At 43.8% G+C, this 288,358-nt stretch overlaps 1 protein-coding gene across 2 annotated transcripts; it reads right to left on the minus strand.

Annotated features, from left to right (window-relative positions):
• Nucleotides 1-95,243: 95,243 nt before the first annotated feature.
• Nucleotides 95,244-226,199, minus strand: prkcq (protein kinase C, theta). Of its 2 annotated transcripts, XM_072240951.1 has the most exons (18): nt 226,139-226,199; nt 172,367-172,504; nt 159,608-159,807; nt 151,221-151,281; nt 138,945-139,107; nt 137,586-137,617; nt 137,413-137,498; nt 134,343-134,472; nt 128,931-129,040; nt 127,319-127,418; nt 122,833-122,990; nt 121,457-121,630; nt 113,176-113,267; nt 110,446-110,508; nt 106,454-106,592; nt 102,650-102,838; nt 100,849-100,977; nt 95,244-100,136 (listed from the first exon to the last, which is right to left on the minus strand). In XM_072240951.1, the coding sequence occupies exons 2-18, from the start codon at nt 172,479-172,481 to the stop codon at nt 99,984-99,986; spliced, it is 2,094 nt and encodes a 697-aa protein (XP_072097052.1). In that variant the 5' UTR covers nt 172,482-172,504; nt 226,139-226,199; the 3' UTR covers nt 95,244-99,983. The 2 variants fall into 2 exon arrangements, with proteins under 2 accessions (XP_072097052.1, XP_072097053.1); XM_072240952.1 differs by lacking the exons at nt 95,244-100,136; nt 100,849-100,977 and adding an exon at nt 104,981-105,083 and having other exon boundaries at nt 102,743-102,838.
• Between the last annotated feature and the right edge of the window lie 62,159 nt (nt 226,200-288,358).

Below are 288,358 nucleotides of genomic sequence, written 5' to 3' on the forward strand. Positions count from 1 at the left end.
ATTAACCCACTACTGTAACTTGTGTGTGTGTGGAATGTGGGAGGAAACGGGAGCAGCCGGGGGAAACCCACTTCGCCACAGGGAGCGGCAGAATTGTACCCAGGACCCTGGCACTGTAAAACATCACGCTACTGTGTGCCTTGAAAAGGTGGCACCTCAAGAAGAACCCTCACCACCAGGCACATGCTCTCTTCTTATTACTGAAGCATTCATACGATTATTGTTTCCATAAGTATCTGCCAGGCATCCTGACCTCTGCAAGGGACTGGCAGCTGTTGGTGGACCTTGAACGGCAGCTGAAGTTCCCCAACCATATCGCAGCCACCACCCTGCGACCAGACATTGTCCTAGTGTCTGAGTCTGCTAAGCAAGTGGTGCTGCTGGAGCTGACAGTCCCATGGGAAGATAGCTTGGAGGAGGCCCATGAAAGGAAGCTCTCCAAGTACGCAGGACTGGTCAGCAACTGTCAGCAGGCTGGATGGAGAGCGAGGTGTCTCCCAGTGGAGGTTGGTTGTAGGGGATTCGTAGCCCGTTCCTTAGTTAGAGCCTTCAGCATTTTGGGCATCGAGGGAGAAAGGAAGAGGAGAGCCATCTGCAGTACCACCGATGCGGCAGAGAGGGCCTCAAGATGGCTGTGGCTCAAAAGAGGGGAGCCATGGAGTCATAAGTAGCTAGCCATCTGGACATAAGCTGGGGTCTGATCAGCCCCGGCTGGGTCACCTGGAGGAGGTCGTATGATGTTGAAAGACCCGAAACACCCGATGATTCCAGGAACATCACTGAAGATGTGTCCAGAAGCATCAGTAGATGTATGTACACAGCATTATTTTTTTCCATTTGGTTTGAAATTTTTTTAAAATGCTGCAGTTCTTGCTAACTAAGGACCCTCACCTTCCAGGACACGCTCTCTTCTCATCACTGCCGTCTGGGAGCAGGTACAGGAACCTTGAGATGCACCTTCAACGTTTCAGGATCGGCTTCTTCCCCACTTCCGTCAGATTTCTGGTGGGTCCACGGACACCACCTCGCTATTCTTCTTTTGCAAGGTTTACTTATTACTGCAACTTGTAATAATTTGCTAACCCTGCACTGTACCGCTGCCTCAGAATGACATATGACATGGCATATGACAGTAAACCTGATTCTGATTCTGATTCCAGAGTTAAAGGCAGAGTCATGCAGGATTTATCTCAGTAAAATGAGACCATGGCAGCCATCAATCACCCATTCACACATATCCTACACACTGATCCCATTTTGTTCTCCCCCTATCCCCTTCAATTCCCCTCAGATCCCACACCTTCTAATACACTAGAAGCAATTTACTTCTTCCCCTTTCCTCTCCTTCTTATTCCGGCCTCTGCCTCCTTCCTTTCCAGTCCTGACGAACAGCTGTTGACTGTTTATTTTCCTCCCCAAATGTTGCCTGGCCCGCTGAGTTCCTCCGGCAATTTAGTGTGCGTTGCTCAAGATTGCCAGCATCTGTAGAATCTCTTGTATTTAAGATGTAGGAAAACATTTCAGGACATGCTCAGAGTCTCTTTGAGAAATGCAGCTTCTGCGAAACGCACTGGCTGCTGGGAATTCCGGGACCTGACCTCTCAAAGTTTGGGAAGGGACGGAGTACCACGAATCCAAGTGTGGGAGCACATCAAAGCCAAATCGAACCCACAGGAGGAACCACCCCATCAGCCACTATGCCCCATAGGTCGCAAAGACCTTGAGTCCGTCAGTGGTCCCATTAAAGATAAAAATTAGCCATATTTGTCACAAGTACATGGAAACATACAGTGAAATATGGCGTGCATATCAATGACCAACCCAGTCCGAGGATGTGTTGGGGGCTTCTGGCACCAACATAGCATGCCCATGACTTACTAACCCTAACCCATACGTCTTTGGAATGTGAGAGGAAACCGAGTCGCCAAGAGGAAGTGCGCGCAGCCATGGGGAAAACGCTCAAACCCCTTACTGAAAGTGGCAGTGATTGGACTCCAACTGGTGAACGCTGGGTCTGTAAAGTGATGCACTAACTGCTACGCTGCTGTGCTGCCTACAGTCAAGAAAAGCTAGATGAACTGATGTGAAATACGAACTCATTTCCATGTGAATAACTTTGATAGTCTTTGATAAAGTCCCACATAGGAGATTAGTGGGCAAAATTAGGGCACATGGTATTGGGGGCAGAGTACTGACATGGATTGAAAATTGGCTGGCTGACAGAAAACAAAGAGTAGCGATTAACAGATCCCTTTCGGAATGGCAGACCAGTGTGGTACTGCAGGGTTCAGTGCTGGGACCGCAGCTGTTTACAATATATATTAATGATTTAGATGAGGGAACTAAAAGTAACATTAGCAAATTTGTCAATGACACAAAGCTGGATGGCAGTGTGAAATGTGAGGAGGATGTTATGAGAATGCAGGGTGACTTGGACAGGCTGGGTGAGTGGGCATATGCATGGCAGATGCAGTTTAATGTGGATAAATGTGAGGTTATCCACTTTGGTGGTAAGAATGGGAAGGCAGATTATTATCTAAATGGGGTCAAGTTAGGAAAAGGGGAAGCACAATGAGATCTAGGTGTTCTTGTACATCAGTCACTGAAAGCAAGCATGCAAGTACAGCAGGCTGTGAAGAAAGCTATTGGCATGCTGGCCTTCATAACAAGGGGAATTGAGTATAAGAGCAAAGAGGTCCTTCTGCAGCTGTACAGGGCCCTGGTGAGACCACACCTGGAGTAGTGTGTGCAGTTTTGGTCTCCAAATTTGAGGAAGGACATTCTTGCTATTGAGGGTGTGCAGCGTAGGTTCACAAGGTTAATTCCCGGGATGGCGGGACTGTCATATGTCGAAAGATTGGAGCGACTGGGCTTGTATACTCTGGAATTTAGAAGGCTGAGAGGGGATCTTATTGAAACATATAAGATTATTAAGGGATTGGACACGCTGGAGGCAGGAAGCATGTTCCCACTGATGGGTGAGTCCAGAACCAGAGGCCACAGTTTAAGAGTTAGGGGAAGGCCATTTAGAACGGAATTGAGGAAAAACTTTTTCACCCAGAGAGTGGTGGATATATGGAATGCTCTGCCCCAGGAGGCTGTGGAGGCCAAGTCTCTGGATGCTTTCAAAAAAGAAATCGATAGAGCTCTTAAAGATAGCGGAATCAAAGGTTATGGGGATAAGGTAGGAACTGGATACTGATTGTGGATGATCAGCCATGATCACAGTGAATGGTGGTGCTGGCTCGAAGGGCTGAATGGCCTACTCCTGCGCCTATTGTCTGTTGTCTATTGTCTATTGTAAAATGTTCACTTGATCACAAGGAGCTTAAATAAATGGATAATCGTTGCAAAACCACAATTACTGACAGCTCTAAACCTTTACTTCCAATTTATTTTCTTGTGGTTTGTAGCTTTTTACATGAATATTACAAAATACCCAGGGTTATTTTGAAACTTACAACATTTTGGCTTTTAGCTTGATTGCCCCTGTGTTGATAGTTTCAAAAGTGAATTAGAGATATGCTTTCTGATTCTTGGTTTCTGTCCATGAGAACCCTCGTGAGATCAGGGCTGCTGAGTCATGGAGGACAAACAAGGAAATTCCGGCTGTGGTCAATGTTGGGTTTTTGTAAGGAAATTTCTCCAGAGTCCCTGATGAGTGTGACTGTTTTGTACACAGCCAGCGTATTCTTAATGCAGTTTTGGAGTTTGTTTTCTGATTTAAAGGGTGGAAAGCATCTCGACGATTAGGTCGTTGATGTAAATTCTGCAGATCCTGGAAATTTTGAGCCACACACATACAAAATGCTGGGGAAACCCAGCTGTTCAGGTAGCATCAATGGTAGGGAATTAATAGCCGATATTTCAGTCCGAGACCCTTCGTCAGGACTGGAAAGGAAGGGGGCAGAAGCCAGAATAGGAGTGTGGGGGGAGGTGAAGGAGGAGTACAAGTTGGAAGGTAATAGGTGAGACCAGGTGATGAGAGAAGGCGCATGGGTGGGGAAGAGAGGAAGCTGTGAGGTGACAGGTGGAAGAGGTAAAGAGCTGAAGAAGAAGGAATCTGATAGGAGAAGACAGTGGACTGTGGAAGAAAAGGAAGGGAGAGGAAAACCAGAGGTGAAGATGGGCAGGTGAGGAGAAGACAGGGGGAGAGAGCGAAACCAGAGTGGGGAATAGAAAAAGAAACAATATTGTGTTCGGTTCTGGTCGCTTCATTATAAGAAGGATGTAGAAACTTTATTATAGAGGGTGCAGAGGAGATTTACCAGGATGCTGCCTGGATTAGAGAGTGTGTCTTATAAGGATAGATTAAGTGAGCTAGGGCCTTTCTTTGGAGCAAAGAAGGACGAGAGGTGACTTGATAGAGGTGCATAAGATAAACATTGATAGAGTGGATAGTCAGAGACTGTTTCTCAGGGTGGAAGGGGCTAATGTGAGGGGCCATAATTTTAAGTTGGTTGTAGGAAGGTATAGTGGAGATGTGAGAGGTAGATTTTTTAGATACAGAGAGTGGAAAGTATGTGGAGTCCCCTATCGGGGGTGGTGGTGGATGCAGGTACATTAGGGACAGTTAAGAGCAACTGGATGATAGAATAATGGAGGCCTATGTGGGAGGGAAGAGTTAGATTGAACTTACAGCAGGCTAAAGGGTTGGCACAACATTTGCGAGCCTATGGGTCTGTACTATGCTATACTGCTCATTGAAATTTTGAACCAAGTGGAAAGAATAGCGTAATTCTTGTGGAAATAATGATCCCAGAAATGCTTCCAATAAGATGATTCACCAGTTCTTGCATCCTCCTCTATTAACAGTCCAGCCACAAGTCCCTACAGGAGACACAGAAGCAATATCATCTGGTTCAAGAACAGCTACTTTCCTCCAACCATTCGTTTCTTGAACCAACTTCAAAACCCTGATCACTACAATTTAGCAAAACTATGACCATGTAGCACTACAATATGCAGGTCTTTATTCTGACCGTTCTCTCTGGTAAAAATTGTGTATAATTTATGTTCAATCTATGCTTCTCTGGAGAATGCTGCTTAAATGATGCTCTACCTACTACAAGTAATCTGTGCTGGCATGAATTTACGCAGGATCTCCTAGTGGCCACCTTTTTCAATTTGACTTCCCACTCCCATTCTGACATGTCAGTCCGTGGCCTCTACTGCCATGAGGTGGCCAAACTCAGATCGGAGGAGCATCATCTCATATTCCATCTGGGCAGCCTCCAACTTGAAGGCATGATCATCAATTTCTCCAACTTCCAGTAATTTCTCCCCCTCCCCCTGTCCCTCTTTTTCTATTCCCCAGTGTGACTTTCTTCTCACCCCTTATCGGTGCTCCTTCTCCTTCCCTTTCTCCCATGGTCTATTCTCTTCTCCTATCAGATATCTTCTTCTCCAGTCCTTTCCCTCTTCCATCTATCACCTCCCAGCTTCTTATTTCATTCCTCTTCCCCCTCCCAACTTCCTCATTGCCACCTATCACCTGCCAACTTGTTCTCCCTACCCTTCCCCCACCTTCTTATTCTAGCCTCTTCCTCCTTCCTTTTCAGACCTGATGAAGGGGCTCAGCCTGAAATGTCAAATGTTTATTCTTGGCCATAGATGCTGCCTGACCAACTGTGATACTCCAGTATTCTGTGTGTGTTGCTCAACTTCGACTTTTATGTCTGCCCCTCTCCTTTTACCACCTCTTTCAACATTTTATTTGTTCATCTCCCTCAGCCTTTGTCTGTTAACATTGTCGGTGATGTTTTGCAGCATTGAAAATGCAAAATAATTTCAGTCCTGTCCTGGTCCTGATGAAGGGTCTTGGCCCGAAATATCGACTGTTTATTCCTCTCCACAGATGCTGCCTGACCTGCTGAGTTTCTCCAGCATTTTGTGTGTTTTACTCTGGATTTCCAGCACCTGAAGGATCTCTTGTGTTTACTGTATCAGTCCTATAATTTGATTTTTTTTTTGGTTTTATAAAGTAGTAATGCATAATTATGATCGATTAACTTTACTTGTCGCATGTACCTCGAAACATGCAGTGAAATGCATCGCTCACATCGGGGAGGTGCTGGGGGCAGCCCACAAGTGTGGCAGGATTGTGGCTTCTAACCCCTTCTCTTCCGTTCCTGACAAAGCACCTTGGTCAGAAACGTTGACTGTTTATTCCTCTCCATTGACGCTTCTGGACCTGCTGAGTTCCTCCCGCGCTTTGTGTGTGTTCTGCAAGTGTTGCCATACTTCCAGCATGCCCACAATTTACCGACCCGAACCCACACATCTTTGGAATGTGAGGGAAACTGGGGCACCAGGAGGAAACCCACGTGGTCACGGGAAGAACGTACAGACAGTGGTGGAAAATGAACCCTGATCTTACAGCTGGCTCTTTGAAGCATTGCACTAATTGCTACTAATTGATAACTAAATCCCTGCCTCGGAAACACTGATGCGTCTGATCAAGCGTCTGCAACTGGCTGCCAGATCCCCTGGTGTGAGTTTTCACTTCTATAGTTCTTTTGCCTGCCTCTGCTAGTCGGTTACACGTAGCTGTGAAGTAGAAACAGTCTGAAGAAGAACCTGCGCAAAATCACATCGGCACATAGCAACGCTGCCAGAGGAAACCACAACGGGTGACTTAGCTGAGTAGACAAAACAATCCGGCCAAAGACCAATCCTCGCCTTTCGTTCCTGTGGTGAACTTGGCAATGAAGTTGCACAGGGGAGAAGAAATCTGAATATCCCGTCTTAGCCATTGGGGGTTAGGCTCACAAGCGGAATGATTTTATACCATGCTTTTATTTGGTTGTTATTTTAAACATCCAGGAGACTTAGTCATGGTTGGTCATGGTTAGTCATGGTTGTTCAGGAGTGAATACGGAAGAAATAAGCTTAGAGTCAGAGAACACCACAGCACAGGAACTGGCCCTTCGGCCCATCTAGTCCATGTCGGCCTGGTCTTTCGCCTAGTCCCATCTACCTGCACCCGCACCATAGCCCTCCAAACCCCTCCCGTCCATGTGCTGCAGAGAGGATGATCAGGGTCTCTCTTCCACCCATCTGAAATATTTATCAGGAGTGTTGCATACGCAGGGCACTTAGCAGGTCAAGAATCCCTCCTGTCTGTCCACAATCTCTTTGAACACCCCGTACCATCAGGCAGGAGGTACCATAACATCAAGTTAAAGATTGTTTGGATAGGAAAGAGCTTCTTTTCCCAGACCATGAGGCTGCTGAGCTCATTGCCACCACCCAGATCTCATCACTTATGAAGCACCAGTGGTGTTATACTGTTCACTTTTTAAATTGTGTCTTAAATGCAAATATCAGTCTTCTGGAATATTTTTTATTATTTGTTAATTTATTTGTGGGAATATTACTTTATGTGTTGCCTGTGAGTTGTAGGTACTGTGTTGTGCACTTTGGTCTAGAGGAACACTGATTTGTTGGTACACCTGAATTTGAACTTGATCTTGCGCAAACTTATGTTAAATGTTACAATTGAATTTGCATATTCCACTTCTGCTGGCAGGGTGTTTCCCCCTCTTGAAAATTTCGCCTTTTATCCTAACTATGACCTCCTACACTCCAGGGAATGAAGTCCGAACCTGTTCAATCTTTCTCTATAACTCAAGTCCTCAAGTCCTGGCAACATCCCTATAAATTTTTACTGTACTCATTCAAGCTGATTGTATTAATTAATGTGTACTGATTCTTGATACTACCACTGGGGAGGAGGTACAGGAACCCGACAACCTACACTCAACAGTTTAGGAACAGCTATTCCCCTCCGCCATTAGATTAGTTTATTTTTGTAATTAATTAGTAATTGGTAAGTTATTAGTAATTTATTAATTATAAGTTAATAATTTTTATGTCTTGCAGTGTACTGCTGCTGTAAAACCAAACTTCACAGCATATGTCAATGATAATAAATTTGATTCTGATTCTGAAGTAGAAATTTCTGAATTGGAAAGCTTTAGAGTTTTTATGGTTCTGTTAAGTCAGAATCATCAAGGACCCTCACGACACAGGTCATGCTCTCTTCTCACTGCTGCCATCAGGAAGAAGATACAGGAGCCTCAGGACTCACACCACCAGGTTCAGGAACAGCTATTGCCCTTCAACCATCAGGCTCTGATCCAAAGGGGATAACTTCACTGATCTTCACTTGTCCCATCACTGAATTGTTCCCACAACCAATGGACTCACTTTCAAGGACTCTTCATCTCACATTCTCGATATTTATTGCTTATTAATTAATTAATTAATTAATTATTCTTTCTTTCTGTATTTGTAAAGTTTATTGTCCTTTGCACTCTGGTTGAATACCCTAGTTGGTGCCATCTTTCATTCATTTTATTATGATTATTATTCTATTATGGATTTAGTGAGTATGCCTGCAAGAAAATGAATCTCATGGTTGTATATGATGGCATATATGTATCTAGATAATAAATTTACTTTGAACTTTGAATGTATGATTCAGAAGATGTACTGTTCATGGATTCATGGGCTGCTTTGATAGTCTGATAGAGGAGGGGAAGAAACTGTTTCTGAATTGTTGAGCGTCATCCTTAGGCTCCTGTGCCTTCTCTCCAAAGTTGGAAATGAAAAGAGGGCATGTCCTGGAAGCTAAAGGTCTTTAAGGATGGATGCTGCCTTCCTGGTGTACTGGCTCTTGAAGATGTCCTTGATGCCTGTGATGGAGTGGGCTGATTCTATAACCGTCTACATCATGTTGCGATCCTGTGCATTGAAGCCCCCATACCAGTCTATGATAAAAGCAGTTGAAATGCTCTCCATTGTATATCTGTAGAAATTTGTAACAATCTTTGGTGGCATGTCAACTCTCCTTAAACTTTTAATGAAGCAGAGCCACTGGCATGCCTTTCTTTATGATTGCATCAGTGTGTTGGGCCCATGATAGATTGTCCGAGATGTTGATGCCCAGGAACTCGACCCTTCTCATCCTTCTCATTGCTGACCCCTCCGTGAGGACTGGTGTGTGTTCTTCCCAACGTCCACCGTCAGTTCTGTGGTCTTGCCATTGCTGAGTGTGAGGTTGATGTTGCGACTCCACCCAACCAGCTGATCCATCTCACTCCTGTTCGTCTCTTGGTCACCGTCTGAAATTCTGCTAACAATAATGATGTCATCAGTGCTTGAGCTGTGTCTCGTCACACAGTCTTGAGTATAGACCGAGTAGAGCAGCAGGCTAAGCACACATCTTTGAGGTCTTGATAGTCAGCGATGAGGAGGTGTTAATACCAATCCGCACTGACTGTGGCCTCCTGATAAGGAAGATGACAGATACGGATATTAATTAGTTCCTTTCAGAGTCTTAACAATAAACTGCTGTTAAATCCTTTAATAGTCCCAATGAAGATTCTCGGCCCGAAACGTTGACAGTTAATTCCTCTCCATAGATGGTGTCTGACTTGCTGAATACCTCCAGCATTTTGTACTTGTTGCTCTAAATTTCCAGCATCTGCAGAACCGCTTTTGTTTGCCTTCACTACTACACGTGTCATTCAATTGATTGGAGCATGAGGGGGAGACATTCCACACAGAGGAATATATGGTATATGGAACAGGTTGCCAGAGCAAGTGGTTGGGGAAGATACAATAGTAACATTTATGAGGTACTTGGATAGGCACGTGCATAGGAAAGGTTCATAGCGAAACAGGTCAAATGTGGGCAAGTTATAAGAGGCTGAGGGGTGAGCTTATGGAGGTTTATAAAATCACATGGGGTATAACTAAAGTGAATGGACACAGACTTTTTCGCAGTGGAGTGTAATGCTAGAGAACATTACATGGAGAAGGCAGGAGAATGGGATTGAGAGGGATAATATATCAGCCATGATCAGAGTAGATTTGATGGGCTGAATGGCCTAATTCTATTCCAATGTCTTATGGTCTAACATAGGTTTAAAGTAAGAGGGGAAAGATTTAATAGGACCTGAGATGGCTACATTTTCAAAAGAAAAGTGTGGTAGATATATGGGACAAGGTGCCAGGGAATGTTACAATTACATTGTTTGAAAGACATTTGCACAGGTACGTGGACAGGAAAGGTTGAGACAGAGAGTACACCAAAGACAAAATGGGACTAGCTCAGGAAGAAATCGTGGCTGGCATGGATGAATTGGGCTGAAGGGCCTGTTTCTATCCTTTAAAACTCTGTGAATCTGTAATGAATCGCACTTCTGTCAGGAACGGAAGGAGGTCCATCAAGCCAGTGCAGACCTGGGCAATGTTCACACTAGTGTCTTGTTCCCATGGCATAACTTCACATTTTGTAAACTCACCAAGTCATGTCACTGTCTCTCAGCCCTAGCTTCTCCTTTGACACTGTGTAAGAGAGAGAAAACGTTATCACACGTGCCAGCCGATAGTGCATACTCTTTCCATTTCCAGACTGCTTCACGTGCAGCACGCACACCTCAGAGAAACATACACTCAGTGGCTACTTTATTAGGTACACCTGTATACCTGCTTATTATTGCAAATATCTAATCAGCCAATCATGTGGCTGTAACTTAATGCATAAAAGCATGCAAATGTGGTCAGGAGGTTCAGTTGTTATTCAGACCAAACATCGGAATGGGGAAGAAATGTGATCTCAATGACTTTGACTGTGGAATGATTGTTGGTGCCATATGGGGTGGTTAGAGTATCTCAGAAACTGCTGAACTCCTGGGATTTTCACATACAACAGTCTCTAGAGTTTACAGAGAATGGTGCAAAAAGCAAAATACTGAGTGGTGGTTCTGTGGGCAAAAATGGCTTGTTAGTGAGAGAGGTCAGAGAATGGCCAGACTGGTCCAAGCTGACAGGAAGGTTACAAGGGCATCTCTGAGTGCACAGCACGCCGAACCTTGAAGTGGATGGGCTACAGCAGCAGAAGACCACAAAGTTACACTCAGCGGCCACTTTACTAGGTAGAGGAGGTACCTAATGCAGAGGCCGCTGACTGTAGACATAAGTGCAATGTGGCAGGTGTAGAATGACTCCAGAATTCTGTGGAATGCCGATGTATTAATCTTGCTGCAATGAAGGAAGTGAGGCTATCTGAACTGTGGCCAGCTTTAGTGGCAGGAGGATTGGTTGTGCGGGGAATAAAACCACACTGATAAGCAGCACGTCACACTGAAAGGTAATTCATACAGAGTAAATTGTGGTAGTCAGATGTGTTGCAACTGATTGCTTCAGTTATCAAACAGTTATTAAACTGTGTAATGTGAGCTGATAACTCACGTGTGACATCACAAGCCCAGCTGTTAATAACTCAAACGTCTGACCACAGATAATTCCAAAAATAAAATGGTTGAGTAATCCGTGTAAACCGGGATTCTTGAGACAGTTTCTGAGGGAAATGGTGCGAGGTATAATCGGAATCAGGTTTATTATCGCTGACATATGTCATGAAATTGATGGTTTGCAGCAGCAGTACATTGCAAAATGTAAAAAAGATTTGCTAAGTTGCAATAAGAAGTATTCAAGCTTCAAGACTGTTTATTGTCATTCTTTAGTTCACGAGTGTAAAGGAGAACAAAATGGTTGGTACGCCAGATCCGATGTAGAATAAAAAACACAATAAGCCTAAAGAAGACAATAAGAAAACAAAAAAAACCCACAATAAATATAAATATAAAAACAATCCTATAAAACACAATGTACAAGTCAGAATCAGAATTTATTATCACCGGCATGTGATGTGAAATTTATTAACTTAGCAGCAGCAGTTCTATGCAATGCATAAAATAGAAGAAAAAATATAAAATAATAGTAATAATAAATAAGTAAATCATTTACAGTATACGTAAATTGAATAGATTAAAAATTGTGCAAAAACCAGAAATAATATATATTTTAAAAAATGAGGCAGTGTTCAAGGAAGAAGCTGTTCCTGAATCGCTGAGTGTGTGCCTTTAGGCTTCTGTACCTCCTACCTGATGGTAACAGTGAGAAAAGGGCATGCCCTGGGTGCTGGAGGTCCTTAATAATGGACGCTGCCTTTCTGAGACACCGCTCCTTGAAGATGTCCTGGATACTTTGCAGGCTAGTACCCAAGACAGAGCCGACTAAATTTACAACCCTCTGCAGCTTCTTTCGATCCTGTGCCGTAACACCCCCATACCGGACAGTGATGCAGCCTGACAGAAGTGACTGTTGTGCAGATAGACTGATCTTATGTACATAAATTGTTGCTAGGTGATGTGTTTGTAGTGATGGTGGGGAATGGGTGGGTGTTGATCAGCCTGACAACTTGTGGGAATGAACTATATTTATTTATTTATTTATTGGGGTACAGCACAGAATAGGCCTTTCGAGCCACGTTGCCCAGTAATTCCCTGATTTAATCCTAGCCCAATCACGGGACAATTTAGAAAGACCAATCTTGGATCTAGTGGTCCTGGCCTAGATGCGGTGCAACACATACAAAGTGCCGGAGGAACTCAGCGATCCAGGCAGCGACTGCGGAAAAGAGTGAACGGTTGATGTTTCAGGCCGAGACTCTTCATCACGACGCAGTCCCGATACCCTTTTCAAGTCAAGTCAAGTTGCTTTTTATTGTCATTTCGACCGTAAACTGCTGGTACAGTACACAGTAAAAACGAAACAACGTTCCTCCAGGACCATGGTACTACATGAAACAACACAAAACTACACTAGACTAAATGAGACAACACAAGGCTACACTAGACTATGTAAAATAACGCAAAAACTACACTAAACTACAGACCTACCCAGGACTACATAAAGTGCACAAAACAGTGCAGGGCAGTACAATAAATAATAAACAAGACAATAGGCACAGTAGAGGACAAATTACAATATAATAATAAATGATGTGGATGTCAGTCTAGACTCTGGGTATTGAGGAGTCTGATGGCTTGGGGGAAGAAACTGTTGCACAGTCTGGTCATGAGAGCCTGAATGCTTCGATGCCTTTTGCCAGATGGCAAGAGGGAGAAGAGTTTGTATGAGGGGTGCGTGGAGTCCTTTACAATGCTGTTGGCTTTACGGATGCAGTGTATGGTGTAAATGCCTGTAATGGCAGGAAGAGAGACCTGGATGATCTTCGCAGCTGACCTCACTATCTGCTGCAGGGTCTTGCGATCCGAGATGGTGCAATTTCCGAACCAGGCAGTGTTGCAGCTGCTCAGGATGCTCTCGACACATCCTCTGTAGAATGTGGTGAGAATGGGGAGTGGGAGGTGGACTTTTCTCAGCCTTCACAGATAGTAGAGACACCTGCTGGGCTTTCTTGGCTATGGAGCTGGTGTTGAGGGACCAAGTGAGATTCTATACCAGGTGAACACCAAGAAATTTGGTGCTCTTAACGATCTCTACGGAGGAGCCGTCAATGTTCAGCGGAGAGTGGTCGCTCCGTGCTCTCCTGAAGTCAACAACCATCTCTTTTGTTTTGTTCATATTCAGAGACAGGTTGTTGGCTCTGCACCACTGATGCTGCCTGATTTGCTGAGTTCCTCCAGAGCTTTATGTGTGTCGTTCTAGATTTCCAGCATTTTCTCTTGTTTATAGATGCTGGGTAGCCTCTTTCCTGATGGAAGTGGGACAGACAATCCATCAGCAGTTAGGCTGCATTTGGAACACTGTGTTCCCATTTGGTTACCCTGATATAGGAAGTATGCTATGAACCTGGAAAGAGTGCAGAGGAGATTTATCTGCATGTTGCCAGGACTCAAAGGACTGAGTTTTAGGGAGAGGTTGGGACTTTTCCATTAGAGAGTGGGAAAATGAGGAATGATTTTACAGAGGTGCATAAAACAATGAGGGGCATAGATTGGAATTGGAATTGATTAATTATTGTCACATGTACCAAGATACAGTGATAAGCTTGTCTTGTATACTGTTCATACAAATCAAATCATTACACAGTACATTGAAGTAAAACAAGGTAAAATAATAATAACGCAGGATAAAGTGTAACAGTTTCAGAAAAAGTGCAGTGCAGGTAGACAATAAGGTGAAAAATCTTAATGTGATGGAATGTAAGGTCAAGAGTTCATCTTACTGTACCAGGCAGCCATTGTAGGCAGTCTTGTGAAAGTGGGGTAGAAGCTGTCGTTGATCCTTTTGTATCTTCTGCCTGATGGGAGGAGGAAGAAAAGAGAATGTTCAGGGTGGGTGAAGTCTTTGATTATGTTGTCTGCTTTACTGAGGTAGACGGAGCCTGTGGAGAAGAAACTGTTTCCACAGTGACCTTTACACTATAACAACGTCGTGGATCTTGAAAGTTATTGTTATTGTTTTCTTTTAGTATTTGCACGGTTTGTTGTCTTTTGCACATTGGTTGTTCGTCAGTCTTTGTGTGTAGTTTTTCATTGATTCTATTGTATTTCTTTGTTCTACTGTGAATGCCTGCAAGTAAATGAATATGGTGTAGAAGGTTGGCAAAGGATACTGCACAATAGAGATCAGCTGCAGCTATGGGCTGAGAAATGGCAGATGGAGTTTAACCCAAATAAATATGAGGTGTTGCACCTTGGTAGGGCAAATGTACAAGGAGACATTTAAGGGCAAGATCCTTAACAGTGATACTGAGAAGCTTGGATCCAAAAAGAAAAAGCAAGGATTCTTCAGCGGTTTTAGATTCGAAGCAAGAAGACTGTGAGTAGAACGGCTAAGGATTTCCAGAGCGAAGGCACTTTACCGCTCGGGGTAAAGAGAGGCAAGACTGCGCAGGCACGTGACGTTAGCCAGTAAAGCGGGAAAAGTTTAAAAAGAAGACCGACATATCCAGCGGGTAGTGGAGTGAGAGGGTAGCAGAGTGATAGGGCTTTGGCTCAACGGGCTTAGGCGGTAACGGGATGAGGGGAGGTAGCTTGACCTGTGTTAATTGCAGAAAGGAAGTATGTGTGTGAGGCCGGTGTTCTGTGCTCAGTGCTCAGTGTCAGATGTGGGAAGTCCTGGAGTCTCCCAGCCTCCCGGACAGCCATATCTGCACCTGGTGTGTCGAGCTGCATCTCTTAAGGGACCGCATTAGGGAAGTGGAGTTGCAGCTCGATGACCTTTGTCTGGTTAGGGAGAGTGAGGAGGTGATAGAAAGGAGTTATAGGCAGGTAGTCACACCAGGGCCACGGGAGACAGACAAGTGGGTAACAGTCAGGAGAGGGAAGGGGAAGAGTCAGATACTAGAGAGTACCCCTGTGGCTGTCCCCCTGAACAATAAGTACTCCTGTTTGAGTACTGTTGGGGGGTGGGGGACAGCCTACCTGGGGGAAGCGACAGTGGCCGTGCCTCTGGCACAGAGTCCGGCCCTGTGGCTCAGAAGGGTAGGGAAAGGAAGAGGAAGGCAGTAGTGATAGGGGACTCTATAGTTAGGGGATCAGATAGGCGATTCTGTGGATGCAGGAAACAAACTCGGATGGTAATTTGCCTCCCAGGTGCAAGGGTCCAGGATGTTTCAGATCGCGACCACGATGTCCTGCAGTGGGAAGGAGAACAGCCAGAGGTCGTGGTACATATTGGTACCAATGACATAGGTAGGAAAAGGGAAGAAGTCCTGAAAACAGACTACAGGGAGTTAGGAAGGAAGTTGAGAAGCAGGACGGCAAAGGTAGTGGTCTCGGGATTACTGCCTGTGCCACATGACAGTGAGAATAGGAATAGAATGAGGTGGAGGATAAATATGTGGCTGAGGGATTGGAACAGGGGGCAGGGATTCAGATTTCTGGATCATTGGGACCTCTTTTGGGGCAGGTGTGACCTGTACAAAAAGGACGGGTTGCACTTGAATCCCAGCGGGACCAATATCCTGGCGGGGAGGTTTGCTAAGGCTACTGGGGAGAGTTTAAACAAGAATTGTTGGGGGGTGGGAACCGAACTGGAGACTGGGGAAGAAGTGGTTGGCTCACAAATATAGAAAGCTTGGAGATGGTGTGTGAGGGAGGATAGACAGGTGATAGAGAAGGGACGCGCTTAGACCGATGGTTTGAAATGTGTCTATTTTAACGCAAGGAGTATTGTGAACAAAGCGGATGAGCATAGAGCGTGGATCAGTACTTGGAGCTACGATGTGGTGGCCGCTACAGAGACTTGGATGGTTCAGGGACAGGAATGGTTACTTTAAGTGCCGGGTTTTAGATGTTTCAGAAAGGACAAGGAGGGATGTAAAAGAGGTGGGGGCAAGGCACTGTTGATCAGAGATAGTGTCATGGCTGAAGAAAAGGTGGATGTCATGGAAGGATTGTCTACGGAGTCTCTGTGGGTGGAGGTTAGGAACAGGAAGGGGTCAATAACTCTACTGGGTGTTTTTTATAGGCTGCCCAATAGTAACAGAGATATCGAGGAGCAGATAGGGAAACAGATCCTGGAAAGGTGTAAACAGAGTTGTCGTGATGGGAGATTTTAATTTCCCAAATATCGATCCGCATCTACCTAGAGCAAGGGGTTTAGATGGGGTGGAGTTTGTTAGGTGTGTTCAGGAAGGTTTCTTGACACCATATGTAGATAAGCCTACAAGAAGAGAGACTGTACTTGATTTGGTATTGGGAAAGGAACCTGGTCAGGTGTCAGATCTCTCAGTGGGAGAGCATTTTGGAGATAGTAATCATAATACTATTTCCTTTACAATAGCATTGGAGAGAAGTAGGAACAGACAAGTTAGAAAAGCATTTAATTGGAGTAAGGGGAATTATGAGGCTATCAGGCAGGAACTTGGAAGTTTAAATTGGGAACAGAAGAAACTTGGCAAATGCCCAGGAGATATTTGTGTGGAGTTCTGCATAGGTATGTTCCAATGAGACAGGGAAGTTATGATAGGGTACAGGAATTGTGGTGTACAAAGGCTGTAGTAGGTTTAGTCAAGAAGAAAAGAAAAGCTTACGAAAGGTTCAGAGAGCTAGGTAACATTAGAGATCTAGAAGATTATAAGGCTAACAGGAAGGAGCTTAGGAAGGAAATTAGGAGAGCCAGAAGGGGCCATGAAAAGGCCTTGGCGGGCAGGATTAAGGAAAACCCCAAGACATTCTACAAGTATGTGAAGAGCAAGAGGATAAGACGTGAAAGAATAGGACCTATCAAGTGTGACAGTGGGAAGGTATGTATGGAACTGGAAGAAATAGCAGAGGTACTTAATGAATACTTTAATTCAGTATTCACTATGAAAAAGGATCTTGGTGATTGTAGTGATGACTTGCAGCGGACTGAAAAGCTTGAGCACGTAGCTATTAAGAAAGAGGATGTGCTGGAGCTTTTGGAAAGCATCAAGTTGGATAAGTCGCGGGGACTGGTTGAGATGTACCCCAGGCTACTGTGGGAAGTGAGAGAGGAGATTGCTGATCCTCTGGTGATGATCTTTGCATCATCAATGGGGATGGGAGAGGTTCCGGAGGATTGGAGGGTTGCCGATGTTGTTACCTTATTCAAGAAAGGGAGTAGAGGTAGCCCAGGAAATTATAGACCAGTGAGTCTTACTTCAGTGGTTGGTAAGTTGATGGAGGAGATCCTGAGAGACAGGATTTATGAACATTTGGAGAGGTATAATATGATTAGGAATAGTCAGCATGGCTTTGTCAAGGGCAGGACGTGCCTTACAAGTCTGATTGAAAACTTTGATGATGTGACTAAACACATTGATGAAGGAAGAGCAGTAGATGTAGTGTATATGGAATTCAGCAAGACATTTGATAAGGTACCCCATGCAAGGCTTATTGAGAAGGTAAGGAGTCATGGGATCCAAGGGGACATTACTTTGTGGATCCAGAACTGGCTTGCCCATAGAAGGCAAAGGGTGGTTGTAGACAGGTCATATTCTGCAAGGAGGTCAGTGACCAGTGGTGTGCCTCAGGGATCTGTTCTGGGACCCCTACTCTTTGTGATTTTTATAACCGACCTGGATGAGGAAGTGGAGGGATGGGTTAGTAAGTTTGCTGATGACACAAAGGTTGGGAGTGTTGTGGATAGTGTGGAGAGCTGTCAGAGGTTACAGCGGGACATTGATAGGGTGCAAAACTGGGCTGAGAAGTGGCAGATGGAGTTCAACCCAGATAAGTGTGAGGTGGTTCATTTTGGTAGGTCAGATATGATGACAGAATATAGTATTAATGGTAAAGCTCTTGGCGGCGTGGAGGATCAGAGGGATCTTGGGGTCCTAGTCCATAGGAAGCTCAAAGCAGCTGCGCAGGTTGACTCTGTGGTTAAGAAGGCATACGGTGCATTGGCCTTCATCAATCGTGGAACTGAATTGAGGAGCCGAGAGGTAATGTTGCAGCTATATAGGACCCTGGTCAGACTCCACTTAGAGTACTGTGCTCAGTTCTGGTCACCTCACTACAGGAAGGATGTGGAAACTATAGAAAGGGTGCAGAGAGATTTACAATGATGTTGCCTGGATTGGGGAGCATGCCTTATGAAACCAGGTTGAGTGAACTCGGCCTTTTCTCCTTGGAGCGACGGAGGATGAGAGGTGACCTGATAGAGGTATATAAGATGATGAGAGGCATTGATCGTGTGGATAGTCAAAGGCTTTTTCCCAGGGCTGAAATGGTTGCCACAAGAGGACACAGGTTTAAGGTGCTGGGGAGTAGGTACGGAGGAGATGTCAGGGGTAATTTTTTTATGCAGAGAGTGGTGAGTGTGTGGAATGGGCTGTCGGCAACGGTGGTGGAGGCGGATACGATAGGATCTTTTAAGAGACTTTTGGATAGGTACATAGAGCTTAGAAAAATAGAGGGCTATGTGTAAGCCTAGTAATTTCTAAGGTAAGGACATGTTTGGCACAATTCCGTGGGCCGAAGGGCCTGTATTGTGCTGTAGGTTTTCTATGTTTCTAAGTTCATAGCTCTTTGAAAGTGGCTACACAGGTCGATGTGGTGGTTCAGAATGCTTATGGCATGCTTGCTTTTAGTAGTCTAGGCATTGAATTCAAAGGTCAGGAGATTATGTTGCAACTTTATAAAACTCTGGTTAGGCCACCTCTAGAGTAGTTCTGATTGCCCCATTCTAGCGAGGATGTTGAGGCTTTGGAGAGGGCACAGAAGGGCTTTACCAGGATGGTGCCTGGTTTAGAGGGCATGTGCCATCACGAGAGGCAGGACAAACTTGGGTTGTTTTCTCTGGAATGCTGGAGGCTGAGGGGAGATCTGACAGAGGTTTATAAGATTATGAGAGGCACAGGTAGAGTGAACAGAGAGTATCTATTTCCCAGAGCTGAGCTGTCTAATACCAGAGGGCATGCATTGGAGGTGAGAGGGGGTTAAGTTCAGGGGGAATGTGAGGGGTAAGTTTTTTACTCAGAGAGTGGTGGATGCCTGGAATGCGCTGGTATGGTGGTAGAGGCAAATACATTAGAGGCTTTTAAGAGATGTTTGGGTAGGCACATGGCTGTAAGGAAGATGGAGGGATACGGACATCATGTAGGTAGGAGGGATCAGTGATTGGGTGTTTTTTGATTTGCTTTTTAGGTGGTTCGGCGTGACGTTGTGGGCTGACTGGCCTGTTTCTGTGTTGTACTGTTCTATGTTCTATGACATATACAGTACGTACTTTGTTAATAAATTTACTTTGAACTTTGAGGAATCATATCTGTAAAGCAGGTTCAGTGTACAGTGTACACCTCCAACCCCACCCTGCCGTTTCTGCGCTATATTACTCCATAACTCTAGTTGAGTCATTTTGTGATTCCACTACTGGTACTTTATTTTGGTGTAATTATGCTAAAACCATTGGAGCTGGTTTTGCATCAAAAGCATCTGACTCAGAGACAAGCTGCTCTTAATTTTAGCCAGCACCATCAGAAAAAAATACACAGAAAAATTATTTCCTGCAGGCATTTGCATTTTCCACCGTGAAAGCTATTTAAAATGATGCCTGTGGCGCTGTGCAGCCTGCTCCCTGACCTCTTGTACTGGGAGAGTCGATGCCTGCTTCCCTCTACCATCTGTGCACATAGATGACTTCAAAACCATTTCACCTGCCGCTCAGCTTGGAATTGGCTCCAGGGTCATGTGATTTTCAGCTATGATCAGAAGCCATTCTTTCTGGGAAATGTATCTAAAAACCGCAGTGTCTGTTTGATAATATTACATGCCTGTTTTTAACTGAAGTTTAAGAAGTTTCCTGTCTCAGACTGATTCCGTGGAACTTAATGGACAGTGTTTCAAAACTATGTGTAAAATAGAAAATGCATGAAACCTGTCAGCTTCTGGGGTTTGGTGTATTTGAACCTCCCTCACAAGGGAGAGAATATGAGACATAGGAGCAGAATCAGGCCATTTAGCCCATCGAGTCTGCTAGGCCATTTCATTATGACTCATTTATTTCCCTCTGAACCCCATTTTCCTGCCTTCTCCCCGTAACCTTTGACACCCTTATTAATCAAGAACCTGTCAACCTCCACTTTAAATATACCCAGTGATTTGGCCTTCATAGCTATCTGTGGCAATAAATTCCAGAGATTCACCACCCTCTGGCTAAAGAAATTTCTGCTCATCTCCATTCTAAAGCACATCCTTATACTCTGAGGCTGTGCCTTCTGGTCCTAGACTCTCCCACTATAGGAAACACCCTCTCCACATCCACTTTGTCTAGACCTTTCAGTATTCCATATATTTCAATGAGACCCCCTTCATTTTTCTAAACTTCAGAAAGTATAGCCCTAGAGCCTTCAAATATTCTTCATACATTAACCCCTTCATTCCTGGGATCATTCTCGTGACCCACCTCTGACCCATACTCTTTACAGTATGGTTGGTGTTTCCTGGCTGATGCCCAGAATTAGATTCATGCCACGCGTACCACTTGGTGATGAGGCAAAAATGCTCCACTTTAGTCTCATCCGACCACAAAACTTTCTTCCACATCTTTACAGTAGCTTCCAAGTGACTCTTTGAAAAGTCTTTATGGAAAAAGATACGCTTTTTTTTTAGCCAGGGCTTCTTTCTTGCCATTCCTCCATAAGTACCCTTTTTGTGCAAGGCCGTAGAGTTTGTGAGGCCATGAACTCAATCTCCATTTGCAGCCACTGACCTCTGCAGCTCACTCAGAGTGACTGTTGGTGCCACAGTAGCCTCTCTTACAAGTACCATTCTTCTCTAGTGACAAAGTATAGAGGGGGGCCTGACCAAGACAATGTGGCTGTGGTTTCATAATTTTCCACTTTTTCATAGTGTGCACTGAGCTCTGAGGTATGTTCAGTGCCTTTGACATGGTCTTATACCCTTCCCCAGATTTGTGCTTCTGTATTATCATTTCTCTGACTTGTCTTGAATGATTTTTTGTCTTCATGTTGGTTTGGTCTGTTGAAGATCTACTATACTGTTGGATCTTAAGGGAGAGGGGGTGTTGTGTTCTTTATATTTATACGTACCGTGGGTTATTAACAAAGAAACATCTTCTGGAAGAATTAGAACTTTTATTTACAGCAACAACTAAAAGCACGTTTCTTACAAAGCTATGTTCTCGATCATTCTATCATTTCTGCGCATGCTCCAAACTCTGTCCAATCACGTTCTGACACGTGATGTCACCACATCTTCCTTTCCTTAAAAAGGAAAACAATTAGCAACATTGACCAGAGCAAATACATAATTTAACATGTCTCTATCAGTCTCTCTGGGGGTTTACGAACACGAGTAGACCTTTAAGTGGTTCACACAGCTCTTGTGTTTCGTTGTTATTTCCATGTTTTGTCTGGTCTGCATCAGTTAACTGAAACTCTGAAGTTGGCTCTTTCTTGAGGTCTTTACGATTTCTTCCTAACACTGCTCCTTCTTCTGTTTGGACCATGTATGATCTGGGTTGTACTTCGTCAAGTGCTGTAGCTTTCTTAATTCCTTCACTTCCATTTGTAATGAAATACAAATCTTCTTTTCTTCATCTAATTCATTTATTAACTGTTTAATCTCTTTTTTATGCTGAGACTTCATCATTTCAATAAAACTTCTCAATTCCTTCACTTGTTCTTTCACTTCTTCATTTGGATCCTGATTCTTGTCATTCTTTGGCTTCAGAAATGTATTGTACTGCACCGGCAAGTTTGGTCTCTGTCCTCCTGCAGACGTGAGATTGTGATGGAATGCGTGGCCCATTGATGCATGTGCGTTACTTCCAGAGGGCAAAATTGCAACTCCTGGTTTTGATGGCAATGCTTTGTCAGATGCTAGTAATAAAGGGATGGGTCTGGGAGCTTTCTTTATGACTTCTTTTACTTTTGCCGTGTTGGAATCAAATTCTGTTCTCTCTCGCTCTTTCATCAAATCACTGTATTCTGACTCTGTGTCACTGTCCAGGACTAAGAGTCTTTCACCAAATCCAGTCTCTCACAGGCAGATAAGCCCAGTATTGGCTGTACATTCCTTGGCACCACCGCAAATGAAAGCATGTGCACAATATTTTAGTGTGATACTTTTGCCACACATGTTCCTTTAACTGGAATGTTTGCACTTGAATACCCAGTCACTTTTATATTTGCTTATGTAACTTTGGTCTTAGCTTGAATGCATTAAACTCAGATTCTGCAAGAACATTTACTTGTGCTCCTGTATCAAGTTTAAACAGAATATTGTTTTGGTTCACTTGCAATGGAATAGTCCAGTCATTCTTACTTTGTTTGTTTTCACAAAGCACATCTATATAAAACTCTTCAAATTCATTTTCAAGCACTGCATTTACTTGTTTCATTTTCTTTCTACTTCTGCAACAGAGTGAAAAATGTGCAGTCATTGCACATTTTCCCATACACTGGACACTGTTTTGGCCGATGCTGCTGTCCACAGCGATCACATAGCTTATTTCTCTCAGACGACGTCTTGCTCTCTGTCGGTTTCATTGTCGTTTTCTTATTTCTTCTAATATGTTCGCACTTTTTTACAGTGCCTGCATTGAAGCTTTCAATGGAGAGGTCTTTAGCCTGTGACGTCATGGTTTCCGAAGCTTTGCAGAGCATTAAAGCTTTTTCCAAATCCAAATCTTGTTCTCGTAACAGTCTTTCTCTCAGACCATTATCCAGAATGCCACAAACAATTCTGTCTTTAATGACAGAGTCTGTGAGTTCTGCAAACTCGTGTGTTTTACTGCAGAGTCTCAACTCCGTAACAAATTGATCAATAGTTTAACCAGCTTTCTGCTTACACATGAAAAATTTGTACCGTTCATATGTCACATTACGCTTCGGTATACAAAATGCTTTGAATTTGTCCATTATCAATTTTAAATTTAAATTATCTCCATCTTCAAAAATAAAATGATTATATACCTCAATTGTGTCGTCACCTATTACATGGAGTAGAAGCGCTGCTTTTGTTTTTTCCGGTTTTTTATCCGATCCAATCGCCGATAAATAAATTTCAAAACACTGTTTAAATCTTCTCCAGTTCTCAGCTACATTCCCAGATAAATGAAGTGACAGTGGCCGTTGCAGACCTTTGTACAACTGTTAGCAAGCAACAAAACAGTTCACGCTCTTTTTTCAGAAACTTATCTTCGCTTCTCCCTTGTTAGCGAACGTATTATTCTTCCAGACCAACTTCTGACACCATGTTGTGTTCTTTATATTTATATGTACCGTGGGTTCCTAATAAAGAAACATCTTCTGGAAGAATTAGAACTTTTATTTACAGCAAAAACTAAAAGCACTTTTCTTACAAAGCCATGTTCTCGATCATGCTATCATTTCTGCGCATGCTCTGAACTCTGTCTAATCACATTCTGACATGTGATGTCACCACAGGGGGAATTTACAGTATTATGAATTTATTGAAAACAGATGATCCTCCAATTTTCTACATCAACAAATTGGGTGAGTTGGTAAGGTAATATTTTGCTACTGAGGAAAGTTAGCGTAGTAATCACAAAGGGGATGAATACTTTTCAGCCTCACAATTTTGGTTTTTAATTTTTAGTAAATTGTTGACAGATTTTGGAATTTTTCTTTTGATTTGACATGATGCACATTTTTTCGTAGATTAGCTGAAATTCTCCTTCAATATATTTTAAATTTAGAAAATGAGATAATCAAAAGTGGAAAGGTTGTGGGGGCTGAATACATTTTCAAGGCACTGTGGAAAAGGCTGTGTGCTTTGCTCTCTTATCTACTTGCTTTACACCTATGATTGTGTAACTAAGCACAGCTCCAATGCCATATTACGGTTATTGTCTTTTGCACACTGATTGTCCACCCTCTTAGGTGGTCTTTCATTGATTCTAATACGGTTATTGGATTTATTGAGTATGCCCGCAAGAAAACGTATCTCAGGTTTGCATATGGTGACATATATGTACTTTGATAATAAATTCACTTTGAACTTTGAAGAGGAACAGGTCCTTCTGCCCGCAAAGTTGTGCTGTACCAATTAAATTAGCAAATGGCTAACTAAACTACTTTCTTTTGCCTACACAATATTCCATTTCCCTCACGTGCCTATCTCAGGAAGTTAAGGCATTGGCATGCCTTTTTCGCAATTATGTCTACGTGCTGTGGCCAGGACAGCTCATCTGAGATGCTGGTCCAAGAATTAGAATCTGCTATCTCTCTTCAGCTCTGAGCCACTAAAGAGAACTGGTGCTTGGTCTCCCAACTTTCCCTTCCAGAAGAAAATGATTAACTCCTTGGTTTTGTTGACAGTGAGTATTCAGGCTCCACTCAACAAGATGTCTATCTCACTACTGTAGGCTGACTCATCACCACCTATGACTTGGCCAACAATTCTAGTGCCATCGGTGAATTTATGCATTCAAAATTCAAGATTGCTTGTTGTCATACTTCAATACATGAGTGTAAAGGAGAATGAAACGATTGTTACTCCAGTTCCAATGCAGCATAAAAAATATAAAAAGCAGAAAGAACACAAGAAAAACCCAAAAAAGCCACAATAAATATAAAAGCAATCCTATAAAAGAGAATGTACAAGTAACTGTTATATACATAGAATGATTGAATGTACATAGTGACGCTAAGTGAGGAGTATGTAGTGGTGGTGGGTTGGGTTAATGAGTGAATGTGTTGATCAGCCTGATGGCTTGGGGGATGTTGTGTTCTTTATATTCATACGTACTGTGGGTTACTAATAAAGAACCATGTTCTGGAAGAAATAGAACTTTTATTTAACAACAACCACAACGTGTTTTACAATACCATGTTTCTCGATCTATTATCTCTGCGCATGCTCAGAACTCCCTCCAATCATGTTCTTACACATCATATCACCACATCTTCCTTTCCTTAAAAAGAAAAACAATTAGCAACATTGACCAGAGCAAATGCATAACTTAACATGTCTCTATCAGTCTCTCTGGGGGTTTACGAACACGAGTAGACCTTCTAAGCGGTTCACACGGTTCTTGTGTTTCGTTGTTATTTCTATGTTTTGTCTGGTCTGCATCAGTTAACTGAAACTCTGAAGTTCGCTCTTTCTTGAGGTCTTTACGATTTCTTCTTAACACAGCTCCTTCTGTTTGGACCATGTATGATCTGGGTTGTACTTTGTCAAGTACTGTAGTTTTCTGTGTCCATGTGTTCATTTTGTCTTGTATCCTTACTTCATCTCCTTGGTGCAGTTCAGATAATGAACGAGAACATCTGTCAAGGTATGTTTTCTGCTTTGCTTTGTGTTCATCTTTCCATCTTTTCACTTGTTCACCTCCCTCTGTTCTCAGAAGGCTCTCATCTATTGTCAGATTGGATCTCAAACGTCATCCCATCAAGAGCTGAGCAGGTAAAAATCAAGTGGAGTACTGCGATGTAACAAAGCTTTATAAAAATCACTTCCACTATCTTTTGCTTTGTGCATCAGTTTCTTGATAATTCCTACTGACTTCTCAACTAATGTATTGGACTGAGGGAAAAATGGACTAGATGTTGTATGAACAAAGCCCCATTCATGAGCAAAATGTCTCATGCATTCACCATTGAATTGTGGACCATTGTCTGTGAAAACTTCATCAGGTACACCAAATCTGGAAACAAACTGATTTCATGCATGTAATTACATTCTCTGTTGTTATTCTGCTCAAACCACATACTTCAGGATACAATGAGTAGTAATCTGTTATTAATAGATAATCTTTGTTGTCAGTTACAAAAAGATCAATGCCTACTTTCTGATAAGGTCTCTGAGGACTAGGATCTGGATGCAGTGGCTCCTTAGGGTTGCTAGGTTGGTATTTAAGGCATATTTGACAAGAAAACACCAATTCTGCAATTTCTTGATTCATCCTGGGCCAAAACATCACTTCCCGCGCCCTTCTCTTACAATTTTCAATACCTGGGTGTCCTTCATGAATTCTCCCAAGCATTTCCTTTCGAAGACTTTTAGGAATCACAATTCTGCACCTTTGTACAATATCCCATCCACAACAGAAAGTTCTGATCTGTGGTTCCAGTATTCTTGTACTTCTGAGGTACAGTCATGTCTAGTATCTGGCCATCCATCCATCACCACTTGTATTACCTGACTGAGAATTTTGTCCTTCTCTGTCTCAAGACGCAGCAGTTCCAACTTTTCGGGAGCAGTCTCTATGATCATATCAACAAATGTCTGAACATCAACAGCGTCCCCGTAACTGTCTTTTGTTGTTGGATCCACAGCTCTGGAAAGTGTGTCAGCCGTGTACATGAGTTTTCCAGGTGTGTATGACACATTCAATGCATATCTTTGCAATTTGATCATCATTCACTGAATTCACAAAGGACAGTCTCTTAAAGGTTTGTGAAACAATGCAATCAGAGGCTTATGATCAGTTTCAACATCAATAGATTGCCCTGACACAAACTGATGAAATCTCCCGCAAGCAAACACAGTGCTGAGCGATTCTTTTTCAATTTGGGCATACCTTGTTTCTGGATCAGATAATGAACGAGATGCATATGCCTCTGGTAGCCAGTCCTTATCATGTTTCTGGAGTAATACTGCCCCTAAGCCTGCTTGAGATGCATCACACGAGATTTTGATGGGTCTCTCAGCATCATAGAATTTCAACGCAGGTTCTTTAGTGAGCTGTTTCTTGAGATTTTGCCATGCCTTCTCCTGTTCATGATTCCAGCTCCATTCGTTTTTCTTTTCTGTTAGCTGCCTCAATGGAGCAAGATGTTCCGAAAGATTGGGTATGAATTTTCCCATGTAGTCGACCATTCCCATGAACCTTTGAACATCCTTTTACATTGCGGTCCTGGCACGTTCTCAATAGCAGAAACCGTCAATGGATCAGGACACACACCCTCTTTGCTGATGATATCACCCACAAAGGTAAGTTCAGTCACTCCTAGCTGACATTTGTCTTTATTCAACTTCAGGTTTGCCTTGCGTGTTGCCTCAACGACTGGCATCATGCTCTTGTTTAGATGATCCCCAAACAATAACACCGTCCATGGAGGTATCCACGCCCTCAATGTGCTCATATAGCATGTGAATGACACTTCAAAACGGAAGCCAAAGGAAACAATATCTGGCAAAAGGAGTGTTAAAGATACACAACTTTGAACTCGGTTCATCTACTTACTTAAGTTGCCAGAATCCAGAGGATGCATCTAATTTACTAAAGTACTTTGCATTAGCAAACTGTAACATAATTTCTTCACAAGTAGGCAATTTGAAATGTTCTCTTTTAATGGCTCAATTCAGGTCTCTTGGGTCTAAGCATATCTTCAGTTTTCCATTTTTTAAAATCAACAATGACAAGCAAATTGACTCATTCATTCGGTTCATCAAATTTTTTTTATGACTTCTAGCCATTCCATTCTGTCATGCTCTGTTTTCAGTTGATGATGTAATGCAAAAGGTACTTTTCCACATGGATGTACTATGGGTTGCACTGTGTTGTCAATTTTAATCGTGTGCTCTCCTGGAAGACAACCAAGCCCTTCGAACGAGTCCTCATACTCTTTCATCAAGTCACTGTATTCTGACTCTGTGTCACTGTCCAGGACTAATACTCTTTTCACCAAATTCAGTCTCTCACAGACAGATAAACCCAGTATTGACTGTACATTCCTTGGCACCACCACAAATGAAAGCGTGTGCACAATATTTTTGTGTGATACTTTTGCCGCACATGTTCCTTTAACTGGAATATCTGCACCTGAATACCCAGTCACTTTTATATTTGTCTTATGTGACTTTGGTCTTGGCTTTAATGCATTAAACTCAGATTCTGCAAGAACGTTTACTTGTGCTCCAGTGTCAAGTTTAAACAGAATATTGTTTTGGTTCACTTGCAGTGGAATAGTCCAGTCATTCTTACTTTGTTTTCACAAATCACATCTATATAAAACTCCTCAAGTTCATTTTCAAGCACTGTATTTACTTGTTTTATTTTCTTTCTACTTCTGCAACAACGTGAAAAATGATTTCTCTTACCATAGTTGTTGCATATTTTCCCATACACTGGACACTGTGTTGGCGGATTCTGCCGCCCACAGCGATCACATAGCTTTTTTCTCTCAGATGACAATGACGTCTTGCTCTCTGTCATTTTTCTTGTCACTTTATTATTTTTTCTAATATGTTCGTGCTTCCTCACAGCGTCTACGTTGCAGCTCTCAATGAAAAGTTCTTTAGCCTGTGACATCACGGTTTCCGAAGCTTTGCAGAGCATCAAAGTTTTTTCCAAGTCTAAGTCTTGTTCTTGTAACAGTCTTTCTTTCAGACCACTATCCAGAATGCCACAAACAACTCTGTCTTTAATAAGAGGGTCTGTCAGTTCTCCAAACTCGCATGCTTTATTCCAGTGTCTCAACTCAGTAATATATTGATCAATAGTTTCACCAGCTCTCTGTGTACATGTAAAAAATCTATGCCGCTTATATGTCACACTACGCTTCGGAATACAAACTGCTTCAAATTTATCCGTTACCGATTTTAACTTTAAATTATCTCCATTTTCAAAAATAAAAGATTATATACCTCAATTACGTCATCACCTATTACGCAGAGTAGAAGCGCAACTTTCGTTTTTTCTGGTTTTTGATCTGCATCGATCACCAATAAATACAATTCAAAACGTTGCTTAAATTTTCTCCAGTTCTCAGCTACGTTCGTAGATAATTGAAGTGTCGATGCAGGCTGCAAACCTTCCTGTAAAACCTGTAAAACTGTTAGCAAACACCAAAACACTTCGAAATCTTTTTTCAGAAAATTATCTTCGATTCTCCCGTGTTAGGAAACATATTATTCTTCTAGGCCAACTTCTGACATCATGTTGTGTTCTTTATATTCATATGTACCGTGGGTTACTAATAAAGAACCATGTTCTGGAAGAAATAGAACTTTTATTTTACAACAACCACAACGTGTTTTACAACACCATGTTTCTCTGTCTTCCTATCATCTCTGCGCATGCTCAGAGCTCTCTCCAATCATGTTCTCACACGTCATATCACCACACCTTCCTTTCCTTAAAAAGTAACAGTGATCCTGGCGTGGATGCTGCGTAGAATCTTCCCTGAAGGAAGTGTGGCAAACAGTCCATGAGTAGGATGGGCAGGGTCCTCTATGAGATTGCTTGGCTTCATCTGGCACTTTTCAGGATCAGGTTTTATTATCACCGGCATGCGTCGTGCAATTTGATAACTTAGCACCCTTCTGTACATATTGTACGTCCTTGATGGTGGATAGGCTGGTGCCGGTGATCCGTTGGGCAGTCTTAACTCACCGTTGTAGTGCCCTCCTGTCTGCTGCAGTGCAGTTTCCACTGATGATAGGATGCTCTCCACTGTGCATCTTGTTTTATGTGCTCTGTGTGATACATGTTTTGTGGGTGCGCAGTGGTCCAAAGGGGCATTGTTTCATTCGGTTGTATATATGCAAAGTCTGATGACTGTAAACTTGAACTCGAATCTGTAGGACGTCTTGAGTACTGCTGTGCATTGTCTAACTCTCTTCAGACTCCTCAGAAAGTAGAGGCATTGGTGAGCTTTCTTGATAGTTCAGGATGTATTCTGGGACCATGAGAAGTTGTGTGTGATGTGAACTCCTGGGCGCTCGAAACTGCTCACCGTTTCCACTGCAGTGCCATGGTATTGCAGCCGTGCTTAGTTGCACTGTTGTGGCTGTAAAGAGGTTGGGGGGGCGGTTGCAAATCATGCACCTTTGAGGTGTACTTGTGTTGGAGAAGATGTGTTACTGATCTCTAGTGGTTGAGGTCTGCCCATGATGTTTTCAAGATGGTGCTAAGTTGTACAGGGGTGGGGTGGGGGTATTCTCTGTCGAGGTCATGGCTCAGAATTTGTTGTTTTTTTATGTTCATAGTGATAGTTTGAATACAGAGGAGGGAATTAGGGGTCAGGTTAGGATTTAGGAACAGGCAGGTTGGGGAGTTAGAGGTCAGGCTGGAGTCCAGGCCTCCGCTCTGCGCCCCATATTTGAAAGCCAGTGACGTTGATGTCCGACAAAGAACATCCATCGATGGGATGTTGGGCTGGCAAACATTGTGGACGAGGGTTGGTGACCACCCCACCACCCCCAGGTCAGAATGTCACTCTAGGTCAGCAGGTCCTGGGATTGGAGGTCCCTGTGGGCAGGAGGCATGAGGGCCAGAGACCCCATAGATGTACAAGTTGGCGAGTCGGAAGTGTGAGGCCTGGAGTACAGTGCCCTACCATTGGTGACTCCTGGTTGTTGGTTCCCAAGATTGAATGCCAACTGGAAATCCAGAAGTTGGGGCCTGACGGTCAAAGCCCTGAGTCTGTGAGCCTGTGAGTTCACCGGGGACGTCAGAAGCCCGACGGATACAATTCAGTGAGTAACCTGGAGGCTAGAGGCCCAGGGACCGTCTGCCTTGGGTTTGAAGGGAAGGGGCTTGGTTTTGTTGTTTTGTTGCTGCTGTTGTTACTTGTGTTGTTCTGCTGAACATGGTGAGTATGCTCTGCTCACGCCCTGGCACATCCTTAGGTTGCGTTGGTTGCAAATGACACATTTCACTGAATGTCTTGAGGTAACTTGTGATAAATAAATGAATCTGATTCTGAGAAAGTCAAGAAAAAGGCGGCAAAGAGAGATACAGAGACTCAGGACCAGGAGCTCGGTAATAAATTTGAAGAGGATGATAATGTTGGATGTCAAACCGTAGTCGATGGATGCAGTTGTCCAGATAGTCCAGAACAGAGCAGAGAGCCAGTGAAATAGAACCCGGCGTTGACTTGTTGGTGAGATAGGCAGAGGAATTGATCGGGCCATAAGACTATAAAACATAGGAGCAGAATTAGGTTATTTGACCCTTCGAGTCTGTTCTGCCATTTGATCATGGTGGATCCATTTCCCTCTCAGCCGCGTTCTCCTGCCTTCTCCCCGTAACCCTTCACACACAGACGTATCACAAATCTGTTAACTTCTGTCTTAAATACACACAATGATTTGGCCTCCACAGCGGGATGTGGCAATGAATTCCACAGATGCACCACCCTTCGGCTAAAGAAATTCCGCCTCATCTGTGTTCTGAATGGATGACACACTGTTCTGAGGTTGTGTCCTCTGGTCTGAGACTCCCCCACTATAGGAAACCCCTTCTCCACATCCACTCTACTGAGGCCTTTCAACATTAAATAGGTTTCAATGAGATCACCCCACCTCATTCTTCTAAGGAGTGGAATGACATTTGCAATTTTCCAGTCCTCTGGAACTCTGCTAGAATTTACTGATTCTTGAAAGATCAGTACTAATGCCTCTACAATCTCTTCAGCTGATTCTTTCAGAACCCCGGGATGTAGTCCATTTGGTCCAGGTGACTTACCTACCTTCAGACCTTTCAGCTTTCCAAACACCTTTTCCCTAGTAGTAACAACTGCACTCATCTCTGCCCCTGATGCTCTCGAACTTCTGGCATATTGCTAGTGTTTTCCACAGTGAAGACTGTCACAAAATAGTTATCCGGTTTGTCCGCCATTTCTTTGTCCCCTATTTCTAACTCTCCAGTATCATTTTTCAGCAGTACAATATCCTCTCTCGCCTCTCTCTTACTCTATACAAAAAAGATTTCGGTATCCTCTTTGATATTATTGGCTAGCTTACCTTCATATTTCAACTTTTTCCTCCTTAAGGCTTTTTAATTGTCTTCTGTTGTTTTTTAAAACCTTCCCAATTCTCTAACTTCCCACTAATTTTTTTTATTACATGCCCTCTCTTTTGCTTTTACACTGGCTTTGATTTCCCTTGTCAGCCACAGTTGTGTCATCCTTCCTCGAGAATACTTCTTCTAATTTGGGATGTATCTATCCTGCACCTTCTGACATGCTCCCAGAAACTCCAGCTATTGCTGCTCTGTTGTCATCCCTGCAAGTATCCCCTTCCAATCATTGTTAGCCAGCTCCTTACTGATACCCCTATAATTCCCTTTACTCCACTGTAATACTAATATTAACTTTAGCTTCTCCCTCTCAAATTGCATGGTAAATTCTATCATATTATGATCACTGGGGTTTCTTTACCTTAAGCTCCCTAATCAATTCTGGTTCATTGTGCAACACCCAATCCAGAATAGCTGATCCCCTATTGGGTTCAACCGTAAGCTGCTCTAAAAAGCCATCTCATAGGCACTATATAAATTCTCTCTTGTGAGACCGAAAATCGGCACCAGCCTGATTTTCCCCATCTACTTGCATATTGAAATGCCCCATGACTATTGTAACTTTGCCCTTTTGAAATGCATTTTCTATCTCCTGTTGTAATTTGTAGCTCACATCCTGGATACTGTACGGAGGCCTGTATATAACTCCAATCAGAGTCTTCTTACCCTTGCAGTTTATTAACTCTATCCACAACAATTCTACATCTCCAATCCTGTATCACTTCTTTCTGAGGATTTGATTTAATTTTTTTTAAGCAGAAGAGCCACCCCAACCCCTCTGCCTACCTGCCTGTCATTTCGACACAATGTGTATCCCTGGATGTCAAGCTTCCAACTATAATCTTCTCTCAGCCACGGCTCAGTGATGCCCACAAGTTACACCTGCCAATCTCTAACTGTGCTAAAAGATCGTCTACCTTATTCTGTATACTGCGTGCATTCAAATATAACACCTTCAGTCCTGTATTCATCACCCTTTTCAATTTTGTCCCCTATTCCAGTGCAACCCATCTCACTGACTGCAATTTTGCCCCATCATCTGCCTGTCCATCCTGATTGTCTCACTACGCACTACCTCTGCTTGTGTACCAGCTGCCCCATCCTCAGCCCTATCACTCGGTTTCCTGCCAGATTGGTTTAAACTCGCTCTAACTATACTAGCAAACATACGTGTAAGGATATTGGTCCCCTTTGGGTTCAGGTGTAACCCATCCCTATTGTACATGTCATACTTTCCCCAGAAAAGATCCCGATAATTCAGAAATCTGAAACCCAGTCCCCTACACCAATTTCTCAGCCACACATTCATCTTCCAAGTCATCCAATTCTAACCCTCGCTGGCAAATGGCACAGGCAGCACTCCAGAGATTGCCACCCTGGAGGCCCTGCTTTTCAGCTTCCTACCTACTGTAGCTCCTTAAATTCTTTCTTTAGGACCGCCTCCGTTTTTCTACTTATCTCATTTCTCCATGTCCTCGTGAAACACAGAACACAGTTTTTTTTCTGCCTTCTCCCCATTACCTTTGACACCCTTACTAATTAAGAATCTATCAACCTCCACTTTAAAATGTCCCCGCTTGGTGGCGCAATAATATCAGCGCCGGACTCTGGAGCGAAGGCTCCCGAGTTCAAACCCAAATCGGGTTGAGCGTCGAGCTAGCAACTCGGCCTCGTAAAACAAGAATAGCTTGCCACGGAAACACCGTCAAAAGACAGTGCCCCGATAACTCCACTGCTGAGTTAAAGGCTGTTCTTCTTCTTCCTCCACTTTAAATATACCCAATGAGTTGACCTCCTCAGCTGTGTGTGGCGATGACTTCCACTGGCTGAAGAAATTCCTGTTCTAAAGGGATGTCCTCGTCCTTGAATCTCAATCCAGGTAATTTCTGAGGTTAGAGTTCATGCACATCACAACTAAGCTCTCAAAGCACTTCACTACAGTGGGTTTGTCTCCACCATCTGCCCGAATAACCACCATTATTGTCCATAATCGCTGACACCTTCTAAATGTGATGTCACCACCAGAGATACTTTACCTTCCCCCTTCGGCTTCCAAAGGCCTTTCTTCCCTCTACTACTCTAGTTTTCTTGAACACCTCCACCCCTCAATATCCTCCTTGTAGCAAGTTCCCATGCAACTGGGTCATGCTGACAGCATCAGAGGCACAGGTAGGTAGGTAGTCAGAGTGTTTTTCACAGGATGGAAATGCCCAAAGTGGGTTCGTAAGATGTGGACATGCTATGTTGCTGCTGGAATCATGCCCACGCCTGTGAGCTGCCCCCAGCACATGTTCGGACTGTATTGGTCATTGACGCAAATGACGCGTTTCACTGTATGCCTCGATGTGGCAAATAAAGCGAATCTTTAAATACTGGAACGCAGAGGTTTCAGGTGAAATGAGAAAGTTTAAAGGAATTTACAGTGCAAGTTTTTTACAGCAGGTATGTGAAGGCTTTGCAGGGCATGTTCAACAGGATACTGCCTGGATTAGAGGACATTGGATATGAGGAGAGCACAGAGCGTACTGCAGAACATGGAATATTGAACGTAGGATATGGAATCTGGAACACAGAACACAGAACAGTACAATTCAGAGTCTTCATTCCATGATGTCGAGCCAGCCTTTTAACCTATTCCAACCAAGTTCAATCTAATTCCTCCCTCCCACATAGCCCTCCATTTTTCTTTCATCCACGTGCTTATCTCTCTGGCTATCCACCCCATAGGATGATGATGGTTTCTTTCAGTCAGTTAGTGGGGTGGAATACCCCACTCCTCAGAAAGGAACAGCGTGTGCGTGAGTGGATTTCAGGTGAGTAGGGGGTTGCACAGGTCCAGACCCACCCTCTCGACATCCCCTCCCGGATTCAGCGGCATGGTGGGGTCCAAGGCAGCTGGGGAAAGTCCTGTTGCAGTGAATGGCCAGACCAAGCTTCGATGCAAGGGATGCCCTTTCCGCACTTCACGGCACGTGTTTGCTAGATGGCCGTTGACCCTAGAGAGGGTTCATCCACCCTTTGACAGGTCTTGTTTTTCGTCCTGCAGGGTGTTTAGCCACTCTCCTCACCAGGCAAGCCTGGTGGGGGAGCCGGTCTAGTTGCCGACCACTCGACCGTGTGACAGGTAGTACTGGGTTACATGGTACCAGTAGCACTCAGACGAGTGACCTGACCTATCTAAGAGACCCTCAAATGTCCCTAATGTATCTGCCTCTAGCACCACCCCTGTCAGCATGTTCCACACACCCAACACTTTGTGTACAAAACCTACCTCTGACATCCCCCCTATAATTTTCCTCCAATCACCTTAAAATTATGCCCTTCCCCTCTTGTATTCGCTATTTCTGGGTGGGGGGGGTGCGGGGGAAGAGTCTCTGGCTGTTTACCCTATCTATGCTTCTTTTAATTTCAATTTCAATTCAAGTTTAATTGTCATTCAACCATACATGAATACTAATGAAAACATCTAAATGATAAAGAGTTACTTTGTGGTCGAGGTGCTGAAACACATTACCAACAGTCACACACAAGAACGCATTCACGGAATAAAAGAGTCCTGATGCCGCCCTCCTCCCTTGACACCGCGGCTTGATGCCTGGTTCCTTGCACACACAAGTCGACAAGCCCGTGCAGAATATCGGCAAAATACAGCGATGCAGAATATGCATGTATATAGTCCTGACCCTCCTCCTTCCCCCAGCCCACCAGTATCATGTGTCGACCTGCCCCAATGCCCAGAAATCCGCCAGGCAACAACGTGGCTTTGAGGCCCAGTCTTCGCATATACAAGGACGTATAGAATATTAGTAAAAACACAACCAAACAAAAATATATGTACATACAGAATACATGTATATGTAATAAGATCTTATAATCTTATTCTCTTCTAGCAAGTAGATTCAGATTCGGATTTTTATCACATACACATCGAAACATGAAGTGGAATATGTTGTTTGTTTTAACAACCTAATGACCCAAGGATGTGCTGGGGGCAGCCCGCAAATGTCGCCACACATTCTGGGGCAAATGTAGCATGCTCACAGTGCACGTCGTATTAGTGCTGAACGTCTGAATCCCGGTCTGAACATGTTGCTGAAACCTGAAACCAAAATAGAAGGTTTGGAATGCCCGGCAGATCAGTCGGCGTCTGTGGAGAGAGATTAATGGAGTTTAAATTACAGATGCATAACCTCACAGCAGAGCTGATGTGTTCTGAAGCAAACAGAAAAGGAAAGTGCAAACACGAGGAAATCTGCAGATGCTGGAAATCCAAGCAACACACACAAAAATTGCTGGTGAACGCAGCAGGTCAGGCAGCATCTATAGGAAGAGGTACAGTCAACATTCCAGGCCGAGACCCTTCGTCAGGACTAACTAAAAGAAGAGATAGTAAGAGATTTGAAAGTGGGAGGGGGAGGGGGAGATCTGAAATGATAGGAGAAGACAGGAGGGGGAGGGATGGAGCTAAGAGTTGGAAAGTTGATTAGCAAAAGGGATACGGGGCTGGAGAAGGGAGAGGATCATGGGATGGTAGGCCTAGGGAGAAAGAAAGTGAGGGGGAAGCCCAGAGGATGGGCAAGGAGTTATAGTGAGAGGGACAGAGAGAGAAAAAAGGGAGAAAAAAAGAAAAGGAAAATGATCTGTATTTGTTGAATTCATTATTGAGTCCCAAATGCTTCAGGGTGCCCAGATGAGATGTTGTTCCTCGGGGTTAGGTTGGGCTTTAGGGGGCCACAGAGACAGAGAGGTCAGAATGAGAGTGGGCTGGGGCACTTAGGTGACGAGCATTGAAAGAGTCACTATGATATGGCATTGAAACTGGTCTTTCAGCCCAACTTGTCCATGCTGACCATGGTACTGGTCCCATGCTAGTCTCATTTGTTTGGCCTGTATCCCTCTAAACCCCTCTTATCCATGTACTTATCCAAATATTATATTATTATACCTGCCTCAACCACTTTCTCTGGGAGTTCATTCCATATATGCATCACCCTTTATGTGAACTGTGGTAAACCATGTATATATGTTGTAACTGGGTTACCTGTCTGGACACACACCTCTGCTGACTGCCCCTGTGGCTCCTCCCACAGAATCCTGTATAAAGGTGTTTCTCCTTGCCCCTCCCCCTCAGTCCGGGGGCAGACACTCACCGTGGAGGTCGTATTGTACAGCGAATAAAAGCCTTTCAGTATTTTACCTAACCTCAGTCTTTTGGAGTAATTGAAGGTGCTTCAATTTTATTCGCTGTATGTTTTAAAACATGGAACAAGCCCTGAGACCAGAAAAATTAGACCTCGATCCGCAAATGCCTGACGCTGGAAACGCTTTCGAACTCTGGCTGGCCTGCTTCGAAGCGTATCTAGAGGAGATTAAAGCGACCGACCCGTAGCGAAGCGCAGAGTTCTACTCTCCAGGGTCAGTCCACGGGTCTATTCGCTGATCAGAGACCAGCCGAACTACGACGGCGCGATGAACGCACTCAAAAGACAATACCTGCGGCCGATAAACAGCGCCTATGCTCGGCATCGCTTAGCGACACGGCAACAATGGTCCGGGGAATCGAATGCTGAGTTTGTCCGGGCCCTACAGACACTCGTGCGGGCCTGCAATTGCCAGGAGCTGACGGCGGTGCAGCATGCAGAACTCCTAGTGAGAGACGTCTTCGTCACGGGGACCAGGTCAGTGTACGTGCGCCAGCGGCTGCTGGAAAAAGCCAATCTTACCTTAGGTTTGGCGATCGAGCTGGCCGACACACTGGAGGCCACTCTGCATAACTCTGAGGCTCTCCAGGTACGCGATCCCCCGATGGCCTCGTGGGCGCCGCAGACCCCGCAACCCACCGGCGAATCGATCTCGGCTGCAGCCAGTCGTGAGTCCGCGAAGTGCTACTTCTGCAGACTGGAGAAGCACCCCCGGAAACGCTGCGCGGCCCGACAAGCTACCTGCTCCAGCTGCGGAAAGAAGGGCCCCTTCGCCAAGGTCTGTAAGTCAAAACCACGAGCGGGATCGAGCAGCGCCGCGTGCGAGACGTGGGGGTCGCCATCTTCCCTGCACACTGCCACCATGTGCGAGACATGGGGGCGGCCATCTTGGTCGGCGCCACCTCCCACCGCCTACGACCAACAGGTGCTCATGGGCCACCCCACCGCGCCGGACCAAGACAGCGACCCCACCCTGGCTTCCGTGACCCTTGACCAAAGCGCTCCCCACCAGCTCGCAAGGTCAATGATGGACATCCTGGTGGAGGGGCACAGGACAAGCTGCCTGTTTGACACAGGCAGCACAGAGAGTTTTATCCACCCGGCCATGGTGCAGCATTGTGGACTCATGATACGGCTGGTAAGTCAGAGGGTCACCATGGCCTCCGGGTCGCATACAACAGACATCCGGGGGGGTTGTGTAGCGACGCTAGTGGTGCAGGGCACAGAATATCTGGACTTTAAGTTACTGGTCTTGCCTCAACTGTGTGCCCCTGTGCTATTGGGGCTCGACTTCCAGAGCCACCTGAAAAGCGTGACGATGAAGTATGATGGGCCCCTCCCGCCAATTACTGTCATAAATCCCCTGTTTTGTAGAGATATGTCACGTACCCCGCTACTGACCACACACACACACCGACCCGCACATCCCACCCAACATCATGCCAACTGCCACACTACCGACACCACTTGCGGCCTCTCCACCCTCAGGATCCCTCCCCCACCACTGTTCGCCAACCTGACCCCTGATTGTAAACCCGTGGCAACTAAAAGCAGGAGGTACAGTGTGGGGGACAGAGCTTTCATTAAGTCGGAGGTGCAGCGGCTGCTCAGGGAGGGGGTCATTGAGGCAAGCACAAGTCCTTGGAGGGCCCAGGTGGTCGTTGTTCGGAACGGGGAGAAGAATAGGATGGTTGTGGACTATAGCCAGACCATCAATAGGTTCACGCAGCTCGACGCGTACCCTCTACTCTGCATCGCGGATATGGTCAATCAGATAGCACAGTACAAGGTGTACTCGACTATAGACCTAAAATCCGCTTACCATCAGCTCCCCATCCGCCAGGAGGACCGCCCTTACACTGCCTTCGAGGCGGACGGCAGGCTTTATCAATTCCTGTGCGTCCCCTTTGGTGTCATGAATGGTGTATCTGTCTTCCAGAGGGCAATGGACTGGATGGTGGACCAGTGCCAACTGAAGGCCACGTTCCCATATCTGGATAACATCACCATCTGTGGTCACGACCAGCAGGATCACGACAACAACCTCCAAAAATTTCTCCAAGCGGGCAAATCTTTCAACCTCACCTATAACAAGGACAAGTGTGTATTTGGGACCACCCGACTTGCTATCCTTGGGTGTGTCGTGGAGAATGGAGTCATTGGCCCTGACCCCGACCGTATGCGCCCCTTGTTGGAACTCCCTCTTCCCAATACCCTCAGAGCCCTCAAAAGGTGCCTGGGCTTCTTTTCATATTACGCCCAATGGGTCTCTAACTATGCAGACAAGGCCCGTCCCCTGGTCAAGTCCACCACATTCCCCCTCTCTGCCGAGGTCCGCGCGGCCTTCAACTGCATAAAAGGGGACATTGCCAAAGCAGCAATGCATGCGGTGGATGAGGCCATGCCCTTCCAAGTAGAGAGTGAAGCCTCCGACTTTGCGCTGGCTGCTACCCTCAACCAGGCAGGAAGACCAGTGGCGTTCTTCTCCCGTACCCTTCAAGGCCCTGAAATTAGGCGCTCTGCGGTAGAGAAAGAGGCCCAGGCCATAGTGGAAGCTATAAGGCACTGGAGGCACTAGCTTGCCGGCAAAAGGTTCACCCTGCTAACTGACCAGCGCTCAGTCGTGTTCATGTTTAATAATCAGCAGCGGAGCAAAATCAAAAATGATAAAATTCTGAGGTGGAGAATCGAACTCTCCACCTACAACTATGACATCATGTACAGGCCTGGGAAGCTCAACGAGCCCTCCGATGCCCTATCCCGGGGAACATGTGTCAGCTTACAGATCGACCGGCTATACGCCCTACGTGTAGAACTTTGCCACCCGGGGGTCACCCGGCTTTTCCACTTCTTGAAAGCCCGGAACCTGCCTTACTCCCTTGAGGAGATCAGGATGATGACCAGGGACTGCCAAGTCTGCGCAGAGTGCAAACCGCACTTCTACCGACCCGAAAAGGCACCACTCATCAAGGCCACCCGCCCCTTTGAGCGACTGAGTGTTGAACTTAAGGGCCCCCTTCCCTCCACCGACCGCAATGTGTACTTTCTTAACGTAATTGACGAGTACTCGCGGTTCCCCTTCGCTATCCCCTGCCCCGACACCACTACCACTTCAGTTATAAAAGCCCTGCGCAAGCTCTTCACTCTGTTCGGATACCCATGCTATATCCACAGTGACAGAGGGTCCTCGTTTATGAGTGACGAGCTGCGCCAATATCTACTGGCTAGGGGAATTGCAACTAGTAGAACAACGAGCTATAATCCCCGGGGGAATGGACAGGTAGAGAAGGAGAATGGCACAGTGTGGAAAGCCACACTCTTAGCCCTCAGGTCAAAGGAACTGCCGGTCTCCCGCTGGCAGGAGGTCCTTCCCGAGGCACTCCACTCCATCCGCTCCGTGTTATGCACGTCCACCAATGCCACCCCTCATGAGCGGCTCTTTTCTTTTCTCAGAAAATCAACCACTGGAACCACCCTACCAACTTGGCTGACGTCCCCGGGGCCAGTGCTGCTCCGGAAACGTGCGAGGAGCAATAAATACACTTCGATAGTTGAGAGGGTTCACTTACTTCATGCGAACCCCCAGTATGCCTACGTGGTTTTACCTGATGGGAGGGAGGACACGGTCTCCATCTGCGACCTGGCGCCCGCAGGAGCTCCGGACCCCTACCCTGAACACTCGGTGGTGACTATTGACCCCGCACCCACCAATGTATGTACCTACGAGACACTGTGCACCCCAAACCCTATACAGACACCACACGACACTCCCATACCGGGTGCGACGCACACGCACGAGGGATTACCGATGCCTAACGTGCTGGCACCTCAGATCAGGCTGGAGCCAGCACAACCGCCATCGCCGGTGCAATCACCGCCGGTGCTACGTAGGTCACAGCGACGGACTCGACTGCCTGATAGACTTAACCTGTAAATATACTTCTTGTAAATATTGTCAGTCACTTCACCCCGCAGGACTCTTTTTTAAAAAAAGGAGGGGTGAATGTGGTAAACCACGTATATATGTTGTAACTCGGTTACCTGTCTGGACACACCCCTCTGCTGACTGCCCCTGTGGCTCCTCACACAGACCCCTGAATAAAGGTGTTTTGCCTTGCCCCTCCCCCTCAGTCCGGGGGCAGACACTCACTGTGGAGGTTGTATTGTACAGCGAATAAAAGCCTTTCAGTATTTTACCAAACCTCAGTCTTTTGGAGTAATTGAAGGTGCTTGAAATTGCTCCCTTATGTCCCTTTTAAATCTTTCGCCTCTCGTCTTAAGCCTGTGCTGTCTAGTTTTCAGTTCTCCTTCCCTGGGGGGACAAAACTGTGTGTTCAGCTTAATGTGGACTGCACAGGGCTGCTCTGTAAAGCAATCACACAATTCTCATGTGTTTATTTTGGTGCAGAGGGGGCCGCATTGTGGACAGCAAACGCAATACCTGGGACTGGCAGAAACGCAAGTGAGTGGTTGCTTCACCTGGAAGGATTGTCTGGATGGTTGGACGTTGTGGGGGGGGGGGGAGGCGGGGAAGCAGATGAATGTGTGCTGTATCCCCTGTGGTTGCACTGGGACCACAAGGTGCATGCTTTAAGACGGAAATAGAAGCCAAAAATGCTGGAAACACTCAGGCCAAGGTAGCAACTGTGGTGAGGGAAATAGTCAATGTGGTTGAGAATTTTTGGTTTCTCTTCTCTGTTCTTATTTTCTTTCATGAACCTTTGAATTATTTACTAAAATAAAGTGTGGAGTTGGGCCCTTCTGGTCCTCCAAGCCTCCCAGCGACACCTAGATTTAATCTAAGCCCAATCATGGGACAATTTACAATGGCCAGTTAACCCACCTACCAGTACGTCTTTGGACTGTGGAGGAAACCAGAGCACCTGGAGGAAGCCCAGGCAGACACGGGGAGAACGTACTAACTTCTTACAGGCAGTGGTGGGAATTGAACCCTGAACCCTGGCCACTGGTACTGTAAAGCACGATGCTATTGTGCGGCCTGATTGTCTTTATAGATTGCTGTTGATGATTTTCTCCCATGATCCACTTTCCTCTCCAGTCAGATTCCCTCTTCTTCATGCCAGTTTCATCTCTCAGCTTCTGCTTTCATTTCCCCCCCCCACCCACCTTCCACCTTGTATTCAATCCCCTCCCCCCCACCTTCTTTCCCCTTGCTTTCCAGTCCTGATGAAGGGTCTCAGCCTGAACTGTTTATTGACGCTGCCTGACCTGCTGAGTTCCTCCAGCATTTTGCATGTGTTGCTGTGGATTTCCAGCATCAGTAGAATCTCTTGTGTTTTTGTTGGTGACTGTACTTGTAATTATAGGGTAGAAGGAGAAGTATGGCTTGCTGTGTGTTGGATATGCTGTGTTTATCAGACTTCACCATCTAGTTTGCTTTGTCTGTAAGATGTTGTGCCCATTTGATATCCTTGGACTGACGACCAATATCTGAAATGCTATCACATTCCACTGGAATAAATCACATAAGTATTCTTTATATTTGGGTATAATTTCAACAAGCGATAAATCTACAGCAAAAATATTGTAAGGTGCTTGCAGCGCTGGCATTTATAGAAAGCCTGGATGCTTAAGGCCGCAGCGTGGAAGATGAACCGTGTTCTGCAGTGTGAACGTTCAAAGCGATAAGTTGACTTTGATTCTGAAGGTCATCATGACCATTTCAAACTCTCTGGCCACCATAAGCATAAATATTGTATAAGAGATTTTGCAGATGCTGGAAATCCAGAATAGCACGCACAAAATACTGGAAGAACGCAGCAGGTCAGGCAGCATTTATAGAAATGAATAAACAGCCACGTTTAAGGCTGAGACCCTTCCTCAGGTCAAGCAAAAACTGCTATCTCTCTGTAGCCTTTGTCCTGTCAGGAGTAACGCCTGGGGCTTGGCGTTAAGGATTCACTCACTCATTTATTGCTAGCATTCATCTCCCATCCCAAAGTTCCTTTTTCAACAGTAAATTTTAATAATGATAATAAAAAATGATTACCTGTGAACCCGGGGTTGACTACATCACTCTGCGCAAGTTTAAAATTAAACAAGGACGAGAGTGGATAATGAACGGGTGTTGAGTGCCATCTGCCTGCACTTGACCGGCCTCTCTCTCCCGCTGCTGTCGATGGAAAGTGCTGGAATCTAGGGTCCCACTCGGTAAGGTTCGATCCCCTCAGCGGCTCGTGGCTGTGGACTCATTTTCAAGGGACTCTGTGGTTTGACGTTCAACGTCCTCAGCGCTGAATGTGGGCTGTGGACTTGCTTTCGGGGATTCTGCAGTCCACGCTCCACACGTTTTTGTTTACTCTTTATCATTTGCGCGATCTGATCGAGGCGCTCCGGTGCGGAGCTGCCTCTGGGACTGTAGCCTGGAGCCACGCTCGGTGACTCCGTGTGTCTCTGCATTTTGATGACGTTTAATGTTCGCTGTGCTGTTTGCTGGCTTTTTGTTTGCACGATTCATTCTTTTTTTTGCACATTGGGTGTTTGATGCTCTCTGTTGTGTGGAGTTTTTCTTCAGACGGGTTCTACGCCGTTTCTTTGATTCGTGGCTGCCTGTGGGGAAACAAATCTCAGGGTTGTATACTGCACACATACTGTGTCGGTAAAAAGTTTTCACCCCCTTAGAAGTTTTCATGTTTTATTGTTTTACAACACTAAATCACAGTGGATTTAATTTGGCTTTTTTGACACTGATCAACAGAAAAAGGCTCTTTTTTCAAAGTGAAAACAAATCTCTACCAAATGATCTTAATTAATTATTTTGTGTTTTATATTTGTAATTAATTTATATCACTTTACAGTATAGAGATCTTTTCTCGCTTTGACAAGGGAAAATCTTTTCTTGTTGATCAGTGTCAAAAAAGCCAAATTAAACCCACTCTGATTCAATGTTGTAAAATAATAAAATATGAAAACATTGGGGAATACTTTTTATAGGCACTGCACTTTGATAATAAATGTAGGTTGAAGCTTTGAAAAATATACAAGAGAGTAAACACAGTGCAAGCATATTTTATATTCTTAATATCATATGGACAATGCATTTTAAACCATAGCACCATTACCACTCATGTCAAATAGCTCATTAACCCATATGGGTGGCAGAGAGTCAGTAATAAATAACAGCAACATTCCCCACTCATGAACGGAGAAGAAACTGGTGGTCTTGATTATTTTGGGGCAGATTTGAACAGGTGGCAGTGAAGTGCCTTGATTTAAGATTAAGATTTAATATTCACTCTATTTGTCACATGTACTTTGAAACATCAAAACATACAATGAAGTACATCATTTACGCTGACAACCAACACAGTCTGAGCATCTATTGAGTGCAGACCACGTGTGTGCCAACACAACATGTCCACAACTCATTAACCCTTTGCAATGTGGGAGGAAACCCACGCAGTCATGGCACAGGCAACGGCAGAAATTGAATCCTCACTGGCACTGTAAAGTACAGGTCGACCTTCACTAATCCGGCACCACTGGGACCTGAGGAGTGCCGGATTAGTGAAAATGCCGAATTACAGAAGGATCACATTAAGTATAATCAGTGCCGGATTATTGAAGGAACCGGATCACAGGTAGTCGGATTAGTGAAGGTCGACCTGTATTATGTTAACTACAGTGCTGCTGGTTGTTTGAGAGATTTCCTAAATGGGCTCGGCCCCTCCAGTAGCAGAAGGGGCCCAGACTGTGCTCCTTCCCTTCATAGCCTTGACATTGGCTGCACTGAGCTTTAGTGCATCCCTCAGCATGTATTCCTACAGCCTGGAATCCCACCCTAAATACCCCTACCAATTGCCACTCTTAAAACTGAGGAAAGTTGCTGTGGGCTTGAGGTCACAGTTTGATCAGACTGGATAGGGTTAATGTGAGCCAGATGGATTTTTACACTGTCACCATTACCGATTCCAAATTTTCATAAAGGCCCAGATACTTACTTGACTAAAAGAGTCAAGAGTCACAGAGCCAGTGAGTCAACTCCAACTATTTACACTAATCCCATTTTATTCTCCCCATTTTCCCATCAACTCCACCTCCCACCACCCCCCCGATTCTACCCCTCACCTACACGTGGTACAATTTACAGTTAACCTACCAACCAACATGCTGTTGGGATGAGGGAAGAAACCAGAGCACCCAGGGGAAATCTGACAGTCACTGGGAGAACATGCAAACTCCACACGACAATGGTGGAGAGGGGGATTGAACCTGTTTCACTGGAGCTGTACCAGCGTGCTGTATTGTCAGTCTGGGAATGTAAGATCCAGTAATTTAATAAAATAGAGATAAAATAATGAAATAATAAAACACCAACAACAATAATAAATAATTATTGTGATACTAATTTCTGTACCACAGGTTCAGAAATTAATGTTAATTTCTGTACCACAGGTTCTTCCAACTTGAGCTGAGAAAAAATTAATAATAACTGCATGAAAATGGGCTATCAAGTCAGAAACAACCATATGAATTAAATCTTGACATGCCTTCTATACATGGACGACATGAAATTATACACTCCATCAGTAAAACTAAAGCAATTCTGGTAAGAAGTACACACCACCAAACTTAAATGAAACCACACCCTATGAAAATGAAGAAAGTATTACTACAGAAGGAAAAATTAACCAATGGAAGAGCATGACCCTCTATGGAAACACATCCCTATGATCTGAGAAGACTAGATGTCGACAAGGAAGTGTTGAACACCCAGCTCAGAGTTAGAGAGCTCTTCCCAGAAACAATACAGGACTAGATGGTTAACAGAAAAAAATACCAAAAATACATAATAAAAGACCAACAATTTCAAGACAATAAATGCAGAAAATGCTAAAAGAATTAGAAACAGTTCAATACATTACAGGATCCTGCAGCAGTTTAACTCAATCTGATTACTCACACAGGCACAATCAAGTGGCAAACATCATTCACCAAAATCTTGTTTTAAAATACACACACATAAAAGATACCATACTTTCCTGTAAATACAAACCTGATCCAGTTTTAGAGTCAGAGTCCTACAAATTAGATTACAACTGATCCATTATTACAGGTAGAACAATCCATAATAACCATCCAGATATAATATTACAGGATAAACAAGCAAGAGCAACTAATAGACATAGCCATTCCAAACACACAAAACAAACAGAAATCACTTAGTGAAAAACACCAGAAACATGTTGAATTAAAAGAGGAAATAGAAAGACTATAGAACACGAACAGGAATGTCCAAATAGTTATAATGCCACTACACAATAACATTCAACAATTAGGCCTATGCAGCAATATTTATGTAAATGTCCAGAAAGCAGACCACGGTACGTGTGCTTGCAACACTGTGTGTCCGACAGAGTGATCAGCAGCACTGGGACTCCACAGGGGACTGTCTTGTCTCCCTTTCTCTTCACCATTTACACCTCGGAGTTCAACTACTGCACAGAGTCTTGTCATCTTCAGAAGTTTTCTGATGACTCTGCCGTAGTTGGATGTATCAGCAAGGGAGATGAGGCTGAGTACAGGGCTACGGTAGGAAACTTTGTCACATGGTGTGAGCAGAATTATCTGCAGCTTAATGTGAAAAAGTCTAAGGAGCTGGTGGTAGACCTGAGGAGGGCTAAGGTACCGGTGACCCCTGTTTCCATCCAGGGGGTCAGTGTGGACATGGTGGAGGATTACAAATACCTGGGGATACGAATTGACAATAAACTGGACTGGTCAAGGAATACTGAGGCCGTCTACAAGAAGGGTCAGAGCTGTCTCTATTTCCAGAGGAGACTGAGGTCCTTTAACATCTGTCGGACGATGCTGAGGATGTTCTACGAGTCTGTGGTGGCCAGTGCCATCATGTTTGCTGTTGTGTGCTAGGGCAGCAGGCTGAGGGTAGCAGACACCAACAGAATCAACAAACTCATTCGTAAGGCCAGTGATGTTGTGGGGATGGAACTGGACTCTCTGACGGTGGTGTCTGAAAAGAGGATCCTGTCCAAGTTGCATGCCATCTTGGACAATGTCTCCCATCCACTACGTAATGTACTGGTTGGGCACAGGGGTACATTCAGCCAGAGACTCATTCCACCGAGATGCAACACAGAGCGTCATAGGAAGTCACTCCTGCCTGTGGCCATCAAACTTTACAACTCCTCCCTTGGAGGGTCAGACACCCTGAGCCAATAGGCTGGTCCTGGACTTATTTCCTGGCATAATTTATATATTACTATTTAACTATTTATGGTTTTATTACTATTTAATTATTTATGGTGCAACTGTAATGAAAACCAATTTCCGCCGGGATCAATAAAGTATGACTGTGACTATGACTAAATACTAAACACCACGAGAAGAGTCTGAAAGTTCCTAACAATTGTGAAATGAGTGCGCTTGGCTTTGCCCGCACCTCAGGTTTTACCAGCTTGATTTGAGAAAAAAATAAAAAAAAATAATAATATCATGGAACTACTGTATTGTCCAAAATATTCTCCACTGGGTTTACTAATATCTTTCATCAATGGGAATCGTAGCAAAAACAAACATGGAACTCAAGTATAGGTCAAGACACTGCAAGAAATTGCAGAGAGTTGTGGACACAGCTCAGAACATCACAGAAAGCAGTCCATGGACTCCGTTGAAACTTCTCTCTGCCTTGGTAAAGTGCCAACATAATCAAAGACCCCACGCACCCCGGACATTCCCTCTTCTCCCCTTCCCCATCGGACAGAAGGTACAAAAGTCTGATAGCACGTACCACCAAGCTCAAGGGCAGCTTCCACCCTGCAGTTATAAGACTATTGAATGGACTCCTTGTATGTTTCAATTGACTCTTGATCTCACAATCTACTTCTTGACCTCTGTACTTTTTGCCTGGACTTTCTCTATAACACAATATTTTGCATTTTGTTATTATTTTTCCCTCAGGTTACTGATGAAGTGATCTGTAAGGACAGCCTGCAAGACAAAGTTTCTCCCATAGTAAACCAATTTACCAGTTTGAAAGGTAACAGGTCATAGTGATAAGACATAAGGACAGAATTAGGCCAATCGGCCCATCAAGATATGGTGATGAAGAAATCCAAATCAGAATTAGATTTATGATCACTGATCTACACCCAGTGGCCACTTTATTAGGTACGCCTGTACACTTACTTGTTAATACAATTATCTAATCAGCCAATCATGTGGCAGCAACTCAATGCATAAAACCATGCAGACGTGGTCAGAAGGTCCATTTGTTGTTCAGACCAAACATCAGAATGGGGAAGAAATGTGATCTAAGTGACTTTGATGTGGAATGATTTCTGGTACCAGACCAAATGGTTTGAGCATCAAGCTCATATAAACACACATTACAACAGTGCTCATGTTCAAGTTAAAGTTTTCCAGTTTCCCCCTCACATTCCGAAGGTGTACGGGTTTGTAGGTTAATTGGTCACATGGGCATAATTGAACAGCATAATCTTAAGGTGGCTGGAGGAAAGTATGAAGGAGATGTCAGAGGAAAGTTTGGATCACCCTGGCAGATGCATTAGGGACATTTAAAAAGCTCTTAGATAGGCACATGGGTGATAGAGAAGTGGAAGGCTATGTGGGAGGGAAGGGTTAGATTGACTGTAGAGTACGTTAAAAGGTCAGCACAACGTTGTGGGCCAAAGGGCCTGTACTGTGTGCTGTAATGTTCTATGTTTTGATTTGGGCAGTGTAGGCTTGTCAGGCTAGAAGGGCCTTTTACCGTGCTGCATCTCTAAGTTTGGATAGAAACTTCCTCCGTTTCACCACCCTCTTACTTGAGTGGTTGACCCCTTACTTTGAGACTGTAACCCCTAGTTTAAGACGGTCCAGTCAGGGAATAATCATCAGTACACTATCTACTTTATGAAACCCAGTAAGAGTTTTGTCAACAACCACAGTCTTTTTATATTTATAGGAACGTAATCATCTCTTTATATCAGGGCAAGATGATGGTGTAGCGATTAGTGTAACAGTTTACAGTGTCAGTAGTTGGGGATTGTTACTTCCTCTACTTGTTTGTTCTTTATCCCCGTGACCTCTGTGTCCTCCAGTTTCCCCTTACATTCCAAAAGGCACGGGGTTAGTAAGTTGTGGGCATGCAGTGATGGCGCTGGAAGCATGGGGATACTTGTGTGCTGCCCAGCGCAGTCCTTGGACAGCGCCGGTCGTTGGTGCAAACAACGTTTTTCACTGTGTGTTTCGATGTACATGCAACAAATAAAGCTAAAGAAGAAATTAAAAATTGGCTTTATTCATCACCTGTGCATCAAAATACACAGTGAAATGCGTTGCTTGGTTCAAACCCAATCTGAGAGGATTGTGTCGGAGGCAGCCTGCAAGTGTTGCCATGCTTCTGGCGCAAAATAGCATGCCCACCACTTAACCGTAGGTCTGTAGACTGTAGGAGGAAACTGAAACACCCAGAGGAAACCCACGCAGTCATGGGGAGAATGTTCAAACTCTTTATAAACAGTGGAGCGGATCGAACCCTAATCTTACAGCTGGTGCTGTAAGGGTTTGTACTAACCACTATGCTACCACATCACCCGAATTAGTTAATCCTTACCTTTAAGAATTTACCTGTCTTATTTAAAATTCATCCATTCTAATGCTGGATTCTGACACTGTTTGCAAACTATGTTTGCCCCAGGTGAGACTGACAACTAATGCCCACTTCTACATCTGAAATTTAGTCAATGAGGAAAATGCTTGCACTTGGCTTGGACTTGAAGCAAGCCAGCATGCCTTTCAAAAGAACAGATGGTAGGACTAACATACGTTAGGCACAAAGGGCCCATTCACGGCTGCTCTGCAGTGAATGCTAATGGAAAGCAAGCCCCACAAGGCAGTCCTCTCAACGGCTGTCACTTTGTTGAAGTTATAAATAATTTCATTTATGTGGCTCGTCGTTCCTTAGCAGCTCAACAGACTCAGGCCCAAGTGCTACCTTGGATCTTGTCTGTTGGCATCAAGTTGTATAAGACATAAGAAATCGTAGCAAAATTAGCCCAGAACTGCTCACAATACTCTGAATGTCGTCAAACCAATGCTTTATATAGCCTCAGCATTACATCCTTGCTTTCATATTCTCGTCCTCTGGAAATGAATTCTAACAAGGTGAGCTATTGTTAGTCATTTCTCTTCTTTCTGCTACATTCCTTGGGTGACACTGATGACAAGTTCTAAAGGGAGATGCAGAATGCTTCACAACTTCATAGGGAAGAAGGTGCAGGAGCCTTGGGTTCCATACCACCGGGTTCAGGAACAGTGATTACCTTTCAACCATTAGACAACTGAACCAGTGTGGGTAACTTCACTCACCTCACACTGAACTGATCACTGAAAAGAACCAATGAACTCACTTTCAAGGACTGTACAACTCATCTTCTCAGTATTCTTTATGTACTTATTTATTTATTATTACTTTTTATGTGTTTTCGCAGTTCGCCTTCCTTTCCACATTGCTTCTGTGTAATTTCTCACTGATTCTATTGTATTTCTTTGTTCTACAGTGAGTGCAGGGTGGTACAGTACATGGTGATGTATACATACCTTGATAACTATTGTGAATTTTGAACTTTGAACATCACTTTGGCCAGAGTTAGATACTGTTTCAACGTGCCCTAGACCTGAATTGATTGGTGACTTCCATGACCTTACTACTACTCCCGTCTGGTTTGCCGGGAATCACAGAGGAGATATAGCAATCATGACAGAGTCCAAACATTTTGAGTTCACGACGTGCTCCAGAGGTTTGAGCTCAATCAACTCGATGAACCCTCCTGTGTAATACCAAGAAAATGCTGCCCTGGCGGAGACACCGTCTTCTGGAAGAGACATTAAACCAGAGCTTTGTGGGTACAAAGGATCCCAAGACACAGCTTTGAATAATGGGGTGGGGGGGGGGTCGATATCTCTGGCCTGTACTTAAAGTCCAATCAGCATCTTTGAGATCAGAATATTTAAACATAATCATGTTTTCAGATTGCAGGATCTTCTGTCTGTCTTGTTGTACGTTGGCTGTGTGCCCTTCTGAACGTTGTGGGCATGCTACTACTTTTATTGAGATAGTGATAAAGTGCAAAACAGGCCCTTCCAGCCCAACGAGCTGCATCGCCTAGCAAACCTTCTATTTAACCCTAGCCTAATCACAGGACAATTTACACCGACCAATTAACCTACAAAATGGTACGACTTTGGACTGTGGAAGGAGACTGGAGTACCTGAAGGAAACCCATGGGGAGAATGTACAAACTCCTTACAGACAGCGCTGGAATTGAACTTTGAACTCTGGAACCCACCCCGCCCGAGCTGTAATGGCATCGTGCCAACCCCTATGCTACCATGGCAACACCTACAAGTTGTCCCCAGTGCTTCCCCAGACTGTGTTGGTTGTTAATTCAAAAGGCTCATTTCACTGCATATTTTGATGTACAAACGTTTGTACATGTGACTAATTAATCTTATCTTGTACCTACTTCCCACCCAGGTTTCCCGTCTACAAAGTCACCACACTCTGTCTCACATCCGACTAGTTCCTTGATGGAAAGACCGATGCGGAAATCATTCAGCCTCTAAGATCAGCAGTCCGGGACCAAGGTCACTCGAATCTCGGTCGTCGAGTTGTGGTAGACATGTTGATGCACCATAGAAACCATCCTATCCAAAAGCATCACGGCTTGGTATGGCAACTGCTCTGCCCGTGGCAGCAAGAAACTGCAGGGAGTTGTGGACAGCTCTGCATGTCACAGGAACCAGCCTCCCCTCTGTGGACTCCGTCTACATTTCTCCCTGCCTCAGTAAAGCAGCCAACAAATTAAAGCCCCTTCCCACCCTGGATATTCCCTCTTCTCCTCCTCCCATCGGTCGAGGAGATACAAAAGCCTGAAGGCACATATCTCCAGGCTCAAGGGGTTTCTATTCCACTATTATCAGACTCTTGAACAGACGCCTTGTACGATAAGATGGACTCTTGGTCTCACAGGCTACCTCGTTATGGTCTTTCACATTAATGTCTACCTGCACTGCACTTTCTCTGTAGCTGTAACACTTTATTCTGCGTTGTTATTGTTTTACCTTGTTCCACCTCTAAGCACTGTGTAATGATTTGATCTGTACAATCACTATGCAAGCCAAGCTTTTCAATGCATCTTATTACATGTGACAATAATAGTCCTGACGAAGGGTCTCGGCCTGAAACGTTGACTGTACCTCTTCCTAGAGATGCTGCCTGGCCTGCTGCGTTCACCAGCAACTTTGATGTGTGTTACAATAATAAACCAGTTGCAATACCCATGATTCACAGGAATGGTTACCAGGAAGAGGGATTTCAGCTCCAAGGTTAGACTGGAGAAGCCAAGGTTGTTGTCCTTTGGATGGAGAAACTGGAGAGGAGATTTGATAGAGGTAAAATATATCGTGAAAGGTTTCAATGTGGTTAATAGAGTGTTCAGCTGGTGAGTTATAATTTGTTTGGAGAGTGGGTGGTTGATGGTTGATGCAACACACTCAAAATGGTGGAGGAACTCAGCAGGCCAGGCGGCATTTGTGGAAAAGAGTGAACAGTCGACGTGTCAAGCCGAGACCCTTCAACAGGGCTCTTCATCTGCCCCAGTGAAGGGTCACAGCCCGAAACGTCAACTGTTCACTCTTTTCCACAAATGCCGCCTGGCTTGCTGGGATCCCACAGCATTTTGTGTGCGTTGCTTGGATTTCCAGCATCTGCAGATTTTCTCCTGAGTTAGTGGTTGGTGTGGACTGGATGTCCCAAAGGGCCAGTCCCCTCTCCATGGACAGCATTGGTGGCGTGGAGAGGGGAAACTCGCTGCTTGGGCAACTGGCGGTCTTCCACACAACCTCGCCCAGGCCTGCGCCCTGGAGAGACTGAAGCAAGACCTTCCAGGCGCAGATCCATGGTCTCACGAGACTAACGGATGCCATCCCATGACTCTGTATGTGAGAGCTGGTCTACACATTGCAAGAGACGACAGATAAGATGAAAGAAAGACTATGCAGGATACTATCTAAAGATAATTTCAATTATGTTGAGTCAGCTCAAACTTATTGTTATGTGCACAGATACAGTAAGTTATGGGTACAATGCCTACAGCAGGGACATAGGCACAGACAAGACACAGAACATAACAATGTACAAATTACACATAAATTACACCAAAGTATGAAGAAAATGACCATGCAAAACAAGACGCTACTGCAAAAAGAAATTCAGAGATGTCCATGGGAGTGCAAGAGGTGGTCCATAGTGTTTCGTTGCCGAGGTGGGGTAAGGGTTTTATGAGAGGTATAGATAGGGTAAAGACAAGCAGGCTTTTTCCACTGAGGTTAGGTGAGACTAGTACTGGAGGCCATGGGTTAAAAGTAAAAGGTGAAATGTTTAAGGGGATCCATTTCACTCAGACAGTGTTGAGATTGTAGAACGAGCTGCCAGTAGAAGTAGTAGATGTGGGTTTGATATCAATATCTAAGAGAAGTTTGGATAGTTACATAGATGCGAGGGATATGGAGGACCATGGTCCAGGTGCAGGTGCGGGTCAACGGGACTACGCAGACTAATAGTTCAGTACATGCCTAGATGGACCAAAGGGCCTGTTCTATGACAACGTTTGGGTTTTATCATGAACGAAACCAGCCATTAAAGAGTTAAAGGTGCTTCATTCATGCAGATAAGGATCTGTTTTTCCCTTGGCAACATACTGAGCATGTGCAGAGAGTACAGCTGTGTACAGCAGAAAGCCCCTTGAGGCTCCCCAGTCAAGTCCTGCCTTCACTGGGGCGCACCTGAGCAACTCAAAGGCAGCGAACCCTTACAGAAATTCTTAGCAGCTCCAGTGCCTTTTAACAACATGCAGGCTTCTTACATCCTGTTAGGCAGGAAGAGCAGCCTGAAATCGTAGGTAGGGATACCAATCACATCTGAGGCACCTTATAGGATTCAACCCATTTAAAATAACTCACCCCATTTAAGTAGTGTCAGGGTGAGGGAAGTCCTGGAAACATGTTAAGTTTTTTCTTGTTAGTTGCCTTGGAGTAAGGTTGGGAACTCTTGGACAATATGTGTCTCCTGGATACCGTACGTGGAACATAGAACACAAAATATAGAACAGTACAATGCCACATGGGTCCTTTGACCCACAAAGTTGTGCCAGCCTACAGTATATAAACCTATTCTATGATAAATCTAACTTTTCCCTCCTACACATACCATAACCCTCCATTTTTCTTACATCCATGTGCTAATCTAAGAGCCTCTTAAATGCTCCTATTGTGTCAGCCATTAGCACCATGCTTGGCAGTGTGTTCCATGCATTTACCATTCTCGAAATCCTATCTCTGACATATATGTATCTTGATAATAAATTTTACTTTGACTTTGATCTTATCTCCCCTCACCTTAAATGCACATCCTCCAGTATTAGAAAGAGGTACCAGCTGTCTACTCTATCTACTCCTCTCATAATGTTGTAATCTTCTAGCAGATCTTCCTTCAGCTTCCACTGCTAGAGAGAAAACAACTCAATGTGGTCCAACCTCTCCTTAAAGCACACGCTCTCTAATCCAGACAGCATCCTTGTAAACCTCTCCTGCACCCTCTCCAAAAAGTTCAATAGAGTATAGAGAAAGAAGTGATGGTGAGAGTGTTTGCAGTGCTGAGAGCTGGCATTGACTCGATGGACTGAATGGCTTCTTTCTTTGTCGTAAGAAAATATGATTTCCCCCACAATGCATTCCAAAATTTAGGAATGTGTTCTGAAGGTTCCCTCCTGCGGAACTCTCTCTAGATCAAGCTCTCTGTGTTTAAAATATATGTGATGTAAGTTTTTGTAAGGTAAAAAAATAGTTTATCTGATCCATCGAGAAAGACTTAACACATCACTGAGTGGCAGTGAATTAAAGGTGGGTTTGTTGCCCCAACTTTATAGTATCCTGCCATCAGTCATTCAGAGCTTGGAATCTGGTTACAGTTCCTACTGAAGGTAATGTCTGTCTGCTCTCTCTGACAAATCCTCTGCTCAGTCTGCTTAATCACCTAAGTACACAGCCACAGACATTTTCAGTTCAGCAGTAAGGTGTACGTGTGGTTGATCACATCGCATTGGAGGCCGGCCTCTGTGTTAGTCAGACCACACTGCATCCAGTTGGAAATGAGAAACCACTCCTTTCCTCTTAACCTCTCGTGTGCTGAAATCCTGCCTGCTTCTTACTCTACCCTGAGGATGCACAAAGGTGAGCTTAAAGATGAACAGAGTGCTTTAGTTATTTCCCGCAGGTACAGCGAAACATACAGGGAAATGCAACTGTTCGTGTTGGTGACCAGCGCAGTCCGAGGATGCACAACACAGATGTGGAGGGGAAGGGAGGGCTGTGGTCCAGGACTGAGTCGATGGGACGAGGCAGAATAACAGTTCAGCACGGGTTAGAAGGGCTGAAGGGCCTGTTCCTGTGCTGCCGTGCTCTGTTGCCGTATGTGCTGGAAGCAGCACACAAGTGTTGCCATGCTTCTGACACCAACGTAGCGCGCTCACAACTCACTAATCCTAGCCCGTACGCCTTTGGAATGTGGGAGGCAACAGGGGAAAACCCACGTGGTCGTGGGGTGAACGTACAAACTCCTTACAAACAGCAGTGAGCACTGGACCCAGCTCACCGGCACCGTAGAGCGCTGGGCTGCCACTACGCAACCATGCCACTCACATACTGTATTCAGTCAGACCAGCAGAAAAACACATTCTGCAACATTTCAGCTAATTTTGTGTGGGAATGTATAGACCGTAACAGAAACATCTGTAAATGACTGACAGTTATTGAATGGTTTATTGTACATAATTTTACTGTTTTATATCTTATATAAAAAAATTTTGTGGAAAGACTATTGAAAAGCAGATTCTGTCAGACTGAACCGTGTGGCCCATTCTTTTACTTCAGGTGTCGTTCCACGCAGTTCTGACCGCAGGATTCTGGGAGGGGTTGGCAGGGTGTGGACTGCTGAAGAGTCTTGAGCAAGCAGTCACAGTCTCAGTGTATTGGGCTGGTCTCCTGCATGAGAGATATTTCTTGACACTGGGCTCTGTGAATGCTTGAAGCTCCCTCACTCTCTCCCCAGAGAGCTGTGGATGTCAGTATTAAGTGTGTTCAGTACTGTGATTTGGACACAGATGATATGGGGAGTCAGAGAGGAAAGTGGATTAGTTTTCATCTAGCCCCTGGTTCTTGTGTGTGTATGTGTGTGTGTGTGTGAGTTTTTGTCTTTGTGTGAGTGTGTGTGTGTGTGAGTGCGTGTGTGTGTGTGTGTGTGTGTGTGTGTGTGTGTGTGTGTGTGTGTGTGTGTGTGTGTGTATCCTGTAGCTCTGTGTGATTTCACATCTGTGTGTGAGTATGTATTTAAAGATCCTGTCACTTCTGTTTTATGCTCCAATTTACAGGATGAGTTCTTCGAGCTGTCAGTACTGGGAGGAGGTTTCATTGATGCAGAAGGAGGTCAGAAATTACAGATTGCAGTCTGATGGTTTTGTTACGCGTAGCAGATTGTATAGAATTTGTAGTGCAGGAGAAGGCCGCTCTCGGTGCCAAGAGCATTCCAGACCTCTGACCTGTACCCCGCAGAAGAACAGACATGGTGGGTGTGGAGTGCCACAGCCTGCAGATTCCCCTCCAGCCTGGAAACACACGACCCAGGCTCTCCGTCACCGGTGCCCCCTCCCCAACACCACTGAGGCCAGCACCAGTTTGAGGAAGATCACCCCCTCCTTCTCCAGCGTAATTGGGGGTGCTGGCCTCGTCAGTACCGCCCACATCTTGTATATGGAGTATATTGCACTACACCAAAGCCAGTTTTCCAGATAATGCCTCTTCTACACCTAATCCAGTTTAGGGCAAGTCCCTTCAAATGTAGACTGACTGAGACAGACCCAAGTATTCTCCCCCCCCCCCCCCCCCCAGTATGACCGGCAATGCACAGTAGTACAGGTTTAACGTGTGGGGGCAAAATCAAAAAGGGCGATGGATAGAGGACTGAAGGTGTTATATTTGAACATATGCAGTATATAGAACAAGGTAGGGATGATCTAGTAGTGTGGTTAGGGATTGGCAGGTATGAATTTGTGGGCATCACTGAGTCATGGCTGAAAGATTATAGTTGAGAGCTTAACATCCAAGGATACACACTGCAGGTAGGCAAAGGGGGTGGGTGACTCTTGGTAAAATGTGAAATCAAATCTTTAGAAAGAGTTGACATAGGATCAGAAGATATAGAATCCTTGTGGGTAGAGTTAAGAAACGGCAATGTTAAAAGACACCGATGGGAGTCATATACAGGCTTCCGAACAGTAGCCAGGATGTAGGCTACAAATTACAATGGGAGATAGAAAAGGCATGTGGAAAGGGTAATGTTATGGGAGATTACAAGATGCAGGTAGATTGGAAAAATTAGGTTAGTGTTGGATCCCAAGAGAGAATTTGTAGAATTCCTCCAAAGTGGCTGTTTAGAGCAGTTTGTGGTTGAGCCCACTAGGTGATCCACTATTCTGAATTGTGTGTTGTGTAATGAACTCCATTTGGTTAGGGAGTTTAAGGTAAATGAACCCTTAGGAGGCAGTGATCATATGCTAGCATTCACCCTGCAATTTGAGATGGAGAAGCTAAAGTCAAATGTATCAATATTACAGTAGAGTAAAGGGAATTACAGAGGCGTGAGAGGGCAGCTAGCTAAAGTTGATTGGAAGGTGACACTAGCAGGGATGATGGCAGAGCAGCAACGGATGGAGTTTTTAGGAGGAATTCAGAAGGTGCATCCCAAAGAAGAATAAGTATTCTAAGGGAAGGATGTCACAACCGTTGCTGACAAGGGAGGTCAAAGCCAACATAATAGCAAAAGAGAGGACATATATTGGAGCAAAAATTAGTGGGAAGTTAGAAGATTGAGAAACTTTTAATAACCAACAGAAGGCAACTAAAAGGGCCATAAGGAGGGAAAAGGAGGGGGTAAGCTAGCCAACACTATCAAAGGGGATGGCTCCAGAGGACTGGAAAATTGCAAATGTCATTTCACAGACATCCCACCTCTCCTGGAACTTCCGGGAGTCTCCGGCATATTAATAGTGGCTCCCTGATGCCCGCAAATTATATACAATATCACGGAAATCAATTTTTTTGAGAGCGAGTGAGAGAAAAGCAAGAGAGAGTGTGAGAGCGACCATAAGAGAGAGCGCGTGCGAGGGAGAGAGCGAGAGTGAAGGCAAGCGAGCGCGCGAGTGAGAGAGTGAGCGAGCAAGAAAGTGAGAGAGAGCGAGCGAGCGAGAAAGCAAGCAAGAGTGAAAGCAAGCGAGAGCGCGCGAGCGAGAGAGGGAGAGAGAACGAGCGAGAGAGAAAGCAAGCAAGAGCGTGCGAGCGACTATGAGAGAGAGAGAGAGAGAGAGAGAGAGCGCGAGTGAGAGTGCGCCATGGCAGAGTGTTCCAAAAAAATATATAAAACGTATGTCACCCCAGGCTAATAGGGGCCAAAATAATGACAGTGTTGCTCGCTGCGCTGTTTGCAACAGTGACTTTTCTATTGCTCATGGTGGGTTAAGACTGTAAAAGACATGTTGAGGTGAGTTTAACAGGTGTCATTCGTTCATTAGCATAGCTGACGTTATTTAAACTAGCTGGCCAGCTGCTAAGGAGCTACTCTATTGCAGACATCCCACCTCTCCCGGAAGTCTCCCGCAAATTGATGGTGCTACCTCCCTGAAATCAGTTTTTGCAGGGTGGGATGTCTGATTTCACTCTTCAAGAAAGGAGGGAGGCAGAAGAAAGGAAATTATAGGCCAGTTAGCCTGACCTTTGTGGTTGGGAAGATGTTGGAGTCGATTGCTAAGGATGTGGTTTAGGATTTTTGGAGGCACATGCTAAAATAGGCCAAAATCAGCATGGTTTCCTTAAGGGAAAATCTTGCCTGACAAACCTGTTAGAAATCTTTGAGTAAATAATAAGCAGGATAGAATTGGTGGACTTTGTGAACTCTGATTTTCAGAAGGCCTTTGACAAGATGCCACAGATAAGGTTGCTAACAAGATAAGAGCCCATGGCATTACAGGAAAGATTCTAGCACAGATAGAACATTGGCTGATTTGCAGGAGGTAAAGAATGGGAATAAAGGAGTCTTTTCTGGTTGACTGCTGGTGACTAGTGGTGTTTCTCAGGGGCTGGTGTTGGGACTGATTCTTTTTACCTCATATGTCAATGATCTGGATGATGGAATTGATGGCTTTGTGGCCAAGTTTGTGGATGATATGAAGTCAGGTGGAAGGGCAGGTAATATCGAGGAAGCAGAGAGGCTGCAGAAGGACTTAGACAGATTAGAAGAATGGGCAAAGAGGTGGCAGATGGAATGCAATGTCAGGCAGTGTGTGGTCATGCACTTTGGTAGAAAGTATAAAAGCATGGACTATTTTCTAAGTGAGCAGAAAATTCAAAAATTCAAGGTATAAAGGGGCTTGAGTATCCTCATGCAGGATTCTCTGAAGGTTAATTTGTGGGTTGAGTCAGTGGTGAGGAAGGCAAATGCAATGTTATCATTCATTTCGAGGAACGAGAATATAAAAGCTATGATGTAATGCTGAGGCTCTATAAGGCACAGAAGAGGCCTCACTTGGAGTATTGTGAGCAGTTTTGGGTCCCTTATCTCAGAAAGGATGTGCTGACATTGGAGAGGGTTCAATGAAAACAATTCCAGAAATGAAAGGCTTATCATATGAAGAATGATTGATGGCTCTGGGCCTTTACTTGCTGGAATTTAGAAGAATGAGGGGGGATCTCACTGAAACCTATTGAATGTTGAAAGGCCTAGATAGAGTGGATGCGGAGAGGATGTTTCCTACAGTGGGGGAGTCTAGGACAAAAGGGCACAGCCTCAGAATAGAGGGACATCCATTTAGAACAGAGATGAAGAGGAATTTCTCTAGCCAGACAGTGGTGAATGTGTGGAATGTGTTGCCACAAGGAGCTGAGGAGGCCAGGTCATTAGGTGTACTTATGGCAGAGGTTGATAGGTTCTTGCCTAGTCAGAGTGTGAAAGGTTATGGGGAGACGTCAGGAGGATGAGGTTGAGAAGGATATGGATCAGCCACGATGAAATGGCAGAGTAGGCTCAATGGGCCAAATGGCCTAATTCTGATTCTGTGTCTTATAGTCTAACACTTGAGCAGTTTTGGGCCCTTTATCTGAGAAAGGATGTGCTGACATTGGAGAGAGTCCAGAGGAGGTTCAGAGGAATAATCCTGGGAATTAAAGGCTTAATGTACGAGGAGTGTTTGATGGCTCTGGGCCTGTACTCACTGGACTTTAGAAGAAGAATCAGCGATCTCATTGAAACTTACTGAATAGTGGAGAGAATATTTCCAGTAGTGGGGAAGTCTAGAACCAGAAGGCACAGCCTATTATATAAAATACACTTCATTGTGACTTTGTGATGGATGTCCTAACTGTGAACAGTATACAGAAGTGTTCATATAGTGTTTCCCAAACCCTGTGATCTAAAAGGACAGAGATTTGGGGGGCATGGTTACACCGCCACCTACAGGTTCCCCAGTATTTACATGGAGCGCTACCACAAGAAAGCAGTATCCGTCATCAAGAATACCCACAACTCCAATCTGATTCTGAAACCTACAGGTTCACTTTCAAGGACTCTTTACAACTCATGTTCTCAACATTATTTCATATTTTGTTTGCTCAGCTTATCTTCATAGGCACATTGGTTGTTTGCCAGTCTTTGTAAATTTATATATTTTTTGTCATTATATTCTATTATACTTTGTTTTCCTGTAAATTCCTGCAAGAAATGCAGGACCTTCCCCAGCATGCTGGACATCTTCAAGACGCAATGCTGCAAGAAGATGGCATTCATCATTGAGGAGTCCCATCACCCAGGACATGCCCTCTTCTCATTGCTCCCATCAGGGAGGAGGAACTGGAGCCTGAAGGCACACACTCAAAACTTCCCCTCTGCCATCAGATTCCTGAATGGACATTGACCCATGAGCACTACCTCACTACTTTTATTTCCAGTTTAGCACTTCTTATATCAACAAATTTCACAACTTACGTTAATGATATTAAAACTAATTCTCATTCTGAAAATGAATCTCAAGCTAGCATATGGCAACAAGTGAGTACTTTGATCATAAGTTTTACTTTGACTTTGACTGCTTTGAAGTCACACAGTCACTTGATACAGCCTCACCCTTAGTCATAGACTCATAGCGTCACAGTGTAGTACGGTGCAAAAACAGGCCCTTCTGCCCAATTGTCCAAGACGATCACCTAAACTAGAGTAACACATAAAATGCTGGATTGGCTCTGCAGGTCAGGCCCCATCTATGGAGAGGAATAAATAGTTAACATTTCAGACCGAGAATCTTCATCGGGAATGGGGCAGAAGCTAGAATAAGAAGATGGGGGGGGGGGAGTACAAGCTGTCAGGTGATAGGTGAGACCAGGTGAGGGAGAAGCTGGGTGGGTGGAGGGGGGGGATGAAGTAAGAAGCTGAGAGGTGATAGGTGGAAGAAGTAAAGGGCAGAAGAAAACGCAACCTGATAGGAGAGGAGGGTGGACCATGGGGCAAATGGAAGGATGAGGGGCAGCAGAGGGAAGTAATGGACAGGTGAAAAGAAGGGAAGGGATGAAGAGAGCCAGAATGGGGAAAGGAAAAAGAGAGAAAAGGCGTTTTGCTCCTATCCCTCTAAATCTTTCCTATCTATGTACTAATCTGAATCTCTTTAACTGTTGTTGTTGTATCTACCTCAAACTCTGACAGCTTGTTCCATATGCACACCACTCCAAATGAGAAGTTCAACAGTGATTTGTATCTGATTTCTTGGTAGCTATTCCTGAAGTTAGTGAGTTGCTGCTACAGAAACTCAACCTTTGACACTTTTGAGATGGTTGTCAACAGGCCCACCCCTACGGGCTCATCACCTCTTTTCAGAGAGTCAAAGTGTTCCAGACCTTGGAACCCTGACAACGGAAGGCATGGCTTCTAACCTACAGATGTCCTTGGCTCCAGTGTTGTGAAACTACACAAATAATGGTGATCCTATTTAATAGTGAATTCCAGAGTTTAGGACCATAAGACATAGGAGCAGAATTAGGCCATTTGGCCCATTGAGTCCACTCTACCATTTATTATCCCTCAACCCCATTCCCCTGCCTTCTCCCTGTAACCTTTGACACCCTTACTAATTAAGAACCCATCAGCTTCTGCTTTAAATATAACTAATGGCATGACCTCCTCAGCTATCTGTGGCAATGAATTCCACAGATTCACCACCCTCTGGCTAAAGAAACTCTTCCTCATCTCTGTTCTAAAGAACATCCTTGTATTCTGAGGCTGTGCCCTCTGGTCCTAGACACCCCCACTATAGGAAATATCCTCTCCACATCCATTATATATAGTCCTTTCAACATTCGATAGGTTTCAGAGAGATCTCTCCCTCATTCTTCTAAATTCCAGTGAGTTCAGGCCCAAAACTATCAAACACTTATACATGAACCCTTTCAGTCCTGGGATCATTGTCATGAGCTTCCTCTGGACCTTCTCCAATGCCAGCACATTCTTTCTTAGATATAGGACCCAAAACTGCTCACAATATTCGACCAATGACTTAGTGCCTTGACACTAAGACTCCCAACTCCCTCCGCACCTCCAATTTCTGAATTTGCTCCCCATTTAGAAAATAGTTTATGCCTTTATTCCTTCTACCAAAGTGCAGCTTACCTTCATATTTCATCTTTTCCCCCTTACAGTTTTTTTTTTAGTTGCCTTCTGTTGGTTTTTAAAACCAGATAGGTGGAGGGGCAGATAGAGCTGAGGAAGCGTGAAGTCTGCAGAAAGTCTCAGATAGACTGGGAGAAGGGGCAAAGAAGTGGCAGCTGGAATGTAGTGTATGGTCATGCACTTTGATAGAAGGAATAAAAGCTAAAACTATTTTCTAAACAGGGAGAACATTTTTAAAAAATGAGATACAAAGCATTTTGGAGTCCTTGTGCAGGGTCTCTAAAGGTTAATTTGCAGATTGAATTGGTGGTGAGGAAGGCAACTGAAAGGTTGGCATTCATTTCAAGAGGACTAGAATATAAAAGCAAGGATGTAATGCTGAGGTCGTATAGGCACTGGTTGGGTCTCACCTGGTGTATTTTCAGCAGGTTTGAGTCCTTTATTTAAGAAAGACCTTGGAGAGGGTTCAGTGGAGGTTCACGAGAATAATTCCGGGAATGAAAGCATTGTAAGATATTAAATGCTGACAGAGTGGATGTAAACAGGATGCTTCCTTTGGTGGAAAAGTCTAGGACCAGAGGGCACATCCTCAAAACAGAGGGCCTTTCATTTAGAACAGAGATGAGGAGGGATTTCTTTAGTCAGAGGGTGGTGTGTCTATGGAATTCGTTGCCTGATTAGGTACCTGTGGAGGCCAGGTCACTGGGTGTATTTAAAGCAGAGGTTGGTGGCTTCTTGATTAGCTTCTTGATTAGACATGGTGGGAAAGGTTATGGTGCAAGGACAGGAGGACGGAGTTGAAAGGGAAATGGATGAGCCATGATGAAATGTGGGAGCAGGCACAATGAGACATGGCCTAATTCTGCTTCTATTTCTTGTGGTCTCATGGTCTATCTTTGTGTCATCCGCAAGCGGCCACAAAGCCATCAATAAAGTGAAAAGAAGCCGGCGCTGACAACTGAATTCAGAGGTGTCCTAAGCACCAGGGTTGTTGAGGTCAGAAATCAGAATCAGGTTTATTATCACCGGCATGTGACGTGAAATTTGTTAACTTAGCAGCTGCAGTTCAATGCAATACATAATCTAGGAGAGAAATAAATAAACAAACAAACAAATAAATAAATAAATTGCAGTATACGTATATTGAATAGATTAAAAATTGTGTAAAAAAACAGAAATACTGTATATTAAAAAAAGTGAGGTAGTGTCCAAGGTTTCAATGTCCCTTTAGGAATCGGATGGCAGAGGGGAAGAAGCTGTTCCTGAATCGCTGAGTGTGTGCCTTCAGGCTTCTGTACCTCCTACCTGATGGTAACAGTGAGAAAAGTGCATGCCCTAGGTGCTGGAGATCCTTAATAATGGACGCTGCTTTTCTGAGACACCACTCCCTGAAGACGTCCTGGGTACTTTGTCCCTGGGTCACAATCAATTATGATTTTATTCAACAGTGGAATAGGAGTAGAGGAGGGGAGCCTTAGTGACATGATTAATTTGCTCCTTCCTGTACTTTATGACAGATATGACAATGAACATATCTTATGACAGATATGACAAACAGTTGGGGTTTCATGACTAGCCATTATCCAACATGCCAAGGATGTGGCCTAGGAGCTTAGATTGCCTTCGGAGGCCTGGGATCTCGTGGCTCTGGAGATGGGCAGGTCGTAGGTCGGTGTCCCGGCAGGAAATGGGTGTGTCACGGGAGTTGGAAGATCTCCGGCTGTGTGCCCAGAGACCTGCGACCTTTGGGCACAGAGCTTGGAAAAAGTGATGCAAGGGACTTTTAACATCGTAAACCAACGAGTTGTTTGTTATGTCTCCCCTCTCGTTGTGAAACAGAGACATCTTTTTCTTCCTTATCAGGGGGAGAGAGAGCCTGTGGAATGTTGAATGCCAGGTGAACGAGTTGTCTTTGGGGTACTGCAAGTCTGTGTCTTTGCTGTTACTTCGCTGCACACTTGAGTGTTCAGTGGGGGGCGCCGATGCTATTTTTTGCTGGTGGGGGTAGGGAGGATCGTTGCTTGCTGCCACTTACGCATGGGAGGGGGGAACTTTAACGTTCCAACACCTAACTGTCATTTATCCTTTGGCGGCACTCCTCTGGTTTCGTGGATAGTTGTGAAGAAAAAGCATTTCAGAATGTACATCGTATACATTTCTCTGACATCAAATGATTAAATGTACTTTTGAAACCTTTGAAATTAAGCACGCATACCGGAGGATCATAATTCCTTCTGCCCAGGCTGAAGCAGTACTGAGTGGAGCTGGAGCCCATGGGCTGCAAGTGAGACAGCACGCAGTGCACGGACACAGCCTGCGGAGATGGTGTCAGATGCTGGGAAATGGGGTCTAATGAGACTGCGGTGATAACATGATATAGTATACTTCATTGAAAAGGAAGCTGCAAACTCTGGGATCACTGTCTCATACTTACAATTTTAACTTGCTATGCACTGAATAAATCCCTTTTCTTATATTTAAAGACATTAGAAATGAAAAGATTAGCTTTATTTGAGACACGTATATTGAAAAATACAGCCGAATGTGTTGTTTGCATCAATGACCAACGCAGCCCGAAGAGGCGGTCTGCAAGTCTCGCCACGCTTCCGACAGCAACATACCATGTCTGCAACGTCAAACAAGAGAAAACCTGCAGACGCTGAAAATCCGAGCAACGCACACAAAGTGCTGGAGTAGCTCAGCAGGCCAGGCAGCGTCTATGGAAAAGAGTGAACAGTCGATGATTCAGGCCGAAACCCTTCGGCAGGACTGGAGAAAGAATGCCGAGGAGTAGATTTAAAAGGTTTGTTTGTGATTGTTCTTGTTTGTGATCGGATTACTACTCTGTGAAGTCTCTTCCAGGGATGCCTATCCTGAAGAAGTTTAAATCTTCCACCTTCTAAATCTACTCCTCGGCTTTTTTCTCCAGTCCTGCTGAAGGGTTTCAGCCCAAAACGTCGACTGTACTCTTTTTTCCACAGATGCTACCCGGCCTCTAGCATTTTGTTTGTGTGTCTACAACTTACTGACTGTAACCCATACAGCTTTGGAATGTGGGATCTGGTGGAATCCCACACGGGTATTGGGAGAACGTACAAACTCCTTACTGACAGCATCAGGAATTGAAACCTATCACTGATTACTGGCGTTGTGAAGTGTTACGCTAGCCACTACACTGCCTTGCCACCCACTTTTGTTGCATGTATTGAAAGATAGTGAAAATCTTCACATTTGTTTACTTATTTATTTAGAGATATGACATGGGACCGGCCTGTCCAGTCCAACGAGTCAAACCACCCAGCACCCACCTATTTAAACTTCGCCTACTCGGGTGCTTGCTATCCAGACAGATAACGCGGACGGTGAAACGGAAGTCAGGAGGTTGAGGCCTGTTGACCAGAATCCTGGGCCTGCGAGTCCATTGGAATAGTCATGGGCCCAATGTCTACATGTCTGAGTCTGGATCCAAGTCTTCTGGAGGCTGGAGTCCAAGGAAGGCGGCCTTCTTTGGGGTTAGAGGACCGTGTTTGTGTGTGGGTGGGTGTTGTTTTGCTTGTTATGTTCTCTGCTGTGCTGCTGTGTGTGCTTTGTTGGTACCGGAATATGGGAGCCAGGATCTCATGCTACAGCTCTGTAAAACATCAGTTAGGCCACACCAGGAGTATTGTGTGCATTTCCGGCCACGGCACACTATAGGGGGGGATGCAATTGCACTGGAGAGGGTGCCGAGGTGACTCCAATATTTGAGAGTGCAATCGTGGGCAGTACCATATAAACACTCTCCAAGGATCGTCACCTTGTCGTTGAAGAGAGGCCTGTGAGGTCCTGAGAGCAACGCCATCAGCCGTTTAACCATCCGGAGCTTAGCTTCTGTTAGGGTCACCCATGGCAGTAAGGTCAAAGGGGAGATTCCAGTCAAAGAGCGTTCCAACCAAGACTGTCAGAAGATAATGATACGTCACAAGGCTGTAGCAGTGAAGGGCCCACAGTCATCACACATTCCATGCCATAGGATCCTGACCCCTGGTCTGTCGAGGACTGTGTGGTGGCGGCCCAGGGTACTTTAAACAACGTCACGCACAGGGTTCTCTGCTAAAGGAATGCACCCTAATGTCCTAGAAATAGCCCCTTAGGAGAACATCATCTTCGACCCACGTGATCACACTAATACAACAGTAGGCACCCGGTAGCCCTAGAACATTACCACTGAAGATCCTTACGAAAGATTTTGAGGATCATCCGGAAGGACAGATGCAGTAACACCATGAACACTGGTGGAGGCCAACATGAACTGCATCTCCACCAGGATAAAGCAACACCAACTCCGATGGATAGGTTGTGTCTCACCGATCAGATCCTTTACTCCCAGCTGAGGGAAGGCCAGTGAGCCTCTGGTAGGCAAAGGAAACACTTCAAAGCAAACATCAATATTGGCCTGAAGATATTCAACATTGCATCTAAAAGCTGGGAAGACATTGCACTCACTAGATACACCTGGAAGAGATCTGTTCAAGAGGGAGATGTGACCTCTGTTATGTTGCAGAGAACAAGCAGCGGCTGAAAAACGAGGGACCGAACAACCAGAAGACCCAAACACTCACCACAGCCACCACTTCCACTGGCACACACTGCACCAGAATATGTGGATCCCGGATCGCCCTCTACAGCCAACCTGAGGACCCACCAACAGGCAACCTCTTTGGGAGAACATCGTACTCGACCTGAGTGATTGCACTAATACTTATACCATATAAAAAAGGCCAGCTTGTGAGCCAAAGCTCTCAGCTGCTATCTGCTAAGCTCGTCCATCTATAAAAAAAGAGCTTGATTCAAGTAGTCGCTCTAATAAACAGGCAGTGGTTCATCTTTTATTTATCAGATTAGAGATTACAGTGCATTAAGAAGAAAAAAATAAAACCCTAATGCTACTGTCCTCAGTTTCTCTTCTTCCTGAAGCCATTAAATCATCTGCAAAGCCTTTATTTCCAAAGCCTTTGCCATGCTTAGTAAATGTTCTCTTAAAATGACGAAGGATCAAGGATCACTATATACCGTACATTTACACGTGTTAAGAGTTTGCTGTGGTGTGTTGGTCACGGTTGTCATGCAACAGGAAGCAACACCATTCAACAATTGTAAAGAGTATCTGAATCAGAATCAAGTTTATCAGCACTGGCATATGTTGTGAAATTTGTTGTCTTCTGGCTGTAATACAGCACAATACATTAAATATATTTTAAATTATATTAGAGCATAAAGCATTAAGTCATAGGAGCAGAATTAAGCCATTCAGCCCATCGTTTTCTCTGCCATGCCATCATGTCTGATCCTGGATCCCACTCAACCCCATCCTCTTGCCATATCCTTTGATGCCCTGACTGATCAAGCAAACTATCAACTTCTACGTTAAATATACCCACGGACTTGGCCTCCACCGCAGTCTGTGGCAGAGCATTCCACAGATTTACTACTCTCTGGCTAAAAAAAATTCCTCTTTACCTCTGTTCTAAAGGGTCGTCCCTCAGTTTTGAGGCTGTGCCCTCTAGTTCTGGATACCCCTGCCATATTAAGGAATATATACAATTAATTAAATAAGTATTGCAAAAAGAAAGCAAAAGGAATAATAAAGAATTATATTCAAATAACTTCAAGGTAAATTCATTAGCAGAGTACATTTATGTCACCATACACGACCCTGGGATTAATTTTCTTGCAGGCATTCACGGTAAATACAAGAAGCACTACAGAATCAATCAAAGACCAACAGCACAAACAACCAATGTGCAAAAGACAACAAACTGTACAAATACAAAAAAAATTGTAATAATAATAAATAAATAAGCAATAAGTATTGAGAACATGAGATGAGAGTACTTGAAAATGAGACCATAGGTTTTGGGAACAGTTTAGTGATGGGATGAGTGAAGCTAAATGAAGTTATCACCTTTGGTTCAATAGCCTAATGGTGGAGGGGAAGGAACTCTTCTTGAACCTGGTAGTGTGGGTCCTGAGGCTCCTGTACCTTCTTCCTGATGCCAGCAGCGAGATGAGAGCATGGCCCGGAAGGTGGAGGTCTTTCATGATGGATGCTGCTTTCCTGTGATGACGTTCCGAGTAAACATGCTCAATGGTGGGGAGGGTTTTGCCCACGATGGACTGGGCCGTATCCACTACTTTTTGTAGACTTTTCCGTCCAAGGGCATTGGTGTTTCCATACCAGGTCGTGTTACAACCAGTCAATATGCTCTATAGAAGTCTATATAAGTTAGAAGTATGGATATAGAATAAAATGTTCATAAATACAGAAACACCAGCATGTATTTACAATGTAAAGAACATCATAAAATGTGGTTTAAAGTGTTTACAGTGCAGTGCAGTGATGGGGGTTGTAGATAGAGAGATGGGAGGCAGCTAACCAGAATGATTGATCTAATCAACTGCTTGGGGGAAGAAACTTTTAAGATGGCATGAAGTTTTGGTTGTAATAACCCTATAGCACTTTCCAAAAGGGAGCTTTTGGAAGATTTCCTGAAAGTAAGTGAGAAGTTGCCTGAAATATCTTCAATATCTAAAAGATGAAATGTCCTTACGTGCATTGTTATCCCCCACAAATACCTAAAGCAGTGTTTGTGCTCTGCTTGGGTTTTTATCATGTTGTTTTGGCTTCATCTCAGACATTTGACTTGCGTTTAAACAGAGCCTGTCGTGTGATCAGGGAATTGCAAAATTAATTATCCTTCTCCTGTAGAAAATAGATAGTGCAGGCAAGATCAGTAATTACTGCTCATTGAGAAAATGTTGAGAAAACGGAGGTAAGCCACCTTGAATCACTGCTGTCCTTCTGGTGAAAGTGCTATTGCTGAGGAGGAAAAGGTTAAAAGGGACTTGAGGGCCAACTTATTCACATGGAGGGTGCCAAGTGTATGGAACAAGCTGCCATATAGTTGACACACATCAAAGTTGCTGGTTAACGCAGCAGGCCAGGCAGCATCTCTAGGAAGAGGTACAGTTGACGTTTCGGGCTGAGACCATTCGTGAGGACTAACGGCGAAGGGTTTCAGCCCAAAACGTCGACTGTACCTCTTCCTATAGATGCTGCCTGGCCTGCTGCGTTCACCAGTAACTTTGATGTGTGTTGCTTGAATTTCCAGCATCTGTAGATTTCCTTGTGTTTGCCATACGGTTGATTTAGGTTAATATCTATCTATGTGTCTATCTATCTATTCATTTATTTATCACATGTACATCACAACATATAGTGTAATGAGTTGTTTGCATTAACAACCAACACCCAAGGTTGTATAGAGGGCAGCCCACAAGTGTTGTTACACTCTCTGACTAGCATATGCACTGCATTGAAACCACGCTCCGTTAAATATGACGTTGGAAAGGCAATAAAGAACATCTTGTTAGCGTTCAGATTTCTTTCTGCAACCAAAAGTCTTGATATGATTTTCTGAACGTCAGCTTCAGCTGAAAGCCCTTTTGCGGTGAGATCAGTTCATTACAAGTACTCAAGAATGGATTTATTACCCAGTCTGGAATTTGGATCGAGAAAAGATCCTGAAATCTCCCTGACATGCCTTTATGCAGCTCACCCAGCTGAGCACAGTATACTTGAAGATCAACATCTGGTATTCTTTCTTTATCTTCCAAATCAGAGAGGCTCAGAAATTGGAAAGGGTCGTGACAGCCAATGTTGCACTTAAATGTGAAGATGACCGATTTGACTTTGATAAAATTTACATCATTTCCTTGCAATTGAAGATTGATTTAATTAAACTTTGCAAATAACTCTGACAAATATGCAATGTCATGCCTAATATTCTTGAGCTGTTTACTAATGTAGGATTCAAGTCTTCAAATAATTTTATCACAGTTTCAAAAAGCGCATAAAAGCATTTCAGGAAGTTTCCCTTGAGAGTGAACTGTGTCTAACAGCAAGCATTCAAACTGTTCACTGTTCTCAATACAAAGTTCTTGAAATAGTCGAGAATTGAGAGCAAGGGGCTTGGTTTTATTTGCCGCTGTGATAACAGTATTTAATGATTTGTGCATCTGATCACTTAGGTTTTTTGCAACAAGATATTGAAACAAAATAGTGAATGGTAAATATGTTAGGTGCAGCTATTCTAACCCCACAGTTGTGCCCATCTGTTGCACAAGCAAGAATGCTGGTGAATATACTTTATTGTCGCCAAACAATTGATACTAGAATGTACAATTATCACAGCGATATTTGATTCTGCGCTTCCCGCTCCCTGGATTACAAATATTAAATATTAAAAATAGTAAAAATTAGTAAATATAAACATTTAAAATTATAAATCATGAATAGAAAATAGAAAAATGGAAAGTAAAGTAGTGCAAAAAAAACTGAGAGGCAGGTCCGGATATTTGGAGGGTACGGCCCAGATCCGGGTCAGTATACGTTCAGCAGTCCTATCACAGTTGGAAAGAAGCTGTTCCCAAATCTGGCCGTACAGGTCTTCAAGCTCCTGAGCCTTCTCCTGGAGGGAAGAGTGTGTTGGCTGGGTGGGTCGTGTCCTTGATTATCCTGGCAGCACTGCTCCAACAGCGTGCGGTGTAAAGTGAGTCCAAGGACAGAAGATTGGTTTGTGTGATGTGCTGCGCTGTGTTCACGATCTTCTGCAGCTTCTTTCAGTCTTGGACAGGACAACTTCCATACCAGGTTGTGATGCACCCTAGAAGACTGCTTTCTACGGTGCATCTATAAAAATCAGTGAGGGTTTTAGGGGACAGGCCAAATTTCTTTAGTCTTCTCAGGAAGTAAAGGTGCTGGTGGGCCTTCTTGGCAGTGAACTCTGCTTGGTTGGACCAAGTCAGGTCATTTGTGATATTGACCCCATGAAACTTAAAGCTTTTGACCCGTTCCACTTGCGCACCACCGATCTAAATTGGGTCATGCGGTCCACTACTCCTTCTGAAGTCAACAACCAATTCCTTCGTCTTGCTGACATTGAGGGATAGGTTATTGTCTTCGCACCATGCCACCAGGTTCTTAATTTCCTCTCTGTACTCAAACTCATCATTACCCGAGATACGGCCTACAATTGTTGTGTCATCAGCAAACTTATATATTGAGTTTGATGGAAACTTGGCTACACAATCATGGGTGTACAGTGTCCTTCTCTTTGAAAAATTGCTCAACAACCTGAAATAAATAAATCATTAAACAGATTAATGAATATCTATCTATCTATTTATCTATTTGAGATGTGCCACCCAGCAATCCCCAATTTAATCCTAACCTAATCACAGGATAATTTACAATGACCAATTAACCTATCAACCAGTACATCTTTGGAGTGTGGAAGGAGACCAGCACATCCAGAGCAAACCCATGCTTAAAGTCCTTAAAGGCACCTGGGTTGCTGGTACTGGCCACTATGCTACTGCACCGCCTCAAAAATTGGTGCTGCCAACAGAGGATATAATGGGTAATATTGACTCCCCTTCTGTATTTGTTTCTCGTCCCCTTGCAAATAACAACTCTTGAACTATCTTTCATCTTTTATGAAGCGAACATAACCAAGCAATAAAGATTCGATGCCTGGCAAAGTTGACTCATCCAACTGCAGAGCAAACCTTGATGTCCGAAGTATGTTGCACAACATGTCTTTCACATTCTTCGACGTTTTATCTCTTTGTCTTTGAACAGCGTTGTCACTGAGCGGAATCGTTTTAATTATTTGGTCTGGTGACTCATGCAAAACCATAAATCAGTTCTTCTCCAATTGTATGGGGCTTCCCAGACTTAGCAATGGGCAATGAAACGTTGCATGAAGCACACATCCACCACTGTTTTGTTGTGAAACGCTAGCAAATATGTTTTGAAGTGTTTTCCATTTCAGAAAGTCTGCACAGAGTGACCGAAAAGAAGCCAAGTTCTTGTTTGCTTCATCAGAGTGTATTCTCTTCAAATGTTCAAGGATGGTTTAGAGTTTGTAAAATGTGTTCAGGAAAGTTTTCTAAATCAGTATATAGAGGGACCAACTAGAGGGGATGCAATATTGGATCTCCTGTTAGGAAACGAATTAGGGCAAGTGACAGAAGTCTGTGTAGGAGAGCACTTTGGTTCCAGTGATCATAACACCATTAATTTCAATTTGATCATGGACAAGGATAGATCTGGTCCTAGGGTTGAGGTTCTGAACTGGAAGAAGGCCAAATTTGAAGAAATGAGAAAGGATCTAAAAAGCGTGGATTGGGACAGGTTGTTCTCTGGCAAAGATGTGATTGGTAGGTGGGAAGCCTTCAAAGGGGAAATCTTGAGAGTGCAGAGTTTGTATGTTCCTGTCAGGATTAAAGGCAAATTGAATAGGAATAAGGAACCTTGGTTCTCAAGGGATATTGCAACTCTGATAAAGAAGAAGAGGGAGTTGTATGAAATGTATAGGAAACAGGGGGTAAATCAGGTGCTTGAGGAGTATAAGAAGTGCAAGAAAATACTTAAGAAAGAAATCAGGAGGGCAAAAAGAAGACATGAGGTTGCCTTGGCAGTCAAAGTGAAGGATAATCCAAAGAGCTTTTACAAGTATATTAAGAGCAAAAGGATTGTAAGGGATAAAATTGGTCCTCTTGAAGATCAGAGTGGTCGGCTTTGTGCGGAACCAAAGGAAATGGGGGAGATCTTAAATAGGTTTTTTGCGTCTGTATTTACTAAGGAAGCTGGCATGAAATCTATGGAATTGAGGGAATCAAGTAGTGAGACCGTGGAAACTGTACGGATTGAAAAGGAGGAGGTGCTTGCTGTCTTGAGGAAAATTAAAGTGGATAAATCCCCGGGACCTGACAGAGTGTTCCCTCGGACCTTGAAGGAGACTAGTGTTGAAATTGCGGGGGCCCTGGCAGAAATATTTAAAATATCGCTGTCTACGGGTGAAGTGCCGGAGGATTGGAGAGTGGCTCATGTTGTTCCATTGTTTAAAAAAGGATCGAAAAGTAATCCGGGAAATTATAGGCCGGTGAGTTTAACGTCAGTAGTAGGTAAGTTATTGGAGGGAGTACTAAGAGACAGAATCTACAAGCATTTGGATAGACAGGGGCTTATTAGGGAGAGTCAACATGGCTTTGTGCGTGGTAGGTCATGTTTGACCAATCTGTTGGAGTTTTTCGAGGACGTTAGCAGGAAAGTGGATGAAGGGAAGGCAGTGGATATTGTCTACATGGACTTCAGTAAGGCCTTTGACAAGGTCCCGCATGGGAGGTTAGTTAGGAAAATTCAGTCGCTAGGTATACATGGAGAGGTGGTAAATTGGATTAGACATTGGCTCGATGGAAGAAGCCAGAGAGGGGTGGTAGAGAATTGCTTCTCTGAGTGGAGGCCTGTGACTAGTGGTGTGCCACAGGGATCAGTGGTGGGTCCATTGTTATTTGTCATCTATATCAATGATCTGGATGATAATGTGGTAAATTGGATCAGCAAGTTTGCTGATGATACAAAGATTGGAGGTGTGGTAGACAGTGAGGAAGGTTTTCAGGGCCTGCAGAGGGACTTGGACCAGCTGGAAAAATGGGCTGAAAAATGGCAGATGGAGTTTAATACTGACAAGTGTGAGGTATTGCACGTTGGAAGGACAAACCAAGGTAGAACATACAGGGTTAATGGTAAGGCACTGAGGAGTGCAGTGGAACAGAGAGATCTGGGAATACAGATACAAAATTCCCTAAAAGTGTCGTCACAGGTAGATAGGGTCGTAAAGAGAGCTTTTGGTACATTGGCCTTTATTAATCAAAGTATTGAGTATAAGAGCTGGAATGTTATGATGAGGTTGTATAAGGCATTGGTGAGGCCGAATCTGGAGTATTGTGTCCAGTTTTGGTCACCAAATTACAGGAAGGATATAAATAGGGTTGAAAGAGTGCAGAGAAGGTTTACAAGGATGTTGCCGGGACTTGAGAAACTCAGTTACAGAGAAAGGTTGAATAGGTTAGGACTTTATTCCCTGGAGCGTAGAAGAATGAGGGGAGATTTGATAGAGGTATATAAAATTATGATGGGTATAGATAGAGTGAATGCAAGCAGGTTTTTTCCACTGAGGCAAGGGGAGAAAAAAACCAGAGGACATGCGTTAAGGGTGAGGGGGGAAAAGTTTAAAGGGAACATTGGGGGGGGGGCTTCTTCACACAGAGAGTGGTGGGAGTATGGAATGAGCTGCCAGACGAGGTGGTAAATGCAGGTTCTTTTTTAACATTTAAGAATAAATTGGACAGATACATGGATGGGAGGTGTATGGAGGGATATGGTCTGTGTGAAGGTCAGTGGGACTAGGCAGAAAATGGTTCAGCACAGCCAAGAAGGGCCAAAGGGTCAGTTTCTGTGCTGTAGTTTCTCTGGTTCTATGGTTCTATGGATCCTGGACAGTTTCATTGGCTCATTTGAAAGAAACTTTTTCGCATATCAGACATATTGTCTGCTGTTGGTTGCTTGGTGCTGGAATTAATCCATATTTCAGCTACCCTGCACTCTGCTGTCTACACTCCTTTTCCATTTGGTTTGCTTCTGCCATTTTCATTATGGATTATTGATCATGGTCAACCACCCATGCTTAAGCTCAACTCAAGCGCTGTGATCAATAAAAGGGAAAAATATGTCATCATAGCTTAGGCAAAGCCTGACTCTGACTGAACATACACAAAGTGGGGCAGTGATATCTCAGTTGAGCCGTTGCTACAGGAATGCAGCCAAGATAATTCGTAAGGTCAGATTCTGCACTTTACCCCACTGAATGCCATACCCTAATTTACACGGATGTGTGTCACGGTGTGATTAGAGTATGGGAATTGTATTAGCTAACACTGTACTACAGTAGCGAATGGCAATAATGTGCAGGTTGCGTCCAGAAATAACACAACTTTTTCAGTTTTTTCTCATGCTGAAGTGTCACATTTCTTCTCTACAACTATAATGAAGTCTAATTGAGTGAAGTCTAAGAGAATGGTGGGTTAAAAACAGATGAGGTAATTATAGGGTCATTGTAATCAATTATGAGGCACTGAGGATGAAATGCTTATAATAAATAATTCATTTCTTAATTTCAACCTGTCCTCCCATTGCCTCCTTTATTGCCCCCTTAGAAACTCCTACCATGAAGTCACCCGCTTTCGGAATCTTTGGTTTAGAGGAATATGGGCTAGACACAGGCAAATGGGACTAACTTAGATGGGCATCTTGGTCAACATGGACCAGTTGGGCTGAAGGGCTGTTTTCCATCACTGACTCTGTTACTGGAATGACCTGTCTCAAGAGAACTCCTGCACGACATGAACAAGATACTGGAAATCCGAGCAACACTCACAAAATGCTGGAGGAACTCAGCAAGCCAGGCAGCGTCTCAGGAAAGAGTACAGTCGATGCTTTGGGGTAAACCCTTCAACAGTCCTGCGGAAGGGTCTTGGCCCGAAATGTCGACTGTACCCTTTTTCGAGATGCTGCCTGGCCTGCTGGGTTCCTCCAACATTTTGAGTGTGTTCCTGAACTTCATGCCTGCTGTTCCTGCTTCCCCTGGTGGCCACCCATCTCCCCTTAGCTTTGGCATGACCATTGCTAAGTATAACGTCGACCACATTTTCCACATAGCAGATTCTCCATATGGGTCCCAGCTGTTCAGTATGGTAGACAGAAGCTGCAGCCGAACATACTCCCTGCAGATATAGTCAGCAGGGACTTTGGGAACGTCTCTGATCAGCCATATATTACAGCAGGACTACTGCCCCAGCTCTCATATTCCTTATCCCTAATCCCTTCTACTGAGAAAGAAAGGAAGAGAAAGATTAGCTTTATTTATCACATGCACATTGAAACATGTGTCATTTGCGTCAATGACCAATGCTGTCTGGGGATGTGTTGGGGGCAGCCTGCAGATGTAGCCGTGCTTCTGGAACCAACATAGTATGCTCACAACTTACTAACCCTCACTAACATATATGTCTTTGAAACGTGAGGGGAAATTGGAGGAAAGCCACATAGTCACAGGGAGAAGGTACAGATTCCTTACAGACTGCATGGGAATCGAACTCCACTCGCTGGGGCTGTAAACCATTCAGCTAGTTACAATGCCACCGCCTGTCACTTCACACCTTCCTCACAAGCCACAAGGGTTTGGGGCAATGAAGTCAAAGTGCGGCCACTGCTGAGAATTGGCCTTCAGTGAGGAGATCAAGAGTTTATCTTTATCACAAGGCCATAAGACATAGGGGCAGAATTAGGCCATTTGGCCCATCAAATCTGCTCCGCCATTTACTTTCCCTCTCAACCCCATTCTCCTGCCTTCTCCCCATAATCTTTGATGCCCTAACTAATCAAGAAGCTATTAACCTAAGCTTTAAATACACCAACGATATATGTCCTTCATGGCTGTCTGTGGCAATGTTTTCATAGAATAGTACAGCACAGTACAGGCCCTTTGGCCCACAATGTTGTGCCGACCCTTAAACCCTGCCTCCCATATAACCCCCCACCTTAAATTCCTCCATATACCTGTCTAGTAGTCTCTTAAACTTCACTAGTGTATCTGCCTCCACCACTGACTCATTCCACGCACCAACCGCTCTCTGAGTAAAAAACTTTCCTCTAATATCCCCCTTGAACTTCTCACCCCTTACCTTAAAGCCATGTCCTCTTGTATTGAACAGTGGTGCCCTGGGGAGGAGGTGCTGGCTGTCCACTCTATCTATTCCTCTTATTATCTTGTACACCTCTATCATGTCTCCTCTCATCCTCCTTCTCTCCAAAGAGTAAAGCCCTAGCTCCCTTAATCTCTGATCATAATGCATACTCTCTAAACCAGGCAGCATCCAGGTAAATCTCCACTGTACCCTTTCCAATGCTTCCACATCCTTCCTATAGTGAGGCGATCAGAACTGAACACAGTACTCCAAGTGTGGCCTAACCAGAGTTTTATAGAGCTGCATCATTACCTCGTGACTCTTAAACTCTATCCCTCGACTTATGAAAGCTAACGTCCCCATAAGCTTTCTTAACTATCCTATCTACCTATGAGGCAACTTTCAGAGATCTGTGAACACGTACCCACAGATCCCTCTGCTCCTCCACACTACCAAATATCCTGCCATTTTCCAGAAATCCACCTCCCTCCAGCTAAAGAAACTGCTCCTCATCTCTGTTCAGAAGGGACATCCTTTAATTCTGAGGCAGTGGACACTGTCTACCTGGATTTTAATGAGGCACTTATCAAAGTCCCACGTGGGAGGCTAATCCAGATTAGGATGCATGGGAACCACGGCCAGTTGGCTGTTTAGATTCAGAACTGGCTTGATCATAAAAGACAGAGGGCAGTGGTTGAAAGGACTTCTTTAGCTGGAGATCTGTAACCCTTGCTTGCTCAACCTACTTTCTAATCACAGCAGCATCCTGGTAAATCTTCTCTGCATCCTCTCCAAAGCTTCCACATCCTTCCTATAATGAGATGACCAGAAATGAACACAATATTCCAAATGTGGTCGAACCAGGGTTTGATAGAGCTGCAACATTAATTTGTTTTGGTGTTTCTTTGGAGTTTATTTTGGTGAATGGTATAGTCTATCCCCAGATTATGGATGCTCTTACATACAATTGAGCTCCCGTAATGATACTCCATTTAAAATTCCAACACGTGTACAAACATTCATTGCTGCAAACAGAACTAGTTTCCTCTTTCCTTCCACTTTTAGTAATTATTCCTTTCGAATCAGTATTAGGAGCTTTAGATGCAAAATAGGGTCAATGCAAGCTGGCTTTTTCCACTTAGGTTGGGTGCGACCAGAGCTAGAGGTCATGGGTTAAGGGTGAAAGGTGAGATGTTTGAGGGCAGGACGAGGGGGAACTTCTTCACTCAGAGGGTGATGAGAGTGCAGGACGAGCTGCCAGTGGAGGTGGTGAATGCGAGTTTGACTTCAACATTGAAGAGAAGTTTGGAGGAGAGAAGTATGGAAGACCATGCTGCAAGTGTGGGTCAATGGGACTAAACAGAATTACAGTTCAGTGCAGATTAGATGTGCCAGGAGACCTGTTTCTGTGTTGTTCTGCTCTATGACTCAAAATCAGAAATAAACAAATAAATAAGACTCCAAATAAGAAATAAACAGGTAAAGCTTGGTCAAAGAAGCTGGTTTAAAGAAAATTCTTAAAAGAAGGTGTAAGGAGTGAATTGTCTGAGGGATGTAGATGGGAAGAGTGACGGGCAAAAGAAAAATAAAATTATGGGAGGCATAGATAGGATAGACAGTCAGAATGGGCGGAGATAGCAAATACTACAGCACATGTGTTTAAGAGGGGGAATATTTAAAGGAGGTGTGGGGGTGGGGGACAGATTTTTACACTGAGAGTGGTGGCTGCCTGGAATGTGCTGCTTGGAGTGGTTGTGGAACAGACAGAATGGTGGTGTTTAAGGGGTTGACAGATATGTGAATGTGCAAGGGATGGAAAGATATGGATTATGTGTGCAAAGACTGATGCAATAACTGCCTGATGCAAATTGGAAAAGCTGGTTATTTGAAATGGTCTAAACCAGCGTTAAGTCCGAAGGCTAATAACATGCATGACGATGAGCTGCTTTGTCTCGAGCTCCGATGCAGACACACTCCAGTTTGGAGTCATTCCCTACACAGAGGAAGATGGTTGTTGTTGTCGGAGAGACAATCATCTCTGCTCTAAGTGATCACCACCACTGCTCCTTAGGGCAGCATCCTGGCTCCAAATATCTTTAGATGCAATCGTGAACATTGTGGCCGATGTTATAAGATTTTCTATGCCCGCACTTCCAGAATGAAAAATAGCTTTTTCCCCGGAGCTATAATTGCTCTGAACCAATCGATCAAGCATCATCCATAAATTTGTTATATTGCTACTTTAATACTGGTTTTATGGCTGTTATGCATCTGAGTTGTGCTTTTGTACTGCTGGACATTGCTTGTACTGGCTGGTTACTTGATTTTATTTATTGTGTATTTATTTTATTTGTTGTTTTATAGCATTGAGTATGAGAGTTGCAAACTCATTTTCGCTGTATTGGTGCATGACAAATTGTACTATGCAATAACAATAAAGATATTTCATTTCATTACTTCATTAGGAGATTCTGGATGTCATCAAAGACTCTTAACCTTTCTACAGGTGACAGGGAACATTCTGACTGGTTCCATCACCGTCCAGTATGGAGCTCCCAATGCACAGGATGACAAGAGGCTGCAGACGGGGATGAACTCAACCAGCTCCATCATGGGCTCAATCTCTCCACCATCAAGGACATCTTCAAAAGACGACGCCTGAAAAAGTCGAAATCCATCACTAAGAACCCTCACCATCCGGGACGTGCCCTCTTCTCATTACTACCATCGAGGAGGAGGTACAGGAGTCTGAAGACCCACAGTCAATGACTTATGAACGGCTTCTTCCCCTCTGCCATCAGATTTCTGAACAGTTCATGAATCCACAAGCGCTATCTTATTTGTGTTTCGTTTTATCTATTAATTTATTGTAACCGTTTTTAATGCTTTGCAATGTACTGCTGCCATAAAACAACAAATTTCATTCCATATTTCAGAGATAATAAGCCTGATTCTGACATGCACACAGAGTGCAAAATATTGTTCTGCATGCCATCCATAACAATTATTTCATCACATATCAGGACATTAAGGTATTACAAGGGAAAACGATAACAGAATACAGAATCTACACTCAGTGGCCACTTTACTGCTCATTAATACTAATATCTTCTCAGCCAATCATGTGACAGCAATTCAGTGCATAAAAGCAGGCAGACATGGTCAAAAGGTTCAGTTGTTGTTCAGACCAAACATCACAATGGGGAAGAAATGAGATCTAAGCGACTTTGAATGATTGTTGGTGATTGAAGGCGGTGTGAGCATCTCAAACATTAACGACCTCCCAGCATTTTCATGCACAACAGTCTCTAGAGTTTACAGAGAAACAAAAACAAAATAAAAACCATCCAGCGAGTGGAAGTTCCATAGTTGAAAATGCCTTGTAAAAGAAGTGAGGTCAGAGGAGAATGGCCAGACTGGTTCATGTTGACATCAAGGCGACAGTAACTCAAATATCACATGGTGGTGTACAGAAGAGGATTTCTGAACCCATAACATTGAACCTCAAAGTGGATGGCCTTCAGCAAAGGACCACCGGGTTCCACTCCTGTGGCCACTTTATTAGGTACAGGAGGCCGCTGAGTGCTCAGCATACAATCGTGTTACAATTACAGTGGAAGTCCAGTTTAAACAGACACTAAAGAGAGAGGGCCACAATGAGGTTTGATCTAGTATTTGATCAAATCGCAGGTTTAACAGAATAAGGGTCACCATGTAGTCATTAGCTAAGCTCGGTGGTTATTTGCATCTGCTTTAACGACAGCCATTGCCGTTCCAGGGACCGTATGGATGAACCAAGGGCAGACAGCACCACCTAGTGTCCTTACATTGACATGCAGATGAAGGTGCAGTGTTAGGGGTTTGTATAATTCGAAAACAAACTGCAGAGGGTTGTCGACATCAGGGACACAAGCCTCCCCATCATCGAGGACATCAAGAAGGCAGCATCCATCAGAAAGGATCCTCACCATCTGGGGATACTACCCCGTCCATCACTGGTAAAACCCTCCCCACCATTGAGCACAACTATAAGTAGCACTGTTGCAGGAAAGTAGCAGACATCATCAAGAGCCCCCACCATCCAGGCCATGCTCGTTTCTCACTGTTGTCATTAGGAAGGAGGTACAGGAGCATCAGGACTCAAACCACCAGGTTCAGGAACAGTTATTACCCCTCAACTATCAGGCTCTTGAAACAGAGGGGATAACCTCACTCACCCCAACACTGAACTGTTCCCAAAACTTATGGACTAACTTTCAATGACTCTTCATCTCATGTTCTCTATATTTATGGCTTATTTATTAATTATTATTTTGATGTTTTTTATATTTGCACAGTTGGTTGTTTTTCCATCTTGTTTTTTTTTCATTGACTCTATTGTCTTTCTTTGTACTTCCTGTGAATGCCCACCAGAAAATGAATCTCAGGGTTGTATATGGTGACATATATGTACTTTGATAATAAACTTACTTTGTACTTTGAGGACTTTTTGAGACCCCAAAGGTGATAACCTCCTACAAAAAATTCTCTCAGGTGCCATGCTAATTTTGAGTAGAGATTATCAATGATGAATGAATTAGTAACTTTTTAAAGGTAAATGGATAAGTCGCATTGCTTTTTTATGTGTATTCATTGTTTTACTATTAATACAAGAATAACAGAGACAGGTTGAAATAAATGAAGCACTTTAGAAGCTTGTTAAAAATTATTAATTATTTTTTAATATTAAAAGATTTAAAAAAACATTTGAAAAATAACATTATTCCTAAATATTGTTGGTATTTGTACCTCATATAAAACATAAGAAATGTGAATGTAAAACTATAAGCTTTAGGGAATACCCGGATCATCTTGCGAGACACACAGGCCTCTGTGCATCTCCAACCTGTGACAGCTGAGGCATACTCATCGATGTAATATTGCCACTGCAAGATTTTTAGGACAGTTATGGCGGAAGTTATACGTGGTATTTTGTCCTGGGTATGACTCTAAACTGCAACCGGTGATGAGGCTGTGACTAGGGACTTTCAGAGCTTCGGGGAAAGTGGAGTTACCCCTTAGTCATTCATTGCTCCCAGGGCCACTCTGACCCAGAACGGTAGCACCTGCAAGGGTTCCTGCTCAGGATACGAGCGAAGGCCAACAGCAGATCCGGCAGGTTCAGTGACTGAACTTATGACAGAGAAGGCGGATGAGCTAGGACCTCAAATGTCAATGGCTATAGTACAGGCGGATGAACATTTGGGAAGAGAAATGGCGATTTCTTTAGTTCGCCCAATGGTAGGCAAAAGCAAACCACCGTTGCTAGATATAAGGTTTCCTAAAATCTATTTGCTAAGAAAACCATGGTCAAACTCACAAAATGTATCACACAACAACAGTGTCAAGAGGATCTTCAAGACAATTCTGAAGATGCTTCGCTCGGTAGGGTTGATTCTGGTCAGCGGGGGATCCCCAACCGTCATCAAGCTACTGCTCATAAAATTCAAGTCACACAAAAGAAAATTATTGCCACTTGGAATGTAAGAACCCTATATCAAGCAGGAAGATCGGACAATGTGATAAATGAAATGGAAAGACTAAAGATTAATGTCATGGGAATTAGCGAAGTTCATTGGATAGTGCTGAAACATGTCAGAATAGAAATAAAACACTAATTTATTCTTGTGGAACATCCCATACTAATGGAGTAGGAATTCTTATGGATGAAAACATGGCAAAAAGTATTTTAGGACATTCGGCAACATCAGAAAGAGTGCTCCTTGTTAGATTCAGAGGACAACCATTTGATTTAGCAATTATACAGGTATATGCACCAACAACAGTGGGAACAAATGAGGATATAGATAAATTCTATGAAGAGCTTGAACAAGCAAAGAATGGATGCAAATCTCAAGATGTTGTTATTGTCATGGGAGACCTAAATGCTAAAGTAGGACAAGGTGCTGATGAAAATACAATAGGAAAATTTGGACTAGGGGAAAGAAATGAAAGAGGTGAGAAATGGGTAGAATGGTGCAAGATGAATAATCAGGTCATTATGAATACCTACTTTAAAAACCATCCAAGACACTTGTGGACCTGGAAAAGTCCAGGTGATAACACCAGAAATCAAATTGAGTTTATTACTATAAACCAAAGATTTAGAAACTCAGTGACTCAATGCAAAACATATCCAGGTGCAGACTGTAATAACAACCATAATGCAATATATGTCATGTAAAAGTAAAACTTTAAAAACTAAAGAGGCAAAAACCTGAACAATCCATTGACTACTTGGAATTAATTAAAGAAGAAAACTTAAGACAAAAATTTACAATTGAAGTAAGGAATAAATTTCAAAAAGTCTCGAAATAGAATCTGTTGAAGATGATAGCAATCATGTAGAAATGAAATTTAACTCTCTAAAGGATGTCTTGGTAGAATCAGCAGAGTCAGTGATTCCTAAAAAAGAAAAAAGCACAAAGAATAGAAGGATGACAGATGAAATCAAAAATCTAATGGAAAAAAGCAAATCCTGTAGAATATAAGTCCTTAGATAAAAAAGTTAAAAGCTTATGTCAAGAAGTCAAAGAAGAACAGTTAAACCAGGAATGTGAGCAAATAGAAAGAATCCCTATTACTGATCCAAAAAAGTTACATCAACAGATCAAGAATATCACTGGCAAAAAGCTCCTCTGATCTTCAGGTGGATGTTTGAAAGCAAAGGAGGGTACCATTATCATGGAAAAAGATGAGATTATGAACAGATAGACTGAGTATATTCAGGAATTGTTTGAAGACGATCAAGGCGAAAAACCAGAAATTAAGAAAAACCTTGAAGGCCCAAGTATTTTAAAATCTTAAGTTCGTAATGCAATAAATAAGATGAAGATAGGAAAGGCAGCAGGTCCTGATGAATTAGTAATAGAACAAATTATCGCCCTTGAAGATTATGGAATTGAAAAACTTACTGATTTAATCAATGACATTTATGAGACTGGAATAATACCAGAAGAGATGAAAAAAATCGGTATTTATCACTCTCCCTAAGAAATCTGGAGCAATAGAATGTGAATTACATAGGACCATAAGTTTAATGATTCAGATCACCAAGATACTTCTAAGAATTTTGATGACAAGAGCTAAAAGTAAGATACAAGCTGAAATAGATAAAGAACAATGTGGTTTTGTGAAAGACAAAGGTATAAGAAACGCGATTATTGATGTTAAGGATACTATCAGAACGAGCTATTCAAGTGCAAAAAGATTTGTTTGTTTTATCGATTACACAAAAGCATTTGATAAAGTGAAGCACAATAAGTTATTTGAAATATTACAGAAAACTCTACATCTAGATTCGAAAGACCTCCACCTAATCAGAAATCTGCACTGGGAATAAACTGCTGCTGTAAGAATAGATGGAGAAATGAGTCAGTTTATGAAAATCAAGAGAGGTGTTAGACAAGGGTGTGTTTTCTCCCCTGATTTATTTAATGTGTACAGTGAAACAATATTACAAAAAATAAGAGACATCTTGGGAAGCAAAGTTGGCGGTGAAAACATCAACAATTTTAGATATGTGGATGACACTGTGTTAATTGCAAGTACGGAGGAAGAACTACAAAACTTAATTGATATAGTTGTTGAAGAAAGTGCAAAAATGGGTCTATCTATCAATTGCAAAAAGACAAAATGTATGGCAATATCCAAAAAGAAGGAGAATCCAATCTGCGGGCTGAGAATAAACAGGGAAGACATAAAACAAGTACAGAACTTTTGCTACTTAGGGAGCTGGGTGACATCAGATGGCAGGTGCGACATGGACATCAAAAGAAGAATAGGGATGGCAAAAGACACCTTTACGAGAATGAAGAGTGTACCGACCAATACTAAACTAAACATGACAACCCGCCTCAGAGTACTGAAATGTTACATTTATCCAGTTATGCTATCTGGCTCAGAATGTTGGACAATATCTAGTAACATGAGGAAACAAACTGAGGCAGCAGAGATGTGGGTTTTGAGGAGGATGCAAAGAATGTCATGGACGAAACGAATATCTAATGAGGATGTCATGAATAGAGCAAACACAAAAAGAAAAATAATGTATGAGATCATGAAAAGGCAACGTAACTTCATTGGACATGTGATTAGGAAAGAGGAGTTAGAATGCACGGTAATTATGGGAAAGATTGAAGGGAAGAAAGCAAGAGGAAGACAAAGACAAATGATGATGGAGACAGCAGTCAGAGAACTGGAAATGAATACCAATGAATTGATCCACTTGACCCGAAACAGGAGCGTGTGGGCCATGGCAGTCAAAGCTCAAACTGGGCATGGCACCTGATGATGATGATGATTTACTGATGTTATCGCTGAATATCCAGTGTTCACTCACAAATGCTGTAAGAAAAAATATAACCAGAGCAAAAGCAATGCTGACTGGCCCAACATTTTACCATCCATGATGTGCACACTAGGTATGTGAGGATTTCAAAACACCTCGTCCAATGTCACGTGTTCTCACAATCATCTGGCTGGTGTGAGGCATTTCCGCTGAAAATATCTTACTGCTCTCAGGTTGTAAAAATCATTCACTGATACATTTACCAGTAAAGATAATCATTATTTATCTTTTTATTATGGTTGGGGTTTAAAAAATCCAGGGGCGGCACTGCGTGCTGCACGTCGACAAAAGTTTTGCACACCATCTTGGGCACACGTGCCACAGATTCACCACCCCAGACAGACCGTGGGTCCTTTAAGGAACACTGGTTGTAGTACCCAGAACTGCCACAGTAATCAACACTGCGATCAAGTAACACCTTTGCTCTATGATCTAACATATTGTGGACGTGTTCACAAATCATGACAAGGCAGAAAGAAAGTTTAAATAAGTAATTTAATGTGATATAATTCTATTGGGCCAAGAGGTCTAAAAATAAATGAAGAGCTTATTATCCAATTAAATTGGTGACATTTTAAATCGGGAGTATTTAATTATTGTAATAGAATGCCACTTCAAAAGTGTTCTGTCGCCCTTTGTTGCAGGAACATGCTGGCAGAATCCAATTTGGCCCTGCTGTTAGCAGTGGTAGAGCCAATGCCTCACACCTCCAGAGACCTGGGGTAGATTCTGACCTCCGGCACTGTCTGTGTGGAGTTTGCATGTTCTTCCTGTGAATGTGTGGGTTTCCCCACATGTCCCAAAGATGATATGCGGCCCACGTCCCAAAGATGTGCAGTAGGACACTGTAATATTGCCCCTATTGTGTAGAATCTTGGGGGGGCAGGGTTTTGATAAGGAGATTAAAGTCAGATTAGTATAGTATTAAACTAGGCACATGGCCAAGTGATTAAGGCATTGGACTAGTGACCTGAAGGTCGTGAGTTCGAGCCCCAGCCGAGGGAACGTGTTGTATCCTTGAGCAAGGCTCTTAACCACACATTGCTCTGCGATGACACTGGTGCCAAGCTGTATGGGTCCTAATGTCCTTCCCTTGAACAACATTGTTGTCGTGGAGAGGGGAGACTTGCAGTATGGGCAACTTGCCCAGGCCTGCGCCCTGGAGGGTGAAGACTTTCCAGGTGCAGATCCATGGTCTTGCAAGACTGATGGATGCCTTATAATCTGGCCATTGATGGCTAGCAAGCTCTGAATGGGCCGAAGGGCCCTTTTCCTCACTGTGTCACTTGATGACAGAAGTTCCATCAATCCTATGCCTCACTGGGGATCTAAACAGTCAGGAGCCCATATCTTGTAGGAAGAGGGGTGTTCAAGGTACAGCATTAATTAAATTAAATTTACTATGGTTTATTATATTCATGTGCACCAAAATACAGTGTAAAACTTTTGCATGCCATCCACGCAGATCATTTCATCACATCAGTGCAAGGATGTAGTGCAAGGGCTACAATGTACAGATAGAAAATAAGCTGCAAGTCTGTAAAGAGGTAGGTTGTGAGTTCTAGACTCCATTTTATCGCACTTGGGATCCATTCAGTAGCCTTGTAACGGCACTGTTTTGAACCTGGTGGTACATGCTTTTGGGCTTTTGCACCTTCTGTCTGACGGGAGAGAATGCCCAGGGTGGGTGGGGTCTTTGAAGATGTTTGGCTGCTTTACTGAGGCAACGGGAAGTTTAGACGGTCAATTGCAGCCATTCCCGGTGAAGATATATCTGCTGCTGGTGCTTCTCTGTTTGTTCAAGGTACTGGTTTGATCTTTTGTACCAAGCTACATGCTGCGCAGAAAATTGATTTGGAACCAATTGATCAGGCAGATGCCTTCCTAAGGCAGAGCCTCGTGTAGGTACAACTGATGGTGAGGAGGGGCGTGTCCATGTTGAACTGCTCTCTGCAGCTCCTTATATTCCAGTGCATTGAAACTACTGTACCAGACCGCGATGCAACCAAACAGGATACTTTCACCAGTACATCTGTACAAGTTTGTTAGAGAGTTTGGTGACAAGCCAAACCTCCTCAACCTTTAAGAAAGTAAAGATGCTTGTATCTATTACCAGGCTACGCAGAAGAGCTTGAACGGCAACTTCACGGACAGGACGATCAGAACAAGCTGCCGGAGGAAGTGGTTGAGGCAGGTACATTACCAACATTTAAAAAAAACATTTGGACAGGTACAGTATGTGGATAGGAAAAGTTTTGAAGGTTATGGACCAAACATGGACAAATGGGACTAAGAGAAATGGGAATTGTGGTTAGCATTGACCAGATGGGCCAAAGAGCCTCACAATCTACCTTATGGTCTTGCACTTTATCATTTTCCTGCACTGCGCTTTTTCAAAAACTTTTACACTTTTCTCTGCATTGTTATTGTGTTAACATACTCTAGCTCAATGCACCGTGTAATGATTTGATCTGTGCAAAAAGTATGCAAGACAAGTTTTTCACTGTATCTCACTACATGTGACAATAATGGACTAATACCAATACCTTCAATCAGGTGGGAGATAAAAACAGCTGAAAGCAAGTACCACCGGGCTCAAGAACAGCTTCTACTCTGCTGTTATAAAATTATTAAATGGTTCCCCATTATGATAAGATGAACCTTTGACCTCTGTGCTGGACAACTCCAAGTGGCTGAACCATGTGGCCTAGTTCGGAGTTCATAAAACACTGAGCTTGGCAAAGTCGGTCTGATTGCAAGCTCACTCTCGAGAACTCCTCATCAAAAATTCTCAATACTTATTGCTTTTTTATTTATTAATTATTGTTATTTTGTTTGTTTTATTTTCTTTTTGTATTTGCACAGTTGCCTTTTCCACATCGGTTGGTTGGCTGTCTTGTGTGTGGTTATTCATTGATTCTACCGTGTTTCTTTGCATTTACTGTGAATGCCCGCAAGAAAACGAATCTCAGGGTGACATATGTGTAGTTTGATCATAAATTTACTTTGATCTTTGAACTCTGGTGTGGCTATTTTGATAGCTTTACCTGTTCCCTCTTCATCTCTACTGATTAAAATTCCTCTACTGTATTATTAATTTACTTTTTAATTTAACTAATAGTATTTTTTAAATGTATTTCACTTCCACAAATCAACAAATTTCATTCCATATGTCAGTGAGAGTAGACCTGATTCCGAAGCTGGCTCTGGTGCATGTTGTTGGTGGAGGCTGCCCCCTAGTGTCTGTTTTATTGCAGGGCCCACGGCACAGCCAGGCAGCCACAGGCAGGCAAGGATCGGGAGGATCATTTCTGTAATCCTCTTTGTTGAGAGCGAGCCACATTCTAGGGCTGGGATTCCGCTGAGTCGCATGTTGCACAAGCTCTAAAGCGCTGAATCAGTGGGATTCCGGCACGTGGCACATTATTCTCCTGACCTTTCCTGTACTGCTGAATTATAACTTGGTGTTCCTCCCCCTGCTCTGCCAGGAGCTATGTAGCATCAATCTCAGCCAGTCTCAAAATGTGAATTATAGCAGAAGGCTATTCTGCCCATTATATCTGTGCTAGCACCCTAGCCTAATTCCATTCCTACATTTATGTACCCATCTTACATACGTCTGTCAGCCCACCCCTCAGTCCCCTGGGTGGGAGAGGGATCTTATTGAAACCTACCGAATATTGACAGGTCTAGATAGAGTGAACATAGAGAAGATGTCTCCAAAAGTGAGATAGTCTTGGACCAGAGAGCAGAGCTTCAGAGTACAAGGACGCCCCTTCAGAAAAGAGATGAGGAGTAATTGCTTTAGCCAGGGGGGAGGGTGGTGATGTGTGGAATTCATTGTTTCAGATGGCTGTGAAGGCCAAGTCATTCAGTATACTTGAAATGGAGGGTGAAAGGTTCTTGATTAGTAAGGGCATCAAAGGTTATGGGAGAAGACAGGAGAATGGGGTAGAAGGATAATAATTCGGCCATGATGAAATAGTGGACTCAATGGGCCAAATAGCCTAATTCTGATCCTCTTTCTTATGGTTCAGGGAAAATAAATCCAGCCTATTTTGCACAACAACACAGTACTGGCCACTGATCTCCATGCAGAATACTCTCCATTTACTACCACCCTAGTTGGCCAGTGGTGCGCTGACATCCACACCGGACTTTGAGGCGAATGGTCCTGGGTTCGAATCCAGCCGGCTCCTTGCACACTTACCTTCCGTGCTGGGCTGAACATTGAGCGAACAACTCGGCCTCGTAAAAAAGCAGACAAATGCTAAGGAAACAGCAAGGTTGTCACCCGAGGCACCACAAGGCATGGGGAGGAACAACAACAACTACCACCCTCTGCCTTCTGCGGACAAACCAGTTCAAAATCCATACAGTCAAGTTTCCCTGATCCCATACGACTACCGTGGGGAACTTTGTCAAGTGCCTTACTAAACTCTATATACATCACATCCACCACTCTGCATTCATTAATTTGTTTCATCATTTCCTCAAAAATTTCAATCAGGCTTTCCACAGCAGGCCCTGCACCCTCACAAAGCCGTACTGATTATCCCTCATCATCGAACCTGGGACCAAGGCTTGGGCCTACTCTGGCTGCTTTGGGAGTGGATTTGGGACTCACTCTGGTTTGGAATACTGTTGGTTTGCTTTCATTGTCTGCATGATTTGTGTTTTTTCCCCCTCCCTCTTTCTCTGTACAGTGGTTTTTGGTTTTTAAATTTTTTTAAAATTCAGGTTTCTTGCTTTGTGGCTGCCTGTGACAAATCTCAAGGTGTATAATTTATACGTTCTTTGATAATAAATGTGCTTTGAATCTTTCGGAAGGATCTAGAAGCTTTAGAGAGCGTGCAGTGGAAATTTACTGGGATACTGCCCGGAGATGGCATATATATACAGAAGCGTGTTAGTAAAGGGACAGCAACATCATGAAAGATCCCCCTGCTCTGCTCACGTCCCTCTCCCATCAGGGAGGAGGCTACGAAGCATCCACACCAGGACCACCAGACTCAAAAACGATTACTTTCTCTAAGCAGTAAGGCTGATCAACACCTCCAGCTACTAACCCACCCTTCCACACCCCCAATCACCACTACTTAATCATTCCCTGTTAGTCATCTAATAGACAATCAATCTATGTATATAACCTGTCTTGTGTATTTTCATGTATTTATTGTTTTTTTAAATTATTGTGTTCTTTGTCTTAATGGGTTTTTTTGTGCATCATCCATCAATGCCAAGAAACAGTTATTTTGTTCTTTTTTACACTTGTGTACTGGAAATGACATTAAATAATCTTGAAAGCCTATCTGAGAGTCTCTTAAATGCCCCTAATGTATCTGCCTCTACTACCACCTCTGGCATTGCATTCCATGCACCCAACCACTCTCTGTAAATCACTTCCCTCCGACAAACCCCTAGATGTTCTTCCAGTCACCTCAAAGTTGTGCCCCCTCATATTAGCCATTTCTGGCCTGAGAAAAAGGCAGTGGTTGTCCACACTACACAAACCTCTTATCATCTCATACACCTCTAGTCACCTCTCATCCTCCTTTGCGCCAAAGAATCAGGCCTGCGTCCAAACTCTGAGTGTGGTAGGACGTGGCAAAGGCCCCCCGTCTCCGCAGAGGCCTGGAATTCAGAGTCCCCTGATCGGCAAGTCCTGCTGCTTTGTATAATGTAAACTCTTTTTATAACGCTGCAAGAAGCCTGGATGGAAGAGCAGTCAAAAGCAGAGGGGTCACAGGTGAAGGGCTATAGAATTAAAGATGTAAAGGCAGAGTGGAAGTGAGGAGAGGGTTCCTTTTCCCTCAGAGGGTGGTTGAGCCCACAACTCGTTATCTGAAGGTGTGACAGAGGCGGAGATCATCCTCTAATCAGTTCATTGTATGTGCTTGGAGAGCTGTGATCTGTAGGGGCTCTGCTCCAGTGTGGGAACAGGGATTTAGGCTGTGGGAGTCTTCATCAACTGGCATGGGCACGAAGGGTTGTCTATAGTTCTATAAAGCAACGTTGACGGCTCAAGCTATTGGCTAACACGTACAAAATTCTGGAGGAACTCATCAAGCCATGCAGCATTCCACAGAGCGGACTAGTCGGTCAGTTTTTTGGGCTAAGACCCGTCATCACTGACCTGTACAGATTCTGCCTGACCTGCTGAGTTCAGCCAGTGTTTTGTGTGTGCTGCCCAAGAGTTCCAGCGTCGGCCGGATCTGGTGTTCAAACAGTCGGTGGTTCTTCATCGTGGTCCACATCACCGGCCGACACCTTCGTTAGGAGCCCAGACTCGGAAAGAAATAGCGAGGCAGACGTGAGGAACAGAGAGTCGGAGGGGATGGAGAGGGGATGAAAGGGGTGTGTGTGTGTGTGTGTGTGTGTGTGTGTGTGTGTGTGTGTGTGTGTGTGTGTCTAATATTGGAAAACTCAATTTTCATGCCACTACGTCCCATTTTGGTTCCCCTTCCCACCCATCTCCATCCCACCCCCTTCACCCCTCTTTGTTCCTCACCACCCTCCCCCCATCCACCTTCATACACAACTCGCACTCCCACTACCTCCCCACCCATCTCCTTTCTGGTTTGAAATGTCATTCACCTCTCCTTTCTCCTCTAATGGTTCCCAGTCTCACCTCCTTTACTGTTCTGTATCCTGCTCTGGTACCCCTGTTCATCTTTCTCCAGCAGCTGTCTCCACCCTTCCACTCCTCTTCACCCATCTGTTCATGTTTATTTTCCTCTTCCCCCTCCCTCATTTTGTCTGCCTCTCTCACTCTCCTGCCACCGTCTCCCAACTTCACCCCGCTCCCCTCCCCGACCTCACACTACCCGTCGTCATCTCGCACCCCTCCTCGATCCGCCAATCGCCTCAGAATCCTGTCTCACCCCATCCCCTTCTCCTTTTACTGGCCATCTCCCCACTCCACTATCAGTCCTGATTCAGGCTTTCAGACCAAAACGTCGACAGTTTCTTTCTCAACGCTCGATCCGCTCAGTTTCTCCAGCCTTCCCGCACTGTTCTGGGGTTTTATCTTAAAAACTACAATAATTGAGGGGCTTCCTCCCCCACCCAGCCCCTCCCTCTCCAGTGGAGAGGAACCCGACACCGTGGTCCTCCCCCACCCGGCCCCTCCCTCTCCAGTGGAGAGGAACCCTACACCGTGGTCCTCCCCCACCGGGCCCTTACGGTGGCTGCACCGAGTTTCAGTGCGTCCCTCAGCACGTACTCCTGCAGCCTGGAATGTTCTGCATTCTCCCACAGACATCTCGATGGGCTGGTAGACCAACAAATTTCAGGCAGACCAAGAGGGTCTTTCGCTGAGCTGATGATCTGCCGTCAGCACTTGATGCTTGTCCCTGTGTGTGCCCCTGGGAGCAGCCCGTAGATAACAACGTCTTCTGTCATGCAGCTGTTTGGGAGGAAACACGACACAGATCCTTTCATCTTTCCCCACGCCCTTTTCATAAAGCTGCAGCCTGCGAAGAGGTGACTGTCTCTTCCCCACTGCGGCCATCCAGTGGGCAGTGGGCTGTGGGGATGATGCTCTGGGCAAGCAGGAAGGATCTGACTGGGAGGGCCCCTCTCCCAGCCAGCCAGGTGAGGCCTTGGTGCCTGCTGGTGGGGCCTAGCCTTGAGGTAATCTGCCAGATGGGCTGGACAGCCTGCCCGGGAAACCACCCCACTGTGTCTGATGTCTGCAGGCCATTCCATGCTGATGGTCTTGTGGCCAACGGTGTTGGTCCAGAAGAACTTTCCATTGAAGGACAAGTAGTGGGGCACCGTCCAGCTGTCTGGAAAGTTGTGTGGCAACGGGATCAGACTCACCTTTCGCAAACACCGGGGACACCGGGGAAATTGCTCACAATATTCCAAATGTGGTCTGACCAATGTCATACAAAGCCTCAGCTGTACATCTTTACTTTTATATTCTCGTTCTCGAAATGAATGCTATCTCAAACAATAACAAGGTGGCCTACAGGGAAGAAGTCATCTCTCTGACACTGTGGTGTCAAGAAAACAACCTCTCCCTCAATGTCACAAAAACAAAGGAGCTGGTTGTGGATTACAGGAGGAATGGAGATGGGCTAACCCCTATTGACATCAAGGGATCTGGGGTTGAGAGGGTAAACAGCTTCAAAGTTCCTCAGTATCCACATCACCGAGGACATCACGTGGTCTGTACACACCAGCTGAGTGGTGAAAAAGGCACAATAGCACCTCTTTCACCTCAGACGGTTGAGGAAGTTTGGTATGGGCCCCGAAATCCTAAGAACTTTGTACAGGGGCACAATTGAGAGCATCCTGACTGGCTGCATCACTGCCTACTATGGGAACTGTACCTCCCTCAATCGCAGGACTCTGCAGAGAGTGGTGTGGACAGCCCAATTCAGGACATTTACAAGGACAGGTGTGTAAAAAGGGCCTGTAGGATCACTGGGGACCCAAGCCATCCCAACCACAATCTATTCCAGTTGCTATCATCCGGGAAGCGGTACTGCAGCATTAAAACCAGGACCAACAGGCTCCCGGACAGCTTCTTCCACCAGGCCATCAGACTGATGAACTCACGCTGACTTGAGTGTACTCTATATTACATTGACTGTTCTGTTTATTATAAATTACTATAATTGCACATTGCACGTTTAGATGGAGACGTAACGTAAAGATTTTTACTCCTCTTGTATGTGAAGGATGCAAGAAATAAATTCAATTCAATTCAAAACCAGGACAAATATGCAAATCAAGAAACACACAGGTAGGCATTATTGTCATTTTCCAACACAATTTTACTTTGTACAAATCTAATGAGGTAATTATACACCTGATGTAATTCTATCATACAACATTGACAACTATGTAATCACTTCACTGTTAGGGCGTGAATCCAAGTGCAAGATATGAGCATGCAGAATGCCAGTGATGGAGGCTGGAATGCCCTTTTATATATTAAAGACCAAGTGTCCATAACAAATAATCCTAGACAAAGAAGAGTTTCAGATGGAGATTGAACTGCAGATATACCTACATGAAAATATCCACAGCTTTGTGTTATGTTTTTTTTTTAAAGTTATAAATTGAATTGAGAGTTCCAAAATGTTATTTCTTAGGTTATTAGAGTCAGCAGTCAGTGGTGGCTCATGATTTTATTGAAACCCCTGACCTCTACTCCCCCCGCCCCCCCCCCCCCCCGGAGAGTATGGGAACGGTTACAATTCACAGTGTAACTAGATTCTGTTGTACTGTATTTTGAAGTGTGACTTTGACCTTTGTGTGCCATGCTTTCAGCACTGCACATTAACATCTCATAACCAATCTAAAATTTTCTACTTCGTATCAAACTGAATTGTGGCAAATTATAATACCTTCATTTAATACCTCAGACCCATTCAATCCTGTGGTGCACCTCTTGTGATCTTTGACCAAGGCAATATAACACCAGGGACATTAATATCTACCCAATATATTTAAAAAGATAGCTTTCAAATCCACGAGTAGAATATATGACCCAATAAAGTCCTTTAATATTCCTTTCGGTGGCCTAATGGAACAACAGAGGTAACCACCAAAATCATATAATGTCTCATATCTTGCCACATTTCCATTCTAATCAAATCCAAATTGATTCAAAACAGATGGCCTCGGAAAAAGTTATGACTTGCACCCATGTTGAAATTTTGTGTTAATAGAAATCAAGTATATTAGTTTTTCAAAGGTGTCAAATGTCCAAAAAATCATTAACAGAGGAAATTCCCTTTCTGCAACTTCTTTGCAGATTTAGTGACAAAAACAATAATTACTTTGCACAGTTTGCTCATTAAGGTATCTGAATCTTTTTTGCTCTCTCCAGGTTCATACAAGCAGACCACTGAAAGCTTCCAACATTGGTGCATTACTTGGAGACTTTTTGGTATCACAGTGCACAGAACATTGCATCTTCCCTCTTTGACAAAGATATCCAGCTAGCCCTATACCATCTGATTCACCCTCATACTCCTGTAAGTTTTCCCATTACATTACCCAACTTTCTTTGCACATTGGAATTCTAATTCCAGAACAAGATTACACATCCCAGCTGCTGGAAGTGAACCACCTTTCTCTTTATTACAAGTTGACGTCAACAGGGTAGTCAATTGTCCTGGTATGAATGTTCCCCAATCCAAAGCTTTCATTACTGTAATACCATTTCTTACTGTCAGCATCAGCTTGTCATAAAGATGAAGATTGTTCTGAAGATAAATCACAGACTCCTTGTGAATTCATTCCACCTACAGAAGACTCAGTCAACATTGATCCAAGAATGATACATGCCAACAACAGCAGTCTTTCCTGACTTAGCCTGCCCAAGCTCAGTTCTGGTTGCCTTACTATAGGAAAGCTTTAAGCAGGGTGCAGAGGAGATTTACCAGGATGCTGCCTGATTTAGACAGCAGGTCTTATAAGGACAATCTTAATAAGCTAGGACTTTTCTCTCTGGAGTGAAGGAGATGGTGACTTGATAGAGGCAGAGACAGAGTGGACAGCCAAAGCCTTTTTCCCAGGGCAGAGATGGCTGATACAAAAGGGCATAATTTTAAGGTCATTAGAATAAAGTAAAGCGGGATGTCAAAGGTAAGTTTGTTTTTACACAGAGAGTGGTGGGTGCATGGAACTCGTTGCAAGGGGTGGGGGCAAAGGCAGATACATTAGAGACATTTAAAAAACTCTTAGATAGGCACATGGATGAAAGAACAGTGGAGAGCTATATGGAAAAGAAGGCTTAAGATTGATCTTGGAGCAGGGTCAACTCTACATCGTGAACTGAAGGGCCTGTACTGTGCTGTAATTTCTTTGTTCTAAGCTGAGGGCATTCCTTTAAACTGATGCAAATCTGGTGGGGTAGAACCTTTAGCCAGAGGATGGTGAATCTGTGAAATTCATGGCCAAGGACTACTGTGGAAGCTGAGTCAATGGGTATAGGTTGCTAGGCTCTAGATTAGTTAGGGTTTCAAAGGTTACAGGTAGAAGGCAGGGGAATGGAGTTGAGAGGATAATAAATCAGCTATGATAGAATGGCATAGACTTGATGGGCCAAATGGCCCAATTCTGCTCCTATATCTCATGGTCTAATTAAGCCATGCCTCCTAGAAAAGAACCTTTACTTTTCTTGAATATCCTAAAGTTGAGAACTGTAATAAGGGTGGAAAGAAGGGGAGGAGGAGAACTGAGAAAAATCAAGCAGTTTGTTTGTCTTCTGAATACCCATAGATCGGAAAAAGAAAAAAAACATAAACAAGGATTTGCATTCATCTCTGCGGGCACTGAATTAAGCACGGCTTTGATTGTAAAATTCTCAGCCTCGCTTTCAAATCCCTCCACAGAGTTAGTTGATCCCATCTTGCCACCTCAATCTCTGAAATCTCCTCCAGTTGTTATTATTTAGAGATACAGTGTGGGGCAAGCCCTTCCAGCCCATTGAGCCTCACCGCCCAGCAATCCACCAATTTAACCCGAGCCGAATCGCAGGACAATTTACAATGGCCAATCAACCTACTAACCAGCTGCGGGAGGCAACTGGAGCACCCGGAGGAAACCGACCTGGTTCACGGGGAGAACGTACAAACTTCTCAGAGACAGTGCTGGAATTGAACTCTGAACTCTGGAATGCCCTGATTCCTGTCATGCTCCAAGATCTCTGCACCCTGTAATTCTGTCCTCTAGGTCGTCCTTGGTTTTGCTTGCTCCACAACAGCTGGCCATGCCTTTAGCCATCTGCTCCAAGATCTGGAGTTACCTCCCTCCACCTCTCCACTATAAACATGTGTCTTGGCCAGGCTCCTGATCTTATGCTTGATGACAATTGATGATTACAGTCTTCCTGGGACACTCTGGATAGTGATGCAAGTGGGCTATTTGATGCGGGGCAGAAGAGGGTTGTGCGTGGAAGGTGAATTCAGCACTGTGGCAAGTGAAGCGGGTTGCCTGGGCCTGGAGTTTGGGAGACAATTCAGCAAAAAATTATTGAAACCAACAAACGAAAAATTGCAGTATAATGATGAAGTTATGACCTAAATAATTCTCACCAGAGTAAGATTGGGTCTGTTAGAAAACTTGATTGAACTATTGTACATGATCCTTTTTATAGGGAGCTTGAAACTCAAGTTCATGAAAAGCCAGACCCCTACATAGGATGATCCCAATTACATTCCACTCTTCAAGCTAATGCTCAGTGCATACGTTTCCCTTTTTACCTAACTCCATATATATTTCCAGTGCTTGACTCATTGGAAAAGCCGACTACAGTATGTCAACATGCTTGGATTTCTTTTCAAACTTTCGGACTCCATCCAATCTCGATTGCTAGAATGGCTCCTGTGAATTTTCCTATTCTATTGCCGTTGACAGGGGAGTGTTGAAGGAAGTTAGCAGAACCATACCAGCCACAGCTCATCATAACTAATTGATTAACCACCCCACTGGTAGAATACACATGAAACACAGAGACTTCATGTGTACAGGACACACCAACGCGATCCACACAAATACTACCCCAAGCACTTCTACAGTATACACACCCACACGCACTTCTATACTACACAAACACCCCGCATGAGTTTCTATAACATAGTCTTATAGATACCCACAGTTACTTCTACACTAGACACACACATCTCTTACACCATATCACACAGAGCAACACCCTCCACACAAACACACACAATCCAATTGCCTCGCCCCACTACACACAGACCCACACCATACACATGCGGTAATACCTGCACAATCCCCCTACACTACTTGTGCCCTCCCCCCCAACACACAAACACAGCACAACTACCTGCTTCACACAAACACACACAACCCACCAACTGCACCCCCCACTACACACAGACCAACACCATACACATGTGGAAATACCTGCACAAACCCCCCACTACTTGTGCCCTCCCTCCACACATACAATCACACACACCTCACACATCAACACACTCTCCCTCACAGTCACATACACACATACACTTCTACACCATGTAAACACATACTAGTCACATATACACATATCTGCATCACATACAAGCACACATACATGCATAAATTCCCACACGCATGCACCACACACATGCACACACAGATCTCTATACCACATAAACACATACTGTACCCCTGCATCTCATACACACAAACAAAGCCAGCTGAAGGACAGATCCTGACACTAACATTGGTTGAACAGGATACCAGTGGGGATGGAGGTTGAGTTACTAGAAACAGATCTGGTGTGTTGAGGTCAGGGTGGGAAATGTTGCCAAGATTTTCATTTTGCTGACTCAGCAAGGACAGTCACTGTGGTATGCAGTGGCTCCACCCGCACCAATTAGGAACTCCCGCTCCAGTTCACCGAGGCCTGTGCACGGCTCGCATTGTCGGTCTGCCAGCTCAGACACAACCTTGTGAACTACGTTGAAGACTTTGGCATAAGTTCAGCATATCACTTGGGAGGAAGCATTGCCGCATGCCCACAGCTCGAAAATGAGGAAACACCTTCCAAGAAGCAGCAGTCTTGCCTCATGGTGTGTCCACATGAATACTTTTAAACACAAAATCAAAAACTAAACATTTCTACATGCAGTGATAGCCCAGTCCTTCAACAACTGTGCTTGAAGATTATAGACACCATAATTAGATACAAGTATCTTGTAGGTTTAGTCTAAGAAACAGTTGGGTTCTCTTCTCAGATACTAAGGATGATGTGCTGACAAAATGGCTTCCAATGCACGTGTCCAGGTACACTTGGGTATATTTAACAAATGTGATACCACTAATTCACGCCACATGTTCAACACAGAACCTCGCAACAACTGATTCCAAGAGCATGCTGTCTTCAAGTGCAAACAGAGAACTTCAAACTCTTCAGTGTTACAGAAGTAAGATATTCTATGACATCATTTAATCTTCATCAAAGCATTCTCTCCATCTTGGGGTTGGTGAAGGAGAAATTGTTGAACATGTTTTGATCCATACTGTTGATGAGGGTCCTGTCTGCACACGACAGTCTTGGCTTCTCATTCAAGAATTCCTTGTCAAAGTTGCTGCAGTCACTTGTTGATTTCTGTCAAGGGGACAATGAAAGCATGAAGATCTGAAGAGCCTCATTTCAATAATTAATACAGCAGAATTAGGGCAATAACTGGTAGTACAACATGTTAGGACAAGAATTAGGGAAATCATAGGAAGGATATAGGTTTCAATGGGACAATGATAGGATGCAAAGCTGGGTGGAAACACGGCAGATGGAATTCAACCTGGAAAACTGTGAAGTGATTCACTTTGGAAGGTCAAATCTGAAGGCCGATATAGGGTTAACGACAAGAATTTTAACCGTGTGGAAAAACAGAAGGAACTTGGGGCGCACGTTCTCAAAGCTGCAGTGCAAACTGAGAGAGTGGTTAAGAAGTTGAATGGTGCGTTCACCTTCATGGTAGAGGCAGATGCATTAGGAACTTTTAAGAAACTCTTAGATGCATGGAAGAAAAAAAATGTAGAGCTCGGTGGGAGGGAAGGGTTAGATTGATCTTAAGAGTAGGTTAAAAGGTTGTCACAACATTGTGGGCCAAAAGGCCTGTACTGTGCTGTGATGTTCTATGCTTACAGAAATAAGGAGGTTCTTATGCTTTGGGGATACATTGTGAACCTTATATAAAACTGTAGTTTCTATGTCCTGTTTAACCTTATTAAAGTCATGATGCAGGGTGGGAGCAATAACTGTGGAAGGGGGATAAAATGATGTGCCAGAGGCAGACACAATTGAAGACTGCACTTACCACAGTAGGTTTGAATGGTGGATCCACTTCTCTGTTTTCCAGCGCCTGCCAGTTAATATCCCGGAAAAAGGAATGTTGACGAATATTCCCCTTTATTCCCAACCTTCTCTCGGGCTCCCTGACAAAGAGCTGGAAGAAGAAAACTGGTCACTGATCATGCAGCTTCTTATCATGAACCAAGGTATGTTCAGGCAAGCATGTTTCCCACTTGATTTACTGAAAACTTCTGCTTCATCATTTGGTTGTTCACGTGCGCAACCATCTGTCTTGATGGCATGCAAACAAAAGCTTTTCACTGTAACTCAGTGCATAATAATAGGCAGCATGTTAGCATCATGCTTTACAGAGCCAGCGACTGGGGTTCAGTTCTTGCTGCTGTCCATAGGGAGTTTGTACCTTCTTCCTGTGATTGTGTGGGTTTCCTCTAGGTGTGTGTGTGGGCACGTGGCCAAGTGGTTAAGGCATTGGACTAGCGACCTGAAGGTCGTGAGTTTGAGCCCCAGCCCAGCAACTTGTTGTGTCCTTGAGCAAGGCACTTAATCACACATTGCTCTGCGACAACACTGGTGCCAGGCTGTATGGGTCCTAATGCCCTTCCCTTGGACAACATTGGTGTCATGGAGAGGGGAGACTTGCAGCATGGGCAACTGCTGGTCTTCCGTACAACCTTGCCCAGGCCTGCGCCCTGGAGAGTGAAGACTTTCCAGGCGCAGATCCATGGTCTCGCAAGACTAACAGACGCCTCTAGGTGCTCTGGTTTCCTCCCAGATTCCACTGTTTAGGTTCAGTGAGTTGCTGGCATGCTATGTTGGCAGATGAAGTGTGGTGACACATGTGCTGCCCAGCACATCCTGGATCTGTCTTCATTGTTGACACAAACAGTGCATTTCATTGCATGTTTCGATGTACATCTGTTTAATCTCTTTAATCCCCTTTACCTATTACTGAAGGCCAGAAGATGGCACTTAATCTGATCTTGGCTTCAACTTCATCTTCCTGCCTGATCCCAAAGCCACTCATTACTCCACAATCCAAAAATCCACCTCAGCTTTGAATATATTCAGCCACTCTGCCCTTCAGGTCTCTGGTTAGAAAGTTCCCTAGAGTCACCATCCTCAGAGAGAAGCAAGTAATCTTCACTTTCAGTTTTAAATGGGCTCCTCTTGTGCACCCACACAAGGGGAGACGTCCATGCAGTATCTAGACCACAGTTGAATTATTGGTTCACTTCTGTCACCTCATTGTAGGAAGGATATGGAAGCTTTATAGTGAATGAGAAGGAAAATAAATCAGCCATGATCAAATGGCAGATTCTTAAGGGCTAAAGAAGGCCATGAAGATCAAAGAAGCTCTTCTACTTCAAGTGAGAACAGGGATAATGCTCATATGCTGGATATTACTTCCTCCTCCAATAGCCAAAACCTATACTTTGTTCATTATCAATCTGTTTTTGGGTACTTACCGTGCACAAATCGGTTGCTATTTCCACACCAAGAACACCTACTTCCCTTCAACCACTTAGTTCCTGAAGCAGTCATTTGGATTTGAACCCACTGGCAGAATGCTAATCACCACTCCAGGTAGCAACACTATGTCCACTCTGATCACTTTGCGTTAAAATGGGCAATTCTTTGGTTCTAATTGTTTTTCATTTCTTGTAAAAATTGTGTATGTTTAATTCGTTTATCTGATTTTACGTACCTGTGATGTTGCTGCAAGTAAGTTTTTCATTGCACCTCTGCATACATGTACTTGTGCAAATGACAATAAACTCAACTCCAATATTTAAAAACATTCTTACTCTGACTAGGATGTCCTTGGCTTCCTTGCCCAGCCAGCGCGGGTAGATGGGATCATCTGTGCGGATGGATTGGAAAAGTTCATCTTCATCCCCACCGTGGAATGGTGACTGGCCAATCAGCATCTCATAGAGAAGAACCCCAAAAGACCACCAATCCACTGACATGCTATACTTCTGTCCAAGCAGGATCTGCACAGTGGAACAGATGGAACTCAGAACCAGAGAGAACACATTATGCTTCACTGCAGCATTATCAATTCCTGGGACTCAAACGCTCAGCAGGGATTTTATCTGAAGCATCAAGCTCTATGTCTTGGATTTGGCCCAGTGGCTTGTGTGCTTGTCTGTGAATCAAACCAGACCTTAACAAAGCCAATCTGAATGTAGCCAACACAAAACCAATATGACCATGACCATAAGACCATAAGATATAGGAGCAAAATTGGGCGATTTGGCCAATTGAGTCTGCTCTACCATTCTATCATGACTGATTTATTATCCCTCTCAACCTCATTCTCCTGCCTTCTCCCTGAAACCTTTGATGCTTTTACTAATCAAGAACTGATCAACCTCCATTTTACCAGTGCGGCACGGTAGTGTAGAGGTTAGTACAATGCTTTACTGTATCAGTGACTTGGGTTAATTCCCACCACTGCCTGTAAGTTTGTAAGTTCTTCTTTTGACTGCGTGGGTTTCCTCTGGGTACTCTAGTGTTCTCCCACAGTCCAAAAACCTACCAGTTGGTGGGTTAATTTGTCATTATGAATTGTTTCATGATTAGGCTAGGATTAAATTGGGGGTTGCTGGGTGACATGGCTCAAAGGGCATATTCTGTGCTGCATCTTAATAAGTAAAAAATAAATAAATAAATGTTCTCAATTACTTGGCCTCCACAGCCACCTGTGGCAACAAGATCCACAGATTCATCACCCTAAAGAAATTCCTCCTCATCTCTGCTCTAAAGGGACCTCCCATTCTGAGGCTGTGCCCTCTGGTCCTGGCATCCCCCACGATAGAAAATACCCTCTCCACACCCACTCTATCTCGGCCTTTCAATATTAGATAGGTTTCAATGAGATCTCGCTCCCTGCCCCACCCCCCCCGATTCTTCTAAACTCCAGCAAGTACAAGCCATCAAATGTTGCTCATATACTAACCCTTTCATTCCCAGGATCATTCTCTTGTATCTCCTCTTGACCCTCCCCAATGCGAGCACATCCTTTCTTAGGTAAGCGGTCTGAAACTGCTCATAATGCTCCAAGTGTGTTCTAATCAATGCCTTATAAAGCTTCAGCATTACATCCTTGCTTTTATATTCTAGTCCTCTCAAAATGAATGCTGACGTTGCATTCGCTTTCCTTACCACCAAATCAACCTGCAAGTTAACATTTAGACGAAGACTCCCTAAAACCAGCCCGAACCCTACCTGACCATAACCAATCTGAACCCAACTTGACTATAACCAAACAAAACCCAATTTGACGATAGCCAATTCAAACCCAACCTCAACATGACCATTCCAAATCCAACCCATACCCAAGGATTTGTAACTTTTTCTGTATCTAGTCCAGGTATTGTTGTAACTGTTGTCCAGCATTACAGGTACTAAACTGTGTTTAGTACATTACGTTGTAGTGAAGCACCAATCCAACTTTGCCACTTTGGTGGGAGAGTGAGTAGGTTTGAGAGAAAAAGTTCGGGAAGATTAGTAGGGATAGTCATTCATTGGATGCTCTTACAACTGTCAATTACTTGATGTGACTTATTTCTTAATGGCCTCTTTATGCCATTAGGAAATAAGAAATATGGACCCATCTGCAAATTTATAATGTCTTCCAAGCAGAATAAAGTGTTACAGTTACAAAGGAAGTGCTGTGCAGACAGACCGTAAGGTGCAAGGTCATATTGAGGTAGATTATGAGGTCAAGACTTCACCTTATCCTACCAGGACACTGTTCAATATTTTTAATAACATCAGAATTGAAGCTTGGAACTTTATTCAATGGAGCACAGGAGATGAGGGGTGAACTTATAGAGGTGCATAAAATCACAAGGGACATATGATGGGTGAATGCACACTGTCTTTTACCCAGGGTTGGGGAATCAAAAACCAGAGGGCATAGATTTAAGGTGAGAGGGGTGCGATTTAATAGGAACTTGAGGGGAAACCTTGTCACTCAGAGAGTGGTCTATATATGGAATGAGGAAGTGGTTGTAACAAGGTTTTCAGGCAAACGAACCCAGATGCAGAGATGCAAAGTAGAATGTAACAATGAGGATTTATTCCAAGAACATAACAGAGGAATAACAAGTGACTCAGAGTGTACTTACTCGAGAGGGTTAGTGTATGTAGAACGTTAGTTCCCTCGGAACCCAAATTCAGGACTGAGCGATGAACGCTAGTTGTGATGAACGTAAATAGTGTATATGTAACCTGTAAATCAAAACTCAATATACTAAAAACAGGATGCATGAGGAACTAGTTTTGGTCAGCATGGACTAGTTCCTGTGCATACAGTGATTGGCATGGTCCTGAAACAAATACAGTGGGATCCAGCTGAGGGTTTGGGTAGCTGCAACTATCAGTCCCCAGAACTCAATCAGTTTCCAGGGCTGGCCAAGTGGCCCAGGTAGTAGGGCTGCTGTGTCACAGCTCCCGAGACCAGGACTTGGGTGCTGTCTGTGTGGGGTTTGCAGGCTCATCCTGTGACCAGTTGGGTTGCCACTGGGCATTCCAGTTTCTTCCCATCTCCCAAAGATGTGTGGGTTGGTGGGTTAACTGTAAATTGACTCTAGCCCGTAGACAAGAACCTAGGTGGAACTGATGGAAATGCCAGGCTGGAGCTAAACACAAGTTAGAGGAACATCTCATTCCATGTGGACTGTCTCAAATTACTGGTATCTGTTCCCTCTCTGTCTTTCTGTTCCTTTTTCTCTTCTCCCCTGATCTCTAGATCAAGATCTCCTAAAGGACTTTTGCTTTTGCTTGCATGGTGGGGGGGGCGTGGTTGGTGCTTTTGCTGGTGCAAATGGGGGGAGGGTCAATGCTTCTGCTGCTGCTTGTGTGAGTGAAGGGGGCTTTGGGGTTCTGATATTGCTGTCACTCATTCTTTGGGGTTTTTTGTTTTGTGGATATCTGCGAAGAACAGAAATTTCAGGTTGTATACTGTACGCATTCTCTGATATTAAACTGAACCATTGATTCTACTGACACCCATCACCTAATCTCTTTCTCTTCCCCCACCCCCTTTATTCCATGCTCCACCTTCCTCATCTTCAGTCCTTCCACTCAGTCATTGCACAACTCCCCGCATCCCGCACTCATCAGCCTCATCCATGTCATCTGGACCCAGCCATCACTGACTGCCTCTTGCTGCACCCCATTCCCACCACTATTTTATACCCACTATCATTCCTCTAACTTTCAGTACTGACGAAGGTCTCAATCATAAACATCAACAGTCCCTATCTCTCCGTTTCAGACCGAGGCCTTTTGTCAGGACAATTTATTCCTCTCCATAAATGCTGCCTGACCTGCTGAGTTCCTCCAGCATTTTGTGATTTCCAACATCTACAGAATCTCTTGTGTTTATGATTTGCTGGCAAAATACTGTTATGTCTTCATTATACAATGAGTAATTTATATGTAGATTTCATAGAGAAATCATTTTCTCTTTTGTTCCCACACCTTCTGGTTCATTCAGCCTTTCTTCAGCAGCAACCTTTTCCCTATTTATTCTGATGAACTGTAATACCTTTTGGGAAGAATGTCACTGGTGTAGCCAAAATAACAGATACACTGACCTCAGGCGCTATGTAGTCAGGTGTTCCACAGAACGTGCTGGTCCGTGCATCGTTGAGAATATTCTCTTTACACATGCCAAAATCTGCGATTTTAATGTGGCCGTCGCCGTCCAGCAGAACGTTGTCCAACTTCAGGTCCCTGGAAGTGAATTGGGAAGTTTTGTGCTGAGCAAGTAACATGGATATCTACACACCAGTGGATATGGACCTGTGTACATGGGAATGTCTTTTGCTCCAAACATACGAACTTCGTAGGTTCATGATTATATACGTACTCCCTGTAGTCATGGCTGGCTGGTGGCATAGTGGCATCAGTGCTGGACTTCGGAGCGAAGGCTCCCGAGTTCGAAGCCAGCCGGCTCCCCAAGCACGCTTTCCATCCGTGCTGGGTTGAGTGTCGAGCTAGCAACTCGACCTCGTAAAAAAGAAATTGCCTGCTCTCTCGTGAGTTTAAAAGGCAATTTCCTTTTTTTCTCCCTGTAATCATGGGTGTACATAGACATATACTTAAAAAAATCATCTTGCATTTATATAGCTCCCTGATCTTCCAATTTACCTTTTCATGGTTCTTGCACTTTCTTTACCAGAACAGCACTTTTTCTGTCCCTGCTACATTATACCCTGCATTCCATTTTCTTTTTAACATGGAACACTACAGCACAGTACAGATCCTTTGATCCACGATGTTGTGCCAACCAACACTAAGATCAATCTAAACCTTCCTTCCTACATAGCCCTCCATTTTTTTTTAATCCTCAATTCCTCAATGTGCCTACCTAAGGCTTTCTTAAATATTCCTAATGCATCTGCCCCCAGCAGCACATCGGCAGGGCTTTCTACACACCTACCACTCCCTGTGTAAAAAAAAACCTACCTCTGACATCCCGCCCATACTTTCCTCCAATTATCTTAAAATTATGCCCCCTCGTGCTAGCCATTTCTGCCTGGGAGAAAGTCCCTGGCATTCCACTCACTCTATGCCCCTTATCATCTTGTACATCTCTATTGCTATATTGCTACTTCAGTGTACTTCTGTGTGGTATGATCTGTCTGGATTGCACACAAAACAAATCTACTGGAATAAGCAGATCCCTCTCTAGGTGAGTACTCTGTGGTGGTATTCCAAATTCCCATACAATAACAGTAAGAGCTCCCTACACCTGTAATCAAATCCTTTTGTAATAAAGGACAGATTATGGTTTGCCTCCCTAACTGCCTGGTGCATCTGAAGATGAAAGATTAGCTTTATTTGTCACATGGACATTGAAGCATACAGTGAAACATGATGCTTGCGTCATATCAAATCAATGAGGGTTGTGCAGAGTTCTGCTGATGGTGCTGAGCCACACTTCTGACGTCAACATAACATGCCAGCAACTCAATAACCCCAATCCAGACATGTTTGGACTGTGGGAGGAAACCAGAGCACCCGGGGGTAATCCACACAGTCACAGGGAGAATGTACAAACTCTTATAATCCCTATGTTGGCTTGTGTGGAATGATATCAAGTTGGAAACACGATGACATTCGCTGAATATTGACATTTTCTAATCCGACAACATTTCAAACATACTCTGTTATTCAGTTTTGTACACTCCAGTTTTGGCATATTCTATTTCAGCTGCACAACCTTGCACACTGATCTTACCCAGATCTCCCCTGCAGCCTCTGTGCTCATGATCCCACCCTAGTTCAGCATCGTCAGCAGGCTTGGAAATTGGTCTGCTCAGACAAATAATGGATGTGGGTTCCTGTTAGCTGGGGCCCAGGCACCAATCCCTATGCTGGTCAGATCTTGCTCACTGAAACAGGACCCATATAGTCCCACTATAGTTGAGATGTTTTGTCAAAGTTCTATAAGATGTTGGTGAAGTTGAATTGAGAATACTGTGTGCAGTTTTGGTCACTTACATAGAAGAAAGATATCAATAAGATTGAAAGAGTGCAGGGGAAATTTACAAGGATGTTGCCAGGACTTGAGGACCTGAGTTATAGGGAAAGGTTGAACAGTTTAGGATTTTATGCCCTGGAGCGTAGGAGATGAGGGGAGATTTTATAGAGGTATACAACATTTTGAAGTGTATAGATAGGGAAATTGCAAGCAGGCTTTTTCTGTCAGTGTGGGTGAGACTAGATTGAAGGCCATAGGTTTAGAGTGAAAGGTGAAATGTTTGAGGGGAATTTGTGGGGGGACGTCTTCACTCAGAATGGTGTGCGAGTGTGGAATGAGCTGCCAGTGGAGATGGTGGATATAGGCTCGATTGTAAAGAGAAGTGTAGATATTACATGGATGAGAAAGGTATGGAGGACTATGGTCTGGGGGCAAGTAGGTGGTTCCAGGCAGAAGACCAGACTGGCACAGACTAGATGGGTCAAAGGGCCTGTTTCTGTCCTGTCATGCTCTAAATTATATGTTTATATATTCATAATCTTCTGCAGGGACCTCATCAAATCTTCTGAAAATCTAAGTAGACCACATCCCTTTTGTATTTTACATCACACAACCTTGAAGGCCACTAACAAATTCATTTATACTTATCCTTGTAAGCGGAACAAGTGCTACACATGCCCTTACACTTCCTCCCTTACCACCATTCAGGGCCCCAGACAGTCCTTCCAGGTGAGGCAACACTTCACCTGTGAGTCGGCTGAGGTGATATACTGCGTCCGGTGCTCCCGATGTGGCCTTCTATATATTGGCGAGACCTGACGCAGGCTGGGAGACCACTTTGCTGAACACCTACGCTCTGTCCGCCAGAGAAAGCAGGATCTCCCAGTGGCCACACATGTTAATTCCACATCCCATTCCCATTCTGACATGTCTATCCACGGCGTCCTCTACTGTAAAGATGAAGCCACACTCAGGTTGGAGAAACAACACTTTATATTCCGTCTGGGTAGCGTCCAACCTGATGGCATGAACATTGACTTCTCTAACTTCTGCTAATGCCCCACCTCCCCCTTGTACCCCATCCGTTATTTATTTTTATACACACATTCTTTCTCTCACTCTCCTTTTTCTCCCTCTGTCCCTCTGACTATACCCCTTGCCTATCCTCTGGGCTCCCCCACCCCTGTCTTTCTCTCTGGGCCTCCTGTCCCATGATCCTCTCGTATCCCCTTTGCCAATCACCTGTCCAGCTCTTGGCTCCATCCCTCCCCCTCCTGTCTTCTCCTATCATTTCAGATCTCCCCCTCCCCCTCCCACTTTCAAATCTCTTACTAACTCTTCCTTCAGTTAGTCCTGACGAAGGGTCTCGGCCTGAAACGTCGACTGTACCTCCCCCTAGAGATGCTGCCTGGCCTGCTCCGTTGTGTTGTTGTAACAAATTCATTTGATTGGTTCCCCCTTATCTATTATATTTGACGTGTCCTTGACAAATAGTAACAAATTAATTAAATATGAGCTCCCTTTCATAAATCCATGTGGACTCTTTCATCTTCTTCACTGTGCGTTCTGATACCATATCCTTCTTTATAAATTATCTAATTCAATGAGCACTTTAACAGAATTTTAACTCTAACATAGAACATAGACCAATAGGGCAAAATATATGCCCTTCGGTCCATGATGTTTGCAGATCTCTTAGCCTACTAAAGATCAATCTAACTGTTCCCTCTATTTTTCTTTTATCCATATGCCTATATAAGGGTCTCTTAAATGTCCCTAATGTATCTGCCTCTACCACCACACCTGGCAGGGTGTTCCACACACCTACCACTTTCTGTGTAAGAAACCCCTGGATTTTCCCCCCTGTACTTTCCTCCAATCACCAGAAATTTATGCCTGCTGGTATTAGTCATTTCTTCCCTAGGAAGAAGTTGCTGTGTGACCACTCGATCATGCCTCTTATCTTCTCGTTCATCTTCTTGGTCTATGGTTAGCAACGGCTTTGCAAAAACAAATTTCTCAGCTCAGGGTGTTTGACTGAATCTACAACTAAAATTCAGAAGTTATGCAGAAAAATGTGTGTTCTTGGGCCTCAATTACCTGTATATGATACCCCTGGAATGAAGAAACTGGAGACCACAAATGATTTCAGCTGCATAAAACCTGCAATGAGATTTAATTCCATGAAAACATTTCATATAAACAATTTCTGAATTAATACGTTTTATTCAATCATCAGATCCTCTGCAACTGATCCTCAACAGCGACTGGTGACTGTTTTCTCTCACCGCAGACGGTAATTTACTTTATAATTTACTTAATCCCTGGGGTCAAACCAAAGAGAGTCAGAGAAAGTGTTACCCATGGTTTTTGAGCAGGTACATCGAAACACGTCTTTTGCGTCAAATCAAATCTGTGTGTGTTGTGCTGGGCCTGCAGCCGTTGCCATGCCCACAACTTATTAACCTGAACCTGCATGTCTTTGGAATGTGGGAGGAAACCAGAGCACCCAGAGGAAACCCACACAGTCACATGGAAAGTGTACAAACTCCTCGGCGGGAACTGAAACCCCATCGGTGACATCTGGAACCGCCGTAATGTTATGCTAACTACCACACTATCGTGCGGTTCGATTGGTGTCAATCTCCTTTCTGAGTTAGAAGGTTGGGATAATCATGAACCAGAAATCCAGAAATCTGGTCATGCAGCACTGAGGGAGAGTGGCAACGTCAGTGATACTGCCTTTTGGAATAGGATGTTAAACCCAGGCTCCATATAGTGGGTCTAAAAAAAAATCAACAGGCTTAGTTTGCAGAAAAGCGAAGGAGTTATCCCTAGTGCCTGAGCCAATGTTTATCGCTGATTGATCATAATTTAGTATTTACTGTATACAACTTCCAGTTCATTTCCAAACTGATAACAGTGATTCCATTTCAGGAAGCACACTTTAAATCCCTCTGGACTTTGCAAAAAATGTGAAAGGAATATAAAACATATGCACGGGAAGCTGTTGAGAGATCATTTGCTAAACCATTTCTGTTTTCCCAAGCAGTTTATTGATTGATTACCATAATATTCGTACATAATACCACAACCCTCCTTGCCATCGAGTGATAGTGCCTCAGGAAAAGAGACTTCCATCCAGAACATCCCTCTTCTTGTTACCACTATCACAGAGGAGGTACAGGAGCCTGAAGACACACACTCAACACTTCAAGAACAGATTTTTCCCCTCCACCAGATTTCTGAGAATGGCCCACTAACCTATGGTCACTACCTTGTTATTCGTCTTTTGGACTATTTATTTATTTATCTTGTAACTTAAAGCAATTTTTATGTCCTACACTCTACTCCTGCCACAAAGCAACAGATTTCACTGACATTTTATACTGTACATCTGTGATAATAAACCTGATTTTGACCTTTATCACAATAGAGGTCCTTCAGCCCACAATGCTGTGTCTGCCTTTTGACCTACTCCAAGATCGATCTAACCCTTCCCTCCCACATAGCCTGAATTTTCTATCATCCATGTGCCTATCTAAGAGTCTCTTAAATGTCCCTAATGTATCTGCCTCTTCCACCAGCTTTGCAGTGCTTTCCATTCACCTGCTACTCTCTGTGTAAGGCCTACCCCTAATGTGCTGCCTATGCTTTCCTTCCATCACCTTAAAATTATGCCCTTGTGCATCAGCTATTTCCACCCTGGGAAAAGGCACTGGCTGTCCACTTGATCAATGCCTCTTGTCATCTTATATATTTCTGTGAAGTTACCTCTCATTCTCCTTCGCTCCAATCAGAAAAGCCCTAGGTCACTCAATCTTTCCTCATTACACGTGCTCTCTAATCCAGGCAGTATCCTGGTAAACGCAAACAACAGGAATTCTGCAGATGCTGGAAATTCAAGCAACACACATCAAAGTTGCTGGTGAACGCAGCAGGCCAGGCAGCATCTCTAGGAAGAGGTACAGTCGACGTTTCAGGCCGAGACAGTCCTGATGAAGGGTCTCAGCCTGAAATGTCGACTGTACCTCTTCCTAGAGATGCTGCCTGGCCTGCTGCGTTCACCAGCAACTTTGATGTGTGTTGCTTGAGTATCCTGGTAAATCTCTTTTGCACCATCTCTAAAGTCTCCACATCCTTCCTACGAGTTAACCAGAAACAATAGTCCATGTGTGGTCTAAGCAGAGTTTTATAGAGCAGCAGCATTACCTCACGGCTCTTGAACTCAATCCCTCAACTAATGAATGCCAACACATTTACCTTCTTAACCACCTTATCAACTTGCATTCTAATGGACCCATGGAGCTTTACATTTGTCGAGTTCCCTCTCACTGGTGAATACCGAAGCAAAGTATTCCTTAAGGGTCTCCTGTTCCAACTCTAGGTACGTGTCTTAGTGATGAGAAACTGGTGCGTATAAAACAAGTGAAATCTGAGAACATTTGATGCACCTTAGTGCTGAGTTTCATTGTTTCAAGGTTTTCTGTTGCCAAGAGTGATAAGGCTATTTAAGCATGTACTGGGTTTGTAAATTCCACCAAGAATTCAAGCAAAACCTTAGGATAATGAGCTGGGTATGGTAGAAGAATGGATGTGTTACTGGATTTCTCTGGAGCCAGGGTTGGAACCCACTTTGGAAGCTGAGGAATTTGGTTAACCCTGGAATGAAATACCACTTGCAACCAATAGTTTCACACCCACTCAGGTCCTTTATGGAAGGTCTAAATGTGACTCCAGACTACTACAAGGTTCACACTTAGCTGCCAGCTCAATGGACAGAGACAGCGGCATAGTCAGAAATGACATCAGAATGAGGAACTAACTCACGTTGCTCTTGGCACCTCAAACCTCTGGCAGCTTTGGATGTGAAACATCAGGTCCCCACCATTCAGATACTCCATTACAAAGAACAGGTTCTCCTGTGTAGAGGGGAAATCAAAGATCAATATACCGGTCCAAAACAGGAGGAATACAAAATGTCCCGATCAAAAGGCAGAGGTTCAATTAATCTCATGGTCACAGAATCATAAAGCAGTACAGCACGGATACAGGCCATTTGGCCCGTCTAGTCAATGCCAACCACAGTGCCCACCCAGCTAGATCTAATCTCCTGTGTTCAGTCCATACCTTTTAAGCCTACCCCTCCATGTACCTATCCATGTGCTTCTTAAATACTATTGTCGATCTGGATCTGACAACTCATTATAGAGATGCAGAGAGGTGCAGTATGAAGCAGCCCCTTTATCAAAACAATCTGAACCAACCATCGGTCACTCATTTACAATAATCCTACATGAATCCCATTTTATTCTCCCTGTATTCCCATCAATTCCCCCTTGTTCTATCCCTCACCTACACACTAGGAACCTTTTACAGCAGCAAGTTATTCTCCCAATCTGCATGGATTTGGAATGCGGACAGAAAGGCGGAGGGAACTCTCGTGATCACAGGAAGATTGTTCAAACTCCACACAGACCGTGCTGTGGGATTTAGGGATATGTGATCTCAGTGCCAACTGGAGTTGTCTGCCTTAGCCAAGGTGATTCAAGTGTGTGTTAACCATTGCACTTAAATATAAAGATCATAAGGATAAAGATTAGGGTCTGCTTCTGTCCCATAGGGAGCTATGAGACCACAAAGGGGAGTTAACACTGAGATGTTACTCAGCTGGAATTGGCACAGATTCGTTTTGTGGCAGCAGTACAGTGCAAAGTCATAAAATTGCTATAAATTACAGAAGTGAATAATAGTCCAAAATAAGAAGGAATAAAAAAAGTGTTCATGGCTTCATGGACCATTCAGACATCTAGTGGCGGAGGAGAAGAAGCTGTTTCCTAATTGTTCATACTTCTGTACCCCCTCCCTGATGGTAGTAATGGGAAGGGGGCATGTTCTGGATGGTGAGGGTCCCTAGGGATGGATGCCATCTTCTTGAGGTAGCTACCTCCTCTCAGGACACCCTCGATGGTGGGGAAGCTTGTGCCCCTGGTGGAACTGGCTGAATCAACAGCCCTCGGCAGCCTTTTCCATTCCTGTGCACTGGGGCCTCCCTTCCAGGCTGTGATGCAACCAGCCAAGATGCTCCTCACTGTACATCTATAGAAATTCGGTAGAGCCTTTGGTGACATGCACAATCTCTTCAAGCAGAGCCCCTGGTGTGCCTTTCATCATGACTGCATCAACGTGTGGGGCCCAGGATGGATCTTCTGAGATGCTGATGCCCAGGAACTTGAAGCTGCTCAACCTTTCCACCGCTGATCCCTTCAAAGAGGACTGGGGTGTGATCTCCTGACATCTCCTTCTGGATGACCACAATCAGTTCAGGGAGAGTGTGGAGGAACCAAATACTTACTCACCTGCTGGAGTTGCGTGGCTTGTTGGGGCCATTTCACAGAAAGAGGCCCTTCACCCCAACATAACCATGTTGACCATCAAGTATGTGGTAGATAAGGGTCAACCACACTCCTCTGAGATGGTGGACTATTCTGCTGTACCACTGAGGTGAACTTTGATAACAACATGGCAATTTTATAGCCTTCCCTTCTACATTCATTTAACATGTTGAATTTAAATTCCCCACAGCGAGATCTGAACACCGGACTCCTCATGAATATCTCAGGGTTTTGATAGTGGCTCAGAAATCAGACTTTACAGAGCTGTGTCCTCAGTGATAAAATCAAAATGATAAATATACATCAAACTGATAAGAAATGATGAACAGTGAGACAGAGATGAGGAATTTCTTTATCTAGAGGGTGATGAATCTGTAGAACTCATTGCCATAGAAAACTGTGGGGGCTGAGTCAAAGGGTATATTTAAAGCGGAGGTTTTTGATTAGTAAGGGTGCTAAAGGTTAAGGGGAGAAGACAGGAAAATGAAGGTGAGAGAGACAATAAATTGGCTACAATAGAATGGCAGAGCAAAAACTTGATGGGCCAAATGGCCTAATTCTGCTCCCACGTCTTAAGGTCATAGCTGATCAAAAAGAGTAGCTCAGCCATCCACTGGAAGGGAAATCAGCTGCACTTTTACATGTTATGTAAGAAAACAAAGTTTACCAAACAGAGACAGATATCCTGCAAGATCTTAATAGTTTGTGAGGTTGTGTTGAACAAATAAAATCTACTTCGCCATTACGGTCAGATTTCCTTTATTTCCCCCACAAATTCACCATAATTATCCATTATTCTTGATTCAATCACTCCCATGTTTCTAGTGATCCCTACATAACTGCTCTGCAGATTCTTAATATACTTTATGTCACCATTCTCACTTATCTAATGTTCCTCATGCTGTTATACACGTGCTTCATTACTCCCTACATAATCATTCACATAAAACTTTGCGTTACTCTGTTCCAGCGATGAAACTAACGTCCAGACCCACTGCGGCATCAAGCTTTGTGTCACTTATCCGTGCGGGCTATATATTAGATAAACCAATAAACACAGCACAATCACCTCTGAATCGAGTTACGGTCTGAACATAGTCAGAATCCACAAGGAGGGCTGGCACAAGAAAGCAGCATCTATCAAGGACCCGCACCACCCAGCCCATGCTCTTTTCTCACCGCTGCCATTGGGGCAGGAGGTACAGGACACGGGTCCCGCATCACCAAGTTCAAGAACTGTTATCACTCTTCAACCATCAGGCTCCTGAAACAGCATGGACAACCTCAGCTCAACTCTGAAATGACTTCACAGCCTGTGGACTCTCGTTCAAGGACACTGCAGCTCATGATCTCAGTATTATTTGTTCTTTGTATTTGCACAGAGTGCCTTGCTTTGCACATTGGTGGCTTGTCAGTCTTTGTGTGTAGCTTTTCACTGATCCTATTGTGTTTCCTTGTTCTACTGTGAATGCCTGCAAGAAAATGAATCTCAGGGTAGTGTATGGTGAGATATACGCACTTTGTTGCTGTTCTGCTGAACACTGTGGGCATGCTATGTTGGCACTTGCAGGCTGCCCCCAGCACATCCTCAGGTTACGGTGGTTGTTGGTGCAAATGACACGTTTCACTGTATGATTTGATGTAGAGGTGATAAATAAATGAACCTGAATCTGCAGTTAGCACTTGAGGTGCATGTGACAAGAAAGGGGACACAAAGTTGGTTCATCAGTGAGGGCTGGGGGTGATATTGGCTAGTGGTCTCCAGTGAGTAGTAGTTCCATGGGCAAAAATACCTTGTTGACGAGAGAGGTCAGAGAAGCACAGCCAGACTGGTTCAAGCTGATAGGAAAGTGACAGTAACTCAGATAACCATGTGTTACAACAGTGGTATGCTGAAGAGCATCTCTGAATGCACAAAATGTTGAATCTTGACAGTGGAACCAGAAAATCATGTACGTACATGTAGTGGCCACTTTAGTAGGTACAGGAGGTACCTAATAATGTGGCCACTGACAGTATGATCTAAATGACAGCACCCTGTAGAATCTTATGTGGAAATGGAGTGGGCAGTGCACAGACTGAGCAGATGTAATCAATAGGTAGAAAGTGCTTTGTTGTTTGAAAAATATCCTTGTCTATAGAGGATAGAATCCAAATAGATTGCGTTGATTATCGTTTTAAAGTGTTACTATAAGTAAACAGCTTCATTTTATTACAAACTGATTCCACTTGCACGTTTCTCTCCATCACAGTGCAGGGAAATTTTGGTATTATCACTTTGACCTTTGATTGTTATCGTGAATGGCAATTAACTCATTTCTGTGGGTGTGAGTTATTTGAGAAGGCATCTGCTGTCTGTCTCTTTGCCCTTCTTTATACACAGGTGTGGAAGTCAAGCAACACTGTCAAGGGGGCGAGTTATCGTTGAGGGTACTCGGGCTCGGATCAGCCCTTTCAGTCACAGGTTATTCACAGTTTGTAGTCTCATAGCATGAGAATATGCCCTTTGGGCCAGCTGGTCCATGCTGACCAAGATTCCCAAACACACTCAGACCCCACGTGGCACTGATTCGTTACAATGAGGTCATTTAATTCTTCATCGAAATTTTTTTTAAAAAATGGCAAAAATTCTTTCTAAGCAAGAGTTATAACTTCTCAAGAGCAGCCACCATTACAGTAAACATTCAATCAGCCAATGAGAGTGCTTTATGTACGCTCTGAGCCACTCACAGCCAATCACATATTACTTCACGCTCTGCCTCCCCAGCGTGTGTAAACGTTCTTGCTCCCTCGCCAAGTTCTTCCATTTTTTTTCACCCATCATGACTGGCAAACGGCTTGCAACTTTCAGTGAGGGTAGTACATCTAAGATGATTAGGAAAAGCATTAGCACGGATGTGAAACTGCAAGTGACATGGCGTTTGGAAGCTGGTGAGTGTAAGGTTGATGTTGGCGCCTCTTTGAAATTGGCTGCATCGACGATCAGAACAATTATAACAAAATGCAGACAAGATAAAAGCTTCCGCAATGATGACCTCAAAGTTATCATCAATGAAGGTGACTTGTTCAAGGAGCTATTTGCTTGAAAAAAATGGAAAATAAACCTAAATATGCGGGTGGATGACCAAACACAATGAAACATGCCCCTAGGCCAGCAGATAAACCAGCACCCACTTCCCTCTGGTGCTGCTGCAAAGTGTTCCTGCTCCATTGATGAACAGGTTAGGCCTATTTGTATGTTTTTTACTCCATGGATTACCGAGTATAAATAAAATAATATATCATATATCTCAGGTTTGATTTCTTTAAAATCAGGCGCACATGTCCATTTACATAATGTTATAATGAGCCTGCATAGCACTGACTAACAGAGCGCTCCATCTCCAAGGAGGGCATCCTCAGCGTTAAGCAGGGTCTGGCTGTATGCTGGTCCCGTTTGCCAGCACTTTTCATAGAGGACACGCTCAAAGAGAGGTGCCCCAAGAAGACGGCATCCATCACTGAGGACTCTACCACTAAGGAAGTGCCCTCCTCTCATCATTACCATCGGGGAGGAGGGACAGCAACCGAAGGACCCATACTCAATATTTTAGGAACTTTCGGTTTCACCAGGACCATTCAGTTCCAGGTGGGGACCAAGGGCTGAATTTCAGGGAATAACAACAAGGCAACATTTTGAATAGAGCGGCTGGGTCTGCGTACATAGAACATCGAACATTGCAGCCGAGGTCTACGTACATAGAACATAACATCACAGTAAGGTCCTTCAGCCCACAATGCTGTACTGACCTTTCCACCTACTCTAAGGTCAATCTAAGTCTTCCCTCTGACATAGCCCTCCATTTCTGTCATCCATGTGCCTGTCTAAGAGTTTCTACTCAAAAGATCTGCCTCTCGTAATGCCGCCACAGCATTCCACACACCTACCATTCTCTGTTTAAAAATACTACCTCTGACATCCCCCCTATACACCCTATCCTCGTTATATGCGTCTGCAGACAATGTGGATTCACAGTTATGCGAGGAACCTATTTCTACTAACGTCTCCTTATATGTGTCCAAAACTCACAGTTATGCGAGGAGTGCTGCTTTCCCGCCAGTACAAGTCACGGGCACACACTTCACAGTCCCACTGTTGGGACAAGAAGCACCGCTTCCCCGCCAATACAAGTCAGGTGCGCGCACCTCACAATCTCACTCACGCCACTCTCACATTGGTTTTGGCAAGGTGTGGATGCGCGATCTTCCGCTCTTAAACTTCTGTTGGTTTTACCTACGGTGCAGTGATTTTGTGCTTGAAATATTTAACTATGCCTCCTAAGCATCCAATGTCACGTACTGGGCCGTTAGCCGAGCGGCAGAGGACCGCTTTAACACTTGAAAAAAAGTTGGAAATTATAAATAGCATGGCATCAGCTGAAGGTAACACAGCTCTGGGACGCTACTGCCGGGAACAGAATCTTGCCTTTAAAGTTTTTTTGTTGCTTGACAATGCACCAGCCCACCCTAAACATTTGGACAGCATTCATCCCAACATAACAGTGCGTTTCCTGCCGCCTAACACAACATCGCTGATCCACCCACTCGACCTGTGTAACCCACATTCAAGGTGTACGTTTTTTTTTACCGCGAACTATCTCTCAGATGCTGCAAGCAACAGACGATTTTGAAAATCCCGGGAGTTTACCAACGGTGAAGGAATGGTGAAAGTTGGAACACTTGGCACAAGTGGTGATGGACATGGACCCACGTTTAGAATGGAGTCAGCATTTCAGTCATTCCCTGCCGTCACCCCTTCTTCCCTATAAGCAAATTTTTGCTGAAAAACAAAATGCTGCCAAGCAAACAACCCTCACCACTTTCTTCAAATCGGTGTCATCTTTTGCTGCCGGCAGTTCTGAGAGTTCTGTGAGTCTTCCTTCACCCCTTGTTGTGCTTGATATCCTGACAACCGCAACCATCCACCTTACCCGTGTAAAGCTGCCCGACACCACAACAACCACTCATCTCCCGGAGCGAACACACCTGCCACTGGTGAGTACTGTAAACCCGCAGATGATAACTTTCGATGATTTGTTATGTTGAATATTACCTTAAATTGATGAAATATAATACAAATATTGTCTTGTGGTACTGCTTTTGTGTCGTATTGGTATGAAAATGTGAATAAATTACAGATAAAACATATTTAGGAAGCCCTCTGGAACGCATCCCTATTTTCTCCATTTAAATAATTATTCACATTATGCTTCAACTTCGAGGAACGTATCCCCCGCATATAACGAGGATGGGGTGTACTTTCCTCCAATCACCTTAAAATTATGCCCCTGGTTATAAACATTACAAGGCAAGGCACAGAGAACTTTTAGAGGATCAAATGTGGCTACCCATGCCAAACCGCTACCAGGAAAATACCAATTATCAGTTAGAGAATCAAACTTACTACCTTTGATATTTATAAAGATAAAGATTAGCTTTATTTGTCACATGTACATCGAAACACACAATGAAATGTGTTGTTTTTTGTCAATGACCAACACAGTTCAAGGATGCTCTGAGGACAGCCCACAAGCAGCACCATGCTTCCATCACCAACATAGCATGTCCAAACTTACTAACCTTTATGCCATTATATTTAACACTCTTCCCATTACTGAGTCTCTGACCATCTACGTACTGGGGAGTGGGGTTACTGACCTGGGAAACTCACCAGCCTGAGGTCCAGCAGCCCTTGTCCACGGGACTCACTGACCCTGGGGATTCGCTGGCCTTCATCCTCAGCACCTGCCACCATGACCTTAATCCTCAGTGATCACTGGCCTTCGAACACACAGCACTCTGACCCTGGATTCCAACCTCCGACTCCGGTCCCTAACTCTTCAACTCCTCATTTACTGCCCGCAACTTCTAACTTTCCCCCAACCTTGTCCCTCAACTTTAACCTGGCCCATAATTCCCTGCACTGCCTCCAAAACCTTCCCTACGAACCTAAACTAAGTAGGTAAGTCTGAGCCATGACCTCGATGGACTTTGCAGCTTAGCACTATTCTGACTGGATGCTCCCTCCAACTCTGGTGCATGGTTACTGCAGTGAGCAGTAAAATTTTACTAAAATTCACTGCAGTTACCCTGCCTAGTCTGACAGCACCTCTCATACCTGGGACCTAACCACACAGAAGGACAAGGCAACAGACGTATAGGAACACCACCTCTTTTAGTTTCTTTACCAATTCACACACCCTCTTGATTTGTAAATATATCTCTATTCCTCCAGTGAAATTGAATCAACATTAGGTAAGCTTAGGGGGCAACGTTCTACAACACCAGTAATCAGGGTTCAAATCCCATCGCTGTCTGTAAGGAGCTTCTACATTTTCCCAAGACTGTGTAAGTTTCCTCTAGGTGCTCTGGTTTCCTCCCATGTTCCATAGATGTATGGGTTAGGTTTAGTGGCTCGTAGAATGCTACACTGGCACCGGAGGCATGGTGACATTTGCGGGCTGCCCCCAGCACATTCTGGGACTATGTTCGTCATTGACACAAAAACCCATTTCACTGTATGTTTTGATGTAAGTGACAAATAAAGCTAATCTTTAACGTCTCTTTAATCCTGAAAGTGCCTTCCCCAATGCACTGTAGAAGCCACTTACCTGAAGGACAGCAGGCATTCAAGAAGGAAAAGTAACTTTAAGAATGAATTAGTAAGGGAATCCTACCTTCGTTTGGAATGTGCAGTAGAGATGTGTGAGAAATGGGTGTTCCCAAGCAAGGGACAGAACCCTTTTCTCGACCATAGTACATTCCACGTCATCGTCCATCAGCACCACGTCCTTCTTTAGCGCCTTGATGGCAAAGAACTGGTTCTTGCCCTTTAGCTCCGCAAGAAAGACCTGTCAGGATCACGACAGGTACAAGAAACATTATCAGTTTGAACGGAGAAGATAGAACATTACAGAACAGTACCGTCCTTTTGGCTCACAATGTTGTGTTGACTTTGTAACCTACTTTAAGATCAATCTCACCCTTGCCTCCTACCTAGCCCTCCACTTCTCTTTCATCCATTCTTTCAAGAAAGAGATTCTTGCTAAGAGTCTCTTAAATGTCTTTAATGTACCTGGCTCTACAATTACCCCTGGCAGTGTGTTCTTTGCGTAAAAAACTTAACTCTGACATCCCCCAATACCTTCCTCCAATCACCTTAAGATTATGCCCCCTTGTAGTAGCCATTTCTGCTTTTGGAAAAAGTCTCTGGTTACCCACTCAATCTCTGCCTTTTATCATCTTGTACACCTCTATCATGTCACATATCATCCCCCGCTTCACTCCACAGAGAAAAGCCCTGGCTTGCTCAACTTCTCCTCATAAGACATGCTCTTCAATCCAGGCACCATCCTGGTAGATCTCCTCTGCATCTTCTCTAAAGCTTCCATATCATTCCTATAATGAGGTGACCAGAACTGACTGGGGAGGGCTACTTCTCAATTCTTTTGTGGATGAGAAAGTATACAGAATGGCTCAGCACAGGAACTGGCTCTTCAGCTCATTTTCTATAGTCTAGGACCAGAGGGCAAAGCCCCAGAATGGAAGGACATCGCTTCAGAACAGAGATAAGGAGGAATTTCTTTAGCCAGAGGATGGTGAATCTGTGGAATTTTTACAGCTGTGGTTGATATGTTAGAGGGTGTCAAAGATATCAAGAAGAAGGCAGGAAATGGGGTGGAGAGGAATAATAAATCAGCCATGATGAAATGGCAGCACAGGATTGATGGGCCGAATAGCCTAATTCTGCTCCTATGTCTTATGGTTTTATCTGTGTTGACCATGATGGTAAGCTAAACTAGTCCCACCTGCCTGCACACAGTCTATACCTCTCTATTCCCTGCCTGTTCATGTGTCTAAGTACCTCTTAAAAATTGCTATCATATCTGCTTTTACCACCTTCCTTGGCAGTGAATTGCAAGTTTCCATTAGAGATGTGACCAAGGATAGAATTGGACAGCAGACTTGATGGGCTGAATGGCACACTAGTTCTTATACCTGTGAATCCTTTGTAATCTGTGACTGACGGAATGAAGTACTTTTATCTTCTTACCTTGCCAAAGCTGCCTTTCCCCAACATTTTGTGCAGAGTGAAGTCATCGATGATAAACTTTCGCTGGTCAACCCCGGGTGGTTCTTCGTAGATGGGAGAGTCCGGGGGACAGCTCTCTCCCTCTTCTGTTGGTGTTTCCCAGCTGATACCTTGCACCTCTGGGGACAGGAGTGAGGAAAGGTGAAAGATTAGCTCTATTTGTCACATGTATATCAAAATATACATGTATACCAGTGGTGGGTGCATGGAAAGCCCTGTCAGGAATGGCAATGGAGGCAGATACATTCCGGGGATTTAAGAAACTCCCTCAAAGATGAAACAAAAATGCAGGACTATGCAGGAGGAAAGAGTTCGATTGATCATAGAGTAGGTTAAAAGGTCGGCACAACATCTTGGGATGAAGGGATTGTACTGAATGGCAATGTTGTATATTCTATGATTCATCAAAATATACAGTACAAGGACAAACACAGTCAAAAATGTATTGGGGGTAGACTGCAAGTGTTGCCATACTTCTGGTGCTAACATAGCATGCCCAGAACTTACTAACCCTAACTCGTCTGTCTTTGCAACGTGAGAGAAAAACGGAGGACCTGGAGGAAACCCATGTGGTCACGGGGAAAGCAAATTCCTTACATAGTGGCAGAGATTGAACCCTGAACATTAATGCTGTAAAGTGTTATGCTAACATGCACAAGGATCAGAATTAGCTCGCTTTGCGGGGAGCTAATCTCAGATACTTGTTCCGTCTCAGAGAACCGGTCAAGAGCACATCTTCTTAAGGCACATCATGTCAATAACCATAGACTTGGAGTTGTTAGGAGGAGTTAAATACTCGAAATAATGGACAGCAAGTCTAAATGGACCTCTGCTGTTGCTTTGTTTCATTAGATGGTTATTTAAACAACCGTGTAGTGTGGGAGAACTACTGTCTTGTTTGAGCGTTGTTGGTCACAGAGTCATAGTGTCACGCAGCAGAGAAACAGACATTTCCTCCCACCCCATCCACGCTAGCCTTCTTGCTCAATTACACTGATTTCATTTGCTTACATTAGGTTGGCTTAGTGTGACAGCTGCTCCGCCCATGACCGCAGGAAACTGCAAAGAGCTGTAGACCAGAAACCAACCACTCCTTCACGGACTCTGTCTACACTTGGCACTGCCTCAATAAAGCAGCCAGCATGATCAAAGACCCCACCCCCACCCCCGCAAACATTCTCTATTCTCCCTTCTTCCATTGGGCAGAAGCTATAAAAGCCTTAAAGCACTATACCATACCATCAGGCTCAAGAATAGCTTCTACCCCACTGTTATCAGACTCTTGAATGGACCTTCTGAATGGACTTGTCCTCACAAACTACCTCATTATGATCTTCACTTTATGATTTAGACGCACTGCTGTGGAAAGGAAGGTAGCAGAAGCCAGAATAAGACAGTGGGAAGATGGGGAGTAGGAGGAGGAGGGGAATTCCACCTTCTAATTCTGGTTTCTGTGATGAAGGGTCTCACCTCAAGGTGTCAATTCTTGAGTGTGTTGCTCAAGATTTCCAGTATTTGCAGCATCTCTTGTGCTTATAACTTTTGTAACACCCTGGTTCACATTTTTCCTGCTATGCTGTAGGTATTTCAGTTTAGCAGTTCTGCAAGACAATCTGTTCCGTTTTCAGCTTGTTTGGGTTATTGTTGAAGGTAAGGGATGCTGAGGAATGTGTGTCATCCAATTGGGATGGTGGAACTGGGAGGTTTTGTGAGGGACACTAAGGTTGGTCTTGGGTTTTTGTTTGTCCAGTGGGAGGTGAAGAGAGAAGACACCGGAGAGAACCTGTTGTAGGATTCGACCTGGTGGGGGACCATGATTCGATGGAGCAAAGTACTGAGGTCTACTGAGGATCGGTGAATAAGACTTTTGGAAGAGCTGAGCTACAACTTGTGCACACTTGACTTTAGTTATAATGGGCCCTTTTTGTTTTTTTTCCTTTCCTAACCCTTTAGTTAAGATTCATAACTATAATTCCTTTAACGGATGCAGTGTGCTGTCCGTTATTTCTGGGCACTGAGTTGTAACAGGTTAGCAAGTTACACAGCATCCACACAAACCGGGGTTTGGGGTGGGAGTGCCATCTCAATCTCATGGGACCGGAGTGTGTCTCCCCTAGATTTACACAGCCAAGGAAACCAGTGGGGTTTCACTTTGAAGAGAAGCTGCATGTATGGAAACATGATGTTTTAAATTTTCATTGTTCTTCCTGAAACAGCCACTCGAGGGAGACAAAGGACAATAACTCAGCAGAGAGAATGCATTCCCTCACAGGAGACAGGTAACCCAGATTGTCCTCGCCACCCACCCCCATCATCCGCAGACGCAGGTAGAGAGAGAAGAAACAGTCCCAAAGCAGCTGGCCGTATTAACACACACCCGTAAGGAAAGAGACCCCTCAGGACGCGACTGCTATTAAGCTACGTGATTTGAAGGTCGGCCAGTAACTATCAAAATGACAACCAGGTTTAATGTTACTGACATGACATTTGTTGTTTAGTGGCAGCAATACAGTGCAAGGCATAAAAGATATAAGAATCTTAAAAATTAGTTTCATGTACATCGAAACATATAGTGAAACGATCAACACAGACCAAGGATGCACTGTCTTCTGGCAGTAATGTGGGATGCCAAAAACTTACTAACCTTAACCGTACATCTTTAGAATGTGGGAGGAAACCGGAGTATCCGGAGGAAGCCCATGTGTCACAGGGAGAATGTACGAAGTTCTTAAAGGCAGTGGCAGGACTACTCTGCCACCCTTGAACTGAAAGGTTGCTAAAAGTTACAAAGAGTACAAAAGAGGAATAGTGAGCTGGTGTTCTCTTGTGCTCAGATTGTTTGTTTTGTAACTTAATTTTTAAAAATGTACTGCTGCCACAAATCAGCAAATTTCACGATGTGTGTCGGTGACAATAAACCTGATTCTGATTCTGAATTCGTGGACCGTTCAGAACCTCATGGCTGGAGGGGAAGAAGCTGTTCCTAAAATGTTGAGTGTGGGTCTTCAGCCTCCTGTAGCTCCTTTCTGATGGTAGTATTGAGAGGAGGACTTGTCTCCCGTGGTGACGGTCCTTCACGATGAATGCTGTCTCTTGAAGGCGGTTGACTGACTCAAGGTAATTGCAGATAGTAATGAAAACTCAGAAAGGGATTTAGGAAGGACGTCTACTGAAGCAGACATGATGTTGTGTCGACCTTTTAAACTACTCGAAGACCAATCTAACTCTTCCCTCCCACATAGTCATTCCTTTTAATTTCATTCGTGTCCATCTAAGAGCCTCTTAAGTGCCCCTAATGTATCTGCCTCCACCACCACCCCTGGCAGGGTGTTGCATGGACCCACCACTCTCTGTGTAATTAAACTACCTCTAACATCTCTCTTATACTTTCCTTAAATCACCTTCAATTTAGGCCCTTTTGTATTAGCCATTTCTGCTCTGGGGAGAAAAGATGCTCCATTTATGCCTTTTATCATTTTATTCACCTCTCAATCTCTTTCACTTTAATGAAAATAAGCCCTAGTTCGCACAACCTTTCCTCATGGGACATGTTTTCTAATCCAGGCAGCATCTTGGTAAATCTCCTCACCACCCTCTCCACATCCTACCCGTAATGATGCCGCCTGAACTGAATAACCATGTTAGTCCTTTTGTCTGTACTATTTATTTATGTTATTTAATTATTTGTGCAATTTTTGTACAGTATTTTTATGTCGTTGCACAGTATAGCTGCCACAAATTTCACATCATACAAGTCAGCGATTATAAATCTAATGGTATACACTTGTGTTATCAAGATGTATGTCCCTCACATGGTTTTCCAAGATTGTTATAGTTGGGGGTGATAGTGGGGAACAAGCTCCCACTACTTATTAAATGCTCCCAATGGTGTACATCTCAAGTAGCCTCTGATAACCAAATCCAATTTCTGGTCCTCACGTGTGGATTAGCTACTGAATCCAACAGAACCCTTTCTACTGACAGGAGAAGGGGCAAAGACAGGTTACTGGTGCCTTAAAGCCGTGGTTGGCAGCTCATCCAGGATGAGGAAAACTAATCTCAAGTTTCTGCTGTCTTGTGGATAAACCCATCATGGGGACGGCCTTGGGAGTAAACCTTGAGGAAAAGGCCAGAACTGGAGTCCCTAAGGTAGTCCTACTTTGAGTTCAATGCTGACCGGTAACTCCCGGAAGGTCCCTGATGCCAAACTGTATCGGCCTCTGCTGTTCCTTTGGATTCTTCAGCTATGTGGAGGCGGGGGGGGGGGCTGTTGCATGGGCAGTTGCTTGCTCCCCATATCGTACTGCGTTAGCTTCCGTATTGACTGAATGTAGACATCTGTTGTCAACCCCGACTAATGGAGTGCCTCTTTCTTCTCTTCCTCTCTCACAAGTAACATTGGTTCCAGACCCACCACACAGAGAGTGACAAGACCCAATTACATTACCTTTCACAGAAGCTACAGCCTGCTGAGTGTCTGCTGGTTTTTTGAAAACGCTAACAGGTTCTTCTCGACTTACGTACTCATTGTCACGCAGAGTACGGGCCTGCATTTAAGAGACACAGAAACAGGGCATTAAAAGTTCAGTGGTTGGATTTGGATGTTCCTTGAAACTTTGATTTTCTGTGCCCGGTATCTGCAGTCCCCCATGTGTCATTTCCAACCAAAATGGCAAATTTAAAACATGTGAAGGAGATGTATGGGATCCCTTATACACCCAGTGGCCAGTTTTTTACTGAAACCTCCCATCTGGGACCAACAATCACTTGGTCAACATGGTCAAAGTCACTTCGATCACATTTCTTCCCCTGTCTGATGTTTGATCTGAACAACAACCGAACCTCTTGACCGTGGCTGCATGCTTGAGCTGTGCAAGTGTACAGACAGGTGTATCTAATAAAGTGGCCACTGAGAAGAAATCCTTTATTTCTCAGGAAGAAAAACTTTCTCACCCAGTCTCAACACAGAGAGTTGTGGATCTGTGGAATGCTCTGCCTCAGAAGGCAGTGGAGGCCAATTCTCTGGATGCTTTCAAGAAGGAGTTAGATAGAGCTCTTAATGATAGCGGAGTCAAGGGACATGGGGAGAAGGCAGGAACTGGATACTGATTGTGGATGATCAGCCATGATCACAGTGAATGGTGGTGCTGGCTCGAAGGGCTGAATGGCCTACTCCTGCACCCTTTGTCTATTGTCAATAACCTGTCCATTCACCCAGTCTCAGATTGAGTCCCAAAGCTGGATTTGTCTCTGCAGCCCTGACTGTAGCAAGGAACTTTGAGACCAACAGGCCAGGGAGAAATTGGTCAACCATTCTCTGCGAATCAAACAGATCACATAAAATGCTGGAAGAACACAGCAGGTTAGGCAGCATCTGTGGAGGGGAATAAACAATCAATATTTCTGGGCAAGACCTTTCATCAGTCCTGCATAAATCAGGCATGACATTAATTCTAACTAAATGCTTAGAATTCCTCCCCTGCTGCCGTCACTAACCATGTGATAAAGGATCTTGCCCCGAAATATTGTCTGTCCATTCCTGTCCACAGATGTTGCCTGACCTGCTGGGTCCCTCCAGCATTTTGTGGATATACCAGCCGGAGTTTCCCTCTCCACAGATGCTGCCTGACCTGTTGAACATCCCCCACATATTTCCGATTTACTTAAGCTGCCCTCATTTTAATGCGCTCTCGGGATTTACAAAACACCAGCTGGAGAAATTGGTTTCTCTTCTTCGTTCTACCTCTTTTTGACCTGCTTTCAGTTTTGCTATTATGGAAGCAGCTGTTCTTTTGTAAACGACGTTTCGCTCACAGAGCAATAATCAACTGAACTTAGTTTTTATAGTCCTGGTGAAGGGTCTCAGTCCAAAATGGAGGCTCTTTATAGCTCTCCATAGATGCTGCCCGATCTGCTGAGTTCCTTCAGCATTTTGTGTGTGTCCTGCAGATTTGCAGCATCTGCAGAATCTCGAGTTTTCGATGGGTTTAGCTTTGCATTTGTTGACGTTTTACCTGGCGCGGAGGTGAGAAGCCAAGAAACAAGCAGTGATTCTGTACCTGTTGTTCACTCTCTATCTGGGCCAAGGCCTCAGCCATCATCTTCTGATTCACCCCGCACAGGTTGGCCACTTTGTTCTGACACTTGTGGTGGACGTTCATTCCACATTCTGTCAGAGAGAAGAGCAAACAGCAATCAGGGCTATCGTGTTAACCACACCGGTATAGGGCAAGGGCTGCTCACTAAGACGTTCTGCTCTACTGGAACTTTAAGACAATCCACAGGAGTTAGAAGCAACTGTTGGACTTCTATTGCCATGCTGGTCTTCAGCTGTACCAAGTGCCTCTACTTCCTCAGAGGCTAAAGAAGTTCAGCATGTCCCCATTGACCCTCACCAATTTTAATCAATGCCCCATAGACTCCTCCCGGATACACCACAGCTCGGTATGGAAACTGCACAGAGCCGTGTACACAGCCCAGTCCATCACAGGAATCGGTCTACGGACTCTGTCTATGCTACTCCCCTATGTTGGGAAAGCTGCCGATATAATTAAAGACCCCATCCACCCCAGACGTTTTCTGTTCTCCTCTTTCTCATTGGGCAGAAGGTAAAAAAGCCTGAAAGCATTTACCACTAGGCTGAAGAACGGCATCTGTCCCACTGTTATAAGCCTATTGAATGGTTCTCCAGTACAATGAGATGAACTCTTGACCTCACAAACTCCCTCTTCATAGTCCTGCACCTTATTGCCTGCCTGCACTGCACTTTCTCTGTAACACTTCACTCTGCATCCTGTTATTACTTTACCCTCGTACTACCTCAATGTGCTGATGTGATGAGGGGATCTGCAAAGATGGCATGCAAAACAAAGATTTTCACTGTATGTCAGAATCAGACTTAATGTCACTGACATGCTGTGAAATTCGTTAACTTTAACAGCAGCAGTACAATGAAATACATGATAAATATAGAGGAAAAAACTGAATTACAGTATATATATATATATTAAATAGGTAAGTTAAAATAAGTTGTTGCGTAAAAAAAATAAGTAGTGAGGTTGTATTCGTGGGTTCAATGTCCATTTAGAAATCAGATGGCAGAAGGGAAGAAGCTGTTGCTGAATCTCTGAGCGTGTTCCTTCAGGCTTCTGTAATAATCCAACCAAATACCCAGCTCCCAATGTTCTGTTTAGTTAACTCCTATGAAACTGCATTTCCAAGTTCACAATAAAGAGAGGGCACACTCACACTCGATTAGTGCTGGTGATAAAAGATCAAGTTTCCCACTTTCCATAAACCTTAAACTTGAACATGATGTGAACTGGAGCTTGTTTATTTCTGTTACATTCACTGAGATACAGTGAAGAACTCTAGGCTGCATACATTCAGACAGATTACGTCGTATGTTCATTCCTAAAGCCAATATAGATCAGTGGCAGATATGGGAAGGGAAATGGTAGACGGGGGTTAATCCAGGCAAGTGTGAAGTGTACATTGGGAGATCAAATACACACTGTTTATGGCAAAATGTAGTCATGTACAGAAAGATTTTAGGGTCCATATCCATAGCTCCCTGAAAATGCCTATACAGGAGGTGAAGAAGGTGTTTGGCATGCTTGATTTTAACCAGCTTTATAAAGCTCTGCTTAGGTTGTATCTTAAGTATTGTATTCAGTTTTCGTTGCTCAGAAGGATGTGGAGGCTTTGGAAAAGGTGCAGAAATGTTTTACTAGGATGCTGCCTGGATTAGAAGTTATGTACTATAACAGGAGGTTGGACAAACTTGGGTTTGTTTTCGCTGGAGCAGCAGAGGCCTAGGGGAGACCTGATAAAAGTTCGCAAGATTATGAGACGCATACACAAAAGTTGATAGCCAGTAGTTTTTCCCTGGGTTGTAATGTCTAATACTAAAGGGTATGCATTTAAGGTAAGGGGGGAAAATTCAAAGGAGATGTGTAGGTCAGTTGCATCTTTTAAACACAGAGTGGTGGGTGTCTGGAATATGCTGCCTGGGGTGGTGGTGAAGTCAAACATGATAAAAGTGTTTATGAGGCTCTTGGCGAGGCACATGAAGAGTGGGATATGGACATAGAACGGATTAATTTCATTAGGCATTTAATTGCTATTAAGTTAGTTCAGCAGGGCATTGGGAACTGAAGGGCCTGTTTTTATGCTGTACTGTTCTATTCTCTGTTTTAAGGCTTATGTTTGACCCTGGTGTCTCCATGACACACAGTCCACCCAGCTCACTGTAAATGGCCAACAAAACTGGGATAATCTGGCTCCCTGTCTCCTGGAATTTTGCTTCAACTAACACTGCCTCACTTCAAAGGGACCTTGATGATCTTCGTGTGCTCCAGGCTCTTCTTTCATGAGAGACAATTACACAACCAGCTGGCCAGTGAGGTAAATTCACCTGCCCATTGCTCCAATCCACTGCAAAGCTGGGCAAGAAATAGCAAAGGGAAACACAAAGAAAAATCTCCTGCCATCTAGTTCTCAATGCTGGATCCTTAAAAAAAACATAAGACATAAGAGCAGAATTAGGCCATGTGGCTCATTGAGTCTGCTCCACCATTCAATCAGGGCTGATTTATTCTCCTTTTCAATCTCATTCTCCTGCCTTCTCTCCATAACCTTTGACTTCCTGACTTACCAAGAACCTATCAACCTCTGCTTTAAATAGATCCAATGACCTGGCCTCCATAGTCATCTGTGGCAATGAATTCCAGACTACACAAATTCCTTCTCATCCCTGTTCTAAATAGACATCCCTCTACTCTAAGGCTGTGTGTTCTGCCTCTAGACCCGCCCATTATTGGAAACATCCTCTCCACATGCACTCTTTAAGCCTTTCAATATTCAATAGGGTTCAATGAGATCCCCTCCCCCCCCATTCATCTGAACCTCAGTGAGTACATTTCGGCACGAAAGGTTTCATAGGAACGTTCTACATTAGTGGGGGAAATATGGGACAAGGGCGGTCCCATATATGGACAAACCAATTTAGCCCAATATACGGGATGTCCCGGCAAATACGGGACAGTTGGCAACCCTTGAACAGTTCAAGTTCAACAGTGCGTGACAGGGAATGAGGAAAGGTGCAGCTGACTCATATCGTTTCCTCACGGCCCGGCAGCACATGCTTTGGGGACTGCTGCTGTATACTGTCTAAACCTATATGTCTGTGATGCTACTGCAAGTCTGTCATTGTAACTGCACTTGCGCACACAACAATGAACTGGACCTTGCCACTGGCATTGCTCAGTGACCTATGCTGCCCCTCAGCTAAGCCGAGGCTCAATTTAAAGATCTTCGGCCATCTTTTCAAATCTCTCACTGGTTTGTCATCACTTACCTCCACACCTTCAGAAACCTGGGCATTTGTGATTCAGGGGTAAAATCTTCACCTGCTACATGGGAGACACGAGTTCAATTCCCAGCCAATGCAATAGGACTTTTTTTGAATTTGCACTTCATTGTTTACCTGTACGTACTGCACTTTCTCTGTAGCTATTACACTTCATTCTGCATTTACCTTGTTCTAGCTCAATGCACAGGGTAATCAGCTCATCTGTATGAACAATATGCAAGGCAAGCTTTTCACTGTATCTTGGGACATGTGACAATAATAAGACCATAAGACATAGGAGCAGAATTAGGCCATTCAGCCCATCGAGTATGCTCTGCCATTCCATCATGCCTGATCCTGGATCACAGTCAACCCCATACACCTGCCTTCTCCCCATATCCTTTGAAGCCCAGACCAATCTGGAAATGATCAATTTCCACCTTAAATATACCCACGGACTTGGCCTCCACTGCAGTCTATGGCAGAGCATTCCACAGATTTACTACTCTCTGGCTAAAAAAAAATTCTTCCTTACCTCTGTTCTAAAGGGTTGCCCCTCAATTTTGAGGCTGTGCCTTCTAGTTCTGGATACCCCCACAATAGGAAAACATACTTTCCACATTCATCCTATCTAGTCATTTCAACGTTCGGTAGATTTCAATGAGATCCCCACGCATTCTTCTAAATTCCAGTGAGTGTAGGGCCAAACACTCCTCATATGTTAACCCCCTTCATTCCTGAAATCACCCTCATGAACCTCCTCTGGACTGTCTCCAATGACAACACATCGTTTCTGAGATATGGGGCCCAAAACGGTTGACAATACTCTAAGTGTGGCCTGACTAGTGTCTTATAAAGGCTCAGCATTACAGAATACCTCTCCAGAACTTGCCGCTCTCTCCCCTTTTCCCAACCAGGATTCCCCTTCCCACTCTCAGTCAGGAATAGAGAGCCATATCAGAATCAGATTTATCACTCACATATGTTATGATTTTTTTTGCAGCAATTGCTATTGTACTGTGCAAAAGCCTTTGGCTCTCTTGCATGAGATGAACCAGTACCCATAATAAACCAATATCAATAGCTTTCATCACACAGAAGATATAAAAGCCTGAAAACATGTTATCACCAGGCTCAAGGACAGATTCTATCACTGTATAAGATTATTGAACAATCCCCTAGTATGATAAGATGGACCCTTGACCTCACAATCTACCTCACTGTGATCTTGCACCTGACTGCTTATGTGTACTGCACTTTCTCTGCAGTTGTTACACTTTATTATTGTTTTAGAATGTAGAACGCTACAGCACAGTAAAGGCTTTTCAACCCACGATGTTGAAATAGGTTAAAAGGTCAGCACAATAAGGCCTCCTACATAGCCCTGCATTTTTCTATCATCCATGTGCCTGAGCTTCTTAAATGTTCCTAATTTATCAGCCTCTACCATCACCCCCGGCAGGGCATTCCAAGCACCCACTATTCTCTGTGTAAAAACCTACCTCTGATATCCCCTCTATGCTTTCCTTCAATCACCTCAAAATTATGCCCCCCCCCCCCCCCCAATATTAGCTATTCCACTCTGGGAAAGAGTCTGGCTATCCACTCTATCTATGCCTCTTACCATCTTGTACATCTCTATCACATCAGCTCTTATCCTCCTTCACTCCAAAAGGAAAAGTCCTAGCTTACTTTTACCTTGTTTGACCTCAGTGTAATGTGTAATGATCTGACCTGTATGACCAATATACAAGACAAGCTATCCCACAGTTCCTTGAGTCATGTGACCATGGTAAACCAATTCCAATTTCAATTCTTCTGGCGTGTCTGTCTAATTCTGGCTTCATTATTTCTTTAATATCAATGGTTTGCCACCTGTGCCTGAGTCTTAAGCTCTGAATTCTCTCCCTAAACCATTCCACTTCTCTTTTCTTTATTTTGGCAACCTTAAGACTTCCTTCTGCCACAATAATATCACCCTGCCTTGCCGTTAACTCCATTATATGTCAAGTTCCTGTTAAAGCTAGCTGTGAAGGAGAAGCTGGAAACAGCAGAGGAAAAATTCCCAGTGGATCGCAGATAGGAAGCGAGGTGTTCAAGGCGTGACCTGTGCATTTACCTTCGCACTTTAACCCTTGCCTTGCAAGGCCCCAGAGTAGTGTTCCACAGTGCTCACAGAAGGTGGGGCTCTTGTAGTTGTAGACTTTAAACCTGTGTGGCATGTCAATTTTAAACCTCTCCTTGTGAAACTGGAAGGCAAAGGAAAATATTGGCGGTTAGTGAAAAGCCCTGATGAGAGAACATGAGCTGAGCATAAAGTGGAACGTTTCACAGATAGATAAGGACAAGATAATTTTTTGGGCTTCTACGGCTGACTCAAGCGGTTGCGTTAGCTACCAAAAACACGGTAGAGTCATTGGAAACACTGAGCTGTCTTATAAAGGTTGATTTGACAATCCTAACACGAGTTAAAGCTTCCACTGCCAAATGTCACGGACTGTTAATTGAGAAAATACTTTCCAACCACTCGAACAATCTAGTTCCACTCCCACAAGCTAAATACTGCCAATCTCAATTGCTGCAGAAAGAAAACACCAAGTGTAATGAAAATCTGCATGAGAGGGAGAAAGTCCTGAGAACCCTTAGTGGGTCAACATGAGCAGACAATACTTCAAGCTGATGAACCTAACCTCCCTTGTTTATAAATTAAATCTGCAATGCAGTGACCTTCCAATTCTGCCTATTAATCTGCTAACTGTGAGTCAACGACAAAGTTTACTGACTTGGAATAATACACCTGTCTACATCAATGGTGTTGACATTGAGAGGGCTAAGAGCTTTAAGTTCCTTGGAGTGAACTTCACTGATAGTCTATGATGACCAAGAAAGCTCACTAATGTCTCTACTAAAGAAATTCAGTGTGTCCCCATTGATCCTTACCAATTTTTATCAATTCACCAGAGAAAAGCATCCAACAAGTCACCCCGTTGCAGATGAATCTGAAGAGTGTTGTGGACACAGCTCAGCACGTCTTAGGAACCAACCTCCACTCTATGGACTCTGTCTATACTTGCTGCCTCAGAAAAGCAGCCAGCATAATCAAAACTCCCATCCAACCCGGACATTCCCTCATCTCCCCTGTCTCATTACAGAAGCTTGAAAGCATGTACCACTAGACTCAAGAACACCTTCTATCTCACTGTTTTTAGACTCTTGAATGGAGCTGTTGTATGATGAGATGAACTCTTGCCCTCACACTCTCCCTTGTTATGATCTTGCACTTTATTGTTAACCTGCACTGCACTTTCTCTGAAGCTGTTACACTTTTTTCTGCTTTGTTGTAGTTTTACCTTGTTCTACCTCAGTGCAGAGAGGGAAACTCTGATTTCAAACCTCCACTGCCTTGCAGCCATACCCACTCATGGGAGAGGCTTCAGGAGTAAACCCTGAGGACAAACCCGGAGCTGGAGTCTCTAAGGCGGTCCGACGTTGCCTTCAACCTCGTTCTGGCAACTCCTGTGACGGCACTGGTGCCAAGCTGTATCGGCCCTTTCCCTTCCCTTGGACAACATCGGTGTGGTGGAGAGGGAGACTTGCAGCATGGGCAACTGCCGGTCTTCCATACAACCTTGCCCAGGCCTGAACCCAGGCGAGGACACTCCACACTTTCCAGGTGCAGATCCACCGTCTCGCGAGACTAATGGATGCCAGCACCTCAATGTGTAATGATATGATCTTATGAGTAATATACAAGACAAACTTTTCACTGTATCTTGGTACAGGCAACAATAATAAAGCAATACTAGTACCAATACCACCCCCGACAGTGGGTTCCAGGCACCCACCACTCTGTGTAAAAAACCTACCCCTGACATCTTCCCTAAACTCTCCTCCACCCAGCTTGAAAGGGTATCCTCTGGTATTAGCCATTGTCTGCCCGGCAGTCCAACCTATCGATACACGTCTATCAAGTCCACTCCCTCCTCCTTCACTCCAAAAAGCTCCCTCAACCTTTTCTTTTGTTTCTTTGTTTGTTTTGTGTTACATAAAGTTCAGTGACCATGAGACAAAGGAGCAGAATTAGGCCATTTGGCCCATTGAGTCTGCTCTACCATTCTACCCCCTGATCTTTGTTCTAAAACAGGGGTTCACAACCTTTCCTTATGCAGTGGACGAAGGGGTCCATGGATTTCAGGTTGGAAGCCTCTGTTCCAAAGGGACATCCTCGTTCTATACTGAAACTGTGAGCTGAAGGCTTCCAGTTCAATTGCATTTTGCTGGGTCAGTGTGGGGACCGAGTCTGAATGAACATGACAAAAGAGCACCCTTTCCAACAGCCTCATTCAGCTCCACTGTCACAAGGATCGTTACAGAAAATCTTTCCCACCAAATGCAGTAAGCATATATAAGAGTTCATCTCTGTGTGACAGGAGAACACAAATCATAGTACAATAGTCTCTGTTTTATTATTTCATACATTATTATTGCATATTGGTAAATTATTGTGTAAGTTATTATTTTGTACTTTATTATTTAATATTGTTATTATTATATTTACTATTAAATTTAGTATTATTTTTGCTAATTGTGTTTTTAAATGTTGCTGCTTGGGATCCCACCTGGGATAAATATTTATTATTATTAATTCACATCAGCTTTGAGAAATAATTCCTAGTTAATGCTAACATGTAGGGATGTGTGTGTGTGTGTGTGTGTGTGTGTGTGTGTGTGTGTGTGTGTGTGCGCGCGCGTGCTGCATGGGTGCTCCCTACTGGGCACGCTATGTTGGTGCCAGAATGTGTGCGCTGCTCCAGCACATCAGATTGTTAATGCAAAGGACACATTTCACTGTCTGCGTTAATGTACATGTGATAAATAAATAAACTCAAATCTGAATTTGAATCTGGATCCTCCGGTTTCATCCCTCATCTCAAAAGCATATGAGTTAACAAGCTAACTGGCTGCTTGAAATTGTCCTAGTGTGTCAGACAGTGGTAGAATCTGGGGGATAGGAGCGTGGACAGATCAGTGTAGGATTAGAGTAAATTGGGGATCAATAGTTAGTGGTCCGTTTCTCTATGACTGTTTAGCTTAAACTCCAGGAAAAATACACCCCTTCATTATGCCTTGCCAATTGTAACGTACAACACTTTCTCACAGTTGTTCTGGGGCTGAGTTTGAATACGTACAATTGTCTCCCTACTGTTCACAGCAGACCCTGTGCACTTGGCGATGATCTTATCAATGCACTTTTTGTGAATCGCAGCATTGCACTCTGGAAGGTAAAAGGAGGGTGGAATTAGACAAGCAAATCACTATCCAAATCCTTTCTGGAAATGCTTGGAAGCTGAAAGCAACTTACGTCTGCACTGGTATCCTTGTTTATTCAGCCCCCTGAAAGAAACAAGAATAGGTAGATTTTAACCTGTCAGTACTTAAACCACAAAAAATCAGGACCAGGAATAGGGTGCTTGGATCTTCAAGCCTATCCCACCATTTGATACCAATCACAATCTAGTCCAGGCCTCAGTTCTAAATTGCTGCCAATCCACTGATCTTTCAAAATAAGAGCATGTCAAAGGAGCAGAATTAGGCCATTTGGCCCATCGAGTCTGCTCTGCCATTTTATCATGGCTTGTTTATTATTCCCTTCAACCTCATTCTCCTACTTTTTTCCTGTAACCTTTGATACTTGCTGATCAAGAAATAAACCAATATACCAATGACCTGGCCTCCACAGCCATCGATGCCAATGAATTCCAGAAATTCACCACCCTTTGGCTAAAGAAACATCATCTACCTCCTCTTTAAATCCCTCTCATGATCTAGACTCCGCAACCCTCCGGGGTAAACAATTCCAGAGATTCACCACCCTCCGTGAGTGAAGCTCATAGAACTGAATTAATACAGCACAGGACCAGGCACTTCTTTCCACAATGTTCAGCCATAGTAATTAAATGGTAAACTAAACTAATCTCTTGTCCACATCGCTCCCTTCCAAAATTCATGGGTGGCACGGCAGCGTATTGGTTCGAGTAACGCCATCACAACACCAGCGACCCAGGTTCAATTCTGCTGCTCTCTATAAGGAGTCTGTACATTATCCCCATGACAACATGGGTGCTCTGGTTTCTTCCCACATTCCAAAGGGTTAGTAGGTTAATTGGTCACAGGATTGCAATTGGGCAATGCGGTCTTGTTGGGCCGGAAGAGCCTGCTATCATGCTCTCTCTCTAAAATAGAAATAAAATTAAATTAAATGTGCCTGCATAGGAGCCCCTTCAATGCCTCAATTACATTTGCCTTCATTACCATCCCAGGTACTCACCCTTCTCTGTGTAAAAAACAACCTGCCCTGCACACCTTTGAATGTATCCCCTCTCACCTTCAACACATGCCTTCCAGTATAAGTATTTTGATCCTGCGGAAAAGACACTGGCCATCTTCTATACCTATACCTCTCATAGCTTATAAACTTCTATAATGTTTCCCTATAAGTTCTTGTTCTCCTTAGTTTTAAACGACTCCCTCCTTAACATGCAACAATGTCCCCTCCTTCGAGACTCTTACACTGGTGAATACATCTCAAGATCAACCCTGCCAAGCCCCCACCCTCTTCAGCTGACCCCGTGAGCTTAAACCAACCTCTGCCCCCTTTACACCAATCAACAGGAAAGTGAATTGCCGCGTTTACGATGTAGCGTAAGTGAAAGCGGTGTACCAAACAAACTCATGGCAGACGGAGCAGAAGGTGGGCTGCGGGAAGAAGGTGGCGATGAACTCGTGACACTTGACGTTGTGAACTTTGGCCTGTTTGATGGCTCCTCTTCGTTGGCGCAGGGCGAACAAGCCTTCAGTTTCACCTTCCCCATTCTCCTTGTTTTCTGTTGGGAGAAACAGACACAGTGTCACACCACCAGCTTCAGGAACAGGTATTACTTGTCAACCAGAACCAGAGGGGAAAACTGCACTCAACCCAACACCAAACTCACTTCTAAGGACTCTACAATTCATGTTCTCAATATTTAGTACTTTAAAATTATTTATTCATTATTAGGTTCCTCATGGTTGTCAGGGTTGTCTTAGCCGGAGGGAGGGGGTGGGTAAATGAGCTCCCACTACCCTATTAGATGCTTCCAATGGCGTGCATCTCATTAGCCTCTGATAACCAAATTCAGCTCTTGACTTCACGTGTGGCTCAGTTACTAAGCCCGGCAGAACCGTTTCTACTGACAGGAGAAGGGACAAAGCCAGATTACTGGAGCCTTAACACCAGTTGCTCTGGACAGATGGGGCTCGTCAGCTGAGGTTATCATCTACGGACAGGAAGACTCTGATCTCAAACCTCCAATGCTTTGCAGCTACGCCTACTCATGGGGAAGGCTTTGGGAGTAAACCTGGAGGAAGATCAGGTGCTGGAGTCTCAAAAAGTTCTACGTTGAGTTCAATGATGACTGGCAAATCCTGCCATGCCTCTGGTGCTAAACTGTTTTGGTGGTTTGTTAAATTCATCAGCTACATGGAGAGGGTGCATGGGCAACAGCTTGTTCTCTATATCCTACTGCCCTGGCTTGCCTATACAGAGACAACCAGGATACAACATTCAATGGTTGGCCTTGACCAATGGAAGCTTCTTTTATTATTATCTTTTACTATTTTTTTCTTGCCTTTGCATTTGCATAGTTTGCTGTCTTTTGCACAATGGTTGCTTGTATTTGTTCTGTGTCTTTTCATTGATTCTATTGTGTTTTTTTCCCCGTATTTACTGTGATCACCCACAAAAAAAAATGAATCAGGGCAACATACACACACTTTGATAACAAATTTACTTTGAACTTTGAGAGCTGGAGGTTGGGTTTTGGAGGCAACTATGTACCGTAAGACTATAACCACAAAGGAGCAGAACTAGGCCATTCAGAACACCAAGTCACCACCACCATTCAGTCATAGTTGATTCATTATTCCTCTCAATCCCATTCTCCCCAGAACCTCTGACTAATCAGGAACCTATCAATTTCTGCTTTAAGTATACCCAATGACTCAGCCTCCATAGCCGTCTGTAGCAATGAATTCCACAGATATACTACCCACTGGCTAAAGAAATTCCTTCCGATCTCTGTTCTAAAGTGGTGCCCTTCTGTTCTCTGGTTTTAGACTCCCCCACCATACGAAGCATCTCCTCCATGTCCACTCTATCTAGAGGGTGATATTGCACCCTCCCCTCCGTGCCAGCCAACCTTCCCCTCAGTGATAATCACACACAGCCAACAGCGGGAATCAGGCCATCGGGAAAGCTGGTACTCCAAAGCAGAAAGTGCAATGTTCAAAGTAAAACTTATTATCAAAGTACCCATATGTTATCGTATACTACCTTAAGACCATAAGACCATAAGACAAAGGAGCAGAAGTCGGCCATTCGGCCCATCGAGTCTGGTCCACCATTTTATCATGAACTGATCCATTCTCCCATTTAGTCGCACCCCCCCCCCCCCGCTTTCTCACCATAACCTTTGATGCCTTGGTTACTCAGATACCTATCAATCTCTGCCTTAAATATACCCAATGACTTGGCCTCCACTGCCACCCGTGGCAACAAATTCCATAGATTCACCACCCTCTGGCTAAAAATCTTGAGATTCATTTTCTTGCAGACAAATAAAAACAATACAATTTATGAAAAACTAAAGACTGATAAACAACATTCTGCCATTACACTCAAAGCTGGAAGAACACAGCGAGTCAGGCAGCATCATGGGAGTGAAATGAACAGTCGACACTTAAGAGTCAAGACTTTTCATTCCATGACATCTTTTTGCAGTTACTACAGGGCAAGAGGTACAGAAGCCTGAAGTCCCACACTACCAGGTTCAACAACAGCTACTTCCCTTCAACCATTCTCTTTTTGAACCAACTGGTACAACTTCAATCACTACAGTTTCGCAACACTTTGACCACTTTGAACTAAAATGGACTTTGTTTTCTCTTTGTCTAATTGTTTTCTCATGTAAAAATTGTGTTTTATTTTTGTTCTGCGTGCTGCCTATATGTCCCTGTAATAATGCTGTATGCAAGGTTTCAATTGCACCTGTGCAGACATGTACTTGTGCACGTGACAACGGTGGCTCTGTAGTGTAGTGGTTAGTGACACACCCTACAGCACCAGCTGTAAGATCGGGATTCAATTTTCACTGCCGCCTGTAAGGAGTTTGTACGTCCTCCCCGTGACTGTGTGGGTTTCCTCTGGGTGCTCTGGTTTCCTCCCACAGGTTCCTTTTAATTCTTTCCTGCTACCAAAGCCTATGCCTCATTATTTTGGTCTTCCCCACCCTGGGTAAAAATAGTTACCACTCACCTTGCCTGTGGGTAAGATGAATTTCAGGGTTGTATACTGCATACGCAGTTTGATACTAAACGAAATTTGAATCTTTGAATCTATGCTCATCATATTTTAAAACTTTTCTACAATATGACCCCTCATTCTCTGAAGTTCTAAGGAAGAAAAACCCAGCCTGGTCAACCTCTTTGTATAACTCAGGCCCTCGAGTCCCAGAAACATCCACGTAAATCTTCTCTGCACTCTTTCCAGTTTAATCACATCTTTCCTTTAAAAGAGTGACCAAAACTCTCCATAGTATTCTGTGTACGTAAACTTTACAAGTTACAGAGAACATAGAAAACCATAGAAACCATAGAAAAACTACAGCATAGGAACAGGCCTTTTGGCCTACAATGTTGTGCTGAAATTGCTGAAAAATTAAATCAAGCACACCCAAAAATGAATCCCACCCTACCTATACAATGTCCCTATCCCTCCCTCTTCCTCACATTCATGTGCCTACCTAAATGTCTCTTAAAAGCCTCTAATGTATTTGCCTCCACCACCATACCGGCCAGCACATTCCAGGTATCCACCATTCTAGGGTTGCCAGCATAGTGGATGCCTGAGAGTTGATCTACCTGCCAAGAGACGAGGGATTTCACTGACAAGTAAATGCAAATCAGAAGTAAATGCAGATGCTGGAAGTCTAAGATATAAGCAGAAAATACTGGACATACTCAGTGGGTGATGATATGCCTGTGGCAAGATGTGGCCTGACTTGGTGAGTGTTTTTATTTCAGCTATAAGATTAGAATGGGGACACAACGGCCTGTTCTCCTTGGAGCAAAGGAGGGGTGACCGCGTGGGTCCTATTGCCCCAGTCTAACCCCGTAACCTGCAACTCCTCATTTCTTCCATTTGTTTGAGAGAAGCAGAGGTTTACAGTTTTGGGCAAAAGATACCAAGGATAAATTTTATTCACCATATACTGTCTAATGTATTTGCCTCCACCACTATACATGTTTTAGCAATTTGCTCGGTGTGTTGGTCAGGGCAGGACATGCAACAAAAAAACAAGAACATTAAATAATTATAAAGAATAATTATACAAGTTGGAGGTTAAACTACAAATATGGAATAAAATGTGCATAAATACATAAATCCCAGCATGTATTTGCATTGTAAACAGCATTATAAAAAGAGCTTTAAGGTGTTTATTGTGCAATGACGGGGGTAGTAGACAGAGGGGGTGGGGTGGGGGGCTAACCAGAATGATTGATCAGATTAACTGCCTGAGAGAAGAAAATTATAAGATGGTGTTAAGCTTTTGTTTTAACAGCCCTATAGCATTTTTTGGAAAAAAAAGTTCGCAAAATGGGTAGTCTCCACAATGACTTCCATGTCCTGGACACATACAAGTCCCTGCAGCGATGGTAGACTGCAGCCAATGATCTGTGCTGCTGACCTGACAGTTCGCTGTAATTTTCATATATATTGAGAGGACAGCAATGGCTGATGTGAGGATGCTCTCTATGATGGCACCAGGGTGGTCTGGGGAAGACCGAATTTTACCAGCAGCCAAAGATATCGGTCGGGAATGAGAAATTCACTGCAGACTCTCAGAAGCAATCAGAAGGAAAATGGAGAGGTAATAAGTTCTGGGTCTCTATGAATAGATGGAGGAAAGGGATTGTTCTTCCAGGAGTAACACACAAAGTCCTGGAGGAACTCAGCAAGCCAGGAAGGAAATGGACAGTCAATGTTTCGGGTTGAGTCCCTTATCTGGACTGAAAGATAGAGGGGAGATAGCCAGTATAAAGAGATAAATTGGTTTATTATTTTCACATGACCCAAGGTACAGTGAAAAACTTGTCTTGCATACCATTCATACAAATCAATTCAATCTAATAGTGCCTCAAGGCAGCACAGAGCAAAGCAATAACAGAATCTCAGAACCAGAATTAGAATCAGCCTTATTATCACTGGCCTATGTCGTGAAGTTTGTTGCTTTGAAGCAAGAGTGCAGCACAATACATAAAAAATACTGTGAGTTACAACAAGAAATATATATTTTAAAAAGTAGTGCAAAAAGAGAGGTAGCGTTCATGGATTCCTGAACCATTCAAAAATCTGATGGAGGAGAGAAAGAAGCTGTCTCTAAAACATTAAATGCAGAATGGCGTGTCTGAGTTACAGAGACAATAAGGTGCAAGGTCGCAACAAGGGAGACAGTGAGGTCAACGTCCATTTTATCATATTAGGTGGAGCAAGAGCTGGCAGGTGAAAGGTGAATCTGGGTGGGGGAGGGATGCGATAGGCAGATGAGGGGGAGGGAGAGTGGGAATGGCGTCAGAGCTGGGAGATGAGAAGGGGTCAAGAATGAACCTGGATCACTGGTACTGTAAGGCAGCAGCTCTACTAACGGCACTACCTCGTGGCAGTGTTTAGCAATTAAATTAACCCTCTTTTGCAAAATGTATTCAAGTATTCTAGGAATCTCATTGGAAGTAGTTAATTAGTGGCGGAGGGAGGAAACATTTAGAACCACTCCTTCCACAGCCACAGATGGAGAGCTATTCCACTCTGATCCCACTTTCCAGCTGATGAAACCTTAACACTGCTTGAGACACGCGCAAAATCCCTGTCATTCTCACCCATTCTGCTCCGAGCCAACTTCGGATCCAGCACCATTTTCCCTCGGATCTCACTGGATTTAGTTTCAGTGTCCACTCTGCCAGTGTGCTTTTATCCCGAGGCCTGGCTTGCTGAGATTCATTTGCATTACATCAGACATCCAAACGGCAATTTTTCCTTTTGAAGCATAATTGCCTCTCTTTCTTTGTATTAGGGAGGAAGCAAGGATTCTAGAATTATTGAATACAGGACTGTGGAGGTATGCACAGATTGTGGCTCTGTTACTATAGCAACCAGATGGCTTAAATTACTTGAAATGTTGGCAATTTAAGGGAGCTTTCTGGCATGCACTTAAAATAAATGGCACTCTGGGTAATTTGTGATGTTTTGAAGGGCCAACGCTAATTTACTTGGTAAATTAAATGCTGCTTCTATTTGGTTTAGAGGCCTTGGTGCCGATCTTTCACCCCATAACTGCAAACCGCAGGTTGTATCAGCACTCCTGGGTGGAGAAAGGTGATATTCCAGATTTTGGCCCTAGGAAAGAGTCAAGTTATGAAGTGCGGCTATTGTTAGAATGGGAGCGTTTATGGTTCAAAGGCTCCAGCTGAGAGGATTCAGGAGGTCATAAAAATCTCATGCAGAAGTAGTAGTTCAAAGTTCATAGCAACTTTATTATCAAGGTACGTATGTCACCATATACTCCCCTGAGATTCATTTTCTTGCAGGCATTCACAGAATAAAGGAATACAACAGACTCAATGAAAAACTGCACACAAAGACTGCCAAATAACCAATATGCGAAAGAAGACCTTTTCTGCAAATACAGACAAACAAATAATACCGAGAATGAGTTTCAGAGTCCTTGAAAATGAGTCTGCGAGTCTGTAGGTTATGGGGTCAGTTCAGAGTTGAGGCGAGTGAGGTTATCCACCCCGAAGGGATTCAGTCACAAGGCAAGGACAGCTGAGAACGAGATGAGATATCAGTCCGAATGGTCATTCCATTGATGCTTTCAATGCCTGTTCTCTGATATAACATTGGCAGACACTGTAACTCAGCTGACACAGAGAACCAGCAGGGAAGTTCATTTGTCCATAAGACACAGAAGCAATATTAGGCCATTCTGCTCATCGAGTCTGCTGGGCCATTCCATCACAGCTCATTTCTTATCCCTCTCAACTCCATTCTCCTACCTTTGACACTCTTCCTAATCAAAAACCTATCACCCTCTGCTTTAAGTATATCCAATGACTTGGCCTCAACAGCCCTCTGTGGCAGTGAATTCCACAGATTCCCCATCCTCTGGCTAAAGAATTTCCTCCTTAGCTCTGTTCATTCACTGTGTGTTGTCCTCTCCAGGGTGTGGAGGTTCCTGGAGAAGATGCTTTTGGTACATACTTAGATAATAAATTTGAACTTTGAACTTTGAATGTTCTCGGAGAGAGTTTTAAGGAGTTTTAGATTGGAGGCAGGAGTAGCCCAAACTAGAGGAGTTTTAGAGACTGAGAAATATTGAGAATATAAATATCAAGAAGGGGCAAATATCAGAGCAGAAAATATAAAATAATTGGAAACAGTGAGCTGGTTACCAATCTGTTAAGTGGAAAAAAAGGTGTTAGTGAAGGGCTCTAACAAAACAGAAATGTCAAGTGTGTGTGGACCAGCCGTGTAAAGACAAAAAATTTACAATCTGAAGGAAACTTTCATAGGCAAATTCTCCGAAAGGTGCAAGGAACTATTTGTGATGCGTCAGTAACACTCTCTCAGAACAGAGCAATTCAAAAAATGTTTTTATGGACAAGGCTTTACTAAAGTGTGAAGACAGGTCATTCAAATGCTCAAAGTAAATTTATTAAGTATATGTCATAATATACGAAGCTGAGATTCATTTTCTTGCAGGCATTCATAGTAGAACAAAGAAACAAAATAGAATCAGTTCAAAGTAAAATTTATTATCAGAGTACATACAACCGATTTCTTTTTCTGCGGGCATACTTAGCAAATCTATAGAACGGTACACTGTAAGCATCAAGAAATTTAAACTGTAAACAAACTGTGCAAATGCAGATATAAATAAATAGCAAAAAAATGAGCATGAAATAACAATATAACAGAATCCTTAAATGAGTGTAGTTATCCCCTTTTAGTTAAGAGCCTGATGGTTGAGGAGTAGTAACTGTTCTTGAACCTGGTGGTGTGAGTCCTGAGGCACCTGTACCTTCTACCTGATGGCAGCAATGGGAAAAGAGCAAGGCCTGGGTGGGGAGGATCTTTGATGATGGATGCTGCTTTTCTATGGCAACATTTCATGTAGATGTGCTCAATGGCTGGGAGGGTTTTACCCGTGGTGTACTGGGCCAAATTCACTACCTTTTGTAGGATTTTCTGCTCAAAGACATTGTTGTTCCCATACCAGGCCGTAATGCAGACAGTCAGTACACTTTCCACCACACATCTGTAGAAGTTTGCCAAGGTTTTCGATGACATGTCGAACCTCCGCAGACTCCTGAGGGAGTAGAGGTGCTGTCGTGCTTTCTTTGTAATTATATTGAGATGATGGGCCCAGGACAGGTCCTCTGAGATGGTGACACCCAGGAATTTAAAGTTACTGACCCTCTCTACCTCTGATCCACCGATGATTACTGGCTCATGGACCTCTGGTTTTCCTCCCCTGAAGTCTAAAATCAGTTCTTATTGACATTGACTGAGAGGTTGTTGTTATTTTACCACGCAGCCAAGTTTTCAATCTCCATCCTGTATGCTGATTCATCATCCCTTTGATACCGTCCACAACAGTGGTGTTGTCAGCACACTTGTATGTGGTGTTGGAGCTGTACTTAGCCACACAGTCATAGGTAAAAAAAATCAATGAAAACCCGTAGACAACAGGACAGACAAACAACCAGTGTGCAAAAGACAAGAAACTGTGCAGATACAAAAAGAAAAGAACAAACAAAATAATAATAAATAAATATCGAGAACATGAGATAAAGAGTCCTTGAAAGTGAGTCCATAGGTTGTTGGAATAGTTCAGTGATGTGATGAGTGAAGTCGAGGGAAGTTGAGGGAAGTCATTGACAAATGCAGGCACTTCATAATTAAGTTTCACTGCTGGGTGAAAGGGACATACCTGTACCAAAAGCATCTTCTCCAGGAACCTCCGCACCCTGGAGAGGACAACACACAGTGAATGAACAGAGCTAAGGAGGAATTTCTTTAGCCAGAGGATGGGGAATCTGTGGAATTCACTGCCACAGAGGGCTGTTGAGGCCAAGTCATCGGATATACTTAAAGCAGAGGGTGATAGGTTTTTGATTAGGAAGAGTGTCAAAGGTAGGAGAATGGGGTTGAGAGGGATAAGAAATGAGCTGTGATGGAATGGCCCAGCAGACTCGATGAGCAGAATGGCCTAATATTGCTTTTGTGTCTTATGGACAAATGAACTTCCCTGCTGGTTCTCTGTGTCAGCTGAGTTACAGTGTCTGCCGATGTTATATCGGAGAACAGGCATTGAAAGCATTGATGGAATGACCATTCGGACTGATATCTCATCTCATTCTCAGCTACCCTTGCCTTGTGACTGAACAGATGCACAGAAGTTAAATTGGTAGTTTGGATATCAAGGATTCCATTCAGGACAGACAGATAAAAGGGTTTGGGGTTGTAGAAAAGCCGGCAGCCTTCATCCCAAGACGGCGCCGATGATATACGGTGAAGTTTTTTCAGCTCACAAAACCACTAGATATTCCTTCTCAGCTACGATCACTGCAATCCACAGCCTGTAATTTCCCTTTAAGTAACATACTTCTGAACCATCTAATCAAACTGGTGATTTTACGACCTTCTGATACTTTTTTTTTAAATTTGCATGGTTTGTCCCCATTTGCACATTGGATATTTGTCAATCTTGGTTGTTTGTGTGTTTTTTTTTGTGGATTCTGTTGTGTTTCTTTTTTTTTTGTGAGTGCCTGCAAGGAAATGATTCTCAAGGTTGTATATGGTAGACATACGCTGATAATAAATTTACTTTGTGCACTGGCACGTTTTATGAGATGATAGTTAAAGTCCAAAGTACATTTGCCCCAAAATATAGTGGATGCTGCCTGACCTGTTGAGTTCCTCAAGCTTTTTCTATATTGCTTTAAATAACAGCTGTACTATGTCTCTGCTCAACCTGGAAACCAATTCTTATGACTCATTTTGACTCTTCAACTGTGCTGTGGCTTCCTGCCCTTTTACAACTGCACCCTAGCAAACCTTGTGAAACAGCAATTCCTTCTCCATTGCTACACACCGGACTGGACACTTAATTCTCCAACTTCAGGCAACATCTTCTGTGTCAGAACTGGCCATTTCTGCTAGTATATTGTGAGCAATTTTGGGCTCAGTGTCTAGGGAAAGATGTGTTGGTCTTGGAGAGGGACCCAAGGAGGTACTAAAGAATCATTCAAGGAATGAAAAGCTTTTGGTGTCTTCAGTCCTGTACTAGATGTGGTTCAGAAGAAAAAGCTCAAAGTAAATTTATTAACCATTGTGATTCATATTCTTGCAGGCATTTACAAGACAAAAATATATACAATAGAATTTACAAAAAGCTACATATATAAACAGAGAAAGACTGACAAACAACCAAGGCGCAAACTATGCAAATTAAACATAATTTTATAGCAGGATTTTGTTGAAAATTGACAGATACTGAAGGTCCTAGTTAGAGTGGATGAGGCAAGGTTGAATTCATTAATAGGAGAATGAATTTGTGGAATTCATTGCTGCAGATGGCTGTGGAGGACAAATCACAGGTTGAAAGGTTCTTGATTGGGGGGGTGGGGGTTAAGGTTCCACCAGGTGTGCCAACCCTGCCCTTCCTCGGGGTGAAATTAATCCTGGAGTTCCTTTCAGAACATATGCCTCCAATATGCAGTTTGGAGGTGGGGGGAGGGGAGGGTCCGCACTAGTTTGCTTTCACAATGCCTCACGAACGTGGTTGTGGTCAGAATCACAAAGGGAAACACGAGGGAGGAAATGAATCCATTCTCTCAAGGGGAAGCAAATAATTTTCCCAGCGTTCCAAAATTCGGCCCGGCAGCCACATTGAACTCAGCTGGGCCGTTGTGAGCACTTTAAACCCTCAGTGACCACTTTGGAATGGAAACTAGTGTGGTCTTCTGCTGCTGTAGTCCATCCACTCCAAGGTTCGATGCGTTGTGCAACCAAGAGATGCTCCTGCACACCACTGTTGTAATGCATGGCTATTTGAATCACTATTGCATCCCTGTCAGCTGGAACCAGTCTGGCCATTCTCCTCTGACCTCTTTCATTAACAAGGTATTTTCACTCACTGGATATTTTTTGGGTTTTTTTTTGCACTATTCTCTGTAACTTCTAGAAACTGTTGGGTGTGAAAATCCCAGGAGATCAGCAGATTATGAGATACTCAAACCACCCCGTCTGGCACCAACAATCATTCCACAATAAAAGTCACTTAGACCACATTTCTTCCACATTCTGGTGTTTGGGCCGAACAACAACTCAACCTCTTAACCATGTCTGCATGCTTTTAAGCATTGACTTGCTGCCACATGATTGGCTGATTAGATTTTTGCATTAACAAACAGGTGTACAAGTGTACCTGATAAAGTGATCACTGTGTACACTAGACCCTGTGGTGAGATTTGGATTGTGAACTTCCTCCCTTATTCTCATTTCCTCCTTTTGCCTCTGGAATACAGCCCCAGACCTCGCCTGCTCAGGGAAACCCCGCCCTTCTAACTGCACTGCCCATTCTCACAGCCCACAGGCTGACTCTGTCCTTATGCCTTCCCTAAACTCTTGTGCAGAGCTCCTCTCAACCCCTGCCTTACACAACATCAAAATCAAACTTAACCATTTCTCGATTTATTGTAATATGCACAAGTATCAGAATTCGAACTACAGGTGATTGGTTTAGAGCAAAATGTTTAAAGGCTATCTTCTTCACAGAGGATGGTGCAGGCACAGTCTTAATTGGAACATTTGACAGAAGTTTGGATGAGTGCATGAATGGGAGGGGTATTGAGAGCTATGGTCTGGGTGTGGGTAGATAGTACTAAACAGAAAAACAGGTTGGCACAGACTGGATGGGCCGAAGGGCCAGATTTTGTGCTGCAGTGCTCTACGACACTAAGTGTATCTATACACAGATGCAGCGTAAAAACCTACCTGTGGCAACTTCACAGGCACACAGCACAACATTCACATAAACATGTTAAATATAAATTATTCAAAAACCATACAAGAAAGAACAAGATTACAACAAGAAAAATCAAAGTCCATTGCAGTGCAAGGCGGTCATAGTGTTGTCCAATTGAGGTAGTGATTAGTGTTTTGCTGGTTGGTTTGTAAACCAGATTTGAAGGGAAGTAACTGTTCTTGAACGTGGTGATGTGGGACTTCAGGCTTCTGAGCCTCCTGTCCAACGGTAGCTGTGAGAAGAGGGCACGGTTCAGGTGGTGGTGACATTTGATGGTCGATGTTGCCTTCTTGAGGCAGTACCTCATGTGGATACTACTGACGGTGGGGAGGGATAAGATTGAGAGAATACAGAGAAAACTTAGAAGGAAGTCGCTGGGACCCGAGGGCCTCACTTATAGGGAAAGGCTGATTAGGTCAAGACCTTATTCCCTGGAGTGTAGGAGAATGAGAGGGTACTTGATGGGAACTTCTTCATTCAGAGGGTGATAAGCGTGTGGATTGAGCTGCCAGAGGAAGTGGTAGATGCAGGTTGGATTTCAACATTAAGTTTGGGTAAGTACATGGATGGGAGGTGTATGGAGGGCTATGGTTGGGGTGTGGGCAAATGGGACCAGGCAGAATAACAGTTTGCCATGGCTGGATACTGAAGGGCACCTTTCTGTGCTGTAGCATGCTATGACTCTACTTGAAGATGTCTCTTTGACCCACTCTGCTTTTTGAGTCCCAGCAAGCAGCAGGGACCCTTGATGTTTCGGGATGTGATACGGCACATCTTGCCCAGTACAAGTAACAAGAGGAGCAGTCGCTTACCACTTTGCTCTAGGAAGTACTTCACGCTCATTAGCATTCGGCCCCGTGGCTTCAAATCCAACTATATCACAAAAAAAAAGAATAAGAAGAATCAATGTGGGAAGGAAAAGATGATTAAAATATTATGCGCTTTTCACATATTTCTGCAGATTTAAAAATACCAGAGGGTAGAGAAAGGGGGGAAAGTTGAATTCTTAGCTGCTTAGGAATCTCCAAGTCCAGCCAGTTGGCCTAATATCTCCTTCTGTGCCCTGTTTGCCAGAATTTTGATCTGATAAAATGCCTCAATATACTTGAAATTACAAAGGCTGCTACTTTAATAAAAAAATTGAAAAGTAAAAGACTGCAGATGATGCAAATCTGAAATAAAAACCGAATATGTTGGAAATACTCAGCAGGTCAGGCAGAGTTTAGGGAGAGAGGGGCTGAGTTAGGTCAAATGTAAAGAGACAGTACACTGTTAATGGCAAGATCCTTAACAGTGTTGATAAGCAGAGGGATCTTGTGATCCAAGCTCAGGCTCCCTGAAAGGGTGGCTAAAAAGGCTTATTGCAAGATTGCCATATGCTTTCTTAACCATTTGTTGAGCCATTGAGTTGAAAAGTCAGGAAGTTATGTTACAGATTTATAAAACTCTAGTTAGCCCACATCTGGAGTATTGCATACAGCTATGGTCACACTATAGGAAGGATGTCGAGGCTTTCAAGAGGGTGCAGAAGAGGTTTACCAGGATGCTGCCTGGATTAGAGGCCATGTGCTATAACAAGGATTTGGACAAACTTGGGTTGTTTTCTCTGGAGCGACGGATGCTGAGGGAAGATCTGATAGAGGCTTATATGCTCATGAGAAGAATAGATAAAGTAGACAGACAGTATCTTTTTCACAGGGTTGAAATGCCTAATACTAGATGGCATGAATTTAAGTGAGGGGGTAATTTTAAAAGAGATGTAAGGCGCAAGTCTTTTGTTTTTAAACACAGAGTGGTGGGTGCCTGGAATGCACTGCCTGGGTACTGGCAGAGGCAGAAACATTAGGGACTTTTAAGAGACATTCAGATAGGCACTGAATGTGAGGAAAATGGAGGGATATGGACTTTGTGTGGACAGAAGAGATGAGGTTAATTAGACATTTGATTGCTAATTTAATTGGTCTGGCACAACATTGTGGCTGAAGGGCCTGTTCCTGTACACTACTGTTCGATGTTCTAACATTTCAGGTTGGTGACTTTTCATCAGAACTAGGAAAAGTTACAACATATTGGGGTCATAGAAACACAAGGGACTGTACTTGCTGGAAATATGGAGCAACACAAACTTGCTGGAGGAACTCAGTAGGCCAGACAGCATCTGTGGAGGGAAACAGACAGTTGGGTCGAGACCCTTCATCAGGACTGGAAAGAAGGGAGACAGTCGCAATAAAAGGGTGGAGAGAAGGGCTGGAGCAAGAGCTGGCAAGTGATGGGTGGATACAGGGAGGGGTGTCATAGGATCAGAATCAGGTTTAATATCACCAGCACGTGTTGTGAAATTTGTTAACTTAACAGCAGCAGTACAATGCAATACTTGATAATATAGCAAAAAGTAAAAGATATATACTTATGTTAAATAGTTAAATTAAAAATAGGGCAAAAACAGAAATAACATAAAAATAGCAAGGTAGTGTTCATGGGTTCAATGTCCCTTTAGGAATCAGATGGCAGAGGGGAAGAAGCTGTTCCTGAATTGCTGAGTGTGTGCCTTCAGGCTTCTGTACCTCCCACCTGATGGTAACAGTGAGAAGAAGGCCTGCCCTGGGCGATGGTGCTCCTTAATAACGGACACCGCTTTTCTCAGGCACTGCTCCTTGAAGATGTCTTGGATACTATAGGGGCTAGTACCCATGACAGAGCTGACTAATTCTTCAAGTTCTTGTAGCTTCTTTCCATCCTGTGTAGTAGCACTCTTCCCTGCCCCCCCCCCTGTACCAGACAGTGATGCAGCCTGTCAGAATGCTCTGCATAGTACATCTGCAGAAGTTTGAGTGTTTTAGGAGAAAAACAGCATCTCCTCAAACCCTTAATGAAATATAGCTATTGTCCTGCCTGCTCTACAGTTGCATTGATATTTATCTATTTTTAATTTATTGGGACCAGGTTAGATCCTCAGAGATCTTAACACTCGAAATTGCTCACTCTCTGCACTTCTGATCCCTCTGTGAGGATTGGTTTGTGTACTGTCATCTTAACCTTCCTGAAATTCACAATCAGCTCTGAGGTCTTACTGACATTGAGTGCAAGTTGTTGCAGCAACACCACTCCACTAGCTGGCGTATCTTGCTCCTTTATGCCCTCTCGTCACCACCTGAGATGCTGCCAACAATGGTTGTATCATCAGCATGTTGAAAGATGGCATTTGAGCTATACCTAGCCACACAATCATGGGCAGAGGGAGAGTGGAGCAGTGGGCTAAGCACATATCCCCGAGGTGCGCTGGTGTTGATCGTCAGTGAGGAGGAGATATTATTACCAATTTACATAGATCGTGGTCTTCTGGTTAGGAAGTTGAGGATCCAATTGCAGAGGGAGGTACATGGGAATGATGGTGTTAAATGCTGAACTATAGTCAACGAACAGCACCCTGACCTGGGTGTTTGCATTGTGAGTGTGATCTAGGGCTGTGTGAAGAGCCATTGAGATTTCATCTGCTGTTGACCTATTGCAGTGATAGGCAAATTGGAATGGATCCAGTAGGCAGGAGGAAGGCGAGGGATGGGAGGAAGTGGGAAAAATGCAAGGAGATGGGAGGTCATTAATGAAAGTGATAAAGGGCTGAAGAAGATGGAATATAATAGGAGAGGATGGTGGACCATGGAATTAAAGGAAGGAGTTGAGGAAAGGAACCGGAGAGGGTTTGTGGGTGATGGGTAGATTGAGAGGGCCAGGGAGCAGAATGAGACAGGGATAATGGGGGCTGGTGGAATAAACGGGGAGGAAAAGAGAGACAGAGAGGGGTGGTTACCAGAAGTTAGAGAAACCGATGTTCAAGCTGTCAGATTGGAGACTATCTGCATTGTTTAACAACAAATACAAAATGATGGAGGAACTCAGCAGGTCTCGCAGCATCTATGGAAAAATTCAAGATTCAAGATTGTTCAATGTCATTTCCAATACTCAGATGTAAAGGAAATGAAATAATCGTTACTAAGGATCCAATGCAACACAAAAAAGCACAATATGATAAAGAACACAATAATAAAAAACCCACAATAAATATAAATAAGAAAGATAGCGTATATGCATAGATTTATTGTGTGTCTACAACGTGACACGAGGCACAGGAGTGCCCATACATAAGATGACTGACAGGAAATGATAAGATAGTTGTGGTTGGGGCTGTGGATGGGTGGATGGGTGGATTAGCGGGTGGAGCTGTTGATCAGTCGTTCTGCTTGGGGAGAGGAATTGTTTTTGAGTCTGGTGTTATAAAGGAATAAAGAGTCGACCCTGTGGCCTGACACACTTGATCAGGACTTCTAGCACCTGCAGAATCTCCTATGTTTCTGATTGTTGAACATTGTTTAGGCAATAAGGATGAGCTTGAACTTCCGGTTTCCTGTCATGCTAATTCCCCATCTCATTTCCAGTGTCATCTCCCAGCCTTTAGCCTTCAATAATATTTCAGTAAAGCTGAACATAAGCTTCAAGAGCAGATTAGTCAGGTCACAGCCCTCTCTGGAATGAAGAGCCTGTTGTATACTCTATTAACGGGTCCCTTTCGGAATGGCAGGTGGTGACCAGTGGGGTACCGCAGGGTTCAGTGCTGGGATAACAGCTGTTGCCAATATACATTAATGATTTAGATGAAGGGATTAAAAGTAACATTAGCAAATTTGCAGATGACACAAAGCTGGGTGGCAGTGTGAAATGTGAGGAGTATGTTATGAGAATGCAGGGTGACTTGGACAGGCTGGGTGAGTGGGCGGATGCATGGCAGATGCAGGTTAATGTGAGGTTATCCACTTTGGTGGTAAGAACAGGAAGGCAGATTATTATCTAAATGGAATCAAGTTAGGAAAAGGGGAAGTACAATGAGATCTAGGTGTGCTTGTACATCAGTCACTGAAAGTAAGCATGCAGGTACAGCAGGCAGTGAAGAAAGCTAATGGCATGTTGGCCTTCATAACAAGGGGAATTGAGTATGGGAGCAAAGAGGTCTTTCTGCAGCTGTACAGGGCCCTGGTGAGACCACACCTGGAGTATTGTGTGCAGTTTTGGTCTCCAAATTTGAGAAAGGACATTCTTGCTATTGAGGGAGTGCAGCGTAGGTTCACAAGGTTAATTCCCGGGATGGCGGGACTGTCATATGTTGAAAGATTGGAGTGACTGGGCTTGTATACACTTGAATTTAGGAGGATGAGAGGGGATCTGATTGAAACAAATAAGATTATTAAGGGATTGGACACGCTGGAGGCAGGAAGCATGTTCCCTCTGATGGGCAAGTCTAGAACCAGAGGCCACAGTTTAAGAATTAGGGGTGGGCCATTTAGAATAGAGTTGAGGAAAAACTTTTTCACCCATAGAGTGGTGGATATATGGAATGCTCTGCCCCAGAAGGCTGTGGAGGCCAAGTCTCTGGATGTTTTAAAGAAAGAGATGGATAGAGCTCTTAATGATAGTGGAATCAAAGGTTATGGGGATAAGGCAGGAACTGGATACTGATTGTGGATGATCAGCCATGATCACAGTGAATGGCGGTGCTGGCTCGAAGGGCTGAATGGCCTACTCCTGCCATTGTCTATTGAAAGTATGAACCCATATGTCAGAATTGGCCTGTTCCGATCCAAGGTTATCAACTTGCAAAGGTAGCTCAGCTATTCTCTCCCCACAGCCATGATCAAATGGCAGAGCAGACTTGATGGACCAAATGGTCTTATTTCCAGTGCCAGCTGTTATTTCAGATTTCACACAAGTGCAGTGCTTTGCATCTCCTGTTCCAGCAAGACTTTCTTTTTGTTCCCACGCTCTGTTTGCACTTACACCTCCTCAGTTCTGATTCAACAGCTTTCACAGTCCTTACTCATCCAGTATCTTCTGGTCTCCACCCTGCTCCCCAGAGATCCCTTTGTTCTCTCCACCCCCCTATTCGGTATGAAGACTCCAAACAGTCCCTTGTCCTGATGAAAACGTAAACTGAAACTTTAACTCTGTTCCCTTCTCCATGGACGTTGCCTGCTGAGCATTTGCCATTTACAGTATATAAATATATTTATTGCCTAATCAACTTCCTCCCACAAACAGTTGTTCTGATGGAAGGAAAAGGGAATAGCTGTCTTGGAGCAGCTGAATGACATGTCTGGGACAGTCACTCTCTTGCTGGTTTATAAACAGAGAAGTAGAATTTATCAGACAATAACTTCAGTTTGTTTAAAGTCCAAACTGCCATCTCAAAGAGTCAAAAACCATACATAAGGTTTAATGGAATACCTTTTTCTGAATAGCATCTTACAAATGGCCATAAGCTGACTGTTACAATAGAAAATATTGGTTACGTCATTCACTGTGAGAGAGCATTGGCCTCATGCTATATCAACTAGTATGAATTAACACTGCTCAGTGTAACTGACATAGTGCTATTGACTCATACTGGCCAGTATAAGCACCAAATATAATGGTCCATATCCGTGGTTACAATATACACACACATTCACCCCCATCTCTTTTTTTTTTCTTTTTCAATCTTTTTATTAATTTCAAAATATAGAAACAAAACATAGCAATAATACAAATAGTAGGAGATATATTGTTACACTTAAAAAAGTAATTGCAAAACCAAATAGTGTAAATTAACAAAGCTCCCAATCATGTAGAACTAACAACGGATAATACAAAGCAAAAAAAAAAACTGGGAAAAAAAATCATGAAAAAGAAAAAAAAACAAAACAAAAAAAAAACAAACCCCCATCCCCAAAGAAAAACAGAATTAATCAACTAAACTAAAAGACTTGGGCAAAACTAACAACTTAAAAATGGAAAAGAAGAAAACCTTAGTGTCGACGACTCCATTCCTCTCCAACAACAGTACAGAGAGATAAAACAAGTTTGGAAATAATCAACACCCCCATCTCTCTCTCACCCTCCCACCCTCTATGTATGATTACTATATTCACATATATCCAGTCTCTCTCTCTCTCCCTGTCCTTAGCACGCGCACGCATGCGCGCGCACACACACACACACACACACACACACACACACACACACACACACACACAGAATTTACAGAAACTGGAGGTAGGAGCCTCTCTATCAATTTCTCTGTCTGTGAACTAACTCAGGAGTAGCTCTTTCTGCCAATTATTTCAGTTTTACAGATTCCACCGTGTATTCTAACTCATTTAAACTATACTGAAAACAGCAGTGGGCTCCCTGATTCATACAGTACATTGTCGGATCCTAGTTGATTTAAACAGGCCACAAGCATTCAGACTCTTCATTCATACATTTTACCTTCCTGCTTCTGTTCACTCACCGTGCGTGTGTTTCACGGATCTACACTGGCTTGTGGCTAAGCAATGCCTTGCCTTGATTTTCAAATTCCCATCATAGTTTTCAAATCCTCCTCTTGAACTTTGCTCCCACTGACCGCTCTGTGCATCTTCAGCATGTTGCTGGGGGATATTGTTGACTCTAACGTTTATTCCTCACTGAGTTATGAGACCATAAGAGATAGGAACAGAATTAGGCCGTTTGGCCCATTGAGTCTGCTCTACCATTCCATCAAAGCTGAATTATTATCCCTCTCAACCCCATTCTCCTGCCTTCTCCCCACAACATAAGAACATAAGAAATAGGAGCAGGAGTCAGCTATCTGGCCCATCGACCCTGCTCTGCCATTCGATAAGATCATGGCTGATCTGGCCATGGACTCATCTCACCTACCTGCCTTTTCCCTATAACATCTACTATGCAAAAATCTATCCAACCTTGTCTTAAATATATTTACTGAAGTAGCCTTCACTGCTTCATTGGGCAGAGAATTCAACAAATTCACCACTCTCTGGGAAAAGCAGTTCCTCCTCATCTCCATCCTAAATCTACTCCCCTGAACCTTGAGGCTATGTTCCCTTGTTCTTATCTCACCTACCAGTGGAAACAACTTTCCTGCCTCTATCTTATCTATCCCTTTCATAATTTTATATGTTTCTATAAGATACCCTCTCATTCTTCTGAATTCCAGCGAGTACAGTCCCAGGAGACTCAATCTCTCCTCATAGTCTAATCCCCTCATCTCTGGAATCAACCTGGTGAACCTCATCTGCACCACCTCCAAAGCAAATATATTCTTCCTCGAGTCAGGAGACCAGAAATGCACGCAGTACTCCAGGAGTGGCAACCTTTGATGCCCTTGCTAATTAAAAGCCTATCAAACTCCACTTTAAATTTACCTAATGACTTAGCCTCCACAGTTGTCTGTGGCTATAAATTTCACAAAGTCACCACCCTCTGCTTGATGAAATTCCTCATTTCTGTTCTAAATGGACATTGTTCTATTCTGAGGATGTGCCCTCTGGTCCTAGACTCTATAGGAAACATCCTCTCCACATCGATTCTACCCTGGCTTTTCAATATTCCACAGGTCCCCCCCCCCCCCCCCGATTCTTCTAAACTCCAGTGAGTACAGGCCCAGTGCCATCAAACACTCTTCACACTGTACGTTAACCCTTTCATTCCTGGGATGATTCTTGTGAACCTCCTCTGGACCCTCTCCCATGCCAGCACATCCTTTCTTAGTTAAATAAAACTGTTCACAGTACAAAAAGTGCATTCTGACCAAATCCTTATAAAGCCTCAGCATTACGGAAAGACACAATTTGGAAACAGCCCATCAGTCACCCATTCACGCTAATCCTACATTAATTCCATTTTATTATATTCTCCCCTCATCCCCATCAACTCATCACAGACATTAACCCTCACCTCCCATGGTAGGGCCAATATACAGTGGCCAATTAGCCTCCCAAAGCCTCGTCTTCAGGATGTGGGAGGAAATTGGAGCACCCGGAGGAAACCTATGCGGTCACTGGGAGAACATGCAAACTCCACACGGAAAGGACCCGGAGGTCAGGATCGAACCTGGGTCTCTAGCACTGTGAGAAGACAATAGTCCATTAGCTGAGCCACTGTGCTGTCCCAACGACTGCTCCATCTAGCTTTAGACTTAAGCTTCCCAATTTGTAAATGCGCTCTTGGAAAAGGTCAAGACTCCTACGAGTTTTATAGCATTACCCTGCTCTCAGTAAAGGTCTCTCCTCACCTCACCAGTCCTTCTCATTTGGAAGATGAGTGAAAGGCACTGATTTACTATCAATAAATTTTGCAATAATTGTAAAGCAAATCATTGAAATGTTACCCAGATGTCAGCTTTTCCTTGGTTGCGTTTACATTTCTCAGCCAGGGAATTCAGTTCCACTGTGGTCTCAGAGATCAGCTCCACTGTTTTGTCTTTGATGACAATGTGCATGACGCGGCCCTTGTTGATGTGGGCATCGAAGGTGCTGTTCCAGGGGGGGTACATGGTGGGCTTCTTCTGCATGAAGATCTGACCCTTCTCTGTGGAGAGATTTGTACACATTAAGAGTGAGCAAGGTGTCAGGTGCACAACCCAGGTAGGGGACTAACTACAGTTTAAGGAAGATTTATGAGACAAATTTTATTCACACAGTTTTTTGGCTTATTGCAGTCTCATGGAGTTGTACAGAATGGAAACAGGTCCTTTGGCCTGACTGGTCTTCATGATGACTAAGATTCCTATCGTTGGCAGCATGGTAGCATAACGCTCAGCATAATCCTTTATAGCACCAGTGATCCGGGTTTGTTTTTGCTGCCTGTCTGTAAAGAGTTTGTTCATTTTCCCTGCGACCGCATGGGTTTCCTTCAGATACTCTTGTTTCCTCCCCCAAAGACATACGAGTTAGTAGGTTAGTTGGTCACATGGATGTAATTGAATGACAAGGACTCGTTGGGCTGGAAGGGTCTGGTACTGTGCTGTATCTCTAAAATAAAAAAAATACATCTAAGCTAGTCCCATTTGCCTGCATTTGGCTCACATGCCTCTAAACCTTTCCTATCCATGTACCCATCCATGTGCTTTTGAAGTGCTGTTAGTGTATCTACCTTAACCGTGTCCTCTGGCAGCTGATTCTATATACAGACCACCCTCTGGGTCAAAAAGTCACCCCCCCCCCAACCACGTTCCTATTAAATCTCTCCCTCTCCTCACTCTGTCCTCTAGTTCTTGATTCCCCAAACCTGGAAAAAAAGACTGAGTGCACTCACCCCATCCATGTCCCACATGATCTTATAGACTTCTATAATATCATCCCACATTCTCCCACGCTCCAATAATGTCCCAACCTGCACAACCTTCTCCCACTCTCCCATGAATAACTTCCCAACCTGCACAACCCTCTCCCATGCTCCAATGAATAACGTTCCAACCTGCTCAACCTTCTCCCACTCTCCAATGAATAACATCCCAACTTGCTCAACCTTCTCCCACTCTCCAATGAATAACATCCCAACTTGCTCAACCTTCTCCCACTCTCCAATGAATAACATTCCAACTTGCTCAACCTTCTCCCACTCTCCAATGAATAACATCCCAACTTGCTCAACCTTCTCCAACTCACTAATGAATAATGTCCCAACTTGCTCAACTTTCTCCCACTCTCCAATGAATAACATCCCAACCTGTTCAACCTCCCCCACACTCCAATGAATAACGTTCCAACTTGTTCAATCTTCTCCTACGCTCCAATGAATAATGTCCCACCTGCTCAACCTTCTCCCACTCTCCAATGAATAACATCCCAACCTGCCCAACCTTCTCCCACTCTCCAATGAATAATGTCCCAACCTGCTCAACCTTCTCCCACGCTCCAATAAATAACCATAAGACAAAGCAGCAGAAGTTGGCCATTTGGTCCATCGAGCTTGCTCCGCCATTTTATCATGAGCTGATCCATTCTCCCATGTAGTCCCACTCCCCTGCCTTCTCACCATAACCTTTGATGCCCTGGCTACTCAGATACCGATCAATCTCTGCCTTAAATACACCCAATGACTTGGCCTCCACTGTCACCCGTGGCAACAAATTCCATAGATTCACCACCCTCTGGCTAAAAAAATTTCTTCGCATCTCTGTTCTGAATGGGCGCCCTTCAATCCTTAAGTCATGCCCTCTCGTACTAGTCTCCCCCATCATGGGAAACAATTTTGCCACATCCACTCTGTCCATGCCTTTCAACATTCGAAATGTTTCTATGAGGTCTCCCCTCATTCTTCTAAACTCCAAGGAATACAGTCCAAGAGCGGATAAACGTTCCTCATATGTTAACCCTCTCATTCCCGGAATTATTCTAGTGAATCTTCCCTGTACCCTCTCCAACATCAGCACATCCTTTCTTAAATAAGGAGACCAAAACTACCCACAGTACTCCAAGTGAGGTCTTACCAGCGCCTTATAGAGCCTCAACATCACATCCCTGCTCCTATACTCTATTCCTCTCGAAATGAATGCCAACATTGCATTCACCTTCTTCACCACTGACTCAACCTGGAGGTTAACCTTAAGGGTATCCTGCACGAGGACTCCCAAGGCCCGTTGCATCTCAGAAATTTGAATTCTCTCCCCATTTAAATAATAGTCTGCCCATTTATTTCTTCTGCCAAAGTGCATATTTACTCACCAGTTGTGGGCTTTGTTAACTGGCGGCTGTTCGTGAGGTTGTCTGCACCTTACACCACTTACAAAGAGGGACAGGAGGAATGCTTTTCTCACATTTGAATAGTTTTTCACAGGAGAATGTGCAATTTGAGAATGACAAAATGCTGTTTGGAACTCAAAGAGGAACACACACAAAATGCCGGAGGAACTCAGCAGTTCAGGTAGTAGTTATGGAGGGGAATAAACAGTCGATATTTCGGACTGAGACTTTTCATCAGGAGACCCTTCACTGAGGCTTGCAACTCAAAATGGGTGGTACTTGATGATGGATGTGCCAGTCTTTCAATAACAATTACAACAATTTACACAGAGTACCCCATAGCATTGACAGCCCAGTTATGCTGTCAGCTATACTGGCAAGGTCACAAGTCTGTCATCAGGCTTCCATAATTGACACTCTTTCAAGCTCTTCCTCAAAAGGAATGAGTAGATGAACATAGGAAAAGATTTCCTCTTCAACTTCATCAATGACGTTGAGGTCGAGAGGGCTGACACCTTCATGTTCCTAGGAGTAAACTTCACCAATTGCCTGTTCTGGTCCCACCACATTGATGCCACAGCCAAGAAAGCTCACCAGCACCTCTACTTCCTCAGGAGGCTAAAGAAATTTGGCATGACCCTGTAGACCCTTAGCAATGTTTACTGATGTATCACCCTCTCTGGACGCATCATGACCTGGTATAACCACTCTGCTCGTGACTGCAAGAAACTGCAGTGGACACAACTCAGCGCATTGCAGAAACCTGCCTTCCCTCTGTGGACTCTGTCTATGCTTCTGTAAAACGACCAACATAATCAAAGCAACACACACACACACACACACAGCAGGGCCAAAACATCGACTGTGCTTTTTCTCCCCCATAGATGCTGCCTGACCTGCTGAGTTCCTCCAGCATTTTGTGTGTGTGCTCGGATTTCCAACATCTGCAGGTTTTTTTTCTCTTGCTTGAACATAATCAAAGACCTCACCCACCCTGGATATTCCCTCTTCTTTCCTCTCACATTGATCAGTAGATACAAAATTTTGAAAGCACTTACCAGCAGGCTCATGGACAGCTTCTGCCCCCTGCGTTACTGGCTTATCAAAATGAACAGGAAGGCTCTGGGCAGTGTTTCAGTACAGAGTGACCCAACAGTACAAATACATGGTCTTGCTGTTTTCAGACTCATACCACTGTGGAAAAAGCTCCCCTTCAGATCCTTTATAAGCCTCCTACTCAACAAATCTTTGCCTCTTTCATTAGATACTCCTACCATGAGAACTAGCATTTTACTATCTACCCCATCCATCCCCTTTATAGTTGTATATACTTCCATCAGATCACTCTTCAGTCTCTTCCATTCCAGGGAAACATACCTCGCCTACCTGGTCCTTTTTTAAAAAAAAATTAAACGGCTCCGATTCAAGCAACATGCTGGTAAATCTCCTCTCTATTCTCTCCAGCTCCATAGGAGCAAAAAGATAGTGTAGCAGTTAGTGTAAAGCTTTACAGCACCAGCGATCGCCGGTCAGGCTTCGATTCTCGCCGCTGCCTCTGAAGAAATTTATATGAGTTCCCAATGACCGCATTGGGTTCCCCCGGGGGCTCCTGTTTCCTCCCGCATTCCAAAGACGTATGGTTAGTGTGAGGGTTAATGAGTTGTGGGCATACTATTATGACACTGACATTGGAAGTGAGGTGACACTTGCTGGCTGCCCCCAGCACTTCTTTAGACTGTGCTGGTCTTTTGACGCAAAACCGTGCACTGGGTCAGCACGGTGGCGTAGGAGTTAGTGCAAAGCTTTGCAGCGCCAGTGAGGGGTGTACCAAATAAACAGGCCACTGAGTGTTGACTTGAAAGCATTTTGGAACCAAGATCAAGTGGGCAGAGCTGGGAGATAGCGGCAGGTAAGTGATAAAATGCAGGCAGACAGAGCCTCCATTTGGCCGAATCAGCATACAGGAGGGAGACTGAAAATCTGGCTGTGTGTTACCACAGCAACAACCTCTCACTCAATGTCAGCAAGACCAAGGAGCCTTCAGGAGAAGGAAACCAAAGGTCTATAAGCCAGTCCTCATTGGAGGTGTGTCAGAGATGGAACTGGTCAACAGCTTTAAATTCCTTGGTGTTATCATTTCAGAGGACACGTCCTGAGCTCAGCATACAAATGCAATTACGAAAGAAGCACAGTAGCACCTTTACTTCCTTAGGAGAATTGGCATGACATCTAAAACTTTGACAAACTTCTATAGATGTATAAAGGAGAGTATATTGACTGGCTACATCACAGCCAGGTATGGAAACGCCAATACCCTTGAATAGAAAGTCCTACAAAAAGTAACGGATATAGTCCATTCCATCATGGGTAAAGCCCTCCCCATCACGGATCACATCTGCAGGAGAGCAGCATCCATTATCAGGGACTCCCACCACCCAGGCCATGATCTTTTCACGCTGCTGCCATCCAGAAAAAGATACAGCAGCCTCAGGGCTCACACCACCAGGTTCTGGAAGAGTTATTACCCCTCGACCATCAGGCTCTTGAAGCAAGGGGGATAACTTCACCCAACTTTACTTGCCCCATCATTGAAATGGTCCCACAACCGATGGGCCTGCTTTCAAGGACTCTTCATCTCATGATCTTAATACTTATTGCTTATTTATTTTTTATTATTATTATTATTATTATTTGTATTTGCAGAGTTTGTTGTCTTTTGCACACTGGTTGAATGCCCGTGTTGGTGCAGTCTTTCACTGACTCTGTTATGGTTATTATTCTATTATGGATTTATTGAGTATGCCCACAAGAAAATGAATCTCAGGGTTGTAAATGGTGACTTTGATAATAAATTTATTTTGAGCTTTGAACAAAAAGGTACTTCACCATTAATATTGTCCTGGCTGCCCTAGATACTTAGGGGAACTGGCAGGATGGAGTTTGCTCGGAAGTTGGACAAGAGGATGTGGTTTGTGAGGGATTAATTATAGGAACTGCTGGTTTTTTTTTCCAAATGAATTGGCTGTCATTTTCAGACTGTGTGGAGGGGATGGTGAATGGGTGGGGCAAGAAGCATGTGGGAGAAATGTGTTTTCAGCAAACTTTCATCCATACAAGTGTCGCAATTAGGCTGTAAGTCCTGGTGCTTAATTCACCAAAACTGAAAAAAAATTCACTAAATAACGATGGAATATTTTCTGCACTGGTTTAATGGCCCAGAGATTAATTCCCGGGGCACTTGCACTGAATACCCTAATTAGTTACATCAGTACCATCTACATTTTTGCCGAAATACATGAAGTTTAGAAGCATGGATGGTTTTGTTACTAAACAGAAGGAAACTTTTGGGCAAACATGGAAATAAAACCTCAGATTGTGTGAAATCTAAAGTAAAAGCCATACTGCCTTCAACCTGAAATGTTATCTCCATTTCCCTTTCCCCTACTATTTCCCGATTCTCTGTTTTAGATTAGCTAACTACTCTACTCTCTCATACACATGACAGTGTGGCCAGACACAGCTCAAGCACCACCTATAAATTTGCTGACGACGTCACTGCTCTTGGCAGAATCTCATATGGCAGCAAGGGGGTGTACAGCAGCGAATTAGATCGCCTAAACTTCATTAGGAGTTTGGGGAGATTTGGTATGTCCCTAAATCTCCACAGATGTACTGCGGGGAACATCCTGACTGACTGCCTGGTATGGTGATGCCAATGCACGGCTGCAGAGTGTTGTAGACTCAACCACTCCATCACGGGCACAACCCTCCCCACTCCATCATGGGCACAATCCTCCCCTCCAAGGACGACTGTGAAGATCATGTTTTTTGATTTCTCAAGTGCCTTCAATACCATACAGCCCTCATTGCTGGAGGAGAAGCTCCCTTCAATGCAGGTTGGCACTTCCACTGTACCCTGGATAATGGACTTCCTGTCTTGACAGACCACAGTTTATACGGCTTCAGAGCTGTGTGTCAGACATTGCTATAAGCTGCACTGGGGCCCCACAGGGGACTGTACTGGCTCCCTTCCTACTTGCCCTGTATACTTCGGAGTTTAGATATAACACTGAGTCATGTATTCTGTAGAAATTCTCTGATGACTCAGCAATAGTTGGGTGTATAAAGAGAGGATGGGAGGATGAATACAGGACCCTGGTGGAGGACTTTGCCAAATGGCGCAAGCTGAACCATCCGCAGGTCAGCATCAGTAAGACAAAGGAGATGGTGATGGACTTCAGGAAGATTAAGCCTGCACTGCTCACTGTTACTACTGATGGTGAGGATGTGGATGCGATGTGGACCTACAAGCACCTGTGGGTGCAGCTGGACGACAGAATTGAGTGGAGCACCAACACAGAGGCTGTGCAGAAGAAGGGCCAGAGTTGCCTCTACTTCCTGAGGAGACTGAGGCCCTTTGGAGTATACACGCCTCTCCTTCACCTGTTCTGCCAGTCTGTTGTCGCCAGTATGATCTTCTATGCAGAGGTATGCTTTGGTAATGGTATCAACACGGGTGATGCCAACAGGCTCAAAAAACTGATTGGAAAGGCTGGCTCTGTTACAGGAGTCAAACTGGACACTCTGGAGGCTGTGGTAGAACAAAGGACTCTACCGCAAAATTCTGGCAGTTCTGGACAATGTTTCTCACCCTCTGCATGCCACCTTGGCTGAACAGAGGAGCACTTTTAGTAACAGACTAAGACAACTTCGTTGTTCCATAGAGTGCGATACGGGGATACGAGGTCATTCTTACCCTCAGCCGTTAGGCTCTATAATGAGTCGACCTATAGGCTGGAATGTTAGACCGTTGAAATAACTTATTTTTTATTCTTTCTTACTTCTCTTCTAATATTTGTATAACTGTGCACTTGCAATGCAACTGTGATATGTAATTTCCTTTGGGATCAATAAATTATCTATCTTTAAAAGGTGATGGCTCGAGAGGTCAGCATCCATCATCAAGGACTCTCACCATCTGGGAGATGCCCTCTGCTCATTACTCTCATCAGGAGAATAGTGTCTTCCCCTCCGCCATCAGCATTCTGATCTGTCCATGAACTCAAACGTGTGTATTTCTCTTTAGCACCATTTATTGTAACTTACAGCAATTTTTTAAAAATTTCTTGTACCGTTGAGGCCCAGCTTTGGTCAGGGTTGAGTATGGATATTGTGCCCTGGCTGCCTATGTAATGTACAATATGGAGAGCAGGCTGTTGCTCGTGCAACAGGATCCCCCTCTCCACGCAGGAACGGCACAGCCCAACACAGTTTGGCACCTGTGGTGTTGCAGGAGTTGCCACTCAGCGTAGGACTGCCTTTGGGACTCCAGCTTCAGATTTTTCCCTTGGGGTTTAATCCCGAAGCCTTCCCCGTGAGTGGGTATAGCTAAGAGGCAGCAGAGGTTTGAGATCAAGATTTTTCTTTCTCCTAGACGAGCTGTCAAACATGGCTGATGAACCGCACCCGCCTGAAGTTACTGGTTTTAAGGCACCAGTGACCCACCTTTGCCCCTTTTCCTATTAGTAGAAACAGCTCCACTGGGCTTAGTAGCAAAGCCACACACGAAGGCAAGGAGCTGGACTTGGTTGTCAGAGGCTATTTGAGACTCATGACATTTGGAGCATTTAATAGGATGAGGGAGCTTATCCTCACCACCATCCCCAGCTCTACCAACCTCAAAGAGCCTCTTGCACTTTACAGCTACCACAAAACAACAAATAACTTATATCAGAGATAATGAACCTGATTCTGAGCTTCTGGGCTAACGTGGTGTTCTGTTTTTGCACACTGATATCTAATAATTTATTAACTCAATAAAATAGCACATTTAGATAACAAGAGAAAATCTCTATATGCTGGAAATCCAAGCAACACCCATAAAATGCTGGAGGATCTCAGCGGGCCCGGCAGCATCTGTGGAAAAGAATACAATCGACGTTTCAGGCTGAGATGCTTCAGCAGGACTAGAGAGAAAAAAAATGAGGAGTAGATTTAAAAGGTGGGAGGAGAGGAGAGAAACACAAGGCGTTCAGCAAAACTGCGGCGGGGGGGTGAAGTAAAGAGCTGGGAAGTTGATTGGTGAGAGATACACGACTAGGGAAGGGAGAATCTAATAGGAGAGGACAGAAGGCCATGAAAGAAAGAAGAGAGGGAGGAGCACCAGAGGCAGAAAACTACTGCTTTGCAGTGAATTCAAGACTTCACTGTATCAAGAACACCCCATCTCAAATTAATATGCCATCAGTTCAACCTTAAACTTACACGCAGTGGCCATTTTATGAGGTATCTCCCATACCTAATAAAGGGATCACTGAGTGTATGTCTGTGGTCTTCTATGCTGTAGTCCATCCACTTCAAGGCTCAACGTGTTGTTCATTCAGAGTTGCTCTTCCGCACACCACTGTTGTTACACTTGATTATTTGAATTGATTGTCACCTTCCTGTCAGCTTGAACCAATCTGATTATTCTCCCCTGAACTTTCTCATTAACAAGGCACTCCCCCCCCCCCACAGAACTGTCACTCACTGGATGCTTTTTATTTTTCACACAGTCCTCTGTAAACCCTAGGGTTTGTTGTGAGTGAAAATCCTAAGGGTTCAGCAGTTTCTGAGATACTCAAACCACCACGTCCGGCACCAACCAGTCCACAGTCAAAGTCACTTCGTTCACACTTCTTCCCCCATTCTGATATCTGGTATAAACAACAAATTAACCCCTCGAGCATGCCTGCACGTTTTTATGCACAGAGTTCCTGCTATGTGACTGGCTGATTAGATATTTGCATTAACAAAGTGTACCTAATAAAGTGACCCCTATGTGTACGTCAATAAAGAAAAGTACATAATTGAAAACAGGTATAATAAAAATGATATAGAATATCTTGTACAACTGCAGCATAACACTTTAATTCTTATACTCAACGCCCCAACTGATGAAAGCTAGCATGTCTCCTTCACCACACTTGATGTAACTTTCCAGTTTACGAGCACATTGAAGATGGAGACTGACAGAGGTTTCAATATTAAAGGGGATCAAAGGATATGGGGTTTGTGAAGGAGAGTGACGCAGTGGTGATAATTATTAGCCATGGTCTTATTGAAGTTTTGAATTTTCACAGGTGCTGCAACTCCTGTTTCTAGATCCTCTACTCCTACGGGTTAAGTGCCTCAAAGAACAGACTTTGCTGCGTGGCTTATTGAAAAAAATAACAAACACCCACTGAAAGGTGAACAGTTCAGCTCCAAACATGAACCGAAGTAAAATCACGGAGATGCAGGAAGGGTGAATATTTCACAGGAGATGATGGCAGCTTTGGTTATCACATGCTGTGTGACTTATTACGTTACTTACAGCTTCCTAATGAGAAATTTATTTATTTATTTTTTATACATACTATTCTTGAATAGTATCAATGCTTTTGAAAGAATATAAATTATTGTATTTTTGGCAAAATCTTTGGAATAATTGATGCTGAGATGTATCCCAGGATGCGCTGGGACACATCAGTGAATTAAGCTGGGGTCATCGGGTGTTTCAGGTCTTTCAGGTCTTTCAACAGCAGACCCCCTCACCCAGGTGATCACACCTGTTGACCCATAGCCATCTGGAGTCATGCTCAGCAGCCTCTGCGATTGTTCTGATGGCTCTTCTCTTTACAGCCCCTCTCCAGCCAAGGAGAGAGTAGGCTCTGCAGCAACTACTACACCCCACCTCTATAAGCTCCACCCGCCTCTGGAACTGCACTACCAGCCCCTGGTATTAGGCCTTCTTACACTCTAACACCTCCTCAATCCAGTCTTCCCAAGACACTGTCAGCTCTACCATGACTACCTGCTTTGAGGTTTCTGACAGAATGGCCATGTCAGGCCTCAGTAATGAAGATGCAATAAAGAGAGACATCTTATTTTGTTTGCAAAGTATAATCCTTCCGAAAGGAAAGAAATGTTTGCTTTGACGGAGGCCTCCCCTCCATGCACTTCCTTTGCCTCGAGAAAATATACAACATAACGAGACCATAAGACATAGAGGCAGAATTAGGCCATTCAGCCCATTAAGTCTGCTCCACCATTCGATCATGATTGATTTATTTTTCCTCTCAACCCTATTCTCCCTGTAACCTTTGATGCCCTTATTAAGAATCTATCATGCTCCACTTTAAAACTACACTACATTAGCTCCCACAGCCATCTATGGTAATGAATTCCAGAGATACAACAACCTCTGGGTAAAGAAATTCCTCATCTCCGTTCTAAATGGACGGCTTTGTACTCTGAAGCTGTATCTCCCTTCTACTATTGGAAAAATCCTCTCTATGTCCACTCTATCTAGCTTTACAATATTCAGTAGATTTCAAATGAAATCCCCCCTCATTCTTCTAAACTCCAGCAAGTACAGACTCAGAGGCATCAAACACTCCTCATATGTTAACCTCGTCATTCCTGGGATCATTCTCGTGAATCTCCTCTGGACTCTCTCCAATGCCAGCAAATGCTTAGATATGGGGCTTAAAGCTGCTCACAATACTCCAAGTAGAGTCTGACCAATGCCTGATAAAGCTTCAGCATTACATCCTTGCTCTTGTATTCTAGTCCTCTCAAAATGAATGCTAAACATTCCTTTACTAATGACTCAACCTGCAAATTAACCTTTAGGGAATCTTACACTAAATTTGCTCCCCATTTAGAAAATACTCTACGGCTTCATTCCTTCTTTCAAAGTGCATGACCGTACATTTCCCTACACCATATTCCATCTGCCACTTATTTATCCATTCTCCAAATCCTTCTGTAGACTCCCTGCTTCCCCAGTGCTACCTGTCTTTGTACTATCCACAAACTTGTCCACAAAGCCATCAATTCCATTACCCAGATTATTAACATAATGTGAAAAGTAGCAGACCCAGCACACAGCCCTGGGGAACATCACTAGTCTCCGGTTGCCAACCAAACCTCCCACTCTGGACATTCTCTCTTCTACCTCCTTTCATCAGGCAGAAGACACAAAAGCTTGAGTTCTCAGAGCACCAGGCTCAAGATGAACTTCAATCCCACTGTTATCAGTGACTTGAATGAACCTCTAGTACGATGAAGGCGAACACTCAATATCTCTCTCTCTCTCTCTACCTTGACATGGCCTTGTACCCTATTGTCTACCTACACTTCATTCTGCATTCTGTTATTGTTTTTTTTTTGTGTTACCTCAAAATACTGTTGCTTTGAGATGATGAGCCCGGATGGCACGCCAAAACAGAGCTTTTCAGTCTACGGCAGTACATGTGACAATAATAAAACAATTTTCAGGTCACTTTGCCAAGTGTGGTCCTGAGGGATTCCAGGAACAATCCCATCGTGGAGAAAATAATGGGTCCAAAGAGGTTGCCATGGCAACTGATTGGGCAGGGACACTTTGAGGATCTCCACTGGTGCAAACATGGCAGCTGGCATTTAGAAGTGGCCTCTGATAAGAAAGAGTGCTTTTTCTATAGCTATTCTAAGCAAGGTACCAAGAGTGGGGATACCACGAATTTCATGGATACCCATTTCAGTGCTTAATTTTTATTTGTTTATTTTATTTCGAGATAGAGCACTGTAACGGGCCTTTCTGGCCCAATGAGCCTGAGCTGCCCAATTACACCCATTGTGGCCAGTTACAGTATCGTAGTTGTTAGCACAACAGTTCACAATTTCTGCAATCGCAATTCAATTCTGCCTCTGTGAGTAAGGAGCTTGTACAGTATGTTCTGGGTTAGTTTCCTCCCACATACCAAAGACATATGGGTTAGGGTTAGTAAACTGCAGGCATGCAATGCTAGAACTGGATGCACGGCCATACCTGTGGGCTACCCCCAGCACGTCTTCAAAATGTGTTTGCTGTTGACGCAAACGATGCACTTCACTGTACACTTGGTGGCCACTTAATTAGGTACTAGGGTGGAACCCAGTCTGGTCTTCTGCTGCTGCAGCCCATCCACCTCAAAGTTCGGCGTGTTGTGCATCTAGAGATGCTCTTCTGCACAACACTGTTGGTTACTGGAGTTCCTGTTGCCTTCCTGTCAGCTTGAACTAGTCTGACCATTCTCCTCTCACCTCTCTCGTTAACAAGGCTTTTCCCCCACAGATCTCAGTGTATGTTTCGATGTTTCAATGTATATGTGATAAATAAAGATAATCTTTATCTTTGACTAAGTTATTAACTCGTACGTCTTTGTGCAAGGAAACTGAAGCACCCAGAGGAAACCCACGGGGTCACGGGGAGAATGAACAAAGATGGCGGCGGGATTTGAACCTGTGTCGCTCACACTGTAATAGGATTAAGCCCTCTGCTATGCTACCATGCCACTGCGTTTGAAAACAACTGCGTGGTGATGATTCAGTGTGAGTGGAGGAAAGGAGATTCCTACCCGTGTCCACTGTTTCTTTCACAATCACTGCACAGTAAGGGTTCTGGATGTCTTCTGCTGGCTGTGGGGGTCCGATGTCAAAACTGGAGAAACCGATGCGGAGGAAGGGAGACATTTCAGCGATCTTCACCGTCAGACCTTGTGAATGAACAAGAAGAGGAACACTTAGAACATAGAAAAGGGAACAGTATTGCATAGGACAGGACATTCAGTCCACAACATCTGTGCTGACCATGATATCAAATCAAACTAATCTCTTCTGCCTGCAAGTGATCCATATCCCTTGATTCCCTGCGTATTCATGGGTCAGCCAAAAAGCTTCTTAAACATCACTGCTGTGTCTGCCTCGATCACTGTTTGGACTAGCGAATGAGACAGCGACATCTTGTAGGGCAGGAGCCATTTGAAAACTGCACGTCTTGTTGGGAGTGAGTCATTGTTTGAGCCAAAAGAAAGAAAGTAAAGAGGTGTAAGCAGAGCAGCCAGTGTGTGAGTGGGGCAGTGTTAGAGTGTTCTGGGTTTGACGCAACAGGCCTCAGGGAGAACAGGCTTGAGCAAGAACAGACGTGGGCTTCAGGTAAGCTTTTTTTTGTTAGTACATACCTGGTGTGTTGAGAATGGGTCCAGAGTTAGTAATATGTTCCCTATGTGGGATGTGGGTACTTAGAGAGATCTCCATTCTCCCTGTTAACTACATCTACATGAAGTGCACCAAGCAGCAACTGCTTAGAGGTTATATTAAGGAACCAGAATAGCAGCTGGATGATCTTCCCTTCATAAGGGAAAATGAAGAGGTGATAGATAGGAGCTACAGGGAAGTAGTCACCCCCCAAGTTGCAGGAGGCAGGTACCTGAGTGATTGTCCGGAGAGGGAAAGGCAATAGGCAGCCAGTGCAAAGTACCCTGTGCCCTTGCCCTCAATAATAAGTACACTGCTTTGGATGCTGCTGGGGGTAGGGAAGACATTTTACCAGGGAGGAGCCACAGTGAGCAGGTCTCTGGCACTGAGTCCGACTCTGTGGCTCAGAAGGGAAGAGGGGAGAAGAGGCAAGCTGTAGTAATAGGGGATTCATTGATTAGGGAAACAGAAAGGAGGTTCTTTGGGCGAGAATGCGATTTCCAGATTGTATGTTGCCTCCCGGGTGCCAGGACATCTCAGATCAAGTTCACAGCATTCTAAAGGGAGGGGGTCAGCAGTCAGAGGTCGTGGGCCACGTTGATACCAATGATTTAGGTAGTATGGGCGATGAGGTCCTGCAAAGCGAGCTTCGGGGACTTAGGTGCCAAGTTAAAGGACAGATCCTCCAGGATTGTCTCCCATGCCACGATAGTGAGACCAGAAATAGGAAGATCATACAGCTTAACAGGTGGCTAAGGAGTTGGCGCATGGCCAAGTGGTTAAGGCGTTCATCTAGTGATCTGAGGGTTGCTAGTTCGAGCCTTGGCTGAGGCAGCGTGTGTGTCCTTGAGCAAGGCACTTAATCACACATTGCCCTGTGACGACACCGGTGCCAAGCTGTATGAGTCCTAATGCCCTTTCCTTGGACAACATCGGTGTCATGGAGAGGGGAGACTTGCAGCATGGGCAACTGCCGGTCTTCCATAAATCTTCCCCAGGCCTGCGCCCTGGAAACCTTCCAAGGTGCAAATCCATGGCCTCACGAGACTAACGGATGCCTATAAGATAAGAAGGAGTTGGTGCAGGAGGGAGGGCGGGCCTCAGGAGTGAGTGTGTGTGTGTGTGTGTGTGTGTGTGTGTGTATATATATAGAACTTTGCGTAAATGCAGTGTGATGAAACACAGATGGTCAGACGCATTTCACAGAGCAGTGACGTTACATGCGTACTGAAAACTGCATAACAAATACTCACTAAGACGAGTTGGAAATGTCACCGTCTGTGATTGCATGTGGACAATCCTCAGTGCATAATCAGAACAACAATGTTGCTTCATTCTTGCTAGGATATGTGATCATTTCTTTTAAACATCATTTTAATAATAATGTTTATAATAATAGTCTGAATGGAGACTTTGCAGGTCAATAAGTGGGCTTTGCAGGTCAGTGGACCAGTGATGAACTTCACGACCTAGACACCAACTCAAATCCCTCACCACAAAGGGGAAAGCGACCTGAGGGGCAACTTCTTCTGCAGAGGGTGGTGACTATATGGAATGAGCTGCCAGAGAAAGAAGCTGAGGCAGGTACAATTGAGGCCCAAGGACAGCTTCCATCCCTCTGTTTTAAAGCTATTGAATGGTCCCTAGTGTTGCTCTCTCAGTCTATGCTGTCATGGTCCTTGCACCTTATTGTCTGCCTGCACTGCACCTTCTCTGAAATTCAGCACTTCTCCCCATTGACCCGCACCTATTTTTGACAATGCACCACAGACCACATCCTATCCAGAAGCATTGTGGCTTGGCATGGCAACTGCTCCATCCACACTGCAAGAAACTACAGAGAGCTGTGAGTGCAGTTCAGCCCTTCATGGAAACCAGCCTCCCCTCCACAGACTCTGCCTGTACTAGGTAAAGCAATCTACATGGTCAAAGACCCCACCCATCCTGGAATCCTCACTCCCCCCCCATCCCATCCAACAGAATATAGAAAAGCTTGAAAGCAGGTACCACAAGGCTCAAGAACAGTCTCTCTCCCAGTGCTATAGGACTATTGACCTGCTCCCCAGGACGACAGATCAGCTCACAATCTATACAATTCTTACTGCAATTTATGGTTTATTTTAGGTCTTGCATTATGCTGTTGCCACAAAACACCAGATTTCACAACACACGTCAGTGATAATCAACCTGATTCTGATTCAGATCCAGATCCAATTTAGCAGCAGAGAGGTGAATTCTTACCAATGGGTGACATTTACCAATAAGCAAACACAAAGCTACAGCAATGAATCTTTGTAAGAGTAACACATACAAAACACTGGAGGACTTCAGTAGGTCAGGCTGTGTCTATGGAAAGGAATACACAGTTGATGTTTTATGCCAAGACTTCATCAGAACCAGAAAAGCGGGGGAAGAAGCCAGAATAAGGAGAGGGAGGGGAAGGAGTACAAACTAGAAGGTGAAGCCCACTGGGGGGGGGGTGGATAAAGTGAGAAGCTGGGGGCTGATAGCCCCAACCTTCTTATTCCAATTTCTCCCCCCACTTTCCAGTCCTGATTATAGGTCTCAGCCGGGAACATCGACTCTTTATGCCTTTCCCTAGATGCTGCCTGACCTGCTGAGTTTCTCCAGCACTTTGTATGTGTTACTCTGGCTTTCCAGCATCTGCAGAATCCCTTGTGTTTGCGATAATGGATCTTTGCTTGTTGGAGAAGCTCCTCACACAGTGCTGTGTAGTGTCTATGGTACGAGGGTAGCATCTATTTGTGACACCTCTGGGGGTTGAATTTGCACAGTAAGTTTTCAGCATCAAAGTATGAGAACTCTCTAACTGAGCTGCTGTCTAAATAAACCTGTTAGCACCTTTATCCAAGAAGCTGATAAAAACAATTCTGCATTCATTCAGTTATTCCAAGCAACATGCAGTAGAGTGAAAGGATGCAAGTTACTGTATGAGACGGTAATTTGTGATGACCGACAGTTTACTTCACAACACGTTCTGATTTATATTTCCGCTGGAGCCAAAGAGCAAGCTAATCATGGCTGAATCTCCAAGACAGCAACTGATAGGGAGCAGCATTGTCAAAGATGTCTCATTTAGACAAAACATCAAACTGAGGTTTACTGATGTAATGGGCCCTTTTATGTTATTCATATAAAGGATGATATCTTTGCAGGCTGAGCCAGCATTTAATTGGCTATCCCTAGCTGCCCCTGAGAGGTGGTGGCGAGCCACCTTCTTAAACCATTGCAGATGTGGGCAGACCCACAATGGTGTAAGGTACTGGTGTCCAGGGTTTTGACCCAGCAGCGGTGAAGGAACAGCAATATACACTCAGTGGCCACTGTATTAGGGCCTCCTGAACCTAGAAAAAGACCACTGAGTGCATGTTCACGGTCTTATGCTGCTGAAGCCCGTCCACTTCAAAGGTCGACATGTTGAGCATAAAGAGATGCTCTTTTGCACATCTCTGTTGTAACACATGGTTATCTGAGTTATTGTTGCCTTCCTGTCAGCTTGAACCAGTCAGACCTCTCGCGTTAAGGCATGTTCTCCCACAGAACTGCTTGTTTTTTTGCACCATTCTCTGTAAACTCTAGAGTTTCTGAGATACTCTAACCACCCTGTCTGGCACCAACAGTAATTCCACAACTAAAGTCACTTCGGTCATATTTCTTTCCTATTCTGATGGGCTGGTCTGAACAACAACTGAATCTCTTGACCATGTCTGTATGCCTTTATGCATTAAGTTGCTGCCACATGATCGGCTAATTAGATATTTGCACTGACGAGTGGATGGACTGGTGTACATAATGATGTGGTATTTCTGTGCTCTATGACCTTGAGGGCCATATCCAGGGTGTGGCGTTCCCTGGCCTTTTGCTGCCCTTGTCCTTCCAGCTGGTAGAAGTGGTGGCTTTCGAAGATGCTGTCTGAGGACTCTGGGCAAGTTGCTGCAGAGCGCCCTGTAAACGGTACAGACTGCTGCAGTGTGTCAGTAGTGGAGTGAGTGAAAGGTTGTGGATGGCGCGTCTATCAAGCAAGCTGTTATGTTGATGTTCTTGAGTTTTATTGAAGCCGCACTCATCCAGGCAAGTGGAGAGTGTTCCATCACACTGCTGGGGTGGCATGTTAGTGTAAGACCATTACAGTACCAGCAGCCCAGGTTCAATTCCGTCACAGTCTGTAGAGAGTTTGTCCTTTCTGCCCGTGACCGCATGGCTTTCCTCCAGACGCTCCAGCTCCTCCACATTCTAAAGGCGTACAGGGTCATAGGTTAATTGATCACATGATGGTGGGGAATTGGATGACGGTGGGGGATTTAGTGACATGGGGGGGGGGTCGGGGGAATAGCAATGCCACTGAATGTGAGAGGGTGAGAGCGGGTTGTTTCCTTGTTTGATATTGTCATTGCCTGGCACCAAGGCTTTATAAGGTATTGGTCAGGCCCCTTTGGAGTATTGTGTGCAGTACTGGGCCCCTTATTTAAGAAAGGATGTGTTGGCATTGGAGAGGGTCAAAAGGAGATTCATGAGAATGATTCCAGGAATGAAAAAATTAATGTATGAGGAACAATTGATGGCTCCGGGCCTATGCTCACTGGAGTTTAAAAGAAAAAGGTGGGGGGGTGGGGAAGGGAGTCTTATTGAAATGTATACAATTTTGAAAGGCCTAGATCAAGAGGCTGTTTCCAATCGTGAGGGTGTCTAGGACCAGAGGGAAAAACTTCAGAACAGAATGGAGATGAGGAGGAATTTCTTCAGCTAGAATCTGTGGAATTCATTGCCACAGTCGGTTGTGGAAGCCAATCATTGGGTATATTTAAAGAAGAGATTGATAGACTCCTGGTTAGTAAGGACATCAAAGATCAGAGGGTGAAGGCATTGAGAATGGTGTTGACAAGGAAAATAAATTAATCATCAAATGCTGGAGCAGGCTTGATGGGTTAATTAGCACAATTCTACTCCTATGTTTTAATGGTGTGTGGTTCAAAGTTAGTTGTTTACCGTAAGTCCAGGTCTTGCCACTTTTGGTTGTGGACTGCTCTGTTATACAATGATCCCATGATATAATATTGATGAAAGGATTAGTGCCCTGGTCAAAATCTGTCCCTCAGAACAATAAATAAATCCTCCTTGACCATTTTGTCATTATCACAACCTTGCATCACCATACTGCAATCACTGAGAGTACTTGTGCATTAGGGTGCTGGGGCTGTGTGGGCTGCTCTAGAAATGAAAGCCTCTTCACAACTCGCCTGAGATCAAGAAATTGTGAAATTGAGTGGCTTTTGGGAGAAGAACTGTGTGTGTCTTTAATGTTATGAGATAGGTGTGTGTGCATGAACCCATAATTTAATTCTTGGTGAATTATTGGGGAACCATTTACCCACTTCCCAAGATTGTTAATGTCCTGATTCACAGACACAAGGAGAAGAAAATTAAAGATAAATGAACTGAAGATTTGCCACAATTGCGTATTCACACTACCCACAGTATGGATGCAGACACAAGAAATTGCAGATGCTGGAATCTGGAGCAAAACAAAAAATCAAACAGCTGGAAGATCTCAGAGGGTTGGGCAGCATCTGTGTAGGGAAAGGGACTGCCGATGTTTCGTATTGAGTACCTGCATCATGGTTGGGTGAAGTGCTTCATGAGATTGTGACATCACAGTACACTAGAGTTTAGTGCTTTGCTTTACAGCACCAGTAATAAGTGATCAGTGTTTAATTCCTGCTGCTGCTTGTAAGGAGTTTGTAGGTTCTCCATGTGGGTTTCCTCTGGGAGCTCTGGTTTCCTCCCACGTTCCAAACATGTACGGATTAGGGTCAGTGAGTTACAGGCATGCTCTGTTGGTGCAGGCTGCCCCAGCACAATCCTCACTGATTTGATTTGGCACACGTGATGCATTTCACTGTATGTTTTGATGCACGTGTGACAAATAAGATAATCTTTATCAGCTCGTCACTGAAAAGCCATTTGTCAGTGGGACATTTTTAAGCAGCCGATGAACTGATCTGACATTTCAGGTATATTTTTAAATTCTCATTGAGAGGCAGCTGCCATTGAAGGTTTAAGATGGAACTCTATTTGATGTTCAAAGGACAGGAGCATTCTCTGATGAACAAAGACATTCTTTGCCCTTTCATTACAATTTGACATGAGAGAAGGGCTGCTGCTTTTTTCAGGAAACACCTTGATTGGCTTCACAGCATAATTATGCCTCATTTTACAGAAAGTCCTGGTTAAGCATAGAAATGCTCACATAGGCAAAATGCAGTTTAAAATTGCAATGCACATACACAGAAGTATGAGATATGCAGTGAAATGTATGTGCACACTTGCCTTTAGATGACTTCAAAGCAAGAATGATGTGTTGCATTTGCAATGATGGACTTCCGTGTAGGTTCATGCATTATAATTTTGCCACAAGTTAGGAATTTAAGTAAAACTTTGAATTCTCTAATAAAATGCGGTTGAAAAAGTTACCCACCTCAATAAACTGGTTTATTGCAGGAAACGCTACATATAACAATAAAAATAAATCCTATTCTCAAATGTTAAGGCTTTTTTTCATTTTGAAAACCAGTAAGTCGATCTCAGAAGAAGTGATTTCCACTCAAATATCAAAACTTTCTCTGTACAGATGCTAAAGATTACTCTCAATTTTAGAATGATTTCTCAGCTCTGCAAATGAGGAGCATACGTTTTATATAAATGTATATATAATAGAACCAGAAAATTCTAGAAACACTCAGCAGGTCAGGCAGCACCCGTGGAGGAAGATTTTTAAATCAATATTTCAGGTCAAATGCTCACAAATGATCTTCAACCTGAAATGTTAACCCTATTCCTCTCTCCGCAGATGTTGCCTGACCTGCTGAGCTCTTCCTGCATTTTTAGCCTTCATTTCAAATTTGCAGAACCTGTATTTTTTTGTTTTGACGTATTATTTATATGACCAGAAATTTATTTAGCAAGGTATGGATTTTGCTAAACAAGTTTTAATATGAAGTTATTATTTACAGAATATGATTTTTTTCCATGAACACTAGAAGCCAAGCCTTCAGATTGACAGCTGTCCCTTAAGTGTTGTCACACATTCACACACTTTTTGCTGTGTTAACTGCAGTAAAAGGTCGGAAGGAAGTGTCTCCAAACCAACAATAACAACTTGAGTTAATGTGGTACCCTTCAATGCATACTAAAACTGTTTTCCTTGAATTTGTGAAGGAAGTTGGTGCTCAAAGACCTTAGATGTGACATAGCTGGGGAAAGAAACGCAGTAAGGGCAACAGCCAGTGTTATTTAAGATGGTGAGAAAGCCCAAGCATTATTATTATGTTATTAGTGCTATCTTTATTACTGCTAGGCTATGAGCTGATATGGTTTGCATTTTATGTATCAGAGTACCATGGATTTAATGCAGTGATTTTTTTGTTAATAAACGTTAAGGATAGTTTTTAAAGACGATTAATTGCTCAAAGGCCTAGATAGAATGGATGTGGCGAGGACGTGGAGAGAACATTTCCAGTAGCGGGAGACTCTTGGATCAGAGGCTCAGCCTCTGAATAGAAGGATTCTTTATCTAAGAAAGGATGTGTTGCCACTGGAGAGAGTCCAGAGGTGGTTCAGGAGAATGATCCCAGGAATGGAAGGGTTAGCATGCAGGTTAAAGAGCATTGGATAGCTCTGGGTCCGTGCTCACTGGTGTTTAGAAGAATGAGGGTGGGGGGGGGGGGATCTCACTGAAAACTATCGAATATTGAAAGGCCGAGTTAGAATGGGTGTGGAGAGGATGTTTCTGATAGTGGGGGTGTCTAGGAGCAGAGGGCACGGCCTCAGAATACAATAACATCACCTTAGAACAGAGATCAGGAGGAATTTCTTTAGCCAGAGGGTGGTGATCCGTGGAATTCACTGTCACAGAGGGCTGTGCAGGCCAAATCACCAGGTATACTTAAAGTGCAGGTTCTCAATTAGTAAGGGCATCAAGGGTTATGAGAAGACAGAAGAATGGGCTTGAGAGGGGAAAAAAAAATCAGGCATAGTCAAATGGCAAAGCAGACATGATGGGACAAATGGCCGAATTCTTCTTCTATATCTTATGGTCTTGTAAGAGACCAGAAAATTCAGAATCAGGCTCATCAATATTAGATAACTTTAAGTTTTCTCTTTTGCAACAGCAGTACTGTTCAAAGACATAAAGCAAATAAATAGTACAAAAATAAGGAATAAGAAGGTCGTGTTCATGGATCACGCAGAAATCTAATGGCAGAGGGCAAGAAGCTGTTTCTAAAATGTTGAGTGTGGATCTTCAGGTTCCTGTACCTCTCCCCTGATGGTAGCGATGAGAAGAGGGCATGTTCTGGATGGTGAGGGTTCTTCCATGATGGATGCCGCCTTCATGAAGCACTGTCTCGTGAAGATGTCTTCAACAGTGGGGAGGGTTGTGGCCACCTTGCAGCTGTATCATCTTGTGATCCTGTGCATTGGCACCTCCCTAATAGTTTGTGATGCAAACTGTCTGAACACTTACCACTGTATGTCTATCGGCCATGGGGAAGTGATCTGTGTACTTCCCTCCTGTATAATACATGACCTTTCATTATCATTCACTGTTTCTGTTCCTAGAACATGTTACAACCAGTTTTACTCTTTGGTTTTCATGACATACATATTTTGTGGCCTTTTGGAAGTTCATGTAAACCATGACTGCACTTCACCCATCAACCCACTCTGTTAGTTCATCAAAATACTCCCAGCTTGTTTAGTGTGAGTTGTCTTTAACAAATCTATGCTGGTTCTCTCCAACCAATACGCACTTGTGCAAATTGCAAACAATATGGTTGTGCTTCAGACGGTTGCTAGGGAGATTGAGAGGATGGACAGCTGGTGAACAGAGAAAGCCAGATATATAGTGGGTGAAAACATTACCTACACCTACTGAAAACTCACCTGGTATAACTCTCAGCTGCAACAGCATAGGAATAAGCCATTCAGCCCATTAGGTACATACTGACACATAACAGAACTATGCTAATTCCCACTCACATCCTTCGACTGGAACATCATCAGCATTTACAACAAGCTCATTTCTCATTGCTACCGTTAGGGAAGTAAGTACAGGAGCCTGAAAAACCCACAATGAATGATTCCCAAAGAGCTCTTCCCTCTGAACAGTCGATGAACATGACCTCATTATTCCTCTTTTGCAAATTTATTTGTGTTATTGTAATTTATAGTAATATTTTATGCCTCGAACTGTACAGCTGCCACAAAACATATTTCAAGATGATAAACATATGTCAATGATAATTAAAAAGGTTATGGCTGAGAGGTTTCTTTGCTTTTCTTCATTTTCATATTAATGATTTTATTGAATTTACATGTTTTTTTAATTGATGCATTTAAAAATCATTAATTTTGATAAACTTTTTCAATTTTTTAATTAATTAATTTAATTCAACTGAAAGTCTCTGACCATAGATGTAGGAAACAGAGTGAGGTCTCTAATAGTACAAACTGTCAACAGGTGACTACAGGGATATGACTATTTCTCTCTCCTGCACCCCCTCTCTCTCTCTCCCCCCCATCTATCTATCCATGCATTTATTAACTATTGGAACCTATAGTAAATTTTTTATGTCTTTCTCTTTACAGCTGCCACAAAACAACACCTTACGATATATATCAGTGAAAATAAATTTGGTTCTGATTTTGATGTATCCCTGCCAGCTTCTCTCCCACTAACACCCAACATTAATTTACATCAGCCAACCAGCTTACTAGTATGCCTTTGTACTGTGGCAGGAGATAGGAGCCATCAGGGACCCACAAGGTCACCGACAGCACAGACAACACCCAAAGTCAGAATTGAACCAGGGTCCCTGGAGCCACAAGGCAGCAGTATTATTTGCAACAAGGACAGAGCACGAAGGTGGAATGATGTGGGGAAGCTGTACATTGTCACTGTGTGACCAGACTGAGACTTAGCCAAGGGTGTCTGGGCCACGAGGGAGCGCTGGAACTTCTGGTCGGTTCCATCTTTTGAACAATGGGTACCAGCAATTAAAGATTAGCTTTATTTGCTACATGTACATCGAAACGTGCGGTGAAATGCATCGTTTGTGAGATTTTCTGGGGGAAACCTTCAAGTGCCTCCATGTGTCGCACCAACATAACATTCCCACAATTTACTAACCCTTTTGGAATGTGGGAGGAAGCTGGAGCACCTGGAGGAAGCCCATGCGGTCATGGGGAGAATGTAGAAACTCCTTACAGGCAGCGCCGAAAATTGAATCCCAAATGCTGGTACTCTAAAACGTTATTCTAGTTGGTATGCTACCGGACTGTCCCAGAGACGAGTGAGTTTCATAGAACATGGAACAGTACAATACAGGAGTAGGCCCTTCGGCCCATAATGTTGTGCTGACCTAAGTAAACACCTAGCTAAACTAGTCCCTTCTGCTTACACAAGGTCCCTATCCCTCCAGTTTATGCACGTTCATTTGTCTGTCTAAGAGCTTCTTAAGTACCTGTATCGTATCTGCCTCCACTCCCATCTCCGGCAGGGCATTCAAGGCACTGTGTAAAAAAAAAACTTGCCCCTCTCACCTTAAATCATGCGCCATAGTATTACGCGCTTTGATGCTGGGAGAAAGAAACTGCCTATCAATGCCTCTCATACTCTTATGAACCTCTATCAGGTCTCACCTCAGAGAAAACAACCCACGTTTGTCCAACCTTTTGATAAAGCAAATTCCCTCTCGTCCAGAAGATAAACCTCTTCTGCGCACTCTCCAGAGCGTGCACATCCTTCCTACCATGGGACAACCGGGACTGAACGCAGTACTCCAGATATGATGGTTTTATACAGCTGCAACATAATTACTGGACCCCTGATCCCAGTGTCCCAACGAATAAAGGCAATCATGCCATAGGTCTTCTTTACCATCCTATCAAACTGCTGAGAATGACTGCGTAGATCATTCATAAAGATTTATTTAACCAGGTTCAAATTCTAAACACAAGAGACTCTGCGGATGCTGGAAATCTTGAGCGATACGTGTAAAATGTTGGAGGGACTCAGCAGGTCAGGGAGCGCCAACTGAAGGGAATAAACAACTGATGTTTTGGGCTGGGCCCTTTCAGGAGGATTGGAAAGGAAGGAGGAAGAAAGCAGGTTGAGTAGTGAGGCGAAGGGAAGGAATACAATCTGGCAGGGGAATTGGTGACGCCAGGTGAGGGGGAAGGGGGTTGTCGACGTTTTGGGGTCAAGACCCGTCATCTTCCGGATAATCCAGAGGTCCAGTCGTCAGCGGGAGCAGAGAACAGTGACGAGGCTTCTCGCAAGTCAGCGACACTTGTTTAAAAGGAGAGCTTCGTGGGTGTTGGGACATTCCAAAGGCCCAATCAGCAGTGGGAGCAGAGCACAGCAAAAAAGTTTCTCAGAGGTCAGTGATGCTTCTTTAAGAGGAGAGCTTTGCTGGTGTTCAGATATTTCAGAGGCCCAATCAGCAGCGGGAGCAGAGCACAGCGAATTAAATAAAAGTACAGAAGGGACAAGTGGGGCAGCCATTGTTGGGAGTAGGCTAGCAGTGACTCAAAGCAGGCTTCAACTCAGAATAGGCGTTGGCTCTGGGTAAGTTTCTGCTAAGGTTCCCTTTTTTTCTCTCTCTTGCTGTACTTAGAGGAGTAAGTGGGTGTCATGTGTTCTTCAAGCGGGATGTCGGAGCCCAGGCAGACCCAGAGTCTCCCAGGGAACTACATCGGCATGGCGCATCCAGCCACAGCTCCTTGGAGATCGTGTTAGGGATCTGGAGCAGCACCTGGATGACCTTTGGCTTATATGGGAGAGTGAGGAGATAATTGAGCAGAGTTACAGGGAAGTAGTCGCCCTGAAGTTGCAGGAGGCGAGTAGCTGGGTGACTGTCAGGAGAAATGGAAATATGAATAGCCAGTTAGCGCAGAGCACCCTGTGGCCATTCCCCTCAATAATAAGTACACAGTTTTGGACACTGTTGTGGGGCATGACCTCCCAGGGGAACATCACTGAGACCAGGTTACTGGCACAGAGCACGGGTCCATGATGCAGAAGGTAAAGAGGGGGAAGAGGGGAGCGATAGTGACAAGGGACTTAATAGTCAGAGGAACAGACAGGAGATTTTGTGTTTGTGAACGGGACACCTGAATGGTACGTTGCCTCCCAGGTACCAGGGTCAGGGGCATCTTGGATCATGTCCACAATGTTTTAGAGATGGACGGAGAGCAGCCAGATGTCTTCACACATATTGGTACCAATGACACAAGAAGGAGAAGCAATGAGGTCCTGAAGAGAGAAATTAGAGATCTAGGTAGAAAACTGAGAAGCAGGACCTGCAGAATAGTAATTTCTGGACTGCTGCCTGCTAGTGAGGGTAGAAACAGGATGATCTGGCAGATAAATACGTGTCTGAGAAGCTGGTGTAGGAGACAGGGCTTCAGGTTCTTAGATCATTGAGATCTCTTCTGGGGGAGATGTGACCTGTACAAATGGGACGGGTTGCACCTGAACCAGAGGGGGACCAATATTCTCACGGGCAGGTTTGATAGAGCTGTTGTGGAGGGTTTAGCTAATTTGGCAGGGGGGTGGGAACCAGAATAATGGACTCAGGATAGGACGGATAGTAAAAAAGCCAAGATAGCGTGCAGTCAGACTGTCAGGAAGGGCAGACAGATGATCAGACAAAATAGTAGCCAGTAGAACATAGAACATAGAACAAAGAATAGTACAGGCCCTTCGGCCCACAATGTTGTGCCGACCCTCAAACCCTGCCTCCCATATAAGCCCCCACCTTAAATTCCTCCATATACCTGTCTAGTAGTCTCTTAAACTTCACTAGTGTATCTGCCTCCACCACTGACTCAGGCAGTGCATTCCATGCACCAACCACTCTCTGAGTAAAAAACCTTCCTCTAATATCCCCCTTGAACTTCCCACCCCTTATCTTAAAGCCACGTCCTCTTGTATTGAGCAGTGGTGCCCTGAGGAAGAGACGCTGGCTATCCACTCTATCTATTCCTCTTATTATCTTGTACACCTCTATCATGTCTCCTCTCATCCTCCTTCTCTCCAAAGAATAAAGCCCTAGCTCCCTTAATCTCTGATCATAATGCATACTTTCTAAACCAGCCAGCATCCTGTTAAGTCTCCTCTGTACCCTTTCCAATGCTTCCACATCCTTCCTATAGTGAGGCGACCAGAACTAGACACAGTACTCCAAGTGTGGCCTAACCAGAGTTTTATAGAGCTGCATCATTACATCGCGACTCTTAAACTCTATTCCTCGACTTATGAAAGCTAACACCCCATAAGCTTTCTTAACTACCCTATCCACCTGTGAGGCAACTTTCAGGGATCTGTGGACATGTACCCCGAGATCCCTCTGCTCCTCCGCACTACCAAGTATCCTGCCAGTAGGGCAAGTATCAGTGTATTAGGGATGCTGAATCAATACAGCACTCTACGTATTATATCTCAATGCACGGAGTACAGTATAAGAAATAAGGTTGGTGATCTTGTTGCACTTTTACAGATTGTCAGGTATGATGTTGTGGCCATCACTGAATCGTGGCTGAAGGATGATTGTAGTTGGGGGATGAATGTCCAAGGTTATGCGTTGTATCAGAGGGATAGGAAGGTAGGCAGAGGGAGTGGTGTGGCTCTGCTGGTAAAGAATAGCATCAAATCAATGGAAAGATATGACATAGGATTGGAAGATGTTGAATCTTTGTGGGTTAAGTTAAGAAACTGCAAGGGAAAAAGGACCCTGATGGCAATTACAGTATATATAGGCCTCCCAACAGTAGCTGGGGTGTGGACCACAGATTACAACAGGAAATAGAAAAGGCATGTCAGGAGAGCAATGTTATGATAGTCATGGGAGATTTTAACATGCAGGTCGATTGGGAGCCAGTGATCACAGTATAATTGAGTTCAACTTGAAATTTGATAGGGAGAAGATAAAGTTTGACGTAGCAGTATTTCACTGAAGTAAATGAAATTACAGTGGTATGAGAGAGGAGCCGGCCAAAGTAAATTGGAAGGAGCTGCTGGCAGGGATGACAGCAGAGCAGCAAAGGTGCGAGTTTTTGGGGAAAACGAGGAAGGTGTTTTCCATGGTGAGGGAGTCTAGGACAAGAGGGCACAGCCCCAGGCCAGAGGGGCGTTCATTTAAAACAGACATGCAGAGAAATTTCTTTAGCCAGAGGGTGGTGAATTTGTGGAATATGTTACCAGGTGGCCAGGTGGTTGGGTGTGTTTAAAGCAGAGATTGATAGTTTCTTGATTGGACACAGCATCAAAGATTACAGGGAGAAGGCCAAAAATAGGGTTGAGGACTGGGAGAAAAAAGGCTTAACTATCTCAAGGTGCTCAGTAATTCCGGAATCCTGAAAAATGATTAGTCTAAGTGACAATCACTATGAAACTACTGGCCTTTGACAAAAAGCTCTGATTTTCACTAATTAAGTTTTTATAATTTTTGTTGTAACATAGTGTTTTTAATATATCGCACAGTATTGCTGCTGAAAGACTACACATTTCACAATATATGTCAGTGATAATAAACCTGATTCTGAATTTGTCTCACTCGCATTAATTAAGGAGAGGTAATTATAATTTTTGCCTGTTCATATAGATGTGTGACTCCAGATCCACTTTTAGGGTTCAGGGGCAACTAGAAATGGACGCTGCAAACTCATCTACATCACAGGATGGATTAAATAAAACAATGACATCACTCGAGATTCTTGAGATTAAATTCCAAGAACCCAGTCATAAGACCACAAGACATAAGAGCAGAATTAGGCCACTTGGCCCATCAAGTCTGCTCCACCATTCAATCGCAGCTGATCCAATTTTTCCCCCTCCTCAACCCTATTTTTGGCCTTCTCCCTGTAACCTTTGATGCTGTGTCCAATTAAGAAACTACCAATCTCTGCCTTAACCTTGAAGGAGGCTGAAGAGGGTTGTGGATCTAGTCAGCTCCATCTTTGGTACCAGCCTACAAAATGCCCAGGACATCTTCAGGGAGCGGTGTCTCAGAAAGGCAGCGTCCATTGTTAAGGACCTGGGACGTGCTCTTTTCTCACTGTTGCCATCGGGTAGAAGGTACAGAAGCCTAGAGGCGCACACTCAGCCATTCAGGAACAGCTTCTTTCTCTCTGCCATCCGATTCCTAAATGGACATTGAACCCTTGGACACTACCTTACTTTTTTAAATATACAGTATTTCTGTTTTTTTGCACTTTTTTTAGTCTATTCAATGTATGTATACTGCGATTGATTATTTTTATCTCATATATCTTTTTTTCTGTATAATGTATTGCATTGAACTGCTGCTGCTAAGTTAACAAATTTCTTTTATTTGTAATTTATTTTTTTATTGAAGTTCAAACAAACATTTCCATAAGATGTATTTCAGATATTGTACATATATCATATAATCATATTTGCCACAAATCTCCACATAATATTTATCTGAGGTATACACCAGCAGTATATTCAGTTTTGACAAGCTTGAAGAGAAACACTTATTAGAAAAACAAGACTTTTATTGGTATCTACAGATGTGACAGTCTGTTAATAGGAGGGTTAAAAATATAACCAAGGCAAGTACATGTTTGATAGAGCTATTTAGAAAAACATATAATTCAGATAACGGTAGTAGAATCATTTCACGCGTGTATAAGAGTTTGTCAAATCTTAAAACACATTTGACTTCATACAGTAAAACAGAATGGGAGAAGGAAGGAGGGATAATTATATCTGAGCAAGAATGGACAATAATAGCATTTCAAAACTGAAAGTTAACAAATTTCACGTCACATGCCAGTGATAATAAACCCGATTCTGATTGAGGTGATTGGAGGCAAAATAACCAATCTGAGGATGCCTCATACTTTGGGATCAAATAATGAAAACATCAGTTCAGATAGAAAGACATTGAAAATGTAGATATTTACATTTTTATAAAGGTACAGATATTCCTGGCAACTTCAGCTTTACATACCCCATATCATTGGTGAAGTGAATCACAGAGTCAGACAGCACAGAAACCCTTTGCCCAACTGGTCCATGCTGACCAAGATGCCTATCGAAGCTTACCCCATTTGACCATCAACCCACTGTCACTTCATCAAAATACTTCCAGTTCATTTGTCAGGAGTTGCCTTTAAAAAAAATCCATGCCAGTTCTCTCTCCAGTTGTGTGAATTGCAAACAGTTTGGTTCTGCTTCAGACGGTTGCTAAGGAGATGGAGAGCCCGGTAATTAACAGCACAGCCCTGGATTTGGAGTTAAATATGAAGTATGGGGGTTTTCCTTCCCTCCTCCCCCATCAAATTCATGAATAGTTCATGAACTCATGAATGCTACCTCATTACTGTATTCCACTTTCACACTACTTATTTAATGTTGTAACTTATGGTAACTTTTATGTACTGCTGTGACAAAACAACAAATTTCATGTCATATTTTAGTTATATTAAACCTACTTCTTCTGATGTTGATCCATTGACTTCACTACTGCACTTCTACCTCACATTTATTTAAGCAACCAAGCTCAAATTCTAAACACAAGAGATTCTGCAGATTCCAGAAATTCTGAGCAACACGCACAAATGGTGGAGGACCGCAGGAGGTCAGGAGTGTTTAGATAGAACGGTCCACTTCTCTGCAGCATTCCATGTATAATCCTTCCAAGAACTGTCAGATTATACAGCATCTTTAAGAGTGGAATAAACAGTTGACGTTTTGGGTCAAGACGCTTCATCAGGACTGAAAAGGAAACCAGATTTGTCATGGTGGGATTTAAACCCACAACTTCGAATCACTAACTCAATTCTCATTTACACCAGACATCCCACCTCTCCCGGAACTTCCGGGAGTCTCCCGCAAATTAATAGTGGCTCCCCGATGCCCGCAAATTATATACAATGTCACGGAAATCAATTTTTTTGAGAGCGAGCGAGAGAAAAGCAAGAGAGCGCGAGAGAGAGCGCGAGAGCAAGCGAGCGAGAGCGAAAGCAAGCGAGAGCGAGAGAGTGAGTGAGACAGAAAGCAAGCGAGAGCGCTTGAGCGCGCGAGCGACCACGAGAGAGAGAGAGCGCAAAAGAGAGCGCGCCATGGTAGAGTGTTCCAAAAAAATAAAACGTACGTCACCCCAGACTACACTAAAGTGTACCCCTGCCTAATAGGGGCCAAAATAATGACAGTGTTGCTCACTGCGCTGTTTGCAACAGTGACTTTTCTATTGCCCATGGTGGGTTAAGACTGTAAAAGACATGTTGAGGTGAATTTAACAGGTGTCATTCGTTCATTAGCATAGCTGACGTTATTTAAACTAGCTGGCCAGCTGCTAAGGAGCTACTCTATTGCAGACATCCCACCTCTCCCGCAAGTCCCCCACAAATTGATGGTGTTACCTCCCTGAAATGAGTTTTTGCAGGGTGGGATGTCTGTTTACACACAGTAAATGTTGTGCGACCATCTTCCCGTGTCTGTTGAATAAATGGAATGAGGTAACCCAGGAAGGTGATGGAAGCAGGTAATGTGAAGAAATTTGTGGGGGGGGGGGTTGCTTTGCAATATTACTTGAGAGGAACTCAGCAGGCCAGGCTGCATCTATGGAAAAGAATACAGTCGATGTTTCAGGCCGAGAGTTGCTGAGTTTCTCCGGCATTTTGTGTGTGTTGCTTGGATTTCCAGCATTTGCAGACTTTCTTTTGCTGGCAAGTAAAGTCTGGTAGTCCTTGGAAGGATATCATATGGAATGCAGCAAAGGAATGGGGCATTCTGCAAGTCTTTATGTTCCACTTATGCTTTCTCCATTTTTTCCTCATCTAAATTCAACAGTGTGATCCTCTGTATTCTAGCCACTGCTCGAGATAAGATCCTTCTTCTGAATTTTCTTGGACTTCATGGTGACCATTTTCCATCATGAAGGACTCTTTACCATCCAAGACATGCCCTCTTCGCATTACTATCATCAGGGAGGAAGTACAGGAGCCTCAATGGTTTAGGAACAGCTTCGTCCCCTCCGCCATCAGATTTTTGAACAGTCCATGTTGTTTTTTTTGGTCATCCTCACAAGCAGATTGTCAAACCTTAATTTTAGAAACTTAAAAGCTTTAATTGAAAGCTTTAATTCCGTTAGGTCACTGCCAAAGTACTAGATCAATGAGTTTGAAGAGATTTGGCATGTCATCAAAGACCAGCAACTTTCTACAGATGTACGTTGGAGAGCATCCTGACTGGCTGCTTCACTGTCTGGAGCCAATCAGGAAAGAGCTGCAGAGGATTGTAATCTTAGCCAGCTCCACCATGGAAACTAGCCTCCCCACCATCGAGGGTATCTTCAAAATGCAGTGGCTCGATCATGAAGGACCCTTTCCATCCAGAACATGCCCTCTCCTCATTACTATAATCAGGGAGAAGATACAAGAGCACGCTCAATGTTTTAGGAACAGCTTCTCCCCTTCTTCCATCAGATTTAAAGTTGAAAGTAAATTTATTATCAAAGTACATATATGTCACTATATACAATACTAAAGTTTGTTTTTCTTGCAGGCATACACAGCAAATCCAAGAAGCACAATAGAGTCAATGAAAGACCACACACAACAGGATGGACAAAAGACAACAAACTGTGCAAATAAAAGAGAAAAATAAATAAGAAAAACATATAGAAAACATGAGACAAAGAGTCCTTGAAAGCGAGTCCATAGGTTGTGGGAACAGTTCAGTGATGGGACAAGGGAAGTTGAGTGAAGTTAACCCCTCTAGTTCAAGAGCCTGATATCTGAGGGGTAATCACGGTTCCTGAACCTGGTGGTGTGGGTCCTGAGGCTACTGTACCTTCTTCTTGATGACAGCAGCGAGAAGACAGCATAGCCTGGGTGGTGGGGATCCTTGATGATGGATGCTGCTTTCCTGCAACAGTGCTCTATGTTGATGTGCCCAAGGGTGGGGGTGGCTTTACCCGTGATGGACAGCGTGGTATCCACTAAGCTTGGTAGGCTTGTCCTTTTAGGGGCATCGGTGTTTTCATACCAGGCTGTGATGCAACTGGTCAATATACTCCCCACCACACATCCACTGAAATTTGTCAAAATCTTAGATGTCATGCCAAATATTTGCAAACTTCAAATGAAGTAGAGGTGCTGCTGTGCTTTCTTTAATGGAATTCACGTGCTGGGCCCAGGACAGGTCCTTTAAAAAAATAAAACTGAGGAATTTCAAGTTGCTGACCTCTCCACCTCTGATGAGGACCAGCTCAACCACATAGACACTATAGAAACTACAATGAGTTGTGGTCACAGCTCAGCACATCAAGGAAACCAATCTCCCTTCCATGGGCTTAGTCTACACTTCTCACTGCTATAGTAAAGCAGCTGACATAATCAAATACCTCACCATTTCCAGACATTCTCTGTTCTCCCCCTCCCAGAAGACAGAAGGCCTTGAATCACCTACCACCAGGCTCAAGGACAACTTCCTTTCCACTGTTATAACACTATTGAACTGTCCTCTGGTACGACAAAATGGATACTTGACTGCACAGTCTACCTCATTATGGCCTTGCACCTAAATGCCTTCCTGCACAGCACTTTCTCTGTAACTGTAACACTATTCTGCATTGAGATTGGTTTATCTTGCATGGCCTCAATACACTGTGTAATGATTTGATCTGATCTGCATGCTTTTCACTTAATCTTGGTACAAGTTCATAATAAACCAATGTATTATCCTTTTATTCTGCCTTGCTATGATTTCCTCCAAGGAAGTCACCACATGCAAATGTAGTCAAATAAAGGTTCACTACAGATTTGAAGGCATGAGGTGCTAGAATTTGGAGTGAAAGTTGAACTGTTGGAGGAACTCAGAGGGTTGTGCAGCAGTTGGGGAAGGAAACAGACAGTTGACATTTTGACCAAGATGCTTCATCTGGACTGGACGAAAAGTTTTGAACCAAAATGTTGACTGTCTATTTCCTTCCAAAGATGCTGCCTGACCTACTGAGGTTTTCCAGTAGCTCTTTTTTTTGAAACTTCAGTGCAAGTTTGACAGAGCTTCACTAATTGCATTCCATCCCTCTGGATATAATCCCTAATGCTAGGCTCTTTTTAAGGTTTAAAATGGGCTTAGCTTTATTTGTCATGTGTACATACACTAAAACCTACTGTGAGACGTTCATTTGTTTAAATGACCAACACAATCCGCGGATGTGCTGGGGGCTGCCCTGTAAGTGTTCCCGTGCTTCTGGCACCAACATAGCATGCCCACAACTAACTACCTATACGTCTCTGGAGTCTGTACGGCAGGAAACCAGAGCACCCAGGGGCAAACGGACAAGGATACGTTGGTGGGGGGGGGGGGGGGGGAGGGACAGAGGATCACTGACGCAGCAAAGCATTATGCTAACCGCTACATTACGATAGGTGTGTGGAATATTCAGACGACCTATCCATTCCTTCGCTCGAGGTTAGTAAGGTGATTGCACCATCTTCACAAAGACAAATGTGAAATATTTCAGACAACAGTCAGGAGCTGTTTGTGTTGCCTCTATCCCGCCATCCCGAGTACTCATCCCTCTCCCATCGTTAACCACGTTCACTGAAATCACAATGCAACCTTTGCATAAAAATACTATAATTCATGCTCTACAATTCATCAATTTCAAACAAAAGACAAGGAAACATTAACTTATCAGTAAGTTTCTAACAGGGACAATGGATCTCTGATTATGTGAATCTAGAAGGATAATAAACAAAAACAGATATGTGAGTCTTTATGGATAGAAACAGAGCACTGACGAACTCACTGGAAGTAGATGTTGTATGCATGAAAATGCAGATTCTCGAATTGAAATGTCAACATGCTCCCTAAGCGGGAAGAATCACAGAGCACTCCGGCACGGAAATAGGCTTTTCAACCCATTCAGTCCATCCTGACCTGGTCTTCTGCCAAGCCTCATCTATCTGCACTGGGACCAGTGTCCTCCACATCCCTCCCATCTACGTACCTATCCAAACTTCTCTTAAGTGTCACAACTGAACCCACACGCACCACTTGCTCTGGCAGCTCGTTCCACATTTTGAGAGGAGAAGCTCCCCTTCAGGTTCCTCTTAAATATTTCAGCTTTCGCTCTTAACCTCTCCCCTCTAGTTCTAGTCTCGACCAACCTGAGGGGATATGTCCACATGCATTCACTCTAACTATACACCTATATGATCTCCCCTAATTTTCCTACGCTCCAGGGAATAAAGTCCTAACTTATTCCACCTTTCCCTCTAACTCAGGTCTACAAGTCCTGGCAAACATCATTGTAAATTTTCTCTGTACTCTTTCAAACTTTCTTGTAGGTCAATGACCAGAACTCCACGTAATTCTCCAAATTAAGCCTCCACAATGTCTCATACAATTTCAACACAACACCCAAACTCTTCTAACTCATTACTTTGATTTAAGAGGAGCAATGTGCCAAAACTGTCTTTATGACCCTACCTACCTGTAACCCCACTCTCAAGGAATTTTGGGTCTGTATGCCCAGCTCCTCCTGTTCTACCACACAGCTCAGTGTCCTACTGTTCACTGTCTAAGTCCTATCCTGGTCTATCCTCCCAAAGTGCAACACGTGATTACAAGCAGAATCACGTTCCTGACTTGTAACTGGCTTTGGGGCATCAGGAAATAAGTCGCCCAGCACAGGATTCACGCCCTTTGACCTGTTCTTGTCACTAAATTATTTTTGTAGATCATCTAAATTGACTCTCTACCAGTGGTGGTAATCATAGTAATATCACTGGTTGTCTGGGAGAAGCAATTAGACTCACTCTGGTTAGAAGTACGTAGACGGCCTACAGAGTCGACCCACTTCCTCTCCTACCGGACTATACCATCTGCAGCTCTCTGTTGCCTTCACCTATCACCTGCCAGCCTCTGTCACTATTCCCACTCCCCTCTCCTCTACCTGCCCATCACCGCTCCTCTCCTGCATCCACTCACCACCCGCCAGCTCCTGGCCCACCCCCCTCCCTCCACCTCCTTATACTGGCTGCATGCTGGCAGCAGTGTCGTAGTGGTTGGCATAATGATGTTACAATGCCAGCAGCCCTGGTTCAATTTCCCCGCAGTTTGCCCGTTTCCCCCATGGCCACGTGCGTATCCTCTGGGTGCTCCAGTCCCCGCTCTCACATTCCAAACACATTTGGGTTGGTGGGTTAATTGGTCACATGGGTGTAATTGGGTGGTGCGGGTCCGATGGGCTGGAAGGGCTTTTACAGTGCTGAATCTTGGGGAAAAAAAAGAAACAGACTCGGAGCTGATGGTCTTAATAACAAAAGGATCAAATCTTTAGTATGTACAAGCGCTATATGTTTTGCAGCATCTGAGTACAGTTTTACTTTTTTTTAAAAAACACAAGATATGGTGGCAAATTTCTGGATTCTGTTACTGCTCGAGCATGGACTATTAGAAATCGGTGGTTGTGTCGCCATCAACTATCAACACTCCCACTCATTTCTAAAAATAGGACTCACATTATCCCTGCCATTTTCCCCTCTGGAAAGAGAGTTCCAGTCTGTGTCTGAAACATGTCACATTTATCTTTATGTCTGATTGTGCAAGTGGTACAGAAACTCATGAATCATCTTACCATTCTCGAGCAAAAGAGCAGTTCGGTCCTCTGAATGTTGCACACCCCGATGGCAAGACAATGTTTAGTGCAAAGCTTTATAGATCCAGCGACCCAATTCAATTCCCACCACTCTCAGTAAGGAGCTTATACTCTCTACCGGTGACTGTGGGGAGAAAGTACAAACCTGGGTACTCCAGCTTCACCCCACACATGTTCCAAAGGTGTATAGGTGGCAAGCTGTGGGCATGCTATGTTGGCACCAGAAGCATGGAACCATTGTGGGCTGCCCCCAGTTCATCCTCAGACTGCAGACTGCCACCACTGCAGACCATGTACTGTCCATGACGAAGAGTCGTGCAGGAAAAGTTATTGCGGATGCTACCCTCCCTGCAAACTGCCTCTTCCAAAAGCTCCCATCTGGAAAGTGCTGCAGGGCTATTAAAATAAAAGCGTCACACCAACGTAAAAGTTTTCTCCCCCTGGCAGTTAATCTGATCAACTATTCTAGTTAGCCATCCTCAAAACTCATTATTATCCCAGTCACTGTACTGAAAACAGTTTAAACCACTTTATATAATGTTTGCATTGTAAATACATGCTGGTACTTATACCCATTTTATTATATATATATAAAAAAATATATATATATATACATACACACACTTTAACCTCCAACTTTGTTTTAATAAAATTCTTTGACGATGTTTTTGTTGCACGTCGTGCCCTGACCACTGCAAATTCCTAATATAATGGATTCCAGGTTAACGGATCTTAACTCAGGGCATCTACTTATTTGGGATAACTCTTAAAGCACAAAAACTAATTGAAAATATAGCTGGTATTCCCTTTGTCTATTTGGGACACTACACCCCTTAAATAGGACAGGAGACTGCTGCCAAAGTTTCAAATTAGCGTCAGTTGGGTGCACTTGTGTGGCTGCTAAGCACTACACCGTGCTTAGAACGAAAAGTTTTTAAAATTGCGCCAGTCGCGTGCGTTTGTGTTCAAAAGCCAGTGATTTTTGTTACTGATAGGTGGCAAGAAATAAGCAGTTAGAAAATTCAAAACTGTTTCCACTAAACCCGATACCATGCTTAGAGCGAACAGTTTTAAAAGTCGCACCAGTTGTGTGGGTCTGTGTTCAAAACCAGTGATCTTTGTCTCTGATAGTGAGCAAGAAATAAGCAGTAAGATAACTTGGAACTGTTTTGCTCACAGCGGTTTCAAGCATTCAGGTTTAGCAATGCCAGAAACAGCCAGGAGTGAAAATGAATCAATTTAGCTACTACAATAAGTTAGGAACTAGGAAGAATTTGAAGATATTGACAATTATCTTGAATACTGCAATGAAAATGAAGGTTTAGAGAGGAAGCAATTGTCGACAGCAACGTATGGAGCCAGTCCATTATCCGCACTACGTGTCTGTGGGGCTGATTTTGTTCCCAGTTAATCAAAAGAACACGGCAACGTATACTGCAGATAAACTTCTCCATCGATAACTATTAGGAATAATAACTTTATAGTACTGTAGAATTTAAATTTGTTCCGTATTTCATTTAACAATACATAAATTGTCACTCAGTTAAATGGAAGTTTTGTCTTTTTTATACTTCTTAACTATTTCTTTGAAACTTCAACAAATTAGGGCAGTCACTTAATTGGACCAAAATGTACCAGATGTGGTACCAAATGCTCCAGATGTGTCCAAATTAGCTGAATACACTGTACATGTAAATGCAGGTGGTGAACAAAGTTGATTTTAAATGCATCATCCTGCACATCTTTGGGATTGGGGAGGAGACTGTAGCATGCCAGGGGAATCTCAGGTGGTCGCATGAAGAACATGCAGACTCCACAAAGTCAGCACTGGAGGCCAGAGGAGCAGGGAAGCAGCAGCACCATGCGCAGCAGGGAAGTGCCTGTGAACTTCATTCCATGTTCACTGAAATGATTCCCAGAAACAAGCAGTAGCAACTGCTCTCCCTGGACAGTGGGAGGCTGCTTTAAGTCTGAAAGCCAGGCATAAAAATCCAGCAGTAACAGCAAGCAGCTGGTCAGTTGCATTAATGCTCTCTGCTCTGTCTCTGAAATCCATTAAGCTGTGATCATTGCAACAGAATCCCCAAGGTAGAACATAGCCTCAGAAAGGCAGCATCCATCTTAAAAGACCACACCACCCAGGAACGCCCTCTCCTCAGAACAACCATCAGGGAGGAGGTACAGGCTCCTGAAGACACAAGTTCAACATTTTAGGAACAGCTTCTTCCCCTCCGTCATCAGATTTGTGAACGGACGGTGAATCCATGAACACCACCTCGCTATTTTTGCTCTCTTTTTGTACTACTTATTATTCTTATATATATTTATTATAATTTGCAGTATATTTTATGTATTGACGCAAAACAGCAAGCCTCACGGCACACATCAGCGATAACAAACCTGATTCCGAGCTAGCTAGCACAACTGTCCGGCACTTTTAGCACCACCGATCTCTAGGGTTGTTTCAAACCCCACTCCTCTCCCACGATTCCCCTCTACCCTGCCCAGCTCCCTCACCTTTATCCCATGCTTCATCATCTTCTCCCACCAGTTTCCACTATCTGCAGCCTTCTATCACCCGCCAGCCTCTGTCACTATTCCCACTCCCCCACTCCATCTGCCCATTACCCCTCCTTAATTGGAGCCCCCTCCCATCACCTGCCAGCTCTTGCCCCCATCACTTCACTCCACCTCCTTGTATAGGCGGGAAGCACGACAACTCAGGAGTTAGCAGAATGATAATGCAGCACTAGCGACCCAGGTTCAATTCCCACCTCTGTCTGTGATGAGTTTATATGTATTCCCTGTGACCACGTGGGTTTCCTCCAGGTGCTCCAGGTTTCCTTCCACATTCCAAACACCTACAGGCTTGGTCACTTGGGTACAACTGGGCAGCATGGTCTCATTGGGCCAGAGTGGCCTGCAACTGTGCTCTAAATTGTAGATAAAATCTCCCTCTACCTTTTAGTCCAGATGAAGGGCCTCAGCCAAAAACATCGACTGCCTTTCTCCCTCCACAGATGCTGCCTGACCTGTTGAAAAACCTCCAGCATCTTGTGTCCGGAATAAGTTTCAAGCAATCCGACTCAAACACAGCGCACTGAGCTTAACACATGACAACTTACAACGGCAGAACAGCAAACTCAAAATGCTGGAGGAACTCAGCAAATCAGGCAGCATCTACAGAGGGCAATAAGCATTTCAATCCGAGAACCTTCATCGGGACGGGACAGGAAGGGGGAAGAAGACAGAATAAGGTCGGGGGAGAAGAAGGATTAAAAGCTGGCAGGTGATAGGTGAAAGGGGGGAAAGAGGGAAATTGGGTGGGTAGCGGAGAAGCGGGGGGATGAAGTAGGAAGCTGGGAGGGGATAGATTCTCTCTCATATTCTGTCTGGGTAGCTTCCAATCTGACAGCACAAGCATTGCTTCCCCAACTTCTGGTAATTTCTTCCTCCCTCCCCATTCTCTCTTTCTCAATTCTCCATTTTGACTCCCCTCTTCCCCCTTCCCCCTTCTCATTGCCTGCCCATTACCTCATTCTGGTGCCTCTTGTACTTTCTTTTTCCCCATTGTCTACTCTTCTCTCCTATCACATTCCTTCTTCAGCCCTTTACTTCTTCCACCTATCACTTCCCACTCTCTCACTTCATCTCCCCTCCCCACCCCACCCACCCACCCACCTACCCCCTCACCCGGATTCACCCATCACCTCCCAGCTTGTGCACCATCCCTTCCCCCACCTTCTTATTCTGGGTTCTCCCCCTTTTCTTTCCAATCCTGACGAAGGACTTCAGCCTAAAACTTTCGACTGTTTATTCCTCTCCAGAGATTCTGGATTTCCAGCATCTGCAGAATCTCCAGAGTTCATGACTTACAGTGATGTTAGAAGATGTTCGCTTTTTAATATAGCCCCTGTGGCTGTGAAAATCTGTCAGAGAGTACATGGAACACTTCCAACAGGATAAAGTGAATAAAAGCTTAATATCAGTGTAATGACTTTAATTGCTGGTACTTTTAAATGCCTAGTGCTTAACTCACATCTTAAGCCAATGTAATGGCAAGAAACCTGTAACGCCTGCATTGGGGGACACAGCCATTTTAACAAACCTTGGCAAATAGGGTGATGTCAATGGTTAATATTAAACCCTTTTTCTTTTGAGAACAGAAGTTTATGAGGTGCCTAGTCGAGCTTGTAAAGATGATTATCGAGTGGATTCAGAGGGGCAATTTCCTCTTGTGAAGAGCATAACTAGAGGCCACCATTGTAGGTAATCACCTCATTGGAACTGAGAAAAAGACTTCCATTTCCAAAGATCTGTAAGGACATGGAGATCCCGCTGACAGGGAGTGACAGAGGGGAATAGGAGGATGGATTTAAGGGGAGGCTGGACAAATGGTTGAGGGAAAAGTAACAATGGGGTCACACTGGAGGAAAAGAAAAGAGGAAGAGTGAGTGAAACACAAACACTGGCATAGATTTGCAAAGATAAAGACTTGCTTTGTTTGTCATGTGCATCAAAGCATACAGAGAGCTGCAGTATATGTGTCAAATCAAATCCGCAGAGATTGTGCTGGACACAAGTGTCATCAGCATCACCATAGCACACCCACAGCTCACTAACCCCAACCCTACATCTTCAGAACGTGGGAGACAGAACACAGAAAAAGGCTCTTCAGCCCACTGAGTCTGTACTGATCAGCCACTAATCTGGCCTGAATCCCATTTTTTATTCTCCTCACATTCTCAACATCTACCCCTAGATTCTACGACTTACCTCCACACCAGGGGCAATTATTATTTTTATTTAGAGATTATTTTTATTCAGCAACAGGCCCTCCCATCCCAAAAAAAAGCCCACACCATCCAGCTACACCCAAGTGACCAATTAACTTTGACCCATATGTCTTTGGAACGTAGGATGAAACTCACAGGGTCAAGGATAGAACATACAAACTCCTTACAGACAGCAGCAGAATTGAACCGGGTCACTGGAATGGTAATAGCATATGATAAACGCCACACTACGGTGCTACCCCAATTTATAGCAGCCAGTTAACCTCCCAAGACAGAGGACTCTGGGATGTGGGAGGAAATTGGAGCAGCCCCAGAGGACAGAGAACACGCGAACACCACACAGGGAGCGCCCCAGATCAGGATTGAACCTGTATCTCTGGAGTTGTGGGACTGTGAATTTACCAAATAAACCACTGTTTCACCCAGTATTTGTGCTTGCATTTTAGATTTCTGTTAACAAAACTTACTAAGAGCTAGGAGAAATGTGTGGTGTTTTGGGCTCCCACTGCGACCTACAAGTCACTGGAGAGACCACACATGATGTACTGTATATAATTCTGGTCATCCAGCAGCAGGAAGGGTGGCATTAAGCTGGAAAGGGTGTAGAAAAGATTCACGAAGACATTAGTGGGACTGCAAGTGAGTGATGAGGAGAGGCTGGGTAGGCTGACACCTTCCTAGGAGGCTGAGGGATGATCTTATAGAGTTATCAACTCTAGAATGGTTATGAATCATTCTGGCGCCCCTCTCCCCCCTTTTCTTCTCTTTACCTCCCTCTGATGCCCCTCCTTCCCTTTCTCCTATCAGATTCTTTCTTCTTCAGCCCTTTATCTCTTACACTTATCACCTCCCAAGTTCTTCCTTCACCCCCACCCCCTCACTATCCCCCCACTTTCCTCCTCACCTGGCTTCACTTATCACCTGCCAACTTGTACTCCTTCCTGCCCCACACCACCTTATTCTGGCTTCTTCCCCCTTCTGTTCCAGTCCTGTTCAAGGGTCTCGGCCTGAAATGTTGACTGTGCTCTTTTCCATAGATGCTTTCTGGCCTGCTGAGTTCCTCCAGCATTTTGTGTCTGTTGCTCTAGATTTCCAGTATCTGCAGAACGTCTTGTGTTTATGAAATTATATGGTGGTTGGCATCCATCTGTCTCAAAGGACAATGGGTGATCACGATGATGATCATCGTCTACACAAGCCTGGGCAGAAGGTATGGAGACCCTGAGATGCCCAGTCATCAAGATCCCCCTCTTGATCTCACCAGTGTAGTCCAAAGGAAAGCTCATGAAGCAATATGTTTGGCTGCAGGAGCTGTCAGAAGGACATTCAATAGTGTCCAGCCGCTTTAGGGGCTCCACTCTGGATTTGCTGTCCAGGTTTACTCCTGTAGCCTTCGTCTCTCCCAAGACTGCCCACAAGACAGTGGGGCTATTTACCCATAATGTAAAATTATAAGGCAAGGAGTCAGTCTTTTTCTCCAGAGAATCTAAAAGTCGAGGGCCCAGGTTTCAGGTGAGAGGAAAACGAGAGGGAAAAGGTACCCTAGGAGTAACCTTTTCAGACTGAGGGTGACGAGTATACACAGTATAATGAGCTACCAGAGAGAACTATAGAGGCAGGCACAATTACATTGTTTCAATCACATTTGATCAGGTAGATGGATTGGAAAGGATCAATGGGATATGGGTCAAACACAGGCGAATGGGACAAACTCAGATAGATATCTTGGTCAGCATGGATGAGTTGGGCCAAAGGGCCTGATTGTGTTGAATGAATCTGTGACTGTAATCACAGTGTGTCAGCAGACGGCTAAACGTGCTCAGACCCATCATAACGTCCAGTGAGAGATGCAGAACCACAAATGAGAGAATACAGGAACAACAGCGACCAGGGTGGTGAATCTATGGAATTCATTGCTACAGACTGCTGAGGTGGCCAAGTCATCTGGTATACTGTACTTAAAGCAGAAGTTGATAAGTTCTTGATTGGTGAGGGCAAAGTTTGCGGGGAGGAGGAGAATGGGGTTGGGAGGGAACATAAATCAGCCATGATCGAATGGCGGAGCAGACTCTGGGCCAAACGGTTTAATTCTGATCTTATGTCTTATGGTCTTATCAGTTGGAAGCATTTTAACACAAGGAAGGTGTTAAATATAATTTAATGACCAAGGTTTCCTCGGTAGAGCACCAACAGTGAATAGTGACTGAAATCCACCCACTGCATGGTAGCGTAGGGGTTAGTGGAAAGTTATTACAGTGCAAGTGACCCAGGTTCAATTCCCGCAGAAGCCTGTGAGGAGTTTCTACCTTCTCCCTGTGACTGTGTGGCCTTCCTCCCACATTCCAACGACCCTTAGGTTAGAGGGTTAATTGGTCACATGGGTATTACTGGGCAGTATGGGCTCAGAGGGCCAAAAGGGCCTGTTACTCTGCTGTATCTCTAAATAAAAATAATCAATAGAGAGAGACTGCAAATCCACTGAAAAACTACAGGCTAGAGGCTGAGCGTATTATCATGGTAATAACTTGGCAGTCATTCAAACTAAAGGTCTTCAAATTAGTACTAAAAGGGACCTGGAAATAGATTAATCGGAATCAGAAATATCGAATGCAATCAGGCACACTTAAAAGCAAACTTCTGGAAAGAAATGCATGCTATCAGTAAGTGCTAAGCCATTATTACTTATTATTAAACAAAGAAGTGCGATTCAAAATTGTAAAGACGCTGTGAACAACATGTCGGTTGCTGAGAGTCTCAAGACCTTTTTCACTGGAGCGAAAGGGCTGGAGGGGTGGCTTTTCAGAGGTTTACAGCACCGTGAGGGACACGATTAAGGGGAATGGTCGCAGTCTTTTCCCCAGGGTAGGGGAGTCCAAAGCTAAAGGGCACGGGTTGAAGGTAAGAGGGGAAAGGTTTTCACGCTGAGGGTGGTAAGCATATGGAACAAGCTGCCAAAGGAACTGCTGGACGTGGGTACAATCATGACATTTAAAAGAAACTTGGGCAAGTACACAGATAGGAAAGGTTCAGAGGGATAGGGGCCTATCTTCGATGGTAATCCTAGAATGCAGAACAACGCAGCACTGAACTGTGGCCCACAATGCTATACTTACCTTTTAACCCATTTAAAAATTAATCTCGCCCCACCCTTCTACACAGCCCTCCATTTTCCTGTCATCAATGAGCCTATTTAAAATCCCTAATATGTCAGACTCTACCACCACCCCCTTATTTACTAAACGGGGAGAAAATTCAAAAACCAGAGGTGCAAAGGGACTTGGCAGCCCTCGTGCAGGATCCCTTGAGGTTTAACTTGTAGATTGTGTTGGTGGTAAGGAAGGCAAAGGCAATATTAGCATTCATTTCGAGAGGACTAGAATACAAAAGCAATGATGTAATGCTGAGATTTTGTAAGGCATTAGTCAGACCACACTTGGGAGTATTGTAAGCAATTTTGGGCCCCTTATCTAAGAAAAGATGTGTTGGCATTGGAGAGAGTCTAGAGGAGGTTCACAAGAATGATTCTGGGAATGAAAGGGTTAATGTGCGTACAAGGAATGTTTGATGGCTCTTGGCCTGTACGGAGTTTAGAAGAATGTTGTGGGGGCGGGTGAGGTGCAGATCTCATTGAAACCTATCGAATATTGAAAGGCCAAGATAGCGTGGATGTGGAGAGGATGTTCCCTGAAGTGGGCGATTCTACGACCAGAGGGCACAGTCTCAGAATAGAGGATGTCCATTTAGAACAGAGACGAGGAGGGATTTCTTCAACCAGAGGGTAGTAAATCTGTGGAATTCATTGCTACAAATGACTGTGGAGGCCAAGTCATTGGGTATGTTTAAAGAGGAAGTTGATAGGTTCTTGATTAGTAAGGGCTTCAAATATTATGGAACGAGATTGAGAGGGGTAATAAATCAGCTCTGTTGGAATGGTGGAGCAGACTCATTGGGACAAATGGCTTAATTCAGTTCCTTTGTATTATGGCAATGTGCTTCATGCACCTGCCACTCTGAGAAAAAAATCTTACCTCTGACATCACCGCTATACTTTCCTCCAATTTCCTTAAAACTACGCTCCCTTGTTTTAGCCATTTCTGCTCTGGGAATGAAGTCTCTGACTATCCACTCAACCTGTGCCTCTTATCACCTTATGTACCTCCGTCAAGTCACCTCTCATCCAAAGAGAAAGGCATCAGCTTGTTCAAACTTTTCGCACAAGTCATGCTCTCTAGTCCAGGTAGCATTCTGATAAATCTCCTCTGCACCTTCTCTAAAACTTCCTCCTGGGTTGGCATGGGCATGTTGGGCTGGCGGGCCTGTTTGGGTGCCATATTTCTCTAGGTTCTCAAGTAGGATGCTTGAGTGGTACCTCATCTACCTCCCTGAACATTCCTTCCTTCCTTGCTACCAGTGCATTGAGGTCACAGTGTGTTTCATCTACCAAATGCCAAGCAGTTATTCCTCTCTGTTCCTCCATCAGTCTATCCACACCTGTGGCCTCTACCACTGAGGACAAAGTTAACCCAGGCAGGGCATCACCATCACCTATTCAAGTCAAGCACTATCCCGAGTTAGAAATATATGTGTCGCCCTTTCTTCATTGCCCCTGGGTCTAAATCTTGGAGGTCCCTCCCCAGTAGTGCTGCAGGACCCTCTTCACTAGAAGGACTGCAGCTGTCCAAGAAGGCAGTTCCTTCTCCAAGTCAGGAGTGGGACTGAATACTGACCAATGTCCGGGTTCCTAGATTCTAGACAGAAAAGATTCTGCATGTGCTGGAAATCCAGAGCAACACACATAAAATGCTGGAGGAATTCAGCAGGTCAGGCAGCATCAATGGCTATTTGGATGCAATTCCTATCTACTTAATACAGAAAGAATCCATTTTCATTTCTGTCAATAGCGGGGAATGCCCACATTCTTTTGGAACATATCCAACTTATTTTGCGCACTAATTTAACGGATTGAAAGCCGTGTGGGTTCTACTTCACCATATTTTGAGCAGCTGGCAATAATGGAAAATGATTCGGTTCTCTATCCCACGCACTGTTTACAGGAGAGTCATTATTACATTAATGCCAACACCACTAATATCCCAATTATGACACCAACACAACAGAAAATGATCTTGCTCTTGAACTAAAAGCACACAAAAGTGGCTCAAATATTTGCATTAAAATACGGCCTCATCTAAGGCTGGAGACTGCAGTGTATAAATCACAGAGAGGCGTGGGATTGAAGATAATTGTAAAAGGGATTGAGGGAATCTCATCTGCCTGTCAGTGCCCAGTTTGGGGATGTTTTCTGCTGAGAACAGATCATAAACTAAAATATTTATAAAATTGGCATGAATAAGCATCAAAATAATGATTCCAAAAACACTATGACATAGGACAGTACAGCACAGTACGGTCCTTTGATCTTTGAACTTACTCCAAGTTTAATCTAACCCTTCCCTCTTCCATAGCCCTCCAGTTTTCTTTCATCTATGTGCCTAACTAAGAGTTTCTTAAATGCCCTTAATGTATCCACTGTGTAAAAAAAAATCCTCTGACACTAATTAAGCCCTCCTGCATTAGCAATTTCTGGATAAAATATGTTGGCTATCTACTTTATCTATGCATCTGATTTTATACACCTCTGTCAAATCACCTCTTATCCTCTTTGATCCAAAGTGAAAAGCCCTAGCTCGCTCAACCTCTCCTCATAAGACATGCTCTCTAATCCAGACGGCAATCTAGTAAATCTCCTCTGCACCCTATCTAAAGCTTTCACACTCTTCCTATAATGAGGCGAGCAGAAGTGAACACTGTATTCCAAGTCTGGTCTAACCAGAGTTTTATAGAGCTGCATATTACCTCATGGCTCTTGAACATGCTTCACAACAACACAGGAACTAGGAACAGGTCCAACCATGCCATCTTCTAGCAGCTACCATCTGGCAGGAGGTAGAAAAGCCTGAATTCCCACATCAGAAGGTTCAAGAACAGCTATTTCCCTTCAACAAGTTGAACCAACCAACATAAGCTTAATCACTAACTTGACTACAAAATTTAAGAGAAGCTTGTTTAAGTACATGGATGGGAAGGGTCTGGTGGGCTATGGTCCACGTGGGACTAAGCAGAATAAGAGTTCAGTATGTACTAGATGGGCCGAAGAGTACTACAGCACATAAACAGACTCTATGACTAGGATAGCTGGTCGTTAAGCTTGCTTCATCATTCATTGACATCATGGTTGATCTTCCACCTCAGTCCTATTTTCCTGACCACCTCTGTATGTTGCAGACCAACATAATCACAGGCACATCCCTCTCCACCATAGGTAGTATCTACATGTAATGCTCTCTGAAGAAAGCAATGACCATCCAGGCCATGCCATTTTCTCAGAGCTCGCATCGGGCAGGAGCCCGAAGTCCCACACCACTTGGTTCAAGAACTGCTATGTCACCTCAACCATTCAGTTGTTGAATCAACCTGCACAACCATATTCACTATTTCAGTATAGAAGCACTACGACCACTTTGACCTAAATAGACTTTAGAGATAAATAGTTTGATTTGTCACATGTACATCGAAATATCAAATATATATAGTGAAAGGCACCATTTGCATCAATGACAAACGCAATTCGAGCATATGCTGGGGGTAGCCACAAGCGTTGGCATGCTTCCAGTGCCAACATAGCATGCCCACAACTTACTAACTACTAACCTGTACGTTTTTGGAATGTGGGAAAAAACTGGAGCACCCAGGTTCAATTTTCTTTATTGGTTAAAAAAAATGCGCATAAATTATCTTTAATCTATGTTTATCTTGTGAATGCTGCTTATCTGATGCTATTTGCTCGTGACGCTGTTGCAAGTAAGTTTTTCATTGCACCTGTGCCCACATGCACTTGCACATATAAAAGGTAAAGATTCAAGATTCATTTTATCCGTCACATGTACTTTGAAACATAGAAACATGCAGTGAAGTGCATCAGTTGCACCTAATCAAATCAGCATGGGTTGCGTTGGGGAGGGCCTGAAAGTTTCACCATGCTTCTGGTTCCAACTTTATTAAAGATAAAATGACAATAAACTTGACTTTGATTTTGATCCCTTGATTCCTTTGTTGCCCAGATACCTATCAATCAGTTTCAAAGGAGCGCCATGTCTTGGCCACAGAGAATTCCAAGAATTTACATTTTCTGAGTGAAGAGATTTTTCCTCGTATCATCCCCATACGGCTTCCCCTTTTTCTGAAACTGTGATCACAGGCTGTCACTCAGTTGGAGAAAATCTCCTCCAGCCTGTCAAGTCCCTTTAGTTTTGCAACTTTAAGAGTGTTCTTGCTACTCTGGGGCTTACATTTATTCCTCAGCTCGTGAAGTCAAGTGGAATTGACTTTATTGCCGTGTGCATAAGTACAGTGAGGTACAATGAAAAATTTGCCTGCAGCAGCATCATAGGCACATCAGTACAGACAACACACAGATTTATGTCAATGTTGAGGTGACCTTCAGGCTGTGCAAGGTGCTATAAGAATGCAATTCGTAGTTTCTTTTTACATGTTATGATGACCTTTTAACCTGCTTTAAGATCAATCTAACCCTTCCCTCCCCACATAGTTCATTATCCTTTCATCCATGTCCTTAATGTATCTGCTTCTACCATTACCCTGGCAGGGCGCCCCACATACTTTCCATTCTCTGTGTGAAAAACATTCCCCCTATACTTTACTCCAATCACCTTAAAATTACGCTTTTACCTTAAAAATCGCTGTAAATTATCTTTATATTGTTCTAAAAGTTCTGCCTTTCTAATCCATTCTCAAACCTTTCATTGACCATAGAACACTAGTACAGTAGAGGATCTTTGGCCCTTGATGCTGTGCCAATATCTTAACCTATTCTAAAATCGGCACGTGGCCAAGTGGTTAGGGCATTGGACTAGCGACCTGAAGGTCGTGAGTTTGAGCCCCAGCCGAGGGAACATGTTGTATCCTTGAGCAAGGCACTTAATCACACATTGCTCTGTGACGACACTGGTGCCAGGCTGTATGGGCCTTAATGCCCTTCCCTTGAACAACATTGGTGTCGTGGAGAGGGGAGGCTTGTAGCATGGGCAACTGCTGGTCGTCCGTACAACCTTGCCCAGGCCTGCGCCCTGGAGAGTGAAGACTTTCCAGGTGCAGATCCATGGTCTCGCAAGACTAACGGATGCCTTTATTATTATTTATTCTAAAATCAATCTAATCCTTCCCTCCATCATGGCCTTCTTTCATTCATATGCCTATTTAAGAGTCTCTGAAATGTCCTCAATATACCTGCCCTTACAAGCAACCCTGGCAGAAAATTCTATGCACCTACCACTCTGTGTAAAAAAACTACTTTTGATATCTACCCTGTACTCTCCTTCTATCACCTTAAAATTGTGCCATCTCATATTAGACATTTCTGCCCTGGAAAAAGGTGGTGACTGTCCAGTGTCTATAAACACAAGAGATTCTGCAGATCTCCAAAATCAACACACATAAAATGCTGGAGGAACTCAGCAGGTCAGGCAGCATCTATGGAGAGGAATTAAGAGCTGATGTTTCTCGCCAAGGCCATCTGTCTATGTTTCTCATTATTGTGACTGGTGTAAAAAGTTAAAACTGAGGAATTAATAGCTGACAGAGAGAAAACAATCGGTAGAATGGAACACTGCAAATTATAAGCAGTTTGCAAAACGGAGAACTTTGGCACCTGTTACTGGGACAGCTCACAGACCCTGTACTGACAGAGTTCACAACCTACATGTAATCGACTGAGGCTTCCTGTATACACGCTCGTGTGCGGTTAGTTCACATCCTGCGTGACGTCTGAGATAGCTGTGTTTACTTTTCAAAGAAGCTGCACATGTGCACTCTCCCAAAATTGTCCATTTTGCAGCAAAAACAGAGAATGCTGGGAATACTCAGCGGGTCAGGCAGCAGATATGGAGAGAGAAGATTCAGGATTCAAAATTCAAGATTGTTTATTGTCATCCTTTAGTACGCAAGTGTAAAGTAGAATGAAATAATTCCAGAACTAATGCTGCATAAAAAAAACCAAAATGACAATATATATAAATTATAAAAGTAATCCTATAAAACACAATGTACAAATAACTGCTCTATACATAGGTTGATTGTATGTACATAAAGTCACACTATGCGATGTCTATGTAGTGGTGGTGGGGGATGGAATGGTGTGCAAATGGGTGGAGGTGTTGATCAGCCTGATAGCTTCAGGGAAGTCACTGGTTTTGAGAAGTGGTGGTCCTGGCATGGCGTGGAAACAGTTAATATTTCAGGTCTGGGACTCTTCATCAGAACTAGCAATAAGAGATGTTAGTTTTAGGTAGCAGAGAGGGAGGGGGGAGGGTGATCAGTAGAACAAAGTGAATATCACTGATAAGGTAAGACCAGATGACTTAAATGTGTGATTTAAGTGGAAGTAAATGAACTATACTGAAATATGCCTTTTAATTTTGTGTTTTATATTCTCTGCTTTTTGCTCTTTTATTGTTGCCACTTGCATGATTTCTTTTTGCATGCAGGGAGGGGGTTTTGATGTTTTTCTTTGAATGGGTTGGTTCTCTGGTTTTTAGTTTTGTGACTGTGGGGAAGATGAATTTCAGGGTTGTATACCGCAAACGTACTTTGATAATAAAGCACTTTGAATCCTTTGAAGTTATAATATTAAATTTCTTTGTTCATCAAATCCTATCCTATCTTGTGTTGATGATTAAACCAATGGTTACTGAAGAACTGGCTGATCAGGCCAACTGGAAGGATCCATTGCTGAATCCCTCAAATAACTTTGAAAGGATATCCTCTTCAGATCTCATCTCCTCAAACTCTGCTGGGAAACTGCGCGTGACTGCCCTGCCAACCGCGTGTCCAATTGAGACCCCGGACGCCGAGAGCTGGCTGTATTAGTGATGGATAAGATCAACAGTATCGCTGGCGACACGAATGCACTGCCTGTCTTCAAAGGTATTGGATCCGCAGAGCAAAATCAGAGGCGAGGCTGAGCTGGCAAGGGACTCGCTTTTGCCTTTTGGCCTCATGCTGGGAGTGACTTCAACTTGCATGGCTTACCGTTAAGTACGGCCCTGATGGCGATCTGTAAATGAGACAGTGATTGTGTTCTACAGGAGATTGTCACTACTGGTACGACCTACAGTGACTGCTGCTCTGACCAAAGCATAGTGTGCTAAGTGGTTCTGCTTCCCAATACTCTTACTTGGTGCTGCAGTTTCTACCTAGCCATCCATTAAAGATTTTTCTGTTAAAGAAGCTTTCTTGTTTTTCCATAACATATTGGAGCGGAATTAGGGCATTCAGCCCATTCAGTCTGCAATATCATTCCATCATGGCTGGTCTATTATCCCTCTTAGCCCCATTCTCCTGCCTTCTCCCCATACCCTTTGACACCATTAGTAATTAAGAACCCATCAACTTCTGCTTTAAATGTACCCAATGACTTGGCCTCCACAGCCATCTGGGGCAATGAATCCCACAGATTCATCATCATCTGACTAAAGAAATTCCTCCTTATCTAAAGCGAAGTGCTTCTATTCTGAGGCTGTGCCTTCTGGTCCTAGACTTCCACACACTCTACGCCCACTTTATCTAGTCCTATCAATATTCTATAGGCTTCAAAGAGATCCCTCCCACCCATTCTTCTAAACTCCAGTGACTACAGGCCCAGAGCCATCAAACTCTCCTCAAATGTTAACCCTTTCATTCCTATGATCCTTGTGAACCTCCTCTGGATCCTCTCCAATATCCTCTCACATCCTTTCTTAGATAAGGGGCCTAAAACTGTTCACCGTATTCCAAGTGTGTTTGCTAATGCCTTATAGAGCTTCAGCATTAAATCGCTGCTTTTTTCTTGCCTTTCCAAAGTCCATTGTAACACAGAATAGGATGGTTTGCCCCATCAAGTCTAAGCTAGCTCATGGAGCAATTCAATTTGCTCACTAATTTTCCCTGCTAACATTGGTGTCACCATTCTGTCAAACTCACCTTGCCCAGTCAACCGGAGTTCTGGAGACCCATGAGAGCTGCGCTAGCTGGTATACAGATTACAAGCATCTGGACAGCTGTTTAAGTGTAACATCTGTCCAATAATAAAACCCCAGTGCAATAGATTGGGCAAAAAAATGGACTAAAACAAAAAAAGACACTGAAATTTTCCCCTCGCATCTTAATCCAATGCCCTAGAGTTTTTGATTCCTGAAATCTGGGAAAAGGACTGAGTCTATTCACCCCATTATCTTCTATAAGAGCACCTCTCAGTCTCCTGCACTCCAAGGAATACAGAACTAGCTTATCCAACCTCTCCCTATAACTCAGTACCTCAAATCCTGGCAACATCCTCGTTATTGTACTGGAAAGAGTCTAAAAAAAGCTCCACACCTTTCATATAGAAGGGTAAGCAAGATTGAACACATTCTCTAAATATTGGCTCAACAGTGTCCTAAACAACCTCACCATGATCTCCCAACTTTTATACACACTGCCCTGACTTATGAAGGCCAGTGTGTTGACACTATTTTTCACCATCCTTTCTACCTGTGATTCCACTTTCAGAAAACCATCGACATGTACTCCAGGGTCTCCCTGTTCTACAACACTCACCAATGTTCCGTTGTTCCCTGTGCAAGTCCTACTTTAATTTCCACGATACAATGCCTCACACTTGGCTTAATCTGAATTTTCCAATCCTTGGCCCTCTTACTCAGCTGATTAAGATTCCCCTATAATTTTGATAACCTTCATTGTCCACTGTTCCATCTATTTTAGTGCTACTAAGAGCATAACACATAGGAGCTGAATTAGGTCATTTGGCCCATTGAGTTTACTCTGCCATTCTATCACGGCTGATTTATTATCCCCCTCAAGGTCATATCTTCTATCTTTGACACCTTTATTAAGAACATACCAACTTCCGCTTTAAATATACCCGAGCAACACACACAAAATGTTGGAGGAACTCACCAGGCCAGGCAGCATTTTGTGTGTGTTGCTCAGATTTCTAGCATCTGCAGATTTTCTCTTGTTTGCGCTTTAAATATACCCAATGAGTTGTCCTCCACAACTGTCTGTGGCAATGAATTCCACAGATTCACCACCCTCTGGCTAAAGAAGTGCCTTCTCATCTCCGTTCTAAAGGGTTGTCCTTTATCCTGAGGCTGTGCACTCTGGTCCTAGACTCCCACACAAAAGGAAACATCCTTGCCACATCCATTCTATCTTAGGCCTTTCAATATTCGATAGGTTTCAATGAGACACCTCCTCATTCATCTAAGTGCCAATGAGTAAAGGTCTAGTGTGTTTTGAATTCTCATCATATAATAACCCTTTCATTCCCAGGATCATTGTCGCAAACCTCCTCTGGACCCTCTGCAATGCTAGTACATCCTTTCTTATACAAGGAGCCCAAAACTTCAGCATTAAAGAATAAACCAGTCAGCAAAGAAAATGTAAAAATGACAGTCACATTTCATTATGGTGGTAAAAATACTTTAAAAATAAGTACTGTTTGCATTGACAACCAATGATGTGCTGGGGGCAACGTAGCGTGCCTACAATACTTGGCAGAACACAACAAAATAGAGTGTAACAAACAAAAACAGCAAAACAAGCCATGTTCCTCCCATCCATCTGGGCTCACATACAGCCCTCTAACCCCAAGACAGTCCATATTCTTTGGCCTGCCGCCTCCTGTGGACCTGGACTCGGACACACAGTTCAGTGAGACCCACTCTTACTGCTCCCCCTCTGTGATCTCTGCAGCTCTTTGAGCTCGTGCTCGCGCAATGGCCTTAAGTCCTTCCCAGCAACTTGTATCCACTGCCATTTTGTACTACGTGGTTACCAGCTTCATTTTGAAGCATCCCAGTTTGGATCCCACCAACTCATCAGGAATCTGCATTTGACTGTTTATTCATCTGCATAGACGCTGCTTCACGTGCTGAGTTCCTCGATCATTTTTTATCTGTTACGCAGACATTGGGCCTATGATACAAAATGGATGAACACAAACTGACAAAACACTGTGTTCCAGTGGGTCCTCTCATACAATGACTAATATTTTTTTCTACTGTGCTTTGCATTTACTGATTTTTTTCAGAAATTGTTTTGATGGAAAGTTTGCTCTAATTGGCCCATATTTCATGGTGGAACTACTGGGGCTTGCCACTGTTTCTGTGTGAAACTGACAATGACACTGGGATTTCCATGGTGAACTACAGTTGCAGAGATCCCAGAGACTATAACTGGCTAGGTTGCATTCTTTGTAAAATAATCCACTGTAATCAAGGGAAATCACTTGAACTGATGTAAAGTTAAACTATTTACAGATCAGTCTCACTTTTCAAATGTTATATATAGCTGTAGGGTTTTTTTTGCATAATTACTGCACAGCAAATTATCTGCTGCTAAATAAATCATTCTATATTTATGGAGATATTTCAAAATGCATGGTACTTTGAAATGAAAAATAACGTTATTTCACGTGTGTGCTGCAATTTCACGCGTGTGCTGCAATATTTAATCAGTGAAATGTTTTGCTCTAATTATTTAATTTTATATATCTTAAAAATGCAATTTATAGAATTTTTATATTTGCAGTGTACTGCTGCCACAAAACAATGAATTTTAGAAAGTAAGTCAATGATATTAGACCCGAGCAACACACACAAAATGCTGGAAGAACTCAGCAGGGCAGGCAGCATCCGTGGAGATGAATAAGCAGTCGATGTTTCAGGCTGAGACCTTTCTAGAAAAGAAGAGGGGAGAAGCCAGAATAAGAAGGTGGGGAAAGGGGAAGGAGTACAAGCTAGAAGGTGATAGGTGAAGCCAGGTGGGTGGGGGAGAGGTGATGAAGTAAGAAGCTGGGACGTGATAGGTGGAAAAGGGCTAGAGGAGGAGTCTAACAGGAAGGGAGAGTGGACGTTGGGAGAAAGTGAAGGAGGAGGGGCACTGGGGGGAGGCGATAGGCAGGTGAGAAGAGGTAGAGGGGGAAAAAAATTACTGGAAGTTTGAGAAATCAATGTTCATACCATCAGACTGGAGTCTACCCAGTTGGAATATGAGGTGTTGCTCCTCCAACCTGTGAGTGGCCTCACTGTGGCAGTAGAGGAGGCCAAGGACCCAGATGTTGGAATGGGGATGGGACTGGGTATTAAAATTAAAATGGTTGGTCACTGGGCAATCCTGGTTTTTGCAGATGGAGCGAAGGTGTACAACAAAGGAGTCCGCCAATTTGTGTCGGGTCTCATCAATGTAGAGGAGGTGACATCAGGAGTACCAGATACAGCAGATGACCCCAACAGATTCACAGGTGAAGTGTTGCCTCGCCTGGAAGGACTGTTTACAGCCCTCTATATGCTCCTTCTTCATTCCTTTTGTGCATTCTCCTCTCCTGTCAGATTCCCTCTTCTCCAGCCCGTTACCTTTTCCACCTATCGTCTCCCAGGTTCTTACTTCATGCCCCCTCCTCCACCCACCCGGCTTCACCCATCATCTGCTAGCTTGAATTCCTTGCCCTCCCTCCAACTTCTCATTCTGACTTCTTCCTCCTTCCTTTTCCCATCCTGATGAAGAGCCTCGGCATGAAACAATGACAGTCGTTTTCATAGATGCCGGAGATGCCTAACCTGTTGACTTCCATCAGTGTATTCGGTATAAACAGAGTTTTGAACATTTTTAAGGTAAAACGGATGCATTCTTGATAAGCAAGGGGGTGAAAGATAACCGAAGGGCTGCAAATACTCAATGGTCTAATTCTGCTCCAGGGGCACCTCTTTAAGGAAAGTGGAAGAAAGTTGAGGCAAATGACAGAGGTGGTGTTTGTCTTTTTAAACACAGAGAGTGGAACGCACTGCTGGGTTGGTGGTAGAGATAGATACAATAGAGACATTTATGAGACTCTTAAATAAGCACATGGATACAAGAAAAATGAAGGATTATGTTCTTCATAGGAGGGAAGTACTAGATTGATGGCAGAGTAGGTTTATTAAGATCGGCACAACATTGTGGATTATATAAACTGTGCTATCTTCTATGTCTTATGGTCTTACTGAATCCACAGCCGGCTTGAGGTGCTTCTGCTCCCATCCCTTATGATTCAGTGGCCACATTAGCTACAGGAACCCAGTGCGGTCTTCTGCTGCTGTAGCCTATTCACTTCAAGTTGTGTATTTAGAGGTGCCCTTCTGCACGCCATGATTACTTGAGTTACGTTCGCCTTCCTGTCAGCTTGAATAAGTCTGGGCATTCTCCTCTGTCCTCTCTCGTTAACCCCCACAGAAGTGCTTCTCACTAAACATTTTATTTTTCACTCCATTCTCTGTAAACTCTATACACTGTTGTGTGTGAAAATCTCAGCATATCAGCAATTTCAGAAATAGTCAAATCACCTCATCTGGCACAAAAAATCATTCCACTGTCAAGGTCACTTAGATCACATTTCTTCCCCATTCTCATGTTTGGTCTGAACTACAGTGAACCTCTTGACCATGTCTGCATGCTTTTATGCATTGAGTTGCTGCCACATGATTGGCTGATTAGTTTTTTTGCATTAACAAGGCATGCAGGTGCACCTAATGTAGTGGCCACTGAATATATATGGGCCATCACTGGTTTATGTTCAACTTAAGGACACCTCCACATACAAACAAGCTCTTACAACATTACTAACTGTAAAAGTCTGATGTAGGTACATTATGTTTGTTCCTATGAACAGCAGGATTAATTTTCACTTTCCACTTTTACTAAGTGTTCTTTCATACAGTCTGATGTGCTATTTATTCCATTCACTCCAATGGTGTGGAGGTGTGGTTACCAGATCAAGTGAATATTGTGTATTTTTCAACTTATGGATAAAATAGTCTTAAGAAATTCTGTAAAAGGGTGCTGGGTGTGTGGAATGCACTGCCAGCAAAAGTAGTAAAGATAAGAACAATAGGGTCTTTTAAGAGATAGGTACATAGAGCTTACAAAAACAGGGGGCTACGCAGTAGGGCAATTCTAGATACCTTCTAGAGTAGGTTACTTGGTCAGCACAACATTATGGGCTGAAGGACCTGTAACGTGTGCTGAAGATTTCTATGTTCTATGTCCTAAAAGCGGAACTGTTTGTTATCCGCTGATGGCTGTATATGTTTGTATTTTCATTGGAAGATGTAGTGGGAGAAGACAATGAGGTGTATTTTTAAGAAGGTTTTGCAGAAAGTACTTGTGAAAAGTATTGGCTGATGAAGACAATTTTAAATACATTCAGGCAGATTAAAAGCATGTGATTATTTCACAGTTCTTAAATAGTACTTTAACTAATCTCTAAACCAGCAAGTTTGATGTGCATAAGATTACCTCACCATTTTGCTCTTTTAGCCTATTTATTGGTTTTTATATCTTCTTACTGTAATTTATTTTATATATTGCTGCTGCAAAACAACAAATTTCATGGCACGTCAGTGATAATGATTCTGATGATATTCTTGAATTCCTTAGCTGAAAGTTAACACAGCAAAGTGGTAAATTACTAACCAGTAGATCAAATGTGCCACCATCAAAGTCAATGCCAGGACAATTCAAGATATTTTTGGAGAATTACTCCCTGACCATCCCTTTTTCATTGAGGAGTTCAGAACTGAGGGAAGTGGTGGAAAATTGGAAGCCAAGGTTTGGGGGTGAAGTTAAGGAACACTTTGAAACAGAGGATGAGAGGTATCTGGAACTCTCTTCTGTAAGTAGCTTTTGCTGAATTCAAATTTTAATTCTGAATCTGAGGTTGAAAGATGTTTATCAAAGATATGAAGTAACATGGAACGTACAGCAGGTCACAGCAAAGTGACAGAGAAATATCACATTTAATGCTTGGACTGACTAACCTTCTCCTGCCCTTGCAGAGGCTTGACTCTGCGGTTCACAATTAGAAACCTGACGAAGGGTCTCGGCCCGAAACGTCGACTGTACCTCTTCCTATAGATGCTGCCTGGCCTGCTGCGTTCACCAGCAACTTTTATGGGTGTTGCTTTTAATTCATGAGTGCCTCTGCTGTTGGCAGCAATCTGAAACCTGTCCAGAACTTGGGAGTTTCAGATACTAGAGCTCTGAACTTTTCAATACAATTGCAACATGCACAGTCACTACAATGCTGCGGTGAGTGTGCAAAGGCCCCCCCCCCCACGCTGGTTATCCTCTCTTCCCCACTCTCCCATCAGTACCAAAACTTGAGAACACACACCACGAGGACAGCTTCAGTTTCACTGTTATAACACCCTTGACTGGACCATTTGTATGATTAAGACGAATTCTTGATTTCTCAATCCATCTTGTCGTAACCTTGCACCTTATTGTCCATCTGCACTGCCCTCTCTCTGTATCAGTAACACTTTATTTTGCATTCTGCCATTGCTTTCCCTTGGACTACCTGGATGTACTTATATGCAAAACAAAGTGTTTTTACTGAATCTTAATACATGTGACAATAATAAACCAATTTCAATTAGACCGAGAGGAAAATGATGCGGAAAAGTTATGATCTCACCGGTAGGTTTGAACGAGAGCACATATTTTCCTCCCAAGAAGCTTTACCAGTAATTGGGAAACTGAGGTTTGCCAAACCAGAGGTTTAACAAAATCAGCTTCATTCAGGTCTGATGAAAGGCCACTGGCCTGGAACATTAACTTTGGTTCTCTCATATTTAGATTTATTTATCACATGTACATCAAAACATACAGCAAAATGTGTTGTTTGTGTTAACAGCCAACATACCAAAGGATGTGCTGGGGGCAGCCCATGTGTCTCCACACATTCTGGCACCAAAATAGCCAGAATACCCACAATACCCAGCAGAACAAAACAAAACAACAACAGCAAAACAAGCCTCACCCACCCACAAACACGGGCAGTCTTCCAACCTCAGGACAAGCCCCCAGGCCTCCAATCTCCAACTATGGAATGTCCATTCGGGCTTGGGCTTCATCCTTCAGTATCGAATTGCTTGCCTTGCTGAGTACTTCCAACATTTTCTGTTTCTAATTCAGTTTTCCAACATCAGTATAGTTTTATTTTTGCTTCTCTAGATTTAAAACTGTAAAGTCTGCCCTAAACACTTGTCCGTTATAACGTCAAGGGCATCGTCAATATCAGTGATAGGTATTATAGCCATGAATTCACAGACAGATACAACACTGGCCCTTCAGGCCAACAAGTCCATGCCAAGCAATAAGCATCCAATCACATTTACACAGAGTAGGTTTAAAGGGATATGGCCCAAATGCAAGCAAATTATATTATTATGAATAGGTATCCTAGTTGGCGTGGATGAGTTGTGCCAAAAGCCCTGTTTCCATGCTGTATCTAATAAGACCTAGGAGCAGAATTAGGTCACTCAGCCCATTGAACCTGCTCTGCCATTCGATCATGGCTAATTTATTATCCCTCTCAACCCCATTCTCCTGCCTTCTCCCTGTAATTTTTGATCAAGAACATATAAATGCAAACACGAGGAAATCTGCAGATGCTGGAACTTCAAGCAACACACAAAGTTGCTGGTGAACGCAGCAGGCCAGGCAGCATCTCTAGGAAGAGGTACAGTCGACGTTTCGGGTCGAGACCCTTCATCAAGATTAACTGAAAGAAGAGCTAGTAAGAGATTTGAAAGTGGGAGGGGGAGGGGGAGATCCAAAATGATAGGAGAAGACAGGAGGGGGAGGGATGGAGCCAACAGCTGGACAGGTGATTGGCAAAAGGGATATGAGAGGATCATGGGACAGGAGGCCTAGGGAGAAAGAAAGGGGGAGGGGGGAAGCCCAGAGGATGGGCAAGGGGTATAGTCAGAGGGACAGAGAGAGATGGGGCATTAACAGAAGTTAGAGAAGTCAATGTTCATGCCATCAGGTCGGAGGCTACCCAGATGGAATATGAGGTGTTGTTCCTCTAACCTGAGTGAGGCTTCATCTTTACAGTACCCTCTACTGTAAAGTTCATCTCTACTGTACCTCATCTGTTATTTATTTATTATAATATAAATATTCTTTTTCTCTCTCTCCTTTTTCTCCCTCTGTCCCTCTCACTATACTCCTTGCCCATCATCTGGGTTTTTCTCCCCTTCCCCCTTTCTTTCTCCCTAGGCCTCCCATCCCATGATCCTCTCATATCCCTTTTGCCAATCACCTGTCCAGCTCTTGGCTCCATCCCTCCCCCTCCTGTCTTCTCCTATCATTTTGGATCTCCCCCTCCCCCTCCCCCTCCCACTTTCAAATCTCTTGCTAGCTCTTCTTTCAGTTAGTCCTGACGAAGGGTCTCAGCCCAGAACGTCAACTGTACCTCTTCCTATAGATGCTGCCTGGCCTGCTGCGTTCACCAACAACTTTTAAGAACATATAAATCTCCACTTTAAATATACGCAATGACCTGGCCTCCACAGCTGTCTGTGGCAATGAACTCCATAGATTCACCACCCGCTGGCTAAAGAAATTCTTCCTCACCTGTTCTAAAGGGACATCTTTGTATTGTTAAGCTGTGCCCTTTGGGCCTAGACTCACCCACTATGGGAAATATCCTCTGTACATCCGCTCTTATGGATACACTTAATCCACATACACTCTTATGAATTGATTAAACCTAACACATTCTCTGGCTTCCACCCCCTTCCTTTCCAGTCCTGATGAAGGGTTTCAGGTTGAACTGTCAGCTCCCTATGCCTCTCCATAGATGTTGCCGAGTTCCTCCAGCATTTTGTTCGTGTTGCCCTGTTTCACCAACTCCCAGATTTTACCACTCATCGACACACCGTGGACAATTAACCAGTAGTTCTCAGGATGTGGGAGGAATCCAGAGAACCCTGAGGAGGCTCACGCAGGTGGTCACAGGGAGAACGTGCAAACTCCGCACGGACAGTGCTCGAGGTCACACTGTGCTTCGGTTATTGCAATTCTACCCGCTGCCTCACTGTACTGCCCTCTTTTATCCATGGACAGAGGCAACATAAGTCACACCCTGGTTGCACGAGGCCAAGGTAGAGTCATAGACTGGACGTAATACTGTATAGCTTTCATCAGAACTATGTCAGTGATCCAATGAAGATGCAAAAAGTCCTCACACTTTGGCAAGGACAGCTTCCACTCTGCTGTTATCAGACTTTTGAATGGATCTCTTGTACGTTAAGAGGGTACATATGACAATAACAAACCAATATCAATCACCACTTGTGTCATCGGCCAGAGTCGGCACAGTAGCGTAATACTTTACAGTGCCAGCTTTATGATTGAGGTTTAATTCCCACCGCTGTCTAAAAGGAGTTTGTACGTTCCCCCCATGACTGCATAGTTCAGTTTCATCCAAGTGCTCCGCTTCGTCCTACATTCCAAAGACAGACGGGTTAGAGTTTGTATGTTGCGGGGATGCTATGTTGGCCCAGAAGGATAGTGACACTTGTGGGCGGCTCCCAGCACATCCTGGAGCTGTGTTGATCATTGGCACAAGCAACACCTTTTCAAAGGTTCAAAGGTCAAGTTTAATGTCAGCGAAATGCATACAATATACATCCTGAAATGCTTTTGCTGTATTTTTCAGTATTTACATGACAAATAAAGCTAATATTTAATCTTTCCTCTATCTGAGTTTGCATCTTAATCCATTTTTAGTTTCCTTGCGCCCAGCGAAGGAGTAACTTGCATTTGTATATCACCTGCTACAACCTCACCAATTCCTCACTGTCAACGAAGTCGAAAGTGTAGCAAACGCCCACAACGTGCAAGTCAGAAGAAACATAATGGACTTTAGCAATCTCTCGCCAGCTCACATTTGAAAGAGTGTGATAGGCACCAGGTGGAACATTGCTTTCGCATCTCATTTCCATGACTGCATCACCCCCTTGGTAAACCTGGATGAATACCCTCATTCATTTGTGACTCGGGGGGGGGGGGTGGGAGAAAAAAAATCCCAGTAGCAGAGCCATAGACAACTCAGGCAAATCAAAAAGACCACTGCATCAAATGGAACAATTCTGACAACCTTCCTTTGAGTGAGAAAGTAATTCTTTGGTGCAAAGAAATAAAGCCAGCTCGCCCTTTATATAGGGCATCATCCTGTACTCACTGAAGTTTTCGGTGTATCAGAGTCATACAGTGCAGAAACAGGCCCTTTGGTCCATCTAGTCTGTGCAGAATTGTTATTTTACCTAGGTCCATTAAACGGTATCTGGATCATAGCCCTCCCGAGGTCTGTTCGTGATCTTCTGCTGCAGTAGCCCATCCATTCAGAGATGCTCTTCTGCACACCCCTGGTGTAATGTGAGGTTATCTGAATTACTGTCGCCTTCCCATCAGCTTGAACGAGTCAAGCCATTCTCCTCTGGTTTTCACCCATTCTCTGGATAATATCGCACCAGCCTCTGTAAATTCTAAAGACTGCTGTGCATGAAAATCCCAGGAGATCAGCAATTTCTGAGATACTCAAACCACCCTGCCTGAAACTAATAAACATTCCACAGTCATAATCACTTAGATCACACTTCTTCCTCATTCTGATGTTTGGTCTAAACCTCTTGACCATGTCTGCATGCTTTTATGCCATGAGGTGCTGCCTCATGATTGACTGATTAGATATTTGCATCAACAAGGTGTACAGATGTAGCTAATAAATTAGCTACCAAGTGTATGCTGTGTCTTTGTTCATGTGACAATGACAAACCAACCCCAATATTCTTGGCTAATTTGTTGTCTGCAACTCTGGAGGAGACAAGGATTGGGTTCGCCTGAAAGGCCACTGTCTTCAGGAAGGAAAGGTTTATTTTTCTACACAAACTAGACAGGGGTTAGCCTGTGCTGCCGATAAAGGTGAAGCTGAGTTTATTGTGATATGCACCATATGACATAGGAGTAGAAACAGGTCATTTGGCCCATCAATTCTGCTCTGCCATTCAACCATTGCTGATTTGTTTTCCCTCTCAACACCATTCTCCTGCCTTCTCCCCATAACTTTTGACACTCTTACTAATCAATAACCTATCAACCTCCACGTTGGAGTTTCCACAGCAGTCTGTGGCAATGTATTCCACCTATTCACCACCCTCTGACTAAAGAAATTCCTCCTCATCTCTGTTCTAAAGTAACGCCCTTGTAAGCAGAAGCTGCACCCCTGGTCCTACATTCCACCACTATTGGAAACATCCTCTCCACATCCACTCTATCTACACCTTCCAATATTCAGTAGATTTTTGCATAGACACACACACACACACACACACACACACACACACAGAGTTCGCACATGCACAGTTGCAAACGAAAAATTCACTTGCAGCAGCATTCACAAGAAAAACAAATTAAATATTAAACTATACACAATTTTTTTTTACAACAAATAACATAATTAGAACAAAACAAAAGTCCATTTTATTGCAAAGTGCTCACGGTGTTGCTAAACTGTAGAGATTAGGGTTGTGCTGTTTAATTCAAAACTGAAATGTTGAAGGGAAGTAGTTGTTCCTGAACCTGGTGGTGTGAGACTTCAGGCTTCTGTACCTCCTTCTCAACGGGAACAGCAAAATAATTTCATTCTCAAAGCGAGTTTTAAACAGCAGTCTTTATTTGGGAGCCCAGAGGGTTATCGGGCTTGGATCTACTTATTATAGGTTCTTGATTAGCAAGGGTGTCAAAAGTTGCAGGGGAAAGGCAGGAGAATGGGGTCGAGAGGGAAAATAAATCAGCCATGATGGAATGGTTGAACAGACATGAGCCAAGTGGCTAGCTCTCCACGTATATCTTCTGCTCTGTGGTCTTGTACTGTGATCCCGATGCTCTTGAGTTAAATACGAGAAATCAAAGCAGGATTTGGCCAGGTTATGGTTCAAGCTGCTGAATACAAACATGGCTGATCTAAACCTGGCTTAGGATCCTCTTTCTTGCTTCTGTCCTATAATCCTTTTCCACTTGGCATATCAGAAACCCATCTGCCTTGGCCATGAATGCTTCCCAAGTTCCTCGGAGTAGAGAAGTCCAAAGATTCTTTGGACATGCTCTGGGGGAAGAGGCTCTGCCTTAAATGAACAATGTTTTATTCTGAAATTATGCCCCCTAGTTCTGGATTGTCTTAAGGTGCTAAAATCCTCTCTGTACCTAGATCAAATGTTCCCAACCTGGGGTCCACAGACCCCTTGGTTAATGGTTCATGGCATAAAGATGGTCGGGAATCCCTGATCTAAGGTAAGACATACACAGTGAAGGGGAGGGCAGTGAGGAGTGCAGTAGAGCAAAGGGATCTGGGAATACAAATACATAATTCTTTGAAAGTGGCACCACAGGTAGATAAGGTCATAAAACAAGCTTTTGGCACATTGGCCTTCACTCGTCAGAGTACTGAGTACAGGAGTTGCAATGTTATGTTGAAGCTGTATAATACATTGGTGAGGCCAAATTTGGAGTATTGTGTGTGGTTTTGGCCACCTGTCTACAGAAAAGATATCAATAAGGTTGAAAGAGTACAGGGAAAATTTTCAAGGCTGTTGCTGGGTCTTGAAGACCTGAGTTATAGGGAAAGGTTGAATAAGTAGGGTAATTTCTCGGCAGTAGGGTAATTCTCAGCAGTTTCTAGAGTAGGTTACATGGTCGGCACAACATTGTGGGCCTGTAATGTGCTGTAGATTTCTATGATTCTCCTTGGAGGAGAAGATGGTGGCGCGCCTGCGTGTGCGCAGCCCTCTGGTGAAAAATGATATCGTATCTGTTAAATAGGGGCTGTGGACAATTCTGATTTGATGGAGAATGGACGTGAAAGCACAGAGGAACATCTGGAGAAATTTCTGAAACACCGGTTCGCTGCTGTTGTTACTGTGTGGTCAGGAATCTTTCAGAGGGTAGGCCTCAAAATCCCTTGTCTTGCCTGCTTTTGGTGACCGAGAAGGAGGTCGAATTGTTCGGACAAAAGTGGCGCTCAGTACTCGGTGATGGAGAGCTGATCAGAGCTCGAAGTTTTCGGATGACTCAGAGTCGGATTGTGGTCGGCATGGCAGGGAGAGTTTTTCTTCCTTCTCCCGTCTGCGTGAGATGTGGGACATTTGAGAAACTTCGAACTTTACTGTGCTCATGGACTTCTACATCAAGTTATGGTATTGTTACACTGTTTGTAACTATATGTTATAATTATGTGGTTTTGTCAGTTTTTTCAGTCTTGGTTTGTCCTGTGTTTTGTGATATCACACCGGAGGAAATAATGTATCATTTTTTAATGCATGCATTACTAAATGACAATAACAGAGGACTACGTGTCTTCATAATCATAAGTTGGGACTTGTTCTCTGGCGTATAGGAGAATGAGGGAAGATTTGATTGAGCTATACACAATTCTGAGAGGCATAGATAGGGTAAATGCAAGTAGGCTTTTTCCACTAAGGTCAGGTAAAACTAGAACTAGATGTCATACGTTAAGGGTGAAGGGTGAAATATTGAAGAACTTCTTCACTCAGTGGGGCTGAGAGTGTGGAATGAGCTGCCAGCAGAAGTGGTGGATGTGGGTTTGATTGCAACCTCTTCATGCTTCCACTTCTGGCCCCTTGAGGCAGAGTGAAAATATGCCGGGGATGGTCAAGGGGCCAGAGTCAAGACAGTCTTGACTAAGTACCTGGATGGGAGGGGTATGCAGTGCTCTGATCCAGGTGTGTTCTCCCAGACAGACAAAAGTCTGAAATCACAGACCACCAAGCTCAAAGACAGCTTCTAACGCACCGTTATAAAACTATTAAACGGTCACCTAATATCATCAGATTGACTCTTGACCTCACAATCTACCTCATTGCACCTTGCACCTTATTGTCTACCTGCACTGCCTTCTCTGTAAGTTACTCTGCATTCTGTTACTGCTGTTACCTTCTATTATCTCAATGCACTGTTGAAATGAATTGATCTGATGAACGGTATGGGAGACCCTTCTTTCTGTGTATTTCGGTACACGTGACCAATTTACCTGATTTCTCCTACCACAGGCGCTGCGTGGAGAACTGAACAGGCACTCTTTAGGATTTCCAGCATTAGCAGCATTTTGCGTCACGATTATCTCCGCACTATGCCCTGAGGTTACTCCGGTTCGGAGCCCGGACACCCGAAATCATTGACCGGTCACTTGGACTTCAGTTGCCTGTTTACAAAGCAAAATGGCTCAAAGCCATTCAACCGCTGTGAAACACCCACCAACCATCAACAAAGTGCAGATGTCCTCAACTTGACAGGAATTTTATTAGTACCATCGATCAGTCATACAATCAATACTTAGGCTAAAGTGGCAGCTAATGGTGAAACAATGAGCTTGCAGAAAGTTTGACAAGCAACTCGACATTAAGAGTACAGGTATTGAGAAGCCTTTGGCTTCGACATTTTTTTCTTACAAACCACACACAACTCTGTTAGTAATTCCAATAACATTTTCCATCAAAACACACTGCCAATTACAGACACTACGCTATACTTAGCAGAAACTTAGAATTTCGCTCCACGCAATTCACATATTTGGTTTACAAATTCATTAAAGGAACAACCATCTGGATATTTCCAGCAAAATAACATTAAAAAAAACACGGTTCCGAAAAAGAGATCGAGTGTAAAGTCTCACCGGCGCTGGAAGAAAAGCACGAATATGCAGAGACTCCCTCCTTGCGGTCCGCTGGGTTTCGAGTTAACTCCGTAACATATGTCCAAGTGCAACTACAGCGAACACCACCTTCTCCAACACCGATTGGTTCCCCAGAGGAAGCTGGGGAGCCTGTTTGAAGGGCGCCTTTTCGCGATTGGGCAATGGAGCTGCCAATCAGGCGATGTCACGCCAGACGAACCTACTTGAAATTGATAGTGAAATGTGCAAGTGTTCTCTCTCTCGGTGTCTTGCAGTCTCAAATCTTTTTACAGGGACCTCCTCGATAAGTGGATTTCGTTTTGAGTTTTAATTAACTTTTCCACAGCACCAAATGCGGCAAGTACAGGGATATAGAGAGACAGAGAGCAAATCCCAAACATTGGAAATGTGAGGTTCTAATATAGGATATATATTTAAGATCTCTGTCATATATATTACAAAATAATCCTAATACTGAATCTATCTATTTATCAATGAGATTTACAGGAAGATGGTGTTTCCCTCTTGGCATTGCTTCCAGCCGCACCTCCAACAGTGCCCTGAGGTTAGCTGCGGGGTAAATATGTACATCGACTTGAAACCTTGACTCGTGATTTATGTAGAGTTCCTCACCCACCCCCCTCTCTCTCTCGGTTCTGGAGTTCGTAATCTTAAATATTAGTATGGACTATTATATAAATAATATTTGGTCATAATGTAAACATCTCAACAATATTTTATAGCGGCAATCTAAAATGTTTATATGTTTAAAGTTAAAGGTAAATTGATTATCGAAGTATGTATATGTCCCCATATACTCCCCTGATATGCAATATTTAGTAACCCATGCTATACTGTAGTCTAAAATGGTATCAAGGAATGTTACGGGGGAGGGAAGATTCTGCAATGTTATATATTACATTGCTGTATTGGACTTTTTCTCCCGGAGCGAGTACACTCGCTTCAGCGTGGTTTAGGGTTTTATAAAGTGCACTCGGCGTTTCCTGTTGTGCCAGTGCAATGCCGGGCACTGTTCCCACCTCAAACACGCCGAACTCTGCGGCGCAGATTAAAAAGAGACACAGAGTGGGTTTGCACTTGTAAGATGCTCTCCAAACGGAGCATCTGTCTTCGCGAGAAAGCCCACGCACGGGGGCGAAGGAACAGGATCGAACACAAGCCGACTGCCAGAACCCCGCCTCCACACGCCGTGATGCACCTGGAGTCTGCGACTTCAGAGAAGTCTCGGGGCTGGAGGAGACTTGAATACCGAGCATAGAGTGAACAGGGGCAGCAGGTTAACATATGATCGATCACTTTCCTGCAATAGATGGCGAAAAGTATAAAATAAACGGGAACATAAGGTGTTGGAAACACCCAGCAGGTCAGGCAGCATCTGCGGAGAAAGAGTCAAGGTTTCAAGTTGATGACATCACTGTCGCGACTTGAAATGCTGACTCTACAGGTTTCCATTATTGCACATTTGAGTGCCGCATCCGCACGATACGTTAATAAATACGATTAATTTAAAATAAAATATAAACACATTCAGCACCTTCGAATTTCCCACAACCAGACTAACAGTTGATATGATGCAGTTAAGTTCATTTGATAATTAGTTTGGGGTGTAGAACTCCGACTGGAAACTCGATGAATTTCAGGATGGAAGGGCTCCTGACATTTTTTTTTAAGAGTTTTTCTTAAACTGTGCGGCATGAAAACATCGAGGCTACAAATCTGGAAAATTGTAGCCGTAGTTAGTTGAAAAGTTACGATATCTTTGTTGGAAAATATGACTTGAGTTTACCAGCCGGCTGCGTGTGCTAAGTTTCCGGTGTTTGTATTTCACGCGCCTTTCACTCTGAAATTAAAGCGAGTTTGCCTTGAGATTCTCGGGTCTGTGGTGCTGACGGTGATAAATTCAATGGAAAAAGGGTCAATTACTAGCCTAGTAGGGGTGGCGAGGAAATTGACTTCGTAGGCAAAGTTTTAAGGAGCCGTGGGTTGGGAAAAGGGGACTTTTTACCAAAAAGAAATCAAAGGATTCTTCAGAGACACAAGAGTTTCTGTAGATACTGGAAATCTTGAACAAAACATACAACATGCTGGAGGAACTCAGCAGGTTAGGCAGCTTCTATGGAGGGGACCAGACAGTCAATATTTCAGGCTAAATCCCTTCATCAGGACTGGAAAGGAAGTGGACAGAATCCTGTATAGGAAGGTGGAATCTCCCTTCTGCTCCTACTGCCCCCTTCCCCCACCTTATTTTGGCTTCTGCCCCCTTCCTTTCCAGTTTTGATGGAAGATCTTGGCCCGAAACGCCGACTCTTTATCATCTCCATAGATGCTGCCCGACCTGCTGAGTTTCTCCAGCATTTTCCGTGTGTTGCTTGGGAAAGTGTTCTTGCACTGTCTGCAGAAACCCCGGTGTTGCTCCCAGAGTTGTGAGCAGGAAGGAGTGCAGACATGGGGAGACCAATTGGCCCTTCAGTTCTGTCCCACTATTCAATGAGATGATCTGTGAACCAAAGTAAAAAGCAAACTAGGAGGAATTCAGCAGAGACAAGAGAGACTGAAGTTGCTTGAATCTTGAACAGCACTTGAATTGTTGGAGGGAATCAGTGTGTCGGCAGTATCTGTGGAGGAAGGTGGACAGCCGACATTTCGGGTCAAGACCCTCCATTTGAAAGCCCTTGTCTCCTGCCCCACCATCTCTGACAGTCTGTCTCACCTATCACCTTCCAGTGTGTACTCTCCCCACCATCTTATTCTGACTTCTGCCCCCTTCCTTTTCAGTTCTGAATTATGATCTGGGCCAGAAACATTGACCGTTTCTTCACTTCCATAGGTGCTGCCTGACCTGTTGAGTTGCTCCAGCATTTTGTGTGTTTTCCTTTGAATTTATAGCATCTGAAAAAGCTTTTGTTCCTTGATTGCTATTTGCTGAGAACAATTCCGAAATTTCCAGCGTACTCTTGATGTAACAGTGGTTCTGAACTTCCATCTGGAGCCCCTGCCTCTAATTTTTTAGGCTGCGTGCCCCTGGAGCCAGATTCTCCTTGGCAACACCCTCGATGGATCCCCCATTAATATCTCAAAATCTTCAGAAGTCCCAAGTTCATTCCAAATCCAGAGGGAACAATCTTAAAAGCTGGGTAAACGGTGGAGAACAGGAACACTAGAAGCAGTGATAGGCCCCTTGGTATCTGGCACCTGGTCCACTATTTACTTAGAGACTGGCTTCAACCTTCACTGCTGTCTCTTTGTACCAACACCACATCCTTCGGTTGCCTCTAATATACAAAAATCTATTGGTTCACATATTTACTGTCCACGCCTGCAATATCCTCTTGGGTAAGGAATACCAAAGATTCAGGAATCCAGGAGTCAGTCTCAGAGCTCTCTGAGAGTGGCCACACTAGTAGATATGGTGGGAAATAAGGTGTATGGCATGCTTGCTTTCATTGGTGCGGCATTGAGTACAAGAACCAGGGAATCAGGTTGCAGCTGTTTAAAACTTTGGTTTGACCGCACTAGAGTTTTGTGTGCAGTTCTTGTTGTCCCGTTACAGGAAGGGTGTGGAGACTTTGGACAGAGTGAATAGGAGATTTACCAGGAAGCTTCCTGGATGAGCTATAAGGGGAGTTTGGACAAACTTGGCTTGCTTCCCCTGGAGCGGCAGAGCCTGATAAGAGCACATGTTAATCTACCACTGAGATCCATCAGCCTAGAGTACAAGCGGGAGAAACCCCGAACGGTCATTGAGCTAAGGGACTCCACTGACCCGCTGGTGAGGAGAGCCAATGCCACAATCCGTACTGGCTGTAAATAGAGAGCTCAAGCTGAAGCAGACCAAGCCATCAGCAGCAAAGGGTTGTCGGCAGAGCCCAGAATGGACATGCAGGACTTGGCTGGGGGAAGGCAGCACATTTCTGGTTCGAGGCCTTGAAGAGAAGGAAGCCATGGTTGTGGAGGAGGTGTCAGGGACAGAGCAGGAGTGCTACAAGGTGAAAGCAGTGGCACAGGGCCATCAGGGAAGCCGGACAACATGGGAAGGCACCATCAACTGGTGATTCAGCTGGTCTTGACCTGTGGAAGGTCCCACAAGCCTGACTCAGCTTCCTCATCAGGGCAGTTTGTCCCCGAAAACTTCACCAGTGGTTCGGCACTGAAGGTAGCTGCCCCCTGTATGATACCACCAGTGCCAACCTCCAACACATCCTGGCAGGATGCAAGACTGCGTTGTCCCAAGGGCAGCACAGAGGGCAAAACAACCAGGTCTTAAAATTGCGGGTGGAGGTTCTAGAGACCTGCAGGTGGGATGCAGGAAGAGACCTTTTCCCCAGTGGGACGAGAACTCATCACATTTGTTAAGGCATCTGCCGCAGACACAGTACTGTGGTCCATGGCTGTCAAGACAGATCTCCTCACTGAGCCAACCATCACATGGGAGAAAGGAGTGGAGGCTGAAGTACTCAGATCTGGCAACTGAGTGTAAGGAATTTGTTTGGAGGACCATCATCTACCCTGTGGAGGTAGAATGCCTGGGGCAGTGACTGGTATGAGGCTTGAGGGGTGGGGGGGGGCACCAGAGAGTTGGCTGAAGAGGCAGAGAAGGGCAGCTTTTGGCTGTGGCTGAGGAGGAAGGACCGAAATTTAAGGACTGACTAACCCCACTGAGAGCTGCAGGGGTGGCAGAGAGATGCCCTCCCACTGCAGCACCACCAGGAGATGTACCAGAGGTAAAGGAACGAAAGATCAATGAACGGTGGTCCCTGGCTGATGACCCTGCAGCTGACGCAGGGGCACTGTTGGAGGTGAGCCAGGCAGCAATGCCGAAGAGGAAACGTCTTCCTGTAAATCTCACTGAGAGGCAGAGTTTGAGTAGTAGTAGTACTGTAAGCTGCCGACAAAGTGAGTCTCAGGTCTCAAACAACCAGATTCACGAACAGTTATTACCCTTCAATCATCAGGCTACCGAACCAGCATGGATAACTTCACTCACCTCAAAACTAAACTGATTACACGACCTATGGACAGCCTTTGAGGCCTGACGAAGGGTCTCGGCCTGAAACGTCGACTGCACCTCTTCCTACAGATGCTGCCTGGCCTGCTGTGTTCACCAGCAGCTTTGATGTGTGTTGACAGCCTTTGAGGGACTGGACGGCTCATGTTTTCAGTATTATTTATAGTCATAGTCATAGTCATAGTCATACTTTATTGATCCCAGGGGGAAATTGGTTTTCGTTACAGTTGCACCATAAATAATAAATAGTAATAGAACCATAAGTAGTTAAATAATAATATGTAAATTATGCCAGTAAATTATGAAATAAGTCCAGGACCAGCCTATCGGCACAGGGTGTCTGACCCTCCAAGGGAGGAGTTGTAAAGTTTGATGACCACAGACAGGAATGACTTCCTATGACACTCTGTGCTGCATCTTGGAGGAACGAGTCTCTGGCTGAATGTACTCCTGTGCCCACCCAGTACATTATGTAGTGGATGGGAGACATTGACCAAGATGGCATGCAAATTAGACAGCATCCTTTTTTCAGACACCGCCATGAGAGAGTCCAGTTCCATCCCCGCAACATCACTGGCCTTACGAATAAGTTTGTTGATTCTGTTTGTGTCTGCTACCCTCAGCCTGCTGCCCCAGCACACAACAGCAAACATGATTGCACTGGCCACCACAGACTCGTAGAACATCCTCAGCATCGTCCGGCAGATGTTAAAGGACCTCAGTCTCCTCAGGAAATAGAGACGGCTCTGACCCTTCTTGTAGACAGCCTCAGTGTTCTTTGACCAGTCCAGTTTATTGTCAATTTGTATCCCCAGGTATTTGTAATCCTCCACCATGTCCACACTGACCCCCTGGCTGGAAACAGGGGTCACTGGTACCTTAGCTCTCCTCAGGTCCACCACCAGCTCCTTAGTCTTTTTCACATTAAGCTGCAGATAATTCTGCTCACACCATGTGGCAATGTTTCCTACCGTAGCCCTGCACTCAGCCCCATCTCCCTTGCTGATGCATCCAACTATGGCAGAGTCATCCGAAAACTTCTGAAGATGACAAGACTCTTTATCTGTTTATCTGCTATTTATTATTATTATTTCTATTACTACAAATTCTAATTTCTACAAATTATTTGTACAATTTGTCTTCTTTTGCACATTGGTTGTTTGTCCGTCTCTGTGTGTAATTTTTCATTAATTCTATTAAAATTCCTTGTTTTACTGTGAATAAAGAAAATTAAGCTCGGGGTAGTACATTGGGACATACTGTATAGGTACTTTGATAATAACTTTACTTTGAACTTTGGGTAGATGGAATCTTTCTCCCAGGGTAGGTATTGTGAATGTAAGACTCTATTGGACATTGATGAAGTAGAATACTGCAAGACTGGTTCACTGGTTCATTGGCAGTGAAGCTGTGTGGCCTCCATTGTTGTGTGTACCATGCCCTCATACCATGGGGTTGCCTTTTCAGCCGCCCGGGGAGGAGACGCCAGAGGCGGCGTGGGAGAGGGCAGAGATGTGGAGGACGCGCTAGAGCCCTTGCGGGGAGTGCTACCTCCTGTCAGTGCTGTTCTCTGGTGTTCGCTCGGTGGAAGACAAGCTGGATTGTGTTCGTCTGTGGCTGCACTAGCACTTGATGAGGAACTGTTGCGTGCTCGTCCTTGCAGAAACATGGCTGCAGGACAACCCTCCATTCACCATCAATCTACAGGCCATGATGCTCAGGGATATAGGATGTAGTGTTTTTTTTTGTTTGTGACTGTATGTTTATCTGCTATTGTAATCGTGCTGTCTGTGACTGTTGGTACTGTGCTTTGGAGCACAGGAGGAACAACAGCCCTGGAGAAACGCCGTTTCGTTTGGCTGTATTCATGTGTATGGTTGAACGACAATCAAACTTGAACTTATATGATATTCCAAATGCTAAGGAGGACGTATTTAAGGTAAGATAGGGAAAATTTAAAGGAGATGTGCAGGACAAGTTTTTTACCCAGAGAGTGGTGGGTGCCTGGAATGGACTGTGGGGATTGTGGTAGAAGCCGACACTGATTCAGATTCATTTGTTTATCGCCTGTATATCGAAATAGCTTGTGATGCGTCATTTGTGCCAACAACCAACACAACCTAAGGGCAGCCCGCAAAATGTCACCGCACATTCCAGCACTAACACAACAAGCCCACAGTGTTTAAGAGGCTGTTAGCTGGTTACATGTATATGCAGGGAATGGAGTGATATGCAGGCAGAAGAGATTTAGTTCATTTTATCATATGTTCAGCATGGACATTGTGGGCTGAATGGCCTTTTCTTGTGCCGCACTCTTCTATTCATCACCCTCTGGATGAATTTTTTTCTCTCATCTCCTCAATGATGCTTTCTTATTCTGACACTGCAATCTCTATTCTTGGTGTCAAGACCTAGGGAAACATTATCCCTCCTCCTACCCTTTCGACTCCCTAAGAGCTTTGTCTGTTCCGGTCAGGTAATCTTGTATGCCTCTCTAAGAAGGCTGCTGCCTGGATTACAAAGTATGAGCTCAGCAGAAAAGATTTGGTTTAATTTGACACTGCGGTTGGCAAAGGGCCTGTTCCTGTGTTGCTTAAATATCTCCCCACGGGGCAGTCCCACCCCTATTGCAGAAATAGGAAGAGAGAAGAAATGGATTGGTTGTTGGCTTGAGGGGAGAGCTGTGATTGGTTAACCTACATTTGGCTGATTGTTTCATCGCCGATGGGAATTGTCAGCTTTGTTTCAATTAAAAGGGGAACATTGCATTAAATTTTATTGTTAATGAGGTTGAGATGTCAGTTGACTATTTGTTATTGAATGCCCAGTCATGAATGACTTTTGCCTTCCAGTCCTGCTACACTGAATGTGTCGACATCTTGGGCCGAGACCCCGCATCAGCATTTGATTGTGGGAGACCCAGACAGAGTAGATGGTCTCTTTTCCCCAGGGTGGAGATGTCTAATTCTAGTGCGCATGCATTTAAGGTGAAAGGTGATAAATCCAAACAAGATGTGTATGGACATTTAAGGTGCAGTTAGACAGGCCATGACTGAGCAGAAATGGAGGGATATGGACATTGTGTAGGAAGGAGGGATTATTTTAATTGAGCATTTGATGACTAATTTAACTAGTTCATCACAACATTGTGAGCCGAAGGGCATGTTCCTGTGCTGTAGTGTTCTATGTTTGATGTTCTTTTAGGAGAGTCTAGATAAGCTGAGTTTGTTTTCCCTGGAAATGATGAGGCTGAGGGTGGACCTGACAGTGGAATCTTCATTTCCATCATGGGGATGCCCTGTTGGTTGCCATCAGGGATTAGTTCATCGTAACATGGTGCTTACGACATAATCAAACTGGGTGAACAGCCAATCACATTTACAAATTCTTACAGAGCCAATCAGAAAGCAAAAAGCACGATTTAAAATGCATTAAATACTATGCGGTGTTAAATAAACATTGGAATATGCTCATATTATTAAAACAGAGGCAATAGCATCAACAAACATGCTTTATGAAAATAAATCTGTTACGTTTTGAAATACTTATTTGGGAAATCTAGAATCCACACGCAGTTATCTTTAACAACAAACATTTTGTTAAATTGTAATTATAGATGCACACACGTCATTCAACAAAGTGCAAGATTTTCAGAGTATTTGACAGTGAGTTTATTTCATAAATGTTATAGGGGCAGTGCACAAGCTCCTGTCTACGTCAACGGTGTTGTAGTTGAGTGGGTGAGAACTTTACGTTCTTAGTAGTGAACATCACCAATAGCCTGTTCTACTCTAACCACCAATGTTAAGAAAGCTCAGTAATACCTCTACTTCCTCAAAAGGCTAAAGAAATTTGTCATGTTCCCATCAATCAATTTTTGTTTACAAACCTATCTGAATGCATAATGGCTTGCTATGACAACTACTCTGCACATGTCCACAAGAACTGTGGAGAGCAGTGGACACAGCTCAGCACATCATGGAAACTAGCCTCCCTTCCATGGACTCTTTCACTGCTTCAGTATAGCAACCAGCATAATCAAAGGCTACACCCACCCTGAACGTTCATTCTTCTGCCCTCTTCCATTGGGCAGAAGATACAAAAGCCTGAAAGCACATACCACCAGGCTCAAGGACAACTTCTATCCCACTGTTACCAGACACTTGAACAGACCTCTTGTTTATTAAATTTGAACTCTTGATCACGCAATCTATCTTGTTGTGGCCCATGCTCATTAATGAGTGCCTGCATTACACTTTCCCTGTAACTCTGAAAACAATATTCACCATTCTGTTGTTGTTTTCCCTTGTACCACCTCAGTTTGAGACGATCTGTCTGGATGACATGTGTTTCACTGTATTTCAGTACATGTGACAACAGTAAAGTGAATTCCAACTCCATTTCCAGAAGGTAGTAAAGTGATAACCTGCTGACAGCAGCTTGGACTTCTGACCTTATACTGTGGATGCGCAAAAAGGGCGAAGCAGTTGCCAATTTCACAGTGTGAAGCTTATAGATTTTCTATCATTAGTAATGCAAAATCCAAGTCAGTGTTGCTAATGTTCACTGTGACGACGTACAGTACAGCCAATGGTCAATGGTCAATGGTCAGTATAATTGCTTCCTTTGTGCTGATCTAACTCTGTAATAATTTGGAAGGTTAACAGTGATAGCTTAATTCTGGTACCATATATTCTTCTTTACAGTTTCTTTAATGTAATACATTACAAAAGAAAATGTCAGGAACTGCTGATCTCTTGGGATTTTCACACACAACATTCTCTAGAGTTTACAGAGAATGCTGCAAAAAAAAAATCCGACGAGAGGCATTTTTGTGGACGAAAAGGCTTCTTTATGAAAGAGGTCAGAGGAGAATGGCCAGACTGGTTCAAGCTGACAGGAAAGTGACAATAACTCAAATAACCACACATTAGAACAGCGGTGTATGGAAGAGCATCTTTGAGCAGCCAACGCTCGAACCTGGAAGTGGATGGGCTACAGCAGCAGAAGACCATGAACGTACACGCAGTGAATGTATGTTCTTCTTTGCAGTTTCTTGAATCAGGAAAAAAGCAGCTTGCATGTGGGGATGATTAACATGAGAAGATGTATAGAATTCAAGAACACAAGAATGAAAAAACATAAGAAAGAGGAGCAGTATGCACCTTCAGGCGCCCTCACTCCATTATTCAATAAGGGCATGGTTAATGTAAACTTGACCTCAGCATTACTTTCACAGGACAAACATAGAGCATTACAGCACAGCACTGGCTCTTCTGCTGATGATGTTGTGCCAAGCATTTAAACTGGTCCAAAATTAATCTAGCCCTTTGCTTCTACAGAGCCTCCAATTTTCAATCATTCATGTGCCTACCACCACCAGCAGTGTGTTCCACGCACCTACCACTCTCTGTGTAAAAACATTATCGGCCCATAACTTTTGACTGCCCTGTAGGTCAAAAATCTACCTTGAGCTTGAATGTGCTCAATGTTTCGGCCACATCAACACCCTGACAAACGTCATGTCAAACCACAAGTATTAACAAGTATCACCCTTGCCTGCAATTTAACTGTTTAAAGTCCAACATCTCTCAGATCGGTAACACTGTGTGTCATTCGATAGATTCAGGCTGAGTGTTAGTCATAGAGCTGTAGACTTATACAGCAGGGAGACAAACCTTTCCGCACATGTCAGTCATTGTGTCTGAGATGTTAATATGAGCTAGTCCATTTTGCCTGCAGTTGGACCATAACACTCTAAACCTTTCTGAGCTGTGAACTTCTCCAAATGACTTTTAAAGATGGTAACTGCATTTGCCTTTATAGTTTCCTCTGTCAGCTCATTCCATATACCCACAACCTTCTGTGTGAAGAATTTCTCTCTTGGATCTCCTTTAAATCTTCCCCTTCTCACTTTAAATCAATGCCCTCTAGTTTTAGATTCCCAGACCCTGAGGAAAAAGAAATCAAGATTCAAGTTTGTTTATCATTCTGTTCTCGCTGCCACCGTCGGGTGGAAGGTGCAGGAGTCTTGGGTCCCACTCTGTCAGGTTCAGGAGCAGTTATTGTCGTGCAGCCATTGGGCTCCTGGACCGGCTTCACTCGCCTCAGCCATGGACGGGCTCTGCAGCTGTGGACTCACTTTCGGGGGCTCTGCAGTTCATGTTCCATGTTCTGCATGTTCTTGTTTACTTTTTTTTACGATTTGCACAATTTGTTCTTTTTTTCACACCTTGGGTATTTGATGTGTGGGCTTTTTTAAATGGGCTCTATTGTGTTTCTTTGTTTCGTTCCTGCCTGTAAGAAGACGAAACTCAAGATTGTATACAGTATACATACTTTGATAATAACTGTACAGTACTTTGAACTTTGAACTACATTGAAACATACAGTGCAATGTGCCATTAGTGATAAAAACCAACAAACCCTAGGGTACGTTGGAGGCAGCCTGCAAGTGTCACCACACGTTCCAATGCCCAACTGTGACCTTCACCTTATCTATAGACCTCATGATTTTGAAAAGCTCTTGAATGTCACCCCTCAGTTCCCCGCCCTCCAGGATAAACAGTCCCAGTCTTACTGGCCTCCCTTTATTACACGGTTGTTTCTTGGTAGGGCACTGGGGAGTGTTGTAGAACACAAAAGAGCCTTCGAGTACAGGTACAGGGGTCCCTGAAAGCGGTGTCACAGGGACAGAGGGTCATGAAGGTGGCTTTTGGTGCACTAGCCTAAATCAGTCAGGGCAATGAATGGAGCAGTAGAGTTGTAACATTGCAGTTGGACAAGACTTTGGTGTTCAGTTTTGGTCACCCTGATATAGGAAGGATTCGATGAAGCTGGAAGGAGTGCAGAGGGGATCTACAAGGATATGGAAAGGTGTAATAATAACAGGGTTGTCATGGTGGGAGATCTTAATTTCCCAAACATCGATTGGCATCTCCTAGAGTAAGGGGTTTAGATGGGGTGGAGTTTGTTAGGTGTGTTCAGGAAGGTTTCCTGTCACAATATGCAGATAACCCTACAAAGGGAGAGACTGTACTTGATCTGGTATTGGGAAATGAACCTGGTCAGGTGTCAGATCTCTCAGTGGGAGAGCATTTTGGAGATAGTGATCACAATTTTATCTCCTTTACCATAGCATTGGAGATGGAAAGGAACAGACAAGTTAGGAAAACGTTTAATTGGAGTAAAGGGAAATATGAGGCTATCAGGCAGGAGCTTGGAAGCATAAATTGGGAACAGAAGTTCTCAGGGAAATGTACGGAAGAAATGTGGCAAATGTTCAGGGGATATTTGTGTGGAGTTCTGCATAGATACGTTCCGATGGGACAGGGAAAGGATGGTAGGGTACAGGAAGTGTGGTGTACAAAGGCTGTTGAAAATCTAGTCAAGAAGGAAAGAAGAGCTTATGAATGGTCAAAAAGCTAGGCAATAATTGAGATCTAGAAGATTATAAAGCTAGCAGGAAAGAGCTTAAGAAAGAAATTAGGAGGGCCAGAAGGGGCCATGAGAAGGCCTTGGTGAGCAGGATTAGGGAAAACCCCAAGGCATTCTACAGTATGTGAAGAGCAAGAGGATAGGACATGAGAGAATAGGACCAACAAGTGTGACAGTGGAGAAGTGTGTATGGAACTGAAGGAGATAGCAGAGGTACCTAATGAGTACATTGCTTCAGTATTCCCTATGGAAAAGGATCTTGGCGAATGTAGGGATGACTTACACCAGACTGAAAAGCTTGAGTGTGTAGATATTAAGAAAGAGGATGTGCAGGAGCTTTTGGAAAGCATCAAGTTGGATAAGTCACCGGTACCAGACGAGATGAACCCCAGGCTACTGTGGGAGGTGAGGGAGGAGATTGCTGAGCCTCTGGTGATGATCTTTGCATCATCAATGGGGACGGGAGAGGTTCCGGAGGATTGGAGGGTTGCAGATGTTGTTCCCTTATTCAAAAATGGGAGTAAAGATAGCCCAGGAAATTATAGACCAGTGAGTCTTACTTCAGTGGTCGGTAAGTTGATGGAGAAGATCCTGCGAGGCAGGATTTATGAACATTTGGAGAGGTATAATATGATTAGGAATAGTCAGCATGGCTTTGTGAAAGGCAGGTCGTGCCTTACGAGCCTGATTGAATTTTTTGAGGATGTGACTAAACACGTTGATGAAGGTAGAGTAGTAGATGTAGTGTATGTGGATTTCAGCAAGGCATTTGACAAGGTACCCCATGCAAGGCTTATTGAGAAAGGAAGGAGGAATGGGATCCAAGGGGACCTTGCTTTGTGGATCCAGAACTGGCCTGCCCACAGAAGGCAAAGATTGGTTGTAGACGGGTCATATTCTACATGGAGGCTGGTGACCAGTGGTGTGCCTCAGGGATCTGTTCTAGGACCCTTACTCTACGTGATTTTTATAAATGACCTGGATGAGGAAGTGGAGGGATGGGTTAGTACATTTGCTGATGACACAAAGGTTGGGGGTGTTGTGGATAATATAGAGGGCTGTCAGAGGTTATAGCGGGACATTGATAGGATGCAAAACTGGGCTGAGAAGTGGCAGATGGAGTTCAACCTAGATAAGTGTGAGGTGGTTCATTTTGGTAGGTCAAATATGATGACAGAATATAATACTAATGTTAAGACTCTTGGCACTGTGGAGGATCAGAGGGATCTTGGGGTTCGAGTCCATAGTACACTCAAGGCTGCTATGCAGGTTGACTCTGTGGTTAAGAAAGCATATGGTGTATTGGCCTTCATCAATCGTGAGGTTGAGTTTAGGAGCCGAGAGGTAATGTTGCAGCTATATAGGACCCTGGTCAGACCCCACTTGGAGTACTGTGTTCAGTTCTGGTCGCCTCACTACAGGAAGGATGTGGAAACCATAGAAAGGGTGCAGAGGAGGTGTACGGGGACGTTACCTGGATTGGGGAGCATACCTTATGAAAACAGATTGAGTGAACTTGGCCTTTTTTCCTTGGAGCGAAGGAGGATGAGAGGTGACCTGATAGAGGTGTATAAGATGATGAGAGGCATTGATCATGTGGATAGTCAGAGGCTTTTTCCCAGGGCTGAAATGGCTAGGATGAGAGGGCACAGTCTTAAGGTGCTTGGAAGTAGGTACCGAGGAGATATCAGGAGTAAGTTTTTTACACAGAAAGTGGTGAGTGCGTGGAATGGGCTGCCGTCGACAGTGGTGGAGGCGGATACGATAGGGTCTTTTAAGAGACCCCTGAATAGGTATATGGAGCTCAGAAAAATAGAGGGCTATGGGTAGCCCCAGGTAATTTCTCAGGTAAGGACATGTTCAGCACAGCTTTGTGGGCCGAAGGGCCTGTATTGTACTGTAGGTTTTCTATATTTTATTCTCTATGATATTGCTGGGACCTGAAGGATTGACTAATGGAGAGAAGTTGATCAGGTTGAAATTTCAGTCATTGGAGTCGAGAGAAATGAGGGGTTTATATATAGAGGTGTGTACTATCATGGACAGAGATAGGGTCAATGTGTAATTTTTTCCCCCAGGGTTAGGGAATCAAAAACTAGAGGACATAGGTTTAGGGCGAGAAAGGAAAGATTTAAAGGAACCCAAGGTGCAACCTTTACACCTAGACAATGGTCAGTGTAAGGAGTGAGCAGCCAGAGGAAGTCATTGAGGCAGGTACATTAACAATTCTTAAAAAATCACATGAATAGGAAAGGTTTATAGGGGTATGGGCCAAATGCAGGCAAATGGGACTGCCTTATTTTGAGATCTTGGTCGGCGTCGTCCAGTTACATGCGATAACTGAATTTAACCTACCTACATATGACAAAGCTTATCTTAAAAGTTCAGGTTCAAATTTGCGTTCATTGTCATTCAACCATACACATGTATACAACTAAACAAAACATTCCTCTGGGGCCAAGGTGCAAAGCACAGTACATATGGTTACACACACACCACACACTTAGTTTCCTTAACAAGCCATATAGTTATGACAAAGCACAATACAGTCACAATGTAATATTATCTCATGTCTCTGAGTGGCATGGCCTGAAGCTTGATGGTGCATTGGATGTTGTCCTGGAGCCACGTTTCTGTAAGAATAAAGATGCAGCAGTTCCTCAAGTCACACTGGGTAATCCAGTTTGAGCTCAGGTGCTGTCTGTGTGAGAAATTTATACTTTCTCCCTATGGATATGCGGCTTTCTTCAAGATGTTCCTGTTTCCTCCCACATCTCAAAGATGTACGGTTTAATTTTCAGCTGTAAATTGCCTCTGGATTGGAGGTAAGTGGCAGAAATTGAGGTTGGGGGAGCTGATAAATAGTGGACACAGTCTAGTTGGGCTGAAGGGCCTGTTTCTGTGCTCTATGACTCTGAGTCAAACATTTTTCATAATTTTCTGCTTTTATTTCAGAGTTCCACCATCTCCAATTTTTTTTTATCTGTCTTTTGCTCAATCACTTCCACTGATAAAAAGAAATTGTACAGAAAGAATTGGTTATTGGAGCTGCAAAATTCATGGTGCTTGTGTTTTACAGCCTCTATAATTTACTCATCTCCTGATGCAATTAAAATCAAGTCACTCTCCACTGCTCAAACACATGGCCTTTTACTTAAGTGAAGGATTTACTTATGTGAGTCACCTCTATCTCTGGAAGTTATGAATTCAATTTTCTTGTCTGCTCTGTAAATTATTCCATATTCACACAGCTAAAATGGCATTGAGTTATGGAAATAGCAAATATAATTATTCCACATAGCGGTGCTGTGATAAGGCAATTATGTCATCACTTGAGGGTTTAATTCTTTCTATGGTTTATATTTCCCTTTTAGTGTGCCTGTGGCTCAGTTATTTTAATGCAGTTGTTAACTCATTCTTTTTATGCCTTTACAGGATGTGGGTTTAAGTGGCAAAGCTGGCTTTTATGGACTAATCTAAATTAGTATGAGCGGTTTCTTAGAGTCTGCTTCAGAATAAATCACGTTCTCGGGAGTGGGTTAGAATGGTGAAATTTAGGACATTAGGTTAACCAGCCTTGTTCCTGGGATGGTAGAGTGGTGCAGCAGGTAAGGCAGCCGCCTCTCCAGAGACCCGGGTTTCATTCTGACCTCGGGTGTCATCTGTGTAGAATTTATGCTTTCTCCCTGTGGATGTGTGGCTTTCCTCAAAGTGCTTCTGTTTGCTCCCACATCTCAAAGTTGTGTGGATTAATTTTCCGCTGTAAATTGCGCCTGGAGTGGAGGTGCGTGGTGGAAACTCGGGGGGGGGGGAGGTGGGGAGGGTTGTTGGGGAGTCAACGAGGAGAGGACACAGGCTAGTCTATCACAGGGACAGCCCTCCCCACCATTGACAGCTTCTACAAGAGCTGCTGCCTCAACAAGGCGTATCCGTCGTCAAGAATCCCCACTATCAGGGCCATGGCATCTTCTTACAGCTACTATCAGGCAGGAGGTACAGAAGCCTGATGTACAACACCACCATGTTCAGGAAAAGCTACTTTCTTTCAGCCATCGGGTTCTTGAACTGACCTGCAAAACCCTAATCATTACCTCAGCGGCGCCTTCTGTACTACAGCGGACTGCTCTCTGATTGTGTTTGCTTTGTGCCGTCTTGCATTGCACAATAATTCTTTTTCACTATCTTGCATAATTTATGGATGATCTATGCTCTGTGTTTTGTCTGTACCTTCGTGCCTGTGATGCTGATGCAGCAAGATTTTCATTGTCCACGTACCTCAGTTCTCTCGTGCACAAGACAACAAAATGACGTAAGACATAGAACATAGAACATAGAGCATTACAGCACAGTACAGGCCCTTCAGCCCACAATATTTGCTGACCTTTTAACCTACTCTAAGATCAATCTAACCATTCCATATTACATAGCCCTCCATTTTCCTATCATTCATGTGCCTGTCCAAGAGTTTCTTAAATGCCCCTAATGTATCTGCCTCTACCACCACCTCTGGCAAGGTGTTCCATGCACTCACCACTCTCTGTGTAAAAAAAAACTTACCTTCAACATGGCCCCCTATATTTTCCTGTCATCTCCTTAAAATTATACACCCTGGTATTAGCCGTTTCCACTCTGGGAAAAAATCTCTGCCTATCCACTTGATCTATGCTTCTTATCATCTTGTACACCTCTATCAAGTTATCTTTCATCTTCCTTTGCTGCCCAGAGAAAAGGCCTAGCTTATTCCAATCTATCCTCAGAAGATAGACAGCATCCTGATAAATCCTGGTAAATCTCCTCCACCCTTTCTAAAGCTTCCACACCCTTTCTATAATTAGGCGATGAGAACTGAACACAATACTTCAAATGTGGTCTAATCAGGGCTTTATCAAGCAGCAACGTTACATCATGACTTTTGAACAAAATCCTCCAGCTAATGAAGCCAACACACCTGTGTGAGCAATAAAATGGCAGTAGTTTAGAATGAATGTAAATGAGTGTTTAGTAGTTGGCATAGACTCTGCAGGTCAAAGAGCTTGTTTCCAAGCTGTGTGACTTTGTGAATTTATGCCCTTGACATCTCTACCTGAGGAGAGATTAGGTCATCTGGTTTGGTATTCACGAGAGATTTGAAGAAGGAGAGGGGATGTAACTGAATGGGGAATCTAATTCCCCATTGACCTTTACCAATTATTAATGATGTGCCAAAGAAAGCGTCCTGTTTGGATGCACCTTGGCTTGATATGGGAACCTCTCTGCCTGTGATCACAAGGAACTGCTGAGAAATGTGAACACAGCTCAGCACATCACAGAAATCAGCCTTCTCTTTATGGACTTGGTCAATTCTTCTCACTGCCTCAGTAAAGCATCCAATATTATTAAAGACTCCACCCACCCCTAACGTTCTCTCTTCTTCCCCCTCCAATCGAGCATAAGTTTCAAAACCTGAAAGAACATACCACCAGGATCTTCTACCTGCTGTTGAAGATGATTGGATGATTCCCTGTAGTTAAGATGGACTCTTGACCTCACAATCTACCTTGTTTTGACCTTATTGCCTGCCCGCACTGCACTTTCTCTGTAGCTGTAACAGGAGGAGCAACACCTCATATTCCGTCTGGGTAGCCTCCAGTCTGATGGCATGAACATCGATTTCTCTAGCGTCTGGTAGTTTCTCCCCTCCCCATTCGCTCTTCTTCCATTCCCTATTCTGGTTATCCTTTCACTTCCCACAATCCATTCTACAATCAGTTTGCCCTACCAGAAGGTACTGCAGCATTAAAACAAGGGTGGGTAACAGCTTCTTCCCCCAGGCTGTGTACACCCTGCCAACACCCAGTACACACTATTTATGACAGTGCCAGTAGCGGAACACTGTTGTACAGTATATTTAACTATATATCATATATGCACTTTATATCTTCTTGCACATCTACAGCATAGTCTTTATTTGTTAATATAATTGTGTTAATATTATTTTATGTGCTGTATGTGATATATGTACTGTGTTTTGCACCTTGGTCCCTGAGGACCATTGTTTCGTTTAGGGGTTACAGGTGTACAGTTGAACTTGAATTTGAACTTGGATGTTCCCCACTTCTCCTTGTTTTCCCATCATCTTCCCCGGGTGCCCTCTCCTATCAGATTCCTTCTTCAGTGCTTTTCCACTTCCACCTATCACCTTGTGGCTTCTTACTTCACCCAGCCCTTCCCCTTCACCTAGTCTCACCTAGCACCTGCCAGCTTGTACTCCTTCCAACCCTCCACTTTCTTATTCTGGTTTCTACCCCCCCACCTTTCCAGTTCTGGCAAAAGTCTTGTCCTGAAACAATGACTGTTTAATTCCCTCCATTGATGCTGCTTGACCTGCTGAATGCTTCCAACAGTTAGTGTGTGTTGCTCGGAAATATTTTAGAGTTTTGGCAATAACTGGATCAATACTGGATGAATTGGATCTGTCTTCATTCACTAGGGAAGACACAAACAATCTCCCAGATGTAATAGTGGCCAAAAGACCTAGGGTAATGGATGAATTGAAGGAAATTTATATTAGGCAGGAAATGGTGTTGGATAGGCTGTTGGGTCTGAAGGCTGATAAGTCCCCGGGACCTGATGGTCTGCATCCCAGGGTACTCAGGGAGGTGGCTTTAGAAATTGTGGACACATTGGTAATCATTTTCCAATGTTCTATAGATTCAGGATCAGTTCCTGTGGATTGGAGGGTGGCTAATGTTGTCCCTCTCTTCAAGAAGGGAGGAAGAGAGAAAACAGGGAATTATAGACTGGTTAGCCTGACGTCGGTGGTGGGAAAGATGCTGAAGTCAATTATAAAAGATGAAATTACGACACATCTGGATAGCAGTAACAGGATCGGTCCGAGTCAGCATGGATTTACGAAGGGGAAATCGTGCTTGACTAATCTTCTGGAATTTTTTGAGGATGTAACTATGAAATTGGACAAGGGAGAGCCAGTGGATGTAGTGTACCTGGACTTTCAGAAAGCCTTTGATAAAGTCCCACATAGGAGATTAGTGGGCAAAATTAGGGCACATGGTATTGGGGGCAGAGTACTGACAAGGATTGAAAATTGGCTGGCTGACAGAAAACAAAGAGTAGTGATTAACGGGTCCCTTTCGGAATGGCAGGCGGTGACCAGTGGGGTACCACAGGGTTCAGTGCTGGGACCGCAGCTGTTTACAATATATATTAATGATTTAGATGAGGGAATTAAAAGTAACATTAGCAGATTTGCTGATGACACAAAGCTGGGAGGCAGTGTGAAATGTGAGGAGGATGTTATGAGAATGCAGGGTGACTTGGACAGGCTGGGTGAGTGGGCGGATGCATGGTAGATGCAGTTTAATGTGGATAAATGTGAGGTTATCCACTTTGGTGGTAAGAACGGGAAGACAGATTATTATCTAAATGGAGTCAAGTTAGGAAAAGGGGAAGCACAATGAGATCTAGGTGTTCTTGAACATCAGTCACTGAAAGCAAGTATGCAAGCACAGCAGGCAGTGAAAAAAGCTAATGGCATGCTGGCCTTCATAACAAGGGGAATTGAGTATAAGAGCAAAGAGGTCCTTCTGCAGCTGTACAGGGCCCTGGTGATACCACACCTGGAGTACAGTGTGCAGTTTTGGTCTCCAAATTTGAGGAAGGACATTCTTGCTATTGAGGGTGTGCAGCGTAGGTTCACAAGGTTAATTCCTGGGATGGTGGGACTGTCATATGTCGAAAGATTGGAGTGACTGGGCTTGTATACTCTGGAATTTAGAAGGCAGAGAGGGGATCTTATTGAAACATATAAGATTATTAAGGGATTGGACACGTTGCAGGCAGGAAGCATGTTCCCGCTGATGGGTGAGTCCAGAACCAGAGGCCACAGTTTAAGAATTAGGGGTAGGCCATTTAGAACGGAATTGAGGAAAAACTTTTTCACCCAGAGAGTGGTGGATATATGGAATGCTCTGCCCCAGAAGGCTGTGGAGGCCAAGTCTCTGGATGCTTTCAAAAAAGAGATGGATAGAGCTCTTAAAGATAGTGGAATCAAAGGTTATGGGGATAAGGCAGGAACTGGATACTGATTGTGGATGATCAGCCATGATCACAGTGAATGGCGGTGCTGGCTCAAAGGGCCGAATGGCCTACTCCTGCATCTATTGTCTATTGTCTATTGAATTCATAACTATCATAATATCCAGAATTAATCACTTCAGACCCACAGCAATGTGGTTGACTCTTAACAGCCCTGTGAAATGGCCTAGCAAGCCATTCAGTTGTGATATCAACGTGTATCATGATATGATATGTTTTTTAAAGTTGTCATAGCTGGGGAAGGTAGTGGGAATAAGCTCCCACTACCTATTAAATATCCTCAGTGGTGTGTGTCTCAAGTAGCCTCTGACAACCAAGTCCAGCTCCTGGCCTTCATGAGTGGCTTAGTTACTAAGCCTAGCGGAACCTTTTCTGCTGACAGGAGAAAGGTAAAGGTGGGTTCTGGCATTTTAAAGCCACTTGTACAATAATGATGAACTCTTGATCTCTCAGTTATGGTCTTTTTATCTTATTGTCGACCTGCACTAGATTTTCCCTGTTATTGCTTCTCCTTTCGTACCACCTCGACGTACTGATGTTTAGAATGATCTGTCTGGATTTCATGCAAAAGAAAGCTTTTCACTGTATCTCAGCACACATAATTATTTAAAAATAATAACCAATTACCCATAGACCACCAAGGAGGCACAAGGATCTGCCCTTCAAAGATTGCAATAGGTTAGGAAGGTAGCTCATCTTCTCAAAAGCAGCTAGGGACAGGCAGTTAAATGCTTGCTCAGCCGGCGAAACTGACATCCCTTCAATTAATACATAAATATTTCCATAGCACCTTTCATGACTTAGGACATTACAAAGCTCTCAAGGGAGAATGAAATATTTTAAAGTGCAATCAATGTAGGAAGGGGAACATCCATTTTGCATAGAGGAGGATTTCATAAACAACAAGATGATAATGACTAAATAACCTATTAGTTGACAGCAACCCTCTCTGCTTTACAGCAAAGGCAGTGGGCCAATGATTTAGCACCTCGTGGCAGAGACAGTGTGCCCGATGTTCCCGTTACCACAGGCTGACTGCTTCTGCGTGAATATTGAGTGAGACTTGAACCCACCACCTCTGGACTCATAGATAAGAGTGGTACCCACTCTAATACTGCTAACAATGCTGTACAGCTTCACTTCTGAAACCTCTGTCTGCTTTTTATATAAATATGAACGCTAATAGAAAAGAATAATTATTTGAAACTAAAGGGTGAGCGTGTGACCTCTTTGGAAGCTGGAGCAAACTGGCGTGGCATCGCGGTGGCCTAGCGGGTATTACAGCGCGAGTGATCAATGATCAGGACTCAATGTCCGTGAGGGGTTCGTGCGTTCTCCCTGTGACTGTGTGGGTTCCCTCTGAACATGCGGGTTTCTTTCCACATCCTAGAAGGTGTTCAGGTTAGGCTCAATAAATCGTGGGCATGCTACATTTGCACCGGAAGTATAGCAATGCTTGCTGGCTGCCTCTATCGCATCCTCAGACTGTGTTGGTTGCTGACACAAAATGGTGCATTTCACTGTATGTTTTGATGTACATGTGACAAATAAAACTAATCTTAATCTTTAAACTGTTCCCCCTAACTATGCTTGAGCGGAGGCCTCCACCAGAAGAAACTCCTCCCAACTAATGTCACTGGAGATCAGCTTGTGTCTTCATTGTTACGGTGAGGGGTGAGTATAGCAGGTTCACTGTCTATTTGAATGACTTCCATCTGCAGTGAAGTTAGCCTGGCTTGTCTTTAGTCTTCCAATGGGTTTCTCCTTTTGTGCAATGAATCACTGAAAGGTTCAGTTTGAGCTCAGTTATCACACACTACTTCATTGGGAGTTTGAGGAAGTTTGTTAGGTCACCAAAGATTCTGGCAAATTTCTATAGACATACAGTGGAGAGCACTCTGACTGGTTGTATCACAGCCCAGAATGAAGGCTGCCGTGCACAGGATCGCGAGAGGCTGCAGAGGGTCGTAGGCTCAACCAGATTCATCACAGGCACAACCCTCCCCACCGTCGAGAACCCCTCCTAAAGGTGGTGCTTCAGTAAGGTAGCACCGTCGAGAACCCCTTCTAAAGGTGGTGCTTCTCTACTGACCCTCACCATCTGGGACATGCCTTCCTTTCATCACTACCATTGGGGAGAAGGGACAAAGTCAAAGTAAATTTATTATCAAAGTACATTTACAGTGTGTTACTATATACTACCTTGAGCAGTATTATACAGCAATTTACATGGAAAAAAAGCAACAGAATTTTAGGAAAAAAAACTACATATAAACAGACAGACCAACCATAACTAATGTGCAAAAGATGACAAATTCTGCAAGTAAAAAAAAATTACGGAGAATATGAACTGTAAAGTTGTAAACGGGTGGCTGGTGACCGGCACTCAGTGATTCAGGATCGGCTTCTTCTCCTCTGCTGTCAGATTTATGAACCCAGGAACACCATCTTGTTATTCATCGTTTGCTGGGCAGCATCATAGTGTAGTGGTTAGTACGATGCTTTACAGAGCCAATGATGGGTTAATTTTTGCCACTGTCTGTAAGGAGTTTGTATGTTCTCCCCGTGACGGTGTCCTCCCACGTTCCAAAACTACGTCTGGGTGAGTAAGGGTTAGTAGGTTATGGGCATGCTCTGTTGATGTTGGAAGCATATGACACTTGCGGGCTGCCCCAGCACATCCTTGTTGACGCAAATCATACATTCCATTGTGAGATTTGATGCTTTGATGCACATCTGACCCATAAAGCTAACCTATAATCTCTTGCACTATTTCTTTATTTTTGTGACTTACGGTAAATGTTATGTCTTGCACTTTTACTGCTGCCATAAAAAAACAAATTTCAGGCCAATATAGGTCAGTGACAATAAATAACGGATTTCATTTCTGATTCAGACCCGTGCTTGACAAAGTGCTGGTTAAAAGCATTTAAAATCACTCAAGATAGTGGGAAAGGAACTCCATAATATCCTTTTCAGTGCTGATTAAAATACTGGCATATACCAACATCCTCATGAGATTTGAAAAGTAACTCCTGGAGGAAGAAAGTATTAGCTGAATAAGTTGCTCTGCCCTAGATAAAGTTCTCTAGAGATCAAGAGCATATTAGGTTAATGAATAGGAAGGGAGAAACACTTCCATTTCAGCTACAATAAGTAGGATGTAGAAACTCATTATTGTAATGCACCAAGAGTTATATTTGCACGTTGAACATTGTGAGCAGTTCTGTGCCCCATATCTAAGAAAGGATGTGCAGGCATTGGAAAAGTTTCCAGGGGAGGGTTACAAGAATGATTTCAGGACTGCAAGGGTTAATGTATGAGGAGCATTTGATGGCTCTGGGCTTGTACTTGCTGGCCTCATTGGACTCGACCAAATATTGAAAGGCCAAGGTAGAGTGGATGTGGAGAGGATATTTCCATTAGTGCGCAAGCCCAGGATCAGAGGACTCGGTCTCAGAATAGAAAGACATCCCTTTAGAACAGAGATGAGGAGGAATTTCTTTAGCCAGTGGGTGATGAATCTGTGGAATTCCTTGTCACAGACAGCTGTGGAGGCTAAGTCATTGGGTACATTTAAAGCGGAGGTTGGTAGGCTCTTGATTAGAAAGGTTGTTAAAGGCTACGGGGGAGAAAGCAGGAGAATGTGGTTGAGATGGAAAAGAAATCTGCCATAATTGAACTGCAGAGCATTCTCCATCGGCCAAATGGTCTCACTCTTCTCCTATGTCTTATGGTCTAATGGCCAATATGAACAGTCACCTCAATCACGCAATCCATTCAGGCATGTCTGCAGATATCCCACCTCTCCCAGAAGTTCCGGGAGTCTCCCACATATTAATAGTGGCTCCCTGATGCCTGCAAATTATATACAATATCCTGGAAATCAATTTTTTGAGAGCGAGCGAGAGAGAGAGCGAGAGAGCGATAGAGTGAGCGCGAGAGAGAGAGCGCACGTGAAAGGGAGAGAGAGTGTGTGAGAGAGAGAGAGAGGGAGAGAGAGAGAGAGAGAGAGAGAGAGAGAGAGTGCCATGACAGAGTGTTCCAAAAAAAGAAAATATAAAACGTACGTCACCCCAGACTACACTAAAGTGTACCCCTGCCTAATAGTGGTCAAAATAATGACCGTGTTGCTCGCTGCACAGTTTGCAACAGTGACTTTTCTATTGCCCATGGTGGGTTAAGACTGTAAAAGACATGTTGAGGTGAGTTTAACAGGTGGCATTCGTTCATTAGCATAGCTAACGTTATTTAAACTAGCTGGCTAGCTGCTAAGCAGCTACTCTATTGCAGACATCCCACCTCTCCCGGAAATTCCGGGAGCCTCCTGCAAGTTGATGGTGCTACCTCCCTGAAATGAGTTTTTGCAAGGTGGGATTTATTTATTGCAAAGTATTAAAGCTGGTTAAGAGCTGTTTGCTTTCCTGACAACATGCTAGCAGCCAAACAAGGTGTCAACTGAAGGCTACAAAATATTCCATTGAGCTTTCCCCCACCAGAAGCCCTGGATGAACCATGAGATCCACAATCTGCTGAGGGCCAGGTCAGAGGCGTTCAAGTTTGGTAACCAAGAAAGCTACAAGAGATCTAGGTACAACCTTCAGAAAGCCATCATGGGGTGAAGAGGCAACTCCAGACTAAATCTGAATCAATGAAGGATGCTTGATGGTTGTGACGGGACTTGGGTACTATCACCTCTTATCAAGTTAAATCAAGCAACATAGGTGACAACAGGGCTTCACTTCCAGATGAACTCAATGCCTTCTATGTCCACTCTGATTGTCAAAATATGAGGGACCATCACAAACCCCCACAGCCCACGATGATCCTGTGATTTCAGTCTCTTGAGGCCGATGTGCGAGCATCCTTCAGCACGGTGAACCTATTAGAAACATCTGGCTCAGAAAGGGTACCTGGCCAAGTACTAAAAATCTGAGTTGATCAACTGGCTGGAGAGCTCACTGAGATCCTTAACCTCTTGTTTCGGCAGTATGAGGTACCCACCTGCTTCAAGCATGCTTCAATTATACCGGTGCCTAAGAAGAATGAGGTAACCTGCCTCAATGACTACCATCCTGTAGCACTTACATCCACAGGGTGAAGTGTTTTGAGATGTTGGTGATGAAACATATCAACTTCTGCCTGAGAAACAACTTGGACCTTCTCCAGTTTGCCTACTGGAGCCACAGGTCCACAAGATGCCATCCCATTGACACTTCTAGATAGCAAAGATGCATACATTGGGATGCTCTTTATTGATTAAGCTCAGCATTCAATATCATCATCCCCTCAAAACTAATCAATAAGCTTCAAGACTTTAGCCTCAATTGGATTCTGGATTTCCTCACTTGTAGACCCCGGTTGGTATGCATTGGCAAGAACATCTCCTCCGTGGTCTCTATCAGCACCGGTGCATCGCAGGGCTGTGTGCATAACCCCCTGCTCTACTCACTTTACACTTATGAGTGTGATTAAAGTCTGTCACGAGCCTTGTGGCCCATCAGGCCGGTGCTTATGCCGGCTTCCGTGGCATGAAGTGACTGAAAGTACTAGACTCCCCCCCCACACCAGATAGGATGCCAGTCTATCGCAAGGATAGCTCCCAGCATTTTTGCCAGTACCCACTCTCAGCTGGGTAGACTGGAGCATTGTGTGGTTAAGTGCCTTGCTCAAGGACACACATGCTGCCTTGGCCAAGGCTTGAATCCATGACCTTCAGATCGCTAGTCCAACGCGCTAACCACTTGGCCACACACCACACTTGTGAGTGTGAGGCTAAGCATAACTCCAATGCCATATTCAAATTTGCCGATGACACCGCTGACATTTTTTTTTAAATTTCAAAATATACTTTATTCAAAAATCAATATATATAATAAACCATCCAATAACTTTTCATCCTTTACATACGTTTCCATTATAGTCAGTACATATCTGTATTTATAGCCACCCACGTGGCGCTCCAGTAGTTCAGCTTACCACATCATTGTTGAGGGGTATACTCCCCGCCCACCGACCCCTCCCACTCCCATGGGTGGAGAAACCTATACTGTGGTCCTTCCCCACCGGGCCCTTGCGGTGGCTGCACCGAGTTTCAGTGCGTCCCTCAGCACGTACTCCTGCAGCCGAGAATGTGCCAGTTGGCAGCATTCTCCCACGGACATCTCCATGTGCTGGTAGATCATCAAGTTTCGGGCCGACCAAAGAGCGTCTTTCACCGAGTTGATGATCTGCCAGCAGCACCAGATGTTGGTCTCCGTGTGCGTCCCCAGGAACAGCCCGTAGATCAGAGAGTCCTCTGTTACGCAGCTGCTGGGGATAAAACGTGACACTAGCCCGTCCATCCTCCTCCACACCCTCTTTGCGAACTGGCAGTGTGCAAAGAGGTGGGTCACAGATTCCTCACTGCAGTCCTCCCGTGGGCAGTGGGGTGCGGAGACAAGGGCCCTGACTGGGAGGGCCCCTGTCACCGCCAGCCAGGCGAGGTCTTGGTGCCTGTTGGTGAGATCTGGTGATGAGGCATTTTGCCAGATGAACTGGGCAGTCTGCTCAGGGAGCCACCCCACTGTGTCCATCACGTCCTTCTCCTGCAGTGCCTGCAGGACATAGGCCAATCAAAGGTGGTGACAAATCAGCATAAAGGAAGGAGATAGAAAATCTGACTGAGAGGTGCCATAACAACAACCTCTTACTCAATGTCAGCAAGACCAAGGAGCTGATTATTGACTTCAGGTGAAGGAAACCAGAGGCCCATGATCAGTCCTCATTGGAGGATCAAAGGTAGAGTGGGTCAGCAACTTAAAATTGTTTGGTGTTATTATTTCTTGGTCTTAGCACGTGTGCAATTACGAGAAAAGCACGACACTGCCTCTACTTCCGTAGGAGTTTGCAAAGGTTCGGCGAGGCATATAAAACTTTGACAAACTTCTATGTATGTGTGGTGGAGAGTATGTTGACTGGCTGCATCACAGCCTGGTATGGAAACAGCAATGCCCTTGAACAGAAAATTCTACGAAAAGTAGTGGATATGGCTTTGTCCATTGGGGTAAAACCTTCCCCACCATTGAGCACATCTACATAAAATGTTGCAGGAAAGCAGCATCCATCATCAGGGACTCCCACAAACCAGGACATGCTCTCTTCTAGCTGCTACCATCAGGAAGAAGGTATAGGAGCATCAGAACTCTCACCACCAGGTTCAGGAATAATTATTACCTGTCAACCTTCAGGCTCTTGAACCAAAGGGGATAATTTCACTCAATTTTATTTCATGATTGAAACGTTTCCACAACCTACGGACTGACTTTCAAAGACTTTTCATTGCATGTTCTTGATATTTATTTCTTATTTATTTATCATTATTATTTCTTTCTTTTTGTATTTGCACTGTTTGTGTCTTTTGCACGTTGGTTGAATGTTCAAGTTGGTGCGGTCTTTCATTTATTCTATTATGGTTATTAGCCTATTATGGATTTGTGAGTATGCCTGCAAGGAAATGACTCTCAGGGTTGTATGTGATGATATATATGCATTTTGACAATACATTTACTTTGAACTTTGATGTTTCATTGTTAGTCTATGGTTTAATCAGTGCAAAGTCGAAGTTCAACCATGGCTTCTATGGATGGAAGATTCTTGACCCAAAACATCAGCAATTCCCTCCAGAGATACTGCCTGACCTGCTGAGTTCTTCCAGCATTTTGTTTTGTGCTCCATATTCCAGCATCTTCAGAATCTCTTGTGAGTTTCTTGAGAATTCCTCTTCGGACTGCTTCACTAATTGTGCTCATGTATGCCCCCTGCTGGATGGAGGAGGAAAGACAGGAGCCTTTGATTCAGAATCATCCATTAATTTATTGCATCGAAGCATACAGTGAAATGTGTTGTTTGTCTTAACAACCAACACAAGCTAAGCGTGTGCTGCGGGCAGCCCTGAAGTGTTGCCACACATTCTGATGGCAACATAGATTGCCCTGTTTTCCTCCACAATAGGGACATAGGGACACAGGACAGAAACAGTCCCTTCTAGTTTATGCCGAAATATTATTCTGCCTAGTTCCATCAACCAGCACCTGGGCATAGCCCTCCATACTTCTCTGATCCGTGTACTTATCAAAATTTCTCTTAAATGTTGAAATCGAACCTGCATCCCCCATTTCTGCTGGCAACTCGTTCCACACGCTCTCATCATCCTCTGAGTGAAGAAGTTCCCCCTTATGCTCCCCTTAAATAAATCACCTTTCACCCTTAACCCATAACCTCTAGTTCTAGTCTCACCCAACTTCAGTGGAAAAAGCTTGCTTGCATTTATTCCATCTATACCCTCATAATATTGTATACCTCTATCAAATCTCCCTTCATTCTCCTATCCTCCAGGGAATAAAGTCTAACCTAGTCAAACTTTCCATATAACTCAGGTCCTTAAGTCCTGGCAACAACCTTGTAAATCTTCTCTGTATGCTTTCAATCTTATTGATAAATTTCCTTTTTAACAGAACACCAACAAAACAAAATAACAAGCCAACTAATCTGTTGTGTATGAGTTGCAGACACGGGGGTGGTGAATTTGTGGAATTCATTGCCACACACAGCTGTGAGGGCCAAGTCATTGGGTATTTTTAAAGCGGAGGTTGATCGGTTCTTGATTAGTAAGGGGGGGTCAAAGGTAATGGGGAGAAAATGGGAGAAAGGGGTTTAGAGGGATAATAAATCAGCCATGATGGAATGGTGGAGCAGACTTGATGGGCCGAATAGAGTAGTTCTTCCCTTATGGGGTGGTTTGTGTGTGTGTGTGTGTGAGAGAGAGAGAGAGAGAGAGAGAGAGAGAGAGAGAGAGAGAGAATTAGACAGCAAGTGTGGGGGAGAAAGACAGTTTGTATGTATGAGGAAATATTGTGTGATTTTGTTGGGGAATGTAAGGGGATACGAGTGAATGTCAATGTGGGTGTGTATGTAGGAAGCAGCTTGAAAGGGACTGCAGTAATGCAAATCTACCATTTACTTATGATTTAATTCAATTGCAGAATCTGGATTCTTTTAAGTTGGTGAATAACTTTAATCAAAGAATGTCATGGAGGGGTGTTTTCAGAACTATCTCAGCTGGTGTGTGGGAGTGGAAACTCAAGCTACCACGTAAAGTTGGAGATAAGGACGGCTGGGGTCAGAATATTCCACAACATGTATTGTAAAGATTTTTCCTTTCTAGCTCAGTTAGCCTGTGAGTAGACTTTACTCTCAACCATCAGACAGCCACAAATGAATGACACCATCTCCCATGTCACTGTCAGAGAGATAGATGTATGCGATCTCCTTTCTGGAATGCTGACGCCTTTTTTGGGCCTTTCTCAGTGCCATGAGACCATAAGGCATACGAGAAGAATTACTTCATGCTGCCCAGAGAGTCTGCCATCTGAATGTGGGAAATACTGGTACTTTTCAGCAAAAGTATTGCAGATTACAGAAAAAAGTACCGATAAAACCTCTCAACCCTGATTTGCATTCCAATGGAACAAATGAGTTTTTGTCACTCTAAGTGATTATAATCAAAGATCATGAGCTGAAATTAAGCCGCTGACAGAAACAAAGAACTTTGTAGCATGTTTAGTCAAAATTTTGATCTGAGTTTGATAAATTTTGCCTTCTTTCTCTTCCAGAATCTACTGAGCAACCCAAAATGATGGAGAAACTTTTTGTGTGTGTTGCTCTGGATTTCCAGCATCTGCAAAATCTCTTGCGTTTATTGAACTAATGAGATTTCATCATGGTTTCAGACTGTCTATCTTTCACAATCCAGTCCATGCTATGAATATGCTTCATTATTTTAGAAATAGCACCACTGAATTTGACTTTAAACTTCTCTGCTGAGACAACTTCAGTACCGATACTTTCCCATTGCAGTGACACATTGGAATAAGCAATTTGTGTAGGTATAGTATTAATGTCTTTTCAAGATAGGGATTGCAAAATTTCTTAGTCCATATTTAATTTTTTTAAATGAAAATTATAAAAAACAGTTCAAATCTGTGCCCAAAATATGCTTTTAATTTGAAATTATTATTGTGTCATTTATAAATAAAATGTATTTTAAATGAACTTTATTCATAATATATATGCAAAACTAAAAGAAAAACATACTGTAAAACTTTAAATTGGTAATATAATTTGATCAATACCATTGCAATTCATTTGGCCTTCAATAATTCATTGATTGAGCGGCTTCCCCGCTAGTCTGAGGCCCTCGATGAACAGAAGTGAATGGAGCCTAGACTGTGGTACTTGCCTACAGAGCTTTTGCATTGGCTACTCCAAGCTTCAGTGGAAAGTTCTGGAAGGGCTTGACAGGGTAGAAACCTGAGGTGAATCCAGCAATAGGGAGAACGTTTTAGTATAAGGAGTTAGTTACCTCTTTAAATCTGAAATTAAGATTACCATTAGCTTTATTTGTCAGATGTACGCTGAAGCACCAAAACGTACAGTGCTTAGTTTGTGTTAATATCCAGATCAGTCTAAGGATGTCCTGGGGCCAGACTGCAAGTGTCACCAAGCTTCTGGCACCATCATAATATGCCCACAAATTACTGACTCTAACCTGTACGTCTTTGGAATGTGTGAGGGAATTCAAGCAGTCATGGGGAGAACTTACAGGCTCTTTGCAGACGGCAGTGGGAATTAAACCCTGAATTTTGCGCTGTAAAGCATTACATAGAAAACATAGAAAACATAGAAAATAGGTGCAGGAGTAGGCCATTCAGCCCTTCGAGCCTGCACCGCCATTTATTATGATCATGGCTGATCATCCAACTCAGAACCCTGCACCAGCCTTCCCTCCATACCCTCTGATCCCCCTAGCCACAAGGGCCATATCTAACTCCCTCTTAAATATAGCCAATGAACTGCCTCAACTGTTTCCTGTGGCAGAGAATTCCACAGATTCACCACTCTCTGTGTGAAGAAGTTTTTCCTAATCTCAGTCCTAAAAGGCTTCGCCTTTATACTCAAACCATGACCCCTCGTTCTGGACTTCCCCAACATCGGGAACAATCTTCCTGCATCTAGCCTGTCCAATCCCTTTAGGATTTTATACGTTTCAATCAGATCCCCCCTCAATCTTCTAAATTCCAATGAGTACAAGCCTAGTTCATCCAGTCTTTCTTCATATGAAAGTCCTGCCATCACAGGAATCAATCTGGTGAACCTTCTTTGTACTCCCTCTATGGCAAGGATGTCTTTCCTCAGATTAGGGGACCAAAACTGCACACAATACTCCAGGTGTGGTCTCACCAAGGCCTTGTACAACTGCAGTAGTACCTCCCTGCTCCTGTACTCGAATCGTCTTGCTATAAATGCCAGTATACCATTCGCCTTTTTCAGCGCCTGCTGTACCTGCATGCCCACTTTCAATGACTGGTGTATAATGACACCCAGGTCTCGTTGCACCTCCCCTTTTCCTAATCGGCCACCATTCAGATAATAATCTGTTTTCCTGTTTTTGCCACCAATGTGGATAACTTCACATTTATCCACATTAAATTGCATCTGCCATGAATTTGCCCACTCACCCAACCTATCCAAGTCACCCTGCATACTCTTAGCATCCTCCTCACAGCTAACACTGCCGCCCAGCTTCGTGTCATCTGCAAACTTGGAGATGCTGCATTTAATTCCCTCATCCAAATCATTAATATATATTGTCAACAACTGGGGTCCCAGCACTGAGCCTTGCGGTACCCCACTAGTCACTGCCTGCCATTCTGAAAAGGTCCCGTTTATTCCCACTCTTTGCTTCCTGTCTGCTAACCAATTCTCTATCCACATCAATACCTTACCCCCAATACCGTGTGCTTTAAGTTTGCACACTAATCTCCTGTGTGGGACCTTGTCAAAAGCCTTTTGAAAATCCAAATATACCACATCCACTGGTTCTCCCCTATCCACTCTACTAGTTACATCCTCAAAAAATTCTATGAGATTCGTCAGACATGATTTTCCTTTCACAAATCCATGCTGACTTTGTCCGATGATTTCACCGCTTTCCAAATGTGCTGTTATCACATCTTTGATAACTGACTCCAGCAGTTTCCCCACCACCGACGTTAGGCTAACAGGTCTATAATTCCTCGGTTTCTCTCTCCCTCCTTTTTTAAAAAGTGGGGTTACATTAGCCACCCTCCAATCCTCAGGAACTAGTCCAGAATCTAACGAGTTTTGAAAAATTATCACTAATGCATCCACTATTTCTTGGGTTACTTCCTTAAGCACTCTGGGATGCAGACCATCTGGCCCTGGGGATTTATCTGCCTTTAATCCCTTCAATTTACCTAACACCACTTCCCTACTAACATGTATTTTGCTCAGTTCCTCCATCTCACTGGACCCTCTGTCCCCTACTATTTCTGGAAGATTATTTATGTCCTCCTTAGTGAAGACAGAACCAAAGTAATTATTCAATTGGTCTGCCATGTCCTTGCTCCCCATAATCAATTCACCTGTTTCTGTCTGTAGGGGACCTACATTTGTCTTTACCAGTCTTTTCCTTTTTACATATCTATTAAAGCTTTTACAGTCAGTTTTTATGTTCCCTGCCAGTTTTCTCTCATAATCTTTTTTCTCCTTCCTAATTAAGCCCTTTGTCCTCCTCTGCTGAACTCTGAATTTCTCCCAGTCCTCAGGTGAGCCACTTTTTCTGGCTAATTTGTATGCTTCTTCTTTGGAATTGATACTATCCCTAATTTCTCTTGTCAGCCACGGGTGCACTACCTTCCTTGATTTATTCTTTTGCCAAACTGGGATGAACAATTGTTGTAGTTCATCCATGCAATCTTTAAATGCTTGCCATTGCATATCCACCGGCAATCCTTTAAGTGTCATTTGCCAGTCTATCTTAGCTAATCCACGTCGCATACCTTCAAAGTTACCCCTCTTTAAGTTCAGAACCTTTGTTTCTGAATTAACTGTGTCACTCTCCATCTTAATGAAGAATTCCACCATATTATGGTCACTCTTACCCAAGGGGCCTCTCACGACAAGATTGCTAATTAACCCTTCCTCATTGCTCAAAACCCAGTCCAGAATAGCCTGCTCTTTAGTTGGTTCCTCGACATGTTGGTTCAAAAAACCATCCCGCATACATTCCAAGAAATCCTCTTCCTCAGCACCTTTACCAATTTGGTTCACCCAATCTACATGTAGATTGAAGTCACCCATTATAACTGCTGTTCCTTTATTGCACACATTTCTAATTTCCTGTTTAATACCATCTCCGACCTCACTACTACTGTTAGGTGGCCTGTACACAACTCCCACCAGCGTTTTCTGCCCCTTAGTGTTATGCAGCTCTACCCACATCGATTCCACATCTTCCCGGCTTATGTCCTTCCTTACTATTGCATTAATCTCCTCTTTAACTAGCAACGCCACCCCACCTCCCCTTCCTTCATGTCTATCCCTCCTGAATATTGAATATCCCTGAACGTTGAGCTCCCATCCTTGGTCACCCTGGAGCCATGTCTCTGTGATCCCAACTATATCATAATCATTAATAACAATCTGCACTTTCAATTCATCCACCTTATTACGAATGCTCCTTGCATTGACACACAAAGCCTTCAGGCGCTCTTTTACAACTCTCTTAGCCCTTATACAATTATGTTGAAAAGTGGCCCTTTTTGATGGTTGCCCTGGATTTGTCGGCCTGCCACTTTTACTTTTCTCCTTACTACTTTTTGCTTCTACCCTCACTTTACACCCCTCTGTCTCTCTGCACTGGTTCCCATCCCCCTGTTGTGAACTAACCTCCTCTCGCCTAGCCTCTTTAATTTGATTCCCACCCCGCAACCATTCTAGTTTAAAGTCACCTCAGTAGTCACAACATTACGTGAAAAGTTGTGCTACTGCCCTAGGGTCGGAGGTGAAAAGGAATGTCTTATGCCAGTTGGTTGACAAGCTTTGGAATTCTTTACTCTTGAGTGTCATTGAATATATTAAAGGCAGAGACAGACTGTTGGTCATATGCTCCAATTGTCAATGTTAAAATTGGATCGATTGTCATATGCGCAAGTCCATTTACCATGAAAAACGTACTTGCAGCAGCATTATACACATAATACCGGAGGAACTCAGCAAGTCAGGCAAAATCCACAAAAAGGGAATTGTTGTGTATTTAATATTTCTGAAATATTTGGGTAATACAGGTTTCCCCCACCATCTGAAGGTAGACCATTCCTATGAAATGGTTCGTCAGCCAGAATGTCGTAAAGTGAAGAAGCAATTACCATTTATTTATATGGGAAAAATTTGTGAGCGTTCGCAGACCCAAAAAATAACCTACTGAATCATGCCAAATAACACATAAAACCTAAAATAACAGTAACATATAGTAAAAGCAGGAATGATATGATAAATACACAGCCTATATAAAGTAGAAATTCTTTCCTGCAATCATTGCTGCACTGTCCACCACAGCGAAAATCTCACACAAGCGCTCTCGGCAGAAACACTCACTCTCTACAGTAGCCTTTAAGCTATGAAGCTGCCAAATCATACCAAATAACACACAAAAATACACAGCCTATATAAAGTAGAAATAATGTATGTACAGTGTAGTATCACTTATCGGAATCGGGAAGACAGCGAGCACACTGATGATGGTGATGGCTGAGTTGTCAGAGGTTGGGGTGGTGGGACACCGGGGTGTCATCTCATCATCGTCTGTTTCCATCAGGGCAGGCAGGTCATCTTCTCCTATGTCTGCCTACCTCGATGTTGAAGGTCGAGGTTCGGCGTCTGCTGTGGCTGATGTGGAAGACTTAAAAAATGACATTATGCTTGACTGCTTAGCCTTGCGCATTTTTCTATCATACAGTTCTTTGTAAGCACTCAAACCATCCTGCAAAAAAGCCCTAAACCTATGTACCCTTTCAAAATTAAAGTCGTATTTTTCTGCAATCATTGTTGTCAATTGCAGCGAAAATCTCAAGCAGTTGCTTCATGTTCGGTTCCTGGACAACTTCACTTTCGGTCTGTTCGCCTCTGCATTTGGTTTCGATTGTTATTCTTTCCTCTTCCAATTGCATCATAGTCATAGTCATAGTCATACTTTATTGATCCCGGGGGAAATTGGTTTTCGTTACAGTTGCACCATAAATAATAAATAGTAATAGAACCATAAATAGTTAAATAGTAATATGTAAATTATGCCAGTAAATTATGAAATAAGTCCAGGACCAGCCTACTGGCTCAGGGTGTCTGACCCTCCAAGGGAGGAGTTGTAAAATTTGATGGCCACAGGCAAGAATGACTTCCTATGACACTCTGTGCTGCATCTCGGTGGAATGAGTCTCTGGCTGAATGTACTCCTGTGCCCACCCAGTACATTATGTAGTGGATGGGAGACATTGACCAAGATGGCATGCAACTTAGACAGCATCCTCTTTTCAGACACCACCGTGAGAGAGTCCAGTTCCATTCCCACAACATCACTGGCCTTACGAATGAGTTTGTTGATTCTGTTGGTGTCTGCTACCCTCAGCCTGCTGCCCCAGCACACAACAGGAAACATGATAACACTGGCCACCACAGACTCGTAGAACATCCTCAACATCGTCCGGCAGATGTTAAAGGACTTCAGTCTCCTCAGGAAATAGAGACGGCTCTGACCCTTCTTGTAGACAGCCTCAGTGTTCTTGGTCATGGGATGCCAAAACCTCTTCAACATCATCTTCGTCAATTTCCACAAGCCAAACTCACTTTGTCCTTACTTCGTTCACCATGATTGAAACACTTAATTATGTCTAGTTTTACGCTAAGTATAACACCCTTACGAGCTCTTTTAGGCTTTTCCAATACCTTAGAACTCATCTTGCTAACAGATGTTCAAAATAAATTGACATAAAGCACAGATGCTCACAGGCACGTGTTTAAGCAACGCTGGCTAGAATGCAGTTCCGAGGGAGGAGCTTGACTGCTCAGGGTGTGCACTGCTTTTTTTTGTAACAGTGAAAACACCTTCTGTTAGCGAAAACGGGTAACTAATGTAGGTCTTTCGTAACAGCGAGGCGTCGTAAAGTGAACTTTTGAAAAGCGGGGGACACCTGCATCATAAATATATTGTTTGGTTAAGTTTTCTTTGTTCAAATAATTCATTATGGGTTAGATGTAAAAGTACATAAATGATATACGTCTTTATGCCAGGGCATAATAAATGTGCAGCTTGCTAAAAGCAAAAACGAAGAGTACACATTTGTCCTGGTCTCCCCATATTTTTCTTTTGATTAGTTTTATGTTTTAGAGTGACAAAGCATAACAGTGGCGGCTAGGAAGTTTGAAATGAACCTGAGACGACTACCTGCAGCGAGAAATGGTCAATTAAAAAAAAAACAGGCAGCTTGTGGTTCATCCGGAAGGGACAGAGGTGATGGAGTTAAAATAGATGATGGATGAAGTCACTGGTTCATAAACAGTGAGAACGGGGTGATAACAATGATAAATTTTTAAAGAAGCAGAAATGGCTGGCCACATCAGAAAGATAAACATGTTCGATTGCACAAAAGACAACTGACTGAAGTACACTGATCAAATTAAGTAGTATTTTAAAGCAAACAGAATAGCCAATAAGAAATGAATATCAGTTTTGCTGAGGACATTGTGTGTAAACAGTTTGTTTAGAAGGTTGACTGGTCCAACCAAACCAGCTGAAATGACGAAGGGTCTCGGCCTGAAACGTCGACTGCACCTCTTCCTACAGATGCTGCCTGGCCTGCTGCGCTCACCAGCAACTTTGATGTGTGTCAGCTGAAGTGAACTTTGCTGATATCATGAAAGTAATGCAGGAACATTTAGAACTGAAACCGTTGTTGATTGTAGAATGCTCTAGTTTCCATAGGTGGAATCAAAGGGAAGGAGAGTCCATTTCAGCGTACATGGCTGAATTGAAGACATTGTTTGAACATTGTCAGTTCAGTAATGGGCTTTAGTGATGCTCTGAGAGATTGCTTAGTTTGTGGAATCTTACAAGAACCATTCAAAAATGGCTCCTAACTGAAGCACAACTCACATTTAAAAGAGCAGTTGAAATTGCACTATCCATGGAATCAGCAGACAGAGACACAATTGAGTAGCAGTCATTAAAATTATAACGTCTGAACAAAAATCAGCCTAGCCAAACAAATTGTGTTACCATTGTGCCAGGGGCCCATGTACACCAGGTTTAAAGGTGAAACTTGCAGAAAATACAATAAAATAGGGCATATACAAAGGGCATGTTGGGCAAACCTGAATAAATGGACTGCACAGGTCTACATGGCCACCCAAAATGGATGGAATGTGCAGTAGAGATCCCAGTTCCTACATTTTACCAGTGCAGGGTTGAGCTTGCTCTTGATGGGGAAAGCCTCATGTGGAGATTGAGAGTTGTACCATCCAAGGTGAGAGCTAAAGTGCTGGAGGATCTACATGCTGGTCTTCCAGGTGTGGTCAAAATGAAAGTGTTGGCTTGAAACTTCATCTGGTGGCTGGTGGTAGATCAGCAGGTCGAGCAGCTTCCTCAAGTCTGCACTGGAAACCACTGGAGCCACAAAAAAGGTCAAGGACAATGAGTTCAAAATAGGAATTGAGTGGATGAGTAAACAGAAAGATAACTGGAAGCTCAGAGTTGTCCTTGGAGTGTGAACAAAGGTGAACTCCAAATCAACTACCCCATTGGTGATTGCCTTGTCCTTTCTAAAGAAAGCATATAGTTACCAAGTGAATTATATTGGAGGGGGAGAAGTGCAGGTTAATCACTGCTTGGATCCCTGGTTGATGGGAAGACAAGGTGTAAAATGACAGTTACTGCATCTTTCATAGTGTCCTGTTACTACTCTACAACCATCAGGCTCCTGAACCAGTGTGGATAATTTCACTCAGCACAGAGCTGATTCCACAACCTCCAGGCTGGCTTCCAAGGATGCTTTAAAAACTCATGTTCTCAGTATTACTATTTTTTTAAATTGCAAAATGTGTCTTCTTTTGCATATTTACTGTTTGTCAGTCTTTATGTACAGGTTTTCATGAATTATATTGTATTTCTTTATTTTCCTGTAAATGCCTGCAAGAAAATGAATCTCAAGGTAATATATGGTGACATATACATACAAACTTTGATATTAAATTTACACTGAATTTGATAACTGAGTAGGGAAGTGAGTCTGAAGGAGTGGAGGGATTGGTGGAGATGGAGGAGCTAGTGTAAAAAGGTGGGGTGGGGTGAAGTGGTAAAGCTAGAGCTGGCAAATGATAGGTGGATCTAGCTGAAGGGGAGGATGACAGGTGTGGGAGGGAGGAGAGTGGCAAAGATGCACGAAGCCAGAAGCTGATAGGTGGAAAAGGCTGAAGAAGATGGAATCTGAAAGGAGAGGACAGTAGATTTTGAAATAAAGGGAAGGCAATGAGGAGAGGAACCTGAGGGAGTAATGTGTTGGATAGAAAAAGGTGAGGGAGGGGAAGGAGATGGGGTTATGAAGCTCGGGTGTAAGGGAAAGAAAATGAGACAGAGGGGAATGGTTACTCCCCTCTGTAGTTACAGATAATGATGTTGATGATCATTTTCAGTTTACCTCAGATTTCTAGTGGTTTTATTTTGCCCCAATTTTATAACATTCAGTTTTTCCATGTCACATTTGTTTTTGCATTTTTTTGGTGTTGTTAGGAAAGCTGTCTTGCAGCAGGCACGGCCTGCGTTGACTCTGGCAGCGTTATGCTGATTGAGCTCATTAGGTTGAAATGAGATGCTGATATTATCATTCTTCTGGGTTAGGAAGAGTTATTTGTGGTAGCTAATGTGAGTGATTCGCAAGCCTTTCCTGCTGATCTCTGGTCATCTTTGTTTTTATATAGAAACTTCACTGAAAATATAACAAGCTCTCCACGTGTTAGGGGAAATCACACTAATTTCCAGTTTGAGACAGTGGTTAAACAACAGTTGACTCTGTGTCTACGCTGTATTACACAGTTCCATTGCTGTACATTACAAAGCTACACTGTGCAGGAGCAGAAGTAACTGATGGAGGAGGTGGATATGCAGCAGTCTTTGCCTTGGCATTGATAGCACATTTAAAGCGTGCTCCTTTCTGCTGAGATTGGTGGGTCAGATTCTCACTTTTGAGACTAAAGCCCAACCACAGGGTTTTAAGATAGATATGGCTGATGCTAACACACAGGGTGTGCTGCACTGTCGGAGATGAAGTCGTTCAGCTCCTATGAAGGTCTATAAAATCTCCCAAGTCTCTGCTTCAAAGAAGGACAGAAGTGTTTTCTCCATATATCCGTTCTATGACTTCTGTGGATCCATGGACTTCCACAGAAACTTCTATAGAAGATTTTACAAACATGGTGGAAAGTATCCTAACTGATTGCATCATGGTCTGGTATAAAATGGCAAACCCTGGAAAAGTAGATACAGCTCAGTTCATCACGGGGAAAGCCCTCCCCGTCAATGAGCACACTTACAAGGAGTACTGCCACAGGAATGTAGCATCCATCATCAAGGACCCCATTATCCAGACCATGCCCTCTTCTCACTTTCACCATTGGGCAGATGGTACAGATGGCCCTTAGGTACCACACCATCAGGTTCAGGAACAGTTATTACCCTACAACCATCAGGCTCCTGAACCAGTGTGGAAAACTCCACTCACCACAATTCATCTGCTTCTATGACCTACTTTCAAGGACTGCTTACTACTCATGCTCTCAGTACTTTTTAAATTTTGCACTTTAGTTGTTTATCGTTCTTTGTTTATATTTAGTTTTTATGCAAATCTATTGTATTTTTTTATTTAATTGTGAACACCTGCAAGAAAATGAATCTCAAGCTAATATATGATAAAATATACATAGTTTGATAATGGATGTTGACTCCAAGACCTGCTATTGAACCCAGTCTGAATTATGGGAATTGGGCTTTTTAGACAAACAAGATACTGTACATGTCATTCCCGGGTTACGGAAGGGTTGCATTGCTGAGAAATGTCTGCAGCCTGAACTGTTTGCCAGTTGGAAAAAGCTGTCATGAGTTCCCCCATAGCAGAAGGTGCCTGCAACACCTGCCTCCCCACTCTCCTCTTTACATTGGACTTTGCCCCTTTTCACTCTGTCCTGGATGCAGGGTTTGACCTGAAACATTCACAATTTCTTTCCTCCCACTGAAGCTGTTTGACCTTCTGAGTTCCTCCAGCAGATTGCTTGTTGCAATCCATCCCATGGGTCTCCTAAATGCTTACTCATATATACAGGCTGTACCTAAGTCTGGTGTTCATAAGGCAGGGTTGACCCACATTGATAGCAGTACGACAGAGGCATGGATGCATGGACAGGAGTCTTCATAAGACCGTAGGAGCAGAACAAGGTTCTGCAGCCGCTAGAAATCCTGAGTAACACACACAAAATGCTGTGGAAATTCAACACAACTGGCGGGTGTGTTTACAGACATTTTTAATCTCTCCCTCTCCCAGTGTAGAGTGCCCTCCTGCTTCAAAACATCCACCATTGTTTCGGTACCTAAAAAAACCAAGGAAACATGTTTGAATGATTGGCGTCCTGTTGCACTCACCTTAATAATAAGCAAATGCTTTGAGACGCTGGTCAAGGACTACATCTGCAGCTTGCTACCACCCACACTGGACCCCCTAAAATTCACCTACCAATACAACCGATTGACAGATGACGCAATAGCCACAGCTCTGCACACTTTCCTTACCCATCTGGAGAAGAAGGATGCTTATGTGAGAATGCTGTTCTTGGGCTACAGTTCAGCATTCAGCACCATAGTTCCATCCAGGCTCGACAGGAAGCTCAGAGACCTTGGCCTTCACCCTGCCTTGTGCAGCTGGATCCTGGACTTCCTGTCAGATCGCTGGCAGGTGGCAAGAGTGGGCTCCCTCACCTCTGCCCCTCCACCCTCAACACAGGTGCCCCTCAGGACTGTGTCATAAGCCCCATTCTTTACTCTCTGTTTACTCATGACTGTGTCGCCACCCACAGCTCCAATCTGCTAATTAATTTTGCTGATGACACTACACTGATTGGCCTAATCTCAAATAATAACGAGGTAGCCTACAGAGAAGAAGTCATCACCCTGACACAGTGGTGTCAAGAAAACATCCTCTCCCTCAGTGTCATGAAAACAAAGGAGCTGGATGTGGACTACAGGAGGTATGGAGACAGGCTAACCATGATTGGCATCAATGGATCTGGGGTTGAGAGGGTGAACAGCTTTAAGTTCATCACTGAGGATCTAATGTGGTCTGTACATACTGACTGTGTGGTGAAAAAGGCACTAACGGAACCTCTTTCACCTCAGAAGGTTGAAGAAGTTTTCTATGGGCCCTCAAATCTCTAAATGACTATAAACGAGGACTGAGTGTCCTCATAATCTAATATAATCTAAACTAATCCTAAAAACATTCTACAGGGGCACAATTGAGAGCATCCTGGCTGGCTGCATCACTGCCTGATATGGGAACTGTACCTCCTTCAATCGCAGGACTCTGCAGAGAGTGGTGTGGGCAGCCCAGCACATTTGTAGATGTGAACTCCTCACTATTCAGGACATTTACAAAGGCAGGTGTGTAAAAAGGGCCCGAAGGATCATTGGGGACCTGAGTCACCCCAACCACAAACTGTTCCAGCTGCTACCATCCAGGAAACAGTACCGCAGCATAAAAGCCAGGACCAACAGGCTCCAGGACAGCTTCTTCCACCAGGCTGTCAGGCTGATTAATTCATGCTGACACAACTGTATTTCTATGTTATATTGACTATCCTGTTGTACATATTATTTATTATAAATTACTATAATTGCACATTGCACATTTAGATGGAGAGGTAACGCAAAGATTTTTACTCCTCACGTATGTGAAGGATGTAAGTAATAAAGTCAATTCAATTCAATGCAGGTCAGACAGCATTGCTGGAGAGGAATAAACCTTTGATGTTTCAGGTTGAGACACTTCCTCAGGATTGTAAGGAGCAGAATTAGGTTGTTCGGCCCATTGAGTCTGCTCCTCCATTTAATCATGGCTGATTTGTTACATTCATGTGCCTATCTAAGAGCCTCTTAAAATGTCTTCAATGTATCTGGCTCTATCACCATCCCCTGAAGTGTGTTCCATGCACCTACCATTCTCCGTGTAAAAAACATACCACTGACATCCCCCACCCCATACTTTCCTCCAATCACCCTAAAACTATTCTTTCTCATATTAACCATTTCTGCCCTGGGTCACTGGTTGTCCACTAATCATCTTATGCCTCTTATATACTCCCCTCACATCACCTTTCATTCTCCTTGATTTTAAAGAGAAAAGCTCCAGCTGGCTCAGCACTTCATCATATTTTCAGGATTTTTTAATCATAATTAGTTTTCAGATATCTTAAGGTTATATTAGTTCAGATGATTCCATAGAAGGGACAACAGAAGATTTATAAGGATGTTGCCAGCACTTGAGGGGTTGGTTTCTAGGAAGAGATTGGACTAGCTAGGACTTTATTCCTTGCCAGTTTCAAGATTGTGGGTGTCAGCTTCTCTGATGCAATTAAGAAGAAAGCTATATTTCATTTGGAGTTCGAGCAGATTTGATATGTCATCAAAGACTCCAGCAAATTTTTATAGATAGTATGTTGCATTACCAACTAATACGGAGGTGTCAATGCACAGGATTGGAAATGGAGATGCCAAGCTTCATCATGGACACCAGGCTCTCCACCATTAAGGACTTCCTCAAAAGGTGATGTCTGAAGAAGGCAGCATCCATCACTAAGGACCCTCACCATCCAGGACATGTCTTCTTCTCATTACTACCATCAGGGCAAAGGTACAGGAGCCCGAAGATGCACATTCAATGATTTAGAAACAGCTTCTTCCCCTCTGCTATCAGATTTTTGAATGGTCCATGAGCCCATGAACACTTCCTAACTATTTTGCTCTATTTTTACACTATTTATTGTTTATATACGGTATTATTATTGTAATTTATAGTTATTTTATGTATCGCACTGTACTACTGCTGCAAAACAACAAAATTTATAACATATGTCGGTGATAATAAACCTGAATTTGATTCTTACTCTGGAGCGTAGGAGACTGAGAGGTGATCTTATAAAGGTGCAGGCTGTAATCGTAACAATCTAATAGGCACTCGGTAGGGGCCAATAAAAAGAAGTGAGGTGTAAGAGTGGCAGGTGTCAGAGAGTTCAGGTTTTGGCTGAACAGACTTGGGCAAGCACAGGCAGAGTAAGTTTCCAGGAAGCTATTTTTTTCTGTGAGTACATAGTTGGTATGATGAGACTGGACCAGAGTTAGAGACATGTTCGTTGTGTGAGATGTGGGAACTTTGGAGGACCTCCAGTCTCCCAGATAACTACATCTGCACAACGTGCATGGAGCTGCAGCTCTTTACAGAATGTGTTAAGGAAATGGCGATGCAGCTCGATGTCCTTCTGCTTATGCCGGAGAATAAGGAGATGATAGATACGAGCTATGGAGAGGTAGTCTCCCCTGAGCTGCAGGAGGCAGGTACTTAGGTACCTGTCAGGAGAGGGAAAGGAAATAGGCAGTGAGTGCGTGACCATTCCCCTCAATAATAAGTATACTGCGTCGGATGCTGTTGGGGGGGGTGACTTACAGGGGGAAGTTGCAGCAACCTGGTCTCTGGCTCTGGCACTGAGTGTGTCTCTGTGGCTCAGAAGGGAAGGGGGAGAAGATGAGTGCAGTATTGATATGGGATTCCATAACTAAGGGAGCAGACAGCAGGTTCTGTAGATGTGAAAGAGACACCCGAGTGGTATTTTGCCTCCCAAGTTCCAGGATCAAGGATGTCTCAGATCAGGTCCACAGCATTCTACAGAGGGAGGGCGATCAGCCGGATGTTGTGGTACATATTGGTATCAACGATATAGGTTGGAAAATGGGGGAGATCCTGAAGAGAGATATCATAGGGAGTTGGGTAGAAAGCTGAAAAGCAGGACCTCCAGGGTAGTAATCTCTGGAATGTTGTCCATGCCACACGCCAGTGAGGGTCAGAATAGGATGATTTGTTAAATGAATGTGCAGCCAAAGCATTGGTGTTGGCGCAAGAGGCAGAGTTTCAGAATTCTGGATCATTGGGATCTTTTCTATGGAAGGTATGACCTGTACAAAAAGAACAGGTTACTCTTGACCAATATGCCTGTGAGCAGATATGCTTGAGCGGTTGGGGAGGGCTTAAACTAATTTGGCAGGGAGACGGGGACCAGAGTAATAGAGCTGAGGGTGGGGCAGTTGGTATACAAATAGATGCATTGTGCAGTGACACTGTGAGGAAGCACTAGCAGGTGATAGAGCAAAATTTCAGTCAGTGGGATGAATTGAACAATAATGGGGGGCCAGGGTCAAAAAGGGTGATGAATACAAAGCTATTCCTTTTTCTCAATTCCTTTGTCCTATTCTCAGTTCCTTCGTCCCATTCCCTTTTCAGTTCCTTCGTATCTGCTGTATCTGTTCCCAGGATGAGGCTTTCTTTTCCAGGACATCAGAAAGCAGCGTTTCCCTTCCTCCACCTTTAATGCTGCCCTCACCCGCATCCCTGGGCATCTGCTCTCATCCCGTCTTCCCGCTGCTTTAACAGGGATAGAGTTCCAATTGTCCTTACCTACCGCCACACAAGCCTATGCATCCAACACATCATTCTCTGCAAATTCCACCAGCATCAATGGGATCCTACCACCAAATAGCTTTTACCTCCTTCCACTTCTGTTTTCCGGCAGGGATCACTCCCTCTGTTGTACTGTATCCGGTTCCCCCAGTGCGGTTTCCTCGACAGTGGACAGGCCAGATATAAATTGGGGTGACTGCTTTGTGGAGTCCCTCTACTCCACCCACCAAAAGCAGAATTTCCTGGTGGCCAACCATTTTAATTCTACTTCCCATTCCCCTTCTGATATGTCAGTCCATGGCCTCATCTTCTGCCATGATGAGGACACTCTCAGGGTGGAGGAGCAACCCCTCATATTCCAACCTCATGGCACAATTATTAATTTCACTTTTTGGTAATTTTTTTCCTTCCCACTTCCCTCTTCTTCTATTCCCCACTCTGGCCTCTTACCTCTTCTCACCAGCACATCACCTCCCCTGGTGCCCCTCCTTCTTCCTTTCTCCCATGGTCCACTCTTCTCTCCTATCACTTTCCATCCTCTCAAACCCTTTACCTTTCTCACCCAGGTGGCTTCACCTATCATCTCCTATTCTTCCCCGCACATTTTTATTTTGGTGCCTTTCCCCTTCCTTTCCAGTCCCGAAGGAGGGTCCTGGCCCGATAACTCATCTGTTTACTCATTTCCGAAGATGCTGCCTGACCTGCAGAGTTCCTCCAGCATTTCATCTGTGTTGCTCAGGACTGAAGGCATTATACTTGAATGTGCATAGTATACCAAATGAGGCAGATGATCTTGCAGTATGGCTAAGGATTAGAAGGTATAAATTTGTCGGCATCACTGAATCGTGGGTGAAAGAAGATCATGGTTGGGGGCTTCACAGTCGAGGACACACATTGTGTCAAAAGGACAGACAGGTAGGCAGAGGGGGTGGGGTTGCTCTGTTGGTAAGAAATGAAATCAAATCCTTGGAAAGAGGTAACATAGGATCAGAAGATGTAGACTCCTTGTGGGTAGAGTTAAGGGTAAAAAGACCCTGATGTGAGTTAAATGCAGACCACCGAACAGTAGGCTGACTGTGGACTACAAGTTACAATGGGAGATGGAAAATGCATATAAAAAGGGCAGTGCTGTAAAGGCAACAAAAAATCCATAAAGAGAGAAAAAGTGAAATATGGGGTAGTCCTGGGGTATTTCAATATGGAGTAGATTGGGAAAATCTGATTGGTGCTGGATTCCAAGAGAGAAGTTTGTAGAATGCCCACAAGATGGCTTTTTAGAGCAGCTTGTAGTTGAGACCACTAGATGAATGGCAATTTCTGGATTGGATGATATGTAATGTTGTCGTGGCTATCCCTCGAAGTCGAGGATGATGGTCTTCGTTCTGAAGAAGTGGCCCACAGAGCGAAGACGCCTGTGCGTGTATTTGTTTAATGTGTACCTGATGTTGCACTCCAAGAAGCACACGATACTTCACAAATCAACCAACTGATTCCAATGATATGGAAACCACGATGATTGGAGCTGATGGATTTGTTGCAGCCTTCATCCGCCATCACAGCCATTGAGTTTGAAGTAACTTCGTCTGCCTGTTCCACCATTGAGGTCTTGATTGGATTGTTCTTTGTCAGGGACCTCACCCTCGACCTTACCGCCATGGGTGACCCTACCAGGAGCATAGCTCCAGACGGCATTGCTCTCGGGATCACAAGACCACACAACCACACAAGCTTCTCCACCGCGACAAGGTGACAATCCACGGAGAATGAGATATGTAATGACCCAAATTTGATTAGGGAGCTTAAGGTAAAGGAACCCCTTAGGATGCAGTGATCATTATATTGTTGGGGCGTAATCTGGAGTTCAGGTATATTGCAAGTATTAACTTCAGCAGCCAATTTTCATATGTGAATATGGGTTGTGGAATGACTTGAAAATGCAGTTTGGAACAGTAAATTGCAGACCAGGAAACATCCACTTAACTGGTATATATCTGCATAGGCATGAATGCAATCAACACACCATTGCATGACTAGGACTCAGAGAATACAGTAATTAACACTTATTTTAGGTGTGTTGATGGGAAGATCCAGGCACATGAAAACTACACGTAACTGAAAAAAAGTATTATGAAAGCACTGTAACTATAGAAATTGTCCTGTTACCTTTGTTCTTTAATATATAAATATGTGCTGTAATGTTAGGTCGGGGAATCTTTCTCTCTCTCTTTCAGCCTTTTCTTTTCCTTCCTCAGTCTCTCTCTTTCCGCTTCCCTCTCTTGAGTGACTCCAAAGGCTGTGAGCTTGTGAGTGTGTGTCCTGAATAAAAGACTATTTTATAGCTACCAGCTCCATGTCTCCAGTGACTGACAGAGAATTACAGAAGCTTGGGAGAGGCATGAGAAGGGAATTACAGAGGAGATGGCCAAGTTGATGGATGATGGCAGGACAGCAATGGGTAGAGTTTCTGAGAGCAATTCAGAAGGTGTGGAAATGATACATCTCGATGATGAAGTATTCTAAAGGGAGGATAAAGCATACTTGGCCAACAAGGGAAATCAAAGGTAACATAAAAGCAAAAGACAGGGCATATAATATCTCAAAAAATAGTGGGAAAGCAAAGGTTTAGGAAGCCAAAAGAAGGCAACAAAAATCCATAAAGAGAGAAAAGATGAAATATGAAGGTGAGCTAGCCAATAACACAAAAGAGGATACAAAAAGTATTTTTTTCAGATATATAAGAGTAGAAGAGAGACAAAAATGGATATCAGACCGTTGGAAGATGTTGTTGGAGAAGGAGCAAGGGGGGGGGACAAAACAAATGATGGACTAGTTTAATAAGTATTTTGCATCAGGCTTCAGTGTGGAATACACCGGCAGAAGGCCAGAAAATCGAGAGTGTCAGGGGGCAGAAGTGAGGTTGTTGCTATTACTAAGAAGAAGGTGCTTGGAAAGCTGAAAAGTCTGAAGGTAGATAAATCACCTGGACTGGATGGGACTAAACTCCAGGGTTTGGAAAGAGTTAGTTGAAGAGATTGTGGAGGCATTAGTAATGATTTCCAAGAATTACTAGATTCTGGAATGGTTCTGGAGGATTGGGAAATTGTAAATGTCATTCCACTGTTTAAGAAAGGAGGCAGAAGAAAGGAAATTATATGTCAGTTAACCTGACTTCAGTGGTTGGAAAAATGTTGGAGTCTATTATTAAAGATGAGGTTTCAGTGTACTTGGAGGCACATAACAAAATAGACCAAAATGAGCATGGTTTCCTTAACGAGAAATTTTGCCTGACAAATCTGTTGGAATTCTTTGATGAAATAGCAGGCAGGATAGACAAAGGAGAGTCAGTGGATGTTGTCAGTTTGGATTTTCAGAAGGCTTGTGACAAGGTGCCGCACATAAAGCTGCTTAACAAGATAAGAGCCCATGGTATTACAGGAAAGATACTAGCATGGATAGTAAACTGGTTGACTGGCAGGAGGCAATGAGTGGGAATAAAGGGAGCTTTTTCTGGCTGTTTGTTAGTGCTTAGTGGTGTCCTGCAGTGGTTGGTGTTTGGACCACTTCTTTCACATTATATGTCAATTATTTGGATGAAGGAATTGATGGCTTTGTGGCCACATTTGTGGATGATATGAAGATAAATGGGGTGACATTTAGTGTTGAGGAAGCAGGGAGTCTACAGGAGGATTTAGACAGATTGGGAAAATGGGCGAATGAGTGGCTGATGGAGTAGAGTGTTGGGAAGTGTATGGTCATGCGCTTTGGTAGAAGGAATAAAGGCATAGACTGTTTTCCAAATGGGGAGCAAATTCAGAAATCAGAGATGCAAAGGGATTCTGAGTCCTCGTGCAGGTTTCCCTAAAGGTTACCTTACAGTTTAAGTTGGTGGTAAGTAAGGCAAATCAAATGTTAGCATTTATTTCAAGAGGACTAGAATACAAAAGCAAGGATATAATGCTGAAGTGTTATAAGACATCATTCAGACCACATTTGGAATATTGTGAGCAGTTTTGGCCCATCTAAGAAGAGAAGTGCATTGGAGAAGGTCCAGAGGAGCTTCTCTGATCCCAGGAATAAAAGGGTTAACACATGAGGACCATGTGGTGGCTCTGGGCCTGTACTCACTGGAGTTTAGAAGAATGAGGGATCTTACTGAAACCTTTTGAATATTGAAAGACCTAGAGTTAGTGAATGTGGAGAGGATGTTTCTTATAGTGGGGGAGTGTAGGACTAGAGGGCACAGGCTCAGAATAAAGGAAAATCCATTTAGAATAGAGATGAGAGAAAATTTCCAGCGTGTGGTAAACCTATTGCCACAGACGGCTGTGCAGACCAAGTCACTGGTATGATGACATGGTGGTGGAACACACTCGATGGGCTGAATGGCCTAGTCCTCCTCTATTGTCTTATGTTCTTAGGTGTCTATATTCAAGGGAAGCCTAGACAGGATAAATGCACACAGTTTTTTTCCCCAGGAAATAAGAAATATCTCTAAGTCATGATGAATCTGTAAACATGTTCGGTAAAAAAGTACAGAATTATAAATCAGACTTGTCTCAAAAGATTCATCTGAAGCAATCAGACACTGAGCGGAATACAGAAACCTGCATCAGTGATTCATAGGGCTGAGCTCAAATCCTACCATTACAGGTCCAATTGAGTCAGGTGTATTGCCATGTGCGCAAGCATGGAGAGGAACAAGTACAATGAAAAAACTACTTGCACCATCACAGGCATGCAGGGCAAACTAAATCAAACTAATCCTGGAATTTATGCATCAATGAAATGTCTTGATAGCCACTAAACTCACATTTTAGGGTTTAAGAGTTCCATGTAAATTTATGGTCAAAGTACATATATGTCACTTTGAGATTCATTTTCTTGCAGGCATTTACAGGGAAATAAAGAAGCACAACAGAATTCAAGATAAACTATACATAACACAGTTCAGTAATGACCTACAGGTCAGCAAATCTGCTAGCTTTTCTTATCTTGATTACTGTGTGGCACATAATCCAGACCAATTGGATTGAATTGTGTAAGGTGGTTCATTTTGGTAGGTTAAGTATGATGACTTATGGAGAAGAGGAGTTCGGTGGGTAATAAAATGGACGAGTTGACGGCGCTAGCCAGGCGTCAGCGAACATTTCGGGAGTGCAGTGTTATGTGTTTCACTGGAACGGGGCTGCATGAGGACATACCTGATCAAAAACTTTTCCATGGATGGCTTCCAGACCGTTCGGGCTGACCGGAAGTGCACTGAGAGCGGTAAGCGTAAAGGAGTTGGGTGCTTACTGTTCTGGTTAACAACGGATGGTGCAATCTGGGTCATACTACAATCGAGGAACGTGTTTGTAGACTGGATATTGAACTTTTTACTGTTGGACTTCGGCCATATTCCACTGAGATACAACACTGGGCGGCACGGGAGGTTGTTCCTGCCTGTGGCCATCGAACTTGCAGCTCCTCCCATGGAGAGTCAGACACCCTGAGCCAATAGACTGGTCCTGGACTTATTTTCCATCTGGCATAGTTTGCATTTTGTTGTTTGATTGTTTGTGGTTTTTGTATTGCTATATTTATGCTCCATTCTTGGTTGGTGCGGCTGTAACAAAACCCAATTTCCCTCGGGATCAATAAAGTATATCTATCTATCTATCTATCTATGTATTAATGGTAAGACTCTTGGCACAACCTGGATTTCCAGCATCTGCAGATTTTCTCTTGTTTGTCTGTTGTTTGTATATTGAATCTGAACTGCTTTCTAAACTGGTCCAGCTAAACCACTCAGCTCAGGAGAGGTTTGGGGATGAGTAAAAAATACCAGTGATTAAAAATAAAGATTAGCTTTTTTTGTCACATGTACATCAGAAATGGAGAGAGTGAGCAATTTCAAGACCTTGGGTGCCAATATCTCTGAGGATCTAACCTGGTCCCAACAAATCGATGGAGCCATAAAAAAGGCAAGACAGCAGCTATATTTCATTGGGAGTTTGAGGAGATTTGGTTTGTCACCAAAAACAATTGCGAGATGCATCACAGAGAGGATTCCAACAGGCTGCTTCACTGTCTGGTATGGGGGAGGGTGAGAGGTAGCCACTGCACAAGATTGAAGAAAGCTGCAGAGTGTTGTAAAGTTAGTCAACTCTACCGTGGGCACTAGCTTTTGTAGAATCCAGGTTACCTTTGAGGAGTGGTACCTTAGGAAGCTGGTATCCATCATTAAGGACCTCCACCACCCAGGACATTGCTACCATCAGGAAGGAGGTACAGAAGCCTGAAGGCTCACACTCAATGATTCAGGAACAGCTTCTTCCTCTCTGATTTCTGAATATATAAAATAGTTAAATAAGTAGTGCAAAATATACGAAATTAATAAAAAGTAGTGAGATAGTGTTCATGAGTTCAATGTCCATCTAGAAATCAGATGGCAGCAGGGAAGAAGCTGTTCCTGAATCGTTGAGTGAGTGCCTTCAGGCTTCTGTACCTCCTTCCTGATTCACACTTTTCACACTTCACAGTAATTCACAGTTTTTTTTCCCTATTATCATGTATTGCATTGTACTGCTGCTGCATATGTTGTCAACATATGCTGGTGACTCTGATTTTGATTGAAACATTGAAGCCTATGGTGAAGTGCATAGTTTTGCATCAATGGCCAACACAGTGCAAGGACGTGTTGGGGGCAGCCTGCAAGTGTGGCTATGCTTCTGGCGCCAACATAACATGCCTGCAACTTACCAACCCTAACCCTGACGGTACATTTTTGGAATGTGGGAGGAAACTGGAACATTGGGAAGAAACCCACATGATCACAGGTTAGAAGATACAAACTCTTTATGGACAGTGGCAGAACTGAACCGCGCTCGCTGATCGATGTGCTGACTACGCCACAGTGATGGTGACATATTGTACCTGAATAAAAAAGGGACAAGAGGCGAGGCATTAGGAATGTGAACGCCACCACCCTCAGGTTCCCTTTCAAGTCATTCTCATGCCTGGAATTAATGCCGCCATTCTTATCATCTAGTTAAAGGTAATTTTCTTAAGAATGTTAGAATTCTGAAAATTCTATTCTAATCACTCTTGTGTCAGAAATGACCACAGCTTCCTCTTCTTTCTCAAGTTGAAACTTGCTGTGATCACTGCGTTGTTAAGTTGGTTCCCCTCCCTCCCGGCAGCAGTGTTCTGCCTCCCAGTGTTCTTCCATCCACTCCGACTTCAAACCCATCATAAACATCTGGGCGGCTTCACTCAGATCCAGGTCCCTGTGCACGTAGGACAGACGAGATTGACAATAATCAACCACAGTACTAAACACAAGAGATTCTGCAGATGCCGGAAATCTTGAGCAAAAATGCTGGAGGAACACGGGAAGGTCAGGCAGCTTCTATGGAGGGGAGCAAATAGTTGATGTTTCAGGCTGAGTGAACGGTCTCCGCCCAAAACGATGATTGTTTTTTACCCTCCGTAGATGTTGCCTGATTTGCTGAGATCCACGGTGATTCTTCTTTTATCATATTCCTTCTGGCTTGATTCACTGGCAGGCGGAGATTGGAGTTCAAGGAGATGGGAAAGGTGCAGAGGAGTGTCACAATGATGTTGCCGGTAGTGGAGGGCTTGAGTTATAAGAGGAGACTAGGCAGGCGAGAATTATTTCCCCCGGAGCCCTGGAGACTGAAGGGTAACTTTACTGAGGTTTATAAAATGAAGAGAGGTGTAGATAACTTGGATTGCCATGGACTTTATCCCAGGGTAGAGGAGTCTAAAACTAAAGGGCATAGGTTTCAAGTGAGGGGAAAAAATTTAAAGAGAACCTGAGTGGCAAGATTTTACTAAGAGAGCGGTGGAACGAACTGCTAGAAGATAGAGATAAGATTAGCTTTATTTGTCACATGAACATCCAAGCATACACTGAAGTGTGTCGCTTGCATCAACAACCAACACGGTCGGAGGATGTGCTGGGGGCAGCCCACAAGTGCCACCATGCTACCCGCACCAATGTAGCCTGTCCACAGCTTACTAACCCTAAACCTAACCGGATGTGGGAAGAAAACGGAAGACCCGGAGGAAGCCCAAACAGAGACGGGAAGAACGTACAAACTCCTTACAGACAGCAGTGGAAATTGGACCCCAATCAGTGATTGCCGATGCTGTTACACTAACCACTACACTACCAAGGAAGTGGTGGACATGGGTACAATTATAACTTTTAAAAGACGTTTGGACGTGTACATGGATAGGAAAAAAATTAAAGGGACGTGGGGGCCAAATGCAGAGCTAGGTATGCTCAGGTAGGTAACCTGGTCAACACAAACAGGTTGGGTTGAATAGCCTGATTCCATGCTATATAGCTCTATGACTCATTATCCTAATCAAACCTGAGATCTCACTAGAAGATGGCATTCTAGTGACTTGAAAGATCATTGAAAGATACAATAAGACCATGTAGGTGAAGATTAATACAACATCAGAGCATCTGTATACTGGACTGACATTACAAAATTATACAAATCTTGCATCCCTGAAGTCTGGACATAGGTAAGAAAAAGAGAAGATAGCCATTGAGGTATAATCTAGTTTAACAAGCAACAGGAAGTGTTGTTCACTCACAACTATGAGTGATACATGCATTCATTGATGACTTTTCCAGATCCTCATTCATCAGAAAGATAAATAATCCACATCACAGAAATCATTGCGTAGTTAAAATTCCCTCTGTTTATTACAGGCTTCCTGAGAGATAACTGTCTAAAACTTTTAGAGAACTTAGAGAGTTTGCAGTGACCCTGGTCCATTGTGACTTCAATCCAAAACCATCTGAGAGAGCATGTTTTCACAGAGAGGTGGATCCAAACAGTCAGCATAAACCTAATCTGGACATGGGGTGACAAGGAAGACTGGGGTCTTTTTGCTGCTCTGTATAGATCTGAAGCGTGATGTGTGGATGTCAGCTGAGATATCAAATGGGAGAAAGCACGAGATAACTTTGCCAAACAGCTGTTAATGTTCAAAGGGACCTGGGTGTCTTTACGTACTGTACAAACAATGAAAGCTAAATATGGAGTGCAGTAAGCAATTCGGAAGATGAACGGGATATTGCCTTTCTATGCAGGAGTGTAAAAGTGCAGGAGTGAAGATGTATTGGGCCTTGGTGGAGATGTGCTGAGCTGTGTCCTTAGCTCCCTACTCTATTCCCCATGCACTCATGACTGCACGACCAAACTCTGCACAAACTCCACCTACAAGTCTGCAGACGATTCCACTGTAGTGAGCCATATCTCAAGTAATAATGTGTTGGAGTACTGGGTCCATTGATGTTCTCCTTAAAGTGTATTGGTTAATTATTGTCACATGTAACAAGATACAGTGAAGAGCTTGTGTTGCATACTGTTCAGTCTGATAAATCATTACACAATGCATTGAGCTAGAATGAGGTAAACAAGAGCAAAAGAAGAATACAATGTAAACACGAGGAATTCTGCAGATGCTGGAAATTCAAGCAACACGCATCAAAGTTGCTGGTGAACGTGGCAGGCCAGGCAGCATCTCCAGGAAGAGGTACAAAAGTCCTGACGAAGGGTCTCAGCCCAAAACGTCGACTGTACCTCTTCCTAGAGATGCTGCCTGGCCTGCTGCGTTCACCAGCAACTTTGATGGGTGTTGCAAGAATGAAATGTAACAGCTACTGGAAAAGAGCAGAGCAGGTAAATGATAAAGTACAGGACCATAATGAGGTAGATTGGAATTCCAGGGGCCCATCCAAAGCAGATGAGCATTCCATATGCCATTTTTACTACTTTCTTTACATCCATGGCCAATTGCAGGGAACTATGGACTTTGACCCCAAGATCCATCTGTACATTAATGTTGTTAATTGTCCTACCATGAACGATATGCTTTTCCACTACATTTGACCTCCTAAAGTGCATCATTTCACACTTCTGTGGATTAAACTCCATCAGCCATTTATCTGTCCATGTAACTTTATTCCAGGGTCGAATACCAAAGGACATGTATTTAAAGTGAGAGAGGGAAAGCTTAGGTCAGATGTGCAGTGCTAATTTTTTTTTACATGGAAGGTGGTAGGTGTCTGAAGCGGGCCACATGGCTGCGTGTAAAAGTGGATATGATAGTGGCATTTAAGAGGCTTTTAGATAGACACATGGATGTGTGTAAAATGGAGGGCTATGTATAGAGAGGGCTATGTGGGCACGTGGCCAAGTGGTTAGGGCATTGGACAAGTGACCTGAAGGTCATGAGTTCGAGCCCCAGCCGAGGGAACGTGTTGTGTCCTTGAGCAAGGCACTTAATCACACATTGCTCTGCAACGACACTGGTGCCAAGCTGTATGGGTCCTAATGCCCTTGCCTTGGACAACATTGGTGTCGTGGAGAGGGGAGACGCAGCATGGGCAACTGCTGGTCTTCCATACAACCTTGCCCAGGCCTGCGCCCTGGAGAGTGAAGACTTTCCAGGCGCAGATCCATGGTCTCGCAAGACTAACAGATGCCTTTAATATGTATAGAGGTTTAGTTTAATTTTGCATCATGTTTGAGATTGAGAGAGAGAGTGAGAATTAAATACAAAAAGTGAGAGAGATTGAGAGAGAAAGATTGAGAGAGAGATTGAGGGAGAGAGTGAGAGAGAGTGAGAGGGATAGAGAGAGAGAGAATTAAATACAAAAACAGTGAGGTAGTGCTCATGGTTTGACTCATTGTCCATTCAGAAATCTGATGGAGGAGGGGAAGTTGCTGTTGGTAAAACACTGAGGCTCCTGTACCTCCTCTCTGATGGTAGCAATAAGAAGAGGACATGTCTTGAGTAATGGGGGTCCTTAATGATGCATGTTACCTTTTTGAGGCATCACCTTTTGCGGATGTCCTCGACGATGGGGAGGGTAGGGTAGTGCCAATGATGGAGCTGGCTGAGTTTAGAACCCTCTGCACATTTTTCCGATCCCGTGCAGTAGCCCCTCCATACCAGATAGAGATGTAACCGGTTAGAATGCACTCCACAGTACCTCTGAAGAAATTTGCATTTGTGTAACTTCTGCAAGCTCACTGATAAATGAAACAAACAAAATCTAATTTCAAGATGAAAGCCACCCTCTCTATGTTTAACCACATGGGAGGTTGCGCCCAGCTGTAGAGAAGGTTCTTGATTTGTAGATTAGACGGATATCCTGCTCTTGATGCCGAGAAGTCACACCAGAGAAGGCAAGGTCTGAATAAAGGGTGATCTATATCTCTGTCAGGTGTGAATAGTAATTAAATAAGCAGATGGATAAGGTTCCATCAAACCTCTCTGTAGATAAATTAATTCCCTGATGTTGAAAGATTGACAATTCCTTTCTCCTCACAGATGCTGCTCGACCTACTGAGTTCCTCAGAAGCCTGAAGCCCCACTCCTCAAGGTTCAGGAACACCTACCTTCCTGCAACCATCAGTTTCTTGAACGCCCTGCAGAACCCTAACCCTACCCCTGCAACAGAAGACTACAGACCCCTCCTTGCATTACTGTGTCTCCAATCGTGTTATTTTTTGCAGTTATATTTTGTTTTGCATGGTATATTTTCTTCCTCTGCCTGTACATCATCGTACTTGTGCAAATGATAATGGACTTGAGTAAGACATACAAAACGCTGGAGGAACTCAGCAGTTCAGGCAGCATCCATGGAGAAGAATAAATAGTTGACATTTTGGGCCAAGAACCTTAACCTCAGGCAGAAATGTTGACTGCTTATTCCTCTCCATGTGTCTTAGTCTGGATTCTGAGCATTGGAATAATCTCCTTTGTTTACAATGGACTTGACTTGATATTATATTCTTCTGTTTTTCCTCTGAAAATGGATACCCTCACATGACAAAATATTCCACCTGCCATCATCTTACTCATCACTTATTATGTCTGCAATTTTTTTTGCCAAATTTTGGGGATCCTCAAAATTTACTTTTCCATCTGTTGCTTTTTGAGTAGAAGGAGAATGGAATGTCACCACCCACCCCAAAAAACCTCCAATGCAACTGAACCCACAGTCACCATTGTGTGTGGCAAATCAATCTTCTGGAGAGTGGACTTGAAGAAAGCATCAGGCCCAGGTGTTGTCTTTGAGCACGTCCTTAGAATGTGTGTGGAACTGCTGTAGGGATCTCTGCAGACATTTTCAACCTCTCTTTGCTTCAGGCTATGGTTCCCTCCTGCTTTAAGAAGCCCACTGTCATCCTGGTACTAAAGAAACACGAGATAGCATGATAATGAAATGCTTTGAGAAGACTGGTCGTAGCATTTATTAACTCCAGCCTCCCAGACAACCTCAACCCACTGCAAATAACTTACTGCTGAAACCAGTCTACATCAGACACCAAGTCCCTGGCCCTACAGTCATTTGTGGAGAACCTGGACAAAAGTGACACCTACATTAAGAATATTGACTGCTCCCTTAGTACGACAAAATGAACCCTTGTCCACACAACCTACCTCATTTTGGCCTTGAATCTTATTGCCTGTTTGCAGTGCAGTTTCTGTGTAACTGTCACACTTTATTCTGCACTCTGATGCTGTTTTCCCTTCCTCTACCTCGATGAAATGATCTGCGTGGATGGCCTCCAGAACTGGACTTTTCATTGTACCTCGGTGCATGTGATAATGATAAGAGCAATAACTGATAACCTTTGCATCATCAGCAAATCTGCATTCGGTTACTCAACGCCTTCATCCAAGTCATTAATATAAAGTGTAAATAATGAAGCACTCGCTTGACCCCAGTGGGATCCCATTAACCAAGTTGCCCCCTGGTGTGTAGGGGTGTGGTAGAATCTGGGGGGAATATGGGGTAAATACAAAGGGATCAACGTAAATGAGTGTTGATGGTTGGCCCAGACTCAATGGGCCAAACAGCCTGTTTCCCTGCTGTATAACTCTTTAACGATTTATCCTGATACTCTGGTTTCTGCTAATTGCCAATGTATTGCTGACAGCACTTATGGAAAAACATTTCTAATGGTGGCTTGGTAGGACTGAAATCAGCCCAGCTTTTTTCAGCTGCAGCAATCGGGGTTCAGTTCGCTTACTGTCTGTAAGGAGTTTGTACGTTTTTCCCTTGACCGCCTGGGTAGTAAGTCCTTGGACTGTGTTGGTTGTTGATGCAAACATAGAACATAGAAATCTACAGCACGTTACAGGCCCTTCAGCCCGCAATGTTGTGCTGACCATGCAACCTATTCTAGAAACTGCCTAGAATTTCTCTAGCGCATAGGCCCTCAATTTTTCTAAGCTCCATGTACCTATCCAAGAGGCTCTTAAAAGACCCTATTGTATCTGCCTCCACCAGGGGTATCAGCAGTGGAAAACTTAACCCCGACATCCCCTCGGTATCTATTTCCAAGCACCTTAAAACTATGCCCCTTGATAACAATGCCCACCAAATGACACATTTCTCTGTGTTCTTTGATGTATATGTGACAAATTATTAGCTCATCTATTTAAATATCCTTTGATAATCTAGATTCATCATGTTCCCTTCACTCTAACTAGCGAGTCATGTCCAGGCAAAGGTGCAAAGCCAAGTTTAATACATAGACTGCAAGAGCACAGCACTGCCCATTCTCAGACTTACAGGCGGAAATAACAACCAGCACTGCTGTGATAAAATCTACTCATACAGCCACTAATGATGTAAAGTAACAGTTAGATACTCTCATATCTTGAGTCCCATCTGCCAGTTCTTACAAATACGTAGTCAGGACAGCAACACATTATTAGGAAAACTACACCACCAAATGGCTTGTGAGGCAAATCCATATAGACTAGATGAAGCAGGCATCTTATGCATACATTTAAAAGATTAAAGGTTACAGACGCTCTCTCTGATCTACATACTCAGCAATGAGGCTGTAAAAAATGCATAGGTAAACTGGAAAGAGTGCAGAAAACGTGTACGAGGATGTTGCCAGGCCCCGAGGTTGACTAGGTTAAGTCTTTGTTCCTTGGGACATTGGAGAAAGAGGGATGATATTTTAAAATGTTTAAAATGATGAGAGGTTAGATAGGGTGGATGGTCACAGACTTTTCTCCAGGGTCGTCCAAAAGTGGGGGGGGGGCACAGGTTTAGGGTTAAAGGGGACCTGAGGGGCAACATTTTCACGCAGAGGATTGTAGTTATATAGAACGAGCTGCCAGAGGAAGCGGCTGGCTTAGGGACGTATCAGAGGGCATGCATTCGGGGTGAGAGGGGGTCATTTCAAAGGAGACATGGGGGCAAGGTTTCACGCAGAGAGTGGTGGGTGCCTGGGGTGGCGGTAGAGGCAGAAACATTAGAGACTTTTAAGAGAGATTTAGATAGGCACATAGATGTGAGGGGAATGGACATTGTGTAGGCAGAAGGGATTAGTTTAGCTGGCCAGTTGGTTACTAATTTAATTGGTTTAGCACACCATCATGGGCTGAAGAGCCTGTTTCTGTATTGTACTGTTCTCTGTTCTATGCTGCCCGGGATCCAAGAACACATTAATTGGCACAGCTCATTTACCTTGAAGTAAAGAAAGTTAAACCCTTTCCAATGGATGTTCAAGGACTTGGTGAAAACATTTTTATCAGATTCAAGTCAGAACAGTTTCTCATCCAGCATTGACATCTACTGAATAATCTACCAAAAACACTTACAGGAATTTTCACCCTGAATGTTTAAAATGTTGTTCGATGATATCTTGTTAATCCATAATGAGACTTACCGGTAGATCACTTATTACTAATCATCTGGCGTTTTACTAGACTTTAGACACCCACTTGCTCTAATTAAGTAATTCATTTCAGAGAACCACAGAACTTCATAGCACAGAAGGAGCCATTTGGCCTGTCATGAATATACTGGCTAAAATTCGAACTTTGGTTAGTCCTATTTCCAACTGGTTAATGCATGGTTCTTACAGCCACACTGTCAGCTACTTGCTATCGAATATCTTTGCTCTCTCCACTGCAAAAGGCAGGATTTTCCAATGGCTACACAGTTCACTTTGACTTTCCATTCTCATTCTGACATGTCAGTCCATGGCCTTTTCTACTGCTATGATGAGCCCAAACTCAGGCTGAACACTTCATATTCCTACTGGGAAGCCACCAACCTGACGGCATGAAGATTGATTTCTCTAATTTCTGGTAATTTCTTCCCCCCTTCTCTCTTTCTTTCATTCTCCACCCTGTTTACCATTTCACCTCTTCTTTTCTCTTCACCTTCCCATCCCCTCCTTCTTCACTTTCTTCCATGATCCACTGTCCTCTACTATTAGGTTTCTTCTTCTTCAGCCCTTCACCTTTTCCAAAGGTAATAACCTCAGCCCAGTCACTCACTCCCCGTGAATGTTTTTCTCCATCTGCTGTGACCCCCTTGTCAGCCCTCATACCATCCATTTGATCCATTTGTGGCAGGCAGCATTTATGGAGAGGAATAACGCATTGGCATTTCCGGCTGAGGCCCTTCATCGGGATGGGAAAGGAACGGGACAGAAGCCAGAATAAGAAGGTGGGGGCAGGGGAGGGAGTTCAATCTAGAAGATTGTTTAAATCCTTTCCATAGCAGCTGAGTTCCTCCAGCAATTGTGTGTGCTACTCTTAGACCACGTTCTCACTAACTGCCAACTCCACCCTCCTCCCCTACCAGGCAACACCTGCCCGTTACCTCACACCCTTCCTCAATCCACCAATCTTCTCATCTTCCTGTTTTGCCACTCCCCCTCTCTTCTTCACACTGGCCATGTCCCCTCTCCACTCCTCGTCCTGATGCAAGGATCCATCCAGAATCTCCTGGCCTGCATTCGCTGGGGGATTGCATTCGATAGCCACAAGGTAATGTTGCAGCTGGTCAGAGCACACTTGTGTCACCTCACTATAGGAGGCTTTAGCGAGGTTTCGTTACACACAGAGTACTGAGTGTGTGGTATGCCCTGCCAGGGGCAATAAGAGTGATAGATACACTAGGGGCATTTAAGAAACTCTTAGATAGGCACGTGGATGATAGAAAATGGAGGGTTACGGTACGTAGGTGGGAACGGTTCGATTGATCTTAGAGTAGGTTAAAAGGTCGGTGCAACATCGGGAACCAAAGGGCCTGTACTGTGCTGTTATCTTCTATGTTCTAGGTTCTAGTTCCTTTCCCCAAACAGATGTGGCTCGACCTGCTGAGTTCCTCAAGTGGATTGTTTGCCGCTCCAGATTCCAGCTTTTGCATTCGCTCCTGTCTGCTCCCGGCCTTTGTTTGGCCTTCAAATATTCCAAGGCTGGGTTTTAACTCAAGCTTTCTGCATGAGAACCTTTAGTTTTGTCTTGCCAGATCTTTATTCGATCTAGGTCATGACGATTTTTCCAAAGGTCTAACCTAGGGACATACTTGAATTACGGTTGAGGAAAGGATGTTGGTTCTGCTTACCCGTGGTGATAACTGCCTGTTTCCTTAGCAGGTCAATGGCTCTGAGAGTCAGTGACAGGCTGCTTCCTGTGTGAGAGACCGCATTCTTCAGAGTTGTCAAGGAAGAGAAAAGAACTTATGAATATGCTGCTCATTGTGTTGCGTGCAAGCTACTTAGTTTTCTATTCATATAGACTGATTTACACACTTACCTTTCCAGCTCATCGCTAAGTCATATAGAATGGAAATACATCCTTCAGCCCATCTCATCTCATCTGATCTGGTCTCATTTGCCTCTGTTTGGCATCTATTCCTCTAAATCTCTTCTATCCACATAACTGCCCAAATGTTTTCTAAGCATTGTAATTATACCCAGTTCCACTACTTCCTCTAGCTGTTAGTTCCACATACTCTATACCCTCTGCTCTCCCTTATGTCTTCTTCACAATGTTCTTCCTTTTCACCTTAAACTTAAGTCTTCTGGTTTCTAAGCCTCCATAAGGTCACCCCTCAGACTCCTATGCTCTAGGGAAAAAAAGAAGTGAGCAACCTCTCTGGTATTTCCCGTTACTGTAGTTTCTTGAGTCGAGTCATGA

This window comes from Mobula birostris, chromosome 23 (assembly GCF_030028105.1).
Source record: "Mobula birostris isolate sMobBir1 chromosome 23, sMobBir1.hap1, whole genome shotgun sequence".
Taxonomy (NCBI): Eukaryota; Metazoa; Chordata; class Chondrichthyes; order Myliobatiformes; family Myliobatidae; genus Mobula; species Mobula birostris.

Bases quoted from the DNA above. Each gene is read 5' to 3' on its own strand.
- prkcq (XM_072240951.1), bottom strand. From the start codon at position 172,481: ATGTCTCCCTTCCTCCGCATCGGTTTCTCCAGTTTTGACATCGGACCC. The intron at 134,473-137,412 runs GTACGTATTCAA...TTTGCCTTCCAG, and splicing joins TGAACAGTAGGGAGACAATT to TTTCACAAGGAGAGGTTTAA. The intron at 100,137-100,848 runs GTAAGTGCAGTC...TCCCCTTGACAG, and splicing joins CACCATTCAAACCTACTGTG to AAATCAACAAGTGACTGCAG.